General features: G+C 39.0%; 9 protein-coding genes, 2 long non-coding RNA genes and 11 other non-coding genes across 32 annotated transcripts; 4 read left to right on the forward strand and 18 right to left on the reverse strand.

Moving 5' to 3' along the window:
• Positions 1-10,245: 10,245 nt before the first annotated feature.
• si:ch211-136a13.1 (HHIP-like protein 1) lies at positions 10,246-36,752 on the reverse strand. The gene is made up of 14 exons (XM_044355166.1): positions 35,326-36,752; positions 24,391-24,655; positions 22,610-22,889; positions 22,350-22,475; positions 21,977-22,120; positions 19,516-19,628; positions 19,020-19,160; positions 18,541-18,615; positions 17,474-17,600; positions 17,136-17,281; positions 16,100-16,181; positions 14,987-15,069; positions 14,030-14,377; positions 10,246-12,376 (listed from the first exon to the last, which is right to left on the reverse strand). Exons 1-14 carry the CDS (start codon positions 35,635-35,637, stop codon positions 11,616-11,618), a joined length of 3,003 nt encoding a protein of 1,000 aa, XP_044211101.1. The 5' UTR covers positions 35,638-36,752; the 3' UTR covers positions 10,246-11,615.
• A 6,643-nt stretch (positions 36,753-43,395) lies between these two features.
• Positions 43,396-49,473, reverse strand: LOC122984741. Its single transcript, XR_006403970.1, has 2 exons — positions 47,680-49,473; positions 43,396-46,394 (listed from the first exon to the last, which is right to left on the reverse strand). It is a non-coding gene; the product is annotated as an uncharacterized LOC122984741 (long non-coding RNA).
• A 6-nt stretch (positions 49,474-49,479) lies between these two features.
• On the reverse strand, positions 49,480-72,600 carry LOC122984740 (uncharacterized protein C14orf132). 2 transcript variants are annotated; one of them, XM_044355361.1, is made up of 2 exons: positions 72,443-72,600; positions 49,480-53,369 (listed from the first exon to the last, which is right to left on the reverse strand). In XM_044355361.1, exons 1-2 carry the CDS (start codon positions 72,467-72,469, stop codon positions 53,151-53,153), a joined length of 246 nt encoding a protein of 81 aa, XP_044211296.1. In that variant the 5' UTR covers positions 72,470-72,600; the 3' UTR covers positions 49,480-53,150. The 2 variants fall into 2 exon arrangements, 1 of the variants encoding a protein (XP_044211296.1); XR_006403969.1 differs by lacking the exon at positions 72,443-72,600 and adding an exon at positions 60,913-61,025 and having other exon boundaries at positions 53,270-53,369.
• Positions 72,601-75,437: 2,837 nt separating this feature from the next.
• On the reverse strand, positions 75,438-79,378 carry LOC122984131 (GTPase IMAP family member 9-like). The gene is made up of 2 exons (XM_044354457.1): positions 79,150-79,378; positions 75,438-77,757 (listed from the first exon to the last, which is right to left on the reverse strand). Exons 1-2 carry the CDS (start codon positions 79,196-79,198, stop codon positions 76,787-76,789), a joined length of 1,020 nt encoding a protein of 339 aa, XP_044210392.1. The 5' UTR covers positions 79,199-79,378; the 3' UTR covers positions 75,438-76,786.
• Positions 79,379-84,430: 5,052 nt separating this feature from the next.
• On the forward strand, positions 84,431-90,450 carry yif1b (Yip1 interacting factor homolog B (S. cerevisiae)). 2 transcript variants are annotated; one of them, XM_044354959.1, is made up of 8 exons: positions 84,431-84,588; positions 86,112-86,214; positions 86,554-86,683; positions 86,912-87,016; positions 87,350-87,486; positions 87,730-87,885; positions 88,181-88,274; positions 89,358-90,450. In XM_044354959.1, the coding sequence occupies exons 1-8, from the start codon at positions 84,543-84,545 to the stop codon at positions 89,511-89,513; spliced, it is 927 nt and encodes a 308-aa protein (XP_044210894.1). In that variant the 5' UTR covers positions 84,431-84,542; the 3' UTR covers positions 89,514-90,450. The 2 variants fall into 2 exon arrangements, with proteins under 2 accessions (XP_044210894.1, XP_044210895.1); XM_044354960.1 differs by having other exon boundaries at positions 84,431-84,579.
• Positions 90,451-91,382: 932 nt separating this feature from the next.
• Positions 91,383-102,779, reverse strand: LOC122984552 (probable E3 ubiquitin-protein ligase HERC6). Its single transcript, XM_044355073.1, has 23 exons — positions 102,533-102,779; positions 101,370-101,520; positions 101,008-101,084; positions 100,104-100,331; positions 99,753-99,844; positions 99,537-99,664; positions 99,140-99,294; positions 98,691-98,746; positions 98,476-98,567; positions 98,299-98,358; positions 98,111-98,207; positions 97,823-98,003; positions 97,378-97,529; positions 96,741-96,860; positions 96,529-96,627; positions 96,199-96,378; positions 95,343-95,483; positions 94,639-94,805; positions 94,083-94,149; positions 93,904-93,974; positions 93,351-93,534; positions 92,396-92,498; positions 91,383-92,240 (listed from the first exon to the last, which is right to left on the reverse strand). The coding sequence occupies exons 1-23, from the start codon at positions 102,759-102,761 to the stop codon at positions 92,020-92,022; spliced, it is 3,051 nt and encodes a 1,016-aa protein (XP_044211008.1). The 5' UTR covers positions 102,762-102,779; the 3' UTR covers positions 91,383-92,019.
• A 582-nt stretch (positions 102,780-103,361) lies between these two features.
• On the reverse strand, positions 103,362-113,620 carry LOC122983982 (NACHT and WD repeat domain-containing protein 2-like). Its single transcript, XM_044354204.1, has 10 exons — positions 113,460-113,620; positions 113,256-113,344; positions 112,121-112,228; positions 110,608-110,805; positions 110,014-110,155; positions 109,744-109,898; positions 108,658-109,002; positions 108,325-108,426; positions 106,948-107,752; positions 103,362-106,856 (listed from the first exon to the last, which is right to left on the reverse strand). The coding sequence occupies exons 1-10, from the start codon at positions 113,548-113,550 to the stop codon at positions 103,726-103,728; spliced, it is 5,166 nt and encodes a 1,721-aa protein (XP_044210139.1). The 5' UTR covers positions 113,551-113,620; the 3' UTR covers positions 103,362-103,725.
• A 3,363-nt stretch (positions 113,621-116,983) lies between these two features.
• LOC122983853 (F-BAR and double SH3 domains protein 2-like) lies at positions 116,984-194,510 on the reverse strand. Of its 5 annotated transcripts, none has more exons than XM_044354014.1 (22): positions 194,141-194,510; positions 190,208-190,305; positions 169,394-169,439; positions 156,851-156,930; positions 156,175-156,319; positions 155,882-156,015; positions 154,313-154,367; positions 153,949-154,077; positions 142,174-142,296; positions 140,917-141,012; positions 139,669-139,743; positions 134,916-135,032; positions 134,631-134,735; positions 128,200-128,289; positions 127,806-127,868; positions 122,107-122,241; positions 121,910-121,993; positions 121,600-121,777; positions 119,971-120,209; positions 118,732-118,924; positions 118,436-118,530; positions 116,984-117,748 (listed from the first exon to the last, which is right to left on the reverse strand). In XM_044354014.1, the coding sequence occupies exons 1-22, from the start codon at positions 194,159-194,161 to the stop codon at positions 117,656-117,658; spliced, it is 2,394 nt and encodes a 797-aa protein (XP_044209949.1). In that variant the 5' UTR covers positions 194,162-194,510; the 3' UTR covers positions 116,984-117,655. The 5 variants fall into 5 exon arrangements, with proteins under 5 accessions (XP_044209949.1, XP_044209950.1, XP_044209952.1 ...); XM_044354015.1 differs by having other exon boundaries at positions 119,989-120,209; positions 194,141-194,509; XM_044354017.1 differs by lacking the exon at positions 194,141-194,510 and adding an exon at positions 193,804-193,928.
• LOC122983854 lies at positions 142,992-148,162 on the forward strand. Of its 2 annotated transcripts, none has more exons than XR_006403778.1 (5): positions 142,992-143,545; positions 144,090-144,131; positions 144,407-144,510; positions 147,834-147,906; positions 148,017-148,162. It is a non-coding gene; the product is annotated as an uncharacterized LOC122983854 (long non-coding RNA). The 2 variants fall into 2 exon arrangements; XR_006403777.1 differs by having other exon boundaries at positions 144,410-144,510; positions 148,017-148,161.
• On the reverse strand, positions 168,692-168,765 carry trnat-agu. Its single transcript has one exon. It is a non-coding gene; the product is annotated as a tRNA-Thr (tRNA).
• Positions 170,397-170,470, reverse strand: trnat-agu. Its single transcript has one exon. It is a non-coding gene; the product is annotated as a tRNA-Thr (tRNA).
• trnam-cau lies at positions 171,985-172,057 on the forward strand. Its single transcript has one exon. It is a non-coding gene; the product is annotated as a tRNA-Met (tRNA).
• On the reverse strand, positions 173,045-173,118 carry trnat-agu. The gene has a single exon. It is a non-coding gene; the product is annotated as a tRNA-Thr (tRNA).
• Positions 173,562-173,635, reverse strand: trnat-agu. Its single transcript has one exon. It is a non-coding gene; the product is annotated as a tRNA-Thr (tRNA).
• On the reverse strand, positions 174,095-174,168 carry trnat-agu. Its single transcript has one exon. It is a non-coding gene; the product is annotated as a tRNA-Thr (tRNA).
• On the reverse strand, positions 174,905-174,978 carry trnat-agu. The gene has a single exon. It is a non-coding gene; the product is annotated as a tRNA-Thr (tRNA).
• trnat-agu lies at positions 176,487-176,560 on the reverse strand. Its single transcript has one exon. It is a non-coding gene; the product is annotated as a tRNA-Thr (tRNA).
• On the reverse strand, positions 177,279-177,352 carry trnat-agu. Its single transcript has one exon. It is a non-coding gene; the product is annotated as a tRNA-Thr (tRNA).
• Positions 177,682-177,755, reverse strand: trnat-agu. The gene has a single exon. It is a non-coding gene; the product is annotated as a tRNA-Thr (tRNA).
• trnat-agu lies at positions 179,639-179,712 on the reverse strand. The gene has a single exon. It is a non-coding gene; the product is annotated as a tRNA-Thr (tRNA).
• A 1,408-nt stretch (positions 194,511-195,918) lies between the features above and the next one.
• Positions 195,919-202,698, forward strand: LOC122983400 (P2Y purinoceptor 2-like). Of its 2 annotated transcripts, none has more exons than XM_044353121.1 (5): positions 195,919-196,119; positions 198,455-198,808; positions 200,202-200,370; positions 200,708-201,053; positions 201,139-202,698. In XM_044353121.1, exons 2-5 carry the CDS (start codon positions 198,472-198,474, stop codon positions 201,325-201,327), a joined length of 1,041 nt encoding a protein of 346 aa, XP_044209056.1. In that variant the 5' UTR covers positions 195,919-196,119; positions 198,455-198,471; the 3' UTR covers positions 201,328-202,698. The 2 variants fall into 2 exon arrangements, with proteins under 2 accessions (XP_044209056.1, XP_044209057.1); XM_044353122.1 differs by lacking the exon at positions 195,919-196,119 and adding an exon at positions 197,170-197,317.
• Positions 202,699-204,311: 1,613 nt separating this feature from the next.
• Positions 204,312-234,831, reverse strand: relt (RELT TNF receptor). Of its 3 annotated transcripts, XM_044354677.1 has the most exons (12): positions 234,590-234,831; positions 220,182-220,238; positions 218,946-219,020; positions 218,636-218,728; positions 216,589-216,773; positions 216,140-216,192; positions 215,722-215,976; positions 210,936-211,016; positions 210,302-210,380; positions 207,851-208,222; positions 206,796-206,924; positions 204,312-206,168 (listed from the first exon to the last, which is right to left on the reverse strand). In XM_044354677.1, exons 3-12 carry the CDS (start codon positions 218,985-218,987, stop codon positions 206,165-206,167), a joined length of 1,293 nt encoding a protein of 430 aa, XP_044210612.1. In that variant the 5' UTR covers positions 218,988-219,020; positions 220,182-220,238; positions 234,590-234,831; the 3' UTR covers positions 204,312-206,164. The 3 variants fall into 3 exon arrangements, with proteins under 3 accessions (XP_044210612.1, XP_044210611.1, XP_044210613.1); XM_044354676.1 differs by lacking the exon at positions 220,182-220,238; XM_044354678.1 differs by lacking the exons at positions 220,182-220,238; positions 234,590-234,831 and adding an exon at positions 220,839-221,569.
• Positions 234,832-237,930: the final 3,099 nt, after the last annotated feature.

The following is a 237,930-nucleotide window of genomic DNA, read 5'->3' on the forward strand; positions in this document are numbered from 1 at the left end:
CTCATATGCATGTACACACAGAAACACACACTCTTTCTCCTTCTGGCTAAAGTGAACATACAGGAAGGTTTTTGTTATGTATGCATACCTGAGCAACATTCACAGTCTCACACACACACACACACACGCACACACACACACAAATGCACACTAATGGCAATGATAATGAAAGAGGTTTTTCTGCAGAGTGAGACCGCAGCTGCAAATTGTTGAAAGATTGAACAGAGAATATATGTAGAGCATGTTCATAAGGCTACAGCCGTGCACACACATACTTTATGTATAGAGCACGCAAACACACACACACTGCACATGTGGGGAGAAAAATGTTCTCATTTGAAATGTAAATTCTGTTTGACAAACAGTGACAGAATCATTGAATAAATAAATGAAACATCAGCCCCATTAGGTTTGTGTGACTGAGGAGAGAAAGAGAAAGAGAGAGAGTGTGTTTGAGTGTGTGTGTGAGTGTTTGCCAGTATGGACGTAGTGTGTGTCAAGATGTGTCTATTGTTCAGTATTGAACATTTGTATGCGCATGTGTAAACTATGGCATGTATTTGTATCACATCATCCTTTGTGCGTGTGTGTGTGTGTGTGTGTGGCTGGTTAGAGTTGTCCTTTTGGCCTCTAGCATCACCCAGTGCCACCATCTATTATGCAGCCAGCCAGATGGAAAGGATGTGTGTGTGATGTGAGTGTGTGTCTGCATCTGTGTGTGTGTGTGTGTGTGTCTGTGTGTGAGTGTGTGTGTGTGTGTGTGTGTGTGTGTGTGTGTGCACACGTGTGAGGAGACTTTTATTTGTGTGGGTGGACTGATTAAAGATCATTACTAGTTATGATGGTTATTGTTTTCCAGAAATTATATAATTAATTATTATATCAATTTATTATTATGTTAAAAACAGTTATGTTCAGGCTTGTTCATCACTTTTTAATGTCCTCTGGAAATGGAAAGAGTGATTAATTTCCATTGTGTTCTGTGCAACTTGCATTGTTTCTGTGTTATGTTTTCTGTATTTTCAGCACTTTTCTGTATCTGGTTGTGTTTTCTGTATTTGGCATTTTGTATTTGCGGCGCTTTTCTGTATTTTGTTGAATTTTCACACTTTGCAGTGTTTTCTTCTAAATGTCACATATTGTGTTGTCAAATTGACGAAGATGTGTTCATGTCTTCATTTGCTTTTTGTTTGTCTTTTTGCATGTGTTTGAAGTGTGTTAAGCTCTCAGTGCCACCATGAAGCTACACAGATTTACAGGATGGGATTACACAGACTGACCTGGTCTTATTATTAAGGAGGCCAAGCTCAGCACTGAAGGCGCAGTGGCACCTTTTTGTTTGTGTACTATTTTTTATTTTCTAACTTTCTTTTTATTTATTTATTTTTCAGTCTATGGCTGTACATAGAACCAAAAACTTGCAAATCAATAGAGACACATTTTCAGTTTCAAGTTTTTTTGGGTTGAACTCAGCGAATACATTATGGTCAAATTGATCCAAATAACTGCTAGAATTTTGTCCTTTTGTCTTCTGTTTCCTGCTTCTTCTCCTATAAATATGATTCAGTCTTCAACATATGCTAAATGAAGCATCTTGGGGATATAAACATGATGTTGATAACTCCAAGTGTTTGCTCATGACTTGAAAATGAATTTTGGCAGCAGAAACACAGAAATTGGAAGTAAGCCATGTCGCTGCATTTCACTCTTTCTTTTGTATTTTGGCCTTACAACTAAACTTAGCACAAAAAGTAAGGAAATTTGTGTTTGGTAGATTATTTCTTTGTTGTAAGAATGCTTCTTGGCAATAAGTCGTATACCGTTGGAAAGCCTGTTTATTTCCCTTTTAAATGGTTCCACATTTGTAAGGAACATGCATTTGTGGGATGAGCAGCAGAGCTGAGTATGTGCCCATGAAAAATTTGCCAAATCTTCTCTGCCATTGCCAAACAGCTTATTTTGCTGTTACTATTGACTCTTGTTTTGAGCTTCTGGCAGCACCTGGGAGCATGGACCCTGCTACAGTGGTCAGTAGGTGTCTGCTCCAAGAATCGGCATGCCACGTTTGACTGATCTGGATAGGGCTCGTGCAATAGGGCAACTTCAAGCTGGTGTTCCGCAAAACCAAGTTGCGGCATTATTTGGAGTGAGCCCTAATACCCTCTCTAAAGTGAAGGCCAAGCTCCATATAACGGGTGATGTCAGAGACAGGCCGCAAAGTGGGCATCCCAAGAAGACGACACCCCAAGATGTTTCCTCACCCTGTCAGCCCTTAGGTACCGTAGGCTGTCTTCTACAGATTTGCAGTCAAGGTTTGCAGGACGATATGGCCGACGACTCTCAGCCCAGACAATCTGGAACAGACTGCACGCAGCCAATCTCCGGTCTCATAGGGCTGTCAGGAGGCCTACTATGACTGCCCTTCGCCGTCAGGCCCGTTTGAACCTGAACATGTGGAGGAACGTTACGTTCAGTGTTGAGTCCAGATTCTGTCTACGGCAGTTGGATCGTTGGGTCAAAGTGTGGGGAAGACGTGGAGAATGCTATGCTGATTACTGCACCGATAGAGTGCACATCTTTTGGTGGAGGCAGTGTGATGGTGTGGGGCGGCATCTCCCTCACTGGAAAAATGAGGCTTGTCATCATTGGAGGCAATCTCAATGCAGAGAGATATCGAGATGAGATTCTGCAACCAGTAGCAAACCCATATCTCGACAGTCTGGGACCGAACTCTATCCTCCAAAATGACAACGCTCGCCCCCACAGAGCGGGGTTTATTAGAGACTACCTCCAGAATTTGGGAGTGGAGAGGATGGAATGGCCTGCCAGCAGTCCTGACCTCAACCCCAATGAACACTTGTGGTATCAGCTTGGGCGTGCTGTTCGTGCCAGAGTGATCAATACAACCATGCATTTGTTGCAAGTCGGCTGACTTGCAACAAATGCTGGTTGAAGAATGGGATGCCATCCCACAGCAGTGTGTGACCAGGCTTGTGACCAGCATGAGGAGGAAACGCCAGGCTGTTGTGGCTGTGTATGGTTCTTCCACACGCTACTGAGGCTCCTGTTTGTTAAATGAATAAATTGTTAAATTGCCAATATGTCTTGTTTCTTCAAACTTCAATCATCCAATCCACCAAACACCAAACAAGAGTCAATGGCAGAATAAGCTGTTTGGCATTGGCAGAGAAGAAATGGCAAATTTTTCATGGGCGCAACTCACATACTCAGCTCTGCTGTTCATCCCACAAATGCATGTTCCTTACAAATGTGGAACCATTTAAAAAGGAAATAAACAGGTTTTCCAATGATTTATTGCCAAGAAGCATTGTCACAACAAAGAAATAATCTACCAAACACAAATTTCCTTACTTTTTGTGCTAAGTTTATTTATGTCATGTGACATCACTATAGCATACAGTACATACTCAAATAGCCCAGGTTGTACTGAAGAGGGTTAAAGATTGATTTAATTGTGAATAAACATAAAATGAGCAATGCTGTCATTGAGTATAATCCAGGGATTTGCTGAATTGTCAATATCGATGACAAAAGAGTTACAATATTGTGCTGACTTTGACATTAGATTTAATACCAAAAAGAGTAATATAATGGTGTATGAAACAAAAGTTCTGAAATCTATGTTCTAAAGTAAGCAGGGTTCAAATATCTTGGTCCATTAGAGATTAAATGACAGAGATGCATGTCACAATTTCATGTTCAAGGCTAATACACACACTGAAAAGGTCTCTTTGTTTAAGGCTTGCTGTATGCCCACTGTATGTAGCAGCATGCAGAGACCACATACAGTTATGTGATCTGGATGTTATTTGTTATGTTGGCTGTGTCTATCAGCATAAAGGAACCCACATGTCAGGCAGGAATAAGAAGCCAATGTACAAATATATGTACATATTGAATAAGGTACAGAAGAGCAGAACTGACGCAGTGGTTAATCCTACTAAATACTTCAGAGATGTGGCAACTCTGGAGCAGGAATCTCTTTCAGTAATTTAATGTGATGTGGATTTTTTTTTATGCTTTACTTGGATAGACAGTCAGGCAGGTAGACGGACAGAATAGACAGAGCAAAGAGACAGATATGGAGGATAAAAGATTAATATAAATACTGACACAGGCATATCTAGCAGGAGAAAGACACAGAGGCAGGAAGGAAGCAGGCACATACTGTATATCTTCTGCTCATTCCAAAGTTTGCTGCGTCATTACCCTGATCAGACCTAAACTGCTCTCTTCCCCTTCATCTGTCTTCCATATTTTCCTTCTCTCCCTTCCCCCACTCTACAAACCCAAATGTGCCTTTGCAAGAAGAAAAACTTTTAACAGCAGAGCAGATTAACACAAGGAGAAGAGATAGGGCGAGAGTCATTAAGACAGAAATAAGGAGACAGTGTAAGAGAGGGAGAGCTAAATTAGGAACAAAAGACAAGAAACCAGGGAAAATCAGTGTGTGTGTGTGTGTGTGTGTGTGTGTGTGTGTGTGTGTGTGTGTGTGTGTACTCGTGTTTATTGCATGTGCATGCTTGCATGTTTTTTTGTATGTGTGCATCTTTACAAAAACCCTTATAAAACCACAGGCTACTTACAGTAATTCGGTTTTTCCAGTTTAGTCGTTCCCCTCTTATCTCCCTCTTTTTTAGTATATATATATATACCATACAGAGATACAAAACATTAATCACATTACTTAAAAAAAACAAAACAAAAAAACAAACAAACAAGTGAAACAAAAGACTTCGCAAAAAACATGAAGCATAAATGTGAATTTGTATATTTTTTTATCAGGTAATCATAAATCTGAAACACAGAAGTAAGGTATCCAAAGTTCCAAAGTTCACAACCAAGAACAATTTCATTTCTAATGTTTGTGACCTTGTTATAAATCTGACCTGTGTCCTATAAAAATGAATACATGACAAAAATATAATTCTACTTTTTTTCTCTTTCATAGTCTGGAAAAAATATCTTTTTTATGCCTGAGAGGAGACATGGGAAAAATGTTTTACTGTACATCAATAGGACATCCAATCTATTCTTTTTGCGTCCCATCCAGTTCAGGGATATTCATCATCTTAATCAGACATAGATCCATTAGAGGAAATTAATGTCAAGTTAGATTGTCTGCTAGCAAAGATTATTGTCACCCTTGAACTATCATTTAGCGCCCTTTCTCTCTCTCTCTCCCTCCCTGCACTCTTTTACTATAAATCAGTCTCTCTCTTAATTTGTCTTAATATACAATATATCAATTCTGACAGAAATACACTGACTCAAGCTGAAGTTAAAGATATAATAAGATCATCCCACACACACACCTGCACACACTTGTGGTACAAAGTTAATTTGGACCCAGTCCCAGAGTGATAACAACAGAAGGATCATCATTGCAACAGCCAAAAACTGTCAAAATATTTTGTGAAAAAAATCTAAAAATTAAGAAATGCATTTGCATCTCTGTGAATGCACATACACAGATACACATGTTTATTTTTTTTCTAGCATAAATTGATTGATTGATTGACTTTATTGTGCACCTCAGTTGAAATGTGTCTTTGGCTTCTCCTAAATTTAGCAAAAGTACATACACTACTCATAGCACTACAGACCATTTAAAACATACAAAATATACAACATGCAATAGTGCAAATAGCAGCAGGTAGGTTATGTAAATAATACCAGAGAGCAAATCTTATAAAATAACAAGTGTTCCCTGATGCAGTCATTCTGTGTTCAATGCCTGTATGACATAGGGAATAAAAGACTTCTTATATATGATCCAGCTGGCCCTTGGGACTCTGAATCAATAGCCAGACGGGAGCAGCTCAAACTCTGAGTGTAGTGGGTGTGAGGTATCTGCAGTTATATGTTTAGCCTTTGTGTGTGTAGCACAATCCCTGTCACCTTCCCTGCAATGGTAACAATTTTGGAGAGCTTGATTCTGCTCTTTACACTCAAGTTGCGGTACCAAGCTGTTATGTTAAATGATAAAATCAACCAATCAATGATTGGTTCTCTTAAAAATGCTCTCTGGGTTCTCATTAAACATTAGGGTCTGATCAATGATTGTAGTTCTACAGGCTGGTTATTGAATTTGAAAGGGAGGATGTTAATGGTTCCTGTTGTGGAAATATTGAACGATGCTCAGCACCTCAGTGGAGAAAGTGCACACGAGCCTTTGATGTCTTAATGCTGAAAATATTTATTGAGACAATGGATCAAGGAGAAACTGAAACAGCAAACATCAAAGTGTTCTGCTCCGATGCTGTCTCTTTCCATTCTGTCCCCTAAAGGTCTGACTCTTAGTCATTAACCCCAACAGACCAGCCTACAATATGAAAAATTAGTCTTATTGGTTCACTAGTTTCTAAACAAGGAACTGCATTTTACCCATGTTAGTTCAGGTCATGTTGCATGAAACTTCAGGTCATTGTCAGCACATTCTGGTTTGAATGTCTGATTGTGTCAAATAGAATCTAGATCTATCTATCTAGAATCATTCACCTATCTGTGTTGTCTAGGAAGACCCCCTCTGACCTTGGTAACCATGGCAATGCTGATTTACCCTTTATCAGAGAGGCCTCTGCTTCCCCAAAACATCACAGAGGGTTCCCGAGTCTCAAGGAGAGGAGAGAATGTCTCTTTTCTACTTAAGAATTACAGTGTGACCTCAAGGCCCAGGCTTGACCCAGCGTAACCCAATTTGTAACCCCTAAAGATAGAAAATTCCATAACAGTTCCCCTTGGTTTTGTTTGCATTATAAGTTCTTTTGTTTTGGCCACATGCATTTCCAGTTTACTTGCCTGACACCAGTCCTGCAGTATAGTGACCTGTCTGAAGTAAGCCTCCTCATGTATGGCAGTGTCTTTCAGGAGAAGACCAACAAGGGCCATATCATCAGCATATTTGAACAGCTTGACATTACTGCTGTGAACAGTCATTTGATTTGTGAAAATGGACTAACAGCAGTGGTGACAGCACACAGCCTTGTGGTGCTCCAGTGTTTAAAACTAAATCTAGGTCAACATTCATTAGACTGTGTAAATATTCAGCTACAATCATCTGCACAGTGTTATGACTCTCCCTTACGTTAATGTTTGGGACTGCAGGGTGTGATGGAGTGTTCCTTTAAGTGAAGTCTGAGTCACATACTGTATCTGCTCATGGTGAGTGCATACTGTACATGATTAATATACTTCAATAAGCAGGCATTATGGCCGTTGAGGTTTACCCCTGGGAACTGGGAAGAACAATGATCTGTGGTTGACTGACCAAGGAACCTTATTCCTTGCCATAAAGTCCTCTGTGTTTATGAAATGAGCAAAAGCAAAAACAAATTTGACAAAATCTTTATTAATTTTATATGGGGCATTTTTTGGATGAACTAACCAAATGGCTAGGGAAGATAAGCTAATGTGCCCTGGAGCAAGACACGATCCTCTACTGGAGCGAAGCTGCTCAGGTGTGAATGTGCATGTATGCAATGTAAAACTCTTTCCTCAGGCCATAGCTGTTACGGGAACTGTGTTTTCAGTCCTCTTGCTTGGTTAAATGGCTAGAAACAATGTTTGAAACAATGTCTCTCCTGAGGCTTTGGTATAGCACATCATGAACAGCTGTGGCCAGCTATAAGCACATTTTAAATAGAAGCATTTGGCTGAAAGACATCCAGAGTAACTGACAAAAACAAGAAATCATGAAAATCAAATCAATGAAAATAGCCCAAGCTCTCTGATTGAAAGCAAGTAATCAAGAAAAAGCACTAAATAAAATGTTTTTGTGACAACCCTACACAGAGTGGTGGTTTTGTGATTACTGTTATTTGTATAAAAGCAACAAGTAACAACTTTGAGATCAGTTTCACTGTCTCTATTACTTTTTGTACTCTCTTTATTGGAGACATTCACATGAACATAACTGAATGAGATTATCGGTTAAACATTACATTGTGCACACAACAAAAAGGCTGGAGTCTTCACAAACTCTCACAGGCCAGATTAGCTTTAGCTTTGGCTGGATTAGCTTGAGCCTTTCAGACACAGTGAAGAGGACAGATGAATACAGTGGTATGGAAAAATGATGGAAGACAAAATTGACTTATTATTCATTATGGATGAATGAATAATGAAAATCTTCTGAAAGATTTTTGTCTTCTGGAAATTTGTGGCTTGATTGTGCAAACTGATGACACAGATGTGAAAGGGAAATTGATGGTGTTATGCACTGTTCTCTTAACTGCTTTTTAACTGGTGATAAAACATGATGCATGACTGCCTCCCTCTGGTCTGAGAGCAAAAATGTAGCATGGATAGGCTCCCTGTGTGTTACTGAGGATCATTTTCATTTTTTAGCCAATTTTAATGTTTCTCAGGGGTTTATCTTTGAAATGGCCCATGATTCTGCCGTAGATACTCAAATATTATGATTATTCATTGGAAACATTGAGCTATAGTACATTGCTATCATCTGTTACAATTCATTTACTCCCTTATAATGCCTCTGTATCGATCTGAGACACTTCGACTTAAAATAAGACTCATATTGAAACACAAATACACAATTTTTTTTAGGCTTCACAGCAGCAGTGCACTCATGTTCATATCACACATACTGTATATAGCAATATGCATGCATACAAACACATAGGAAAGACATATTACTGTACACCGACAGACACACATGTGATATTTGCATACACACATGTGCCTGAAGCATCTCTTCATTCATTCACTCATGCCTACTGTACCTCTCTGACTGAGCATTGTGTCACACCTTTTTAGGTTTATTGATGTGTAATGTACTGTTAAGCATTACATGGGACAAAACAGACACATTTGTTTGTCAGAAGATTTGTCTGATACATGCACACATTGCCTCCCATTTTTCCTTTTCTTTCTGTGTTACATCAGGAAAGAGTGTGTGTAACTCAAAGGACGTTTCTGATGTTTTACAGCATAGTTATTAAGGGGCCCTTTGGTCAGTTGTCTTCCAGATATAGCAATGTAGTAAATGTGGTAAATCCAGTCTTCATAAACTGTAGTTATGAATCCAAACCTAAACATTTGGGGGAACTGGATTTTTATTATTTGTGGCCATCATTTTTACACTTAAAATATAACAAAGGTTACACAGTGGTGCAAAATTGTATCACTGTTGGATGTTTTTTCATGTTCAGTTGGCTTGAAACTACCCACAGAGGTCAGTGCAACATAAGATGAAATATTTAATATCATCTTTTTTTTTCTTCTAGGCTCATTTTTCTTTTATAAGCACAAGCAGTTGTTCTATCTGTTCATTCAGCCACCCTGTTCATAAATTAATACACTCTTTTATGATGTTGATTATTTCTACTCTACAAATAGTCATTCAAGACAGTGTATTGCTATCTGCCTTTGTTGCCTACTGTATATACTCTTTGGCCTCTGCATTTACTATTATGATGATATAACTGATTTCAGTAAGCAGATTAAGGCAGGAGTAAAAATGAGGGTAATTTTTACTCCTGCACAAAAATTAATTCCAGCACAAAAACTGTATATATGAACTTTTTTTTTTTTTTATCAAGTGATAGTTTAGAAATGATATGATATAAGAATATGTTGCTGTTTGCTGCCTTCCACCTCACTGAACTGTGATTCTAACCCGACAGCATGAAAATCTGTTCAAGTCTGTTTTCCTTCTGTCTAATGTGGACAGTATTATACATAAGAAGGGCGGACAGCAGGACCTCCTCACCCCCAAAACAAATTCTGTTTCAGATAGCAATATGTTACTGAATATTTTAAATGCCCATAAGACATCTGGTCTAAAACAGTGTGTTACACATTTGTCAGAATACTTTCTTTATTCTTTCTGTCTGGCCACAAAATGTGTTTAGAATAGCATGCTAACACATGGTGACTGATGGCCAATCTGATAATGTTGAGGAGTAGTGTTGCTGTTTCTTTTTGCTCTTTTCTGTTTGATCGCAGTTACAAGATGAGAAAAGTGGGACACTTTAAAGTATAGTGCCACACGGTGTCCCTGGATATGTTGTAAACACAGAGGATTTTTGAAAATCTGCAGGATCAAGGACACCATCCCACTCGCAGAGCTACATAATGAGAAAAACTGTTTGAGTTTCTTAGAGAAAGTGTCAAAACAAATTTGGGAGTGTGTGCCGTCGTGAGCCATTGTTCTTCAGCGAATTAGAACACATTAGCAGAGAATAATAGAGAATAAGAAAATTATTTTGCTGTAAACTTTATTCAAATCACAATATCACAAGCACTCTGTGTCCACAATATATTTTTTTCATATAAAACTGGAAACATTTTCTTACATTCAAAGTACATAATGTCCAGCATTTCCTTGTCAAAACTCTTAATTTTAATACTACATTCAAGACTGAAAATATTATATTAAAAAAAAATGGCTTCAGAAAATAGACCTGCTGTAATCATACAATACAAAAATACAAATCTTCTCAGAACATTTGACTATTTTAACAGGATATGGTGGCTTTTATCTAGTGAATATGTAAACACAAGAAACAGAATGTGATAAAGATTTCTCTGAAACTCACTTAGTACATTTTGACCAGAAAATTTGTTGATGCTTGAATCTCCAAAAAATGAACAGCTAAACCCAAAAACATCAAACTGTTTGTCCACATTATCAGTTGCACTCTTCAACTGTTGATATCTTTACTAACAATACTTAAGAGTTTTGCAATAAGTGCCAGAAAGTGGCATGACGAAATTCATTTGTGTGTCTTCCTGAAATAAGTGGTGCTTAATGCTCGGTGACATAGTGACTTCCTGGATTCTCGGTCACTAACTGTACAATAAGTTAACACAGTTACTGTATTCAAGGGAACGCGCTATCCACTCCTGTCTCTTGACTGACAGGAGTAGATGGAAGTGATGCTGCCTCTCTTTTGTGGAGCAGTTCACGCTCTGGCAGTACGGTTATATAAAGTGGTCAACAGTGTGAATTTGCGTGTCAGAGCTCATGTCTCTGTGTGAGAGACTCCACTGATGGCTGCATTTCCTTTGAACTGACTTGATTTAACCTGATAAATGCTCATGTGACCAGACCCTTACACAAGTTAAGATTAAAGTGAGTCACCAGATTGACTGGCAATACGTGTAACTACTGTAACTGAAATTTTACAATGGTTCTCATTAATGCATTAATATTCACTAGTATCATTTATGTTTTGTTTGCTCTGTTTTTACCAAAAGTGGACTGAGTGAGTTTAGAAGAAATTCTCTTCAAATAGGATCAGACTAAGTCAACACAGGGCCTGAAGTATCAATGTGCCTTTTTTCCTTTATCTGCACTCCTCTCTTCTGTGTGAAAAGTGCATGTAAAGTGTTTTAAGGACAACTGTATTTTGCAGTGGTTAGGGGGTTGAAATACTGATTATCAGAATGTAAAACAGGAAAACATAAAAAAAATACACTTCATAACCTTGAAGGAAATTCACAAACTTCTCCACACACTCTCTTCTTCTTGCTCCTTCCTCATCCTGTCGCTTCATTTATTTAATAACCACACATCTCCTCCTTTCTTTCCTACATTTCCCTTTTTCCCCTCACTTCACCCCTCTGCACTAACCACAGATCACCCCTACATCCTCCTCATGTGAGCAGTTGTGCTTCCCGACAATGGATCTCTTGCACCACAGCAGCGACCTCTCCCAACCCTGGCACTCCACGTCATCCAACAGGATCCTAACGCTGCTGTCCGCCTCCCCCAGCGCAGCCCTCTTCATCACCGCCAGGGCCGTCGTGAAGCCTAGCTGTCGACACACCACCGTACCCGCCTTGCTGGTGAAAAGGTCATCGCACACCGTCCCCCACTCCCCACGGATAAAGATCTCAACTCTACCTCGATCTGATAAACCATCAGCGTTTACCAGTCGCACTGAGCCAACACGTAACCTTCTCCCTCTTCCTCTCTTGTAACCGTAACCTCTACCTCTTCCTCTGGGCCTTTTATACACTTGGTTACCCTCCCCAGTGTTGTCCAACTTCTCTCCAAGCCTCAGAATCTCTTCTTGTGTTTTAGGCAGTGCTGTGTTCATTGGGGGTCTCTGGGGTTTATAGGGTGATCCTGTGGTCCTCTGGCTCCAATACGGCATCCGTGGTGTGGTCAGTGCCGCAGGACGTTCAGGATAATGTGCTGAGGTCGGCTGGGGTCTTTTCACCGATATGGATGGAGATGTAGGGGGCTGTGGTGAGGTTAAAGGTTGGGTGGTGGTACTAGGGAGGTAGTGAAGCGGTCTCTCGTGTCTCCTTGTTGAAGGTGTGGTGAGGATTGGGGTTTGAGCAATCCTAGAGGAGGCTGCAGTCATGATGGTTGAGCGATAACCTGAGGGAGAGACAGAATCACCCTCTTTATTTAAACATATGTAGTTAGTAAAAAAAAAGTCTGTGTATGTTTTATTTTATGACCACACAACTCATTAAAGCCATTCAAAGCAGTGTTTTCATTGAAGACAAGGAAATACATAAACACAGACACACAAAGACGAATGTCCAAACTGAGGCTGATGCAGAAACATTTATTCAAAATAAATAATGCCAAATGTACCTGATTTAAATTAAAGTAAAGCAAATACCCGACACATAAATAAGCACCGTTTATCCTGCATGCTTTAGACTCTTGAACCAGCCAAAGAATAGCACATCATCAGGATTTCAAGTGTGGAAATGACTGCCACTTTAATTAATTCCTCCTCTACCTGAGTTTGACACAAGTTTGTTCAAATGGCTTTCCCCTACCATCTACACCCATACAGGCAAACCTGACCTTTGCTATCAGCAGAACATAATCAGCAGACACTGAAAACATGTGTAACTTATATTAAAATTCTAATAACTTTCAACATTTATGTGGTTAGTACTACTTTAATCTGTACTGCAGTGCTTGGTTGTTGTTTTTTTTTTATTGTTTTTTTGTTTTGTTTTCTGTTACTCTTCTGGTGCAGAGATATTGTAAATTAAGTGCAAAGACTGATGAGAAGCATACAATAAAATAACAAATAGACATCAAAGAAGTACCTGTTTGGATGCAGGTTAATATGTAGTCTCAGAAGTGGTTAATATAAGTAATAGCCTATTTAAAATGAATGCATAAAAATGTTTATAGGCTATTTAATTATGATTTAATACATTAAAAATGATAATGTTTCAGACATTTTAAATGATTGAAAAGCAGTTTTTAAAAGCTATTTATTATTTACACTGCCACAAAACCCATTGAATAATTCTAAAAGAAATTTACCAGCTAACATTAGTATGTGAGGATGCTAGTTTGTTTGTTTTCACCATGCAAGAACAGTATGTCTAAAATACCTGAGAACAAAGTAACTTATCTCTAAAGTGCTTTACAAGTTGCATTAAAAGAGAGTTTTTGTATTTCCACTACTCAGGTTCTTGCCTTTTTACAAAAACCTTTTATGGGGCTTTAACGCTATAATAGCCAGATTTAACCCTGATATACATCAAACTGATATAGAGACCAAAAAGTGGAAAATTAAAGCCCACACATTATTTAAAGTCAACCTACTTAGACTTAGCTGCCAAACTACTGAATTATTTCATATTCTACATGGTTTTATTGACATAATTATTCATAATTTGAGTCATTATGCAGCCTGCAACTAATGTTTGCAGCAAATTAAACCCTTATGACATTTCTGTGCAAATGATTAGATTTTTTTCTCAATTTAAAAGTGATGTGATTTTACCAAAAAAGGTCATTTATATTATAGTAATCATCACAGGAAAGTAAATTGTAAAGAATATAACATTTGAAAATAAGTCTCAAGAGTTGGAGAATGTTAACTTAGCTATTAGCATGTTAAAAAATAGAGCAAATGTAGAGCGCAGAAGAAGAGGCAACCTGGTCTGACACTGTCGGCCTGTCCTCGTGTAAAGGTGTGCACTGGCCTACTGGTGGGTTTAATGTTAGTCCTAACAGTGGACCTGGTTTGGTTAACAGGTGCACCAGTAAGCCTACCAGTGGGTGTGGTTGTGGCAGGAGTTGTTGCCATGGTCGTCTGGACAGTTGTTGGTGAGGTTGATGGTTTTATTGTTGTTGCTGTTGTTTTTACTGTTGTCGCTTTTATTGTTGGTGATGGTGTCTTTCTTGTTGTTTTTCTTGTTGTCTGTAATGTTTTTCTTGTTGTTGTTGTTGTTGCTGCTGCTGCTGTTGTTGGTGGTAGTGCTGTTTTTCTTGATGTTTTTCTTGTTGGTGGGTGTGGTGTAGTTTTCCTCGTTGTTGTTGTTCTCACTGTTGTTGTTGTTGTTCTTCTTGTGGTTGTTGTGGGGACAGGCGTGGTAGTCGGTTTCTTGTTGATTACAAACTCTGAAATGAAAATGAAAGAAAGTAATAAAGTGACAAAGCAACCTACCTTCACAATCCAGACTTTGATATATACAATATATATGTCTAATATTTAGCTACATATTGGAGATGAGTTAGTATAGGCTACAGTGCACATCAACAGGAGAATGGGTATTAAAAAGCACTGAAATTCTAATAAAAAGCTGACATCCTTTCATCTTTTCAAGCATCCTCTTCAATAGCCACAACCATAGAAGATTCTTCTTTCCATAAAATCTCTAAAAATCAATGAATATCTACTAGGGTACTTGAGAGAAAAGTGGAGCATTGTCATTTAAACAGAGATGAAAAAACATGTTTTTGTTAGCATTTATCAGCTAAAGCCTAGATGAGGCTTTGATAGGGTACTTGTTGCTGTAGAGTAAGTCTTTTCATAAAAAGCACTGACCGATGGATAACTTTTGGCTTGATGGAAATATTAATAAATAGTTCTACTAAAAAAAAGCAATGAAATATGATGGGAAAACACATTGAGAAAAGTAGAAACATGAAATGAAGAAAAGTGAAATGAGAGGTAACTAGGAAGTGGAGTAAGAGACTAAGAAACATTACTTTAAAGACTTCTCTAACCTTCTTTGGGGTGGAAGTGAATCAGCTTTCCCTTTATCTTGACTGGGGAAGGCTTGATGCTGCATTTTCCTGGTGGCGCTCGCCTGTGTGGTCAGGAGAGAAAAATTTAGCACACTCATGTAACCTACCACATATTTCTTGAGTTCTGTAGCTTTTTATGTACTTTTGAATTTTAATATATTGAGCCCAAAACTCCAGCAACACTTGTAGTATGTAGAACAACCTTATTGTTAGACCAATGTGTTTAGGCTTGTGGCCTTCATCAGGGTCATCATGAAAAACATGATCATGAAAAAAAAAATTAAATAGGGGAGGTATGAAGCAGAATAAAAATCAAAAAGGTAAAGAAAACATAAAAGACAACCAATCATATACATCCAGACACATATCCGCCAATGGGGCTGTTGTCCCAGACTGGCAGAGGTGGATCTTTAATGGAAGGATGGGTCATTTTGAGGAACATGCCAATGTTTTAAAATTATGTCCTTGATGTTCTTAGTTTTAGGGGTAAATGTAATGCAGTAAATAAGGTGTGGATTTGATTTGGAGGATTTCTTAGCTTGCAGATAAGCGTCCCTGCTCTTTGAATACACTTTGTTTTCTGCACATACAAGCCAATCTCATCCTGTTCTGGAACATCGCATATTCTTTTCAGTCTGGTGAGTTGACTTACAGGTAGACTTTTCGTAAGGGGCTTGGATCACTAGACTGAAAAGAGTATGTGATGTTCCAGAACAATATGATAAAAGTAAAGAGGAGATGTTATCCGAGTTTAGAGAAAGAAATTACAGAGAAGATTGGCTGGTAGAGGAGATTTCAACACAATTGACTCTATTTCTACTTGAGTAATACATATGTAATATTAAGTTTAGTCAAGTTGAGTGACATAACTCGCCAGAGCTCATGTCTCTATCACTTGGGTCCATCATAGCATGCTCACTTCCAATCATAGTCCTAGTTAGTTTAAAGTTAGTTTCCTTTGTGATGAACTTGCTGAGCTTTTGACAAGACCAGAAAAATGTGTCATTTAAGAAAGCATTTTTTCCAGTAATATCTAAACTTCTACACCACGCATCCCAACAGGTGCGATGAAAGGTGTGTTACAGTGATTACCTGGAGGGATCCACTATCTTATAGATGACCCCTGCTCTGACTGTTGCACTTGGGGCACCGGTGGCTAAGAAATATAGTTCACCTATAAGAGAGGAGGGCAGAGGGAGAGAGTGAGGCAGGCAAAGAGAAAACAGGAGTAAGAGACAAAAAGAAAGAGTCATTGATGAGACGGAGAGAAGAAATTTGTCAAGAAAGACAGAGAGGGAGGAGGAATAAAGGAAAGAAGATGGAAGAAGGGATATTATTACAGTGGGTATGGGTGGAGAAAGAGCAAGAAAAAAGAGGAGAAAAGGAAAAAAAAAGGGAAGAAGGGGAGAGAAGAAAAAACAAAAGTTACTGAATGTACGTTGTGGTAAAAATGGGGCAAGAAAGATTTTGGACTTTGCCTGAACTTCTCAACTTTAATCTCCTCCAGTGAGGAAGGGAAGAGATTATTTAAGAGCAGCGGCTTGTGTGCAACAATCTCACTTGTAAATCAACATCACACTCTCTTTAATTCAAACCAACTTTAAAGTTAAACCTAACACTCCACTGGGACCTCTTAACTCCTCATAAAATGAGGCAGTTAAGTAAATCTGACATGTCCACATTAATGAATGAAATCTGTTTGCAGAAATTTGTTCAATATAGATAGTTTTGATTTCAGAATCAGTATAAATAATTTAATCAACAATGTTACACAAGTTTCAAAAGTTAAGAATTGTAGGACACAATTAGCACAATTATCTGTCACTGTGGCTTTATGTAGACTGGTTAGTTCAAAATGCAAGATTTTGATTGTTTTGTCAGCATCCATGCAGGCTCACTGCAGCACCATCCACTTTGCAATACCATCATATGTTGATACTTGCTGGTAAAATACTGAATGTGTTATTTTTCAGAGTCAAACACATACTGCTTTATCATATCACTGAATTTCACATAGTCTTCATTTAACCAAAAATTAGCTTTCCAACACATCAACGTTCTGGCTGATTTTACTCTGAATTAATGCAGTAGCTGTGTTGGATTTTACACACTCACACAAGGTCATTACCTGCTTCATCCTCAGCAAAAGAGATGATGTATTTATAGTAACTGTTGATGAGTTTGGGGAATCTGCAGGTCTGGTCTCTTCCCATACAGACCTCATTGTACTGCCATTCACCTGTGGTGACATTCTCCTTCAAAGACATCAGACGCCTGAGTAAAAAGACAAAGATACACACACATGCACATAAGCACGAAGAGTCCCCTATAAAACACATCCACATGTATTTTCAGTATAAATGTGAAATATGCTCAATATACAATCAGTGAAGCTTATTGTACTTATTGTTATTGAAAGTATTCATCTTCAAATTTTAGATTTTAGAATAAAGCAGAAACACACACCCACTCATGAAATCCCCAAAGATGTAGAGGCCGTTGAGGTTGGGCATCTGGCAGCCTCTATAGATGTATCCTCCCGTCACTGACTTACCCAACTTATGGGGGTAGGCGAAGATAGGCAAGATGTCGTCTACAAAGGTACAGACACAGAACAACACATTACTTATTGAACTGAAGCAACAGTTCAGTCAGGAAGATGATCTTTTGCATGCTCAGGTCTGTAGTTTTAGTTCTGAAACCATCTGTCATTCCCATCCCTCACACATGCTCACTCATCATTTCCTGGCTGTCATTGCCCGGGTGTCAAGTGAGACGTCAGCTGGTCACATCTGTTCAATAGCACGGTGACAAACCTTCATTGTAATCATATTGTGGCTGTCTTTTTAAATATGTTTCTGCCTTTAGTGCTTTCATGCTGCGTTATGCATGCCCCACCACTTCCCCATCACCACCCAGTCTTTACAGATTCATCAGTGCATCATTTCATCGGCCTCATCAGCCTTATCAGTCTCAGCAGAAGTCATCAGCCACCACCAGCACCAGTGTCTGGACTCCATGGTGGGATTTATCTTGCTGCTGCTGCTCAGAACTGATGTTCTTCGATTCAAAATCTCCCTGTAGAGTCTAAGTGCCAAAGATGTTTGATAAGACATCAGTATCTGTATAATAAACAATTATCTTTGCTTCATTCACTTGTCTCTCCTGATTGAAATATATTTATACTTCTCTACAGAAACCTACTGTACACTGGATAAGAAATACAGTACGCATCAGATTTAAATGCAGATGGAAAGTCACATAAGTTCATAAATGACAATCAAAATAAAACTTAGCTATACTGTAAGACGCTTTCACAGAATAGCAATTTAATCTACAGCTGTGTAGATCATAAAAGTGTCAGTCAAAAAACATGTCACAGCTCACATCTGTAACCAGCAGCTACTTTGTGCTCCTCTGTGTAAATATATATATATATATATATATATATATATATATATATATATATTTATTACTTTATAAACTCTGAGAGACTTGAGAGAGACTGAAACCAACCCAGAGAGTCGACTCACCTAGAGATGAGTTCTGACAGAGTTTGCGATCGTAGCAGCTGAAGCCTTCTTTGGCCCTCCATCCATAGTTGCCTCCTTTAAACAAGTGTTGACATAGTTAGTGGAACTTTTTTAAGGACGAAGCTTCAGTATTGTTTTGTATTACCTTTTGGACTCACAGAAGAAAGAAGCATGGCTTAAACTCCACGAGCAATAATTTGATGTTTGCCCTTTTTGGAACTGTACATAACTAAACTCCATTCATTTTAAAGAAAACTAATATTTAACTCTAATGTCTCAGTATCTGTGACGTTTTTGAGAAAACAGTTTTATATGACTTGGGAATGAGTAGATAATGACAGTCATTTCATTTAAGAATAAACAATTTCTTTTGGACGATGTGAAAAAATCTTGAATGCTGTCGTTATAGAGGTATTCATGCTAACAGGTCAAATCTTTCTCAAATCTGAAATTTTGCTTCATAATAAAAGTCAATATACCTTTAACAATGAGATCCACCTCCTCGAATTTGTTCTGGCCAACATCACCACAGAACATCCGGCCTCTGCCTTGGCCTGTAATCGCATCACCACGGTCAATAGAGCAACGCCACATGTTGCGCACTCCATAAGCATAGATTTCTGCAAGGAAACAATCACAGAGACAAAAGAAAGAATGAAAGAAAGAAATACATTTATATGTTTCCACTTTACAGAAACCAATGGCATATTTTTTCAGGGGTAAACATGTGTCTTCACATCTATTATTGCCTCAAGGTATGTTTTTTTTCCAATTTAAAAACAGCAGCATTAAGTAAAACATAGTGACATTTCCACTGTGGTCACAAATCAACTCTTCAGAAAAGCTACTATAAGGTCTAAATTACAATTATGCCACCCATATTAAACATTCAGTTCATGTTAAATGCCAACAGGAATACTGTATTGTAATAAAGTTACAGTGGTTGTGAATAAAGGAACACTGTAAGGGACTTACCTGGCCGTGCCTCCTTCTCTCCCAGAAACGGGTTGTCTGAGGGAATGCTGTACGGAGTGCCATCGTCATTGTTGTTGACATCAACTCGCAGTGCCTTACCAAGAAGGGTTGATCTTTAAACAATAGAAAGAGCGTGGGAGAGTGGGGAAAATATGCAACGAGGCTTCAAGAGCAGTAAGTGATGTTTTTTTGAAGTAGGAACATAATGGCTTTGAAATCTGCACATTCTTTTTTCAACTTGTGTGTAACTCTTCTCTTCAATGTCTGTTCCTAAAGCCCCATTTCATCTTTTTTTCCTTGCCCAAACTCCCTCATCTTCCTCTGCGTTGCGCCTTTCTTGCTTCACTCAAATCTTGTTTTTAAAATGTCTGCTCCCTCATTCTCATTTCCTCCTCCCCATCCAACATCCTGACTTAACTTACTATCCATTCTGACTTCATGTGCGTTTTTTTTCTTTTTTTTTTTTTGGTGCTCTTTTCTTACTTCTTTTCTTTTCAAGACCCCTCTAAAAGAACAGCTGGTCCTAGTCTGCCCCCTGTGGTTTAAATACGCTAGAGCCACCACTGCTCCCTAAACTCCCTGTTTTTCCCTCTCTTTCCTGTCCCACCCTCCACTCTCTCACTCCTCCACATACCAATGTGTGGCGGCCACAACGTGTAGTGCAAATATTAGACTTGGCAGGGTGTATGCTCCCTCATTCCCAGAACAGCTAATACTGCATGTCAACAAAACCCCTCAGAAACAGCTGAACTACAGCTGTCTGGAGAAGAGGTGTCAGGGTACCATCTCAGGTAAACCACACTTTCGTAAAATATCTGTGATTAATCTGCTGCTGACAGGACTTCAAAAACTTAATATATGAGAAGGTCATCATTTATTTTCAGCATGAGGGTGCAATATTAATGTCATCCCCACAATTTATGATGTAACCTTTGTGTGTGACATTGTAAGAGTATTGTGCAATGTGTATAATGCAAGTTATATTTACACTTCCTACCATCTTCTCCTTTGGCAGTAATTAACATTTAAAACACTGTGGGTTGATCAGAATGAAGAATGACAGTTTATAGCTGAACGTTTGTAGGGTGTAATGAAGGGGAAACTTTTTGTATAAATGGAAACACATAATAGCATCCATACACTGTGCAGCACTCATACATTATGCTTTTAAGTAAACATACAGAAATACACACACACTGCCTTAAGATACAGCTCTGCTGAATTATAACGGAAATTATAACGTAACAGTCGTGGTTTGAGAGGTGAGTAATAATGTTTACCAACACAGTAAAGGACAAATAATGCCCTACAGTTGCTTTAATGAAAGCTCCTTTCATAAACTGTGTGTGGACTGCTCTTGGCATAAACACACATGCCCCCTCCTTGACTTTTAAACGATGTTACATCTCTCACTGGCATCTGTTGCCTGACACCTAACCCTAATGTGGTTGACTTTTATTTTTCATTTTTAAACCATAAGAGCAAAAACAGTACAAATTTGTCTTTGCAGAAATGATCTATGAAGTGAAATGACCTGCATTGACTTAATTCAAATTTTTAGTTCACAAAGGGAAACCTCTCTCTCTCCTAATCATTGGACATACTAACAGTCTGCTGCTGGAATAATTATATGTAATTATATAATTATATGATGGTACGTCACTCTTGTTTAAAGTAGACCCAATCAAGATCTTCATAATAAACTCTCAAGTGTGTTTTAGGGCATTTTTGAGAATGTATTGAAAATTAAATACCAAAAACTTCATCAAATGAGAGTTCTACAGAGCCTGGCAGGTACCAAGGATAAATGTTTGTGATCATTTCTACGCGCAAATGACTAATTTGTATCTTCGAAGTAATAATTTGGAAATATGTGGAGGTTTCCAGCCCAGGAACATCCACAGTTTACGTGAATTTTCATAAGTGGAAGATGACTATTTAAAACACTATGATAATCATCATCATGAGTCTACACAATTTTGAAGTTTATCTTCTCCATAATTTTGATTCTTTTAATTACTTTACTGGAACTGAAAGTCATTCTTGGTGTGAACTTGGTGTTTTTTTTGTCTGTTCTAATTAGACTTTGGTATTTTGTTAATATATGTTTATGTAGCCAAAATCTCAACATCAAGTAGGTTGCTAAAGTTTAAAGTGATGACCACCCTCTTTTTCAATAGAACAATCAAAAGGAGGTGTTTATCTTGATTAGGTATATCATTTTTGATTATATATAAGGGTGAGGCTGTCAAAGAAGTATAATCTTTAAACAATTACGAGGGAAACCTTCTCTGGTCTTATGCAATGATATGCATGTATATTCAGGTCGGCTGTAGCAGCATGAATGTGTTTTGTTACAACAACACTCTTGACTAACTTCGGAATATGACGTGTGGTTTTAAGAAACACTGGAGTCAACATAATTGGCATAATTCAGTTATAATTGTTTAATTATACTCACTTGTTCTGTGAGTTGCCAAACTTCCCAAAAGGGTCCCCAGCTCGGCCGCCATCGCCAATAAAGATGTACAGATACCCGTCATGACCAAACAGAAGCTGACCTCCGTTATGATTGGACGCCGGCTCTACCACCTCTAGGATGGTTCTAAAGCAAGAGAGATAACAGGAGGATGAATCAGACACACACAAGATGCAGAACATGCAAACACGCTTGAACAGAGGAAGAACAAGTATTCAGATCTTTAACTAATGTAAAGTAGTAGCAATACCACAACTCTGAAAACAACCAAAGGTAAACAAACTTTTATTTCAGTAAATACTATCAGTCTTTTGTGTTCAGTTGTTGTCTTCTGATGCTGACCCTCTCCCCTCACCTCTCAGAGGAGTGGTCTAGCTGGTTATCATCATGTGTTGACAGTGTGAACTCGCTGATACGTATCCTCTCCTCCTTCTTGACAGACACAGAGTAGTACACGTAGGCTTTTCTGACTGTGGTAAACCTATGTACAAAAGAGTAGCTACATGTAAATGTCCAAGTCATACTTCACACATAAGTACTGTGACCTTTTCCACTGAGAACTATGGAAAATAATCATACCAAATGGATTGGTACTACTATTTTGATTGTATGAACCTTGGGTGCAGAGCTATGCAGAGGAACCCCCTCTCATCTCCAGCCCACGGTGATGTGAGGACAGCCTTTGTGAGGTTGAGAAAAGGGCGGTCAATCCTGGAGCCGTTGGCCAAATACACCCACACATAGCCCAGCTGCTCCGCAACAAAGAAACGGTGACTTCCGTCATCTGCGTGGATCATCGCCACAGGGTTACGGAGCCCGTTGGCAACCTCCTGCAAGCATAACTCCAGACAGCCTTCGGAATCCTCACGTACCGAGCCCAGGTTAGCATTTAGGTCTGCAGATGGAGAAGAGGAATTATAAGGTTCTATCTGACATTTCTGGGAAAAAGTAGTTATTCACATGAAACTATTCTTTGACAAATTCTTTTTGTATAGGTGTATTTTTTGACTTCTGCATTATTGGCCCTAAAATTTGAGAAAAGAAAAGGTTCCATCTCAAAAATCAATCTCAAACTTGATGCTATAAGGCAGTGGTTATTATACTTTTTCACATCAAGGACCCCTAAACTGACACAAATGGACCCCCATTTGATAAGATTTTGTCCCAGGGTTCCCCATCTGATAAGATTTTTGCTGTTATATGTTTTAATACAGAAAGTCTATGAAACCTTCGACCAAAATAGTCATACATTCTGTCATTGTGTAGCTTATGGATAGAATTATAGTGAAAATAAGTCATTCCTCTTTCTGCTGGGGAACCCCATTAAGGACCCCTGGGGGTCCCCTGACCCCACTTTGAGAACTGCTGCTATAAGGTTCCAAATTGTTAATATGTACATACATACACACACACACACACACACATATATATATATATATATATATATATATATATATATATATATATATATATATATATATATATACACACATATATATACATAATATGAGATACATTCAGGTTGCTAGTTGCTGATGCTTATGCTAACTACCTGCTGCTAACTAAGCTGTGTTTGTGTGTGTTAACGTTATAACTTGAGTCCTGCAGCAGACACAGTGATAACGGAAACATTCAGAGCTCAGACATTGACAGAGACATCAGTTTTTCAAAAAAAAGAAAAAAGTAAACTTGAGAGCAGAAAAAGACAAGAAAGGTTCTGAAATGAAGAGACACAGACAGAGACAGTGGCAAAAAAAACTAAACAAAAAAGAAACATTACTTTTGCTCTACCCTCTCCCCCTCCCTCTTTCTCTCTCAACCCAACCGGTCAAGGCAGATGGCTGCCCACCTAGAGCCTGGTTCTGCTCGAGGTTTCTCAAGTTTTTCCTTGCCATCATCGCCAAGTGCTTGCTCATGGGGGAATGTTGGGTCTCTGTAAATTAATGAGTACGGACTAGACCTGCTCTATGTGAAAAGTGCCCTGAGACAACTTCTGTTGTGATTTGGCACTATCTGAAAATCACCTGAACATGAAAACCCCATTTAAAAATGTGATAGGATTTTGATATCATATATTTAGAATACATTAAGAGTGTCTGTTCGACAAAAGAGAACTGCACTATATATCAGTTTTGCTAACTAGGATGTCAAACCTTTGAACTTCAATAACTCAAAACCACTCTGAATGCAGAGGGAACCATATAATTGTAAGGTGTCAAATTATGATTAAATTATAGTTTAGTTAACAATGCTCTTGTTCGTGTTGGTTGTTTATACAAGTGGGAGCACATCTGTCAGTTTTATATCCTGGCTCATCCTCACTCTGCCTCTTGTCTGCAGGCACAGATCAGACATGTGTGAGTTTTAATTGGCAAGCGTGCCACAACACACCATACCTGTATTTGTCAGTACATTAGGATAGCAGTACTGTTTGTCCTTCAGCTCCAGGAAGTTACAAAATTTTCTTTGATCTTCCTCTATCGTGGCAGTCAGGTTTGCAAACTGCTGTGGGCTCCCCAGGTCCTCTAGGAGGAGGCTGAGAGTGTATCGGCACTGCATCCAGTAGTCAGAGCAGTAATCACCGCACAGCCCAGGCAGCATCCGCATAGGTGTGTTTGCATCTTCAGCATCGTACAGGTGGGCAGCATATGGAGAACACTCCTGCACAGGAAAAGAAACACTGATTTAGCAACTAAATTGTTACGGTATAACAGATATAACTGTTTTTTGTAGGAATATGAAGTTTGATTTTACATGGCCTCCATGGATACTGGTAAATCCTCCAAATTAAACTACAGAATACGCCATTTGTCCATGCCCTCCAGTCTGCCCTCCATATAAAGCATCGGCAAGACAACATCATTTATCTGTGCTGTCCAAAGCCGCTACAACTCTCCATTTCAAAAATAAGATTCTTTTGTGATGTGACAAAACTTAATTTAGGGTTTCATTAGGTTTAGGAACAAAAACAACTTAGTGAGGTTAAGAGAAAGATCATGGTTCGGATTAAAATGACTACTTTGGGAATGACCGTGGTCAGGGTTAAAAGACAGCAATGTTGGCTTGCGTAGGAAATGGGAAACGAACAGCTTTGTGGTTCTGCCAACAGACAAGGGTCATAATTTCTTCGGCCACTAGAGGTCTTTGTCACTTGAACGTAAACACTTGTTGCTTTGGGGCATAATGCTGTTTTTTGGGGGGGAAACTGGACGCCAAAATCATTAAGTCAATCTTTTAGCTCTGTTTTGGCCTCTAAAAATGATCCAACCATAACCAGCCAGCTAAATATCAGGCTAAAAGCTCCACTATGTTCACCAGCTAGTCACAAAGTTTGTCTGTCTGCTGTTTGGTGCCAAGCAGGTAACTTGTGAGTTTATCAGAGCTTTTTCTGTGGAAACAGCTGCCTGCTGCATCTGGAAACGACACCATGAGAGCAGTGAGAGTGAACTTAACAGTAAAGTTAAATGCCATTAAACCAAAACAATGAGCTTAAAGAAGCTAAAATGCTGTTTAAAGCTAAAGAAAACTGCAGATTCTGGCAATAATTGCCACTGAGTTTGTCACAACAAACAACAAGTGCAGCTTAAAATCTGTGCAGAAGGATATTTCTGCTTCCTTATGTATAGATCTTCACCAGGGGTGGAGAATTTAAAGTGTCCATACTTATTAGACCACTTTTAAGCAAATATGTTTATTTCAGAAGTAGCGTTAAAGGACCGGTGTGTAATATTTAGTGGCATCTAGTGGTGAGGTTGCAGATCGCAATCAAATGAATACCCCTCCCCTCACAAACATGTAGGAGAACCTACGGTGGCCACGAAACTCACGAAAAACGCAAAAGGCCCTCTCTAGAGCCAGTGTTTGGTTTGTCCGCTCTGGGCTACTGTAGAAACATGGCAATGCAACATGGCAGTGTCCATGGAAGAGGACCCGCTCCCTACGTAGATATAAAGGGTAACAAAAACACAACAATTCTTATTTTCAGGTGATTAAACACTAATTAAAAACATACTTACGAATATTAGATTCCATTTCTGCCAAGTCCGTTTTGTTAGATGCCACTACATTCTACACACTACACCTTTAAGGACATGTATGGATTACACAAATAGAGGATATGTGTATTTATTCCACCACAACTTCTGACCACCTCACTATGACTGGTCAGGACTGGGTTATATACAGCCTGTCTGTGTCAGAGTGTAGCCTGGTATAAATGGATCATAGGAAGGTCCAGTCAGTTATTAAGTCACAACCACACTGTCCACACCCAGAATGGTGAGCTGCAGGCACAAGGAAGCACAACATCCAAAACCATCATGTGGTCGACTGGTGCTTTTTCACTCAGTGCCAGATCAGCCTAACCAACCATCAGCAGGAAACAGAGCCCAAAACACAAACTGCATGGTCACTTATTTACTCTTAGCTAGATGGTTAACCGATCGGAGGCTTGTGATTAGGTGCGGTGTCAGTCATGTTTACTGTGTGCCTACAGTATTGATCAGAAAGAACAATAGTGATGGTAAATGCCAGATTTTATTATACTGCAGCTTGTAGAATGATGACACATACTAAATTTCATTTCTAAAGGATAATTGTTGAGATAAGGATACTATTTAAAAAAATCTAGTAATCGGGGTGAAAAGGTTTGAATAATTCAGCACACATAAAAACAACTTACTGTAGACTGCCTCTTAATAGTCAGCATTGCAGTTGAAGGTCTTAAAACCAAATAGTGCTGTTGTCTCATTTTGCCAAAGGACAGATAAAAGCATAATAAATAATAGGAAGCTTTCTGTTGTAGTGCGTCACAGTCTTACACTTAAACTCAGTAGTTTTACAAATGGAGATTATGGACACAAGTTGTATTTCTTGTATGTATAAATGCTGACATGTGTGACAAAGTGACTCATTGTGTCTAACTGTATCAAGCAGAGTCAACACTGAGTGATATAAAACATGCACACCTGCAAACACAAATGCACAAACACTGGACATCAACTTTAGTTTTGCACCGACACAGGCAAACTGTGTGAGTGTAACAGTGTATGTGTGTGTGCTTGTGCCTGGATCAACTGCATATAAATAATTTCCATGTTCATTTCTTTGTGCGTGTCGAGTTCAAAAAGCCCCATTAACGGTGACATAATATTAATTATTGATACAGTACAGAAACTCAAAAGGAAGAAAGCTATGTTTGCATGAGTGTGTGTGTGTGTATGCATGTGCTGTAGTTGTTGCTGCAAACAACTCGTTATATTATGCAAGCTATGCAGCCCATTGCTGCTCTTTATTATTACTTTTTATTCAACTGCTTTTCACTTTCTTTTTTTTTTGTGACCAACTTTTTATTGTTTTTTTCCACCATGTAGATTGGTAAGGGTACAGGGCCCACAGTACAAAATGAATTGTCATGCAAAGAATATACACTCCATGTGAATCAAAAACTCATTCAAGATGTATCAACATCTCTGTCCAGGGTCTTTACTTTACCCTATACCCCATGGCTGCAAAGAGAAAAAGAAAAGAAATAAATAGAAAAAAAACCTTGGAAAAAAAATAGAAACAAACTAACAAAAACAAAATTAAAGGAGTTTGAGGTCTTGAGCAGCCTTCATCAATGCTTGAATAGATTTTATTTTAGCTCCTCGTGCCCATGCACAAGAAGCTTCAAATCATAATATTTTGTAAAATAACATTGAAATATGCTAAATTTGTGGGGAGGTTTCCATCTCATAGCCAGGATTTGTTTTGCTGCTGTTAATCCTGCAAACACAGGTAGGGTTATGGTTGAATCATCATTCAGTAGCATGATTTGTACAGGACAGGGAACAGAACTATCCAGTATGGCAGAGAGGATGGAGGCAACCTTCATCCAAAACAAGTACACTTTTGGGCAATCCCACGTTATATGGGTGTAAGTACCAATTGATTTTGGAGTGCATAAGATGCATAAAGGGTTTTGAGTAATTCTTAATTGGCATCTTTTTCTTGGTGTTAAGTACAATCTTTGAATTAACTTATAAAATATTATAATTGGTCATTATAATTGCAAGAGGAAAGAGTCACGTTGTTCCCTACTCTGCCAATTTACATTGAAATCATACTCTTTTAGATCAATATTCCATACAGCAGCAACAGCCTACAGGTCTTTTCAATTTGTTTTGTATTTTTTACACATATAAAACCAAAACCAAATTTTGAGTTTACCACAGTCATTAAATGGAAAGAATGATGTGCCAAGGATTGATGCCAGAGGACACCATAGTTATGCATTGCTTTACATAGCTGTAGGTACATGAAGAAGGAGCTGCTAGGTCCATATTAAAAATATCTGAAAAAGTATGCAGTTTTTGTTTTTGCCATTGTTGATATATAACTGGTTTGCCACCAATAAGTAAATAATTGTTTCTAATATGAGTGTGTCTAAATTCCATTTTATGTCCCATTGACCTATAAAAAAAAATCCTTAAGAATATATGGTACTATTTGTTTCTCCAACTCAAGCCATGGTATCATTTCCAAGCCATTTCAGCAAAGGCTTAAGCATGAATGAAAGATAATACATTTCAAAGTTAGGAAAAGATAAGACTGCCTGTCTGCTATTTATGATTGTAGAATTACTAATTGTTGGTTGTTTGTCACACCAGGTAAACTTGGAAATTTGTTCTTGCAGTCTCTCCCAAAAAACCTACTGGCTGTGGTAGGTGGATCATGTTTAAAAAATATATATACAGTACTGTGCAAAAGTTTTAGGCACCCTAGATGTTTAGATTCTTATCCATTAAGCAATACAATCAGGGAGGTGTCTGATCGGTCCCGAATTTATTCATGACATGACAATGACCCCAAGCATACGGCTAGAGTCATAAAGAACTATTTTCAGCAACAAGAAGAATAATGAGTCCTGCAACAGATGGTATGGTATGGCCCCCACAGAGCCCTGATCTCAACATCATGGAGTCAATCTGGGACTACATGAAGAAGCACCTGAGATGGCCAAAATAATAAATCCACAGAAGAACATTCTTTCTCCAGGATGGGTTCAACAACCTCCCTGCAAGTTACCATGAAAAACTGTGTTAAAGTGTACCGAGGAGAACTGCTGCTTCTGGTTTTTTGTTTAAATTTTGTCAACTGATGAATACATATCTATACCCGAGTAATGAAAATGCACTACTATTGGTGTTCCATCATCAACATCATCCACTACCAAGTTCAGAGAGATTAGGGAGGATTTGTTCAAATTGATCTTGTAACCTGTGACAGTGTTAAACTTATGAATGATATTTAGCACTGCTGGTGAGGATTGTGGCACATTGTCAAGAAATAATAATTAATCATCAGCATATAAAGTCAGTTTATGACGTCTTGTTCACAACAACCTGTTCCACCTCTCAAGTGTTTCTGATCTTCTGCGCTAATGGTCCAGTGCTAATGAAAGTGCTTTTCACTTTCTGATTGTTTTGGGAAAATCTGTTACTTGCTGATTGGCATGTGTGTTGCCATTGTTTTATATACAGCTTATGCAGATCACTTCCTCAATCTAGAAAATAATTGTAACAAATTTTGGAATAAGGCAATACAATTTTATAATTATAATGAGAATCTTTTTCTTGTTTAAATAAGATATTTGAGATATTTTCTTCTTATAATAAGAAAGTTTTCTTGTTGCAGTCAGAAACTGAGCATTTTTTTCTTTTTTAATCATGGTTACAGCAATACGTGTGTATGCTTTATCTGTGTATTTTTGAATCAATTGCATACAAAATCTCTGTCAGAAAATATACTGTATCACAGACAACTTTTTCTAATTCCTGTTAGCCCGAGAGGTTTGATCTTTCAGTCCCGCCAAAACAATACGATTCTTAGAGGGAATCCTGCAGGACCACCAGGACCTGTAGGGTTACAGTCTCTCTAGTGAGCCCCTGAACTGATGAGAGAGTTTTCAATTCAATACAATGGGCCATGCAAGAACCGCTCGTATGAACAAATTAGTTTTTAAGAGTGATTTAAGAACATTCTTTTATCAATTTTCTCATATTTAGAATTTTCTCTTAATTACGAACAGAATTTATGAGTGGTCCAGACCTGTTATACTTGTCCTGAACAGAGACTTTCTTCACAAGAAGAAAACACTTGTTTGACTTAGAATAAATGTCTTAATCTGATGGAATTTGGAGTTTAAATATGATACCAAAATCAGCTAAAATAAAAATTGATTAAATTATTTAATTAATTATTAATTAAAATTAATATTCTACTCACAGTTTTATCATCATCATGACTGCTGGTATCATGTCAAGCTGAAATGAGCAATATACGAAAAATTCAGGCAGTTAAGAGAGTATGGTGAATCTGACTTGGAACACTCGTATGTGCAAACCTCACAGAAAAAAATGTAAGAGAGTTTTACGATAGGAATACGAAAATGTTCCTACATGAGGCCCAATGTGTCCAACATGGCACAGTGTCACTTTGATTCTTTAAAGGGCTTCCCTTTTCTTGGGGGCTCATGAAATTATTCAAATTGATTGAGTATGAATATCTTGAGTTGACTTATCCTCATGTGACCTCTGTTTCTGTTCCACCTCAGTGGACGCCAAAATGAACCAATACTCTAAATTATAAATAAATCATAACTGACCAAAAAAAAAGCTTACTGTAACAGAGAATCTTTGTTTAAAGACATGAAAGTACATTGCTGGGCAGACATCAGAGTCTGCCTTGGAAACAGCCTTTTTGCTCAGCAGGACAAAACAAAAGCTGTGTTCAGCTTCAGCTGCTGGAACTGTTGATGAAGTTTCTGGAGAAAATTAGTGATGTGGAGCAGATGAATGATTGAATTATAGCTTTTCCTGCTGTTTGATTTTTCTTTTATATGATCGGATGCTGTATTTCAGTCAGGAGTCAACTAGATGTTTACCTCAAAGTGCCTGGTAGGATTTGATTACTGGGGAAAGGTACAATAAAAGTGTAAAATATAGAGAGCTTCATTCGAGTCAGTTGATGCCTGCTCAGCACTCCTGTTTGATTCACTGAAACTGGTAAACTAGTCATTGTTGTGAGACAGTCTTATTTTGGCTCCTGTAGGATAAATGCATGTAACTGTTAACATCTGTTCCCTAACAAGGCAACCACTTCAAACTACTATAATTTGGTGTTTACTTGACAGTTCAGAATAGACTAAGACTCAAACCTGACTAGATAATAAAAGATTTTTTATTTTCAGTCCTTCTCGCTGTCATCTGTCTTCTTGACTCTCTCTGCTGCGCTGACTGGTCGACGTGGTTTGTTTTATTGAAGCTGAGAGAGAGGAGAGTCATTGCAAACAGATGGCCACTAAATGTGTGAAACTGGACCTGGACTGGACCCCAAGAGAGGGAGACAGAGAATGAGAGAAGAGGAAAATAGAGAGGGAGGGAGGAGTGCTACAATTAGGCCTCGTCCAGCTACTATATCATAGCTGGAGTCATTTATGTGGATGCCAGGTTGTAATTGTGGTTAGAGATTAAAAGGGGGAAAACGCAGATTGTTATATAATCTGTGTGTTTGAGATTTGCTGTAATGTGGTGCATCCTTATGCTGCTGGGAAACTTGAACATCTGCAATTTTTTGCAACTGTCACACATGTAGAAACACGGGTACAGTGCTTAAAAGTGCCTATAAAAACCCAACAGGGGAAACAATTCATTCGATTTCAGTTCTGCAGTTCTGTTAAGTGCTCACTCAGTGTTTTTTAAAGAGCCTCAAGTAGGTTTTGTTGTTTTTTATTTTAATTATTGAATGTACTCTTAAAAAAGCAGACAACTTTAGTCATAACCAAGTAGGTAGCTCCTGGTTTTAAAAGTGAAGCCAATGCGGATGTGCCTTAAACCTGCATTCTTTCTAATGGCCAGCAGGGGGAAACTCCACTGGCTGCAAAAAGAAGTCCGATTGTATGGAAGTCTATGAGAAAATGACCCTACTTCTCACTTGATTTAGGATCCCAGTAAACACTTTCCTGGTCTCAATCGCTAGTATCAAGTCTTCTTCAATGCATCATGATGTTCATTTTGTAAATAATGATAAAGCAGCGTATGCTCTGGCGTGTGGCTATGTTGTGATTGACAAGTCGGAACCATGGCAACAACATTAATTATGTAACGTAACCATGGCATAACCCCAGATTCACAGAGTATAAGCGTAGCTGCTGCTATTTCACTTGTCGTTCACGTGTTTTCAGTTCATAAAAGTTAACTGTAACATTTTTGTCACTTAAAAAAGTCTTGTTCACTTGGTTGTGATAAAATATCCTCTAAGGAGACGGATGTTCAGGTTTTTCGGTGAGTATATTTTGTTTTTAATTGTTTTAAGCCTGTTTTGAGCTAGCGGAAATTAGCATTAGCAATAGCTTTATCACTGTTAACCATGGATTGTGAATGCAGCTAGCTCTATGGTCAGTTCCACCCTCTCGTCCAAATATGGTAACTTCTGGCTCCAAAAATCAAACATGGCAGCGGTCAAATCCAAGATGGCAATGGTCAAATCACTAAACTTGAGGCTTTGAAACAGCAGTTCACAAATCAGTGGGTGACGTACGGTGACTATGTTGATATTTTTTACAGTCTATGGTCATAACTATGACACACACATTGTCATACTTTATGTAGATGAAAAAGACAATTCAATTTATCAACTTAAGGCCCTTAAACCTCCTGTCTGTCTCTTTGTCTGACTTTTTTAAGTTTACATTGGTTTCTCTTCCTGATTTTCTCACTCTTTACATACATTTTTCATCACTGCTTGACAATATATTTATTTTTTTCACTGCTTTTATGCGCCTCATTTTTTCACAATCTCTTACTTTTCCTTCTCTCTACCTCTCTCTGTCCCTCTCCAGCAGGAACTTGATATATCCTGTCCCCCGGCCAGTGGAGGAAATGATTGTTTGTTTTGTCAGTTAAGTTCGGGGATGATGGCAATCTCTCTCCTCTCTCTCTAACACACACACACACACACACACACTCACACTCACACTCACACTCACACTCACACTCACACACTCTCTCTATCTCTCTATCTATCTATGTGTCTGTCTCTCTGTCTCTCTCTTCCATGTCTCACTGATATCAGTGCCAGGAAGCTCCAGCAGTGCTGGAACAGAGGGCCTCAGTGTGATGGGTTTACCTAGGATAAGTACCTTGGCAGTGGGGTAACTTGACCACCTCCAAAGCCTCTTTTATCTCAAACCATCAACATGGGAGCTAACAACCACAGAGTGGGTTTTCTTTAATAGCTCTAAAAAGGAATTAGATTTAAAAAAAAAAATCTGAACAAAGGGCTTCAGACATGAATCTTCAAGAAATTAATCAAAGTATATGTGTGGAAAAATAGCTCTTTATTTTACACTGTTTCTCTAAAGGATCTTGTTAACTCTAAATAGCTCTGTATGTAAGATAAAAAATAAACCTTTCTCTTACTTTTACATATTCACATTCTTCTGAGCTCAGGCTCATCTTACTCAAGCTAGACCAACTGTTTTAAATTGTACGTGACACAGCCTGCCCTGTTTGGAAAGAGCGGCTGTAGAACTGTAATTATGGAAACCTATATTTTTGGAGTCAGTGGATTTGTCACTCTCTTAACAGTTTAAGACATATTAAACTGTCTGCAGTTTGTTTTCTTCACTGTTCTGGCGTTTATCTCGAAGATGAAAGTGTTTTTTATAAGAACAAGTTATTTTGGTTTGTGTAGAATTGAGATTTTATCTGAAGGATACGGGCCAGGCTAAATTTGTGTGGCATCTACTGCATCATTCAATTTTCACTGAAGTTCAGCACGTAGTCAGTGACTGAGTTGCAAAGTCAGCACTTAATTATGCAATCACTCAAGGGTTCAAGAGAGTGGGCTGGCTTTAGGGCTCACTCTGCCAGTAAAGGGAGTTCAGCTTTGGGATCTGTCTAAGATTAGAGAGCTCAGGAAAGAAACTAAAATGCAGCAACACTAAAATAAACAGAATTGTTATTCCTCAACATTTAAATTCACAATCCCACTTTAAGGAAATTGCAGCACTTGTGAATCTATTGTATCTTATCACTGATAAAATTAGGAGAATGCATTAAATTTTAAAATGTTTTGTCAGACCAATGCAGTATGAGTCATTTTTAAAAGAAATACAAGCATTATAAATCTAAATTAAGTTTTATTATCTTCTTGTGTCTTTGAGAAGCTCTTACTTTTTCATGAACTCAGGGATAATTCCTTGCACAATTTTGTGTTATCTACTCACCATATGTCTGCAGTCATTGAGTTTTCCCATCCACAAATTAGGATTAAGGTCAATACACTTAATAGCAAATGTCCAAAACATTCAAATTCTTTCTAATCTTCATATGGTGTATTCTGTGGGGTCACCAAAAATGAAGGAGAAAATGTGTTAATAAATTGTGCTGCAATCTTTTGCCATGTAGTGGTAAAAGTAGTAGTGTTCAGCTAACTCATGTCTGTCTCATTTGAGACATGACACAGAACAAAAGCTTCAAGGGAATCTGGGAGGGATGAAGCATAGTTTACTCTGTGTGAATTTACTGTTAATGTTTCATGCATGAGCCAAGTCAAGTCTTTGTTTGACCTTTTCAAGTCAATAATTTAGTATTCTGTGACATTTTGTGTCAAAAATTCATTGCAAGAGTTTTGGCCCAAAAGGTTTCTTCTGGATTTGGTCTCAATGTTCTTATGAAATTGTCAGTTCATGTTCTTTATTCCAAACATACTTTACTTAACTACCACGTATCATTTGCCTTGTTAGGTTAACACAGCCCAATTACATGTTCAGCTCATCAAAAACACATAAGCAAGCAGGAGTAACTGCTGTCTAGCAGATGTCTTCCATTAAACCACATGTTTTGTTGGTTGCTGTAATTTGTTCAGGTTAGGTTTTTTTACCACAACAGAGTTTAATTTGGAATTAGACAGAAACGGTGGTTATTTTGTGCCCAGTGATATATAAAAGGCATTGATATTACCTGACAAAATAAAGACATGGAATAAATGCTGTGGAATCCATACAAATTGCTGGAAATGGGCACACTGTAAATGTGTTGATGTACTAACAGTGAATAACAAAGCCAGGTTTCCGAGTTGAGTCAGCAAACATCTGCAGTCAGCCAAGTTTACAGTTTATGTGGGAGACAGATTTAGTCTCAAGAAATCTGGGACTGTTTCCAGCTGGCAATGCTGATTTGATTTCCGTTTTGCTTTATTAAGCCTGGGAGGGTCACTTAAATAAATGCAATTAATAACAAAGAGTCCCTTCAATATTCCCACTGTTAGTTAAGTGTTTCTCTTACCTGGCAAAGGATGCTGCGTATGAACTTGCCACAGGTCACATACCCTGAATGGTCAAAGTTTTCCATGATGGTGTAAAACCTTGCTGATATCTCTTCATCTTTTTCCAAATCACAGCATCCAAACTTATTGTACTCCTTACAGAAGACCAGTGGCTGTCGGGGCTCAAATGGAGGCTTGTAGTCCAAACACTGGGGGTGACAGCTCCCCCGCCAGGCTTGGAGGAGCAAGAGCAGGACAGGGAGGAGGAAGTGAGGGGGGAAGGTGTGCTCCAAGATGTGACGGGGGACCAAAGTGCAGGTTTGTAGGGTCATGTTTTAGGTTAAAGCTTTTATCTTTGAGTTCAGGGTAGTTTGGCACCACTCCTTGTAATGCAATAAATCAATGTATGTGATATGTCAAGGTAGGTGGTAATAAAAACTACAAATGTATGAGAAGAGATAAATGTACATGTTACACCTCTACAAGCATCTGTCCAGCTCAGGCATGAGACACAAAGTTAGATCCGATGAGATTTGAATGTCCCCATTTGATCTCTGCTGTTTCAGGCAATCATATATATGTGTGTGTATTTATGTGAATGTGTGTATCAAACACACTGAGCCAGAATCACACCTGCCTGCAAGTTGGCCTACGGTGCACTCAGGGTTGCTCTGGTTAAATTACCAACCCACACATCACACTTATATGACAAGCTGCTCTTGTGATGTGTGTAAATAAGGTAAAATAAGTTTAAACTGATCCAGGTCCAGTGAATTCTTCTGGTGGTGCAGTGCTGATGTCCAAGAGGTGTGTGGAAGTTGGCAGAATCAGTGTCCCAAATTCCTGTTGAGGTGAAGAGTTTCAGTCTATGTTACTCAGGTTTACAGAGAATCACCTGTAGATCACAATATGAGTTCTTTAACGTTTCCAAAAATCTTCCAAATAATGGAGCTCAATGTCCATCACATGACAATTTCTGAAAAATACATTCTTTGCTGGGATGCTGAGCAATCCTCACAAAAGCAGCCACATTTCTAAGAAGTGATCCAGCTTCTTAGAAAGCAGTACAAACCCTCAAAAAAAAAAAAAAAAAGATGAAAGAATGAGAGTTGCAGCTTTAGCCGAAGTTTCTCCTAATGTTTACTTCCAGCTTGAAGTCACTTGGAGAGTCTCGCTGTGTTTGCTCTGGACATGTGCTCATTTAGTGCAGCGGACAGAAGCCATACATACAGACAGTAGTGGAGAGAGAGAGAGAGAGCTTCTTTCATTCAGACACAGAGCCACGCTGCAACCTTCGCTTAGATCCCTCCCTCCTCCACCTCCTACTCTCTCCTCCTCTCTTCTTTTTCATTTGCTCTTCCACTCTCCTACAAAGACGCATGCATTCCTTTCCATAGCATGTGGTCTATATTGCCTTGAAGTTGCAACTTTCCACCTCTCCTCCCCGTCTCTCCCCCCTTCGGCATTCCCAGACCTCCTCTCCGTCTCTACCGTTTCCAGACGGACTCACTCACACTCTGTTTGTGTGTGTGTGTGTGTGTGTGTGTGTGGGTTTGTGTGGTCGGATGGATCCGGACGTGTGCTGGAAGTAGAGACCAATGGATTCTCCAGGCACAATTTCAAACCTTACATTAAAGAATAGAGCTAACCAACATTTGCATCTTATTACACTGCTTAAAGTATTTGCGGCTGCATTATTTTCCTCTTGAACCAGCACAGAAACCAGTCTACCAAATAACTTAAAATATTGTACATGATGATGTGCTGTTCTGCAGTTTTTGTTAAGCTGAATTATTAGATATTATCATTAAAGCGGCTATAAACAATATTTTTACAACGGATCAAATGGCTACTTTTATGTGAAAGTAGTTGGTTGTAGTGATGAACCCACAGAGAATTATCTCTCAACTCTGCAGTTTTGCTAATTTCATTTTAGTGTCTTTCAGCTTGTTGTTTTGGTTTTGCAGCTCCACAACTTTACTGTTTTGATTGACTCTCATCGCTCTCATCATCATTTTCTGCGGCAGCAGGCAGCCATGTTGAGCAGAGAAGCTCTTAAAACAAACTGCATACTACTAGCCCAGCCCAGACCAAGTTAGCGACAAGATATTTGATTTAGGAGTTGATAGAGACTAAAACAGAGCTAAAAAAAGAGTCAATATTGTTTGCCATATCAACTTAAAGCATGGTAATAGGTTTAAATTGTGTTTACAGATTTTTTCTGCTGCCCCCAAGTGGCCAAAAAATCTGTTATTGTACATTTTAATAAGAAAATACTTTTAAAAGATAATATCAACAGACACAATCAAATGGCCATTTATTTCTCTGGTTCACTTGATATGTTACTGATAATGTGATTTGTGCTTTATTTCGACTGATTTGGATATGATATATGAATGCAATGAAGTTGTATTCATGCCCTTGTAACAACAGGTATTTCTATGTATCGTCAGTATTTCTTTTTCAAAATGCTGATGAAATGTTGCAGTCTATTGAGCAGACCATAGGACAAACAGTGTGTGTATGTGCATGTGGTTTGTGTTATGAGAGTGTGTGTATAGACATACCGCTGCCATCTGTGTCTCATTATTGCCTAGCCACCTTTCAAATCAAAGAGTGACTCCCATCTGGCTTGCTGACTGTCAGACACTTTATCACATATAGAAACATAATCTACAGCCAGACGCTCACTGAATTCAATGGATAGATGTGCATTTTATCATGTTATGTAACTTCACACACACACACACACAAACACAACTATTCTTATAGATTAAAAAGTCTAACTGAGCTGTAGACAAACGAATATGTATAAATCAGATGTATACTACAACTACAAATAGTACTGTATGTTACCAACTTTCTCTGCCTAAACACTCACCAACCTAACTAGAGATAAATATATATTACTAAATTAATTAGATTTGGTCTGGGCAATCTAATAGGATGGTAAATAAATGCACCAAAAACATCAAGTCAGCAGTTTTCTTTATTAAAACTTTTGTCATGATCTCTTCAGATTAATGTTTTTTATTGTTGATAAATCCACTTTATGTGGGATTTTCTCAAATAATTGTGACAGGAAATGTTCAATTAATGACGTCTTCAGTGGCATCTTGGTTAATCAGGAAGAAAATTGTGTGACTGTAGACGAATCAAAATTTGTAACACCTGATGCCAGAAATCTTTTCAGGCTCTTTCTTTTCTTTTCTTTTTTTTTGCTGATTACATTGGAAAATGAAAGTATACAGTTCTACAGCCAGCATGAGAAGATTAAAGCTGCAAAGACAAGATCAGACTTGTGCCACGTAACAACTAAAAAACATTTTCTGCAGACGGTGTTTACTCAGCTTGTAAAATGTCCTAATCTTTAGAATGACTGAACCGGTGAGTCATTTTGCAATGGAAAAGATACACACACACACACACACACACACACACACACATACACACTCATGCACACACACATACACAAACACAGCTGTCCTATCAAAAGCAACCAAGCACATTGACTCTCAGACTGTGTGTCTCTATCTTTGTTCTATTCTCTAACAAATATGCACACACACACTTTCAGTGAGTAGTCATTGCTGTAAATCTTGTGGTCATTCTCTGACACTGGGTTCACCTTAAGGACAGTGGAGTACAAACACATACACGCACACACACACACACACACACACACACTCAATTGTTACATTATTCTTGTTGTAGTTCAGTAATTTGTCTGCAGTCTTTCATAACCTCTCAAGAGTAAATCATATAAAAACTATCAAATCTGTATTCAATTGTAATTTTTTTTCTCAAGTTAAAAATCTAACCAAAAACCAGTATGTTGCAGAATTAGGAGCTATTCCACTAACATAGCCCTATCAGATACAAAGCAATTTACTCAGTGCTTGATATTGTGGTAAATTTGAACTATTTTAACTATTTTAAACGAAGGAAAAGCTTTTCATTGCATTTTAATAGATGACATGGTGAAACATCACCAGATAAAATGTTGATATTGGACAATTTTGCAAAACCCTAGCCCTAATTTTGAGCATTTAACCAAATGTTTCCATGTAAAATATCTACACATGGCAGCTACAGTAAGGTTAAAGAATTGTTAAGATTAGGCAACAAAAATGACTTTAATGATTGTGTTTTTTAAATAAAAGGCATAATTGTCAATCTGAGAAAAGATGCTAGCTCTGGTTTCTAGCAAGGAAGTCAGACGAATTACAAACTCATGATGTGCCTCACTACATGAGTGACCACAGACTACATCCTGTGCTGGCACTGATCATAAATTACATGCTGCAGGATCGTTGAGAACATAATTCTTAAGATGACTAACTGAACAACACAGACACTATTGCTGCAACATGCAGCTGAAGTTGGCAGTAAATTCGAATAATAAATTGTGAATCTGACCATGTTATGACTTCTGTTTTACCAACAAGTCTGATCATCTCAACTCCTTTGCTTGCACATTGTGTGTGTAGATGCACCTAACTGTACATCATGTTCTAATTGTGAAAACTAAGTGCACAGACTTACTGACTGCAACTTACTTCTCTGTTAGAGTGACAGTGACCTGTGAAGGTAAAAGTGAAGTGCCAGTTTGCCAAGAAAAATTAAGACCCAGAGAGCCAAGTTTACATCATTGTTTTCCTCTGCCCTTCTCACACCATATATAGACATCTTTTTGCCTGAGTGGTGCAGCTATTCACTAAAAACATTTTCATGTGTGTGTTTATGTGTCAGAGACCAACAGAAAGAAAGGCAAAGACATCATACGGATGTCATTCTGGTGCACAGAATTCTTGCACCAGACCTCTTGTACTCTAAAAATAGCCATATTTCAGTGGAGGAGTCAAGAAAAGTCCTACATATTTTTAAATATATATATATATATATATATATATATTTTTTTTTTTTTTTTTTTTTTTTTTTCACTGCACACATTACTTGACAAGAATTTATGTAACAGTTTAAGTCCTCTGCTTATTGTTTTGGCTTCAAAGTACAGAAAGCTTTTCAGCTGGAAGTTTCTCCTGTGATATTTTCCAAAAAATCTGGCAGACAGAGAAGTAAATTATAATATGTGTCTTAATTCTGTACAAGGACTCTTGGGTAACATCTTGTTTATCTAACAGATTAGTGTGTCAGGTCAGACTGCTCTCAGATCGTGAAAAAAACATTTTACTGCAACAATCTGATTGTGGAAATTGTTTGTATCATCCTTCATTGTCTGTGTTTATCATTCGTTGATCCCTTTGTCCTTTTCTTTCCTGGCCTGACCCCAAATGCTCGCTTAAAGGGAAATTCCGGTATTTCTCAACCTGGAATCTATTTTCCCATTTTTTGTGTTTAAGTGACTTATGGGGACAAAATTTTTTGGAATTGGTCCAGTATTGAGCAAGAGCACCTCAGCCGGCAGTCATTAAACGGGCCACAATGTAATCTTTTGGGGCAACTACACCCATCAAAATACGTCCATTAAAAGTGGTTGTTTTTGCTACTGACAGGCTCAGATTATTATTATAGGTGTCTGACAACAAAAGTAAAAACAGGAACTAGCCGCCTGTTGCAGCATTATGAAAGAGGACCCCGTTTCACAGCTGCCAGCCAAAGCACTTTCGCTCAATACTGAAACAATTCCAAAAATGTTTGTTGCCATTAGCCAGGTAGACCCAAAAAGATGAGAAAATAGGGTCCAGGTTGAAAAATACTGGATATACTTTTCCTTTAAATGTACTGCCAAAGAGGCAAATGACCTGGATTGATACAGTATGTGCTATCGCTGATATGTGGTACACACTAAAAAAAATGATAAAATAGTACCCAAAAGTGGTTCTATGTCTTGTAATCATAGGGGAACCTTTTTTGGTGCTACATAGCACCTTTGTCAAATGGTGCTACAAAGAACTATTAGAGGTACCATATCAATGGCCAAAGCGCAAAACCTCCTATCTGCAGAATTTTCTGATTGGTGGATTTCACTTTGGACGATGAGAACAAGGAAAGCTGCTCATATTCAGTCTGTCTGCAAAATAATCCCGCCCTTCGTTGTGACAGAAAAGTCACCTGGCGAAAACCTCCTATCAGGTTCGCTGGGAACATGTTAAGGCACAAAACCTCCTATCTGCATCAGCACCAGACTGAGCTGAATTCTGACCCTAGTACACTACAATATAGTAACAATTACATTTACTACACTGGCCCATCTTTTTACCAAACAAATTTAATTTTATTTTTAATTTAGTTTTAATCATTAACTTATTTTAGAGCATCGTTTTGTAGAACCTCTTCCAACTTGCACCAATTGCAAAAGCTCCTATCTGCAAAATGATCCAGGAAAAGTGGGGAAAAATCTCCTATCTGCACTTTGCGAGGCACTAATACCTAGTCAGTATTGTTAATACATAATATATTATGGGGTATTACTCGAAAAATGGGTAAAATGAGTAAAGGGGGGTGTTAGTCAAAAAATGGGTAAAGTGAGTAAGGGGGGGATGTTACTCGAAAAAATGGGTAAAATGATAAGAGTGTCCGATTTTCCTGAAAACTGAATAAAATGAATATGGGGTATGTGTTAATCAAGCCATGGGTAAAATTAGTGAGATTTGGTGTTAAATGGGTAAAACGAGTAAGGTGGGGTGTTACTTGAAAAATGGGTCAAATGAAAAGAGCTTCCGATTTTCCCGAAAACTTGATAAAATGAACATGGGGTGGGTGTTAATCAAGAAATGGGTAAAACTGGTAAGATTGGGTCTTTGTCAAAAATGGGTAAAATGAGTAAAGGGGGAGTGTTACTTGAAAAATGAGTAAAGTGAGTTAGGGGGGGTGTTACTCGAGAAATGGCTAAATGAAAAGTGTGTTCGATTTTCCCGAGAACTTGATAAAATGAACATGGGATGGGTGTTAATTGTGTAATGGGTAAAATTACTAAGATTGGATGTTAGTTGAAAAATGGGTAAAATGAGTAGGGGGGAGTGTTACTCGAAAAATGGGTAAAATGATGGGTGCAGTGCCATGACAATTAATCAAGCCAGCAGGGTGTAAGTAGTAGCAACTTACGTTGTTTTCTTACTGAGGTGGTCAAAAAGAGTCTGGATCAAAAGAGTTTGTAGTTTTGTTTTACTTGCACTCTTCAGATCAGGATTTCTTCTTTCTACGGCCATCCTCAGCATTACTGGAATCACTAAAGAGGTATCTGGACTGGACTGTGCTTGGCTGGAGTGATCGCTGCTTATTGGAGGGGGCTCTCTACAGAGGAAAAATGGGAAGAAGAAAGTGCTTTGTGTTTTTTTCCTTGTAGCAGATGAAGTGCCCTGGTTTTTCTTGGATATCTGTGCCTTTGCAACCTTGAATGTAGGCCATCACATTGTTGTACTTTAATGCCAAGAGATATCTTGGATGTTGCCATATTTGGGTAATGTGAAGATTGTGATCCTCTGGTCAGGGTCAACAGTAACAAGATATAAAAAGTTCTTGTTCTTCTCCTTTCTGACATTGGTCATGTTAAATGCTCAACTACTTTTTCCTTTAATTTCTTACTGGTGTCACCTCTCCCAGTAAATAATACATTTCAGTAAAAAAAAAAAAAAAATTACAAAATATGAATTAATTGTCATATATTAATGTAAATTGTAATAATTTCATTAACTAATGTGACAATTAAATGTAACAAAAGTTAAAAAAAAAATTAGAGTAAAAGCAAAAGATTTGTCTTTTGGAAGCAGTGATTATGATTATTTAAAATATTAAAAAAAAAAAAAAAACCTGAATCACATGAAGAATAATGTGTTATATAAGATGTTGGGATATTCCTTGTATGTGTCTTTGGCACTGTTAGCTCTACATGTGTTTGCCCGCATGCATTCATCTGTGTGTGTTTGAGGATCCCTCATCTCCCGAAAGACAGCCGTGCCTGGCAGGACTACAGATGGAGTGTCTGGGATAGCCTGAAGTGCTTACACCCAAAACACACACACACACACACAGACTATGTATCACTTGCTTATACAATGCTTTGTAAAGCTCATATGGAGAAAAAAGAGAGAGAAACTCAAATTAAGGGTACACAAATGCATGTTTAGTCTATTAAACACAGCCAGAACTGTTTATTGTCATTAGTTTTTGCCATTCTGACAAAGAAATAGGCAAAAGGAAGAAAGTGAGAGAGGGAGGAGTGTCTGATCAGTATCAGTAGATTCCTTTTGACATTGATAAGCAAAGAAAGAAAGCAAGCAAAGATTTATTCTCCACCACAACTGCAGTCTGAAGAATTCAATGTCATGAATTAGTACAAATAATTAATTCAGTGCATCCTCTAAAGTTATTAGATTAATATCTACAGTAGTGTTATTTTTAAAGAGAGGCAACAGTCCATTAAGATAAAATGAAACTTTCATGATCCATCATATGAAGATCTCATCTTTCCAGCTGCAGAGACCCTGAAGTACATTCAGTGTCATTTTATTACATGTTAGTTTGAACGTCACTGACCTGAAATCATACACCAGATGATGAACATGCTAATTATTGGCAAAAGGCTAAAGCAAAGTGTGTTGTCAAATCTTCCAATCATCAACATCATTAGCTCATTTTCCAAAATCACTGACAAGTCTTAGAGAATATTATGCTTTCAGGGCATGTTCACCAGTTTACTGTCAATCACAGCTGTCGATCAATACCCACATGGCAGACAAGGGGCCAGAATTTAGTGATTGACACTGTAATGACTTGTTGAAAAAAGGATTGGCTTTCTATTTCTAAAAAGAAGTTGACACTTTTTGAATTGAAGTCAAGTGGAGCCAGGGATGTTTTTGAGTCAGCATCTAGCGGCCGTTGGTGGCATTGCACTTTAAGGGACTCTGCATTGGCTTCACCCTCAAGCAATGACGATGTAGCTGGTGCTTGGTTATAACAAAATTCAAAGTACACAATTTCTTTATCAGAAAATCGGTTTTGGAGCTGTAAATGTATTTTAATGTTGGATTAAGATGTAATACTGATGTTAAAGAGTATTACATTATTATCATCATTCCTCTAACCTCTGAATAAAACAGCCTGGGATCATTATTCAGTCAGAATAAGCTGAATGAAGATGAAGCCACATTATCATTAATTCACATTAAGTTGGGGTCAGGATGAAGTCTTGTCATCTCACATTCACTGGTAGATATGAAAACCAACTCTTCATTCATCATTCATTAATTTATAGTAAAAGCCTTCAGACCAATTATATAAATGTATCCCTAATAGTGTTACAATTATTATCATTAAGCATCCACCATTCTGAATCGTTAATACTGTACAGTGTTGAATCCATTGAATTGAGACGGTCAAATAATCTTTTTTTTGTAATGATCTTTTGACAAGTAGACTCAATAAGGCTAGAATATCTGTTCATAAACATTAACTAAAATGAGCACCAATGAAGTGTCTGAAAGTAAGAAAACATCATTTTCAGTGGCTGTAACATTGCAAACACATAAATGACATTAACATTTAAATCCCTTGTGCTTGTAAGAGCATATCTTTAAAGGTAAGTTAAGTATATTGACCTTGGTGACATTCAGAAGTATTATAGCATTGACACAATTTCACTCAAACATGGAAGGTGGCGAGCACCCATAAGCAAACCTGAGGGGGCAGACAACAATCTCACATTCTTATTATTTTAATGAAGTTATATTACAGAGGATTCAATGTACTGTTTGAGTCATAGTCAGTAGAAAGGTCCAACTTTACAAAATTCCCTTTAAAGGCAAATAAATTTGATTCATGACAGGATTTAAATTGTACAAAGAAAGGTATACCTAAAATAAAAGATATAGAAGGAAAAAAAACATATTACTTAAGTCTAAAATCAAATCTAAAGCTAAACCCCGACACTTTTATTAACTAATAAATATAAGCATGTACAGTATTTTGTGTTATTTGAGTGCAAATGACCGAGCTGTACAGTATTTGTGACGAGGCATACAGTTTACCCCAGTTGAGGGTAAAGAGAGAAATCTGTTGGTAGCCATGCATGTCAAGTGAGGTACACATACTGCTGAGACTCTATAATGCTACAGTGGCAGCACGTTAACACATAACATTAAGTTGTGTTCCTGGTGTCCTTGTAGTTCATCTGCTCGGTGCTGTAGACCTTTACAGTCAATCCAAAGTTTGCACACAGAACCATTTTTCTTTTTTTTCTTTTATTTCTCTGTTGCAGACAACCAAATTTTGTCTGATGTCTGTGTGTGTCCGTTTAATGGTCTCTAAGTGTGTGTACATTTTGGCTTTAGATGTCACAGTGTTGCCTCTGATTAACCACAGCTTACTTTCATATAAGTACATGCATCATCCAGTCCTCAACATGTCATGACATTTGAAACATGGTCTCATGAATAAACAAAATAGTTAATTTAATGGTTGAAAAAAAAACAAATATTGCCTTACAGCTTGTGTTTCAGTCAGTCCCTCACTGTCCATATAAGAATGATTAATAACTCATATGCTGGATTCAGCTATCCAACACTTTGTTTTACTATGTTACTTTGCCAGATAGAGATATGTTTATAGATTAATCTCTCTTAAGTGGTGAAACTCCTGTTATTCTCTTCAAAGTGATCAAAGTAGCTCAGCAGATATCTAACTCAGTGCCACCCTGGATATCATACGGAAAGGGAGGGGGTCTTTAAACTGTTCATTATCATTAGGGTTGTTGAATGAGAGTGTGATGCAACCAAACATAACCTTTGTAGGACATTTTCCATCATAGGATGTTGTTACTTTTCCCCATTTATCTGTCTTCTCATCCTGCAAAGATCCTCCAGTCATGTCATCACACAGTTTGGTCTCAACAGGTGAGAGTCATTCTTGATGCCAACCTATTCTGTGTTCTGTAGAACGTGGTCAACTCGACACGTGCGTCTTCATGTACACTTTTTAAAAATTATAATCCAGATAAGTGGATCGGAACCAGTCCAGTGTCCCAGTGTAGTCCCTCAGTTTATTTTGTGGAGGACAGGCCAGTTTTACTGTAACTTCTCCAAGCTGCTGTAACCAGTGCTTCTATTTTACGGAGAGTGATGACGAGGATCTGTATGGAGGCAGAAAACATGCAGGAAAAAAAAAAGAGATTCAGTACATTGTTGCACATTCAGCAAAAAAATTCAAGGATAGGTTAACCATTTGTGAAAGAGGTTTCACTTGCTTTAATCGTGTGTGTGTGTGTGTGTGTGTGTGTGTGTGTGTGTGTGTGTGTACAGAGGGGTTTTACAATGTGGACTTCACGGTCTGGTGCCTCACTCACATGCATGAAAGGATGGATGTAGGAGACAACAGAGGAAGAGATGAAAGGAAAATAGCAGAAGGCAAAACATGACAGAAAAGACTGATAGACCACTGCATATATTGGATTATGCGCTGCAAACTGAACTTTTTAAATAATAATAATTGGATTAGATTTATCCTGCACATGATAAAAAAGAGCTAATGATGGATATATTCCTCAAAGGAGACTTAGATAAACTGCTTAGTGTGGAAAACTTGACTTGTGGTGACCCAGCAAACCGATAAGCTGTTAGACAAACGCAGAATTGATGTGTTTGGGGTCAGGCTGTGAGAGGAGCAGAGATGAACTCTCCGTTGCTCAGATCCTCTGTCAGTTCATTTGTCTTGTTATACTGCCATCTTGGGTTCATATCCAGTCTGGATTTAAAGTGCTGCGTGGGAGCCTAGGCATGCAATCTCTTTGTTTAACTTTTTTTTTAAAACTCCCTAAAAGATTCATCATGCAATTCCCAAATTGAAGCACATTTTCAACACGTATTGCATTTACAGTACATTGTTCATTTATTTATATGCTAAACTATATATACACATCATGAAAATAAAACATGGGGAAAAGTGTATTTTGACATTTCTGCCACAAAATTTAAGAATAATTGTCTCATGCATTTCATGCAACAAAAAAAAAAAAAAGAAAAGAAAACTTCTGCAGGGGACGATGATCTCTTAGATGAACTAAAATTAGGTCTTTGAGTAGAGAGGCCCTAGGTGACTAATGCTTGCTGCAGCCTGGCTCATCCTTCTCAATGAGTGATGTTACAGTACTGCTAGTAAGCAGTTTTGGGGGGGTTTTGGAAAGAAGAAAAGACAGACAAAAAAGAAAAGTGAATAAGGATAATGCACAGTAGATACTCTTCCTGAAAGTATGCTGTAAAGTTCAAAACCCAAAGTATGCAATTACTCCAATATGCTATATTTTTGCAGTAATTGCATATTTTGTTGAGACCCTACTCAATGACAAAACAAGTGTGAGAAATCTTTATTACCATCAACAGCTTGGTTTAGAAAATGGTTTAACTCACATTATTTCTCACCTTCTGCCTGGGTGGTTGTGTTGCTGCAAGTGTCTGGAGTCGGAGAGCAGGACTGTTCGGAGATGTTATTCATCACTCCGTGTGACTGTACAGGTCTTTTCAGCAGTAGAGATGATGGAGGGATTTAAAGAAACCCCTGACTGCCTTAAAGACAGGTGCTGTAGATTGTCTTGTCCACAGTAACACATGATAGAATTTCTGCTTTCTCCTTTGTGCAGTCCATTGGGTTTGGGGTGTATAAACACGCTGAGGATATCTAATTGGCTGATAGGTCCATGCTTCCACAGAAACTGGCTGCTGATTGGACAGTGAGGGAGTTGAATGAGACACAAACCGTAGGTGGTGGTGAACAGTGACACCTGAGCCTGGACTGACCAAACAAAGACCACAAACACACCCTGGAGCATAATTATTGTGAATATACATTGTATGTATTTGTAGGTGAGGAGGACTAAGATTAAATTCTGTCATGGGCTTTAGTTAGAGTGTGTAGATTTCTGTCTGGTGGCTCAGAGGGCTACAGCAAATGTCCTGTAATCACAATTATGGGTATGAGATTAGTTCATTTTCTGTGAATAATCCATGTGAAATTATTTAACAGTTTGCATATAATGAATCAGAGATGACGCAGTGCATATTTTCTATCAAATATCTGGTTTTCAGTGTATTTTTTTTCTAATTTGTGTTTTTAATCCCAATATGTAAGCACTGTGACTGCAACAAATGTAAGAAAGCTGGTATATGGATTGGTATAGTTTGGTGTTCTCAGATGTCGTTTAAAGAAATACCTTGGTAGAATTTTTTATTTTTTTTAAATTTCCAGATCCAAGTAGTTTCAAGCATTTCCTTGTATTGATTTAAGGAGTGATAACACTTCATTGGGCAGAAAAAGTGGGGAAAAGGAGATTTTTTTTTTCTGACTTTAAAAAAAATCTTCCATTTACATAAAGCAATTAAAATTAGTTGACATTAATTACTCTCACTCTCTTTCCACTGCTTCACTCCTGCACCCTTTACTTTTCCTTCTTCATTGATTTTTTTTCTCTTTTTATGTGTCCTTTCTTCTCATTTCCACTCTTTTAAGGTCCTTCTCACATCTACAGTACTTAACTAACTCATTCTGACATGAGAGGATGATGATAATTACTATTAATACTATTCTTTCCATCAAACATCTCCGTCCTTATGCCACCGCTTTCCTCCCCTCTCTTCCTCTGACCCCTCTAAACCTGTCGTCTCTTCTCTCATTTCCTCAAAAATATTCTTATCTAATGTCTCTTTCTTTGTCAGTTGGGTTAAGTGCACTAATGGCAAGAATGAGAATGAGCATTTCCTTCCTCATTATCTTTCCCGTATCCTCCTCCTCCCCCTCCTCTTCCTCCTTTTTCCTCTCATGTGTCACTCATCATCACTTTTTATTTCTGGTGACTAATGTTACATATTCTTCTCAGCTCATTTCTCCTTCTGTCTGCTCCTTTAAGATCTATCTTTGTCTTTGACGGCCAAAGTTAGTTCTATTCTGTCAGCAGTATCATCTTATTATAAAGTCAACCACACAGATCAAATCCTCTCTGACTGCTCTAATAGTCACCAGGGAGATGCTTCCCTCTGGGATATCGAGCAAGTGAGGGAAAAAGGGAAAACGGATAGGAAGCTCAGGCCGGAAGAACAAGAAGCACATTACAGTTCATTACTCTGCAGAGGACTGACAGGACGACGACGCAGCTCACACAGGCTGGAGCTCAAGAGATACAAATGCATACAGTATGTAGAAACACATACATGTGCACTTGGTGCACGAAAGTATGTTGGTAAGTCATCTGAGACTGTGCGGCATGACAAATAACATTAGAACATATATACCTGCTACTAGTGATGAAGTGTTTTAATGTACAGGGTATAATCAAAAGAAGCTCAATTTTCACATAGCCTACCATATTAACTACAATGTTAACTCAAAATTAAACAACAAAACATTTCAATTTTAACTTGTAGCATTTTCTGATGTGACACAACATCATTTGTCAGTGCCTCACCAGTGTAAAAATAAAACAATTTCCAGACCTGACACCTCTATGGTGAGATGCTTTATGCTAAGATTTGTTTAGTTTTAGGCACAAAAACATAACAGCTAAAGTAACTACACAACACAAAGACAAAACTTCAAATAACAAGCAACTATGTGGTTTCAGCAATAGCAGCGTCCATAGCAACCACCATAGCAACGATAGAAAGCCTGAAAAAATCTTCGTAATAACTGACAAACTAAACATCATATACATTCACTGAACAAAGATAATTAAAATAAAATGCACATTTCTCACTAGAAATGTTATCAAAATGCATTTTAATGCTGAAAACTAACTTGAAATGGATTTTCCACTACTAAAAGACTAAAGAGACTAAAAGTTATGTCAGCCATTTTTTTATTTGTTTGTTTGTTTTCACAGACAGAAACTTGACAGTCACATGATGTGATTCTCACAATTTTAGAGCCATTATTGTGAAACTAATAGATTTTGCGCTGTGGACCAACATAGCTATTACACATTTTGACGTGAGACTGGGTTGCATCTGACCTGGTCTAGCCCCATCTTTGTCATATTGAATCACCATGTTCTCTTCCTTTTCTTCTTCTACCCTCACTGTTTTTACTCATTTGCCTCTTCCGGATCAGCTTTATGAAATTTCATCTCTTCACTAACAATCTCAGATTGATTTGAGGGGAGCTGAAAGCGAATGGCATTGCCTTTTTTAATGATGTATTTTTCCTTATAATGCCACAAAAGTAACCCTGACAGAGAGAAATATCCCTGCGTGACTTTCCTTGCTTGTTAAATTTCAACAAATCACTGGTCAATCACTGCCCAGCCGTTTGTGTCCTCTGGATTTTTTAAGGGTGCTACATTTTCTTCCAGTGGAAGGCATGCGTGCTAGTTGAATTTGATGTTTTAAATGACCTATTAGTGTAAATATTTGTGGACAGTAAGACTACAATTTGCTGAGGCATCAACTAATGTAAATATAAATGGGAACTGCTGTCCCAGTATGGGATCGTCATAACTGACCGTTCACTAAACCCCTCTCCCAAACAATGATTGTCCAATCATTGCTTAGCAACCATAACTAGACATGCAGCTTTAAGCCGTGTTCACACTATGTCAGATGGATGTAAAAGAGTGGAAAGATTCCCATGTTAAGGACTTGCTAGCGTTCACGTCATCTGACAATTTAGGAAGGTTCTATGATAACAATTGGTCATATGAGGGATTAAAATACCATACATTGACATTGAAAAGGACTTTGGCAGGCATGAGGCTTTCATATTTGTTTGGTTTGTTTGGTATATTATTAAGTGCCAAGTCAGATATATCAGAGCTTTCAGAAAAATCCCATTTTCCCAGTTGTAATTAGGATGTTGACGTGAACGAGCATTCACGTCAACCTCCAAGTCAAGTCGGAAACTTGTAATTACGGTAACTCCAACATGACATGAAATAGCCTCAGTCCTTTAGCATAATATAGACCCTTTTACAGGGTTCTTATTTTAAAATGAAAACATTGAAACATTAAGAAGTCAGCTAGAGAGGTAAAGACAGCATGTCTGACCAACTCATGGAGCTAACATTAGCTTAACTAGTTAGCTACAGCTGACAAAAGCTAGTGACAGCTGTCACTCTGTAATTTCAGCCGGCAAAATTGACCATTGCCATTTAAAATGAGGAACTGCTTTTGTCTACTATGAAATCAAAGACCCATTGTTTCAAAAATTGCTAAGAATTTCAAGTGGTAAATTTGCCAGTGTCATCATTGTAAACTGAAAATCTGGGGAGCAGAAATGGACAGATTGACAGGCATAGCAACAGTAACCAGGGGGTGGGATTTAGAGAATGGTCAGTTGCTCTCATTGGCCAGAATACTTTGAATTAGTCAGGTAAATAAACTAGGTGCTGGAAAATGTAAGAATAGAAGACTAAAATAAAAAAGAAGAGTAATAAGTAATAACTTTTTAGACAGTTATCTGAGTGAACAGGTTGAAGTTCAGCGCTTTGATCAAGGGTCATCATTTAGCACACTGTCTGTCACAGGTCAGGGCTCTGACTTCACTAACCACTAAATCGCACACAATCTAAATCATGTGCAGTTTCAACAGTGGATCTCTTTCTGGCTTCTGATCCCACTAAGAGATCAAGCTATGATCTTGTCTAATCCTTGTAGATCTGACGCTGACCTCTGCCTGCGGTGTAAACAGAACTGGAGGGGTTTATATAACACCAGCTTGGCTTGCATAACCAATTGACCATTGGCAAGCATCGTACCACCACTGTTAAGGCCACAGCTTTTTTCAGCCTGGAATCCAAAATGAATAAATTTAGTATTTTGCTCTGGGGCCGATGCTCATTAAAAAATGTTAATAATCTGTTCACATGGAGGCTAAAATAAATATCACTGTGACCCATTTAGAGTCGTGAAGGCAAGTCTGAGGACAAGTAGTTTTACTGGTCTTAATTTTAACTGGAAGCCTGATGAATATAGCTTACATAAAAGGACAAGCCCTAAATAAAATAGTAATTGTCATGAGTTTTTAAACTATTTGACGTGGTTTTGTCCAGGTCATGCATTATATTGGAAATGAAAAATGGCTAAATAAGGAAACTTTTCACTGTAACATTGGGGTAAAATTTACAATAAACTATGGTGGCATCTAACAGTTTCAGGTGAAAGTGTTTATGTAAGGCTTGTTATTCAAAGTGTGCTGGTTGAAATCGCTTATCAGGCTGACAAAATCTGAGTGTGTTAAGTGAAAGAGTGAAACTCTCCTTGAGCAAGGCATTTACTGTAGCTGAAACTGAGCTCTTATAGGATGACGAGGTTGAATTTAAAGTGGATTGTCAATAAAGCTTTTTGGGTAACATAAAAAGATCTATAGGCTTAATTTGGTTTATCTGAATTGGTGGGTGTGTGGTGCTGGGTATCGTTTTGGTTTGTGTGTGGTCTGAGTTTGGGCTTTTCCAGTATTCTTTGTCTGATTGTTGATGTCCCTTTTGATGCATCTACTTAATAAATATTCAACCTTATTTTTTTGGGTTTTCTTATATATTATATGTAATATTACACTTTAGAACTGAACAGAAAAAGTTCTTTATCAGATCATTATATCAACCTGTTTACCACTTTAAATAAATAGGTAAATACTGTACCTAAAACCTCATAATTTCATTTTTTTTGTGTTCCCTATTTGAATTTGAGTTAAATATTTTTCCTTTTGTCTCTTTGTCGAAAAAAATGTCAAAAGTGTCCAAAAGAATCCCATGCAATTCCCCTTCATACCTCAAACTAGAGCTTAAAAAATCCATGCTCAGTAATCTAAAAGTAAGGCTATTTTTTATAATTTCTGAAGAAAAATATATTTTCAGGATATACAATATTTCTCATTATCATCAGTGTTTTTGCTCCACTCTTCCATCTTGTTAGAAGGCACAGGCACAAACCACAGCCACCACCACTATGTTGCCGATGGTTGCCAGCACAGCAATCCACAGCCAGATGGTGTCACTGGACACTTTACCATCGTCCTCTGTTTCTGAGGGTCGAGAGTAGCTGGCGTTGAGGTTGGAGGTGGACGTCTGCAAGGACGTGTTGCCATTATATGGGGAATCCATGAAGGCCCCACTCACAGCCGGGAAATGCTACCAGGAGAGAGGGAAGACAGAGGAATTCAGATTAAAGTTTGTTAAAGGGCGTGTATCATCCACATTTCCAGCTCTGTATTTTTATTCTGGGGCTCTGCTGGAATATCTTTGCATGAGTTGCAGTTCAAAAACCTTCCCTCAGCCTCTCAGTTCTGGCTCTGTCTGAAACAGGCCGTTTTAGCTCCTGATGAGCCCACTCTGTTCTGCTTAGCCAGCTTTCGGAAGTCTGAAGTTCAGGAAGCTGTGTAAACAAACAATAATAATATAGTAGTTGGATTTCCCTTATTTTTATCGTTCTTCACTCAAAATGTCAACTTCTCAAATACATCTGTACATGTTTGAGCCTGAATCTGATCTAAAATATGCAAGTGGACAATGTGAACAACCTTAGCAACAAAGGCCGTTTGTGAGTGTTAGCCAACATTCTGACGTCAGTTCAAAGAGGAAGTAGAGGTTATTTTTCAAACGAAGCATTTAGAGCAGGTTGAAGTCTGACCTTTTGATTTGCAAGGAGCATTTTTACATATGTTCAGCTCAAGTTTTGGACCTTTGACCATGTTTTACATACTTATCCGACATTATAACAATATATAAATGAAAAGCAAAAGGCATGTCATTGTCCCCTTTAAGATTGATCTCAATCATTCTGGTTGTAAGAAGTCTGGAATAAATTGAATGTAAATCCATGGATAGGACTGAAAACTCCAGTTCAGTGATTCAGACTAACTTTCTCAAGACTTCACGGAGAAAGAGACAGAAAGACGAAATTTAACTTTAACTCGGGAAAGAATCAACCAGAATAAATGCAGAATATTACAATACAGACTAGCAGGTGTGTCTTTGTAAGATGTATTTTGTATTTTTATTAGAAACAAATACAACACAGCTATAAACACACAGAATCAATACAAATGAACCACAAAATGACACATGACAACAGTTACATTTTTCTTTAACAGAATAGTTTTAGAAATCATGTTTTCCAAGTTATTTGCTGAGCTAAACTAAATTTTTTTGGACATTTGCTTTTTATGTCAGTTAATCTTCATTATGTGTCCAGATATTTACAAACCATAACACAAATCAAATTTATTTATAAAGCACATTTAAAAACAACAACAGTTGACCAAAGTGCTGTACAATCATGATAACAAAGGCCATGGAAACACAATTAAGACGCAAAGACCGGTTTAACAGACAAAGAGACATTTCTTGGTTTTAACACACCAAGTTAAAAGCGGAGGAATAAAAATTAGTTTTAAGATAGGATTTAAAAACAGGCAGTGTGGGAGTCAGTCTAATATGCAGAGGCAACTTGTTTGGGGGCTATAACAGCAAAGGCACGATCACCCCTGTGCTTCAACCTTGAGCATGGCACAACCAAAAGCGACTGGTCAGCAGACCTGATTGACTTTGATGGGATGTGTGGTTGTAAGAGGTCAGAGAGGTAGGTTGGAGCTACGTACTGGTAGCCAGTGAAAGGAAGCCGGTACAGGGGAAATGTGCTCTCGCTTGCGTGTCCCTGTTAAAAGACGAGCTGCAGCATTCTGGACCAGCTGTAAGCGAGAGAGGGAAGCCTGGCTAACACCAACGTAAAGGGCATTACGGTAGTCAAGCCGAGATGTGATAAAAGCATGTATGACCCTCTCTTGTCTCTAAAAGGCTAAAAATGAGATCTTTCTGGCCTTCAACAAATTGTACAATGATAAGGATGGCATGGCTGAACAATAACATGTCCTGTTTAGGACGTTAACCTCACAGCTGTGCCTGGTCTCAGGACAGCTTTACTGTACTGTGTGAAGAGAAATCAGCATCTCAAAGGGATTAATTCTCAATAGATTAACAAAGTCTGACACATGCCACACATTCATAGGGAAAAGAGAAGTTATCCTTTACTTACACACACAAAGACACAAAGGATAGCAGGGAAAAAGAAAAAAAACAAGTGAAGCAGATAATGAATCACAATTTTTGTCTATGTTGGATGTGTCTGTCCCTTGGGGGCCTCCATAGCACCCAGAGGAGTGGGATTAATAACGTAAAACATCCATGTACTCAGTAGAGGAAAACATACATGTACATGCTCCACTTTTTGCTTTGATTTCTCTCTCACACACACACACACACACACACACACACACACACGTCGAATAAACCACCTCCACCTTTAGTTGCTTGTGTTGTTGCCAGCTCTTTACTCTGGAGGTGTGACACCTGCGTTACACACACAAAGACACGAGGTTGGTGAACTCAGGTGTATGAACTGACTGTACTGTTTTTTTTGTTTGTTTGTTTGTTTGTTTTTTTACATGCGCTAACTGCAAAAAAGACAGCAACACAAGCACATTGACTGTCTCCATCTCAAACACATACAAGCTGCACAGTCTGTGACACAAACAGACAGCTCAGTGGCCATTAATAATTCCAGTTTTCACTCTGACTGGTTTAACCGCATTTGACCCTTTAACTTGGGGGTGTTTCAGCATGTTAAAGCCACACTTTGTGCTTTGACTGTTGAGAAATAAAAGTCAAATCTGATATTGCTCAAGTTAAGTTCGGGTTAAGAGAGAGCCTCAGAAAAAATTCTGAAATATATGACACAAATAAGCATAGATGTATAGCTTTTTCAGGGTCCATTGAATGGGGAAGCTGAGATTTCTTTATGAGTAATTCAACAATTAAGAGGCCAGTTCAGCCAAATCACAAATATTTTCATTTACGTTTCACAGACTTAGTTCTGAACAGCCTTCAAATTTAATTCACCCCCAATGTATTGGGATGCAAATGTTATAGTTAAAATGTCAGCATATTAAATCTTAAGTATCTGTATGGATCAATAGCACATGACGCAAGTGAGAAAATATAGTGGGGTTTGTGTATGTGTGTGTGTGTGTGTGTGTGTGTGTGTGTGTGTGTGTGTGTGTGTGTGTGTGTGTGTGTGTGTGGTTTGAGTGACCAAACCCTTTAATGTTATAAAAAGAGCAGAAAATGAATGACTTCTTGAAGGCAATTACAAAATACATTGCAAAGCAGACATGAACAGAGAGGAATATCAAAGAGATTAAAAATATCTCTCTTTGCTAGAGATATTTTTAGGTCAGGTGCATGGCAATAAATGAAATGAAAGAAAAAACAGAGTGTCTGTACATTGGATTATAGGTGTCGAGTGACACTAACATAGTTAGATTTAGGAGACTAGGATTATTTATTGGAGTGCTTTTGAACAGTATAATGTGACTGGGTAATCAAAGTTGCCCCACTTTTTTCCTCTTTTCTCTTTTTTTTCCTTCTCTTGGAATTGGTGTTTAAATTGTGTCCTTTTTAACCATGGGCTATTTGTTCCTTTAAATATTGATTAAAAGGTTTTGTGAAAACAAAAAAATCTGCAAAGTCTTGTTTTAATATGTTGCATTTATCTCTCTCATTGTATATATTTTAACAAATATAACAAATATTCATTAATTATTGGGACATTCTTTGGATATATACTGTTGTGAGAACTATGACTGTTTTTTGTGACTTTCTTCAGGCATTGATAATGAGCTCATCCTGATCAGGTGTTGGTTGTTGCCAGAAACTGTGTTTGTGATGATGTTGGCATAACTACTCTGGTGTCTATATATGCCTTGCTCTTTGTCATGTTGGTAATTTGCTTGATGAAGACTGGGTTGAAACATTGCCTTGTCTGAGTGGAGGTGTGGGGCACTAATACCTGTTCGGTTTGGCCAAATCAGCTTCTTCAGTCTGTCCTAAACCCAGCCAAGGTACACACAATTTCCTGTCAAGTTTCAAAACTGTTTGTGGACAAGATATAGAGGCACTAAGATACAATTAACCCAGCACTATAAAACCTCATTCCCTTAAAGACCAGAACATACAGCCTAAGAAATAAATGTAAATATGGCAACTTGTACTGGGAAATAGAAAAAAGCATGGTTGAGAATCAGGAGTCATCAATTTAAAACTTAAACAACTTGAAAACAGATATACTGCCACAAAGAAATCTGGGTCACATGTATACAAAATTAATACATTTCCTCCGATCAAAGGTCAAAACCTTCACACATCACATGGAGGCTGATCCGAAATTATAATCTATGACCTGTATACATGTCCCAGCCAATAGGTATGGATTCCAGGCCTCACATGGTATATATTAAATCCCACTGATGTATAGTACAATGATGATTTCCATTATGCATCATTATTCATGCACATCTGTCTCATCTCATCCTGTACCACACACAACCATCGTTTGTGTGTGTCTGTGCGTGTGTTCCTTCCTTCCCAGAAATGAAAAAAAAAAAGAGTCTAAAATGTTGCAACCGTTAAGATACGGCAGCATAATTTATGAGAAAACTTTAAGAGCTCCCACATCAGCCACTTAATATGTATATTTAATTAAAACTGCCTCAAAGGGTTTATCTTGACTGGAGGGAGGGACTGGGGTAAATTTTGCTGTTCTTGTGCTGGTTTTGTAAGAATATAACATAACATATCAGGAACACCAAGCACACAAATATTAGATTCCACAACCCCCAACCTGTAAACAAAAACATTTTCTGTTAAAGGGAACACTGAACTTCTTCACCTTCTGATTAAAAAGTCTCTGCCTAGGAGCTGTGTCTCGTTCTACAAGTAAAACAGCAGAGAAAGGTCATCAACTAAAACAGCAGTGAGCACAAGCATGTGCAAGCGTTGTTACACCATATGCCTAGAAGACAAACTATCCAGAGAAATAATGAGTTTGTTTTTAGAATCGTATGGTCTAAAATCAAAAGGCTGGATACCTACTGTGTGCTGCAACTCTGCATGGTCAACTAAAAGCAATGGATCCTAGTATGACGAGAAACAATCTGTAATCTCACCTTCCGTTTACTTTAGTGGTAATTAGGTGGATTATATGCACTGATAATGTTTGGCACACATTCAATAACTTAAAATATGTCTTTCCTGCTGAACTGACATGACCATAAGCTACTATATGTCATGAGTGAAAGAAATCAATCTGTAGGTTACCACTAACTACACAGAATGGATTCAAAATAAGGTATTCAAATGCTTGTGACCATATTTCAAGATGTGTGTGTTTGCTGTTGCTAATTAAAAAGTGACTTTGTCATTAACACACAGGAAACAGGAAATTTACTAACTAAATCTGCTGCTGCTCCTAATGCCCAATATCCACTTAAGACTGTCTTCTCAAGAGAAACGACAGCATCATTCCTTTCAGCAAATGGCCAAAAACGACATTTGTTTACATTCAAGTCTGTAGGAATTATGACTCTTTCTTTCCAGAGCAAAGGAGAAAGTGGTGTGATGTCATCATAGAGAGAGAAGGTCGGGGTGGGTGGATCGGACAATGTTGGTTTCTTTTAACCGCAATCGTTCCCTAACCTTAAAGTGTTCCTTACTGTAACCATGACGACAAAAATCCGCTAACCTCGATGACGCAGTCATTTTAACCCGAACCATGACCTTTCCCTAAATCTAAAGAAGTTGTTTTTGTGCCTGAAGTTTAACCACAGGATAGAGTTGATTTGTAACCGTTTTGGAGGGTACTGGTAAATAAATGATGTCATCATGCTGCTAGCGGCTTCAGGTCAGAGAGCGCCTGTGTCTTCTAGAGAACATGGAACAACATGTTTTGTTGTTTGATTCGGATGACTTGTTGATCCACTTTGTATCAAGCTGAGCTGTCACTTGTCATCTACATTTCAAAAATTCTGCACGTTCCCATTAGATTCTGACACTTTACTGGATTTACACATAATTTTCTCCCACTGACTAAACATCTAGGATGGATGGCATTAATGGTTTATAAGGTTAAAAATAGGTTAAAAATATAAGATTAAAGGACTCAGATAGACTCGTATTATAAGCCAGCTGCAAGGATTGCATTGCCAGTAGACACTACAGCTGGATGTAACATTCACTTCTGTCCATTGTCTGTTTTCCTCCGCAAGCGTCTGCTTTGGAGATAAAGAAGCACATCAAATGATTGGTGGGAACAGGAGCGCTCCCAGACTCATACACACACACACACACACACACACACACACACACACACACACACACACACACACACACACACACACACACACACAGTCACTGTGCTCAGTATCAACACTGAGCTGTGTAGGAAAGCGGCAATCTGTTCATTCAGAGTAAAGTTACAGTTATATAAGCAACTGACCTCTTTTGGTGCTACAGCAGCTTCACAGTTTCAATGCATCTACTGTTTATTGATAAAAAGAAATAATTTATTACTTCAACAATATATACTTGATTGAAAAGTTGACATGATAGTTTTAGGGCTCCAACTAACAAATATATTAATTTATTAATCCCCTCATTATTTTCTCAATTACTCTTCTGGTCTATAAAAGGTCAGAATATAGCAAAAAATCCTCATTGACCAACATCTGGAACCTGCAGATATTCCATTTACTATCATAGAAGACTAAAACAATATTTTAAAATGATTAATTGATTATGAAAATAGTTTATGATTAATTTTCTGTTGATTGATTAATTCCCAAGTACACTAAATTGCTTCAGATTTTGTCATTTTAGGCTCACTTTACTACCTATGGTCCATGAAGAGTTTCAAATACTTTCAAAGAAAGGTTAAGTGTGTTTATTTGAAAATCACTGAAAAGATTATTTATAGATATTATTTATTTTATTTGTGTTACTCTTAAATCATGTTCTTGTAAAGTTATATAACATAAGTTTGATACATACATTGACATGATAGGGCAAAAAGATGATAATAAGGATTTTAATTAATAAAATCAAAACCTGAAGTAAGGTGGCTCCTCCATCCTATTTCAGCAGCATACCAGCCAGGCAGAGTTACAGAAAACTGATACCAGCTGCTACAGCAGTGCTGTAGCCCACACACAGCTGATAAAACAGCCAGTCAGCTCAGGACAGCCACACATCAATCAAACCATACAGTCAGTCAACATACAAACAAGAGTAGACCAAAAAGCAGCATAGGTAACATAGGCACATTTAAATTGAATACAGAAGAAATTCTTTGAGGAGAAAAAAAATCTAAAACACACAAATTTTACCTGCAAAAAAACAAGACAAGCACCAGGCCTGCATGACAAGCCTGGTGAAACTAGAGATTTTACTCCTGTAGTTTGTTCCAAAAATGCTTCCAAGCATCACAAAAATGTTACAAGAGTGCTAAAGTGGTAGTGCTAGACTGGCTGGTATCATGTCAACTGCTCCTCATCCACATCCTTATGTATTATTGATTCTCTGCAGGTGGAGAGGAAGACGTCATCTGCTGCAGGTGGTTTTGATTGAATCTAATATACGAAATTTCAATGCAAAAATTACATATCACTCTACTATTCAAGGTCATTAACTGGTTGTTTTTATTACAATAGATTTATAATTATTTTTTGCAGTTAGAATATAAGCTCAGACAAATAGTTTGTGTTGGGTTAAAACAGATGGGAGAGCATCATAAAATATATATAGAACATAGAGAGAACACAAGGAGAAAGAGAGTTGTACCTACTGCTGGCTGTCTATGAAGTTAGAGCTCAGGTCTGGTGTTCCTGTCTGTCCCGTCCTACACTCTGACTGAGACTGAGTGCATCCACAGAGAGAGAAAGATCACTTCATGAGAGAGAGACCTCACTCCCTGGGTGAGAGAGAGATAGTGGGAGTGTATGAGAGAGACAGAGAGAGATCCCTCCCAGTGAGAGTGAGAGCGATGAGCGTACACTGTGAGAGCATGTGTGTGTATGTGAGACAGATTTAGAGATCCTGCTGTGAATGTGGGTGTACAATATATGTGGTGGGAAGTGTGTGTGTGTGTTTGTTTGCGTGATAAAGAGTAAGAGAGACACAAAGCACATCGCGGACATGTGTAGGTGTATAAAAAAGTGTGTGTTGGTGACAGAGGAGAGTTCTCCAGGAGACACTTTCATCTATCAAACAGCTGAGCTTGTTTGTGTGTTTGTAGCCTCACACAGCCAAACTGCATCTCTCTAGCCCAGCTTTCATCATGACATACTGTAGAAACAACCCCTTGAAAACTGATTTGATCCCTGTCATACAATACCTGCCGAATTCCAAAACCTTGTTAACAACTGTTAAAACTTGTGAGGTGTGATATTTGCATGGTATCACCTGAAACTTTTATTGAAACCTGTCCTGTGAAACCTTCTTTTATCAATATAGAGACAGTCAGAATCAAAGACCAAAGATGTGCCAGGATTTGGTATTTACATCCAGTCAGGCGTATGAAAGGTTCAAGTTTATGTCAGTGAAGGAGAAACCTGTCAAACATCTATTATAGAGTAGTTGAAATTTTTTTTTTAAAATTATCAATATCACATTGGACAAAAACTGAAAGATAGTGTTTCCGAGCTTCAGCTTTACTGTAAACAATAATGGCAAACAGCAGGAACAATGAGGTGACTGGATACATATGACGTGACAAACATCCTAAATCAGATTTGAACTTAAAGCATCGAGAGCACATGACATGCTGCTGAGTCACCAGGCTGATCGGCTTTTCTGCTTCTACATCTGGGACCGTGAGGACACACAGGTATCAGCAATTAACATAATCAAAAAAAAATTAAAATTAAAACATGAAGCTTTCTGTGTGTAATTGTGTTTTTTTACATGCATGCATAGATGTACATATGACATGCAGCTGTATGTTGGGACCTTGTATGAATGCATATTTGTGTGCGTCCGTGTGTGTGATGTGCAAATATTAATAGCATGCATCTGTGCGTATGGATGAATGCATATTAGGCACAGGTTAGGGAACATGTGTCTCTCTGCTCATGTGCATCATTTTCCGTGTGTATCACTGCAGAAAACATCATCATTACATTAGCACGTAATTTGTCTCATAGTCATCTTTCAAGACTAATTTCTGTTAAAACAAGAAAAAAATCATCTGAATAATTCCACTTAATCTCAGCACATTTGTTATCACAAAAAAACAAAAAAACATGCCATTTACCATTAATCCACCCTAAATCTTTTTTTTCTCTTTCTCTGTCTCTGTCCACAACTCTAAATTACTAAATTTAAAAAGTGTAAAAGAAAGAATATACAGTAGGAAAAGAGAAGGGGTTATCAGAGGATAAGCATAAAAACACTCCAGTGACCCCATGATGTGTTCTCTTACTCACATCATGTCTTTCCTCCTCTTAGCCATTCTTCCTCTGTGTCTTTATCCCTTCTCTCTCTCTCTCCTTCCCTCTTTATTGTATTTCTGTGTTGTCAATCTCTCACTTTAACCTTCTGCTTAGTCTCTCACCTTTGTCTTTGCCACACAGCGACTCCACCACCTTTTAGTCCCATCTACATGACATCGAGTAAGATCCAAACTTTTTTTTACCCTGTCTACCTCCACAGTTCTTTTCCTTCTTTCACCTTCCCTCTTGTTCTGCAAACTCCTCACTCCTTCCCATTTACTCTCACCGTCGCCACCTGTAAATTATTGATATTACTCTTGCACTTTCTTTCCAGTGGTCTCACCTAAAGATGGAAATTACAAATCACTTTGCTGATTCTAGTTTTTTTCATTCAGTTCAGTTCAAAGATTCATAGTTAATGATTCTGTGGTTCATTCACTTTTTTTCTAAGCTGATCAATTGCATCATCAAATGCATTTCACTAGGCAGTAACACACTCTATATCGTAGCATACCTGACAAAACTCCACTGCTAAAAGCTAATTATTCCCTCTTTAAATCTGTAGTTCTGTTTTTTCCTCCCTCTATAGATCGTCCCATTCCTCCCTGCTTGCCGCATGCATCCTACCATCTGTCCATCTGTCCATTGTATCATCCTGATGCAATCACTGATAGGACACAGACAGGACATCTCTGTATAGTATGCACTGCACTGCTGCAGGCCTCGTGGGATTAAAGACAAAAACATACATACAGCTTCAATCTTCCAAATCTCTGAAAATGAGGAATCTTTGCTGCATGACGTATCAAATGCACAACAACATAATTTTTGAGTGTGTACGAGTGTGTGTCCTATAGAGGCTTAGAACAAGTGTGTAGTCTTTGTCTGCATGTTCATGTGTATGTGTTTGCATGTATTTGTCTGCGTCTGCTGTATATAAACAGGTGCATGCATTGCTTGTGTATAAGCCTCCATTCTGTGTGTGTATGTGCGTGTGTGTATGAGTGTGTGTGCGTGTGTGTGCGTGTGTGTGCGTGTGTGTGTGTCCAGGAAAGTGGTGGTTTATTAAGTTATATAATGTTCTTCTAAGTTGAGAAGAGATCCAGCAAATGCCTCTGGTGATCTCACACACACACACACATACATGCACACATGAAAACACACAAGACACAAATGAATGCGCACACATATGCAGCAGGAACACACATTCATCAATCACTGGAAGCGCAAACACACAAACTACAACACACTGGAGGCTTGGGGTTATTTAAAATGAGAGGAATTTGAGCGGAATAAGGGAATTTTGGGTGAAGAAAAAAATAACTCTCCTATAATTAGCCAAGGATGGGGAGAGAGCGAAAAGGGCCAGAACTCACTTATCATTTATGAGACATTTGTCTCACAAGCTATTTGTTTCACAAGCTATTAATGTAGCTCTTGACGTGAAGTTTGCTCCTGGCGAGAGGAATATTTCAGCCTTGTGCGTTTTTGCCAAGAAGAGGAAGAGAAGGATCATAATTGCATTTTACATGTGAAGTTTTTAAATTCCAAAAATATATATTTTCAGGGCTGAAAAATCTGGTTCTCCATCTGTGATGGCTTTAACAGAAAAAACGAGGTTGAAAGAAAAGAGGGGGAGGTCAGAAGAGAAAGAAATGAAAGGGTGAATAAACAGCCCTACAGCAGCCAGATGTTACTCTTCCTTCTGAAACATCTGTCGTAGAAAGAAAAACACAGAAAGAGACAGAGAAGAAAAGAGATGAACAGAAACAAAGATTACAAAGGGTCAAGGAAGAGAGACAATACTGTATAAACTGGAGATACTGAATATACTATGAACCACTCTTTTCTCTCCTTTTCAGTTGACCTTTGTACTTTATTGTCCAGCCAGCAGATAAAGTTTTTGGTGGCAGAATTTGAAGTGATGTATATGAGATGGATTATATTCATTTATAATGTATGAATCTTATAGAAATCTCTAATTATTGCTAGTTTATTCTCTTCTCAGGACATTTGCATTGTTACAACACAAAGTCTACAGCCACACTAGCAGCTCTGTGAGGCTGTACTTAGACACAGCGGTTCACAATGACAATGTTTACCATCTTAGTCAACCTTGTGGTGGTGCCAGAGGAAGGGTCAGTAAGGGTCACTAAGATTCATCACCTGGAAGCGTAGATAATTCACTGAAACATTTTGACCTCCTGCAAGGGGAGAAGTCAGGGGATCACCAAAGTCAGAGGGCTTCATCCTCTGGAGACCACGAATGTCTGTATTAAATTTCATGGCAATCCAGCCAACATTTGTTGTGATATTTGAGATTGAGTTTGAGTATTTTGATGCTGCTTCAGCAGCACCGGTCCAGAACCCCCAGCCCAGGACAAAACTGAAGTACTAATCTTAAAAGTTGCCAATGAGACAGAAAAAAAAGCAATAAACATTGAAAATGAGTCATTTTCTGGTTTGTTGAGATGGAATAAGCAGCAGTTTTCAACATAGACTAAATCAAATTTTTTTAAAAATAAAATAAAATTCAGCAAAGTAAGACAAACTCAAGTAGGACAAAGAGGACAAAGAGCACTGGTGAAGTGTATTTTCTTTATCTCATTTACACTTTAAAACTTCACTTTAAATCACTGAATTTAAATTATCAGCTAGAGCCTCTATCTTCTTTCAAATTTACATCAAAATGAACTTTAGTTTAAAATCTGTCACTACATCAAAAAAATGCCATAAAGGAACTTTAAGTATTTTAATAAGGCAATAAATTTAAATAACTCAATTGTAAGACCTTTTAAGGACCTGCAGATACTGTCTCCTGCTGCCAGTGGGTCTTGCTTTTGAATAAAAGCAAATTTGATTGAGTTCATTTCAAATGACTCTCATGAGATGATGATTTTGCCCTGAAATAATGGACACAGAGCAAACCAAATCAAGAAAGCAGCTGAAAATGATTTCCATACTTTCCAAGTTATTGAGCCGTGAGATGAAAAGAAAATACTGCTGCTAGAGTATGTCCGGAGGGAACCTGGGCTCACTGAACTCATGACAAGAATGGAGGGAGTAAGAATAACGTAAGAAAGAGAGAAAGAAGGAGAATAACCGAGAAGATGAGTGAGAGAAGAGAGAAGTGTCCGGTCTGTAGGTTATGGTGAGCAACAGAAGATGGGGGAGGATGAGAGAGAGAGAGGCTTACACTGCATGGCTAGTTGAATCTTTGCTTAGTTTCGCTGGGGGCTTCCCTCAGAGGGAGAGCCTAAATGCCCTTGTCAGGCATGCTTACCCAGTATGCCTTGTGGTCCGATGAAGATACCCAAGGGTCCGATTGGTTAGGTTTAGGCATAGGGAGTGAGATGGTTAGGGTTAAGGTAAAAATATCAGGGTCAGAGCCAGTCAGAGGCAGAGTAGGGGGCGGGTCTTCACAGAAGGCATAATGGGTAAGCATGCAAGGGCATTTAGTCTCTCCGGGGCTTCAGAGCCTGACAGACGAGCAAAGAAAAGCATTCACTGACATCATTAAGTGATGTTATCCAGCTTTCATAAGACCCTTCACGCTTCATATGCATACACACACACACAATCGCACACAGTCATATACATGCACATACTGTAAGGTGCATTTGTGGGGACGTTTGTAAGCATTCATGTACAGGTGTCCATATATACAGTATGATGATATACAGAAAGAGATTATTCAAATGATTACTTTCTTATGGAAGAAATTATGTAAATGCTTGAGTATTTGGACAATGCCTGGTAATCAAGATATAGGTTGCTTTTATATTGTTTATCTATGTAAACCATGTTTGTTTTTTTTTCGATACACTGTGTAATTTGCAACAGTGACTTGTTTCCCTTTCAAACATGAATGTCAATCGCTGGAAGTTGTTATTTATACATTGTACTATTGCGTGACATGTAATCCCACGTGGGATGGACTACTTTAATGGTATGACACGAAAATAAATATTCATTCATGTACGCATACATTGACATACAGTAAAATCACTCACACTGGGACAACCTACACAGGTAAAATATGAATGAATTAATTAATTTGGTTAGGTCTGCTTGCTCTCCTCTTGTTTCCTGTCTGTCTCTACTCTCAGCTATTGAATAAAGGCAAAAACACAAAGAATATACTAACTCTGCACAAGAGTACATATAATCATCAGGCTCAATGGTGTGTTCCTCAAACACATATATAAAACCATGACGCCAGTCAAAGACACATAAATACAAAACATTAAAATACAAAAATTAGTCTGCAAATTACAAAGACACCATCATTTCAAGGCCGCTTTGAAGATATGATCAACTCATAACTTGCAGCAGTGTGAAAAAATGTGTTTAATCGTCAAGTATAATAACCATAAAATTTGTACTACCTTTTGAAATAGATAAAGTATCTTTAATCAGTGAAAACTAGCTCCATATAGAACTTTTTTATATATTTCCGCATGTAAGCAACATATTATGGTATCAAAAGAAGGTTTTAGTGTATAAGCATAAACCTGAAGCAGCTAAAGCACATAAGCAGTCAACCTAACGCAAGTCTCTTAGTGTGCAAGCAAACACTCACACAAAAGGCACACAAAGATATGCGTGCAGAGACTGCACACCGACACAATGCATCCCTATATACTGTATACGCTGCACTTCCAATCACTCTATCCATACAGTACGTTTCATGATTACGCTCTGTTAAGCTCCATTTAATTAACTCTGTGCTCTGCTGAACAGATACCAGCCCTGTTACTGCTACACGCGCTGAGATGTGAAGTGCGTTTCATGAAACCTGGCCTCTTGTTCTCACCTAAAGAGCAAGTCCCAGATTTCCCCACTTTACAAATCAGAAAAGAGTGAGTCACGTTATAGCATTGAATACTCCATGATCTGAGTGAAATCACTGAGACCACTTTTTTAATAGCTTTACTTTTACCGCACTTGTAAGTTTTGTTTCTCTATGCTATATCTTTAACAGAATAAACAGCAATCAAAGGTAAAGTCTGAAATAATCATCATCATCACAGTTATGAATTAATAAGAGTGCTATAAACATGTTTCGTCATCTGTGAGTCTGATCACATTTGAATTATACAATGCAGCAATCTTTGATATAAAAGAATAGTGTGTTTATGTAGGATCCCATCATTTGTAATACTTAGTATTGGTATATTAAGCATACAGACTGGTTTACATCCATATCAGGGATGTTTCTGAGTTCTGTGTCAAGCCACATTCTAACATAATGTAATGTAAGTGATATATGCTGTGTGAGACAGATTATCCTAATCCTCTAATATAAAGAAAACAAAACATTTGGACATTGCAACACAGATAATACTAAACTGCCAAGGTGTCCCAGAAAATGTTTGCTGCATTTCAAATTCCAAGCTTAAGCTACGTGATTAAATGCACTACACAGATAAGGTTTCATTCAAACAATACACTTTTATGTAATGATTTTACGGGTCAATCAGGCTCATGACATGAGACATTCATTTATTATATTTCTAACTTTCTAAACCTCAGGTTTGATCTTTTTTATCGATTCTAGACAACAAAATTATATCACATTTTACATTCATGTGCTTTAAAGTCAGAATTGTCTTTATATTCTTTAACTAGTTGATAAATTCCTTCTCAACTCTTAACCTGACATGTCAAAGCACACACTGTCATTAAAGAATGATTAAATATGATTAAAATATGAATGCATGAGGCTATAATTTAAATCAATTTTATTTATTCAAATCAACTTTATTTATATAGCACTTTACAAACAACAAAGTTGATCCAAAGTGCTTCCCATTTAATAATAAGTATAGTCGTGGCATCTAAGAACCCAGACATTAAAGTTTCCGACCCCATCCTAAAAACTGAGGTCAGGTGTGTGTTGACAAATGACTCACTTACATAACAGAAGTGCAACTGTGGTTTTGTCCACATGCGTGTCTGGCGTGTTTGTATGTGTCTAATCTGTCATCCCACCCATCCTGAATAAATAAAGCATTACAGAGCTTATATTATGCGTGCCATGAGTCATGACTCATCCGCTTGTAAGCTTAATGTGTTCAGAAGAGTCATATCCTCTGGTTATCACTGGAGGTAACATTGCAAAGATGCTTTCTCATTTTTCCACACAAAGGTGCTTTATGCATAGTTAAAGCCAATGCAGACATCCTACCTCCTCATCCATGTGCTGTAAGATTATCCAAACAGTTTGATCATCTTTAAAGTGAACCAGAATATTTGTCAAGCATTATGAACATCACTATTATCAATGACGATCACTTTGTACTTTGCAATCAAAGGGAGACAGAAACAGAGGTCAGAAAAAGCTCTACTGCACATTTATATCCCCATAATTCCATATTGACACCTCAGGATTTGATAAATCAAAAATTATTGAGGGAATACATGACCTGGATAGTCCAGCTGTTTCTAGACCTCAACATCACTCCAGTACCCACGAGGCAAAGGGCCTTGAATTTAAAATTTTATGCTTGTTTCATTAATATCAATACTGTGGTATTTAAGTTTGCTAACTTTATTTCAAAAGCCTGGATAGGAAGTTAAAATATATTTTGATGTTTAATTAGTATTTATCAAGAATTTTCAGTAATACATAGTAAGCTTCTGACAGTAAATTAGAAGTTCTGCACTACTTAATGATGGTCTGAAGATCTGAAGGTGAAAGATGCTTTAGTTATTTCTTTATTTTCTTTCTTTACTGTTTGACAATTTATACTCTGTATTCTGGTCCTGGCTTGTCTGAATTTATGGTGTCTTGTAAGCCCATGTGGGCTGAGCATACAATTGTATGCATGACACAATAATAAAAATTTCATTCATTTGTTCGTTCATTCATTCACTGTGCATCTCACACATGGTGAGGGCATATGAATAAAGAAAATAAGCTGTCCGCTCACTTTAATCTCAAGAAGAGATAGAATAGAAGAAAGTACATTCATGTAGCGTCCCAGTTTCTAGGTGCATGTTTTTAATTTCCATGTGCTGGTAGATAGAGTCATACTAATTCTGAATCATGCCTACAGTGTTGGAATTCTTGTTGCTTAGAAGAAAACACAGTCTACGTTCTTGATACACTTTCTCAACAACACTTAAAAGGATGAGCAGCTCATTATGGATGAGATCTGCCATCAGTGTCAACGAGATGCCCCCATGAAGTACCTGATAAACTCTTAGGCAGATGGTAATCTGACCTAACTCTCTATCACACATACTTTGATAGACATAACTTAATTAAGACCAATTACGTTCACTCATAGAAAAAAAGGAGGTTTAGGATAAAGAGAGAGAGAGTGAGAGAGAGAACACGTCATCATCACAAGGTCACCCACTGGCAAAGTCCCTGTTTGCGCTCTGTGTCTTGCTCAAGGCCACTTCATCAGTGATAGAAGCACCACAGCATACGTCAACATCAGATGAACCTGTCATAAAACCTTGGAGATGTACTGATATTCCAAATCTTAAAAAGTGACATTTAAATGTAGTGGAGTTTAATATGTAGTATATGGGTTAATTTACACCTATCATCAGGTCCATTATGAGTTTCTGTAACCCTGCAAAAACTGCCGTCTTTTTTCAGTTTTCATGAAACAAAGTTTTGGAGATGTCTTTTGGGAAGCAAGAACATTAAGGCATCAGAGTGCTCAGAGACAGTTAGTGTAGGGTGATTAAGGACCGCATATTGAGCCCACCTGATTAACTATCTGAGAACAGATGGCTATCAGATGAGGCTTTCCATCAAACTCCTTCAGCTGGACAGGGTTCACGTCTGGTGCAGACAGGCTCAGTGGCAACATTCAGGAAATTAAAGGGGAATATCGCCCGATCCAGAAACTAGAAAATGGGACACTGAATGCTGTCCTACAATTTTCTGGACCCATAAGTTGAAATTTTGTGGGAAAAAGCCTTGAGAAGATTGTAAACTGTTGTCATTACTTTAGCATGTCCTTGCACAGAGGGTTAGTTGATTTAATAGCTTTGGGTAGATGGCTATCATAAGAGATTTTCCATCAAATCTGCACAGCTGGACAGGGTACACTGCAGGAAATAGGTAACGTGCACAAACAGATTGCATTGCTATTCGACATCTTCTAGGGTCTTAAGTTAATTAACATCATTGCTGATGTGCCCTTGTGTCTTGTTTAATATATAAGAGTTCAAGTTACTAATTTTCACACAAGAAGTGAAAATTCCCCAACAGGAAAAATGATTTGCTTTCTTTAGATGCAACCAGCAGATGGAGTAATTTCACACTTAACCAGGCAACTCAGGTGGCTATCTGCCTGACAGCAGAGGGTTTGATGTGATAAATTTAAATGTCATCAGGAGCAGTCAAAATATACTCTTGACCACACTAGAATACTGTCACAACATCAACTTAATCTTCTGTCCTGTCCAAAATCCTGCCATCTAGTGTTCAGCTCCAGACCAACTTGAAACCTTTCAAAAAGCCAATCAAGACAAGCGGACCACAACACAAGCATGTTCACTTTATTTGTGTCTTTGTGGCAGAAGCTAACTTTATTTATTGTGTTTCTTTCAATGGCAATTTTCAAGATAATTGTGCCATTAAAATAATCTGACACTAGAATTTGTCATGTTCACTTTATGAACTAATTTAAAGTCTGCTTCTTTTTCATTTACAAATGTCAGGAACAACTTAACCTTTTCACATTAAATATGTAGGACTCACCAAAACCATATTATGACAAGAAAAGACATTTAATGCTTCCTCTTGCAAACAGAGCATTAATGTACTGTAGCGCTGATTCAATGCTGCAAAAGAGAGCACACAGTAAAAGTAGGACTTGAGTTGTGCTTGCACTTAAAAGCTACAGTAATTACTTTAAAAACATGTAGACTACATAGCTCTATACATGTACCTTACAAAGGGAGCTGGACTGTAACATAAAGCAAAGCTTTCCCCTTAGGCTACTTGAGGCTCAGCTTTACAGGTCAGAGGAGACAGAGAGGGAAAAGATACAGGCAGAAAATGGGACAAGTATAGCATGATCCAGAACAACAGAATGGATGAGACCACTGCAGTAACTGTGATAGGAGGAAACAAACACACCAGAAAGATGTTTTGTTTGCAATTGCAATTTCATAAAGATGTACTGTATTTCCCTAATTTTCATGAAGAATAAATATAATATGAGCTTTAGCCCGTGTAACATAGTGGAGCAAATAATCCAAGTCTGTCTGTTAAGCCCAGAAGTCCAAACTGACCTACAGCGACTCGTTTTTTAAATAAAATGTGAGCCTTTGCTTGCATGTCTCCTTTTGAAGAAACTCCTTCACTGTCTCTTCATGAGTCATCACTGCAAAACTGCAAAAAAATGCATTTTACAAATGTTTTGGAGAAACTTTTCTAAGGCTCCAGTTACTCAGTATGTTTTTATTCTCAAGAAATTTTCTTTGCAATTTTCTGATAAAAAAGAGTAAGATGCATCTTATTCTGCATCTTTTCTGTACCTTTTAATATTTATCTGACATGACCTGAGTGATCTGTGATTATTATCCTGATCATTATAAAACTTTGTCAGTAGGCTACAAAAACATCGGAAAGCGGCTACTGTAACTTTTAAATCAAGCCAAAGCATTTAACATACAAGAAAACTGAAACACACAAATTGTATTTGATACAGTATAAAACACATATTAGCTCCACTTTCCTCCACTGTTCTTGGTTAATGTGACACTAACACTGCCCTCCAAAAGCTGTAATCTGTTTTGTAAACCATTACATTGCACCTCCTCAGTCAAATCATCTCAGCTCACTTTTGGATTTCATTGCCTAAAAGTCTCAGCCACACAAAGTAATGGACAAACTTAGTTCCACTTCCTTACCTGTGCTGCCATCAGTGATAACTCCATGATCCCTGGATCGATGGTGGCCAGCCTGAGTGTGCAGAGAGAGGAACACGTTTTGTTGGGGAAGAAAGAGCACTGACGAGTATGAGCAAGGTCTCTAAAACTGTACTGCTATGTTTCGCTGGATGAGTGCAGTTGAGGATGTGCTACATAATGACATAATGAATGAGTGCTTTTCATGGTTCATGGAAGAGTTTACTCACTCAGCACATCTCTCTCTCTCTCTCTCTCTCTCTCCCTCTCTCTCTCTCTCTCTCCCTCTTGCTCTGTATGGATGTGTATGTTGGGGGGGGGCTCTTGAAGCATGCCAGGCAAACCGGGCAGAATTATTGATGCTGTTGGTTTGGTTTTTGCACGTAAGCTCTTTCGACACTGCTACCCCCAACATCTTCCTGCAGCCACTTTCTTTTGGATGAACTTTGAAGCATACAATAATCCCAAAGATGGATCCTTTAATTATTTACCTCCTTATGAAAATCTACATAAAACATATCTTTGGGTATGCATGTTTTTCCATTTTTCTTTTTCCCTGCACACATCTTGAATAACAAAGTGTTTATATGATGTAACTATTGGCTTCATTAATGTATTATAAATATTTCCTAATGTTTTATGGATCAGTACAAGAACATTTCGGTTAAAACTCCAAAAACTGTTTTTACTTTGACTTTTTAGCAGCAGGAAGAACTCTGCAATGTATCTTATGACTGAATACCTTCTAGCATTTTCATTATTAATTACTTTTTTAACTTTTATAATTGCAGATGACTCACTAGCAGTTGCTTTTGGCTTATTGAAAAGTGAGAAATCCACAATGTTCAATTATGTCACACCCTGCCTGGACTCTGGGTCTTGTTATATTTGGGCGGTGGGTTTGGACTGCCTTTTGTTGTTTAGCCTGGTGTATTGTATACTTTAGTTTAGGTTCATGATGGTTCTTGGACAGGTTGGTGTGGGTTGTATTTAGAGTATTGTGTTTTCTGGGTTTTGGTTTTGTTACTGTGTTTCCTTTGTGTGTTCATGTACTCCTCCTCACCTGCCCTGTATCAGTCTCGTCAGCCCTGCCCTGCTTCTTGTGTAAAAAAAAATTTATTTGGGTCCACTCCTGCTTCCTTACTCTGACAAATTAACTGCCTCTGACTGTTTGAAAATTAAACATACATGTGGGTATATGTTGATATGAGCCATATCAGAACTTTCTGATCTGCCACCTTATGATTAAGGTTTAGTTATGATTAGACTACAACAACTACTGGATAAAGGTTATGGAAAGGTTACTTTCACAGTTAAAAGAAACTTAACTTGTCTGGTATTGAACTCACATGCTTTGTTTCGTCTCTGTGTTTTTGACAAGTCAGAATGTCGGCTGTGAGAAACGTCCATGCTGACTTTGTCACTGTAGTAAACACCATTATTTTATCATTATATTATAATATTACCTAATTTGCACTCACGTTACCTGGTCAATCAATGGCATTTTCACCTTACCAACAACAAAGGTGAAATAACTTCACAGTCAACAGTAGATGCACTGTCATCAGTTTTTTAAAGAGAGGAGAGTTCAGATTAAATGAATAGAGGGTCATTTTGCTCTCCTAGATAAATCATGACTTTGCTATTTTTGTGTACAGTTGTGCATATCTTATACGTATTTCAAAGCAGTCTGTCTTTACCAAAGGATGATGTAAATTATGGGGTGTTAGAGTCACTCACTTCTGTATGGTGTGGCAGAAATTTGGGATATGCATGTGAACTGTCTGACCTGGAGTGGACCAGAAGCTGAGAGATGGATTCAAATAGTCAAAAGAAATTAAATACGTTGCTTCCCTAACAAGTTTTTCATGATGTTGATGGAAAACATCATGAGGTCAAGAGAAGATGTAAAGAAGACTGAACTTTCACTAGGCACTGTACAAATCATCAAATGGAAAAATCTCTTCACATATCAACAAATCTTTAGTCATTAAAAATAATTACATGGTAGAATTACAAAACATTACAAGGTGTAACAGTGTCTCAGTGCTGAGCAGCTAAATAAATCAAATACTTAAGCTTTGTGCATAAAAACCTTTGCAAAAATAAAACATTTATTAAGTATTGACTTTTTTTGTCATCTAACGGGGCTTAAGAAAAACATGTACATATATTCTTAAAAATTCAACCACTGCTGGAGCAAAACACTGTGAGATAACAGAACATGTACAACTATAACTATGTCACTTTATCCAGTTTCCATTCTCCTGATTGTACAATTGGTCTCTCTCAAGATTTGAATGCAGAATACAGTCAGGAACACATGCGCACACCATTTTGCTTGTCAGTGTTTGAAATGAGCTTGTCTGAGTTGTTGAATTTAATTCCCAAAGACAGATTCACCTCGAGCCACTTACGTGTTTCCAGTGTCACAGCACACCAAGCTGTTAACTGTAGACCTCTATTCTACTCTGTGGCCTTTACAACAATTACTACCGCATGAAAAAAACCCTTAAAATAGTTCCTGTTCTGGCTTTTGTGTGTGTTACAAGAAAGATCAAGAAAATGACTATACATGTGTGTCCTACGTGCACATGTGAGTATGTGGGCATGTACATGTGAGGCAATGTGTGGCTGTTTTATGCATAGTACAGTCCGTTTAATGAGAGATGGTCATTTTCCCTGAGGGCCAGTGAGTCCAGCTGTCAGCAGAGAGAGTGAGACACAAAGTCATTTTAAACAAAAGAAATGTTAGATGATAGAGAGACATGAACAATTGGATGTTTAATGGTGTGTTACACTATACAGGAGTACTGACTGTCGAAGATGAATTTGTTTGTTATGTTTTGTGTGCGTGTGTCTGTATGCATGAAGAAAAAAAAACACGTTGATGCCATCATAGCCACAGTGACACATTTTTTCTTTTAAGTATGACTGTTACTTGTCCCCCTTAGGCTTCGCACAGAGACATGCACAAATACACACACACAAGGTTGACTAACTTTCAAAAGTTATTCTTTATCTGCTTTCACTGTGCACTTTTTCTTGAGTGTCCTGTAAATTGAGGAATGTAAAAGAAAATATTAAAATGCCTCTGTTTTTAAAATAAGCACTACATGTTTTCAATTGTACAAAACAGCTGTGGTTTGCTGTTGAGAGCACACACACATATACTACAAATAATTACAACAAAAAATCTTTACTACAAAACACCAGGGAAATGATTCAGTAACTGTAGTATACTGCTCAAAGAATTAAGTATTAAAGTGGTTACAATCAATATTTTTACAATAACAATGTATAAAATGACAGTGTGTGGTGTCAGAGTGATGACCCTACAGAGAATTATCACCTGACTCTGCAACTCACCTTGGCATTACGGAGCTGTATAGTAAGTCATTGTTTACCTGTCTGGCTGCAATTTTACCGTCAGTCATTGTGTTGTTTCTTCTGCCCCCAAGTGGCCAAAAATCAGTCAATGCAGGTTTAATGCATCTTTAAACCTGCATTAACTTTTTTTGGGCCACTTGAGGTCTGCACAACCAGCTAAATAAAACATTGAGCAAATAGTTGCCTACTGACTCATTAAGTATACATGGACAGACATTTGCATTCATCTGGAGATTTGTTTCTGCCAATCTGACAAATTTAAGTCCAATATTCACTTTCTCTTTAGCTCTGCCTTGTTCTCCTCACCAACTGCTGAGGGAAATATCAGCATTTTACCTGCTAAATGCTCCACCATGATCACCTGCTTGTCGCTAATTTCGTCTGTCAGACAGGTAGGGTATGGTGGGTGTATCTGAATTTTTTGGTTGCTGCTGGTTAAAGACACTGATGAGAGCTGTGAGAGTGAAGCAAAACAGTAAAGTTGTGGGCCTGAAAACCAAAGCAATGAGCTGAAAGACCAAGCTGTGTAAGGCTGAGGGCAGAGTCTGGTCGTAATTCTATATGGGTTATCAAACCAGCCTTTCACATATGCATACTGTAGTCACTTTTTCCAATAATAATATAAAATTATTAATTAGTTGATTGATTAGTGCAGCTTTAAGTTACTTTCCTATCTCATAGCTCATAAATAAGTAATTGTAATATATCTGGTGGCTCTTGATAGTAATGCTGAGCAGAATCAATGACTCACTGGTTGCTTCACCCGAACCTAAAGTTCAGCATAGTTCTGCAGTAGCTGGCTCCACAAACTTATCAACATCTGTCATTGTATGTAACAAACATGCAATGACATGCAACAAGGAAATTAGGATGACTCATACAGTCCGCTAATGAAAAGATTCAAACAAGTATATTAGCAGAACTGACAATATGAAGCAATTGCTGTAACTGTATGTTTTATTGTACAGAGCATTTATTTTTCAAAGCTCTTACTACAGGTGGTGCAATGACTCCCACTAAAGCCCCAGCAGCTCCACCCACCACTGCTCCAAGACCAATGCAAAGTGGACCTCCAGCAGCTGCTGCAGCTATCCCAATTGCCATGCCGGCTTCAGTAGCTGGTACAATCATACCAGTTTCAGTAAATTTGTTTTTCTTCTCAGCCTTTTCTCGCGATCGTCTCTGATACTCTTCGCCCAGCCTCTTTAGTTCAGCCTGCAGCTGTTCTCCTCTGAGTTTGGCCCTCAGTTTTTCTTCTTCTCTGAGTTTTTGCATGGCACTGGCCTTCAAAATCATCGCCGCTTTTTCTTGGATTGCTCTCTCGGCCTCCTGGAACATTTCATTTGTGTAAAATCTTCCTCCATTATCACTGATCATTCTTTTTATCTTGTCAAGTAGATGTGGTACCTGGCTATCATTGGACACTTTGTTGTTAAAGACATGATACCGCCCATTACATTTTGCAATCAAATGGCTAAGTTTGGGACAGTGACTAATAAAATCTTCAATTCTTGTGCATCCCAGTTGGTCACCATAAGTGAAGAGAACCATGGAGTAGTCTGCAGCTTTGTCACCAAACACCGTCTGCAGAAGTTCAACTGTTTTATGTTCCTCCTCAGTGAATCTGTCCAACTTGATCACAATCAAGAACACATGGGGACCAGGAGCTGAGAGAGAGATGCACATTTTCAGCTTTCTGATCACCTCATCTTGTTTGTACTTTGTGTCATAAATCCCTGGTGTGTCAATCACCGCAACCCTGCGTCTAGCCACCGTTCCTCTTGCCTTTTCACACTCTGATGTCACAGAGCATGGTGAAAAGACTGATGAAAAAGCCTGTCGGTTCAGGATGGTGTTTCCTGATGCACTCTTCCCATTTCCTGTCTTTCCAACCAGTATGATTCGAATCATCTCATTTGGATTCACATCTACAAAAGAATGTGGGTCTTTAGTAGCTGGCTGGATGAGTGAGATATTTAATATGCCATTAGACACTGTATCGCTTATACATATGTAAAACTGTTAGGTAACAGCACTACAAAGCTCTTGCACACTAGAGAGTCTCATTGACAGGTGCGTCAGATGAAAATATCTGACAGTGAGAAAAGCAAAAAATCCCAAACTTTATTTGACCTGATGATGGTCTGAAGGCCAAAATGTCATTAAAATAAAACAAGTACATGTGATTTGCAGTGTGTAGGATTTTTTTTTTTTTTCACAATTATACTCTCTCACTAATGTGCTATTGTAGAATAACAACTTTGCTTTGTAGGTGTGTTTGCCTATTAAGAAAAATACATGAAATATTGATAAAAATGTAATTTAAATGCTTTCAGTTGCTCAAACGTATCATGTTTTGTAATAACAATAGTGTAACAACAGTATTAACTTTAATTTATTTTGTATTCAGATTTTCATGTAGATGAGGTATATTTGTTTTCCTTTAATTCTATACAAATGTATTAATTGGTACAGAGCCCCTAAAGTCCCAACAGGTGGTATTTTTTTTATCATGCCTTTACTGTACAGATATTAACTTGTTCCCTCAAGATAATTATCTTCTACGCACAAGATAATATATTGTGCACACAAGATAAAAACTTTTGTGCACAAGATTAAAAAAAATACCACCTTTTGGGATTTTAAGGGCTCCATAAATTGCACATCAGGGAAAAAGGATTAAATTAAAATGGATCAATCCTTATATTAAAAGCAGACATATAGTATAGTATTGGCAATGTCAACATTTCACATTTAAGTGAATACAAATAAAAGTGTAGCGTCTGTAACAAATAGACCAAGGGATGTAAAATGGAAACATGTAAAGGAGTACGTTTAGATAAAATAAATTTACTCATCTGTGTGAGAGAATTTCTCTTTTTTTCCTTTATTGAACCAGTTAAAGTCTCAGTGCTATTGAGAAAAAAAAACTACTTTTCAAGGAAGACCTAGCCAAGAACGCAGCATAAAACTATTACAACAATAAATACAATACAAACAACATAAACTGACTAAGATGTCACACTACAAAAGCAAAGAAAATATCTAATTAGATGCATATACAGGTAGCTGAGTTTCTCTATCCAAATAAGTAAAAGCAATAAATTAGATGCAAAAGCAAGATTAGGACATGGCAGCAGGGAGAGTGATAATAGAGCGAACAAAATATGATATAATATTGATAAAATGTAGCTTAAATGGTGTTAATTAAGTCAACTGTATCATACAGTGGGTTTCAGAAACAAAGAAATTTGATGGAAATAGAAATATTGTTTTGAATGAACATGTCATAAGAAAACGGGTAAGAGAGAGCAGATTACCTCTGTGCTTATTCATTGCAGTTGCCATGCTCGCAGCTCCTGTCTGCATTTGCCTCTGAACGCCTTGGTCTATGTTTTACAGATTTGGAGTTCGCACAGATGTGTAAATCATGAAAACACGACTACCTTCTCCAGCTGACTTACGAGAACTGATGCTTTCGGAGATACAAAGAGTATATTTCTATTTCCTTCTCTGTTCTTAAATTGGCACCTCTCCCTAATTGTTTTGGAGTTGAATCAAGTTCTGTCACATTCCATCAAAGGTGGCCTTTTGATAGTCATTGAGGGTTAGAGAAAGCGGACATGTGGGAATATTGTGTGACTCTGTTGCCAGGAACAAATTTCAGTGGTACTGGAAAATTACATGTGATTGACATGATAATGATTCTGGAAACTCCAAGCCTTTCAAAGAAAAAATATGTTAAAATATTTTAAATAAATGTCTCTTTAATGGCAATCAATGTTTCTAAAAAATGACAGCACTGATTCATTCACATACCTGTTCCAATTTTGTGCCTTAATATGTTTTCAAGTGATTTAACGATTACACATTCAAAATTGAATGAAATAAAGGCTTGGATTTTTCTTAACTTTATGTACTTTTATTGGTCCACTAAAGTATCTAGGCTTGCATGTTAGAGGGTATATTATACGGTAAATTTACCATAATCTGAAGTGTCAGTCCCCTACACCTTGCCCTTTTCTTTTACCTCTGTGTCCTCTAAGATACAGTTTTCAGATCACAATTATATTGCCTTGCGAATAGCTCTAAATGCAGTTTAGAGAGTATTTCAGTTTCATGCACATGCCAGTTTTCCCTGTTATCTCAAACAAATTCTCTTAACCTACACAGAAAATTTCCCAGGAAATCCAGTCATGTTTCATACAATTTAAAGTGCAGAGTTGAGACAGAAAAAAGGTTGAAACTCTTCTCACCAGGTGCTTGTTTGCTGTTATTTTACTAGTATTTACCATAAAAGAGGAACATCATATTATTGCTCTACAATCCCTTTACAACTAGGCAGACAAGAGGCTACCCCCCCCCCCGCCCCCCCCCCCTTATATCACTTGTGTTTTACTGGCAGACAACACTTCCCATCATTTACCGTCATTGCTGCCTACTGGAATGTGGATTCTCCTGTTTCATTGACAGATGTCATTTTGTGATATAATTGTCTGATACTGGCAGGTGATGACAGATGGTATCATTCAGTCACAGTTTCATTTTCCAAAGATCATAATCATGTGTGACTTACCTTGTTTGACTTACACCTGTTTCAAGGTACTTATATTGGTTGCCAGTTGTCAGTTTCCACATTGATATAAAAATTATTTTACATACATCTCTTCAGGGCTTTTGATTAGAATTCTTCATAGCGATTATTTATAATTATTTATTTATTTTATTGTATTAGTGTTTGTGTGTTTAGTGTGTTGATATTTTTTCCCTCTTGTTGAATTTATTTGTTGTTGTTTTTTATTTATTATATACTATTTTATCTAGTTTCTGTTTTACTCTACAAATCTATTTTATTGTTTTTTATTATATTTTCATAATTTTCATTTCTTATGTGCATTAGTCTCAAATTATTTTGCTGTTTACTGTTTACACTTGTTCTGTCTTATTATCAGCTTGTCAGTCATCTGTGAAACACTTTGAATTGTGCTTACCTGTATGAAAGTTGCTACACATATAAAATTTGATTGATATTGTATGGTATGGTGACCATATTCAAAATTAATTGAGCAGATGATATGTACCACTTCATGTCACATTTAACACAAGGGTTTACTTTGTGTGAGAAAAGAAAGGAACAAGGTTACTAATAATAACTAATAATTTGGCAAAAGGAGCATTTAAGAGATTTCAGAAAAGCAAAATCAAAAATACGTCATGAATGAAATCTTGGCAAAGATGGGATAAAGACAATAAAGGTAGAAATGTATATATAATACAAGACTGTGTTGCACTTTTGAGTATTTATAGAGGAAGGCATCACAAAGATTTTTTTTTTTCAATTTTAAGTTTAATGCAAAATATGGTATGAAAAAGCAGTGATGTGTATTCAGACCATTTACTTCACTTACTTCACTTAAAAGTAGTAGTAATAGTAGTAGTAGTTATACCACAATGACAATGTTATACCTCAATTACAAGTAAAAGTCCTGCTTTCAAATTTGTACTTAAGTAAAAGTACATACAGTATGTATTTACTAGTAAAATGTACTTCAAGTATTAAAAGTAAAGTATTCATTATGCAGAATGACCCCTTTGTAATTGTAATGTTTTATTATTTTATTGGCGTATTATTATGTGAGCAATACTTTTAAATGTTGTAGTTGGTTGAGGTTGGTTCATTTTAACTGCTTGATATACTGTTGTGTCTATAACAATGCATCATATTTCACAGAGACAAAGCGCAACGCGTCATACTCCGAAAACCACACCCACTAGAGCTGAAAACAATCGGTGCCATAATATACAACTAAGGGCAGAAACACAAACAAAATGCCTGTAGCTATCTAAAACTCATTAGATTTCATCATGTCAAAGGATTATTTTAACACCCTATGTCTACCAGAGAGGAAAGCTATATTGACAAACTCAATATTGTCGGTCTATCTCAGTGTCCTTTCTCTTTAAACTGCATTCAAACATAATACTGCATAGCTTTCTGATTTATCCGCATTCCACTATAACACAAATTCCATAATGTCAAAATTTAGCTTAACTTACAGACGTGGTTGCCTGGGACCATGAGTGAATTGTGGGACCTGACCTCAGTTGGAAGGCCCATTTAACAGTCGTTTTCTGCGCTCAACATCTTCCTGTGTGCTGCCAAGATTGTGATGTCTGACGATGTCCGCAGTTATGAGTATAGCATCGCCCCTGGTAGTCAGTACAGTGAGTCCTTCAAAGATTGCATGGAGAGTGAATAGGAAAAAGAGCCAGCACACAAGGAAGATCCGTATCAACAATATCCAGCTCATATGAAATGTCTGTTCAATGCCCTTAGCAACAAGTGGCTGCATAGAATTAATAGCTGCAGTCCCGGCTCTTGCCATGGAGCATGCAGCTGTTCGTGCCTTGGGAGCAGCAGTGACAATCCTTCTCTGTACAATGGAATATGCAGACGAAATTTTTGCGCATGCGGTGGGAGCAGCAGTTATAATTGCTGCTTGTGTCAATTGATAAATAGTGGTAATTGCTGCTTCCTTCAAAAAACTACCACCAGAAATTGTTGCTCGGATAAAAGGGAGACCTAAAAGTCCAAAAGCAGTGGCTACTACTAAAACATATCGATTTTCCATAATATTTCTGTTAAACCATGTTCTCAGCTGTTTAAGACGCGCAAGGAAAGGCTGTTCACATCTGTTTGGGGACTGGTGTCTCTGAGGCCTCCGAGGGAGCCTGAACTCCATTCTTTGCTGCTCCTGTGTTTCCACACTTATAACGGGGGGGACAATGGCAGGGCTGGGAGGAGTCTCTGTTGTGGATGGACAGTGACAGTGTCTAAAACTAGCCTCAGCCTGTCGTATTGGCAAAGGCTCTTCCGACTCATATCTATCTCTGGTGGGTTGTGGGCGGTTGCAACAAGAGGGTGCCGAGGGATGAGGGTCCACAAAAGCCCGCACTGTCTTCGTGACAAAAGTACCCAAAAGGTAACCAAGTAACAAGATGGGCATGTCTATCAGAGGGGGTTTGTTCAAGTTAAGAAAAAGAAACACAATCTATTCTCCCAAAGGAATTGTATAGATTGTACAGAACAACTGGTTTCCGTCCTCAGTAATGAATGCTAATTGGTATAAACTGGAGTAACTGGCCTGTACAAAGATCCTAAGCAACTTGAATGTTGGAGAATGGAATTCTGTGATGTCACAAAGCACGAAAGTGACATGAAAGTGACATCAAAGCAACAAGAGCCAGATGGGCGTTACCATAGAGACAGAGAACAACACATCATACTATGAAAACCACGCCCACTGAAGGGGAAAATAGTTGGCACCATAATATGCAACCAAGGGCTGAAATGCTAACAAAATGCCTGTAGCTAGCTAAAAACATTAGAATTCAGCATGTCAAAGGATTATTTTAGCACCTTATGTCTACCAGAGAGGAAAAGGTATATTGACTGACTCAATGTTGTCAGTCTATCTCAGCATCCCTTCTCCTCACCTTGCTTGTTTGCAAACATAATACTGCATAGCCTTCTGATTTATCCACATCATAACATGAGTTGCATACTGCCAAAATACTTTAACTTAACTTACAGAAATACAGTTATCCTAAAACTGACATTTGGATATTTGATTTACCAGTGACAAAATGCTTGCTGCACACGTTGGCATACTCAGTGTCAGGATCACAGTTTGCCCATTCTCTCTGCTGATGCCTCACATTTTATTTCCTGTATCCTCTTTCCTTTCCTTCACGCAATACAAAATCAGTGGACAGTGATGAATTCTTTTCTCCTCCGGGTTGAGTGGGACTGAATTGCACTCTGTCTCTATAAACTGATCATAAAGAAACATGATCACATTTCACCAATTCTGGCTTCCTTACACTGGCTAACTTTTGCTGTATGAATTGATTACAAAAGTTTATTGATTACTTAAAGCCCAAAGAGGCTTCACCTTAAGTTATATATCTGACCTCTTATTGCCTTATGTCCCTTCCCTTGCCTCTCTTCTCATTGTTTCAAGGTCTAAACTTACACATAGAGTTGATAAAAAAAAAAAAACCTCTGCACTACTATCTACAGTATTCTGCATGCTGCATGTAGTAATGGGTTGACAATAAACAGAGTCTGCTATCTCCACTTCAGCTCAACAGGGAAACATTGTCCGAGGGAACAAAAAGAGGGGATTTGATTCTATAAAAACTGTAAATGTGGCAGATATCCACTTGATATCAGACTGCTGAAGCCTCATATAAGCTTTGCATAAACCTTTAAATACATTTTTTGCACAAAATGATTTTGTGGACACACTGTGAATTTTGGCCCCCACCACTTATATTGAAAGTTCATTTGAAGGGTATCTTTTAATAGCCTGCATGAACAGTGGGGATGATTACAGCGAGGAAAACCTATTTCAGTGTTCATGTGGGCACCTGACTGTTGTTTAAAGACAGACTTGTAAAATTGTGAACCTTTCCTTTAACCTGGGTATCCTCATGACAGGATGGACATGAGGCCACTTTGATACAGCAGGTGGCAGCATTAATCTTTCACGTTGCTTTGTAACCCGTCATTAAAACTACAACAGAAGAAGAAGAAGAGCGGGTTCACTTCCGTGTAAATGTTATGAATGAGCCCCAACTTCCCTCTGTAGCCTGCTAACTAGTCTCACCAGTTAGTTGACAGCAAGCGCTACCATCAAGTCAGTAAAACATGGATTACACTGCATCTCAAAGTGGGTTCAGACAGCGTAAGTTACGTACGTGATTTAATCGATCAAATCAGTCTTTTAACGAAATTACTGGCTGCGTGCTAACGTTACATTTTGTGCTTGCTAGCTTCTCCTGAATTCAACGTAATCGAAACTGAATGGTGACGTTAGCTCGTTGTTTCAGCCGTTTGAGGCTAAAAAAACGTTAACAAAGACACATTAAAATGTAAAATGAGCTCACCAGCGTCTAGCTACACTCATGCTAAAGACTTGCACACACTCGAGCTAAAAATGAGCTCCGGCTAGTCAGCTAGTTCACTCACCGGCACACATTACATCTCATTTTCCGTTATGTGTCCTCTGTATGGAGGTTTGAGCGACGTGACTGTGGGACACTTTGTCTTCACAGACATTTAAAAATTAAACTCCGGTGCTGTAATATAGCCAGCTAACGTGTTTGTACGTTGACATAAACTAACGCATGTTAGCTAACGTTAAAGCTCCTGTTTCCAAACTATCACTAATCTGGATTATGGTTTGGGGCATGAGCTTTGTATTTTAGTATTTTTACTTAAGGTTCCCTAAACAAGAATTTCTTGACAGATATCTGTGCATCACCTAAACGTTAACAAGTTTTCCCGTAGTACACACTGGAATATTTAATTAGCATTTATGATTTCCACAGCTACGTAACGTACTAGAGACAAGGCACACCAAGATGTTTTATAAAACATAGAAATCACTGAGCTCATGTATGTCAGTATGTCACTTACAGTAGCTTTAAAGATGTGTTAGGGTGTGTTTGGACCTAGCATGGGATCTAAGGGGAAGTTTGAAACCAAAACTGTTTGCGACTCTATAGCATGAAGTGATTTGCTCTTGTGACAAGTGTGTGGTAATATGATCTCTCATGCCTCAGGGAATGGAAATAAAAAGAACTATGTCTGGCACAGCACAGAGTATTTGAGTGTTTACAAAATGTGTATTTTGAGGTTACACAATGCTTGCAATGTCTAACTGTTATAAAACCTGAAAACCCCATTTGTCTACTACAGATATTCACTCCTCTGGACACCCACTGTCTCCAACAATCACTTTTGTTAGACAAGTGTCCCTGGTGATTCATGAACTATTATGGTGTATGTTAACCACTAACAGACGAAGCACAAACAGGGCTATATGTCACATTTTTGAGTGGTTTATGTCTATGATATGCTGTTAGACTTTAAAAACTAGCTCAGTAAACTTAAAACGGGGGGAAAAAGCAGAGGCGAATGTAATTTTAAAATAATGCAAAGTTGCCTTACCTCATGGCTAGTGTGTATATGTGTATGCAGGAAAGGATGAAACACAGATAAGAAACTTTACCAAGAAATTGTTTCGTTCATGGTGCATGCTGGTTTCTCTACTTGTCCTGTAAGTGCGGCTGTCTTGTATTTGCAGCTTTATTAATTCCGTCCACTAACAAATGCCCAAAAATTCAAGAAGTAATTCAAGAGATTCAGATCTACTCATTTGTTTGACGTATCTTTTTTTCATAACCACCTCCCTTTTCCTTTCCTGTCACCCAGAGCCGAACATGCGTCAGAGAAATAGCACCATGGACGGTTCAGATGGTAGCCAGCTGTTTGAGGATACGAGTGGAGTTGGACTGGGAGCACAGACAGGATACAGGTGCGAGCCCTGCCAGCAAGGCTGAAGCTCGGCTGGATATTTAACTGTTGAATCAAACTTTGCGGAACTGCTGATACTGTGTGATTTCACAGCAGCAGCTCAATGTTTAAATGTTTTGTCCAAAAGACAAGTCTGAAACATTTGTCAATTAATCAGGTCGTGTCCTACAGAAGGAAATTTTGACTCTGTGAATAAACATCCTAATTTTCTTTGTTAATTCAGCTTCTCAGTCTTTTGCATCATCTCCTCGCAACAGATGTGAATGTATGTTCGTTTTAATTTAGCTGATAGATCATAATCTTCTCTCAGCTGATACATTACCTTATGTTCTGTTGACAGGAACCAGATGGCCGGGCCTCAAGCAGCAGGTCTTACTGGCCAGTCCCTCCTGTCAGACCCCATGTCCAACCTGGCAATGGCGTATGGCAGCTCACTGGCATCACAGGGGAGGGAAATGGTGGACAAGAATGTAAGACTTACTGACAGATGTTTCTCTTGAATGAATCCTGCAAAAAATGACAAAGAATCATTTTTACATCTACTACCTAATGTCCCCTGATAATGAATGTTATCATTCATTGCCTGCCGGATACAAAATGGCCTTAAAACAGACAGAAACAGAAATTAAATAGTTTCCCCTTCTGACCCTAAGAGTAATGCATGTGTATATGTGTGTGTGTGCTCTCTCTTGTTTCAGCTGGACAGGTTCATCCCAATTTCTAAGCTGAAATACTACTTTGCCGTGGACACAGTGTATGTGGGAAAGAAGCTGGGTCTTCTCGTTTTCCCTTACATGCACGAGGTAGGTCTGCTCACACCTGCTGAATGTGCCCTGTTAGATCTGACAGTTTTCCCCATGAGGAGGTAACTCTGTGCATGTGGGAATATACAGATTCTTTTCCATGGGCCTCTGAGCCTTTTGAAGAAAGATCTGCTTCTAATTCCTAAATGCGTGAAATTGCTGTAGTCCAAATTTCCTTCTCTACGTGTACACAGTAATCTTGGAGACCATATAATAGTTATTTCTTATTGGCCTACACATATTCCCCTCTGCCTAGATATTGCTCTATGCTTTTGCCCAAGTTTAGTCATCAAGGATTAAGCAGGATTAAAGTGTGTTGTTTGTGTGTTGTAGAACTGGGAGGTGAGCTACCAGCAGGACACTCCTGTGGCTCCACGCTTTGATGTGAACGCTCCTGATCTTTACATTCCCGCCATGGGCTTCATCACGTATGTGCTGGTGGCTGGACTGGCCCTCGGCACACAGGACAGGTACAAATACCTCCATGTTTTTGTCAAGGTGATACAGGTGCCTGCAGAAGTGGCAAATGCACTCTTATTTATTGCTTTATGAACAATTAAATTGATGAAACTTATGGTCATTAACAGCTAGGTAGCAGCTTTTGGGCGGGGGTTTCTCCAAAACCAAAACAATCAATCCCAGAAGTATTTCCATTTTTACTATCTCCAGTATATTCATCTATAGAGGACTGAATCATTTTGTATACTCCTCAGATTTTCTCCAGAGCTGCTGGGGGTTCAGGCCAGTTCAGCATTTGTGTGGCTCATCATGGAAGTCCTGGCAGTCCTCCTGTCGCTCTACCTTGTCACTGTTAACACCGACCTCACGACCATAGACCTGCTAGCCTTCTCTGGCTATAAATATGTCGGGTATTTATCTTTTTTGTGTTATTGTTCAAATTTTTACCTTCATTCACACCCACCTCACCCTCGGCTGCCCCATACCTTATTTTGATAATTCTGTCTTACTGTAATTCCTAGTTTTTACTTTTTATGTCTCTTTTCCTGTCTTTTTATCATATGATAACACTTCTAATAGCCAATTCTCATTTAATCCATGCCAATGACAAAGCATTTCTTGACTTATCTTTCCTTTTCTTAGTGTAACAACTCAACTGTTTTTGAATTATGACATTGTGTCTCTATCTTCTCCTTATTTCTTTAGGATGATTGTAGGTGTAGTTGCTGGACTGTTGTTCGGGAGGCCAGCATATTATCTCTCTTTACTGTGGTGCTGTGCTGCCATCTTTGTCTTTATGGTGAGTAGCAGCATGTACTGTTGAGTTTTAATTATTTAACTTAATAATTTAATTTACAAAACAATAGTGGACGCATGCTCACCAGGGGGCAGAAAACACACTGGTACAGAGGAAAGTGATGGTCATGATAACTCACCTCTGGATATCTTCATCATTTAGATTTTACATTTTGAATTCTTCAGTGTGACATCACATGTTGATAAACCCTAACCCTAACTGGCTGTTCAGCTAAGATGGCACAAAGACAGTGAGAAAATGCAGCTAGCAGCTGTAATAATGCTAACCTGGACTGCACCAGTATGTTTGTTTTTTTCCACAAATGTCTACAGAAACGCCCTCAGTCTCAGTACCGAGTGCCAGTATCAAATTCCTGCGGTCTGCCAGGAGAACCTGCCAGAAACTAAACATACGCCAGATGTCTGGTGCAGAAACGTATAATATTAGATGCCTGGACGCTGCAAACAATTATGTACTTTGTGCTGGAAATAATGATGGAAATTGAACATTATGCAATAAATGTTTTGCAATTCACTGGCACCTTACCTCTAAGCAGTGCTGTTATTGGTCCTCTGTTTGCACACACACCCAAAAATGACATGCAGACAGAGAAGTCAAAGCATACAAAGACACAAATACAGTTACAGATGTAAATGTACAACCAGTTTTTTGTAAATTAACCTCAAATTCCTTCAACAAATTCAGCTTATTCATACACTCCTGTGTTCACACATACATGCATCTATACATTCTTACTTTGTTTCTCTGATCCCCCCCCTTCATTAGCTTTGCCAAGTCCTTTTATCATAGGATTAATTAACTGTTTTCTAACACTTATTGAATTCCCTTTTTATGTTTTGAGTTTTCAGACATAGTCTTTATGGCTATTTAATGTCTTTGTTTTTGCAGTAGAAGAATGTAAGCAAAGGTCCCTGGTGGAAAATATGAAATTTGATAAATGTAATTATACAAAAAAGAGCCTTGAATTGAAATCACCCAAGCAAATATATTGTTAACCCGTCTCAAGTCATCTGGTAGGGGGATGACTCAGCTGACACGTAGACATGTTTGTCTCTCTCTCCTCAGATCCGCACTCTGCGCTTGAAACTTTTATCTGAGGCGGCGGCGGAGGGGAGGCTGGTGAGAGGAACCAGAAACCAGCTGAGGATGTACCTCACCATGTCTATAGCAGCGGCACAACCCATCTTCATGTACTGGCTCACTTACCACCTCATCAGATAAAACCAGGAACACACACACACACACACACCCCTACACACATATACACACATATACTCACTAGTGTAGAAGATGATCTTGGCTGTCAAAATGCCTTCTCATCCCCCTAAAAACACAAACACATACATCAAAGAAGCTGGACCTGGATGAAACACACACCAGCCACAGTCGTCTTGGTAATATTTCATCACTCCCAGACTTAACGACAGAAGTACACATTGACAAGACTCACTCCATCTATGCATGGAGCAGATCAACATGCTACAAGACGATTTAGAGGCTTTAACGTCTTTTCTCTCAGAGCACAGCCCCATGTTATTGGTGTTGCCTTTTTTTTGTCATTTTTATGTAATGTCTTCAAAACATTTGTAGCGAGAGCAAGTGGCTTTAAGTTGTTTTTTTTCTATACTGTGTAATTATTTGTTAATTATGTTTTTTAGGAATATTTAAGTATGTATGTTTGTTTGTAGTAATATTATTGCAGAAGTCTGAAATCTCATGGGTTTTTTTTTTGAGCCAACAGAAGAAAAGCACACTAACCTCACACAAACCGTCCATTGAATGAAAAAAAAAAAAGTCAAAGCAGAGTTTGAAAGTGATCAACTGGACCTGCAAGAGATCAGCTGCTTTGGTGTTTGACTAGAACGACTTATTTTCTAGTCCGAATGTTTGGTTCGTGGGTGAGAAAATACCTGTTCTGTCATCTGGACTATGGTCTGTAAGTGTGGGTGCACTACCACCTCCATTTTTATCTGTTTAATTTTTTCGTATGTGCTTCGTTACATGTACGAGCTTTGCTGCCTGACAACTTTCGAATAGAAATATCAACTGTGTAAGCCACGATGACATGTCTGTGATTTTGATATCCTTTTAAAATTCAAGTAAATTATTTACTGCTTTTCATATTGAAAGTCAGATGGAATAAAGAAAGGGAAAAAGATGAGATGGTCTGTTCTGTGAAAATTGAGATACTTGAAATATATCAGAAATGCTTTCATTGTGCTTTTGATAATGTGCTTGTGGATCTTCTAATGTCACTATAAATCATACTGTCTATTCTCGTTTTATGTCGCCAGTCTTAACTCTCAGTCAAACCAGGGCAGGTTTCACTTTGACTTAAATTAATTCAGGAACTTATTCAAAATTCAGGATCTTTGCATTGTCCTCAGATGAAACTTTGTTTTTATTGATGAACGCTAAAATGCTTATGTCAGTTAACTGAGGTGCCAATAAATACGTTTTTTCCAAATGTTGTGACAAGTTCTCATTTAAATAGAAACAGTGCAGCTGCAGCATCGCATTAAGAAGGATTCATTCTATGTTGCAGGTAATTTAAAATTTTTTTCATGATTAAACATGAATGGACCACAGCCTTGACTGTCAAAGTACGTTGAAAGCAAACAACCTGTCAAATCACTGAAATGTTGACTGATATTGTTCAGGTAAATAAAGTCTGACAGATGGAGCTACTCGGGTGTGAGCTGTGTTTTATGCGTCCATCGCTTTTCTAAAATGTGATTTCTTTTTTTTAATCTCTGAAAACTCCTCAAGCTGAATTTGCATAACAGAATCATAATTAACCAGTTATGGAGGAAAAGGAGGAACGAACCCTTGAGCACCGACAACTACGATTTAATCTTGTTATCATTTCTGTACGAGCCCTGATTTGTTCTAGTTTTTAAGTGAAATGTGTTTTAAATTTGATTTGGATATTAGACCTGCTGTTGGCTACAAAATCAAGAATAGTATTTTATAAAGTTCACATAAAGTTTATTAAGTTCTGTCCACTAAGGAGTGAAATAAACCAGGAATTAACCAGAGGATTGTGTTGATAGGTGGTAAGAACAACATATTTCATCCTGTACATCAAAACATGATTTAAAATAATTTTATTTCCAACTTGATAATAAACTACAATATTACAGAGAAGAACATTGAACAGGATTAACATGATATTAAGCTACAAATGGCAGTAAAATAGTGAATTTCCTGAATAATACACATTTTTGTATTGCTATCCTTCTTAAATGACAAACATATGAAGATTTAAGCTTGTATATAACTTTATAACTGTACTTAATGCTAGAAATGTCATGATACAAAGTGTCAGTGAGTGAAATTATCATCTCAGTGCTACAGAAATCATCTGAATACTTAATAACTAATTTTCAAATGCAGGATTTCAGACTATTATTATTTCTTTTCTTGTTGTATCTTTTCTCATACTTTCTACTTGTAATAGTTCATAACAGTTAAATTCCTCTAAACTGCACTCAATGTAAAAACTATAAACCAACAAGAATTCAAATGAAGGCAGTTATTATGAACACACCCCACACGCCCAGTTCCTAGTTAGAACTTAATTTACGACATTAAACTTTTGAAGAGTCTATATTTAGAAGGGAAAGTAAACATTACACTTGGCAGATTGTAGCGATAAAAATGTCCAAACTAACAGAAAATAAGGACTGTTTTTAAAATAGCCCTCACTTCCTCAGCCTGTGGTGTCTCATTTCTTTAAGAAGCCTCTGTTGTTATAAATAGCCCGAAGAAGCTTCTCACGCATTGTTCTCTCAACTGGGTATCTCTTGTAGATGGGCAGAAATAAAAGGCAATGGCAGGTGAGGGATTCTGGGAGGTGGATTTCAGTGGCATCGTTTAAGACAGCAACTCTCATCTTGATGCTCTCCATACCCAGGAAGGGGACACGATCGGAGCCTGTGAGGAACACTGACGACAGAAGCAAGGAAAAGATAATGGTAAATGATCTGATAAGGTTATAAATGGAAGCATCTTTGATTAATTAAAGATAAAGATATTTTTTCTCTCCCTTAATTAAATCTGAAACTGCTAGAAAATCTCATAAACTGACACCTAATACTTACACAGGAATTTTTTCTTTTCCTCTGCTGTCAGTTTCTCAAACACCTCCCAGAAGGTCAGGATGTTCTGATGAGCAGCGTGGTACTCGCCTTCATAAACTGTGTTCTAATTGGAAAAATAAAAAGAAACAAATATAAACAGAAATCTAATGAGGTTTCTGAGTTATAGGTTCATGCTTGTGGTTTTCCCAGTGACTTCAAACTAAAGTATATCATTTACAATTGCAGCAGAACAATTTCCAAAGCAAACCAAGTTTTACATTTGATTTCAGTTCATATTTGTGCAGTAAAATAATCAGTATATATAGACTTTTAATTGTCTATGGACAGACGATCATTCACCTAGCATGAAGTCATCAGTTTTATTGTTTGGTAGAGTTAAATTGTGATTTGTGTCTTCTTGTGATTGTAAAAATATATGAAACCACCAAAAAGCAATTCATTCTTGAGCTGTGCCATCAGAAGGTCAAACAAGAAAACATACAAGAAAGAAAGTATGGACACTGAAACTGATGATGTGCTGTTTGGCAGCTGACTTACAAGTCTTGGATGACTCACCTACAAGCACTTAAACACACAAACACCAAGTTTTAAAATTGTTCCTGCTCACATCTCAGAACATAACTTAACTTCTCTCAAGTTTCACCTCTCTGTAAATCTTAAAACTTATGGTATGTGTAAGAAAACTGTCAGGAGTAATGTAACATATACACATTTTATAGTTAATGGGGTTTTATGTGCTTATATTGAATCTTGTTTGGCATGAAGATGTTCTTTTTATGTCTTGTTTGTCTAACTATCCCCATTCTGAGCATCCATGTATGTAACAACAGAGTTCAGTGTCTATGTGATTTGTGCAGAACTCTATTTAGTTGCAGACTTTACTCTTTTATTCTCATTAAATTCTTCACTCTCTTCAAAGTTCAGAGGTCAAAACCTGTTGCAGTTTTCAACAAACCTGCTTGAAAACCTCCCAGTCGTAGTTTTCTTGTCCCACCATCACTGCTTGCAGCTCCTCCGGCTGGAAGAACTCCACCACGTCGATGTCACACACCTTGAAGAAGCCTCTCTTGAACTCTTCGAACACTCGCTCCACTGATTTGTTGAAGGCATAGTTGACATAAGCCTCTACAAACTCTTTCCTATTAAGAAAAAGAACTGTGTGTTATACAAGTTGCTTCAACCAAGTCCATCACCTATAACACTGCAATGAACAGTATCACAGTATATCATTTCTCTTAAATCATGTAATCCAAGAGTAACCCCAAACTACAGGAAGTCTTTAATGAGAAAAAACATGCAATATCCTCCCCAGAGTGATGTAATGTTATAGTTTTGAAGTAGTCATAAAGCATGAACAACTTTTGACAGCTAGATGGCAGCAAAAGCAAGATTAAGCCAACATGAGTATTGGTAATTTTGCATTTGACACCATTACACAGATGGATAAAATCCATGCTTTTGTGAGTGCTGTGCAGATTGTTACATACAGTTACTCTTCATAAACGTACTTGTTTGAATCCGTGAGAATTTTTCCAGGTTCTTTCGGATCAAGCTCAACTTTTTCACCAGCCCAAGGCACCTGTAAAGAATAATAACTATATGTAGACTGGAATACTGCAGCAACACACATATGCATTAGAGTAGTATGAAACAACACTGGCGATGGTCCCAACTGAGCTACACCTACAGTGAAAGAAGTGTCCATGTCTGCAAGCACATCAGGAGAGTAGTCCTCCAATATGCACCGCAAACACCTGAAGACAGAAGACAGTAAACATTTGAAAACAGACTTTTTATCAGAATTTATCAGACATCTGCCTCTCTGATCTGACATAGGTTCAGGGTTTTTTTTGTTGTGGATTATTAAAAGGCCTCTCAAAGGTATTCATGTCAAACCTCTCGACACAGTGGGACATAGGCTTTGTTTCAAGGAGCCAAAAATGTTGGGAAACACAGTTTTGCATGATTAATTATATTAAGCACAACTTGCACATGCCACATTTAAAGTGTTTTGATTCAAAACTGTAAGGTAAGTGCCACAATTTATCATTATTTCCAGTCTACTTGAGGCATTAGATATAACATTTGGTGACAGAAGAATAATTGTAGACTCAAACATCAACCAAACCAATAATTTCCCTATTTTATATGAAAAGAGGCTAAAATATAGCCACATAAAGATACAGTATGTGCAAAAGCAAACTGCAAAGCAGGTCTGTGGTGCATTTTTAAACCCATCTTACTCTCCCGTTACAGGATCAAACTCCATCATGTCGTCCAGTGAGGGTTTGATATTGCGTAGCTTCTTGAAGAGAACCAGCGGGAAGGGCAGGCGGACAATGTTGTGGTTGTAGAGAGCCAGGCCACACAGGACTCCAAACAGGAAGTAACTCTTCTCCTCCATTTTTGGCTTGGAGAGAAAAAAATAATAAAGATTTAGTATCAGTTAATAACCCTCTAGTTTTTCGTAGGAGGATGAGGTCAAATATATACAGCATGTGTTGCTTTAACTTTAACCACATCTCCAGCTGTTTTGAATAAAAGAGTAAAAACTGTTAAATGATGTAAGAACATTCATTAATGTGTGATAAAACGAAATTTTCTTAACATCTGATTGCAGTTTTACAGCAATCATCACACTTGTACATCATATTCATATATATTAAAAGCATTTTGTAGCCACAAATAAGCTAATTCAATAGTGTCAGGATATATATAGAGGTAACAGTTTGAGGTTTACTGTGTCTTGAGGGATTTTATTTGTATAGCCCAATATCACAAATCACAAATTTGCCTCAGGGGGCTTTATAATCTGTACAACTTCCTCTTTCCTTAGGCCATTGATTCGAATAAGGAAAAAGTCCCTAAAAAAAAACCTTTAATGGGGATAAAATGGAAGAAAGCTGTTTACAGGTCCATGTTTTTCTCTTTAAATAGCGAGTCTTACCCTGGGAGGGAACCAGGCCACAGTCTCCTTCTCGTTGTACATGATCAGGTCAGACTTTGGATCCATCAGCTCATCAAACAGGTGGAGGAAGAGGTCCTTTCTGTTGACCATCATCACCTTTCTGTCATCCACAAATTGCACCTAGGACCAAGAGAAAAATACATTTTTTTTCAATATCCTGCTGAAGCATCCTTAAGCACAAACTGCATTAGAATCCGCTCAGATTGTAAATGTCCTTTATGTAATGATGCAATGCTCAAAAGTTGTAGCCATTTTGTGTTTGGCTCTGTTTTCAAAGTAGCACATACTAAATAAATATCAGCTGAGTGCAAATGTGCCAATACATTACTTCTCACCTGCCAACTAAAAATCTTTTAGTTGGCAATTTTGTAAATTTTCCACTTAAAAGGAATTATATGGCAATGGCCAAAAAAATCTTTGACTTCTTTAAATAAATGGGATGTGAAACCACATTTTTGTATGAACTAGTTGATCAAGCAAACTCTTACAAATTCATAATGACTTACTCTGGCAGCTCATTGTCACACAATCCTCTAGTTGCTATAATTGACAAGAAAAATTGACAATTTTTCTTCTTTAGTTAATAAAATTTCACATTATTTTAGTTCTCATTACAATAAAACAAACTTATTTTCTAATTGGTATTTGTATACTTCCTGGCAGTTACTTCTGCATATTCCTGCTGTCTAGTTACCTCCAATTTTAGCTTTAATTTTCACTGTATTTGGCAATTTGGCTTTACAACTTTACAGGAAGAAAATGATTTAATTTCTCTCTTATGAAGTGAATGAATGAATGAAACACTAGCTACCACATTTGGCCTCTGAACACTTACCAAAAGCTCCTTTTTGAAGGCGCAGTGGTCTGCTGCACCGAGCTGTCTGAAGGTGTCTTCCAGCAGGTGAGTTCGTCTCAGAGTTAGCTGGAAGACGGGGGCTGTAGCAGAGTGTAGAGACTGTGCCAACAATTCATCAGGCCACTCTAAAGCCAGATCATGAACGATACTGTGTGCTTTCTGTAATTACAAAACCCCTTTTTTAATCAAGAAAGCTGCAACTAGATGTAAATGCAATTTCAATATAATTAGACGGTGAAATGGATGTTTACATTTATGGATGCAGACCTTCATGTTTATGAACAATTTATTTGTCAATGCATACTATACCTTCATTATGAACGCAAAGACGTTAAAGACCGCCACCTTGCAAACCAGATTGAACAGGAACGGGTAGCGACAGAAGATGGCGGGTGTGTTGATGTCATCCTTAAAGAAAATATCAATAGTTTAAGAAAAAAGAAATTAAAAGTACCTCAGACATACAGTATAGTTTGCCTGAAACACTGCAGCATCATGTCTATTGTACTGTATGTTTTCACCTCCACTTTAGAGCGTTCCCACCAAAGAGTGATGTCCACCACCGGCTGCACATTTCCAATGATTTCCTCTACGTAAAAGGTGCTCAGTGGGACTTTGTAGGACTTTCCAGTTTTGTTTGCCTGTAAAAAAACATATATATATATTATATAAAAATAGTTACACAAGTACATAGACATAATTTTTTCATTCAGTAAGAGATAAATGCATTTATTACTTAATAGCCCATCAAGACCCCTTTGCCAGGCCGTCAATGGACAACATGCAGTTTTATCACCTTGAGCTCTGATAACTTGTGACAGGCATTAGTCAGTATTTATAGGCTAAACAATTAGCCAATTAATAAAATAGACGGATGTATTTTAAGTCACCATGTGACATAATTGAATGTATATACTTTAGAAAATGACAGACCTATGCTCAAGAAAATACCAGCATTTCTTCTTCGCTTTCTGAAAGGTTCAATACAATCAACTCTCTCTGAACCTTTTGGGGGGGTTTTTTGTTTTTTTTCAAAAATACATTAGGGGTCAAATTCTGTGTTTAGGAGTCCCATGGTGAAATTTTTGATTTCATATTTGATTACAAACTGGCAAACGTTTCATAGATTTGAGCCTGAAATAAAAACATAGTGCTGACTTTGTAGAGTAGTTTGAGGGCCTCCAGCAGATATCTGACTCCTGGGTTGTGAGTTTCCAAGAGACCGTTTTTCAGCATGAAACCCAGAGCTTTTTTGAACACCAAGATGTGCTTCATCAACATGGAGGATGTCAGGGAAGACCAAAAGGACCCTGCAGAAAAAAGAAAACATACGGTATATTCACACATCAGGTGAAGGAACACAAGATATTAAAGAGCAAAGTAGAGTCTGATTTATATAGTTTTATATTGGATAGGTTGTATCCAAAAGGAAATAGAATCTTTACATTAAAGTGAAAATTTGGAATAAAATAATAAATATCTGCATATACTGAACAATTCTGTCATTGCTATATTCTATATAAAATGTCTAAATTTATGATGTTGGTCAATCCTGTACAGTAAACTTTGGACCAAAATAAAGTTTGATGGAGTTGTTGTTTACTTAGTGTTTTCTGAGTCTTCTCGCTCAGTTCTCCTATAATGACAGCCAAAGGCAGCACCCCTTTCATGACGTTAGAGTCCTCTTGAAGAAGGGGGCATGTCAGCAGAATCAGGATGACTTCTGGTGATTTTAGCTCATTCATCGAAGTCGCAAGCAAATCGATCAGGAAGTTTAGGTTCACCTGCATGGAAAACAGATTCATCAGATAACATGGCAATGTTTATGAATCATTTTTTGAAAAACATGATCTGAATGACATGTAAAGATCATTTAAAGGATGTTCTCAACTGTTTGTTTGATCCATGGTATTGCCAGGAGCTGGTCGAAAGCTTGGCTTGCAGCCTCGAGGTCCACAGTTAAGGCACCTGCTTCTGATGGAAGCCCACTGACAACAAAAATAAAGCAGAGCATTAAAATAATGACATAAACTACTAGAACATCACAAAAAGCAGCAAGCTAAAAGGAAAAGGACTCACTCTGCTTTTGTGAAACTCGCAACAAGACTTGAACTTGTGAGAAACATCGAGGAGATTTCTCTGTCGGATAAAGAGAGAAATGCATTGGGAGAGCCCTCTAAACCCTGCAGTTACTGTATATAAGACTGATATTTCATATGTGCATATGTACAATAACAAACAGTGATGAAAAAGGACCTCTTTGCCTCTGTGGTGCCTTGTTTCATTGACAGACATTTTTTCAGTTTTGTCTCATCAAGACGCCCAGTTGTCTGATGTTGCTCCAAGTTCTTAAAAGACAGAAATTAACTTTTGAGGCATGGGGACGATCCAAGTGAATATCAGTTTAGGTATTAGTGTTTTTCTGTGGAAATCAATAAAAACAATGGACGTCTAATGGTTTAACATATTACCTGTGTAGGTGAGGTGTAAGTGAAATTTGTATTCCACCCAGCAGCTATTTTCAAGCCTGTTAAGTCAAAGAAATGGAAAAAAAATCAAACGTGTCATTCGGATCTGCTTGTCTTATAACGTTTAGCATAAACCAATATGTGATAGAATGTCTACTTCTACAGAAAACATAAATGATAAAGGAGTTGTTTTTCAAATTTCGAGATACTCAAATATTCATTAAATTGAAAATTCTACTCCTGACAGTCACTATCTAAGAATAAAACACCTTTAACTTAAAAAATTCATCCAATGACCACCATGTTACTGCTACTGAGGAGGCACCCTGCATCTCCTGAGATAATTACAGATTTTGGGAGAAATGTGAACAACATTGAAGACAGATCAACCCCAACCTGCCTTATTAAAATCAGCTAATCAACACATTGCACATTCATTCATTCATACATACCTGTGGGTACAGCTGCTGCACTGTCAGTGGTCCATGGAAGTTGTACTAGAGTAGGGGTCAGGCTGCCCTCTGCAAGTCCAGTCCCAATTTGACCTTTGACCCCATTGCCAAAAGCCCACAGCTGGCCTGAAGAGCCCAAAATCAGAGTGTGATGCCTGTAAGACATGAACCAATTAACCAAAGCACTTATTTTAAAAAGAAACTTAAAATGATGTAAAACTATTCTACGAATTAATGAAATATTACAAGTATTTAGTCAAGTTTCTCAAGTTAAAGATTCTTGAAGTTATTGTAAACAATATATCATGATTGTGTCACTTCAAAAATGGCCAAATTAAGGGAAAATATCAGTTTTGGTGTTCATGTATAGTACAGTAAGCACAATCCTTTTGTTTACCTGCCACATGCAACCTGTGAGGCCGGTCCATCCAGACCATCAACCAGTCTGGGTCTCACTTCATTCGCAGAGGAGTTGTGACCAAGCTGACCGTGGGCTCCCTCTCCAAAAGTGAAAACTTTGCCCTCCTAGGAATTACAGCATCACACAATAACATGAACTAAACAGCGACACCATAGGTTGTAGCACCGTAGTCATTTGTTTGGAAACTGGTACCTTTGTTAACACTGCAGAGTGAGCCTCTCCACAGCTTATGAAGGAGACACCAAGAGGTCTGAGAGCAGGTACCATACAGATGTTGAACCTGCCTGTTCAAGATGATAAGAAATGAAAAAACAAGGGACAGTATGTTTAGTTCAAAATGATAATGAGTTTTTTGATATTTTAGATACCTATCGTCTCCTTAAAGTTCTACATAAGTACATAGTACATTGTGTGACACAATGATGTTCCATATTTAATATTAATTATATTTTTAATAATTAATTTAACTGTTTTTGTCAAGTGTGCAGCAGTCATGACTTTCTTTGCCTGTGTTGCCTGAGTTTGTGAGTGAATTATTTGTACCTTTCTCATCAACCCTGTTGAGCCCCAGCTGGCCGTCTTTATTTGCCCCGCAGCAGTACACCTGGCCTGAGAGTGTGAGGACCAGAGTGTGGGCCGCTCCGGCCGATATCTGGGTTACTGCTACGCCCATCAGAGCGCGCACCAGGAGAGGTGTGTACTGCAGTGACACTGCCTTCCCCAGACCCAGCTGGCCGTGACTGTTTAAACCCCATGAGAAGACATCTCCTCCTGGACAGGAGGAAACAATGCAGAAAAATCATTCTATGCTACAGAAGTCATTACTTAAGTTAATTGATGGAATAATCTGCTAATTTGTCATATTCAGCAAACTAATTTGCACACACAGTACAATACAAGTGGTGTTAATCGTAAGCTTGTAAATTATGAAGCATATGGAGGAGTTGCAGTAGCCTCAAGAAAATGTGTTTCTCCTCAGCAGACACATTTATGATCATTATATAAATCTAATCAGACCATCTACTCTATTAGTCATCCACTCTACAACGAAACCTGTGGTGCAAGTTTTTTTTAATCTTGCACTTATCTTGAGATTATGCTCACAAAAATGTGTGAGCAAAACATGATCACAGGTGCCAAGTGTAATGTGTTATATGCTCTGAGTTTTTTGAATACAGTTTTTTTTTTAAATATTTAACCAGGACAGTCTCATGGGATTGAAATATCTCTCAGCTGTCTAGTGCAGCAAGAATTGTTGAAGCTGAAATTGTTATTAACATTTAATTAATTACTATGTGCCTGAAGGGAAAACTGGATTTGGCACAGTGATATGGTGACATATGAGAATAAAAACACTACTACATTAAACATCAAGCTGTAAAACTAAAGAGTTTACACTGTTTCACGTAAACACACTGAGATGTCATCAGGGTGTTCAGTGTCTTACCTCTAGTCAAAGCCAGGGAGTGTGAGTTTCCACAAGCAACCTGAATCACCGGCACTGCTAGTGGCACAGGCACCTGACTGTATGTTCAGACAAGACAGGACAGGACAAGACAACAGATAATAACTAGGAGTAATAAATGCAAACAAAATAAAAAGTCAAGTAAATGGAATTCAATCAATATACATTATATTACATTATACAATACCTAGGCTATATACAATACATGAGATGATAATAGGTTAAACAATGGAAAAGAGAACAGAGTACCTTAAGATTACTTTTCTCTCATACATTTATTGTGTTTTAGTCAAAATGTTTCTCCATGTTGCTTTCAAGAACATATCTATAGAATGAGATCTTGCCTTGGTCTGTGACTGTTGCACATTGGATCTGTCCCTAGCTGGCCATCCTCTCCAGCCCCCCAGGAGTACATGTGTCCAGATGCACACACAGCCAGAGAGTGGTCCTGACCACAAGCAATCTTCACCACCTCACCCAGTCCCTGCACACGACCTTACACCAGATGACAGCACACAAACACACAAATGTCAAAAACACACATCTAGACAATACATTCAATGCAATACTGTAGTTATCAACTGGGTAAAGATGTGTTATAAGTTATATAATATCTGACAGACAAATACAAATGTAACCTTTAGCATGACAGGTTGGTGCCATGTGAAATTAGCTGCAGCTACAGCACTAAACTGCTTTTTATTGCATTAATAATCATAATTCCAATAATACACAACTGTACAGTAGCTATATAATAATACAAGACAAGAAAACAAGACGTAGGCTACACCATTCTGCACAATGAGTTCTTTCAGTACATTTTTACTGACAATACTTTTTACCAAATTTTACTTTTAATGCAAAGGATCTGAATTTATATGCTCGCTTTATTCTTCAATTTACCGAACTAAACACCAAAGCTAACCAGCATTCCCAAATATTGAATGCAACACTATTTGACCAGTTGATATTCGGTAATCAACAGCAAACTTCAAAATGTCGAATTTTCCCAACTGCACTTGAACGAAACGCACTTTAAAATGCAGCTTCTAGTTAACTTTCATTGTCTGGACTGACGAGAGGGAAACGAAACTGAAACAAATCTCACTTGATGAGCCTGCGTTATGTGTTTGTTTGTGTGTGTAGTGATGATTCATAACTTTGGATAGCAGCTGTAAACTCATTAGGCGCACAGCTAAGGGGAAACAACACCCTAGGAGTAAATTATTGATAAGACTTATGAAAAGATACCAAACAAGTTCGATGATGCTATAAGTTAAAGCTAAATTTACATGTTATGAGGAAAAAAGAAAAAAAAAGTTACATTAAACGTTATATAACGTTATTTAAGTTAGTTTAGTTAGGGTATTTTAGTTATATTGACTATTCAACTTAACAAAAATATAAAACATAATTATTATTATATTAGCTTACATGGATATTTCTTGTTATGTGAGCTACGCTGTTGCCTTATTATCATCATAACAAACTTATCATCATTACTTACCTGGCGTCCTTCCATCTCTATCACTATTTCGTCCAAGTTGTCCCTGTGAGTTGTGTCCACAGGATAAAACGTCCCCATCTCTTGTGAGGAATAAACTGTGTCGCTCCCCACAGCAGATGTCGGTGATGACACCGCGGACAGACCAGGACACGGGACTGTGGGCTGCCTTTGGACCGAACTGTCCACTGGAGCTGTCCCCCCAGCAGTACAGCTGCGCCATGATCTCCATCTGAACTGCACTGACGAGTTCAAAAACTCTTTTTGTCAGCTGGTGCTGCCTTCAAGAGCTATCGGAGATGCCAGTGTCATCATCAGAAAAATCTATGAGAACCAAGTCATTCTGCTGCTGCTGCTGCTGCGTGTGGAAGCTATGCGGTCGGAGCTTTAAATAAGTAACATAGTAAATACTTGTGTTACAGGGTAAAATTGCCTCCGAGCAAGAGTAAGCAATTTACCACTAGTTGGATACCGGTATGGCTGGAGTATTCAAATTTACGAGCTTAAGAGTGACTCGAAAGGCACCATAACAACAACCGTAATTATCATGAGAGGAGATGATATCTGTTATTTCGATGCCTTGAGAACACATTTATGTGATCATTTTCGTGGTCAACAAAAGGCCAGTTTCTTTTCTTTTTTTTTAAGTATCTTCTGACATTTCTAAAAAAAAAAAAAAAAAAATTAAAAAAAAGAGTAATTTTTAATCTTACTAATACAAAATGTAAAAAGTGACATCGCCTTTTAATTCAAAATAAGAAATGAATCTGGTATTTACAACAACTTTATTTCATTTCAAATAAATGTGACAAGATGATTGGTGTGTCAACAATACAGTACATAAGGATCAGATACTGGTTTTGTTTTCACAGAAATGAAAGTCAGATAAATGTTGTGTTTGACTTTCTGCACAGGTGAATCATCATCATCATGACTCAGCAAGCTGAAACTTAAACAAATGATGATGCAGTTTTCAGACAGATGAGTTTTCTGGTTAAAAAACAGACCATCATGTGTCCCCCAGATCTGTTGGACATATAGACACATACAGTATGTTTATATCAGTCTATACAGTATATATATCTACAAATTAAACATCTCTGAGACATGTGCTTCACCTTTGTGTGGTATCAAACTAAAGTAAATATATACATACAGTATGCACTCCTTGTTCAAAAGTGTATTATATACAGTAGCTAAGGCCACATCATATTTGGGATGGCTAGAGGTAACCATCTGACTGGTTCCTTGTCAAAGTTGCATTCTCTCACCTGACCATTCAAATCATCCCTGCACCCGACCAACCCCTCCCCACTGATCATTACATCTAAGATAGAATACACACCCACAGACCCGTCCTCAAAACCCACAAACACACACTGTTGCTCACACATAACCAGAGTCGAGGGATTCTTAGACAGAAACACGGTCCCTATTCTTTCCCCGTCTGAGAGTCGTACCACTGTGAGGACAGGCCTCGCATGCAGGTGACAGACACAGCTTTTCTCCAGGCTGGTAGGATGGGATATATAGGCAGCAAAGCATCCACTTTTATCCAGGCAGGCTTTTATTATAGGACCCTCTACTTTAAAAGAGCACAGTCTGACCTGAGACAGGTCCAGCAGGGTGATGGCTCCATTATCAGTGGACAGCAGTGCGTAGTTCCCATCAGAGGACATCTGGAAGACCTGTGGCTGACATTGAAATGTTTCAGGCAGCTCAAAGTGCCTGCACATTGTCTCCTCTGATACTTTCCAGGTGTATAATCCCCCTGAGGCCACCATAACCACCACAAAGTCTGGGTGCTCTGAAAGCGTGTGAAAAGCAACAACGTGCTCTGAGCTTTCCACACAGGAGAAACGCTTGCTGATTGTGCCCGACCACAGACTGGCAGCCAGCAGGTCTCCACGGCGACACCCAATAAGGAAAGTGCTCTCAGGCGACACCTGTGCGTCAGATAGGTGCACGTGAATGTTGCACACAATGCCCCCATTTGCCAGTTTCCAAACCCGAGACAGCCCTCTGTCAGAGATGCTCACCCCAAAGTTACTATTAGGCGTTATCAGGATGTCTGTAGCTCTGCTGCCACTGATCCGCAGGATATTCTGCCCTGTTTCTGTCACCCAAACGTAAATTTCTCCCGCTGAGAGCGTCACAAGGTGAATGGTATCCGGAGAAACCCGCAGCTTTTCCACAGGACCATCATGCTGGAAGTTAGCATGTGGAAAGCCTGTCTCTAAGCTCCATCCCCACACTGTCTCTGACCCATCAGTGGTGTAGAACCACTCCCCTGTTTGTTCCACCACCACTTCTTTCACTCCACGCTGCATTTTTGGAGCTGCACCCGCAGTGTATATCATCTCAGAGTCCCACACTAAGAGGCAGCCGTCATGGGTGACACATGTGACATCTGAGGCTATTTTGAGGAGTGTAAGAGGTTGCTTGTTTGTCTCTAAGGAGAGAACACACTCCCCTGTGCTGACCCACCACACCAAAACCAGGGGACAGGTGTCTAGCAAAGCCAGAAAAAGGTGGCCATCCTGGGAGAGCACAGCTTGAATGAAGGCCCTACCCTGTGGAGCTAAGAACTGGTCCCACACCTCCCAGTCACATGTATCCCATATTGTAACCTGGTTATATTGACACACCAATAAAGTGTTGATTTCATCTGAGTAATCTGTGTTGAGCACGATATTAGGTTTACCCCCAGTAAAGCGTTCTTTGACTGGTCTGGGCGATTGTGTTTTGGCTGCCACATCCCACAGGGTTACATCCCCCGTGCTGTCAACACATGCCATTTCCTGCTTATCTTCACACAGGATTATTGATACAACAGAACTGTGGTTTGAGTTTGAACAGATGCCAAGGAAACTGCCACTGTCTGTGTCAAATATAGAAATGGTGCCTTCCTCCTGCCCGCAGTACATGTAAGAGCCATTAACAGAGCAAACCACACAGGTCACACAGCTCTGACACTGGAAATGAGTCACGGTCTCACCAGAGGCCTCAAACACACTCACAGAGCTCGCACCTTTCCACCACACACACAACTTTTTCTGACATGCAACAAACCCCTTGATTTTTTTTTGTTTGCTTGATTCAGCAAATTCTGTTTTTAAAGGGTCCTTAACCTCCAGGAACATTTCTGGGCCCATCACATCCCACAAGAAAAGCTTGTTGCATTGAGTGGAGAGCAGCATAAAACGTCCGCTACTTTTCACCCCTGCAAACTTCACTTCCTCCTGCTCACATGTTAGCGATAGTTTAGCTACATCACCCCGAGAGCCTTTCCATATCCATGCTGAACAATCATCAATGATCTCTGTGACAATCCCGCACTCAGTCGCAGCTACTTCGGTAACAGAAACCTCCCTGGCTCCAGCATCAAACTGCAAACACTGAATGGAGGCGACAGTGGAGGGAGCAGGAGAAAGTGCCACACCTAAACCACTACCTCTGTTCCTCCTCTCCTCTCTGATCTCTCTGACATACCCTTTGAGTGCAGGAAACACCTCCAGACAAGGGAGGAGGCTCGTCTCCATCACTGTGAGCAGCTCCAGGGGTGAGCTCTGCAAGACGCAAGCCGAAGACGTCAGTATGCTCGCTAGGAGTGCTCTTTCTCTTGAAAAGGTGAATGTGGATGATCTCCTCTCCCTCTTCAACATGGCTACTAGATCCCCGAGGAGTCCAGCTCGAACCATAACCTGGTGAAACCCCAGTGACATTAGCAGCCCATGCTCCAACTCTTCCCACCTGTCACTTTCTTGCAAATGATGCGGCAATTCTACGACCTTCCTCAAGTTCACTCGGCCAACCTCTTTGGAGGAAGAAGTGAAGACAAATGGTTGGCTGGATGGCTGCCTGTCTGTGTACATTTTCATTGGGGCAGTAAGAAGTGGTTTAGCACTTCCACAGGCCCATCGGCCACTAAAATAATCCGCCATCTCTGAATGAATTTCACTCCTCGCCTCATGAGTGCCTAAATACCGCTTAGCCACAACTAGCCCAAAATGCCTGCTCACCCATGACAAAACCTGTGACCCTGAAACTGTCCTCCGGATGAGAAAGCTCTTCAAATCTAAAAGAAGTTTCTCTACGTCTACTTGTGTGACCTTCTGATCCCGCTGAACATGCTCAGCCAGTATGTTGTCATTGCTGGACAAGAGATCGGTGAGCTCGGCCTCTGTGAGTCCAGCCCTGGAGAGGGTGAGGTAAGAAACGGCACGAGCCACGAGACCAGGACTATGTTTCTGCTCAAGGTGATCCAGCAGTGCAGAAATGGATGAATGGACGCCATCGTGGAGAGACGACTCAGTAAGCTCTGAATCTGATGGATGGAAAAAGAAAAGAAGCAGAATAAGAGAAAAGCAAGGTGATTATATCTCCAAAAAGTGTTATTTAACTCTAATCAGTTATACCAGAGAGCCAGAGAGATGTGTGCATGTGCAGGAGGCGAGCATAGAGAGTCAGACAACAGGAAGCAAGCGCCTGGTTCACCAGCGCCTGCTGTCCTGATGTGACCTTCCTCCCTGAACTGCTCAGCAGCGATTCCAACATCTTCACACACTGTTTCCTGTCGGCCAACCCCAGCCGGACACACACATATCCTGACTTCTTCTCACTGCCCTCTGAAACACAGGGAGGTGGACTGCACTGTGGGTAATGTGCTTCGATGGCCTGCAGGACAGGAGTTCGGTTGGAGGAGACTGTCAGGATGAGTTTGACTGCGGGAGGAAGGGGGGAGGGTAGGCTGTCAATGATTTGCGCTGCAAAGTTATTTCCGATCTGATCCAAGCCATCAAGGATCAGAACTAAAGGCTGCTTAGCAGAAGGCAGGAGGGAGAGGGAGAGGGAGAGATGTTTTTTAAGCTCAGATAGACTAACATCAGGTTTTAAGACGACATGTTTGGGGTCTGCAAGGTCTGGGCAGGGCATAGTATTAAGGTTTAGGTTATTGTCAGAAACCTCGGTGCTGGATTCATGGTGAGGATCCTGGTTAGCTGTAGGAGTGCAGTTGGAATTTTTGTCTCTTTGGTTACTAATATAGTTAGGATCGTCAGGATCGGTGCCAATGTAGAAGTTTGTACCCCGCGTAGAGGAAAAGTAGTGAGTGGTGATTTGATAATAAAGGCTGGACAACAGGTGATTTGGAGAAGGGTTGATTGACAAGTTGGTAAAATAAGCGATCACCACAGGGTTGTTTTCTTGTAGCCAAGACTTTATCTGTAGAGAGAGAAAAAAAACACACATATAGTCAGGACCATGTAGTACAGACTCTGTAGCACCATATTACAGTGCAAATGTCTCGTTAGCATTGTTTTGCCCTTAGGTTTGTTTTTAACTGTTTATTTGTTGATGAACTTGTCTTATTTTTGAACCCTTTTACATTTGGAATATATGATTTAGTCATATGGGTCATTTCTCTTGATAAAGCTACTAGACACTAGAACCAAACTCCTCTTGTTGCCTCTATATTAAATCTCTTTAAGTCCTTTAAAGTGCTTCCAGGCAGAAAAAAATCAATTGAATTCACAAATGAGTAGAGTGAGCACTGAGAAACATTCTTCTTTTTAAGTAGACTGCTGCTCGATCGATTTAATAAAATGAAAATTGCAACAAAAAAAACATTTATGAGTTCCCATCATACTTAGTTGTGAATACTTATTTCTGGTATTTCTTTTATTGTCTCCTGAAAAGGGGGAGTTGAGGGGAGTTAATGCATATTGGCATTTTAATACACCTTGAAACATCTGTCAATATATTGAGTTTCATAATTCACTTGTCATTCCAGCTACCTGTTGAGCACAGTGTGCCAGTAGTACTGTCTTCCCTGCACATGGTCCTCCCGTGACCACTAGCGGGCGCTGTTGGTCGCTCTGCTCCACATACGGTTTAATCTACAACCAATGAAAAGTAAACTCCAGTGATGTTATATTGCAGCTCAACTTTTTGGCATTGAGGTTCATCAGAATTTCACAACACAGAGAAAATGAGAAAATATCTATAATGTGTGTTACAAAGTACGCACAAACAGCAGATCTGATTTATTAAGGGACAAAAGAGATCATATCTACAGATTTAATCTTTTGTCATTGGAAACCCTTCAAAAAAAACCCCTTCATCCTGACCTCTTCCTCTTCTGGGCGTATGACGTCATAAAATCTTGACAGGATGGTACAAAGTTCCTCCTGCTCGGCCTTCTCTCGAGCCAAAGCGTCACCCAGGTGAGAGTCTCCACTGGTCTCTGAGACGTTTGAGCTGCCAATCAACTGCACCATGTCAGAAAACACCTGCTGGCAGAGAGACTCAGTGAAGCCCCGCCTCCTGGCTGTGGTGTAACCGTGGCGACGGTCACACTCTGTGGTGATGGTGTAGACCAGAAGCCGGCAGGAGGTGATGAGGCCACGAAGGAAGCTATCACACATCTCTGATAGTAATTCTTCCTCAGAGGGTTTTGTACTTCCAGGGTCTGCCTGAAAATACAGAGAGGACACTTTCTGTGGCACGTTTGATACATCCTACATCTCAAGATAGTATTTTATATTCTGCTACCTCTGATATTCTACAAAAGCGAACAATCACATCTATAAAACATGAAACGACTGGTTTTATGCGAGCAAAGTCTATAAGATGCAGATATATGAGAGAGACATTTCAGATAGTCCACAAAATCATGTTTTTGTCAGAAACTCATCATAAAAATGAACTTAAATAAAAGTCAAAGAGCACTTATTTTGCACATACTCTTTATTAATGGAAGCATGATGATGATGTTATGCTTCTTTTGTCATATTTACATGAATCTTATTCTTGATGTCTGTTCATAGATGTTTATAGAGGTGATTCATAAACTACAGTTAACAAAAATGTCATGCATCTCATTATGATTTTGACCTGTCTCGTTATAAACATGTGTGCACTTGCTCCTTCTGTAACGAAAACTGGGTTTCTGACATGCAAAAGTACCCAAATATTCAGCTGTATTTTTTTTTTTCCAAAATGGAGAATATAAGAATATTGGTGTTGTATCACTTAATTCAGGAATCATTTTCAAAACTTAAAGATTAAAGTTTGTCTTGCTTTGGACGCAGTAAACGTATTTTTCTCTATGACTCACACCACTCTGTATGTGAATGAAAGTGTATTATGATACTTCTTCTGTTGTAGGATATAACATGTGTTCAGTAGCTCATGACTAAATGATGGAGTCTCACCTCTGCCTCTGACTGCGGCTGCAGTTTTGAACTCATCTGTCCCTTCACTTGCTCGCCTTTGGCGTTGACAACCTTGTGAATGTAAACCACGCAGCGTCTGATGATGTCACTACGAGGATGACCCTCCAGAGCAAATCGCAGATCTGCATCCAGGGCTGGAGAGAGGCAGCAAAACACACTTTATTCATTATACTTGAACACAGAGCAAACACACATATCAACACACAGACATATTATAGCTCACACAGACATTAAAACATATTAGCTCACCTGATCTGTAATATCTGTGAGCTTTCTCTGCAGTCAGAACACCACTGTGGACACACAGAGTCACAGTGGTCTGCAACACCTTCCTCAACTCTTCTTCTTTATCCTCCATCTTGTTCTCCTCTTCCTCTTTAACATCTGCCTGCTGAACAGAAAAACAGTCAGATATATTTTAGAAAATAGCACCACAGTTTCATAAGTATGATCAAAAATAAGGAGAAGAGGGATAATTATTATTTAACATACTCTATGGAAATATTGATATACAGGATATAAACACATGATGACATCCAGGATTATTAAATATTTAGAATATTAAATGATATATTTTAATATTATATGGTCTCATATGGAAATAAATACTTAAAGAGAGCATTATTTGTGTAGAAATGTTTATTTTATAACATATTTTAAGACAATTATTCATAAAAACCAACCCATCAGTCTTTTTTACTCACATTTAATTAGCAGCTGTACTTGGACAAACCTACTCCTGTTTCCTTAACAAGCAGATCTTAATTATGATTTAGTCTGACAGTAAATACCGTAACTGAATGAATAGATCAATGGTGTATTTCTGAGGTTCAGAGTAATTACCTGAGGACAGCAGGTGTGTCTGTGTGGAGGTGTCAGGCAGTAGGACGCAGGGATGCTGTTCTCGTCCCTTTTGTAAACTCTCTCCAGCTCCTGAGTGCTGATGCCCGCCTGCTGGCTCTCCTGCAGCAGCAGCTGGTACTCTGACACCTCCACCTGGGCAGGCAGGCTGGCTTTGCCATACTGATGTCCGATCAGAGCCTGCAGCACCGCCATGTGGACACAGAGGGAACAGCAGCACAGGATGCATTTGTACTGCGTTTATGGATGAATGAAGCTTGGCAGCAACTCATTGTTCTTCTTTGATGGAAATGAATGTGACATTACAAATTAATACATGACTGATGAAGTGCAGGGGCTGGATGCAAAACAGGAACACCTGTGTAGTCCAATGGAGTCTTATCTTCAACTGTAGACTGTGCCAGAGAGATGTGGATTGAATTTTTAAGTCATACTTTGTAATGTCCTTTGAATTTAATTGTTTGACTTTTAAACATTAGAATTAGGAATTCAGTCTGGTCACATGTGTCTTTTTCTTTTAATCAAGATAGCGATTCAATGAGTAAACTGACAAATAGGTATCTGAGTGTCTACCTTCTGAGAGCTGGTCAAATTTAAGAAACACCAGGAGAAACACAAAGTCTTGATTGAGGCCACAAGCTCAAATAGCTACATTGTTGTTGTGGTGATGAAACCTGTGACTTTCCAGTTACAACATAGTCTGTCCGACCCCCAGATTCTACAGATAAATCTGTACAGATAATACTAAAAACCTCAAGATTGAATTGATTTAACAGCAGCTGTTAGTAAATGTAACTTTATAGTTATGATTTTAACCACTACGATTCTCCTGTAGAGCCTGATATATGTTGTTCTCATCATTACATTAAAGGACAGGTTCACAATTTTTCAAGTCTGTCTTAAAACAACAGTCAGATGCCCAAATGAACACTGAAAGAGGTTTTGGCCTCTGTAATCATTCCTCTCGTTCATACTGATCATTAGAAGATCTCCAAATGTGCTTTCAATGTTAGTGATGGAAGACAAAATCTAAAGGCCTTATTTTGAGCAAAAATGTATTAAAAATTGTATCTGAAGATAAAACGAGGCTTCAACAATCTGAGTTAGTCACATATCTTTCACAGTTACAGCCTTTCCAGTGTACAATTCTCACTTTGTGTCTTAACGGACAGTGTTTTCCTGTTGAGCTGCAGCGGAAGGATCCTAACAAAAAGAGGGAATTTAGTTCTACAAAGAATGTAACTTTGAAATATTGACTTGATTTGACTAATTTAGACAGCTGAAGCCTCATATTAACTTCAAATAAACTTTTAAATACATTTTTGCACAGAGGAAAAGTGCATTATGAAGGGATCTTTTAATGGTGAGTATGAACAAGAGGAATGATTGTAGCAAGAAAAAAAATGTATCAGTGTTTATTTGGGCACCCGACTGTTGTTTTAGGACAGACTTGAAAAATTGTGAACCTGTCCTTTAATCTTAGAGATTTATTTACCAGTAAAAAAGGTCCAGCAGAGCTCTCTCTGCATTCTTTTATCAGCTGCTGTCTGGTGTTTTCATCTGGCCAACGACTGGGATCACTGGATTCATACGGGTCTATCACCTGCAGACAGACACGCACAAACACACACACAGTGAGATGTAATAACAAGTCATGGCTCAGTATCATTCTCTTCCATCTTTCTAAATACACATGCTGCTGAATAGAGATGGCACAATGTGCTGGTTGAACTGCCCCTGAGGTGATTAAATACACAAACATACACACACACAAAAGGACACAAATGGACACACAACACACAGAGTCGCTTTACATCTGCTCATCTTTTTTTCTTCCTCTTTATTTTGTCAAATTGGAAAAGTTGATGAGAATTGACTATCTCTACAGTAATGGCCTTGGGGGGATGGTGTGAAAGAGTAAAACACACACACACACACACACACACACACACACACACACACACACACACACACACACACACACGGACATTATGGATGAAATAACTTCCATGCATCGGGTAGTCACTCAATTTTATTTCTTTGTAAATTGAATAGTTGTTTTTTGATGGACAAAATATTTTTTTTAATCAATTTAATGTCTGGGATAATTGACAGATTCATTCAGAATGGCAATAATTGTTAGTTGCAGACATAAATTGAGATCATGCAAATATCTGCTTTTGATTCAGACTCTGTATTCATAGAAGCAAAAAAACACACACAAGCACAAAATTGACTTTAAAAAGCAGCAGACTTTTCAGCCACTAGATCAAGTGAAAAGGTGAGTGGTGCTACCAGTACCCTTTTTCAGGAACATATCACTGTTAATAGAATGCAACTTAATGCCTGTAACTTGACTTTCTGCCATAGATTTGATGTGAAGTTGTAATCTTTCGTTTCCCCATCGAGGAAGATACAGTAACAAAGTTTTCTCCATTGGACCTTAGTTAAACATCACCTCCACCTCTCTGACAGTCATTAATAGCACCAGGAGTTAGGATGACATTAAAAAATAGTACTTTCCTAAGTGCAACATCCAATCATGCACACAATTGCAAGATGATGGAAGCTATAATTGACTTTTTTTTCTATGCAGGGAGCAGTATTTAGTAAATTTTATGTTTACTCACCCTGATGTCCACTCCCAGTGTGTGTCTGCATCGCTCTCTAAGTTCAGGGAATACACTCTCTCTCAGAGCTCTGCGCTCCATCACGCTATCTATACAGAGCATAAACACACAAGATACTCATCTATTCACAAACACAAAGCACAAACATTATCTGCCTTTAAAAAACCTGAACATTCTGCTGATACTTAAGTTTCATGAACATACCCTCTGGGTTGGAGCACAGATAAAGTTTCACACAGGACGACCTGCGGCTGGAATTAGAAGATCGGTCCGTTTTTTTTCCTCTGGAGCACATGCCTGATCAGTAGGTATCGTTTAAAAAATAAGTTTAAAAGGAAGTTTTCATGGGCCAAATTAAAGGTTCACAGTTGCTGTCTCTCCTCCGGCTTGTGTTTCTCCTTTTCCCTCTCGCTGCACTCAGGAAATTCTGGCCCCGGGTGTTTATAGAGTGTGTTATCATGATCACACCCACTACTAGTGACTGGAACATCTACATAACACACACACACACACACACATGCATTAGTCAATCACATAAATTCTCACTTGTGTACATAATACTCAAGTTTGTAGGACAGGTGCACACTCACACAAATAAACACATGATTAAGTTACAAGAAGGCACCATCAAACACACTCACACACACACACACACACACACACACACACACACACACACACATACACATTAACAGACCCACAGCACAGAGACAATTTCCCATATTTTTTTATTAATTAACATTTGTACACAATAAATACAAACTTTGTTTTTTTTTGTACAGCCAATAATAATATGCAGAAAGACTTTTGCACCTGTTCTCATTATTGTCACCATGGCAACAGTCTGTGAAGAGAGAGAAGGCCAGTTGCTCCATCACATCGTTAATAATAGCAGCTGTGCAGCTGCTCCAAATCGAAGGATGAATCAAAAAAAAAAAAAAATAGAATTATATAATACATAAAAACCAAAAACAGGCTCATACCAAACAATTAAACACTGTAGCGGACCAAAAGGACTGTTAAAAAAGGGAAAATAATCCTGTCACAAATTTTATATTTGATAGACTGATTGAGCACTTATGATGGGAAGTTCTGTTGTAAACCATAAACTTCAAAACAAGTTTGAAAGCCATTAAAAATGAAGATCTCAGAGAGATCAAGGAGAGGCTGCTGTTCAAGTTGCCTTTTTACCACACTATCACAAGTCAACGCCACTTCCAACAGCAGCAGAGGAGCAGAGGTTTGGATCTGAAACTGTAACTAATTCCAGTCCAGCATGCTTAACGTTGTTATGTGTGGATGCTACACAAACTGTTATGTTTCTAAAAGCTGATGCAAAAAAAAAAAAAAAGTGATTATTTTGTATTTTCTTCATTTCTTGCATCACTTTTCTGTCTAACATAATTTACCTCCACCTTGCACAGAGGAAACAAATCAGTTTGATCCCAGATGAGGACTTTAGAGGGTTTACTGTAAAGCTGTGTCCCAACTCCATACTACTACAGAATGTACTTTTTGCAGTTAGTATGCAATGAATTAAATGTAATGTGCACTTTTATACTGAGGGGTAGTGAAACAAAATGTGCAGCTACAAACACCTTTAAACTCAAAGATAAAGCAACACAGATTTAATCTTGTGTGTCTGGAGCCGTCTCACCACTGTGAACAATTAGTTTTAATTGTCTCCAGCACCCTCAAAAATTGAGCGACTTTAGTATCGATACTGAAATCTTTGTAATTTATTCAGCTTGAATACTCAAAGAGCTCAAAACCTGGCGAGAATAAATATGTAGTAAGGAACTGGGCCACATCTTCAGAGTAAAAAAAACTGATCTGATCAAAATTCCTCCTCTCTCCTATAAACAATCACACACGCAAACAACCAGGCCTATCTCAAGACCAAAAACTACATTTTCTCCATGTCTCCATTCAAAACCTCCCTTATTTTGTAATCATCTTTTTGTTTTTATAAGTTAAGAAAAACACCAAATTACATTGTCCACAATTATCGCTCCATCTCTTTAGAAGAGTGGAGAATAAAAAATAAAAAAAATATCAGTCACACTGAAACAAAGAGGATCCACCATAGATTCAGAATGAGCAGAGCAGCTCTGACGTCTGTCCTTTCTATCCATTCTGATGCTATGTGAAGGTACTGCTACTTTCCAGGGAACAAGGTACAAATAAATAAAAGTGCTACGCTGCCCTTTTTGGCAAGGAGTTTAAAGGCTTGAAGGGTATTTAAGGGGGAAGATTTAATTATTGTCAGTAAAAAAACACAAGAGAATTGTACTTAGCTCCACTTGAATGTCATTTGCTAATTCTGTCCATTTAGCAGGATGTATTTCTTTATATATCTCTTCCATATCAGCCACCATTGATCAAAGAAAATGGAAATGGAAAACACAAGGAAAAGATATCAGATTGATAAATGTTAAAGGTTGATGTGTTTTTATGGATGAAGTTTTCTCTGTTGCAATGTGATGGAGATGAAATGATCGATGCTATAAATGAACAAAATCAATGTGAAAGGAGATCTGCAGGGATAAAAGCTGTGTATCCATGAAAACACCAAAACTCCTCCAAAATACTGTATGTTCAGTGCCTATATCATCTGAAATAAAACTTCTCTTTGTCACCACATAGTGAATACTTGCAATTTCAGTGCCTTTGAAAGCACCTCTGGCCTCTTCCTGAACCAATCAGTGACACAGGCGCTCAAAGAAGATATAACAATGTGTGTGTAATATTATATAACTGTATGAGTGTATATGATGACAGCCACCGATTCACACTGACTGCCAATGGACAGGACAGACATTAGAGAAAAGAGGGAGAGGAAGAAAGGAGGGATGGGAAGAGAAGTGGAGATAGGAGCAGAGGGGAGGATCCAGCCTCTCCTTTCTGTCTTTTTCTGTCGTCCTCTCCTCCCGTCTCTCCTTTTATCTCTCCTCCATACTGTATTTACAATGCCCTTTCAGTATACGATGAGGATAAAACTTCCACTACATATCAGACATGGTATTCCATTCAGCTGAGTTAGTCTATATGAAACGCTGTGCATAACATTCCTATGACAACAGTAATGTACTGTACTAATACACATTGAATACGTATGATGATAAGGACTATATATGGCGAGGGAAAGGGTGGGGAGGGGAGGGACGCTGCACCCACACACCACCCAGTTTCTCTGTCCATTTACTTCAACCCCAACTGCACTCCAAAACATGACAAGTTTGGCAATTTATTTTTACTCATTAAGCTCACTTTTTATGGAGCCCCAACACTGACAAAATGTAGTAAAGTGCTTCTCTTTTCTTCTTCAAAGGATCACAATAGAAACAAGTCTCGGACTTTACTGTGTCATCTTTTGGATTAAATGTCTCTTTTATCATAATGTCAAAAACTCAAAACCTCTGTAGTTTTATGTAAAAGTTAGCTTCTGCTAGGTAGCTAACATTAGCTGAACAGCTGATGGTCTGTGCGCTAAGCTATCAGTGTTTTCAGTTAAGCTAGTTAGCCACACAATCCTGTTCATTACTACACATACAAGCAATTTTCCTTATGCTTGTACTACATCTACATGGGAAAAATAGGGAATAGATAAATGTGTGCCAGAACTGAAAAATAGGAAAATGAAGGACCTGAAAAATAAAAATGAAATAGTAAAAGATAAATAAACTAGAAAAAAAAAAATTTTTTTTGCCAACTGATAAAGTATAAAATGTAATATTTATTTTTACAGCTTTCACTATATTTTGTCAGTTTTGCGGCTTGATAACTTTTTTCATGTTTCATGATTGTTTGTTAGCAAGTGAGTGAAAACACGGACATTTCTCAAACGTAACAGAATGCTCTGCCTGTGCAGTGAGATAATCCGCCTTAAAATATCTTGGAAGTAAAGTTAACAAGATAAATGAAAACTGGCCAAACTCATCACTATTTTTCCCTCACACTCCTCCCCTCCGCAAGCATTCTTCCTCCTCCTCTTCCTCCTCTTCAGTGTGCTCTGGTCTGCTGCCCGATGAGGTGAGGGGGTTTTAAGGCAAGAATGGAAGGATGGGGGAGGGCGGAGAAGAACGTGGGGGCGGCTACTGCTGCACTTCGTTAGGAAGCTAATACGGAGATTATTTAATTGGATATTCTGCCTTTTTCCCCCCTTTCTCTGCCCTCCTTCTCAACTTGAGGATAACAGACGATGCGGAGTGGCTGGGGGCAGGTTGGGGGTGGGGGGGGTGGGGTGGGGGTTGACGTGGTTCAGTTCAGTTTGCTTCACATCACTTTATTTAAGCTCAGTTCAGTTCAGAGCAGGTTAGTTCCCCAGCCTGTAGGATACGTCTGTCTGTCATCTGTTTATTTTTTGTGTGTCTATAACCGCCTGCCAGCTCGTCTGGCTGTCACACCAGTGTGATCTCCACCTCCTCCGTCTTGTCGCTCTTCTCCTGCTGTCGGCGGGGGTGCTGTTTGGGTGGAGGAGGAGCAGCGCGCACCTGCAGCAGTGAAAGAACACAGATATTACATTTGAGTTTGAGAATAAGAGCAAAGTGAGGAAAACTATTGCCAAGGCAAAAACAAAGATGGCCTACTTTTCTTAATTTGACAAACCGCATACCATCATATTCCTGCTGTGGGACACAAACCTTTTATCTCCAAAAAGTGTACCTCAAAAAGTTAGAAATATTTATTTTCTACATTTAGTCTACATTTAGTTTAGTCTTTTTTTATAATAACACTCCATTTTAACTCACTTCGTTACACTGAAATACATAACATACAATACACAATAACAGTGTCTTCTTACTATTGCAATGTTTCCCTAAAAACCAAAACCTACCTTCGTGGCAGGGTGGCAAGACTCAAAATAATGATCCAGATAACCTTGCAATAAACACATCATACATTTCACACACTATAACAAAACTGTAAAAATGGCATGGATCAGTTTTTAGTATCTAATTTAACATCTTGTCTCTGAAAATGATGCTTGTCTAAGATTTAAGTCAGACAACTAACTGCCTCTAACTTTATGACAGATATTATGGTATTTGCCTTGTAACAGTGGAATCGTGTATCACATTAAACTGTAAGGAAAACATGGTTGAAGACATCACACATCATCCTACTGTAGATCATTAACTCTTGACAGCACAGCCGTAAAAACACTACTTAATACTAACAGGTCGTAGTTTGCCCGGGCCTCCTTCAGGAGTGAATCGGAGTGGCTGAGTTTGAGGAAATCCTGGAGACACTGGACTCCTGCCAGAACTTTGATCTACAGAGAGAGAGAGAGAGAGAGAGAGTGAGAGAGAGAGAGAGAGAGAGAGAGAGAGAGAGAGAGAGAGAGAGAGAGAGAGAGAGAGAGAGAGAGAGAGAGAGAGAGAGAGGTGTTTGCAATAGAGAAAACCTGCTGTAAATACGCAGTGACCATTAATGACCAATTAATTAAATTAGGTTTATTGTGTTTGTATCTTACTGTGGGTGGCTTTCGGTCCCTTGTGTGACGAGGTGGGCAATGGATGCTTGTGCTCCCCGTTTAGTGCGGCGGAGGGTGAGCGTGGGAGAGGAGGCGGGGTGGAGGTTTCAGGGCTGGTGAAAGGGCTGATGGGAGGTTGGTCATACAGCGGAAGAGGCGGGAGAGAAGATGGCAGCTTCAAAGATGGAGAGATCTACAGAAAGGGACCGGAATAAAGAAATACATCATTTCCTGTAACCTTTCACATACAGTGAAGATCAGATCTACTGTCTGCAAAATTGTGTTTTTGAATTAATTAAAATGGTAAAATAAGCTATAACTGGACTCAACTCAATCAAAAGGACTCTGAAAAAAAAGTTGGTTGTTTATACTTAATAAGCTATGAGAAATAAAAGAGCTACAGGTCTAAATGTCCATTGAATCTAAAAACTGGCCAAAAACCTTACCTTACTACAAAAATGAAACCAAGAAAGAATGTAAGAAAGATATAAAGAGGAAAAGTCTACATAAACAGTATGTAGTAAGTAAAGGAGGAACTTAATATATATACACTATAGGTATAACACTACAGCCACTACTACTACACTATAATGCACTAATTAAAAGTTTCATAAGGATTGAGAAATGTATTAACAGGTAATTAAGTTCACTCAGACGCATTGCAAACTGTTATTTTGAGCTACAACTTACAGCAATATTGCCAGTTTACTAGTTAAGAAGCTTCTGCTGCAAAAGGAGGATTCAAATGTTCAACTAATCTTCCCCACATATGACTTAAAAGCTGTTAAGAGTTGTTGTGTTATGTCTACAGGCTTATAGGAAGGGAGAGGCTGTATCCTTCCTGTTACTAAACCTCTAATAGGCCAGCACTCAGTGCCACAGATAAGACCTCTCTCTGTGATTGCAGCACAGGGTTGTTATCAGGGGGCTGCAGGAACACAGCGGTTCTGATCTACTGTTTGTGAACTCTGCCCTGCTGATAGATAAACTGAACAACAGGCAGGAGGGGAGGAGAGTTGGTGGGAAGAAAGTGGCGCAGTAGACTACACTTTATCCTTGGTATTTCTGCCCCGAGGAAAGACTGATAAGAGAACATTTCCAGCTCAATTCGAGAGAGGCGCTAAACAGCAGAACGTGCGTGTAGCCATTTCAAATCCTCTTTAAGTCAGTTAATGTTTGTGAAGTTGCCTGAATGTGTCACCTGGCTCTAGCTTTTTGGTTTGGTATTGATGGCGTTACCTGGTGGTGTTCCTGTACCTGTATGTCACCCGCCCCTCCTCCGCTGGTCTCTCCATTCTCTGTGAGGTCTTCTACCAGCACGGAGGGGAAGACGCCCACCCGTCCATTTAGCTCCCCCTCCCAGAAGCCGTCATCTGTCTGAGTGTCACGGCTCAGAAGGCGAATCACCGCTCCCTCGGAGAAGGAGAGTTCCTCATCCGCCTGGCCTTCATAATCATAAAGTGCACGCACATACACCACTGAAGAGAGAGAGAGAGAGAGAGAGAGAGAGGAGACAAAGAGGGAGGCAGAGAAAGTAATGAGATACACAGAAGGAATAATTATTCTTGGGGAAATGTAGTACCTTGTTATAAAGAGAATGGTACACGCTGCTGGAGAGGGGGAGATACAGACAGAGACGGAAAGACGTACGTAACTGTAATGATAATTAGGTGACAGAATTTCCTCATGCGTCGGGTCCAATTGTACGAGTAGAGCAGACACACAGCAAAAAAAAAAAAAAAGGATAGGGGAAGAGAAGAGGGAGCAAGAGAAAAAAGGGTCAGGGTACAAAGAACGCATGTAGGGAGGGAAGAGTGAAGAATGAAAACGAATAGATTTGAAATTCTTAAAGCTGCAAACTATTCTACATTTTCCCACATTTAAACTAAAACAGAGATGACAAGATGACAATCTAGTGTTGTATTCCTGAGGTCTTTTCACCTCTTTGTTGAGGTATGCAGTGGGAATATGCTTGACCAATCAGCTACCATGAACATAAGCATCTAAAGTAATTTAATGAAATGTCATTTACACTGTCAACCAGTTAGCTGCGACCCAACAATCCTGGTCAACATTTCTCAAAGCAAAGTAAGAGTGTCTCCAGCTGAGGCAACTTATACACCTTTTTTACATAATCAAACATTCTTCATATAAAATGTTATGGATTTCAGCTCTACGCTGGTCTTCAGTCTAACAGAATTTGCCTTCAAATGCAGCACTGGATCTGATGAATTTCCTCTATCTATCCTGGCAGTATTTAGCCCTTCAAAATGCAATTTTAGATACAACCAATAGTGTTGCAGAAATAAGAGAAAGGGCAAAAAGAAAGCCTCGGTTTGAGATAAAGCTCAGCTCTTGCCTATTTTAAACTTGCCTGCAGCCACTGATATGTTTTAATCTCTAACCACTGCTTAACTTCGTTTTCTGTTTCAGTGAGACACTGGAACAACTGAAATTCCTTATCTCTTTCTTCACTACAATTAGGAGAAACAAAGCTCATGAAACCTGACATAAGGACTAAAAATTTACTTTTTTACTGTGCCGTGGCTCATTATTCTCTGTAATTTTGTAGTTTTTACTCTTCTATTGATTGTTTTAACCAAATGACAATCATTTTGCATCAAGTTACCCATTAAGGTACAGTAGAAGACCCACATTAGCTCTTTGTAATAGCCCCCTGCTCAGCAAAATCAGCATTATCTACAGCTGGATTCTGAGCAACTCCAGTGGAGCAGAAAAGAGAAAAATGTCTCACTCAGTTGCACATAATAACCTCATAATGGGAAGAAACAAACTTAATTACATTGGTACAACTGGAACCAGCTTATTTTAGGCTATAAGTAAGTTTAATTAGGTTACAATCCATACTGTTTGTGTCTCCATTGATGCAGCCAGAGTGCAGTTCCGGCTCAGTTGAATTGGACGAGGTGTGTGATCGAGCGTCGAGTGTAGCCAGAGACTGGAGCATGCTCAGGAGACTGTTGGAGGTGGGAAACTGCAGGTATTTCTCCGGGACATAGCCCACTTGGCCTGTCTTGTTGCGAGCCTAGGAGAAAAATGAACACAGAGAAACCATACAAGCATGATGTGCAGTACACTATACATAGCACTGATGAGATTATGCTCCTTTTCTTGTAACTGTATGTGTGTGTGTGTGGGTATGTGTTTATTTGTGTACCTTGACCCAGTCCTCCATGTCTCCATCCTCAATGACCTCCAACATCTCCTGTTCATCAATAGTTAATTCATCCGGTTGAGAAGCCTGAGAAAGAGAGAGAGACCATTGTGATATAGAGAGAGCAAAAGTTGAAGTGAGAGTGAGAAATGATAAGATAAGACATTTATATGCATTCATATTGTATAATAAAAACACACCTTGTATGAGTAGAGGACCTTGCAGGTTAGCGGGTAGTTGCGCAGGGTTCCTGAAGGACTGGAGCTGCTGTCGTCAAAAACCTCCATGTTCTCTTCACACTCCTCACCCTCCTCGCGCTCCAAGTCCACTGTGCCCTTTAACATACAAACACACACACAGCAAGATAAAGTCAAAACATCTGATAACTAAAGGGTCGCGTAACAAAGGTTCCATTCACCTCAGCTTCAGAGAAAAAAAACACATAGATACTGCAGTTTCTCACTAACTTCACAAGATAGCAAATTTTCACATTTTCTTGTTAAATTCAGCTTAGTCTAGTAGCATTTGATGCAGGATAATCAGCCTCTCAGGATCACTTTTTTTTGGTTCTAATGTCTCAAACTAGGTCACTTGTTATGCTGTTTGTCTATTTCTGCTTGTTTGAACTGCTCCTTCTTGTTCTCTTCCATTAACCTTTGTTGTTCACCCTCTCTGCTCTTTACATGTTTTCTAAACATCTACTCCCACTGCATTCTTTGCTCTTGCTCACCAGCTACAAGGTCTGTCCATTTAACGGAGACTGACTTTGACTTGCTACTTCTTGCATCCTCTCTGTGTGCTAGCGTCACAGCTGAATCTATACGAATGCTTGCTTACCTTTTCTCCTGCCTGAGTTTCTCTGCCTTGCTCAGAGTTGGTACTACAGCTTTTAGAGACAGGTGTAGAGGGGCTGATGTATCATATGATCCAGCCCCTCCCTCTTTTGTTCTATGAGAATTTCACTGGCTTATATGAAGGTCATGTGACCAGGCTGGTAGAAAGATCCATCACACACAGTAAGCTGACCTGGCCATAACAATACTGTGGGTGTGTGTGTATGTGCATGTGTGTGTTTATCCATTCCTAAGTCATTGTGTTCAGTCATCAGATTTCTGTTGACACAGTAAACTCTACACCAGCGCAGAACAAAACAGATGTGTGTGTGTGTGTGTGTGTGTGTGTGTGTGTGTGTGTGTGTGTGTATGTGTGTGTTAGGGTGTGTGTGTGTGTGTGGGTGGGTGTGTGTGTGTGTGTTAGGGTGTGTGTGTGTGGGTGTGTGTGTGTGAGATTAGTATATGAGGAGTTCTCACTATTTTGGTCTCCTATACAGAAGATTCTGCTCTATAATAATAACCTTCAGGTGTGGTCTGAAAGTGTTACCTAATAAAGATAAACACTTTTATCAGAGCTCTCCACTGGGAATGCTTACTTGTCTTTCTTCAAAAACCTCTCTCACTAATTTGTGACAATGACAATGCTAAAATGCTAATGATGAGCAGGTTTAATGTTTGCCAACTTCAGCATCTTAGTTTAGTGTGTTAACATGCTACAGGTAACATCTGCTATTAGCACTAAACACAAAGTGCAGCTGAGGATGTTAGGAATGTCATTGTTTGGTCATACAACAAAGTATTGAAAATGTCGACCTCCTGGTGGTACTGAAGGAAAAGTCAGGGGATAACCAAAGTCATTAGGATGCATCCTCTGAGCTGTTTGTTCTGTTACACCCTAAATGCAAAGCCCTGCAGATCTGAAGGTTACACCTTGAACATTTGGGCTGTGTCTGAAATCATTTCCCCATTTTAACAGACGCTCAGTGGTTGACTCTATAGTGAGCAGTAAATTTAAATTTCAGATACTTACTGATCATCGTCATTTTGTCATCTCTGACAAGTATAGAGACAAAACAGCTATTTTTATAGCTGAAGAATGTAACAAATTATATTGTGGGATTGTTAACAGAAAGTATTATACATGCCATGGACACTACTTTATTGACATAGTTTAATGTCTCAGTGTACTCTGAAATTTAAGTATTGAAAGAATAAACAATTGGAGATTAAAAAAATATATCATGGAATCTTTTTGTATGACAAAATTTAATCTAAATTTTCAACGCATCAAAGTGACCACCTTTTGCAGATATAACAGCCGAACATACATGCTCTCTACAATGGAAATCAAATATAAGTTTTTCTCAACACTGTTGCAAAAGTTCCCACAAATGCGCTGCACTTGCAGGTTGCTTTGTTTTCATCCTTCTGTCCGGTTCATCCCAAACCAGCTGGATGACTGTGCTGGATGTTCCATGATTTGAAGCCTACTGTCTTGTTCTTTTCTTCTAAGGTAGAACTGACATAGCTTGACAAATTAAAGGAGAAACCAGTACAGGTCTGAATACTTGACCCCTACAGTGAGGGGATCTGGTGGCTCTGTTATGCCTTGGGTGGCATTTTGCTGGCATGGTTTGGGTCCACTTGTCCCTTTAGAGGGAAGGGTCACTTCAAATCAATACAAAGTTGTTCTGAGTCATCACCTTTATCCGATGATGATCTCAACCCAATTGAACATCTATGGGAGATAGACGTGTTTGACAGCGCTCCCCACCACCATCATCAAAACACCAAATGAGCAAATATCTTTTTGAAGAATGATGTTCATCCCTCCAGAAGAGTTCCAGAGACTTTTAGAATCAATGCCAAGGCTGAGGAACACCATCCTTGAGATCTGGTGACAGCGAAGGCCATAGCATATGATTCACATCATTTTCACACTCATCAAACTATTCAGTGACCCCTCGTGTCCTATGAATTGGGGCATTGTCATCCTGGAAGAGACCACTCCCATCAGGATAGAAATGTTTCATCATAAGATAAAGGTGATGACTCAGAACAACTTTGTATTGATTTGCAGTGACTCTTCCCTCTAAGGGGACAAGTGGACCCAAACCATGCCAGCAAACTGCCTCCCACAGCATAACAGAGCCACCAGATCCCCTCGCTGTAGGGGTCAAGTATTCAGGCCTGTGCCAGTTTTTCCTTTAATTTGTCACCCTTCTGTATGTTTTGGGTCATTAATTCATCGGTGTGGTAACTGTTATTGAAACTGCAGGCCACTGTTCATTTGTACTATTTAAGATTATTCACTGGACTTAACCAGCAGGCTACCTTGACACTACTTTATAGCGGGTAAGTTTCACAGTCAGAATTCGGATGCTCAAATAAAATGGTGAAGGATAACTATACAGTAAATAGAGAATGATTTCAGATACAGCCTTGGAATGTGTTACTGGGTGGAGAGATAAATCCAGAACAACCTGCTTTCCAGTTCTGTATCTTGAGATTTGGCCACATTTCTGTTGGCTGCATGTTTACTGTGCTTTGTCACTTTTATCCACTTTACTGGAATGATTTAAAAGAACACTGCACCGCCTCAGGGCCAATTCATTCCATCCCTGAAGTGAAATGACCAGCATGTATTTCAGTAATAACCCAATAAAACATCACCAAAAATACATCTCTCTCTCTCTCTCTCTGTGTGTACCAATACAGCTGAGATACAGACCAATCACAGATTTTATTGGTCCTGGAGGTAATAACCGTGAAAGTGATATTGTAATGAAGGCAGTGCCGGCCTGAGGGACTTGAGGGTTCATGGTTTACAGTATTTCATTGTCATTTTAATAAAGTTGAGTGGAATGAAGAAAGGACTGAGGGAACTTCCCTCCTCTGTATTATTATTCACAATCCATCCATTCATTTCCTTTGTTGCACCTTGTTATTACAATCCCTCTTGTTTGCCTCAGCAGTCTCTTAAGGCCCCTGTTCACTCCAAATAAAATCAAAGGCTGTTGAACTGCTGTCAAATGCTTGAATACTCAGTGCGCCTCCTGGTCTGTTCCTTTAATGACAACCACACCAGATGGAGGAGTTTCAGCAAGTCTAACCTCAAGCTGATTTGTCTTATAAATTAGGTAAGGAAAGATAAATGGTTGTAGATGTAAACAACATGAAAACTTCAACACTTTTAAGGAAATTACATGACTGACTACTGGCAGTTAACAGTGCAATTGGAAATATTGTGTCAGATGTTTGAAGGGTTTGGCTTGCAGGCCTGTGCACCCTGATGCAGGTCTTTGTTTGAGTCACCATATTTTTCTGTAGGAACATGCAAATGTTGATATTTTTAGATTGTGCTGTTAGACTTACAGTATGTTCTTCTATGTTCTCCGCAGTTTTTCACAATCCCCCCCATCTCTCTCACCTCTGCATCCAATTTTACTTCAGCATTATCACTCTGACACTACCCCCCCCCCAGTCTCCTCCGCATCACACCACCCCCTCTTTCTCTCTCTCCTTCTGCAATTGTCTCTTTCACTGCAACTCCTCCTATCCCCCCCCCCCAATGTGTCTCTTCCTAGATTACTCACTCCCTCACTCTCCAGACTTTCTCTCTCTTTCTCACAGTTGGTATCGCTCTCTCCCTCTCTGGTGTTCACTGCGAGCTGCAATATCATGTGAGCAGAATGACAAGTGATTCCAATGGAGTGGACTGACTCTGTTTAGTCCTGTTGACAGACAAACACACACATCTCCCGACAAAGTCCTGTGTGGGATTGCACTCCTAGTCATGGATGTACACTCTCCTCCCTGTGTACCCAATAGAATAAGAAACGCTCACAAAAAAAATGTACATAAATATCCATAACTCAAGTAGGTCCTACATATCCTGTCATTTACCTTTTTGCACACTCTCACACACAAGGAGACAGCATTTAAGGCAGAATTATTAATTATGCATAATTAGGCTGGCTGATGTGAGTTAAATCAAATTTTAACAAAAATAGTAAACTTGTTATTTAAATATTCAATCAAAAGTTATCGATCTAGCGCTCCCCCATGTGGGATAAGCAGTCACTTTTAATTTAATTTAAGGTGGAATACTGTTTTACAGTATACAAGGTAAGAAAAATTAGGCATCTACCACTTTCAGACAGAAAGGGGGATGTGGAATTACCTGGTCTCAACTCTCTCCCCCTGACATGCATACAGTACATGCACACACACTCACAAACATGATGAGATGATAAAGAAGATCCCTTCAGGCTTCAGATCTGTACTCAGTCTAGCTTGCGATTAAAGCTGGGGGTCATGAAATAAAAACTTGCACGAGGACTACATCAGTATTCCAGTGGGGGAAGTGGGGCGTTTTAAGAGGCTGTAACTGGCGTGACAGACGATTAGGCAGCAGGGCTCCAGGTCAATTATCTTGCAATTTACATCATTCAGGAAGTGATTTGTCAGGAGAACTATTCTGGCTGGGTGGTTTTATAATAAAGTCGTAAAAAATGAAAAGTCTATAATTTCAAGAACTTAAAATTACATTTTTTGAATGTGATGAACTGAATGGAGAGTGATTGTTTGGTGCCAAAGGAAAAAAAAACTGTGGTGAAAAACAAATAGCAGTCATATGACTAACATACAGTGACACTGTCAGTGGTCTGGTGGTTTTCATTTGAAGTGAGTAAAACAGGCCACCATGCATACAACACAACTCAAGCATGATTTATGTTCTTCGGTAATAAATGTCCTACTTCTGGCCTGCAGGTGTCAGATTTGCACTTTCCAGCCAAGTCAAAAACTGCTTTAACTCTGAAAATTGCTGACAAACATAATTTATGCATGTACTGTATGCATTTATGCTTTGGCATTAGTCTTAAGAATTGGAGAAAGTAACATTATGATTTAAATTATGTTTGCAAGATAGCTGTTTATTAATTCCTCCCACTCTATGTTTTCAAATTTCATTAATAAACTTTCTGTTTTGGGGAAAACAAGACAAGTACTGATGGCTTGGCAGAAAAGCAGCAACGCAGGCATAGTGAGGGGAGGTATCTCACCGACAGTGAGGGATCGTGGGAAGTGTAGCTGGCCCAACGTTCATTCTCTAGCTCCTCCATCACCTACAGCATGCACAGAGAGAGTGGGGGGTTTATACACATATTACAAACAAGCACACTCACACACACACACACATACTGCAGTATACAGTACAGTAAAAACTGGCATTCATGCATGGTAGCATATGAATAAACACACACACACACACATACACTCCAAAAGATGCGTGTATGAATGCATTCAGAAACGTGTATCACACACTGCTTCACACTTGCTGGCATGAAATAAGTCATGCAGAGAGAAAGAGAGGCTTACACACACAAACACATACATATATATATATATTTATAATACAGGTACACACATTCTCCAGCACTCACAGACAAAACATACCTGGTTCATGGCGCTCTTCAGCCAGGTATCCACAGCAACCCCCACTTGCCGCAGAAGGTCCAACCGAGCCTCGGCTTTCAACTTTATCGTCTTTGGAGAAAGAAAAGTTTAGTAATGTTAGGAAAACCAACTATATTACTGGCATACACACATTAGTTTTTGTACTAGTCTTAAAAGGAACATTACAAGGTTTTTTTTTCTACTTGGATTATTTTATTTAAAATGTGGACTTTTAAAACCTGTTTGATTGACCAAATTAGGGACTACAATCAACCTTGTGAGTAAAATGTTATTATGACTGATAGGAACAATGGCCAAAACTATCAGGGTAAGAGGTTGTAAAAAAAAAAAAAAAAAAAATTCAATCAAAAGTGAAAGCCTAAAATGTCTCACTGTGGGTTAAGAGTGCCAGCAGCTATTAACCAGCCTGATTACTGGGATTACACTGGCTGCAGTCATTTTGGTCTCCAGGTTGTAAGGTAAGGTTGTAACCGAAAGTCTCTGCTTTCCATTATTTGAGTTGTGGCAACCTCTTTCCCAGTGATGGAAAAGAAAAGACAAACTATGTTATTTTTTGGGCTATAATGCAGAAACAAAACAAACACAAGGCAATATCAATGTAATACACAACTGGCAAACATCTCTATAAACAGCAAGGTGGGAGTCATTTCTCATTTATAATGGGTTTAGAACTGATGCAGGGAGAAGGACCTCAAGTGAGTTGTGGAGCACACACACAACTGACTCTGGTCATGATACATCTCTCTCAATTCACACAATATTAATCTCTAATAAACAACCATTTAAAATTTAAACATCACCATCAACACATTAAGTTTTTCGGTTCACTCCAAACTGTTCTTTTGTTGTGACTTTTTTTAAAAACTTGCTGTACTTTCGTGTAATGAGCTGTGAGCACTGTGAACACTGGACATGTGCTGTGTTCTTTACTAACGAGACGATATGATGAGGCTACAACCAACAGCAGGGAAACCCCTGAGATTTACAATCAATCGGTCTCGCCTCCTCAACTTTCTTTCATCTCTAATCCTTTCTATTTTATTCTTGCCTCTCCGTTTTCATCAATTTCCTCTTTTGTTACCCGCTCCTTTCCCTTCCTTTCTCATGCTGACAGAGCAGATTGATAGCTGATACTTCTCTCCCACAGAGATGTGCAGCCAGACAGACAGACACCTCAAGACAGACTCCCCAGCTTTGATCAATAAAGACCTGAGCCCCTTAAGTGCCTTAGTTGTTTAGTTTTTTTTTTTCCCTTTTCCGTTAGCAGCACCAAACAAATGCTAGAGAGAAGCACAAGCCAGGGCTCCCGCTGTTGTTGTTGGAGCTGAAACATACTGGACTAAAGAGGAGACAAGTTGAAATATTGAAATATTGTGCTTTCAAGGATGTCTAGCAGTGCATTCTTCAGATAAAGTCAATGGGATAAGTAGCCACTGGTGTGAGTACAGCTAACTCTTGGAAAGACAGATAGTTTGACTGGAAAATCAGTAAAACAGAAAGAAAGGTGGACAGGCAGGCAGATACACAGAATGTCTGGCTATAACTAATTATTAATCATTTAGAATTATGAGAAGAACTTTTCATAAAAGACTAAAGCAGATTTAAAATGACAGCTGAACTTGTTCAGAAAAGCCATAAGATATACAGTATATGAGACTTATAAGAGAGAACAATGTGAAATTGAAAATAAGAAACTACATACAGTATGTGAGGTATTGCAGAGTCAAACATAAAGAGGACGAGTGGGATCAAAGAGGCAGGTTTTAATAATTTGGCAAAGCAGATACAATTTTGTCCAGATTCTAATCAATCTTCCAATCCTTCTTAGTTTTATTTTCTGGAATGCTTCATCTCCTGTCTGAGGGGTTTTTACTGCAACATGTTAATGAGGCCAGATTGTCTGGTGGAGCCTGTTTGAGAACAGCCTTCAACAGCTTATTAGTGTGGAGCCTCCTGACTCAAATGTTTTCACTCTATCATCCTCTAAAAACTTCTACAGCAAAAGGAAAACAGCAAAGATCGCAATAACCATCTAATATCAATATAGGGAATTTCAGGTGGGATTTCTGCTGTATTTAAAAGTATGTGTACAAAAGAGAAAAAGATAAATATATATGCAAGATACTGTATATACAAGAGAGAGGGAGAGGGAGGTCTCTTTGCTTTTGCCACCAGGTAAAGAGCTTTGATGTGAGGGTTTGTCTGTGAGGAGGACATATGTAGTTTGGGGGTTATTTTGCACTAATCTGAATTAATTCTAGACAGTCACTGATTGTCATGCTCTTACATTTGTACATGAATCTGTAGGACATCTGTAGAAAATGCAACAAAGAGTGCCACGTACCCTCAAAAATATAAAACACCTCTCTGCGACAAAAATCACCTAGTTGAGTTAGAACTTCTTCTTTCTCAAGATAACATGTTTGGTTTAGTTTCAATCAAAACAATATTTCTGTGATAGTTTGGATAAATAATACATTTAATCTTGTGTATCACTGCTGTGTAATTTTGGAAAGGTAGTATTCAAGTCTTTTCATAGAAAGACACACACAGTCTCCAGTTTCAGGCAAAGGCCATAAAATCCAAACATCAACAATCTGTAGACAGAACAGAATACTGTACATAACTCTACTCTTTCTCTGAGTCAGGGTTTATTGATTTCATTCAAACAGAAGAGAAAGAAATAGTATCCTTCTGAACATTATGGTGTATACTGCTAACTGGCTACAGATTCAAAGGCATTACATACTACACTATCTATGCTGTTTTATTGCTTCTAGTTTTGTGGCTCATTTGTATTAATCTGTGCCAACAAAGCAACAAATTTAGTAGGACAGGAGAGACATCTGAACTTCCGGTGTGGGCTGGGTATTTTGGACTTAACTCTACTAACTATATATAATATATATATAAAAATATGCAGATTGAAGGTTGTGTGGCAAGAGAGGAAACCCACTGACACATTATCACAATGTACTGTATGTGAAAATGAAAAAAAAGAAGTTAGGCTAGATAAAATTGTATCTAAGAACTAAAAACGTAAAGCTTCTAACAGATGCCCTGTAGCATGACATAAAATAACAGATGGTGTTTCCGATCTTCAGCTCAGGCAGTGCATCAACTCTAAACATCGATTTTTGGAATTCAGTTTGCCTGTCGAAGCGTTTAGGATGTTGTGACAAGCAAAGTAGGCATTTTATGAAAAATCAGTAAATGAGGAAAGGTTGGGAGGCCAACTATGCTATCAATCTTTTTCAATAGCTGGCAACAGCCCTCAGTGCTTAAGCTGGCATTTCTGACAAACAGCTTTATTTTTGACACACCAATGAGCACTAAGTTGATGGAGCAGAGTAAAAGAGTGTACTTGAATTTCTTTTTTCATCATCAAGTGTACTGCCTCACCGTGTCTACATATATCTGAAATCTTACCTTAGATTCACCGCACATTTGTCATCGATCGAACATCACAAAAATACTTGGAACACAAATATTTGGAAGCAAAGTACACAGGTATTTAATTTGTTTCTCTTGTCACTACTGGAGACATTTGCGTGTAGAAAATCAGCAGAAATAATAAGCAAAAATGTGTTCACGCAATTCTACACAGCTGTTAAAAATATTATCATGTTTTCACTGCTTCTGTTTCTTTTTTTTACCAAAGAAAAAGTTGGATAATTATGCAGCAAATCAAAACTTTCTGATCCATAAATTGACATTCATTGTATATACTGTATGTTGTCTCCCCTATTATTTCTCCATCCTAAATATAGCCAGGCTTCATTTCCTTGCTGACAAGGTCTTGAAATGGGAACTACAAGAGGCTCGTTTTGGGAGGATGGGACTTTGTGTAAAAGGAAAGAATGAAACCATCACTATCCTGATAATGCTGTAATCAAACCTGGATAATGTATTTTGTGTTGCTTTCACTCCCTGTATATCCTGTGATAAGAGCTCTGTGATGAAGCCATTTGTACCAAATGAGCTCATAAAATATTCATCATCTTACTCAAGGTAATGCTGGCCTGAAGAATCAAAGAATAGCAGAGAGACAGTGTGAGCAAAAAGCACTAAAAAAGGGAGGGTGAGAGTGAGAGAGAGGGTTTGGTAGGAAAACAGTGAAGTGGTCACATGCTTGCACTTTGCTCTGAAAAGACTCACTTTCTTTAAGTATTTGTAGAAAGTGAGATCATACATGACTGATGGTGTATTCTTTTAGTGTAAGGAGGAATGAAATAACTACCAAAAGCTAGTATATCTTTCATTTAAGGCGGTAAAATTACATTAGATACACTTAACACAAACATGTAAAAATACTTAAGAGGATGAAAAAAGTAAATATAGGAAAATAGTGTTTACACAGAGACTAACATCAGGAGTTAAATGATTTTTCTTTAATCAAACCTGACAGCGAAAGGTGCCACATATATGAAAGCCTGAGAGGTACTAAGGAGGCAAAGACAGATATTACAGTAGAGGTAGAGAATGAGTTCAGCAGAGTGAAAGAATAAAATACGTTGAAACAGAAAAAGCATAGATTTGGAAAACTAAAAGACAACACAAAAACAGATGCTTATAACAGGGAACAGAGGAGGGTAAAGATGATGTAGTGATCTCATTTATAGTGTGACAGGTTGAATCTGCCAGAATCAATACATAAATGATAGATATCTCTGCGAGTGGAAAGGCCGAGAGGGAGAGAGAGGGAGCCTGGAAAGAGGATGTAAAGAAAGAAGCAGGGGAAGAAGGAAAGACAGGGGAGTGGGAGAGAGAGCCAAAAAAGTCGGAAATCCACGAAAAACAGATAGTATGACATTTGATAACTCGGATTTTAATAGCTGTACTGCTGTCACACTTGTGTATTGTGTGCGCAGACATAACACTGCAAAAGCCTCTAAGAGTGAACAGAATGCAATAAATCAGTGTACGGCAAGGGATTCCTGGGCTTGGTGAATAAGAACGGTTGAATAACTTGATAAATCCTGGGGCCCTGTTAGTTAATTCCACCCTGCTACGTCAGTCTTGCTGATGAGCAGACTGAACACCAACTGGCTCCGTTTGCATTCATAATATTTACCAAATAATTAGTCAGTCAGCCCAAACACCGGGTAGAGGAAATATGATGGGCTAAATTTCATGTTGTCAGTGTAGCAGTGGGCTTGCTTGGAGGGCTAATGTTGTATTGATGTTACATCAGGAAGTGAGTCTAAGACAGTGTTCAACATTGAGAACTTCTGGAGCTGTGAAAACACAATTCTGTTCGCAGTGACTGGCCACTCCGCACTAACTATTTGATTGTGTTTAATGAAGTAGGGTTACATCCAATGATTATTTTCATTATCGATTAACCTGCAGATTATTTTTTTGTTTAGTCTATGAGTTGTCAGAAAATAGGGGAAAATGTGTGTTGTTTATTTCCCACAGCTCAAGGAGATGTATAACACGTCAGACCAATAGTCCAAAATCCAGAGATATTTGGTTTACTGTCATATATGACACATGAATGCAGCAAATCCTAAAATTTGAGAATTTGGAAGCAGAGAATGTTTGGGACTCTTGTTTGAAAAATGACTTAAACAATGAATCGATTATCAAAATAGTTGCTGTTTAATTTTCTATTGACGAATCACTGCAGCTCTATACTGAAGGGGTGTTGAATAGTTCATCTTTTTAAATTGAGCTGACTTTACACAGACAGGACAAAAGTGAAGTGTGCACAACTCACATACTGTACTGTATCTTAAAGAACTACTTGTAAACTTGGATCAGAAAAAGCAGTAACAAAAGGAGAGAGGAAACATGCATCCATCTGTTCCTGTGTAGGGTCTTTAGGGATGGAGCTTATCCAAGCATGCACTGGGTGAGAGGCAGATTAGGCCCTAGACAGGTCTACCACAGAGCGGACCAGGTGCTCAAAATAAAGACAAAGGTGCTATGTTGGAGTTGGTGTGTATTTTCAGATACCAGTAAAAAAATAATAAGTGCAATCCAAGAGGCCGGTTTGAGCAGCAGAGACTTATCAAGCACAAAAACACTATACGGCACACTGTACAGCAACTCATAATACTATGAGGAAGGATTTCGATAGCAACATTCCTTTTACCTTCCTTTGGGACAATCGGGTAAACAATAGACTTACCCCATTTACATTTAGTAATGTACCGCAATATGTGTGATTGTCTCTATTTGATTATCCGCTGCAATCGACAATTGCATCTGCTGTAAAAGTTGAGTCAAGTTCACCTTTTTTGCTGTATGAACCTGTTTGTTTTTTTTTTGTCAGACCCCTCTGTGTTGTTATTCCCACAGCACCAATGCAGTAGTCTCATTGAAATGAATGACGGGGCTGTGTTCTTTCACACAGTTCTAATGTTGGTCTGAACAGAAAAAAGGGGGGGGGGGAAGTCACAAACCTCAGCTTTGCGTATGTTTTCTTTGGTGTCTTCTATCTTCATCTCCAGATCTGCTCTGCCCTGCTCTGTGGGGGGCAAGCCATGGCTCTCACACTCCTCCAGAGACTGACCGAAACACACACACAAACACGAGGTCAACTAGAAATTGTATATGTCTTAAAAATAAAAACATATACACGTATTCACATATTGTCTTCCTATAACAAGTATCATTGTAAAGCTAATAATGTGAAATTGTAAACATGTAAGCAGGTAGATGTATTTGAGTATGTGTGTCCATCTTACTCTCTTGTAATGAATGATATTCTTGTGTTCTCTGGCCACTCTGGTTGCCCATTTCCTGGCCTCCTTGTTCAAACTGTGCTCCTCCGTCGTCCCCGTCTCCGACTCAAGTTGACGACTCTAATATAGACAAACAAGCATACATATACACACACACAACCACGCAGGCATGGGTAAACACACATTTATACCCAGCCCCACACACACACACACACACCGCCATGGCAGACAAACACACACATACACAAGTGCACACGTAAGTACACTGTCAGCGATAATGGTACAAGGTGTGTTATATGCAGAAGCTGTTAATTAAGCAAAAGAAAGTGTGAGAGAATGAATGTTTCCTTCTCACATAATTAATACAGCGTGTGTGTGTTGCAAAGCTGTATCGTTATTCTCTTGGAATGAAATTTCTGCTATTAAAACCACATGTGAGAGAGCAGGAGGTCCGTGGCAATGTGAGTGATTTTTTTTTTCTTTACATACAAAAGCACATATGTGAGCCTGTCAAAGAATCTGCATGGCTTTCCAATTAAACATTCAACATCAATTATAAACATGTGGCATTTTTTCTTCAGAGACTATCGTGTTACAGGAAATCAGTCTCTCTAAGTTCTAATTTTACACAATTTTTCATTACTCCACGTCTTACCAACCACAGAATCAGCATGCTTTTGATTCTGACATGAGATGTGTGTTATTAGGACAAAAAAAGGCACTGGTTTAATTTGCTAATTTTCTGACTGCCAGGAATAAACACAAAAACAAAAGGCTCATTTCCATGCCAATAATCCAAATTATATGGCATCTTAGCATGTGTTTTACATATTTGCTTCAAAAATGAGCAAAATGTAAAGTATGACATCTATTCTGGCTAGAGACAAACAAAAATACAACCAAAAAAAGAAACTCGCTAAGCCTCAGGATGTAAATCCATTCAATGTCACTGATGTGTTCACAGACCTGAGTCTGGGATTCCCATAATCTGATAATGAAAGTGTGTTAGCCAGACTAAAGTACACGGTATTTTAATTGCGAGTTTCCATGCACATCATATCTATTAATTATGCGCTGCTTCAGTAACAAGAGGGCATAAATCTGGCTAAGTATAGGTGTGAAACGAAGAGTATTACACATGTGATTTACGGCTTAATTACATTCAGCCCAGGGAGCTTCGCAGGGAGTTAAGGCAGGGAGGCAGAAAACGAGATTTGAACAGTGGCTCCAAAACTGACATGTCATGGAGAGAGCTAAGCTAATCTGTGACTTGATAGTTTGCTAAAAATTATTGGTATAATTGAGCAAACAGAGTTTCTTTCAGGTTGCCTACCACTGTTGTAGGGAAAATGTGAACGCTGGCATGTAAAATCTTTACCTTGTACGTGACCTTTAAGTGACTTTCTGTGATGTTGTTTGTTTTCCACATTAGGTAAATTATCTTTATGTTTACTGCTAAATGAAGCTGCAACTTACGATTATTTTCATTGTCAATTAATCTGCGGATTATTTTCTTTATTAATTGATTAATCGCTTGGTCTCTGAAGCATCAGACACTACAATCGTAAGACATGCTTGAAAATTGACTGTAACGATAAACTGATAATCTAAATTGTTTCAGATTAGTTTTCTGTCGATTAACTAATCAATTTATCAACTAATTGTTACAGCTCTACTCCTAAATGCATGCTGGTAAGCCTCTAAATAAAGTTAGGGAGCACCTTGAAACATTCTGCTGGTCTGTATGAAACAGCTGATAGGCTGGTTAAGTGTGAGCTCATACAGGACATTAAGTGACGGTGCAGTACAGTACAGCATAATTCACTTTTTATTCTTATTCATCACCATGTAATGGGGACCTTTAACACTAATAATCTATATTACAGTCATTACATTCTAAAAGTGTTAATGTACCAATGTGAAATGCGCATTTATTAAAGCAAGGTCACAATGATAAACCATTAGTAACTTCTATAATGTGATTACAGGCAAAATTATGGCAAGTCAGCCTGTCAGCTAAGGGAAACGTGAAGTGCAGAGCAGTGAACCCAGTATGGTATGATCATGGTTCAATAACAACCATAACAGTCATTTAGAATAGTGTGTAGAACAACTGTGTTATTATGAAACCACATGGATGAGGGGGTAACATTGAACTGTCCAAGTAGTAGTAGTTATCTGTGTGAAATGGAGGGTACATGCTGTAGTAAAGTGTTCTCATCCTTCACTACAAACACTTTCTCTTTTTTTATGTTTACTAAGGCATTTGTCACAGAAACAACAGTTCTTATGCAGGTTTGCATCGTTTCACACACTGGTTCCCCTTGTTTAAAAAAAAAAGGATCTCTCTCGACTGCTTGCAGAGATGTACCGCTGTCCTGACTAATACAATACTTCACTGAACAGCACCTGTATCACAGTTTAGTCAAGGCAGCAGTATTTCTATGTGAGCTTTTTTTAATAGGTTTTTAAAAGCAATGCGAGCCAATGACTCCAGGGTGTCTGCACATCCTGCAGTGAAACAGACAGCAGTGCCTTCTGAATGTGACAAATACATAGCCCTGATTTGGTTTTAGTTTTATCTAATGTGCAACACTTGTGCCAGCAAACGTGCCAGTATTTTCTGTCTTCTTGGTTGCTTCTAGGGAGATGCAGACATTATTATCCTTTTTATTCAGACAGTATTTGTTTTGTTGTTTCGAACAAGGCAGGGCCACTCAGTCACAATACACTTAATTTACTATTGGAAGATTGTGTTCACAATATCAGTACATGTTTCTACATGAAATTCAACCATATTTCCAATTTTAATATTTGGTTGAAAATCTTTTGCCATCTTTTCCATCTTTCATGTATTTCTCTACTTCAAACTATCAAAGAAGACATAGACACACAAAAAAAGAAAAAAACAAAAGAAGTGCAGTGGCTGTCATTCTGCATTGAATGACCATAATTTGAACCCATAACACACTACAAATGAACAAATAAAAATCACACACAGCAAACGTTTGACTCATTTCACTACAGGAGGACAATGATAGCGTACTGATATTTCAACAGATGATGCAACAAGGTTACGGCATCTGATGAGTCATCTGGTGCAGAGACTGCATTGCTCACCAACACATGACAGTACGACAGCGTTACAGTGCCTTGAACCCACTATCAAGAAAGGCTGTATTTATGTTTCATTATTCACAGAGAAACTAGAAAATGAAGGGTGTATGATCATTGGATATCAAATGAGAAACATGTAAAACTGTTGAGGTCCTTTACTTTTGTCTGACTGCTCTGTTGTTGCATGAAAGAAAGTCGTGTTCAAGTTACGCCCAAGATTACAGCTAAATGTACAGTAAAGTCTAAACTAGTAATTCGTACACACACGTATGTCATGTTTCCTTGAATTTATTTATAAAAGTCATGGTCATGATGTCATAGGTGTAATAGTAGCCACGCCTGGGTGGTTGAGCTTCAGCATGCAGATATCATGTTCAGCTTACTGTGACAAACAGACATGGTAAGGGGGCCTCAAGTTCTTTGCAATAGCTTTTACAGTAAGATTAAGTTTACAGGAAAAATCTATCTTGACCACTATTTGCCAAGATGAACAACATCCTCTTGCTGCCAAACCACTGTGAAAACAAATAAACTGTAGAGCAAAATGATGTGTTTTAAATAAGAAAATATTCATGCCCAATAAAATAACCCTTTGTTGCATCAATATAAGTGCAAACTTGCCTAATATAAGCTGAGCCTTGTTCTTTCTTCTGAGTCTTTCTGTGCACTGATATTTTACATGCTCATAGTCCCTAATGTATAAATAAAGTCTTCATGTGGAAATTGGCTAGCATATGTTTACGCTACTTCACTTTCTGTTTAGGAAGAGGGATAGGCTCACGCTGTTTGGCAGCAAGGATAGTTAGGATTTAAAGGTTATTCAAGTTGACTTAGTGTGTTATGACTGCCTGGAGTCAATCAGGGTTAAGTCATGGCAGTGGAAATGGGAACACTGCCCATCTTTGCACTTCTAATTCAAGCAGTCTAGTTAGGCAGGGTGACATTGTTTATTCTTCTTAACATTATATTGTCAAGTCAGTGACCTGCAAGTTATTTGGTTATTAGTGTTTTGTGGGCTTCTCCTTGTGAAACCTGTTTTGAGTTATGTAAGGTAACGATAGTGTCAGGCTGAGAGGTGTGAGCCTCATGTTGCAGACTTATAGTAGTGAAAGATGAATATGGTTGACGCTGACATTTATCAAGTTTTATTAGGGTGCGCACAATAATTCACAACCCTGAATTTTTCATAAATTTTCTATAAAATTTGCAATCTATTTATCTTAGTTTGATTTATTTCTGAGCATGCATCACAAAGATCATGGAGTGTACCAGATGCATGGTACTACATCTAAACACAAATAGCATCGTGGCTACCAATAGTGGAAAAAGTTATTTTTGTAGGGCAACAGCATAAGCCAAATCCCAAGTTAGGTTAAGGTGCTTTGTAGTTTGCATACAAACATTGTGACTCATGTATTACCAGTCGATCATTAACCTCAGCTGTTAGGATTGAGGCATTATTATTCTGCATTATTAAAAGATTGAGCAAAGTTATGTCTGGTAATACATGAGTTTCCTGCAGTACATATTCAATTAAATGTCACCAGGATAGATTGATATAGACACACATGAATGAGGTATATGATCCATGGTTTGAGTCAGGAATGAAGATGGGAATGCTAACAACAGTTAAGACTACCTGTGCCAGGGTCATTCTCATGGCACTGACGGGCGACGGCTCTATGTCCACCAACTGCTGCACCGAGCTCAGAGTCTGGCACACGCACGCGCACACACACACATACACAAAGGGAGGCACCCGTACGCCCACGCGCCCAAGGAGCAGCAGTGCAAGCACACAGACACACAAATACAAGGAGGGGTTAATGGAAAAAAGTTCAGGGAAAAGTGTTAGCAAAGGTTAAACAGGATTAGGAAGACACTGGGAAGGAATAGCATATCGTTTTACAGAGAAATGTTAGAATACCAGTATATGTAAAGTAAGAAGGAGATTAGAGTTTAAGAAAAACTAATAGAACACAGAGTGAAAGAGAGTACAGAGAGAAATTGGAAAGCTAAGACACAAAAAGCACAAAATGACTCAGACACAGGAGAAAAGGATAGCTGCTGCACATAGAGGAATTAGGGGTCAGTGTCCACTGGGAGACATTTCTTCTTTAGCCAGCACTTAACAAGTCCCCAGAGGGGTGAGACAGCATGATTCCCACTGCTGTATTAGAGACTCTCTGCTGTACAGAGACTCTGATAAATTTAAAATATTTTTGCTATTCAACAACCACTTGATTTGAAAAGACTTCTAGTCTAGCTCATGTAAATGATAAAGAAGCCAGCGCTACAAAGAGATGTTCCTGGTGGGCACACGACATTTGGCGTTAAAATTATTAAAATAAGAACACAGAGTAGATTCATGCTTCTACCATGCTCTCACCGGGCTCTAGTTAACTAGAAGACTTTGTCCTCAATTGTTAATCTAAAACAAAATCTCCAAAGGCTGGAAACAAAAGAACCAAAGATCTCTCTAGGGAATAAGGATGATCAGAGCTTTGGCTCTCTGTTTTCCAGCAAGGAAGGAGGCAAGCCTCTCAGTCCAAGATGTATTAATGGGATTCTCTCAAAATTATAGGAATAAAAGTATGTGAATTCCATTTCAGTGATCCAACAGTTCGAGATGAGCAAAGGAATTAATACACAGATAGAAAATTATTGGGGACAGAAAAAGTAAGAGGAGGAAAAAGCCCACATGTGGCAACACAAGAGGCTATTGACCTGCGTGTGTGTGTGTGTGTGTGTGTGTGTGTGCAAGCATGTATGTATGCATGCCGTGTAAACAGGTTCATATACAAACAACACAAGTTCAACAACAAACTACTCTGAGCACAAGAACACGATGCTGCATATGTTCGCGAATATGTATACAGTGTCTCACCGTGTCACACTCGCTGGGCTGGAACTGGAAGTCGTGTGCTTTATGAAACACTGGGTTTTCCTGCATGAACAACTGCTGGTTGAACTCTTGTATTATCTGAGGGAGTGACAGAAGAAGACAGTTAATCCTGCGCATGCAGTGTATGCAGGTTTCCTGCTGTGAAAACTTGACAATATCAGAATCCACAGCAACCTCTGTGAATCCAAGCTGATCACAGCCTCCGTTCCCCTGTGAAGGAGCAAACTACAAACTTTTTAAAGCCACCTTTCAAGCCTACAAGCGGTGAGTGTTTCATTTGGTTTTAAGATTTCTGGTATCACATTAATGGCATCCATGTCAGGTCAGGACAGTAGAAGTTCCTTAAAAGATACTCGATGGAGTTTTTTACCATTATTACAAAATTTATGCGTCGGTTTAACATTATTCCGCTGAATTGAGATTTGGTGATGGTAAAGCACAAACAAACGTAGCAAAGAGAAGGAAGAAGAAGACTGCTAGCAAGTAAATATGAATGTAAACAATTCAACTGGCTTTGCACATATTTATGACAGAGGAAATGCCCTCAACACATTTGTTACACCTAAAGAATACACAATGCGTTTTGGTGAGAAACACTGAATATAAACAACTTTTGCTTGTTGACAAGAAAACGCCACAGGGCACCTTTAAGACAAAAAATACACACTAAAGCTAATATAACTCCAGTGAAGTACAGTATATTTGCCTGAGACAAAATCTGCTAGCTAGTGAGCACACACTGTTGATGAAAACAAATTGCAGTGTGACTATATGGAGGCAAATCTATCATTTTATCTTTGTGAACATTTTTGTTCTGTTGTTTTAATCGTGTCTTACTGACTGTGTGCTGCATTGTTCATAACACACTGTGTTTCTGCCTTTGTCTTTTGGTTTTCTTAGAAATGTCTTATTAGCATTCCAGCATTAATCATTTTGAAATTGTTTTTGTTGAAATGCTGAGTGCTAACAATGCTCCTAAATGCCAATCCTCGGCACAATTCCTCTACCATGTAATGTCAGAAAAATAGCCTGGTAGTGCCTAGTAATAACAAATGAACTCAAAATGTCAAGGTATCCCATTCATTTCACTGAACACATGCATATTGCTTTTGCAAAATAAGCAGCTTGATCATGCTATGGTGTCAAGAAGATTGATGGATATTCCCTAAAAACACTGTGTCTACAAGTTCTAACTAACAGACCACAGAAGGTGTGTGTCTCTCACCACATCTGACTCACCCTGGTGGATTTGTCCAATAGGAACTGGAAGGTGTTGTGTGTTGCTTGAGAAGCTTCTAGCTCAGTACGGCACAGCGCTACCAGGTAGTCTTTCACGTGCTCGTAGATCCTGCCATCCAAGGCCTAGAGGACAGAGAGAGGGGCACCAGGGGCAGAGGGGTTACAGTGAGGAATGGGTTAATTCCTTGTATTTCCATAATCTTTAGTAGAAAGTACAAGGGAATCACAGACAGGAGAGAGAAAGAGCTGAATAAAGGCACTTACTAAAAAAATGCTTCTACACTTTGCCTTATTTCGAATCATCAACCTGCCAGCAAACATTCAACCTCAACTATTTTGTAACTAGGTGTTACAATGTTTGTGTCTTTGTTGTTTTTGAGCCTGGAGGAACACTTTACCTTCAGCAATAATTTATTGGTTTAACTGGTGCAGGCAAGTTCTGAACATGAACATGGGTATGCAGTACTTCTCAGAAAAAAAGTTTCAGCATTGTTTCCCCTGAACTAGGGTGATGAGTGAATCTTTACTCCATTTGCAATAAAAATTACTATTTTACATATTTTCAATTTACATAGTCATGAATATATTTTGGGAAGAGACACAACAGCCTCACACAACATATAATCTTCTAATGCATAAATATGAATTCCAATGAAACTAGCTTTTGCAGTATGTGTCATTTGGCAAATTGCCCAAACTTTGCACAATATCAACAATCAAAAAACACTTAAATTGTGAGTGTCACAATAGATGACAAGCCCATACACATCCATAAGTCCACCCACACAGGTGTTTTCACTTATGTTGCCTGATTAGACCTCTCAGGACTGTGTGGATATGTGCAACCATTGATTGACGTCTTCCCCACTTTCCTGTTAGTTTTGTTGCACTTATTAGGGTGCAGACTGTATTTCGCTCACCAATTATTTGTGAATTGACCCCACATCTTCCCGCAGAGTTCAATCTGATTGACAGGCAAAGTCGTTCTCAATATCCAGCAAGTTTGAGAGAGTGGGATTGAATACTCTCAGTGATGATTTTTTTCTATTCTTGTTTTGTATCCGCATGGTGAGATAATACAAGCAGCAATCTGTACAGTAACGAAGATTAATGACAGTAAAACATGTGATAAGATTTGATCATTTACAACTTTGTGGACTGCTGTCGTTAGCCCGCTAGCCATGCTAGCTTCCATCTCTACCTATGGTATTTCCTGTCCAGCAAGTAAAATTAGGGAAACTCCCTAAAAGCTTGGTACTTCACCCGGATGGGCATGGTTTTGCAGGACATAGCAGTGCACACTTCAGCAAGCTCTGTGCCTGTCTCAGCCCATGTTCTGAGTACACGCTCATGAGTTTTCCCACGATGGAGGGTGAGTAATGTTAGTTTTGTACAAATAATGTAGGTTACATCTTTTAATTTGCACTATCCAGTCATGCTAACATGACGTAATATGTGTCCCATGTCATGTGCCATGAAAATATTAGATGAAATTTACTGGCTAGCTAATGTTAGCTAATTATTAACAAGCTAACTTTATGTGAACAGGTTTCCTTTGTAAACAAGTGTCACATGTGGAGAACTTGGTAATGTTTGCCCTGTGGAGCTATAAAAAATTAAGTTACCCTAGTCTATTGTTAATGTTAAATTGGTTAACCCTAATGTTAAATTATATAACCCTAACATCACCAGTTTGCCAACAAATTTAAAGTGAATCACACCTTATTTTTAGCTGTTCGATTTACAATCAGCGAATGAGTGTATGAGAGTTGAGTTATGTGTGTGTGAGTGAGAGTGAGAATGAGTCAAGTAAAATCACAGCGTGACAGGACAGTAATGTAAATCTTTGTTCTTTGGGTTTACATTTTATACATCTATCCTTGGTGCCTTCATATGGCCCTTTCTTATAATCCTAGGTCTAACAACTTGAAAGACTGCAGCAAACTGAGACAGCTTTGGTAAGTGGAGGACTACTCCAGAATAGAGATACCCACCTTTGTGTTACAAAGAGAGTCATTTTGACCTGCCAACATGACAAAGCACCTTGTAGAAGACCTTCTACAGCTAAGGTACATTGGCAAACAATATAATAGATATAGTACAGCTATTGAATAATGATCTTTTGAATTTAAATACTTTGATATCTGATCAGAGACTCAAATCTACAGGTTTATGATTAATTTTGCAAATCTAAGTTTGTACGGCTGCGCCAATCATTGACTATCTTGCCTAGCAGGAGCATTCTCTGGAACATGTATATACCAAAAAGAGGTTCCATGTCCAGAGAAGGAAGAAATTGGACTGTGCAGCAAAACTGTTTATTCAGCATTTAAAGAGGTGAGTTTTTAGTTTTATTTTTAAAGCCTGATTCCGTATTTGATTTCCGCAAAACTGAAACGATGAGGCTCTACTTTTGTATAACAGGCTTATCTTTCTACTGTGAATTATTGGAGCACAGGGCTTAATCTTTCCAATGCACTGTAAGAGTAAGCATGGTAACGTGGATGTTTTGCAAAACTTTTGTTTTTAAATTATTTTAGGTGTGACACATTTAGTGTCAAAGGAGATGCCTCCAGAGCCAGAAAAGAAGATGCCATGAGAAGGCTAATACAAAAATTGGCCCAAACAAACCCACCAACCTCAAAATTTATCCATGTCAAAATTCCACTGGTGGAAGTTAACCAAAACCACACCAATGATTCACGATGTTGCTATTCAAGACATATCCACCCTTAAGTGAAATCCAGGGGTTGGTAGGACTGGGAATAACGTCTGTCACATTTGTGAAAAGAGCCTTGAAGCAATAAGTGTTGACAGACCTGTGTGTGCATGACTTGCGCAAACACCATAAAGAAAACCAGTCCCACTTCCCATCTAACACTACAAATCAGAACTATATCCACATGGTATTGGCAGGTAGTTACTCTGCTCTTGACCAGGAAAAGGAGAGGAGAGTGGCAAAATGGAAGGAGGAAGATGATGGGAATTGCTTCTTCTTTAGGAAGTGCACTAAGGTACAAGATGACATAACTTCTCATCAGTTTCTCTTCATTCACCAACATGCATAAGAGATCAGGCCCCTGCAGAGATATGGAGACATGGTTCTATTGGATGCAACTTACTTCTAAATATTCCATGCTTCTTTTTTTTGGTGGTATGAGCAAACGTCTGCTACAAAACCGTTTCAGAACTTATAGGTAAGAACAAAACCTCCAAGTCAATCACAGAAGCACTGAACCTCTTGAAGACGAGGAACCCTGAGTGGATACCAAGGTACTTCATGGCGGATTACAGCGAGCAAGAGATGCAGGCACTTGCCCAAGTGTTTCCAACAGCAGAGACACACATCTGTGCATTCCACAGAGAACGGGCCTGGCTCAAGTGGACTAAAGATGGTGAGTTTTGGCACCAAGTCCACACATCCACACAAACACACACACAGAAGAGAGAGATAGATAGAGAGAGAGAGAGAGAATTATGGACCTTTTCATTCTGTGTTAATTGTTGATGTGAAGAATAATCTATAGCTGTAAAGTGATATGGTCCAGCTGATAGTGATATTTCAGAGCCATTATCAGGTCTTATTGAACACTAACCAAAGTCTTCACATACCGTCAAAAACTTAAGATCTAGAAAAAGTATGAAATTTTTAAGTGGTAAATGTGTAGGAATCCTGAGTTAAACATGTCTTTCTTTATGTAGATGTAATGAAAACAGTGGAATACTGACTAAACGACCAAATAATGATTGTGACTGTAGGAAAGCACAAGCTTGCAGGCAGGAAACAGAAAGAACTGTTTGGGTCCAGACAGAGGAGAGCTGTTTGGTAGCAATAGGGACATTCGGGGAGTGTAGACAACGGAAAACTGAGGACATACGTTTAACAAAGATGGATTTCTACTAAAGAGGCAACATTATCAACATGTTAGTATTAACTAGGCTAATGGATGAAATTTTTTGCAGAGGAAAGGGTTGCACTTCAACAACATAATTTTCTGTGAAAATTAGTGCTGAAGTGCTGCACCAAAGCCATCCGATGAGCATATTCAAAAAAAGTAAAAGGTAGCACATCCCAAAATGTTTGTCAAAAATGACTAGATACTCACATATCACATGTTTATTTAGACACACATTACAAAAATAAACACTCACACGTTTTGGCACAAAGCCTTCATCTTACACCGGTTACTTGACGGCTGCCTCGCAGAACTGCAGCAGCATGTCTGTGTGTGCGATGTAAGTATTTTGTCATTTTTGACAAACATTTTGGGATGTGACAAACATTTTGAAAGATGAAATTTATTGTTGGTTTATCACTCCAAAATCTGACATTTAGGCCCTACTGCTGAGACAACATTTCAAAGGATGTTGCCTAGATTCTTCTCATTTTTAAGACTCAACTTTTTACAATACACAGCAACTGTATCTATCCCTTGCTATCAAACCAGGTTGTGGATTTTTCTGGAGAAATGTGTAAGCTGTGTTTAAATGTTTCAGGGATGGGAGGGTGTCTTTGGGGATATCTAATTATTAGACAGAATTATAATCTTTTTTTCTGGTTCCTTTTCAGAAATGGTGCAGAGCTTACACTCCTGAGGCATTTAATATTTCAGTGATCACCAACAATGGTGTCAAAACCACTAACAAAAATCTCAAGGCTTTTTACCTGAAAATCTCAGACACTTTAATCTTTAGTTGAGACTATTGTTAGAGAATTCATTCCTGAAAAAATTAAAGATTATGAGAGGTTGAATTATAGATATACAACAAGCCACAAAGGCTACAATAAGGATTTACCAGTCTTCCTACAAAACCGGCCAAGAAATGTGGACCTGCACTGTCTGAAGAGCATCGGTTCTGCTTCCCATTCCAGCACCCAGGATATTGTGGTCAGAGATGATGGTGCATGATTAGTCAGGAGTGAGCAATCTCACATCTTTTACTCTGTGGACCTCAGAGGGCCATCGTGTGAGTAGGGAGCATTTCAGGAGTCTTTCCTACCCTGCAAACACATGTTTGCCATTTCTAACTGCACCAAGCACTCATGGGATTCTCTCCTTCCAACATATACACAGTCTCCATATCTTTATCTAAACACCCTTGAAGATAGAAGAGAGGATAGTGGATGGATACAGAGGAGGGGGAGAGAGCATGGTGGATGGGTGAAGAGAGGGAGAAAAAGAGAACATCATGGACAGACACAGCGCAAAGGACAACATGCCACGGTGCATCAAATCTTCAAAACTTGCATTCAGAGAGGAACTGAAGAAGTTAACCTGTGATTCATATTCATGTGAAGACCTGACTTTCGAAAGATCAACTGAAGCACTGATGAATCTCAGAAAATCCTTCATAACACAGTGCCGGAGAGAAAACAGCTTCGTGCTAAATAAACAACATGAAATAGTTATGTTCAGAAATGACTGTGAAGTTCTTTGGGCTCTGCCACTTAATAAACTAAGGGCAAAACAAACCAAAAAATGGAAGTGAAACCAGGGAATGTTGTAATTTTTCTGCTTGCAATATTCGATAAAACGCAAAACATGATTAGCCTTTTGTATTAATTTCAGTGAGGCTGTACACAGTGGGAAAAAACAGGGAAGAAAATATCTAGCGTAGAATTGTGTTGTGACACAGATGTTTCCTCTCTCGTCTTGCAGCCCAAGGATGTGAATCTGATCCTTTCCAAAATGTGCCGAAATCTATGTCAGTCCTACATCTGTCAACACGCTGGTAAAGTCTGTAGTGGATTGTTGTGTTACTATAACATTGTGCCACCTGCATTTTTGGCTTTCTTGTTTTTTTATTCAATTAATGGATTGTATTTTTGTTTTATCTCACAGATGGGTGAAATGCTGCAGCAGTATGAGAGAAACATACATGAGCTTACACTTCAATATGAGCTAGGTTATGTGTGGAGATGTGTGTCATATATGAACAGTTAATTGTGCAGATGTATGTCTGTGTATATATGAATGTATACATAATATTCTATTAAAGTATTCCTATAATCTGTATATTTGGTCATGCATTTGTGTACATGGAAATAATTCTTGTGTGTGCCTTGTAAGCCTGTATGGGCTGAGCATCTTGAAGTAAGATAGGGCCCTCAGTTATTTTTAATGACATGTTATGATTAACACTAATATAACCAAATTATGAGACCCAAGGAGTTGCAACATACACAATTGCATGATTGCACCAACTGAAATGTAGTTTGGTGAGGAGTTCCCAAACTTTTCCATGTTAGGGACCCTAAAATAGATAGAACAGAAACCTTTTGGTGTGGAACCCCTGACAAGAGGTATCCTACCCCTGGCAATAAGTGAGGAAGGTGGCGTGTACTTGGTCTGTGACCTGGGACATGATGGAAATAAATTGCACTTATTTTTATTGTAGGCTACTCTATATGATAACCTGCATGCACCTTTGTAAGAATGCAGAGCAAAAATCCTGAACTATTTTGATTCGTTGAAAATGAGAACTTGGACTGAGTGGCAAAGTGTTTTATTTCTAAAGCTTGGAAAATTAGGCAAACTACACATACACGCATACAATATAAAATCAGTTTATTTGATGCATGTCAAGTATGAAGGCATACAGAGTTAGCTATTCATTTTTTCCTATAATTTGTATATTTGGTCACACACCTATGTATATGGAAATTGATAAGCTGCCTCGTAAGCCTGTCTATTGATGTAAGATACTACATTGATATCAGAATACAGATCCCCCATCTGAGTAGATTTTTGTTGTTGGACATAATTTTGTCCATCTAAATGTCACTATATTTTAGCCCTATTTAGTTGTACCTATTTTCCAGTATAACGTTATGATGGTCAATTTGAGAATTTATCAACAGTCAGGTAAAAGTCATTTGAAAATTACGGTGGCGCTTGCAGCCGTGCCAGCAGTATAAGGAGCAAAAATCTATGTGTATCTTTGTAAATTGATGATCACAAAAAAATTAAAAATCATCTCTGTTTAAAATTACAGTTAGGTGTGAGGTCTCCTGTAGGTTTAATCTTGGGGTTAAGGCAAACATTAGGTTGTTCATAAACAACTTTTTAGGATATAGTTTTGCTATCTTATCCAAAAAGTGACAAGACGACCCAATGCAAGCCGACAAGAACATGCATCAGGCACACAACACTGTGTGTGACGCAGGTCGTAAGGCACCGTGCCCGGGTGAAATAACAAGTTTATAGGGAGGCCCTAAATTAAGCCAGCCAGAATCCGGTCTGACTTCACCTTAAGGGTGGAACAATTTACCCTGTTATTATTCTAGTATTTTGTGATATTTTGTGATATCACGTAATTCAAGCAATCAATCAATCAGCCAGAGTGATTGAAAACACTTGTGCTTTATCTTTCAAAGCAGATGTTTCTGAGAGAATTTGCTTACAGCAAGTACCACATTATTGCTGTTAATTTCATCAAACGTGCATTACTGTGAAGATATACATTAAGTACCAGATCCATGGAAATAAGATATTTATTTTGAAATGTGTGCAATTTAAATAAAGTTTAACTATATGTAAATAGCAATCGATATATTGTTACACACACACACACAATCATACACCACTGGCCTGGCACTGTCACCACCCGAGTACACATTTTCATGACTTCAAATACATAAATGAATGGAGAAAGAAAGAGAGACAAACAATGTAAAGGCAAGAGTGAGGTGGCAGAAAGTCAAAGGAAGGACGGAAACCCAGCAGATGTTATCATTTGACAGCTGTTATCATTAGAGGTTCTGATGCTCTGATATAAAGACATTTTAATGAAGTACGCAGTCCAAATGAACAGCCTTTCTATGTGGAGCTGGGGTGGCACTGCCAAGCTGTATAGGCCACACTGCCAAACAGATCAGACAGAGAGGAAAGAGAGAGAGAGAGACAGAACGAGAGAAAGAGAAGCTAATGGAGAGGAGGAGGAGAGGAGGCAAGAGAGGAAGAGTAAGGATTTTAAAGGGTATAAAAGGTATTAGTGGGTGAGCGCAAGAAAGAGAAACAGACAGAAAAATGTGTGTGTGTGTGTGTGTGTGTGTGTGTGCATAAAGTGTTCTCTGGATAGCGTTCTCACAGCTGCAGGGAAAGGTGAAGGGGTTCAGATTCCAATTCAACAAAACACAGAGACCGCAGACACACACACACACACACACACACACACACACACACTCACACACTCTCTAAAGTACTCAGACGTGCATACTCTCTTTTGGCCAAAGTACTTTATAAAAGCTCACACTCTCAGGAATCTACATACACTCTGTGCTGGCCAGGGGGTGTTTTACTGTAGGCCAAGTCTACAAACATCTATACTGTCTTTTACTTACACAGACAAACAAAAAATGCATTTTCATATGCGCATAAATCCCACAAATATAGCATGTGCACAATTGCACACACACACACACACACACACACACAAACACACACACATACAAAACATACTTATACAACAATGGGATACTGACAAGGAAATTATGTCATTATGGGTGGGTTGTTGGCCGACTTCTTTCTAAATGTTCCCTTATCATTCTTCTCATTTCCTCCTCCTCCTTTCTTCTTCTCTCTTCCTCCCCTCCTTCTTTAATCCATTTACGGTAGTGTTGAAACGGAGTGACTCAGCTTCCAGAAAAAGCCCCATATCATAGTCAGTGGGTGTGTGTGTTTTTGCGTGTGTGTTTGGGCTGAATGACTGCATCAGCCTGAACAATAAGCACAGCACAGCGAACCAGACAGTGGAGCAGAGGTGTAAGTTTAAGTGTGTGTGTGTGTGTGTGTGTGTGTGTGTGTCTAGCAGGGGAATTTAAAGATGGACAGTAATAACGGTGTCAATTGCCAACAGCAGAGGGAGATGTGGAGCAGTCTGTTCTCCCGCTGCCCTTTCACTACAGCTGTCGCATTGACAAGGACAGTAGCACTCAGTGTAAGATGTATGTTACTGTTGCAGCCTCAGTCAGCACAGTCAGTATTTATGAAGATAACTTCAGATCTAAACTAAAAGTCTCCTCATCCCTCATCCACATAAAAATAAATTATCTTTTAGTCATCTTTTCAGATTCAGTTCATTATCTTCTTCTGTAAAGTTTGACATAAGATCAAACTTAAGGTAGAAAAAGTCTCAAGCTAACTAGCTAGCTAAAGGGGGTTGATGAATTTCCACTACCTGTACTTTTGCTGATGTGGTAATGCATATATTGTTTGGTTGCAAGTGTTATGTCCGCCATTGATGCTGCTTTCTGGACTGTGTTTCTCCATGTCACAAAAAAATGTCCTGGGCTGTGAAAGGAACAGGTTCTTTCTAGTGATGCAGATTTCACTCCCTCTTTTTGGAGTGTTGTTATCACTCACTTTCAAGACCTGTAAACACTACGAGTAAACCTGCAGCGCAGGGAGACGGAAAGGATGAGCAGATTGGTCTCCTCTAGCACTGTCCTTTATTCTCCGTGTGTGTTTGCGTGCATGTATTTGTGTATGTGCATATTTCCCTGCAGTCTTGTCCTTCTGTCACAAGGAGCTAAGGATGTATTATTCAGGATGGCCTCATAGTATAGATGCTCATGAACGCCTTAGGCAGAGTATGTGAGAGAGAGGGAGAAGGGGAAACAGAAAGGAGAGACAGAAACATAGAGGGAAGGGAAGCTGAAAATAGCGAGGGAAAGAAATTACATGAAGAGCAAAAAAAGCAAAAAAAAAGAAGGCAAAAAAGTAGAAGAATAGACACAGATAGAAATATTAAAGAGCTTCACTTAGAATTTTCTAACTGAATACATACAACTTAACTTGTGGACAGACAAACAAAAGAAAAATAAAAGTAGCAACATTACAGATGCAAAGTCACCCTGTGTAGGTGTGTGTGTGTGTTTTAACTGCCTAATCAGAGTCAATCCTGAGGCTGATGTCTGTCATCTTAAAGAAAACACCGCACATGTGACGTCTGTCTGCATGTACATGTGTGTGTCACACAAACATGTCTTTAAACATGTATTTAAAAAGATGACATCACCCTCACTTAGCTGTTTAAGTTGTTAAACACACAGCAGCTGAGGTGTGTCTGTCTGTGTACAAGTGTGTGTGTGTGTGTGTGTGTGTGTGTGTGTGTGTGTGTCTGTCTGTGTGCATGCCTAATAATTAGATTGCTACCAGATGAAGGCAATACTCCCAGTATCACAATTGTTGCAGTTTAACTGGATTATCTTTGTTCAGTGAACGCGAGCTGATCAGCAGACCTGGATTTCTTATCTTGTAAACTACACTGGAGAGTAGATATTTTAGTCGGATTTCTTGCTGTGTTTTGACTTTGTGCGTGCACCAGAAAGGTCATGTAGTACCAGATGGAACTTTGTGTTTCTACAAACAAGCAGCAGCATAGCTAACAGTGAAAAAATAGAGGGGGTGACAACAAATTTGCTTCTGTATCACAACTTAAACTTCAAGTAACCAAATTTAAGTAAACATGATTACTTACAGCGATGGGGATATAGCTGACTTACAAATGAGTAACTCAATAAAATTGCTAAACCTACATGTGGAGCTGCAACGATTAGTCAATTAATCAATCAGTTGATCGACAGAGAATTAATTGGTAATTATTTTGATAACTGAATAATTGTTTTAGTCATTTTTTTTCAGAAAAATGACAACTATTTGCTGGTTCCAGCTTCTTAAATGTGATGCTTTATACAACATACAAAATACTAAGTGAATTTCTTTGGATCTTGGACTGTTGATCAGACAAGACATTTGAAGACATTACCATGGGCTCTAAGAAATTCTAGCCTGTATTTTTTACAGTCTTTTGACGTTTTATAGACATAACGATCAATCAATGAATCAAGAAAATAATCAGCACATTAATCAATGATGAAAATAATTAGTTGAAATGTTAGTGCAGCCCTGTCTGCATCCCACAACCATATAATCAGAAGACAAACACATCAGAATCAAAGTCTCAAACCACAAAATTACTGTATTTCTAGGTACCTTCTCTCCACATCAAGCTCAGAAAGTTCACGGTCATGCACAGTTGTACATCATATGTGTCAGATGTGATTATGAAACCCAAAATAGTATCTGATTCATTTCTTATTTCAACCCAAAGTTGAGAACGCAGCAGCTTCATTTGCATGAAGCCTTTCCGATATGCTAACAGTATTGAAAATGATAAACTTCCCCTACAGCTCTCTGATTATTCCTTTTGCTCTTGGTGCAGTTCAGTCAACAACTTACAATTTCATGCCTACCGATCATTTGGTAAGAGCACACATCAGGATGGCTCATTTTGCAGGGTTTTTTCTTCAAATAAGCCCCTCGCAAATCATAAATCCAAAGAACTTTATGGCTCTTTGAAGACTCAAAACTGTGAAATCATCACTTTTTATGCATGATTTTTTCCCCTTCAACTACTTCACTGATACTGAAAGGGAGTCAGACTGTGTGCACTGACAAAAGGAAGACATTTTATCCTAAATTGAGCTTCAATTCAAAGTAGTTCCCCACTTTGAATTCTAGGACCCAAAAAATGTGTCTCCATTCCTGGAAAATCCCTCTGGGTATTATCAGTGCGTGAGATTCTTAAGCCAGAACGTGAAGTGAAAAAAAAAGTCCCTATGGCATTACAAAACTACTGTTTCAGTGGCCTGGTTTCTATTTTGTACAAATTTACTGTTTTACTAAAATACCCAAGTTCATGGAAAGGACTTGTGGAATCTGGATTTTAGGTGGATTCTCTCAAACCCCTTTCAGTTCTTTTTATAAATACCTGTATGCAGTGCAGTAGATCTGTATGGTAGTAGCGGTCGTGGTGAGCGTTGGCAGCAGCTAGCGTTAGCAAGTAGTCATTCCTGGCCTGTGTTGCCTTCGAGTTACAGTCACTTCTCTTAGCTTTCAACTGAAAAGAAAGAGACAACATTCCAATACTGCATTACAGTAACAGACTGGAGCCTTAAGGTTTTCTAAGTGGAAAGAATTAGTCCCTTCTTGGATTCTTGGCTCATTAAAGGTGTAACATGATACAACAACACATTTTTGTTTTTGTATCATGGTTTAAAAGAGTCTACTTGAAAACTCTGGGAGCGATTATGTTGTGTTTGTGTGTGCATGTCTTTGTGTAGGAGCCCTCTTACCTTTACACTTGCTTTCTGTAAACTAATTCTTGACTGAAATAGACCCAGTTTAGACCTGAAAAAGAAACACAAAACAGAGAAAGCTAGGGCAATTCATCTTGATGGATAATCTTCAACATCTAAAACTGCAAGGTTTTTGTTTAATTGCAACTGGTATCAAAACTATCAGGTTTAATTCAATAAATAAATACAAAGTAATCTGTGCTCGCACAAGATGTACACAAAAAAGTGTACATTCGATGTTTTTGACACCTCTTTTGACTATCATTTTACATTTAATTACAGTAAGTGTACACTGACAATGAATTAAGATAGAAAGAAGACAAAGATCCAGGGATTCCTATTTAATAATAACTCTGATCTCTAACCTCAAATTCAGAGCAGGCATCATAAATTGACCTTGAACAGGCTAGAGCCTGGTGGCAATAAATCTCAGCCTGATCCGGCCGTCAGGATTTATTGATGGTGACATCAGAAAGGGCTGTCTGATAAAGTGATGTGTGGCCTTCTTTTTGTTGTTCTACTGTGTTTATGTGCACAGATGCAGGCCGCATGTAACGTAACTCATCACACATACAGATGCAAAATGCATTAGGAGTGTGTGAGCATGTCTGTCGCTTGCCTATGTGTTTCTGCTGATGTTACCGTGTTAAATGTGCCAAGAGGTGTTAAAGGTACAAAATGAGTGCTGTGCCTCTGTATTCACAACAATTTCTTCCTGTGTGTTCTTTGCGCCCGACAATGACTAATGTCTCACCATTTTTCTCCACTGTAATACACACACACACACACACTCACACACACACTCACGTAATGGCACAGCAGTAATGCAGCAATTCCTTTAGCTGTGACTTTCTACTGAGTGATAGAGAACAAAAAAGAGTTGACTGGCCAATCGATGTGGGCGCTAACCAGAGCCAAGAATTCAATGAAGTGAAAATGTCTACTAGCTACTGATACCAAAGGCTGGGAGGAAAAAGCACTCATCAGCACTGGATCAAACTTTGGTACTAATTATGGTATTGCACAGTTTTAAAAAGTTGAATTCTCCAGTTCTCTACGATTCAGTGGTCTATTGTTTAAGAGAGCTTACTATGTTATGAAAAGCAAATGATCAGACACTAATGTCACATTAAAATCCTGATATATTTTGGTCTGCCTTAAAAGAGCAGATTTGAATTTTAAATATCTACACACTTGATTTAAGTTTAGTTTATTGGTTGAATTTACACCAACACAACCGCACTCACCAATGTTACTAAACTAAGACTCAACACTTGTGGTGTTTTGGTCTCTTGTTTGGGTGTGTATTTACTTTTGTCTGACTCTCTCTTACACACAATACACACACTGTGTGTAATTGATTGCTTCTTTCAACTTAGATGATGTTTCTGCTTCCCACCCTATCTCTCTCTCACGCACACATAGGCTCTCTCTGTGAGGTTAACCAACTCTGTTTTCATAATGGTATTCTTTCTGACAATGGAGACCATCTGTTTAGTCATCCCATTTCTACATTTACGTACATCCCTGCAAACACACACATGCTCGGTGCCGGGGTGAACTTACTTGGCCTCTATATCAGCTTTCTCTCGTACGGCGTGGGCAACCTGCTCGCAGTCGTAGTATTTTTTCTTGGCTTTGGCCAACTCCTTCACCGACTCCTGCAGCTCTGCCTGAATGCCACTCAACTGATCTATGGTCTGTGAAGAGAAAAAAGGGAAAATAGGGAAGCTAGGACGACCAACGTCAGTCACGTTAACTCAGTCTGAGTGCATAGAACGATGTTGCAGAGAGGGATAGAGAACAAAGATTGCTTGAGGAAAATATGACTAACTCCCACTGTCCATGTATCCACTCACCTTTTTGAGCTGCTGTTCCTTGTAGAGTCTAACAGTCTTAGCAGGCTCTGAAACCTGACTCTTGTAGTTGTCACACACATTGAGCCTGGACTGGCTCACCTGCACTGTACCTTCTAAGTAGGACCTCCACACTGCATACACATTTCTAATTAGAGAGAAGAAGCACAGAAGCACTGTATTGTTACTGTTCTGTAACGGACACTACCCCAAAAAGCAATTAGTTAGAAATTCATAAACTTCTTCTGCAAAATGGCAACATTTTTAAATTCCCTATACCGCTGCGTGGCAGCCACTGTGGGACTGAGAAACACATGCATACCCGACTATATCAGAGCAAGAAGGGGCATCTGTGAGTGTAGAGATGTTGCTGTATCTGCTAGAACCAACAAACATAAAGTGTGAACTGTGAGTGAACTGAGTTAATTTCTTCATCTCTGGTTTTTGTGACAACACTTTGGAGTTTTATATTTCAGTGCTGTGTGCCACAGAATCTTGGAAAAAGCCAACAGACTATGTATTTGGATTTCATCTGAGTTGTGCAGCTGTTTGTAGGTGCAAGCTATTCAGAAAAGATTGTGAGAACACAGCAACAGCAACCAACATTAGTTTCTAACTTTATGGAAATATGGCTGTATATTTCTTTAAGTCATACAGACACACACACACATGTACCTACCTGTAGTCTGTTCTCTGGTCATCAGGGTTGATTCCAGGCCAGTCCCTCTTCAAGTACTGACTGGCTAACTTCTGCAGAGCCTGAAAACACAAAAAAATAATGAGAATGATTAGAGTAATCCCTGTTTTCAAATTAGGAAAATGCCGACAGTTAGAATTTATTTCATTTTTCAGTTTAATGCACCTTATTCACTGATTTAGAACAGTGGATGAACTGTTGACCAGTACTACATTTAAAGTGTATAATATTTGATGATTTATGCTTTAATACGATTTACATAGATACTAAGTTGAAGTATTTTACACTGCAGACTGTATATAGGTCAAGACTTTACTAGTACAGTAACCCACTGCGAACAACTAGCTATAATATGGCTGGTTTGGATGTCACTCAAGCTAGGTCACGTCATGTGTGCTGTTTTCATTTGTACAGCTAAAATCTTGACTTTTGCACTCAGCCAACAATCCTACTATTAACTGAATCGCCTCATCGTCAGCAACAGTGAATCCCCAGTCAGCTCCTGCGAGTACGAGCAGAAACGCAAGGGCTGCAAGAAAGGGTAACCTACATCTTCTGGACTGGGTCACTGTGTCAGTAGCGGCAACTAGCAGACACTCTTCCCTTGTGTCGCTGTGTATTTGTGTGAATGTACAGTATGTATATGTACGTGTGGGGGGTGGGAGAGCAAATCCTCATTAATAAAACAGTTGTTAACGAACTAGAACAACAACTACAACGACCAAAACAGGACAAAAAAGAGCTTAGGGACACACTCCCGCAAGCCACGTTTTTCAAATCTTCTATCCCTCCCAAACAGATCTACATAGATCCTCCTCTTTCGCCCAATCAACAGCTCTCAGCTTTCGATCCTTCACTCTCCAGCTCTAATGTCTATAAATCTCACATGCCTATTTAAAATGTATTTCCCCATATCTCAATCCTCTCTCCACTCTCCCTCTCTCTGTCATCAAGCCGTTGGGTTGTCTTTATTTTTAAATTTCTACCCCTCTTTCACTCGTTATAAATATTTCAATGAATCACCTTCTATCTCTCTCTCAGCTTGCCCTTTTTACCTTTCGCAGATGGTGAATGAGGCCATTATCAAAACATCAAGCAGCTTGTTCTTTTGGTCCCTGGACCTTAAATTTATTTCCCTCCAGCTGAAATACAGGCCTGTGTCCTGTGGGAAACAATGCCCCACTGAACCCTGGCACCCACCAGCTAAATCCTCCAGAGGAAGGGGAGAGTCCAGCTTGTTCTACATAGAAGTAGAAATCTTGAAACCACTCCCCATTACCTCTGCAGTTTTCCTGTTTGTGTAAATTGGCAGTCAGTGGAGTAAATATTTTGTCGTAGATTAAATTGAGTGCAAAGGTCAGTGCTACTTTGAGTCACACTGTGTCATAATTGCTATGAAGTCATTTTAAACACATTCTAGAAGAATAAGAGTGGTTGGCCAATGCCAGTCTTTACCTGACTCTAGGGAAGAGTGATGTGGGTGTGATGACGAAAGACCGTGAGACTGTGTATGTGCATATTTGTTTGAAAAAAGGAAAGAAGAATGCGTGTGTGTGTGTGTGTGTGTGTGTGTGTGTGTGTGTGTGTGTGTGTGTGTGTGTGAGAAAGAGAGCTAGAGAGACACACAACATTAAAATTGCAATAGAATTGCTTGGGATTTAATTGCCTTCCTGCTGTCTAAACATGCGTCATTTGTGTATGTGTGTTTGTAAGTACAATATATGTATTTGTGTCTGTGTATGTTTGTGGAGGGGGGATAGGGTGGGGGGTGGGTGGGTGGGTGGGGGGTTAACTGAGGACAGTGACTGACAGCTGAGGCAGCTACTGACTAGGAGCTGGCAGGCTGACAGGAGGACTGATTTGACAGCTTGACTTCCACACCACAAATCCTTCTAATAATTTACCTCTCCTGTCTGATTCAAATCCCTAACACATAAAACCTAAAACCCTACTATAGTCACAGTAAAAATTACAAAACGTGATAGATAGTGACACATTTATGTAACAGCACAGTAACACCAGATAGGTTGGATTTGATCTAGCTGGACATCTGGGATCAGCCCCTCATTAGTGTCCCCTAGTGGGCACTATGACTTGCCAGCTGATTGTTGTGATTTGTTAGCACAGATAGCAGCATATTCACAAGTCGTCACATTCAGCACTGGGAGCGATGCTGCCTCCAGATGACTTAATGTTGACCCTGTTGGACAAGACGTGTACCACCTTCATGGCTGCAAACATTCTCTAATACCAGCAAACTTAAAACCTCTTTGATGAGTCAATAGTGACAGACCTGTTATCTGAGTGAGAGCAATGACAGCTAGACATGGCAATGATTGGATGGTGAGAGGCGCACTGAGTGACTGATAAGAGACGGTTTCACCGAGGTGCTGTTTTCTGATGCTCAATATCTCTCTCTTGCTTCCCATTTTCTTCAATTATCATATTCATTCTATCTCTGCTTCTTCCTCTATCTCCCCTTTTCTTTTGTCTGTTTTCTCCTCTTCTCTTCATTTTTCATCCTTCCATCCATTTCATTGTTTTCCTCTTTCACTAGCTGCAGTTACATGCACACTTTTTTTTATTCTGTTTGATATCATTTTTATTAAAGATTTCGGGTCAGCTGTTTAAATGAGATGTGATCTAATATGTTCTGGTGTTTACATTCACCAACGCATTCAATGGCATGCTCAAAAGTGATAAATACATCAGGGCGCTATGTCAAAATGTTCCTACTAACAACAACAAGGGGAGGGGGCTGAGCAAAACTGGGCAGAGACTCAGCAGCCAGACATTTCTCCACTCTCTGTTTAGGAGTGTTGCTACAATGAGCATAGTTGGTCCACCTTAAGTCAGTCCGCCTTAAGTGAACTGGTCAGGCTAGGCTAACCCATCGTTGCTAACTTCGGGGCTAACCCTCTTCACTTTAATCCGCAGGTGGCAAGCAGGGCATGGGAACTTGGCTTGGCTCTTAATGAGTTGTAGCATTTATTCACTGATAAATAGCCTTAACTGTACACACACTGCACTGCTATGTTCACAGATATACTGCTAACTTTATACATCCTCTCTCTCTGTCTCTCTCTCTCTCTCTCTCTCTCTCTGTCTGTCTCTACCGTCACATCACTTAATGTTAGCCCCACATGGGGAAAACAGGCAGAAAGACTATATTTATTCCAGCCAGAGAGAAGGGATCAGATTAAGCATTTACATGGTTATTAGGTGCTAATATTTTCCTATTGAATGGATTATCAAAGGTTTACACCACCCCTCTCAACCCAATTGAAAATTCCTTCTGAACAGGCCAGATCGGGCCAGTCTCTTCTGACTGAGGTGGTTACATGAGGCATTTTTATTCCGATTGAGTTATTATTCCGATTATTAGTGTGATATTAGGGTCCATGTAAACATAGCCACTCTCTCTATCTTCTCTGCACCTTTTATTTTCAACTGGACACCCTCCATCATTCCATCTTTTTTTCGATGCTGTCATTGCCCAACCACTACCTGAACAGCATGTTGCTATGGCAACCCCTCTTACCCTTCCTGTGTGGTCAGGGCAAGGTGGAACTGCTCCTTTTTAATACACACACATACAGTGAAAGACACACAGACATACACACACATCCTGCTTTTGTGATCAGAGTGGCAAAGGGGGTACTCAGACAGCAGGATATCCTGAGGAGACCAATGTGTGTGTGTGTGTATGTGTGTGTGTGTGTGACAGAGAGAGAGACACACAGAGAGAGAGAGGGTTTGATAGACAAAGAAAAAGTACAAGGAAGAGGAAGTGAGGCTGAGAAAAAGTGTTGAATATTGTGTATTTTTAGCATAATGATGTGTAATTATTTTCAGAATTGTAAAATGGTCACTGTGAATTAATTTGTGTGTTCAGAGCTGCAATCTAACATTTTCTAAATTACAGATAAAATCCAAGGGAGGTACTATTATTATTATTATATTATTTGAAGATGACATGTTTACTGTTAACTTTCATTTTCCACATCCAAAATTTGCCTTACAGTCCAAACGGCAACAACTGATGATTACTTTAGATTAAATTTAGAGATTAACTGTACCAACTGTAAAGAGGAGAGAAGGAATGATATTTGAGGGCATTGCTGTTAAAATCCTAATTAATTAGTGACTGACAATCAGTTTCTCTGTTTCATTCATCCCTTCACAACATTGCTCTTTCCATTTTCACTGTCCTCTCAGCTGCACAGCGCGACAAACAACTCTGCAGTCACCTTGATACTTCAGCCCTCTGTTTACTCTTCCACTTGCTTATTTTCTCCTGTGACTTGCTTGGTCACTTTCACTCACATTCTGCTGTCTCTTTCTTTCTGCTTTTGTGTGTCTGCCTTTTCAACCCCCTTACTTTCTCAACTTCCTCCTAAATCAATATACTTGATTTTCTCCCCAGTCTCTTCTTGTCTGCACTTCTCTTGCCTCGAAGCTCTCTGCCTTATTTATGCGTGTGTTGGGTTAGGATGTCTTTGACATCGACATCTGCAGAGTAAGCTAAGGTAAAGGCAAAGTATAAGTGTGAGGAGAGTGAGGGGAAGAGGAGCACGGCAGAGTGAGAAAGACAACAGAATTGAGCTGTTTTTGTTTTAAAAAAAATATTGCAACAGACAGCGATGAATTGTGAAAAGTTATTGCGTGTGATGCTGGTTGGGAGTGTGTGAGAGAAGAAATAGAAAACATCACTTTCTTAATCACTATCTCCTTCCTGTTCTCAGACTTCTTTCCAATCTATTAACCTTGTCAATATCAGTGTAGATCAAGATAGTGCGGATCGAAAGAAGAGGAGAGGAGAGGAGAGGAGAGGAGAGGAGAGGAGAGGAGAGGAGAGGAGAGGAGAGGAGAGGAGAGGAGAGGAGAGGAGAGGAGAGTCAGTCTGACATATAAACTGAACTTAAGAATTCACAATATATTTGGAGAACTTAAAGACCATGACACGCAGCCAAGAGGGTGAGGCTGATATAACGGTGCACTGCGAGTGCGCAGAAGGCTGCGGACACGCAGCGACAGCCACAGCAGGCTGGCCTTTTTGGGCAGTACAGTGAAGTGTGACCCCAGCCTAAAACTATGCCAGTAATGTTGATCGTGGGAGGGGAATACAGGACAAATAGCTCACACTAACACACACACAGAAAACTTTAGATTTAGAAATTAACCCCAGTTCCCTGAAAACATGAGTGAGGTATGTCATGGGGCACGCTCCCTGCACTGTCCCCCAGAAGCTATTTTACACTATGCCAGTCTTGACTGGCAGACAACGTGACGTCTGCTCCCTAGAGGAGGGACTTCCTCCCACTATAAAAGCCTGACTTAACATTCTCTCTTCAGTCTAAGTGAGCACACCTCTTTCTAGCTCCAGTCCAGGAGGGTGGTCTGGTGAGATACCTCACACAGAACCAGGGTTAATTTCTTAACCTTAAGTTCTCTTTCAACATTTGTTTTGGTATCTCACTATGGGATATAGAGACTCCCGTAATGCCAGACAAGCGTACCTTAAAGACTGGTCATTAACACATAGCCAGTTAAATAGGCATATTTGGTACTGAAACCACGCTCAAGACTGTATGAGACAGCGTAGGCGCAGTAACATCCAATTTATAGAATCTGTGTAGAAGTGTGAGGCTTTGCCCAGCTGGCAGCCACACATATCTCTTCAACAGAAACACCCTGAAACAGTGCCCAGGACACAGTCATGCCACAAGTGGAATGAGCATGTGGACCAACAGGGGGTTGCAACCCCTTGCTATCATAGGCCATGGCAATAGCCCCCATGATCCAGTATGACAAACACTGCTTCATAAGAGGTTATCCCAAATGGCGTGTGTTTGGGCATTGGTGTGTGCAGGTCTCCTCTTTGCATGGTCATGAACTGTGAGTGCCAACATAGCCTCTGCACTTTTGTAGGGCCTGGAACATGCCTTCTTTAACTTGCTCAGGAACAGAACATCTTCTGGGGGAATGGAGCAGGCGTCTGGCTGTGCCTGCCACGCTTCCCTGGTAACAGCGCACCAAGTAGCACATTTCTTCTTTTTAGCCCCTAGAGTGACAAGAGGGGTAGCTTGGTCTCCATGCGTTACACTGGCAGCAAAGGGTTTCTTATCCCACGCACCCTTGAGTTCCAGCAGCTTGCTCTGACCCCGGGCACCCACCTAGGGTTGGGGCTGATGTTTGGGTATGCTGTAAACTGGTCGAGCCACAGCTTGGGCAAACATCTGCCGCGGTGCAGTGGGTGCAGGAGGTGGCACTCTCCTGGGGAGACATAGCTGTAGTGCTTCACCTTTTCTCTTCTTTTCCTTGAAATGTCTTTGCATGGTGTCTACCATTTAGCCAAATAAGCCTTTTGGGTCCACGGGAAAGTAGAGCTGAGTCTTTTACTGAGAAAGACTGGATAGGTTTAGCCATCTAACTCTCTCTTGAGCGACCATCAGGGCCTTCCAGAGGCCTGGACAACACACCTGTGAAGAAGCAGGCAGAGGTCCGTCACCACACATAATTTGTCCTATAGGGTCAGAGTGGGTGAGGTTGACATGTCATCCTCTAATCCAGCCTGGTAGGCCAGCAGCAGCGATGACACGTTCACAGACATGGCCACCACCTTGTAGCCTTTTTCAGTCATTGATGACTGAAAACAAGAACACAGGGCGGGACTTGCCAAAGTCCAGTGAATGGTGGACTTTTGTGTGGGGTGAAGGTGAGATGCCAGCAGAGGTTCGATTGGAGGTATGTGGGAAAAACCTTTTTCTTCCATGTCGACGCAGTCAAATGCCAGCCCTCTTTTAGGGGGTTTGTGGCGGAGAGGGGATTGCTCAATGACCGGGTCACCTCCTCCAGGCACTCAGGAAAAGCTGGCAGTAGCTGTCGGGCCAAACCAAGCTTTGTAGCCACCCTCTTGTAGGCATCGTGCAGGTCCATGCTGGGGTTTAGAGATCCACTGCACATACCACCCACAGCCATTGGCATTGCAGCGAGTGGAAGGATAAAGGGCTCATCATCATCCTCCTCATCTTCTTCAGAACCAAAGCTAATGTACTCATCCTCTGAGTCAGAATCATCTTCCACAACATCACTGTGCTTCACCATCAGGCTGGCCTCGTGCTCATCGGGGTCGGTTAGCAGGAGGATGGCATCAAGCTGTTCATGCAGAAAGGGTGTCTGCCCCAGCAATTTTGTTTCCTTGGCAGGTGGCTTGACCTTGTCCATTGTGAGGGAAGGTTCATGCTCTGTCATTGGGTTTGCTACGTTTGATACGAGAAGCGGTAATCAGCTAGTATGGTGGCTAGCTGTTGGGTGACAGCCCAGCTACTAAACTCAGATAGCTATGCAGGTACAATTCGGCGACTGAGTGGTTAGCACACTCTAAGAACTGTGTTGCTAACCTGTAACCTTATAGGAGAAGGAAGTCCCTCCTCTAGGGAACAGATGTCACATCTGTCTGCCAGTCAAGACTGGCGTAGTGTAAAATAGCTTCTGGGAGACAGCACGGGGAGCATGCCCCATAGTGAGATACAGAAATGAATGCTGAAAGAGAACACAGAGCTCTTGATTGACAGCAGGTAATTGCAGCTGACTTCCTCACAGAGGGAACGTATGTTCTGACACGGTGAAAGGACAAAGGTTAAACGACAGCATCTTCACTTTCTTTGTTGCTCATTTTTGTCTTCTCCACACGACCCCTTTGGTTGTTTCATCTAGCTTTTTCCCTTTTTCGTGAAATGCTTGTGTCTATTTCTCTTTCCCTGCCTCTCTGTCTGTCCCTTACAGCTTACACCCTCCCCTCTGTGTCCCCTCTTTGTCTTACTTTCTGTCTGCCTGTCAGACCAGCTGATTGGCTTGATTTCTGTCTGTGTCGCCAGGAAGGGGCCAATGAGTGAGCAGAGTGGTTTCCATGAGTGGTCGACTACCTGAGCACCAAGTGGACAGAGCGACAAGAGGCAAGGGCAGACATTACATGATTAAATGCTATTGTGATTTAAAAAAAAAGGGAGCAAAGAATTAGTTTGCTTATTGGGTGCTGAAACCAAATATATTTCCCATGCATCACCTATTTATAAAAGAAACCACTGTAATCACACATTCCCACATACAAACACATACACACACACCTACAATTAGGAGGGAATCCATTGTCCTATTGAGTAGGGGGTTGTTGCTAGGCAACCTCTATTTCTAAGGTGAACAAGACAGTGCTGAGGAAGAAGAGCAAAGGATAGAGACAGAGCGAGGGATAGGGAGAGATAATGAATGTCTGAAACCAGAGGGGTTGACCATAGGAAACTCACACTTAATCATTCAAACCACACGCAAATGAACACACACAAACATACACACATAAACAAAAGCATATTTTCTTTCTTCACTCTCTCTATCTCATCTTCTCATGTGTACATACAAGAGGATATTAGGGCTACAAAATAAGAGTCATTTGTGTGGATAGCTGCGTAGAGTGAGTATGTCCATATGTAGTACCTGAGACCGAATCTCAATGTGCAACTGAACGGATGTGTGTGTGAACATGCATTTAAAAGGACATTAAGCTGAGCTTCATCAAAATTACAATATAAAGCAACTAGTGTTGCACTTTGTTGGCGACAGACATTGCTTTTTTCTACTTAGACAGTAAAGCTGTATGCGCCATTTGAGGAGTACCCTGATGCAGCCTTCTACTGGGAAATGCATTTTTGGTTTTGTGTGCCCTGACAAACCTGCAGCACACTACAAAGTGGCTGTCTTATGAGTATAAATAATTTCATGATAGGGAATTAGGGGTGTAACAGTACACAAAATTCACAGTTCAGTATGTACCTCGGTTTTGGGGTCATGGTTCGGTACTGTTTCGGCACAGCAGAAAAAAAGACAGGTAGAAAATAATATTTTGGTCTTTTATTTTGAAAAATGTAAATGTCCAACAATCATAATAATAATTTATTATTATCGAAACAGTTTAGTTGTGTTGTGGTGGAAACTATTACTGAAACAGTTTAGTTTTGCTGCAGTAGAAAAGGAAAACAACTTTTCTGTTACTTGCACAGACTCAGGGCACCTGCTGACAGCTGTTTTATGCTGATTTATGGTCTAACTGTATATAAAGTAGTTGAAACTGGCCCCACCTCCAGCAGCTACATCAGTAACATGCTGCTTACACACTGATGCTTCAGTATTAATAATCTAATGATGTCATATATAAAAATATATCAGTCAGAGGGACCAAACCATTACTTTTACTTTCATATTTTTTAACTACATTTTTCTCTCAGAACTGGTTTCTTATGACATGCTCTCTGAACACATCAGAAATCGAATGTTTTTATTATTGTTCTGAATGGCTTCTCTCAAAGGCGGCGTGACAAGCCCACCGTCACAGAGAGGGGAGGGGGATGGGGAGACATGGTATCGTTTCATTACAGCAATAACGGAGCATGTTTTCATAATAGTGTTGCACTCAGTTAGTGTTATGGGTCTCTCATTGTCATTCTGATGGCAGCGACACTACAGGGTAACCAGGCTAACCAGGCTATCTTGGCTAAGCCGGCTAGCATTCATCCATGATCAAGCTACAGCTAAGTGGTGCCCTGCCAAAACATTCTGGGTGGAACTCGCTCTAGAATTATTGTTCCACATGTCAGAGTAAGTGGATTATTAAACTATTTTGACAGTAATTGTTTGAGTTACGGGGTGTATTTTTCATATGACTGCATGCATTGAATCGTGATGCCTGAACCTTGATGGTTCGGGACGAACACACGTACCGTTACACCCCTATAAGGAAGCATTAATTCCTGCCTACTGCAGCCACACCAACCCCTTCTCAGAAACCGCAGGAATGTCTCTAAAGTATCAGAAAATAGTTTAACATGTCCATTATAATTTCCCCAAGATCTAGTGGATGAATACTTTAATACTGTGAGCTCTTAAACTCCACCTGGCTTTAAGCCCTCAGTAGGAAAACGAGGAAGAGAGCTATGTGTGTAAAATGACTAAACGGACCTTCTGTCGGTTTGGAAGTGGAAGCTCTGGCATGGAAATCCTGTCTGTTAGTTAAGTCTACTCAGATTACTCAGATCATTTTGGGTTATTTGCTAGAATTACTGGTAGCAGAGAGAAGAGACACTGCAAAATAGATACATATTTTATTGCTGAATGACCATAGGGCTTATTTATTTACTTGCAAAAAACTTTGGTGTCTCTAACTTGAAAGACTCATGATAACTATGTAGCAACAGGAAGAATGAATGGCCAAAAGAAAGAGGGTGAAAGCAACACTGAAACATCTGTGAATAACCAAAGAAAATATGGGAAATGAAACCAACTGTGGCCTGCAGCACATATGTGAGTTTTCATTTATCTAAAAAGTGAATCAAACAGAAATCGGCAGGTCTCATTTTAGCAAGCACCTGGCCAAAGTTGGCTGCAAATACAGTATGTGCTTCCCTTTAAAATGCTCTATTTTAACTAGGTGAGTAGATTCTCATTTTCATCAACAGACTGAGGAAGATGTGGCACAAAGCTGCATACAGTTATATGAACACCAACAAGATTTGTTTATCTGTTAAATTAATGTTTACAGTAAAGTTTTCACAATTACAAATTATGATACACAAATACAGAACATTATCTATTAAATTCAATGTTTCATTACATTTATTACAACCATTTAAGAAGTTTAAAAAGTTTAAGCACTAAAATATTATGGGATGGTCAAGCATCATCAATGTGATGAAATAGATTTATCCCACCAAACACTGTGACTCAGTATTAACTGTAAGTGAAAAAGTGTTTCATGAAAAGCCTTAAAGTGGTAGAATTGGCTTTTCAAAGCAATGTAGCAATTTAGATTAAAATTAGCTATTGCTCAAGACTTTTTTCTTCACCACTCCATTCAGTTCCTTGGTCTCCTCTGTTAGTATTACTAGCTACTCACCATTAAACATTGATTTGAAAATTTAAGCAATTTGAGTTAAATCTGTAAATAATGTGCTGAACAGCCCAGTGAAAGTGAAAACATTAAGTGCTTAATGCACAACTTCTGAACCTTTGGGTCAGGCTTCAGGAGAGCTTTAAGATCTTTGTCTGATATATTCAAAGTAACACATTTTTTCATTAAAACCGATTACATACAGTACGTCTACATTTTATGTTATGCTCCTGGGGTTCCCCCATGCTCCTGAAAATAGAATACGAAAGAATGTCACTTTCAGCCTGATCTGGCAACATGATAACTCTCTTACAGTAATTGCTGGGCTTTTTTGGTGACAAACTTCTACCTAACACATTAAAACTTTTTTTTTTTGGTCATAAGGTTTAATCTGTGAATAACGAGCTGAACAGCCATATTTTACAGCAAATATTATGTACTTACAGAAAACCATAACTTCTGAACTTTTGGGCCAGGGTTTTTAGACTGGTGTAGTCATATTTGTTTGCTAGAAGTTAATACATATAATTTAAACACATGTATATATATATGAGCATTGTGTTATTCTCCGCCCATGTTCCTGAATATAGAATACAAAAATATGATCTACAATGTGATGAATCTGTAATTGCTGTAATTCCTAGAAGAAGTTTTGGAGCCAAAAATATGGCCACAGGCCACAAAGGTTGAAGAACCCTAACCTAACACATATACCCTTACATTTTTCTGTACATCATTTTAACCACCATCAAAGTGTTTACGTTTGCTCAGCAGTTCAATTTAATGGGGCTGCAACACAACATGCACACAAGTTGGCAGGTCTGAGAAGTTATTCAGGGAAGTGACAACACTTCACATTTGCCTTTTGCACTGGACTGTAGAAAAGGCACTGCTGGGATTCGAACCCAGGATCTCCTGTTTACTAGACAGGCGCTTTAACCAACTAAGCCACAGCGCCATGCCAATGGCCTGTTACAAAGCAACATATAGGTTGGCAACCTATCACCACAAACTGCCTTTAAGACAGAAATTTCAACATGAGGGAAAATGGACTTAGAGCACAAAATGTTGGTCTATCTTTTCATGTTTAATCTGCTGAGAAAGTACTCAAAAACAAAGTTTTACTGACAACATTAAGTGCTTACTTTACGAGAGTTCTAAGACTGATGCACTCATATTCGTTTGATATATTCCTTTCAAGGGTTTGAAATACATTATAATCACATTTCTGTGTAATCCTGCTGGGGCTCCCCCATGCTCCTGTAACAGAATCCAAAAATAGGAACTACAACATTACTCTCTTAGTAGAATTAATGGGGCTTATGAGAACTTTTGGACAGTAAATTATGTTCACAGGCCAATAAAGGTTTACAAACTTAAACCTAACACATAAACCTGTACATTTCTATGTGCATAATTTCAACCTCCTCCATCAAAGTGAGAGCATTTTTTCTTCAAGCGGGTTACCCTGTTGTAATGGAGATGCAAATCCCTGCCATGCTGCGCTGATGAGCCGAGTCAAACTGAGACAAGCCAAGTCAGCACATGTGTATGTAAAAGGTCTATAAGAGTCAAGCCAGTCTTACCTGTGCATAGTCCCTCTCCAGCTGTCCCTTCTTCAGACTGTAGCTCCTGCAGAGAAAGAGAAAGACACAGAGAATTGTTTGAGTGTTTAAAGGGTTTGTCGATTACAAATACTGTACATATTACAATAGGTAACACATACAGTCCACACAGAATATTTATTTCAAATCATATATATTTATTCATATGATAATATTAAAAAGGTTATGAATTAATTTGAAGGAGACATCAAAAAATGTTATCATACTTGTCTCCTAGGTGAGCTCAACCAAAAGGCATTACATTGTTTTTTGTGGGCTTTATTTTGTGACATTTTTCCCTAAAAAAAAACTCCCAACACAGCCCTTCAACTTTCCCCTCGCCCTCTGAACATCACACAACATCCTGGCAGCACAGACAGTGGAAGCTCTTATCACGGCCCAGGAATGCTCAGAAAGAAAAACATAACATTAGGTATATGATTACACAGACAGATAAATATACTGGCCCTGTGCTGAATGAACAAAGTGGCTTGTATACTGTAGATTACCTCACAGGGTGCACAAACATTTTACCTGCATATTTTAACACAAATTATATATATGACTCATATTCAAATATCATCATTGTGATTGTGACTTTATGAAAAAGTAAGCTGGTCCTCATTAGCAGCAAATACTGAACTTGGGAAGACTGCCTTCCAGTGCTTTACACCATATAAATGGAATGTATTATAAAGGATTTTACAAACTTTAAACTTTTAATTTGCATCTTTTTATAGAATTGTTTCTGATGCTGTTTGTATGTGCTTTAGAATAACTGTCTATGTTTGTTGTGTTTCTTTTCTGTACTCTCTATTGCAACAGAGATCTTGATCTGAGTGAGGTAGCATACATTTTATAAGAAAATAAAGTGTAAAATATGTATATTGCACTCAATCATTATAAACTCATTGCCTTGAGGGTAAAATTTAAGAAATAAACCTTCTTACAGTGAAACAAGTACATTTATGCTTGACTGTAAAAAAGGCACTGCTGGGATTCGAACCCAGGATCTCCTGTTTACTAGACAGGCGCTTTAACCAACTAAGCCACAGCGCCGGGCTGGACATTACATACAAACTGGATGTTTCAAATTTAAGACAGATTATAAAATATGAATGAAAACAAATGAATGAAACAGTATAAACGCAAAAAGTATTAGGCTTTATTAAGCTTTTGTTGTTACTGTAATCTGTACTGTAATGTTACTGTAATCTTTAATGCTGTCAAATTATTAGAAGCATAAAATAGTAATTTGATAAATATCTCAGCATATCAACAAAGGCACCATTTATGAGCAGTGTTAAAATCGCTCATTTTGATGACAGAACAGGAACATGTATCAATATGGACAACTTGTGTCTTGGGTGCAGTATATTCAAATACAACATACGGTAAGTAGGCTAATCATAGAGAGCAGTTGTTTGCTAACTGAGAGAGTGGGCAGAAGACAAGATTCAGCCCTACCTATTGTTCTGTTTGTTTTGGTGTGAACGCAGATCTTTACAAAGACGACCTGACAATGTTAGTGTGCGTGCAAGTCGCTTTCACATGTAAATGAAATTATCGTGGAGGTGGTCTCAGACATAACCTTATCATTAGCATTCTCTGTTGTTTATTCACATGTAGATGTTAAGAACACCTTCTTAGCTAACCCACTTGGGAGCTCCCACTTCAATGACTTTTTCAGCACTTATCATGAAGAAATGAAGTCAATATTTGTTCAGGTGATTGAATTACAGAGCACCAATTAAAATTTACCAAATAAAAGAGGAATGTACAGATGAGTATTTGTTGAGATGGGTGTTAAATTAAAATGGCTTATAGAATTTGAACATCTCTTTCGTCTGGCTGTTTGGATCACTGTAGGCCTTTTGCTAAGTGCAGCTTTAGTAATGTATTAAAACAGCATGTATACTGTATGTAGCCCAAGGATATATTCTGTGGGAATGTAATCATAAATTCATAACTTTTATTGCAGTACAACATTTTATTGTAACTGCAACTCATTAAAACAATGCTGTCTACAATAAACTCAATAGAACAGACTGTGTGAGGGAACTTAACAGCTACAAGCAGCAACCGGGAAGGGAAACTGTGAGGGAAGACACAGGACAGGAAGACAACACTTACTGTAAGCATAGACAGCATAATTACTGCCAATTCTCTCTATGCTAATTACAGCCCAAACAAATAGGGCAGTGCTCCTTGTCAAAATTTTCCCAAGGCATCATTTTGTGTTAAAGCTGCATGTGTTCTGTCTGTTTTCCAGACAGAGGCTGCTTTAAATTTCTGGCTTTAATGGCTGAAAAGAGACACGAGAAAATCTTAATGACTGAGCCATTCATTTAAATCCGACACAGAGACACAGAGGCATTACTGCAGTATTCCCAGACGTCAATGATCTACTGCAAGAGGCTGGAGCACATGTTTAGTGTTTAACTCCACCCCCATGCATGTCATTTGAAATACGACACGCTCCCTCCCCTGCTCAGAAAGAGAGAAACTTCCACCCCTGCCCTTCAGGCATTGTGTCTGCACTCTAAAGCACACATGCTCTGCAAATCCTGCAGGCCTCGTTGGCGCAGTAGGCAGCGCGTCAGTCTCATAATCTGAAGGTCGTGAGTTCGAGCCTCACACGGGGCAGGTCTTTTGAAATGCACTGAACACCAATTTACCAAACACACAGTATCACTCTATTGGCTCCACAAAACAGCACAAACACCGAAAAGAAAAGAACTCAACAGTAAGCAACTGAATACCATTTCGTTACCATATCAGTGAAATTACCATGACAGAGACGTATTCTACATAGGAACAATTCTGAATGCTCTAATCTCTCATATCAGAATGAGCTGAACAAAGTCAACTTACTTTACAATACTTGATGATCACAGACATTAGCGTGCATGTTGAAACTGTCTCGTGACTCAGAGCATTAAAGCTCTCCTTCTTCTTCTTGTTGGACATGTGTGTGCTCAGTCCCAAACTAAACTAGACAGCAGTTTTTATTCTTCATGTCAGTATCAATGTGCTGCAACACAAAGCCGTGTGTCTATGTATGGAGCCTCATGTGTGCAACTGGAAGACTATACACTGCGGTTAATTATCATTGATTCATGTGTGTAGACACATTTAATAAATAAAAAGAAATCTAAACTGATCCACTGTTTCAGGTATAATCAGCCTTCCTGAGCCTCCAATGTCCACTTTTTCCAACAACAAATAAAAAATGACATGCGTACAGCTACTAGGACTAATGAGCAGCTCATCTATGCAACATCTGTACCTGATCAGCGAGATGAAAGAGAGAGGGGTTTATTGGACTTTCAGGCCTAGCTCTCTGAATAAATTATGGTAACTCTTGTATCTAAAAAATACTGAAAATGATAATTTCTTGTTCTAAAAATAGATCTACTAAAACCACAGCATTATTCCCAAGTCACACCTGCAAGTAGTCTCATCCTAAGGATAACTGAAGGTCATGTATTGTGGTTGTAAAAATCATGTCTTGTAAAGAGATCTTTACTACAGTATGCTGCAACAAATAAAGGGAGTATTGCTTTTCTAAAAGCACTTCTACAATAACTTCAGAATGACATCTCACAATGTCACTTTGCCTTTCAGGTAAAAAGGCACTGCTGGGATTCGAACCCAGGATCTCCTGTTTACTAGACAGGCGCTTTAACCAACTAAGCCACAGCGCCACCTGTGCACTTATGTTAATGAGAAAGTTACAGGTTTGCAACCACTGTGATTTAATGTGTGGGTAGAATATTTAAATTTTCAATAAATCAATTCATCATTTAGTCAACGAGATGTCAGTAAAAGTGATAAATATCTGCAACAATTCCCCAGAGGCCAAGGTGATGTCTTGGAGTTGCTGATTTTTTTAACAACCCCTTCCAAAACCCAAATATATTCAATTTATAATGATATCAAACAGGAACAAAGCAGCAAATATTCTAATCTCAGAATTTGGAAGAGGCCCATTTTTGTTTGATACATGAACTCTCTTTTAGCTTAGCATGGTAATATCCTATATTGAAGATACTTTCACAGTGTTTGTAATTGACCACATAAAATAACATAAATAACATAAATGTTGCTCTGATGTTGATACAAGTACAACTGTGGTGGACTGTAGAAAAGGCACTGCTGGGATTCGAACCCAGGATCTCCTGTTTACTAGACAGGCGCTTTAACCAACTAAGCCACAGCGCCATGCCAAAGCCTATAGATATGGTAATCTTTACTGAGGCAACCTCAGTGAATTAATGTGTGCAGGTAAGCAGAGCTACAGCTAAATCAATTAATCACTTAGTCAACTAGATGTCAGAAAAAGTGAAAAATACCTGCAACAATTCCCCAGAGGCCAAGGTGATGTCTTTGAGTCGCTGATTTGTTTAACAACCCCTTCCAAAACACAAATATATTCAATTCATACTGATATCAAACAGTAACAAAGCAGCAAATACTCTCATTTCAGAATTTGGAATCAGCACATTCTTCCGTGATGCATGAAATCCTTTTAGGCTTAGCATGGTAACATCCCATATTGAAGATACTTTCACAGTGTTTGTAATTGACCACGTATGATTGGAATCTCAGAAACGTTCCTGTACCTAATCCACCATTGGAGCTTTCTTCTTACAACCTTTCATCCAAGTATAACTGCAGAAAAGGCACTGCTGGGATTCGAACCCAGGATCTCCTGTTTACTAGACAGGCGCTTTAACCAACTAAGCCACAGCGCCACCTGCAACCTCATGTTAATGAGAAAGTTACAGGTTTGCAACCACTGTGAATTGATGTGTGGGAAGAATGTTAATAAGGTGGATTTCATTTTTACAAAAAGCATTAATCAACACAAGTATACCAAATGGTTAAAAGTGATTTAAAAAATTAGTAGGAAATGTTAAACCTTCAACACCTTAAGGGCAAAGAAGTCTACCTTCATTTCCTCTTAGGTTAGCTTGGCAATATCCAGATTGAAGATGCCTTAAGCTGATGTCCTAAAACATTTACTACCCCGTCAGGGCTACGGAGACTATGAGGATACCTCAGGGGGCCCACAAGAACTATGACTGGCTTCTTGTATTTTCTCCTACAGGTTGCTGATGCCGGTAGAGATTGTTAATAGTGCCTACTATTCAGTAAGGAATGTAACAAGGCAAAATCAAAGTTACCTGGGTGCAACTCAAGTTATAGAAGTATATTTGCAGCCCAGCGTCACTCTATATGACAAAGTGAAGTGAAACATTAGTGTGGGGAATATAATTAAAGCAGGACATGTCACAATCACATATGATACATCCTTTTATTCATAATCAAAACATATGCTGCAGGAACATATGGCAGGATGCCGATTAAAACTCTTGCATCAAGCATAGATTCGGCTTCGGCAACGATTGTAAGTGACCGCTTACAACTGTAACCACATAAATGTTCTTCTGATGCGGATACAAGTACAACTGTGGTGGACTGTAGAAAAGGCACTGCTGGGATTCGAACCCAGGATCTCCTGTTTACTAGACAGGCGCTTTAACCAACTAAGCCACAGCGCCACCTGCAACCTCATGTTAATGAGAAAGTTACAGGTTTGCAACCACTGTGAATTGATGTGTGGGAAGAATGTTTAAAAAGTGGATTTCATTTTAAGAAAAGCATTTATCAACACAAGTATGCCAACTTGTTAAAAATCAGCTTAAATTTAGTAGGAAATGTTAAACCTTCAACACCTTAAGGGCAAAGAAGTCTACCTTCATTTCCTTTTAGGTTAGTTTGGCAATATCCATATTGAAGATGCCTTAAGCTGATGTGCATCTCCTAAAACATTTTGCTACCCATCAGGGCTGTGGAGACTATGGAGATACCTCAGGGGGCCCACAAGAACTAAGACTGGCTTCTTGTATTTTCTCCTACAGGTTGCTGATGCCAGTAGAGATTGATAATAGTGCCTACTATTCAGTAAGGAATGTAACAAGGCAAAATCAAAGTTACCTGGGTGCAACTCAAGTTATAGAAGTATATTTGTAGCCCAGCGTCACTCTATATGACAAAGTGAAGTGAAACATTAGTGTGGGGAATATAATTAAAGCAGGACATGTCACAATCACATATGATACATCCTTTTATCCATAATCAAAACATATGCTGCAGGAACATATGGCAGGATGCCGATTAAAACTCTTGCATCAAGCATAGATTTGGCTTCAGCGACGATTATAAGTGACCACTTACAACTGTAACCACATAAATGTTGTTCCAACGCAGATACAAGTCCAACTGTGATGGACTGTAGAAAAGGTACTGCTGGGATTCGAACCCTGGATAACCTGTTTACTAGACAGGTGCTTTAATCAACTAAGTCACAGCGCCTGCTGAAATACAGATAGTGCCAGGAGAAAACATTATGCAGGTCTTCCCTGTCCAGCAGCCTAACAGCCTTTTTCTTGAACTGTAGAAAACTAATGTTTGATTTCATATGCATGATGAAACATGCAAAAAAAGAGGGATAACCCAATCAAGTTTTTTTGCCCCCGATACCAATCCGAGTAATTTAATATTGAATATCTGCCAATGCTTATAGATAGGGTAATCTCTAGCGAGGCAACCCCAGTGAGTTAATGTGTGCAGGTAAGCAGAGCTACAGTTATTTTTCTTATTTATGAATCTGTCAACTAATTTTCAATAAATCAATTAATCACTTAGTCAATGAGATGTCAGAAAAAGTGAAAAATACCTGAAACAATTCCCCAGAGGCCAAGGTAATGTCTTGGAGTTGCTGATATTTAACAATACCTTCCAAAACCCAAATATAGCTATTCAATTCATACTGATATCAAACAGTAACAAAGCAGCAAATACTTTCATTTCAGAATTTGGAACCAGCACATTCTTGCTTGATGCATGAAATCCTTTTAAGCTTAGCATGGTAATATCCCATATTGAAGATACTTTCACAGTGTTTGTAATTGACCACGTATGATTGGAATCTCATAAATGTCCCTGTACCTAATCCACCATTGGAGCTTTCGTCTTACAACTTTTCATCCAAGTATAACTGTAGAAAAGGCACTGCTGGGATTCGAACCCAGGATCTCCTGTTTACTAGACAGGCGCTTTAACCAACTAAGCCACAGCGCCACCTGCACCCTCATGTTAATGAGAAAGTTACAGGTTTGCAATCACTGTGAATTGATGTGTGGGAAGAATGTTAAACACAACATCAACACAAGTATACTAAATGGTTATAAATGATTTAAAAATTAGTAGGAAATGTTAAACCTTCAACACCTTAAGGGCAAAGAAGTCTACCTTCATTTCCTCTTAGGTTAGCATGGCAATATCCAGATTGAAGACGCCTTAAGCTGATGTGCGTCTCCTAAAACATTTCGCTACCCGTCGGGGCTACAAAGACTATGAGGATACCTCAGGGGGCCCACAAGAACTATGACTGGCTTCTTGTATTTTCTCCTACAGGTTGCTGATACCAGTAGAGATTGTTAATAGTGCCTACTATTCAGTAAGGAATGTAACAAGGCAAAATCAAAGTTACATGGGTGTAACTCAAGTTATAGAAGTATATTTGTAGCCCAGCGTCACTCTATATGAAAAAGTGAGGTGAAACATTAGTGTGGGGAATATAATTAAAGCAGGATATGGCACAATCATGTACGATACATCCTTTTATTCCAAATGCCAACATATGCTACAGGAACATATGGCAGGACACTGATTAAAAGTACCTTGCATGAACCATAGATTTGGCTTCAGAAACGACTGTAAGTAACCACTTACAACTGTAACCAAACAAATCATATTCTAATGCAGATACAAGTACAATTGTGGTGGACTGTAGAAAAGGTCCTGCTGGGATTCGAACCCAGGATCTCCTGTTTACTAGACAGGCACTTTAACCAACTAAGCCACAGCGCCATGCCAACACATTTGGATAAGGTAATCTTTAGCGAGGCAACCCCAGTGAATGAATGCGTGGCAGTAAGTAGATCAACAGTTACTTTTATTATTTATGAATGTGTCAATTATTTTTTAATAGCTCAATTAATGATTTAGTCAATGAGATGACATTTTTGCTTGACACATGAAATCTCTTTCAGTTTAGCATGGTAACATCCTATATTGACGATACTTTCACAGAGTTTGTAATTGACTGCTTATGACTGGAATCTCAGAAACGTTCCTGTACCTAATCCACCATTGGAGCTTTCATCTCACAACTTTTCATCCAAGTATAACTGTAGAAAAGGCACTGCTGGGATTCGAACCCAGGATCTCCTGTTTACTAGACAGGCGCTTTAACCAACTAAGCCACAGCGCCACACAAGGTGGGCCAATCTCACTCCCAAACACCTCAACCTCATGAACCTCATTTGGACTTCTGAGCCTTTATCATGTCCTGTTTATGTGCCTGATGCATTAAAAAAAAAACAAAGAAATATCTGGCTTGTGATATCATCCAACATGATAAAAATCAGGAACATGAAAATGAGAGTGGATCTTAAGTTAGGTGAGGGTAGTGGTTAATGTGAGGGAGTGGTGTCATGGCACGATCAGCCTAGATTACAATAGAAATCTAGTGTTGTTAGTATTGTGACACAACTGCAAAGGAGAAGAAGAGGGAAGTATCTTTATTTTTATTAGTCCTAAAGGATAGGTTTATCTTGGGTACCTTTAACTAAAAGTTGTAGAATTTTAAAATCCTCATACTTAATATGGATTACAGACCATTTAAGAACTGGATCAGATATACAATGTTATAATTGCCATAAATGAAATACAGAGTTTTTAGATTTTGTTTTGTTTGGGTTGTGTTTGTTTAATATGTATATTATATTTGTGCTTTTGGGGCTGTGTCAATATATTTGTTTAACTTCCATTGTTAGAAATCTCCTGGGACATTATGTGAAGGCTATTCATGTTTGGATGACATTAATGTGTTGTGCTGTTAGATGCTGGCAGGTTTACATGCCAGAATGTCTGGTTTGTTGTTGATTAATGTATCTGAATAATTCATGAGGGATGGGTCATGTAAATGGCAAGACGCAAAAATAAAAATATTCATTCATTCACTATTCATAAGTAACTGATATTTTCATGAATTCATTAACAAAATGGTAATATATTATTAACTCTGTCTTAAAAAAAAGTATATTGAAGCGTCACAGTTTAACCATGTGATTGTTTTGTGATGCTCAGATTTAGTTTAGGTAATAACATTGTTAAATTAAGTACACTAATTTTGACTAAACTAGATCATTGTGTCAGTTGTTTCAAAAAGGTTGGGATGGGTTTTATTCTCCTAGAGAGCTGTTTTGTTTATTTGTCAAGGTCAACAGCTCCTATCCACTGTATCCTCTTGTTACAGTGACTGTATATAGACATAAACACACCTTTTTAGGAGATCAGATGAATGTTCATAGAAGATCTACAAGCTCTATCTGTTGTGTGGAGTTAGCACTTACAGTATGATGATGCATATGTTTTGCCATGACTCAAATACTTTCTAGAGAGACATTAGGTGAAATAAAATGAAAGGCATTTGTGGGATTCAAACTCAGGATCTCCTGTTTACTAGACAGGCACTTTAACCAACTAAGCCACACAGCACTTAGAACACATTGCATAAAGACATTAAGCATAAAGAACCTTTGTGCAAATGCGTGCCAACAGAGATTCAGACAGATTTAAGGCATTATGTTTTTACAGAGTACCAACTGGTAAAGACAAGAAAAGCAACATGAAGCAATGTTTTTCTGTGGGGCTGTCTAACAGTAACTAACCAAGCACGTGGTTTTCTGAATGGAACAGGGAAAAAAATAAAATTTTTTTACAAACCTCTCCTCAGACAATCAGAATATTCAAGTCCTCTTGATTTAAATTTCACTAACAAAAGATGTGTTACAGGACCCGGCATCTATATGTCTTCAAGCTTCGTTAAGTGTCACTTCAAAAATGTCAAGCTAGTGCCAGGAACATTTGTATCTGGCCACATTTCTACATGACTGAATGTCTATTACATTACACAGATCATTGCTGATTAGTGTGGCCTTTACTTTTTTGAGGATATTGGGTTTCCTCTAAATTATCGTAACCTTTTGGTTTGTTATGCAGTGGTTTTGTGGTAACAATGTATACCCTCTAGTGCTCAATTGCAACAGAGCTCTGTCATTAATTTGGCAGAACTGACATTGGCTGTAGAAAAGGCACTGCTGGGATTCGAACCCAGGATCTCCTGTTTACTAGACAGGCGCTTTAACCAACTAAGCCACAGCGCCTGCTGAAACACAGATAGTGCCAGGAGAAAACATTATGCAGGTCTTCCCTGTCCAGCAGCCTAACAGCCTTTTTCTTGAACTGTAGAAAACTAATGTTTGATTTCATATGCATGATGAGGGCAAGTGGAAGAGAAATTTACTTACTCTACCAGACAAGTTAAAAGTCATAAAAAAATAAAATACCATGTGTCTTCACATTATGTGCAACTCATTATCCAGCTATTTAGTTAAATTAATACATTCAGAATACTGATTTGAAACAAATGCTTTTTTTTCCCCACAATACATTCAACTCAGACTGGGATAGCTCAGTGCGTAGGTTGTGTGTATAGCGAGTGTGTGGTTGAGAGAGTGAGAGAGATGGCTGGCGACCAGAGCAGAGAGTATGAAATGAACAGTATAGCTTTGAACGTAGCAGTGTAATGCGTATAGTCTTGACTATTTGTCAGTGAATAAATGCTACAACTCCTCAAGATTCAAACCAAGTTCCTGTGTCTTGCTTACCACCTACTGATTAAAGTAAAGGGGGCAAGCCCTGAAGTTAGTGACAATGGGTTAGCCTAACCTGACCAGGCTCACTTAAGGTGGATTGACCTCCATGGTGGACCAGCAATTCTCATTTTAGTGACAATCTCAGCTGCTCCTAAACAGAGAAATGGAGAAATGTTTGGCTGCTGAATCTCTCCCCAGTTTTGCTAAGCACCCTGCTCAGCACCCTACACTGCATTTATTCCTCCAGTCATTGTAACTGTAAGTGAGTCTAGCACACGTTTATCAATAGAACCCGTCATGCAACCAGACTGCCCATTCCCTTTCAAAACCTGACAGTCAATAAGTACTGCAGATGCACATTTTATAAAATTTGCTTTGACCAATAAATAATAGCTTATTACATTTCCATTTTTTTTCAATCCATGGATATAAGAAACATCACTGTAACATCATCATACTTATATTTCATGTTTAATGTTGATCAATGTAGATGTGAATGACTAACAATAATATAATATAATATAATATAACAATAAAATAGCACACTAAACTACTTTTGAACCAGACGCTGGTACAACCTCCTCTACTGTGTGGAAATCTGATCTTTTCACATCACAGATGTTGAACAACAGCATTGAAGTCCCAGTGAAACGGAGGTTAGAGCGTCTTTAGCTTCTGTACTGTGTCATTTTTATCCAGACAACTGACTTTTGTGCCTGGACAAGTTAATTGTAACTTTACTTGTCCAGAGGACAACTGCCTCAAAAAGTTAGTCAAGCCCTGCTTGTATTCTCCTAATTGAATAGTTCTGCAGTGCATTAAGAAGAAAAATCACCTGCATCCAAGCTGTTCCTCAATGTTTTTACATTTTTACAAAATAATAAAGTAAACAAACTAAAAATATTTTTAAATGGTTCTCATCACAATTCCACTTAGTGCAGCACTGTAGTAAAACTAGAACACTCAAAATGAATACACAATTCCACTTCTAAGTGGTGCTTAACTTTAACATTCACAGTCACAACAAATAAAAATCACAATCCTTCTTAGTGCAGCATTATGGTAAAACTAGTATACTTAAAGTAAACAACAGAAATCTCAATTCCACTTTAACGTGGTTTCACAGCTTAACTTGAACATGGAAAAAAATAAGTCAGTTTCTACTTATTGGAGTAGCAGCATTACAGTAAAACCTGGATTTCAACATAATAAAATTGCAAGGAACTCTTTTACAATCAAGGAAGGCCAGTTCTTAAAGTGCTTTTACTGGAGCTGCTACAGGAGTGTTTCCTCTCTCTCATTCAGTTATCTGTACTCTTACTCTCACTTCAAAATGAAGTGAAGGTTCTTTTTGAGGAAAATCAGCATCTGTGCACTGTTAGAGCTGGTTCCTCTTCTCATCAATGATATTTGAGTAGGGGTGTAACGCTTCTGAAACCGAGACCGAGACCAAACCAAACCAAAACTGCGACACAAATGTCCACTGTCTCGAGACATGGTTCTCTCTTCAGTGGAACCTCTATCCACCCACTGCCACCATTGCAGGTGTAGCCTGTTGAGTTCTCATTACATTACTAATGTAACAAAACTCACACAACCCCCAATCAGAATTTGATCCATTTGTTCCGATAACATTTGGAAAGTCTAGAAGAGCTGCGCAATTAAATTATTTTATCCCCATTCAAATTAGCAGAGAGCTAACCAGAAGTTAGCCGGCTCGGCCAGTGGATGTCTCTGGTGCAAATTACTGTATTACTGATAATGCAGTAACAAAAAATTAACAGAGCAAACGGGAGCAGATCAGAAAACAGAGGGAATTTGAAATGAAGTCCCCTCATCAATATAAACCTGCTTCCAATAAATTCCTGGTACCCTCTGCAGTTGAGGTAAATAAAGCCCTCGGCCCCCTAGAGGAAATACAGTAATTTTGTTTACTTACATTATATGTAGACTGGTCCTCAGCAAAATTGATTTATTTATCTATCTATTCTACCTATCTATTTATTTTTGTTTACTTAGTTAATTTATGTGAAGTTAATTTACAAAGTTAATCTACCTTCATAATGTTATTGGCTACAGTAGCAGCCAGTGAGGGAAATTGTATAGCATGTGTCCTCTAGTACTGTGGTGGATTGTCTGACCTTGGGATGGTTTGCTCTGCAAGGTAAATTTGCACCTGAACAACTGCTGATGAGGGACTCACAGACCTTGTCTCTGTGTCACACACTGCCAAGGCTGCTGCTTGCTGAGTATTGATGTGATGCCTTTTCAACAGGCCCTGCCTCTGACACACTGGTGGCCCTTCTTACTTCTATGTTCTCCACCCCTTGAATGAGAGCACCCTTAGCATGCCTCAGGTTGTTTTGAATTTGTGAAGTATCTGAAAATAGATAAATGATGTGTACTTTAATAAAAAAGCATCTAACCATTAACAGAACTAAATCTACATTAAAAAATAACTAAAAAGAAAAAAATAAATTGTCTTAAATGATTGATATTGGTGGACTTACATTTGATTGATTATAAATCAAATTAGACTTTATCATAGTATTCAAATGTTACATTTACTGGACTTGCCTGTCTTTGTATCTAGGATTCACCAAAGTGGCTCAGTCTCAACCTGGCTGAAGCATCTATCCACTGCCTCTAGGAGTGTGCTTTTCATCATCTTGTTTCCCTGGTCAGTGCTATGCTCTCGAGAAAGAATATGTTTAAGCACCATTATGGCAGGGATCACATCAGCTACAGCTGCAGCCTCAGCACTCACTCCCCTCATCATTTCTTCAAAGGGAGCTAAAACCTCGACAGTCTTCTGCATTAGTGTCCACTGGTTCGCTGTCAGTGTAGCTGGAAGGTTGTGGTCACCTGCATAGACACTGGGAGGCCGGTTTTGCTCCAGAGGGCTCTGTATCATGTAGCGATTGCTGTTCCATCTTACTTGCACATCTTGCTGTAGGTGCTTGGGTGGCATTTTCATATCAATCTGGATATCTTCCAAACGTGCGTAGGCCTGTGGCGAATACTTAAAATGCCCTACAATCTTCCTTGCGTTAGGGAGTGCGTCTGTGATGCTGCACTGAGAAAGCAGACCCTCGTGTACAACCAGCTGAAGTGTGCTGAAGCATGTGCAATGCAGCCCACGTTTGGTACCCCCATATCATCCATTGCTTTTTTCATATTTCCTGCGTTGTCTTGCAAAACGACATGGACCCGTTGCTCGTCTATTTCCCAAGTGTTCAGCATCTCCTTGATTGCCTGCTTTACATGCTCTGCTGTATGAGACCCACGAAACTGATGAGGATGCAATGCCTCACGCTTCAAATCAAAAGTGGAGTCACTCCAGTGTGCAGTGAGGCTAAGCAATGACATTGGGCAAACATCAGAACTCCAAATGTCTGTGGTAAAAGCCAATAGCAGTCATATCTGCTAAAGGACATTGTAGGTGGTCATGAAATTGTTGTAAAGCTCCGGTAGGGCAGTGTCTGAAATGTAGTGTCGAGAGGGCAGGGCATACCATGGCCCAAAAGCTCCAGAAAACAGCAAAAACCTGCATTCTCTACCACAGTGATGGGTTGGTCATCCAAAACGATTCAATTACCCTCTCTGTAATCTCTTGCCTTGTCGCTGTCTCAAATAAATTCCTCTCTCCTTTTAAAAGCATCCTCCAGTGTTTGTTGCTTAAGTGCAAGTTACACAAGTGAACTTGCTGTGTTCCATTGAGGGTTTATTTTTTAGGTGCTGTATCAAACTGGTAGTAGTTAATGGAGCTCTGTTACTACCACCTCATGAAATGCTCACATTGCAGAAATTACAAGTAGATGTTGGACTGCTTTCGTTTTCCAATTTAAAATATTTCCACACTGCAGACATTTTAGCTGCAGGTACACAGAGTACATTTCTGCATCTGTCGTGCATTTCTGCACAAATTGTGCTCTCCCTTTACATCGGGCTTAGTTTCGTATATATAGTTCTATGGTTCATGCTCAATATAGCTGATACCAATCAGGTAAAAAATACTTTGATCAGCCCTGATACTGATCTTTGAAATTGGGTGGCGACATCTCTAAAAAAAACTTTTTATGTCAGTTTATTTCACACCTACATACACACGCAGGTTCAACTTTCCAATCACTGGTTTCATCACCAAAACACATACATATAGTACATATGCAAATATGAATGCTGGCTCTCTGACACATTCATGCATAACCTCAAAGTGAGCATTTTCTGCTCTGGTATCTGAATACTGCAGCATACTTGTGTACTAGTGATGCCTCTGGAACATACAAGCAAAGTCAACCCTGGTAAACACATAGAAACACACCAAACACACATCCTCACTGGGATCTTTGGACATGTCTAGGCTTTTCATGCTGCCATGGTTACACTGCGGCGGAGACCTCATACGTAAACATGGATACCCAATTATCAGCTGGAAATATCTCACACCCACTGTCTGACACAGTGTGATTCTTAACAGAGAATGAAAATGAACAGAACAGGCAGATCACTGGCAGAGAGTTTGATCATGTTGTATAATAATTTTAATAATAATAAAAATAAAAACTGTGTCATACAGTGTGTGTGCGACTACACATCTATCATATTAGTGTAGCAAAAATAAACTGCATTGCCTCTGTCATTTTAACACTTGCTTTCTTCACCACTTCCCTCCTCCTTGTCTCCTTCCTCATCTCTCTCTCCCTCTATCCCACCACTCGGTCTGTCCATCGTGTGTATGTTTGTAAGTGCGTGGTGCATGAGTCAAGAAGCAGTGTCAGCATCAGCTGTGCATGAAGAAGAAAGGAAAAAAAGAAAATGCCCAGACTTGCAGATGAATGTGCGTCTGCCAGGAAATACTTAAGTGCTTGAGAGTGGACATTAAGTGTATGTGCTGTCTGTGTGTGTGTATGTGTGTCTGTGTGTGTGTGTGTGTGTTGAGGGCAAAGGGGGCAGTGTGTTGAAAAGCAGAGAGAGGGAATGATCAAACGTGGGAAAACAGCTGAAATCAATGGTTTACAGGACACAGGCTGAGATCAGTGACAACAGGATAAGCAACATGAGTCACAGACAGAGACAGAGGCGGAGGAGGGTGGTCATGTTTTCACACCGCTTGATCACCACAAGACATAATAGAGCAGATTCTCTGCAGCTTTTCCACTGTAGGAGCAAGATGGACTTAGCAGATTTGGCATTTGGGCAAAAACGCTCACAATTTTACCTGATTTTAAAACGCAAATTAGAAAGATAAGTTGAAAGCAACTAGAGCTGCAATGATTAGTCGATTAAACAATTAGTTGCCAACTATAAAATGAATCACTAAATATTTTGGTGATCAATTAATCATTTGAGTCCATTTTTAAGGAAAAAAATGTCCAAATGTGAATATTTGCTTTTTTAGTCATCTGTGACAAAACTATAAATTTGAGGAAGTCATCTTTGGCTTTGGGAAACAGTGATCAACATTTTTCACCATTTCCTGATACTTGAAAGACCAAATAACTAATCAATTAATCAAGAAAATAATCAACATATTAATCGATAGTCATTAGTTAGCCCTAGAAGCAACAAAAAAGAAAAGACAGAAATTCAACTAGCAAGATACCAAATTCATACCTTAATCAAAGGTCTTGTGCTATAACTAACACTGTCCTATTATTCTCAAAAGAAAAAATACAGTATCAGATTATTTTTATAGTGTTGTGAAATGGAAATGGGACCAGTTGGTGACCGAGGTACACCAGCAACTGATCCCTCTAACTGAAGGAGTGTGGCCATAACATTATTGCAGATTATTGTTCAGGTGTGATTGCTGAAGTACGAGATGTCAAAGAATTTTCGGTTTAAACATTAAGCCAGCCCTCAAACAAAAAAAACAATTTTCAGTGAAAGTTGGTGGAAGTCACTTTGTCACACTTCAGGATAATTTGAAGTGCAACACTTGAATCTGTCACACAATAAAGCTTCCACAACGCCTGACTGTTTAGTTTGCTGCCATTGTTGATTAATCGGACATTTGTATTTTTTGCCATTGCTCTGACAGTTAATAGAACACTCTGTTTTCTATTTTTCACACCCTGAAAATGCTGCTTTGCTATGTTGGTAAGCTAAAAAAAACTGAAATACACATGTTTAATACAGAGATACCTTGTTGCACAGGTCTGTTGCACAGTGTTTTTATTCCATAACCTTTTGCAAGAGCACTGCATAAAAATGCATCGCTGCTGGAACACGTAATGTCGGGTTGCTTTTGCTCTTAGTGCTTCTCAACTATTTTACAATAAACACTCAATATAATAATCTTCACAAAGGAAGGATTTATTGCAGGACTGCTACAAAAGTGTTATTACAGTATTCTGGTATTTCAGTGAACCAGGTACTGTAAAATAAATTGTTTTGTGGGACATTTGTGTAACAGATTAGGTAGTTTGGTTTGATTCTTCTTAGTAATATTTATTATCTGACTACCTTGTACCTACCAGACCCCCTTATTATTCAAACTGAAACATATTTTAACAGTAAATCGCTATTATCATTTCAATCACACAGTTTACAGTTATCCAAGTCATAGCCAGTGCTTACTATACGAGGCAAATGGTGCCTCAGCTATCTGCTTAGGATGTGACTCATGTTTAAATATATTAATATATCCTCTTAAATAAATAAATAAAGATTCATATGGTTGTGGTTGAAGGATCACTTTTGCTTCATTTTGAAACAGAATCCAGTCATCTTAGCCTTATCTTAGCAGCAAGTGAATCAGCATCACATTCATTTTCGGTCTTTTTTTTCCCCCCAATGAGTCTTTGATTTTCTGTTCCTCCTCTTCCTCATCGAGGATTATGGAGGCTGCGGTGAAAATCATTAATGAGAACTTTAATAGCATTTCGGGTTTCAAATTTAGGAGGCTCATCTAGCTACTCAGCATGGAGACCCATTATGTCTCAATGATATCTGCAGATAAGCCTCTGTGATTTGGTCAATAAATCTGGGCGAAACCCAAATTTCATTTGGCCCATTTGAATGTGATAACACACACACACACATACACACACAAAACACAGACACGCAGGGTAAATTCCCAAATCGCATCAGCATACCAATTCTAGCCTGATGTGAAGAAGGCTTCAGCTAAAAAAAAATAGCATATAAAATCTACTAACTTAAACACTTTTAGGGTGAAAATATCTCCTTAGCCAAATCAGCAAGAGGAAGCTAGGCCACCGTTACCAACTGTATGTGAGGAGGATACAAGTGTGTATGAGACTTGGCTACTTTTATGGTCAGCACTGGATGATGTGTGTGTGTGTGTTGCTGTTGAGGCAGACATAAGGGTATAGGGATTTAGTTGGATTGAGGACACCAAGTTGACTCCCTGAGTCCACCAACTTGTCATCGTTTTCTTCTCTCTCTCTCTCTCTCTCTCTCTCTCTCTCTCTCTCTCTCTCTCTCTCTCTCTCTCTCTCTCTCTCTCTCTCTCTCTCTCTCTCGCTCTCTCTCTCTCTCTCTCGCTCTCATCCTCTCTCATAAGACTACTCAAGCTAAAATGCAGTCCCTGAGGATTAAATGCATGGCCCTTTCTTGTTCTTTCTTTCTTTTTGTCTGTCTTTCTCTCTTTCATACTTTCTTTATCTTTCATTTTTTCACCCTTTACCATTGGTAAAGAGACTTAATACCATATAGGTAGCAATATGTGTGTGTGTTTATGTTAATAAAGCCAGCTTGTGGATTAATTTGGGTAAATGACCTCATAGCAGCTTTTGGGATGTAAGAGTTCAAATCTACTGTAGGCTTTACACAGGTAAAATGTGTGTCTGATAACCATGTATGTGTGTGATTATATGGCCACAGTTCCCTTGACCTATTTCTTTAAGAAATGTATTTTTAAAAGGACAATGTACATTAATTATCATTACTGTAAATGTCCTAGTGTTAGCCAACTGGTTAGATGCCTACTGTAGTGAACTGACTGGCTGTTTGTGAGCAGCATCACAGTCATAAAGTCTGCATTCTGACCCTAGATGGGGATGGAGCATTAAGTGCTTTCTCATATGGAAATGACTGCTGCAGAATTAGCATTACAGTTTGGACAGTTAGGTACATCTAAAAGAGTATGATATGTCAATAACCTATAAGGTTAGTTAACTATGTCACATGTGGTGTTAACGGATCAGTGAAAATAGAAATTCCAGTTGAACTCATGCACTATAGTCTAAAGGGCCATCCATCCCTCCAGTGTTTTTCTGGGCAGCCTTCACTCATCCTTTTCAAGAAATAGAGACATTTCTCTTTCCTTAAAAGCACAAAAACTCTGAGAGATGAAAATCTTGAAAAAATGCCCATTTTCTCCCTGTGTGCTTCTCATGTAAGCTACTTGAAAATATTTTTTGTCCACTGAACATTTTCATGGTACTGGTGAAGACAGTTGACAGTTTGGCCGGCCACTTTCTTTTTAGCACTTTAGGTGCAGTGCTGCTGAAAAAGACAGCTGCTTCGGACAACAGTAACAGCGGTAGGAGTCAGCGTGGATTGAATCGATGGACACTTTCGTAGCAACTGCACACTGCTGACATCTTGCTTCTGGTGTGAATTTCAGATAACCCTGACCCTTCTGATCTTTTATGATAATCTTATAAAAAAGATCCTCCCCATGGATGAGTGCTACATCAGCTAAAGAAAAACTAACAGGGCCTCAGTGTCTTGCTCAAGGACACAACGACAAAGCAGATGCTTGTTGCTGCAGGGGCTTGAGTCTAGGCCTCCCAATCGAATGCCAGTCTCCCTAATCACTGCACCGCCCTGCTGCTCCTGATTTTACCACCATGAGAATGTGTCATCAGAAATAATTACAAAACATTAAAGGCTAGAGGAACTCACTGAGAAAACACTGCAGGCAGGGTCTTTCAGCCATGAGGATGACAAAGCCAATTTTGGAGATCTTTACCCAGTGGCATGTAGCTCCATCCCTCAGTCATTGAAAGAACTAACACATTGTGGTTGCATATGTTAAACTGGCTCTCTTTCTCTCCCACAAGTGGGACCGGGGCTTTGTTCACTTTCCAAAACCCAGCAGCAACAGAGCACCCCAGTAGCTGAATGGTTACTGCGCATGTCATATAACCACAACATCACTGGTTCAATTCCAGCCAGGGACCATTGTTGCATGTCATACCCATTTCTCTCTCCCCTTGTTTCCTGTCTGCCTTTTCACTGCCCACTGTCCAATAAAGGCAAAAATACCAACAAAAAAAAATCTTAAAAAAAAAAAAACAGCAGCAACAAGCCAATCTGTTCTCAAACAGCTGGAGCTGCCCCCAGGAGTGAAAGAGGGAGAAAGAGAGAAAAGTCTCAGAGAAGAGAAGAGATATAGTGAAAGCATGAAAATGAGAAACAGAGAGAAAGACAGGGATGGAAGCAGAGAGGCAGAGCGTATTAGAGAGTTTGCTGTCATAAATAATCAATGGTTAGTCAACACAGAAAATGAGAGCGTGTGAAGGAACCAGGGTTTCCTCCCATTGCCAAATCCAAAAGGGAAAACTGCCAGACATACAAACGTCATGAGTAAACAGAGCGGAGCCAAAATGAAAGAGAGATATGGAGACAGACAAAAAAAGATTGTCAAAGCAATAAAGACCCAGTGACGAAAGAGTGGATGACAGAGACACAGAGGGAAATTTGGAAGTTAAGAAAGAGAGGAAGAAAGAAACAGAGTCAGAGAACAGGAAGAGGGCAGCAGGAAATTCCTTCGTCATTTTCCCGACCCTTTGTCCTTCTCAAAAAACTGGAATATGACAATACTCCTCCTCCTCCTCTTTTTCTTTCTCATGCCACTCCTCCTTCACTCATTAGACTCCCTTCTCTCTTTCTGTGCACAGCCGTGTCACGGTCAGCAATGATGACTAGATTTAAAATTATCTGGCAGCAGATGAGTGTGTTCCTCGGTTCTTTTGCAGTGGATGAGAGCAAGACTGTGTTAATGCGTGTGACAGAGACGTGTTCATACCTCATGTCTTCTAGCAGGTCACATTCGGTCTGGTGTTTAAAGTGCAGTCTTGTCATCTGATCTGTGTGTGTGTTTTTCAGCTCCTGTGTCACTTTGACCTGGGGGAAACAAAAAGACACATCAAGCAACTGATTTGTCATTTTTTTTCTATCGGCCTGTCCGCTTGTTATTTACCTCATGGCTCACATTCACCTTAACATCACCCAACTCTACAACAAATCATCTGTCCTTGTATACTGAAATATTAAGAAAATACCAATAATGTGATATGAGATTAGACATCATGCATGATTTGGGAGCAGAGCTTAAATATTGTTATTCCCTGCACTCAAAAGAGTTGAGATAATGTCCAATCCCTCTTCCTGCCAGATTATTATATCCAAATGAATGATTATTAATGATTTGTTTTCTCAGTAGTTGCATAACCACATCACAAAAGTCATACAACAATGTGACAAATATTTAAACATTACCAATTAGGGCCACAACTATTGATTATTTCTATTATGTATTCATCTGTCTTTTATCTTTTTGATAAAGGAATGATTTGTTAAGCCTATAAAATGTCCAAAAAAAAATGCAAAGTGACATCTTCAAAAGCCAAACAGTACAAAACTCACGCCTGATTAAACGACTTAAACAATTGACAGATGTTCATTAATTTCTGTCAATTCATTGACTGTTTCAGCTCTATTATCACCAATATTGGTTTGTTGATTTAAAAAACATCATGACAGATTATCGTTTTTTTGTTAGTTTTTTTTTTAGCTCTGAGATGTGGGTTGTGCAGAGGGGATGTACTTTTTGTGTATTTCTCAGTATGAAATAATGTGGCTCCCAAGTCACTATGATTACAAACACACATTCAAATAATTCATCCACCATCAATGTCTGTCAATCAGATGCCATCTATTTAAGCATGCACAGCTCTAGAGTCACCTGGAAAGAACACATACACACACCAACACACACATACACACACACACATTTGGGAACAGAGTCCGTGTACATACGGAAAAGATGCTAATAGCATGACCTCATACACAAATTCATTTGGGTGGTCAGACCGGGGGGGGGGTTTAACCTGCAATCAGTCTCACAGTCTTGTGAAACAACAGACAGAAAGAAAGCCCACCCTTAATATGCACACAAACAAGCACATAACACACACACACACACACACACACACACAAACACACACTCCTGCCAACACATAGAGAGTCACTGTGAAGGTCATTGTGTATTGTCGGGTGAATTCCATCGGCTATTCACCAGAGTAACAGTGGACAAATTCATGACTGTTCTGGACAAAACAATCAACAACATAACACACACTATACTGGCACACACACACACATACACGCACGCGCGCACGGACACACACTGCAGAGCCCCTTTCTTTCATGCGCTGTCTTTGAAGATAAGAGGGGAGTGGTTCATTACATTATCAGGGCTAAAATGACTTGACTTGATTTCACCTTCTATCCCTCATAGGGAACCACAGGGAGAAGGGGAAGGGCAAAGGGTGACAGAGGGAGATGGAGAGGAAAAGCGAGAGGAAGAGTAGCTGAAGGGGAGGTCGTGCATGAGGGGAGAAGAATATGAAAGGTGAGAGAGAAGAAGATCGCGAGAATGAGAAAGGGAGACGGTCAACGAGAAGAAAGAAGAAGGTGAAAGCAACAGTGAAAAAGAGGAGATATGGAGACATTAATTATGAGGCACAGTGAAAGATGTATAAAATGAACAACGTATTAAAGGTCAAGTTAAAGGAAAAGAGCTCAGCTGGTGTAGCGTGAGCTGATGTACAGTAGCAGGTAGGGCTATACTGCTAAGAGAGTACTTCCTGTTTTGTAACCAAAAAACTGATTATTTTATGAAGCCTCTCATACACACATCCCCCACCTGTACTGCATGAGGGGAACTAGAGTCTAACAATATGACCTTAAATCTATATCAAAATACATTATCAGATTTACCTCAAGGATGACGAATTTACATCGGTACATGAACTTCCTCTTTCATGTCGGCTCATGTGTGGTATATTTGTTTCTTCAGTATGAGAAGTTAAAGATACTGGGCTGTTGGCTGATTAGTAGGTTGACTGAGTAAATGTTGGGTCAGTAAAAGATGCAAAATTGTAAAAATTGTTGTTCAGGTACAATAATTCCTTTCAATATAACAGATCCACTAAGAATGGTCTTAAAAATTAACAGATAGACAGATAGATAGATAGATAGATAGGTAAATAGATGGATAGATAGACAGATAGATAGATAGATAGATAGATAGATAGATAGATAGATAGATAGATAGATAGATAGATAGATAGATAGATGTGCTGCATGTTATTAGCTTATCACATCACAAAACAATGTTGTGTGTCATTGTACTGTCTTTCTCAACCTCATTAACTGCCAGCAGCCATCTTTTAATCTAAGCCACATAAAACTAATATATGACAATCAGATGAGCTCAGTCTGTAAACAGATGTGCTGAGACACAGACAAAATATTTAAGGGGCTATATGTGTCACACTGGGAAAGAAATGATTAGTATCCAACAGCCAAATACTGATAACACTCTGTGGTGTGGTTCTGTGGGCTGAGTGTACTGAGTGTGCCAGCCATGTTGGCAGGGGGTAATGTATCGTTATTTTGCTAATTTTATTCTTGGAAGTATTTTCACTGGAATAAAAATAAATCAAAATGAATGCTAAAGATGGTGACAGCTGACGAATGAGTTCTTACAAAATTAATATGACCATAATGGTGCACTTGATCATTCACAGGCTAACACAAGACAACCATAGGGGTCTCTATAGCCTCTGTGATGAAAAGACCTGTGTGCAAGTGTGTGTGCGTGTGTGTGTGTGTGTGTGTGTGTGTGTGCTTCACAGACATGATATGACATGTTCTAGGCCAGTCAGTGTGTAGAAACCCAGAGCATAAATGGCACTGGGGGAATATGTGATAATTAAGAGAAAACTGTGCACAGAGGTTCACAGCAGGGTAATTGCCTCTCATGCATCTATTTCAGGACAACACACACACTCATAGAAAGCTATAGACAAGCAAGTTCAACACACCATGTACACACACACTCTCACACGCACTGGGTACCATGCTATAGGGGACTATGTTCTTTTTCTCAGCCCATACAGAATCAATAAGTCAGTATTAGACATGGCTCTGCCAGCATGTCTCCTCTGTGTGTGTGTGTGTGTGTGTGTGTGTGTGTGTCTGTGTCTTTTTAGCTTTTGTCAGCTCAGCCTGGCTTTGATCAAATGATGTGTGTGACCCTGGACCGACTAGAAGGTCTTGTCTCAAGACAAGAAGCATCACAACGAGTAATAGAGTGACTGTGGTCACAATTTTACAATATGTACTAATATGAATTCAGTAAAATACGTGGCTACACAGTGAGCTGTGTATTAATTGTTGTACTAGCTAACTTAACGTTATAACGTTAACAGCCACAGATGAACGTACTGTAACGTTGAGTAGTGTAGCTGCTATTGTACATTTCACAATTAAAGTTATTTTACTAACGTTACAGGATGTGCTTGAAAGGACAGACAATGTATCATATTTACTTACTTAAAAGGTCTGCTGCTTTGTATAAAATGTCTCATGTTAGCCCACCTAGCGTTTTGTAGTAGCTACGTATTTTGACGTTTGATGGTTGACGCTAACGGCTGGACAGATGCATTTTAATGTCACTAGGTTACCAACTAACCTAGCTAGCAAACGCTGCTAATGTTGGCTAGAAAACGTCTCAACCCCTTTTAATTGTGTTACTCTGCAGCACCAGTCGCTTTTTTGAGTGGTTAGTGAAGCACTAAGGTTACTACACTGTTATCTGTCTGTCATTGTCTGTACAGACGAGCTAAAAAAAAAAAAAAAAAAAAAATAACGGACTCTGGAAATCACTCACCTTCCTCGGCGGCGGCTGCATTTTGGAGTATTGACATGAATGGTATTTCCCTTGTGAAATGTATTGTAATTCCAAAAGGAAATCCAAATCAGTGTGGGACTAATATTTCTTTTGCTTCCTCAAACAAAAATCCTCCCCTCCAGACGACAGGGAGGCAAGACGGGAGTTAAATTTGTACTCCGGCGGCCATGATTGATGATAAATGGCCAGTTTATACAAAGCAGAAACTGAGGCTACGAGGAGAGACTGAACACACTTCTGTGTTGGTTGCTGCCACTACTGGATGACTAGTGTGTACTGTACTGTGTTGTGAAAGCAGGGGCAGCAGACAGGCGGAGAAGAAAAAGCAGAGGGAAGGTATGGTGGGGGGGGAGTGGGGGGGTTGGGGGTATTAACGGGGAACCCCTTCCGCAACTTCAGCTCGATGGCTCCTCAACGTGGCCATGAATGGGATAGCCCGTGTCTGATGAAAAACACCGGGAGCAGAGAGGCATCTTTTTTGTTCTGCCTTTTCGCCCGGCGTCAACATTAACATCGATTAGCGCTCATGCAAAGGTGTTTTAAACCAAATTAGGGGAACAAAAAGGATGCGAACTACAAAACGGGATCATTTATCCACTAGTTCAGCTGCTTCAGGAGAACAAGACAAGGCTGATACTGACAGGAGGCTGCGTCTCTCAGACCTGCATAGCAACAAGAAACCGCAGTCGATCAAGGAAAAATCGATCAAGACAATACATACTATATATATATATATATATATATATATATATATATATATATATATATATATATATATATATATATATATATATATATATACATTTTTTTAGAAGATATGGGGAAAAAATCCGACATATCACCAATTTTACACGCTTAAATTAATTATTTCAAAACACACATATATAGTAGACTGAATTACTAAAATTATATAAAATCACAGATATTAATCAAAATAAAGATTGATACCAAAAATAGTAAATTAATATTCAGAACGTTTATATTTAATATTTGTAATATTTTGTGGTGTTATTTCGTAGTGCCCACTTTTCAGGAAACTATGGGATATCAGGGAGTAGAAAGGGTAAAAGAGAGTTACTGGGTTCATTTTGAAGTGGGTGCTGAGTGAACTATTAAAGGAATGCATTACAACGGAGGGTGTCCGAAACCCTTATAATGAATGGGCACCCGCAGCAGCTGGTTTGATACACTGTCTACATGCGTATGTGCAGCATGCATGTGTAGGCCTATATTTGCAATTAATATTGCAAGTGAAACTCAAAATGTAAATACATACATTCATACATAATTGTGTCCCTGTCTTTCTCTGTGAAATTCACACCACTTCTGACCTCCATCTGCCTTCCGGAGTGGCCTGTGTGAAATGGAAATTGAAAAGATTTCCAGGTTAAGACATACTAGTAACTGATGGGGAGACATGCAACCTCTGTTATTGTTGCCCAGAAATACTTCTGCACTTCTACTCACATTGCTGATGCCATTAATGCCAAACTACAGCAGATTGTTACATGGTTGGCCAGATTTTGGGTAATAATGTCTGCTAAAATATAATGAGTGGAAATAACATAGGAGTCCCTGGAGGCATAAATTTTAGCAAAGTTTAAGAGAAGACTGGGAGGTCCTGTATTTTACTTCATGCCTCCCACACTACGTGCCATGGCCAAGGTTAAGGTTAAGGGCCTTGTAATCATTAATACGCACAGTTTCTGGGGCAGGTAAGACATTAAGTGCTCTTTCTCACCTTTCCTCTCAGTATAACACTCAAAGTGTTGCCCACAAAAATGCATCTCTCAACACCCACACACATATAACTTTCTGCCAGTGGCACTGAGGAAAATGGCTGATATTCATTGTTGGATCATATTGTTTTTGTTAGGATCCTGCCAGGATGCTTTTGGTTTAGGATTTTTCTTATGATTTTGCTTAGGAGCAGCTATATTACATTTGGGCATACCAAGGTAAGAAATTTTACCATAAAAACAGTGAAGTTCGTGTAGTAAAAGTACAAAATGCTGCATAGATGGTTTGCTTCGATTCACACTTCATAATATTTGCCTGAAATGGATATTGGTGTTTTAAAATTCACACTGTGACACACTATGGCTGTCAGGCTCACAGTATTTTCGTGGAGGCAGAAAAAATGTTCTAACAAAGGACCATATATTTATATTTTTGTTTGCATTGCAGGAGATTTTTAACATTCCTTGCATGCCAAATCACTGTGCCCATAGCTGTGTGTTGTTTGTATTAAGATCTGACCCTTCTAGAAAGCCTTTTTGCCTTTGTGGTGAAAAAAAATTAAAGAAATAATTATTTGTAATGAGAATTAGTTTGAATTCTCATTCCCTATTAAAAGCTAGGTTACCAAGAAGAAGAAAATCTAGTTGTTAACATTTATATAGGTCTTTTCTTATCATAGCAATGCTAGTAAAAATACAATGAATTCGTCTTAATAGGTCTTAAGAATTGTGTCTGTTTTCCTATTTTAAACTTTTAAAATAATGTTTGTCTGAGCTAGTATGCTAGACTGAAAAACTAAATATTTGAACAGTTAAAGGCTATGACTCTCTTGTCTCTGTCCGTCTCTAACATCTTTGATCTACATCAGAGCCTCAGGCCCAACTGCTTGTGCATTGCTTGCAGGCTACAGCTTGTCAGACAGGCACACACCTCAACAGGTTTTTCACCCACTCATGTACCTAAGTACACATTCAGCCTTAGACAACATACTTACATGCACATACCGAATCTACTCATAAGAATGAGGATACATTGCACAGGATGGTCAGCACAGGACAGTCTATAAAGGGCGATAGCGTTCATGCAGACTGCGAAATTGTGAGTAATTTCATACGTTTTAGAGGTTTGCCTCTAGCACAGATTACATTACTGCTGAATTGTTAGTAACACGGTGCACAGTTTGATATGGCATGCACACAGCAGGTTAGAGGAACTCGGGGGACTACAGAAGGGGCCGCTCTGTTTCTGGTCTGTTATCTATTAAATTCAACTTGCAGCTGTTTTGAAGAAAGAAAAGGAGACAGAGAGGGGGAAAGGGCTACCGAGACGCAATGTTTTTGACAAACAGAAAAACAATGTCAAAGAGAGGAGAAAAGAGATCGCCATAGGTTAACTCATCAGTGAACTGAGAAACAAGTAAGTTTGGCATCTGCTGTCTTGTTTGCTTCTGAAGTTGTGAAGATGTAATTTATGTGCTATTACATGACTGGTTTGAACTGGTCGCCAGATAAACAGGCAGAATTTTAAGAGGCCGAGACTAAAACTAAAAGAATGAAATAGGAGAAGAAAATGGCCAGCGAGTTAAACAGAAAGAAAAGCTTGAACAGGGTCTCAAAACAGGGTCTGGTTTGAGTTAAAAAGTTATTCCTCTGTCGCTCCCTCTCCCTCTCTCAGAGCCACGAGGTTCTGGAAAACTTTGACATGCAAAGCGCCAGAATGAGAGCTGTTATGCTCTGTGAGAACACAGCTGCACTAAATGTTTTGAAAAAGGTTGTTGCCACACAAGGCTGTTGGCTGTTGAATCTTCAGAAAAAGATTCAGACAACAAAGATGTGTTTATAGATTTTGAGTTTTTTCTCTTGGGGGAGGAGAAAGAAAAGGCACTGAGGTTCTAAAGACCCTGTTATATCTCATTAGGTAACCCTGCTGGACCGGGTGGGGGAACAGTATACCTTGTTAAACATACCTACTGACATACCATATAGTACACACCATGCATTACTCTACATCATAGCCATAAAACACGTGTCTCACACGCCTTTATTTGCATGCTTACTCACACACTGAGTCATTTATTCAGCCAGAATAGCATATGATTTAATACAGATGGCACTATTTAAGTGTCCTCTTCTCTTCTCTCAATCTCTCGATTTTTCTCTCATTTAGTCAACCTCCCATTCAGAATGAAAAAGGAGATTAAGAGAAATCAGCATTAAAATGATTCACTTTCTGTGGAATGTATAATGACTTTAAAATGGGACCCAAGCTATGTACTGGATTGCATAAAATTGATTGCAAAATCACAAGGGATTAGTCGATGATGCCTGAGAATGGCATGACATATACAGGACTGTACTGCTGAGACATGCCCAAGTGAATGACTTGTAAAGTTTATCTAGGTTGATATCACTTTCTCATGATCATACCCATTTCCTGTGTCTGTTATACTGTTACTTGGTAAAAGGCTTCTTCAAATGCTGCACATTATAATATATAGGGTGTATAGCGTGTTTAGTTTCATGATCTGTTCCTTTGTATTTATCTTTACCTCAGGTGTTCTTGAAACCAAGATGGCCAGCTTTGACAACAACAAGACCAACCCAACCAATGTCAGTGCCTTCTACTGTCAATTTAATGAAGATTTTAAATATATTCTGCTTCCTGTCAGCTATGCCCTGGTCTTTGTGATGGGTCTGGGGCTGAACGCCACAGCGCTGTTTGTGATTGTGTTCCGCACTAAGCGCTGGAATCCCTCCACGATCTACATGTTCAACCTGACGATGTGTGACACACTCTACATCCTCACTCTGCCCTTCCTCATCTATTACTATGCCGATGAGAATGACTGGCCCTTCAGTGAACCGTTCTGCAAGATTATACGCTTCCTGTTTTATTCCAACTTATATGGTATTGTTTTGTTATGGCACAGACACACACAATACAGCAAACAACAGAGTTTGATATGTTACAATTATCGTAATTAATATGTTATACCAACATGATACAATACGGTATGATACAGTATGATGTGATATGAAATATATAATTTAACATACACAATACACTATGAAATTATATAATACATCCAGTTATACTATGGTATGATAAGATAATAATATGAAGATATTATGATGCCATTCAGTATGATAAGATATGATGTAATATGTGTTGCAAGGTGACATGACACAACCCAGTATTTTACACTGCGATACGATATGAAACTATATGATACAACACAATATGATGCAATATAGTATAATGTGATATATTAAAATAACTATAATATGAAGCGAAATAATTAATTGATACACAATGTAATCAAAAATTATAAGTTCATCATTCTCAAACAGAGTCCAAGATTAAACACGTTTACAATTTATGATGCACAATACGATACAAAATGATGAAATATGGTGTAATATAATCTGATTTACAGTAACACAATGAGACATAAGTTGACAGCAAAACACAATATGTGACAATACATTATGATATAATACAATACAAATAATGCTATACTATGAAACATGTTACAATTTGATACAGAATATAATATAAAATCATATGATACATACACAGTGATAGTATGGTGTAATATCATACAGTAAAAAACAATACAATATGAAGACACAATAATGGAATAGAATACAATTGTATGATGTAAAATGACTTGAAACCATTCAAAGCAACACAAGTGACAGTGACATGACATGATACAATATACAATACATATAGTATATGAAACGTTACAATACAAAATTTTATGATATATACAGAAATAGAATCATGGGGCATCATAAAATACGAGGACATTCTGATGCAATATGATACAATAATTCATATTGCAATAAGATACACTGTGATACAATGAAGTATAATAATGTGCAATATGACAATTACATTATATTCATTTGGCCAACGCTTTTGATCAAAGCAACAAATTTAGTAATTGCATCATTCCCAAACAAACAACTAGCATGACAAAAAAATCACAGATATAGAATATAAATATACTATATATAAATATGAATATATAGACAATATAACACAAAATTAAACAAAATGGTGTAAAATGACCTGACTTTAAACACCGCAATAAGACACAAGGTGACATGACACAATCCAACATTTTTCAACATGATACAATATACCATATTACAGTATTAGGTGAATATACAAAAAAAAAATCATACTGATGTAAAAATATGAAATACTATGGATTAAATAGGATAGGGCCATGAGTCAACACAGGATGAAAAAAAAATGTATTCAGTTTCTCTCATTCACTTCATTCTGGTAGGGTCCATTCTGTTCCTGTCCTGTATCAGTCTGCATCGGTTTGTTGGCATCTGCTATCCAGTCCGCTCCCTCAGCTGGGTCAGTGCTCGCCGGGCCAGGCTGGTTTCTGTGGCAGTGTGGTCCTGTGTTTTACTCTGCCAGGCACCTGTTCTCTACTTCTCAAGAACGAAGTAACTGAAATTTGTGCAATTGTCTTCTTCTTTCTTCTTTATATTTGTTTGTTTCTTTCATTCATTCTGTCTTCTTTCTTAATATCCCTTTTCATTGTTTTGGAAGTTTTTCTAAATGTGTTAAACTGTGGACTATTGATTTTTTTGTGTAAGTACCTTATCTTAGCTGTCTTAATGGGACACACTTAACTGGACAACCAGCCGTCTAGCTAACAAAGTTACATTTTATCACTTCCCTTTCATCGCTCCTATCTCCTTCTCTGTGGCTCAATATCAAATAAAGCAGTAGTGCCATTTAATAATCCTAACCAAATGTCATTTGTTATCTCCTCACAAGGGATGTGGCCACAGAGAGGATTTGCTACGACACCACCAGCCCAGAGCACTTTGACGATTTCCTGGTATATAGCTCAATCGTGTCAGTGCTCATGTTTGCCCTTCCCTTCATGGTGGTGATGGTGTGCTATGGCCTCATGGTGAGGAAGCTTCTTGAGCCTGGCTGGGGGTCTGAAGGGGGCGCTGAGGGTGAGAGAGGACGACTGTCAGCCCACCGTTCCAAGCAGAAGTCAGTGAAGATGATCATCATCGTGCTGGCAACGTTCATGCTATGTTTCCTGCCTTTCCACCTCACCAGGAGTCTTTACTACTCTTTTAGATACCTAAGGCAGATCAATCCAGCACAGGTAAGGCTAAAATACATTTTTTAAATTATTAATGTGTTATAATGTCTTCAAAAGTCAGTTAATCAGATTTGTATATGTTCACTAGATCAGCTGTAGTTTGCTAGAGGCCTCCAGTGTGGCCTACAAGGTGACCCGTCCATTGGCCAGTGCCAACAGCTGTCTGGACCCCATCCTTTACTTCCTGGCTGGGCAGGAAGCCCGCAGTAACATCACCAAGTTCACCATCACCAAGAAAGCTAAAAGTGTGACCAAATCCTTGACAACAGAACTTTGAACCAATCCTTAAAACGATCTTGGTAAAAAGGCACAAGGTTGTGGGAGCATTAGTGCCAGTTGTGTCCAGCAGATGCAACATCTGCTTTAAGAGTTCACTTTTAAATGTTAAATGTTCGCCAGTTGTGTGTTTGGAAAGCACAAAACTTCTGAGGGTTGGAGTCTCTCTTTGAAGAAGCGAATGTGTTAATAAGTAAGACTTAAACCTTACATATTTCAGTGACAGCAGTTTGTAGTCTTTATTTAGAAATTTCCAGTGCAGTGTGACCAGAGTCACACTGCAAAATCTCCTGAAGGGCTGAGTTGTGTCAAGTACAGTCACTGCATTCAGATTTCCATCATTAACCAGTTCAAGTGCACATACAGGTTTGACCAGATGTAAGACTCACACTCAAACAAACCTTCAGTCATACACAGTGGCTAAATCATGTAGATTACTGACTTAAGGCATTTAAATGATTTCTACAAATCAAAAATATTTTGTTATGTTTGAAAAGCTAGAATGTATTGAAAGAAATAAACTACACAGTGCTCTACAGCTTCATCAGTGATTCAACTGGACAAGCGTCTGATGTTTGTATGTTTTTATTCTGACGATCTGATAGGAAGTTTTCATCAGCTCACCTTCCTCTGAATTTTATGTCTTGTTTAGGCTTGTTTTGAATGTCCTGGAGTTTGTGTGTGTGTCTGTGTGTCAAATTGTGTCCCAAAATGTGAAGGAAGTAAAAATGATGTTATAATAAATGTGCACATTCTGAAAATATAACAGTGATGATACTATTTTCATATACCATGCATGATTTTCTTAGTTTAAATGCCATAATCTGTGTCAAGAATTAGATTCATAAGGTATATTTCTTGCATGATGGCTGTCTGAATGAAAGAAAGCCTGACTATCATTCTTCAAGACACTTCCTTAAGAAAGCAGGTGTAATGTAGCTTTTGTTTATCTTTATTCTGTTTGTCAGGCTGGATTAACCTGTTAGCATGCTCCCGGGCAAAAGATTGTTATTGACTCCACAGTCATTCTAGTATCTTTTTGTCTTCTTGGTACGATCTGCAGCTTTACTGTTTTGGCTCACGTTTACTGTTCACTCATCACTGTCATTCCACACACAGCAGGTAGCTGTTTTCAGCATGCGGAGTTCCCCAAGGCTCCTTTCTGGGGCCTCTTCTGTTCAACATCTGCATGCTCCCACTGGCTCAGATTATGGAAAACAACAACATATATCACCATAATTATGCAGATGAAGTGCAGTAAGTGCATTGAACAAATCAATGATTGGATATACCAGAATTTCCTTCAATTAAACAAAGACCAAACCAAGGAAGAATGATTAAAAGTCAGTGCTCAGCTTCAATCAGTAAAGTTAAAAACCACAAACCAAGCCAGATATCTTGGTGTAGTCATCGAATCAGACCCTGATTTCACATCATCACATCACTCCAGTTCTCAGATCTTTACGCTGGCTTCCTGTCTGTCAAAGTATTGATTTTAAAATATTACTATTGGTTTATAAAGCACTGAATAGTTTAGGGCCAAAATACATTTCTGATCTGCTGCTACGTTATAAACCACCCAAACCTCTCAGGTCGTCTGGGACAGGTCTGCTTTCTGTTCCCAGAGTCAAAACTAAACATGGAGAAGCAGCTTTCAGTTTTTATGCACCACATATCTGGAACAAACTCCAAGAAAACTGCAGGTCTGCTGTAACTCTGAGTTCTTTTAAATCTAGGCTGAAGACTTTTCTGTTTGCAGCTGCCTTTTATTAAATTAAATAATTATTCATTTCTTACACTGCACTGTAACTTTTAGTCTTGTATTTTATACCTGTTTCATTCTATTTTAGCTTGTTTTTGTTTTCTATTCTCTTGGCTTTTTAATGACTGTTTTTAATTGTATTTAAGTGTCCTTTTATTGTGTATTTCTTTTGCACTCTGTCTCGATGCTTTTAATGTTTTATCTAAAGCACCTTGAAATGCCTTGTTTCTGACATGTGCTATATAAATAAACTTGCCTTGTCTTGCCTTTCCTTCAGCAAAAAAGCTTTTTAAAAAAAACCCACTGTGTGTATGCTACCTTCCCAGCACCTAACAGACAAAGTTAGCAACTAGCAAGTGATTAAAGTGGAATATTGGTTAAAGTGAATATTGGACACAAACATGACTCCAAATGAATGCTAATGTTGCTCCATATTTGCTGGATGTGTAAAATAAGCAACTGTTTGCTAAAACGTTCCTCATATCAGCTTCAGTGTTGTGTTTACAGCTTGTTTCTGCTGCAAACAGGTGACCAAAAAATCAGTTAATGCATGTTAAAGGTAATTTGATTATTTAGGGAATATGAAACATGTGAATATAATATAAATTAAAATGATTATGTTCTCAAACCACTATTTTGACACAAAGCCCCTCTACAACACACTGCCACAAGATTAGGTAATAAAGCAGAACCCACCTTATTTATTAGTGAATTGAAATTTGCAGTGAAATAAGCCTTTTGGGGAGCATGAAGGACTGGGGCCTTGAAGCAGTTGTCCATATTGCGTGGTTGGTGATCCAGCCTTGCTACAAGTCTGGAACAGTACAACTTCTGCTGAGGTTATTTGAAATCAGAATAGTTAGAGGTCACATAAGTTTATTAAGTTTGGCCAGTTTTAACTGTCATTTGTGGGGAGTATAACCCTAGTTGGAGTGTAGCTGAGCATAGGTTGGTCAAGTGTTGCGGTCATATGGTGAGACATAGACACTCATCTCATTGGTATTGGCTACATTTGATTTAAATCACCACTAGAGGGTGATACTGCCTAACTAACAAAGCTGCTGCTGACAAGACTTAATAAGATGAGACTAAATTTTTAACTTTTATAGTTCACCAGTTATGCATATCCATAAATCATTCACAGACAATAATAACACTAAAATGCCACATTACTAAAACAAAACCCTACCATGTTACCAGCAAGAACAGCAAACAACACAGGATTTAAAATACAACTCTTCTTTATTTCAAGAGTAAAAACATCATACAGAAAAATGTAATATTATAAATGCAATCTACAAAGTTGATGAGATGAATGTTCTTTCTTTGTCCTTCTTTTCTACCAGCAACACCTCAGCTTGAAAACAATAATAATCCTAATCATAGCAATAAAAACAGATCAAAAGAAAACATATAACTGCTTCAACCAATAAATATCCCATCCTCTAGACATGTTGTCATATTCCTTGTAACTAACATAATAAGAAATATGAAAATGACTAGCTAAAAACCTCTATGATTATAGTACACTCTTTAAAACCCATGAGGATGTAAACTAAAGCCAAGTGAGCTGCATGACTTTGAGGCATCTCGACCACTAATCCTCTGCAGCCACTGGATGGTTTATTTAATTAAACTGTGAAAACAGTGTGTGTGTGTGTGTGTGTGTGTGTGTGTGTGTGTGTGTCTGTGGAACTTCAGGTTTTTTAAGTTTATGATTTGAATGTGAAAATTGATTGATGGATTAGAGATGTCACACAGTGCTGCAGTGCAATTGTCTTTACCTTTAGTGGAGATCTAATATATCACCTCATACATCCAGTGCGCTCAAATTATAAAAGCCAGGTATCTGTTTCTCTATACCCACCCATATTTACATATGTACATTTATTTACAGGTTTTTTTTCTACAAAAGTGAAATCTACCTATCTACTTTCTCACCCCAGGACCCATATAACTGCCATTGGGATGCAGTGTCATTAAAAAAATGCTGTGATATGGAGCCCCCTCTAAGAACGAATTTTGGTCCCAGATCACCTACTTGGATCTAGAGCTTAAAAGTTACAAATGTAATTAATGCTGACTGTGGGCAGGCGTACATTACTGAGTTCATATTTCTCAAACTGTCAAAATAAGTTCAAGTGAACTCAGTGAGCTACCTTTATTAAGACTACATTCAACATTTTTAAAGGTCTAAAACCTCAACTCACTTACGTGAGCAGAAGCAACAGAAATCATCAAAATCACTAAACTTCTAAAAAAATAGATTTGAAACATCAAAATTATATTGAACATTTTTCCTTAATAAGTAATACTTATTGTAGTGCTACTGTAGTCTTTAACCCAGTGTCACGTGACAGTCATACTATGGATCATGTGGCACTGTGTTGCAGACTACCTCGCTTAGAAGAAGAATGTATTCCCCTTTTTTTTTAAAAGTACACACTTATAAGTATGAGTCTCACTTCTGTTTGAGTTGTGTTTTTTCTCAGTAATGTATTCCACAGTTTTTTTCCCTCAGTTTTATTTGTCCTCTTCACTGCATGCAGGGAAGACTAAGCGTGTATTTTTTATATCATGAGTGAGTGCATGCAGATGTGTGTGTCGTACCCCGTGTCTATTTTTGTAGGAAGCACAAATACAGGGGCTGAGAGTGCATTTGTGTATCATCCAAACTTCTTTCCTTTGTTTTATCCCTCTCATCCTTCCCTCTAGTGTCGGATATTGATAATTAATCCAAAGTTATACTAGAAACTTCTCCATACTTTCCGAGTGTGTATCCAACAGGCTTTTTAGAACAGTTTGTCTTTGGATTGGGACAGTGGAGCCAATCTGTACCAGCTATTAATTTAGTGGCTCCTTCTGCAAAGTACAATAATTATTAATGTAATGATAAATACAGTTATCTTCCTCTTATCGCATAACTGGAAACAACTTCTTCCAGCAGGAGGTGGTTCTTGTAATTTCTTGGTGTCAGTTGTCTATAAACACCCTCCATGCCGGCTGTCAAGTCGTCAGTGGATGATGAGGTCATCTTCAGCGAGGTAGTGTTATCGTAGAGCATCTCTCTGTCTCTTCACCTGAAAGAGAGAGTAACTATGTGAGTGTGACAACATGAAGGACAGAACAGAAGAAAGAGTGAAGCAAATACACCATATTTCCAAGTTATTATGATCAGGGACTGTGAAAGTAATCAAATTTAAGCTATTTAATAGCATACTGTTCTCATTATTCCTCATTTGGGCTCATTTTGAAGCATAACTGTCCACTCAAGAGGTTTTTTCAGTGTAGGAAATGATGAAATGGACAGTTCATTTTGACAATAGACAGGACCACATGACCCCTGCAATAAGGCTGACTCAGCTGCATGTTCATGTCTAGTCAATTGGAAACAGAAGTGGCTCATTTCCCCAAATCATTTTACAGAATCCTCCTCTGCTGAACTGATCATATTATGTATAATTTCCTTTCCCACCGAAACAGACTATATAATTCAGTGTTGGCTAGAAGAATGTGAGTTGACAGTCTCTTTGTGTCAGCCACTTCACAGCACTTATGCTGTTATAAACATCAGCAATGTGCAGTGAGGAAGACAGAGAGAAAAACAGGGAATGAGTCAGGCGGCTAGAGAGAGACTGAGAGAGAGGGATAGTAGGAAGTGGTAGTAAGACAGAGAGGAAGAAGTGTGTAACTGTCTGAGGTCATACCTCCTGATGCCTGATGATGAAGAGGAAGAGAAGGGCTTTCCACCAAAGAGGGAATTACGCTGCTCCTGGGATGATGTCTTGGTTTCCACAGCGATGGGCTTCTGCTCGGGGATCTGAGCGACTTGAAATCTGTTGAGCAAGAGATATGATCACTGATACATTTAGGTAATATGGTAATCATTATATCAGCTTTTCTGCTACACTCTGAGAATTACTTGAAATCAGGTAATTGTATTGTAGAGCTGTACTTGCTACATTAAAAACCCCCTACAGTCTACAGATGGTTCTATCCTTTCTATAACCTAACTGGACAGTGATAAAATAATGTGGAAAAGCATTTAGTGTGAGCTTTTTACATGGAAAATATCTCATCAAATGTTTTTTTGTTTTTATTTTTTTTCTTAGCAATATCGCTTATGACTTTTTACTGTGAGTGTGTCAGTGGTCAGATCTTTAAATAAGTACTGTGGTGCTGTAGTAAAAGTCTTGCATTCAAAATTTTCTGTAGGTAAAAGTACAGAAGTGATGTCAGAAAAATGTATTTAAAGTATAAAAAAGTATAAATATTCATAATACAGAATGGCCCCATCCAAAATTACATTATTATATATCATATTATATATAAAATGACTTGTAAGCAGCACGTCATTGCTAAATCTGACCGAAGAAGGCTAATTTTGAATAATTTTTACATTGCTGGGTAATTTAATCTGTGACAGTGCATCATATTTCATAAAATGATCATATGGTTTGTATGTATAATCTTAATCTGCAGAGTAACAACTATCTATATTGCAGCTCTCAAATAAATGTGGTTGGGTAAAAAGTGCAATATTTGCCTCTGAAATGTAGTGAAGTAGAGTAAAAAAAAAAAGTAGAAGAAAATGGAAAAACTCAAGTAAACTACAAGTACCTCAAAACTGTACTTGAGTAAATGTATTTAGTTACATTGCATCACTTGAGTGTATTTAGTTGAGCTACTCATAACTAATCTAATTAATTTACACCAGTGATTTTACCTCTGTCTAAAAAGACACAATATAGACGAGTCTCACCTCCCCACAGAAAGCACTGTCAGCTCTCCCTCCTTCTTCTCCTTCACTTCGCTCCCCTCCACTTTTTCCTGTACAGTATTTGGCACAACAGCTTGCGTACGGTGCATGTCGACAAACATTGCTTCCAGCAGGGGGCTCTTCTGCTGGTCCAGGGAGGGCAGGATGAGGCTCTGCGGGGGCTTCAGGGGATCTTTTAAGGAATCCAGAGGTGGTATGAGGACAGGGGGCCATTTTCTCTGGGCGCAGCGGGAGCACCGGTAGCCATGTTTGGGGGCCAAGCCAGAGAGGCCGGAGATGGTGTGTAGGTGGGACTGATGGGGACAGAGCCTAGGGAGGGAGCGGAACGTGGACAGAGGAGACAGTATCGGGAACCTGGGAGGGAGAGCAGGAGATCAGTTAAACATTTGATATTTTTTAGTCATAGATATATTCAGTTTAGTCAACACATGTGGTGGATTTCCCCTCAAATTTAAAACTAGTTTAAAAACTATATCTTCCTAATTCCTCTAACTACTTTGATTCTACTCTAAAATGATTTATTAAACCTAAATAATTAAAATAACTAAAAGCCAATTGTGCAGTTTAATGTCTCAGTAAGAGAATAAAAGAATAGAGGAGCAAGCTATCACCAAAAGTATGTCAATTATTTCATAAACGTTTTTGCCATCTTAGTGCAAGTTCGGCAATTTGTCTGTGTTGCTAAGCAACAGACCATAGTGCCAGAAGGATAAGTGAATCCCTTAAGGTTCAGAAAAGCTCACAAACATTGTCCTTAAATCTGCCTTAATTCAGTTTGAATGTATAAATGGAAAACAAAAGGAAAATTCAAATGTAGAGTTTTTAATCTCTTAATGTTCCAGCCACGTTAGGCTGCCCACATCAGCCCAGTGTTCTGTAGCTTTTTGGCTCTGCTTTGTTCTATTGTGCAGAGAGAGGCAGACAGAGAGAGAGAGATGAATGCTGCTGTGTGTGCCTGTGTTATACCAACTTGTGGGTGACCTGCAGTGACCCAAGATAGTGTCAGAATGTGCTCGAATCTAAAGCTCACATGTTGCACAGCCCATTGAGCAGCAGCACATTGCCAGAGGCCCCTGAGACCTCTCGCTATTGTAGATGTGGCACACATACTGAAGTGAACTAGATCCCATTACCACCGTATATAATACTGTGAGATAAGATGAACTTTAGTGATTCCGTAGAAGAAGCTGGGTCAGTGCAGCAGTAAAGAATGAAGGGCTGATTGGAGAATACAGAATAAAGATAGTCAGATAGAAAATGATAGTCAAGCAAAAGTCAAAGCACAGTGGTGTAGACTGTGGTATAAAGCAGCATGTTGCTGGACTTGTTAGATTAATGTCTGACTACCTGGCTGCAACTTGTAACCCCAAGTTCAGACCTCAACTACACTTGGTCATGTAAATCGTGTGACTTCAAGCTATGTGACAGCCATTGAGATTTGTAACAGACAAGGTGTTTAGACCTCATGACTCAATAGACTGCGGTTACAACGGCATGAGACGTTCACTTCAGACATGTGGCGGTGAGTCACTGCTATGTATCAGCTCCACTGAGGGTACATACAAGGCCTGATGTGTGTCACCTTGAGTTGAGTTTTTGTAGAAATAAAAGACAAAACAATACGCTGCAAGCTGCATTATATTGTTGTAATGTGTCAGAGTTGAGCAGCCAACCATTTATGTAGAGACATAAATTAGTATGGAATTTTAATCTTGTGTAGACCAACTTTCATTTTTACTTTCAAGATATACACATTGTCAATGGAAAGTGAATTTTTACACCCTATGCTGTATTCTGTCATACTTTAATGATTCAAATTACCATTTAGTATTTCATTTCCACTGTTTTTAGCACAAGGGTGACATGAATCAAATTTAATTGTGAACTAAATTGTCTCTTAAGTCTAAAATTGTCAAAATACAATAATTAAGTGCGATGTAAATGTCAACCACATTGATATGATGTAGAGCTACAGTAAAGTGTGTTTTTCCTTCCTTTTACATGAAAAGTTGATTATGCATACACTGCTGCTTCCTAAATATGTTCTATTTAAGATAAACAAAGAAAGAAAACAGTTAGTTACGGAGCTAAGAGGTAAATATGAAGCTTCTGTTCTGCTCTTTCATATCAAGCAGCTCTACTAGGAGCATGAGTCAAGTCATGTTATTGTCTCTTAGATTCACATTACAGTAATATGGTGTGTAATAGTAAAGTTGGTACAACAAATCAAAGTTTATATTATTATTCTTCCTGCAACAAGAAACTCCCTTCTGCTTTTGCACACACACTCAATCACATAAGAGTCACTCTTCACTGACTTGCTCTCTCCTGTACTCTCCTTGCCTCTGGGTTCAGCTTGACCTTGAGCAGCATGACTGAGCAAAATATATATGACGGTTTATGGGAGTGTGTGTGTGTGGGGGGGTCTCATACTTGATTGACGAGCCTTTGCTCAGGGCCATCTGTTTGCTCTCGTACTCCAGCAGCAGTTCCTCCAGTGCAGCAGCATTTTCTGAAACACGTACAAATGCACACAGTTCTGTTTAGACTAAATCAATAAATGTTGGCCACAGTGAAAGTCAATGAAATTTTTGTCTCAGTCAATACTTTAAATTGTAATAATAAAGCATCTCCTGCCTACAAGAATGTGGTTTTAGACCATATAGAAGTTTATATATAACATTCATCTTTGTGCTTACTGGTGATTGAGTGGAAAGGTAAACTTCCTCAGGGAAAGTTTAAGATACATTGAGATCATTATGTGCACAGGCATTGCTTTGTGATACATGAAGACAAATTGGAAACATTTTGCAGTGTTAGCAGGTGGGAGGTTGAACTCACTATGGTTCACCTTTCCCTCCACATCCCCATTTCTAATAAAAGCTATCAATCTGAGATGGAAATAAGGAAAAGGACAGTCTGAGTTTTGCAGACATGTCTTTGGCTGCGTGTGACGTACAGCGATGACACTGTGTTCTCATGTTTCCCTATAATGCCACAAGAGATGAAGTGGCTCTGACCACTCACTTGTAAGTGACATCACTGCTAGCATTTGCTTAACACCTACCTTTCTTCTCTGTAATGAGGCGGACCAGAACACTGATGGTGTCTTCATTCAGGTCGTCAGATATGTAGGGACAACCGTTACCTAAAGCAAGCATAAGAGACAGAGATAGAGAAAATGACCATTTATCAGCAGACAGACAGTTTATAATACTGTTTATCACCTGATATATAGTATTTTGTGTAATTACATACAAATAACAAAATACCAGAGTAGTGTCATCTTAATATGTATTACATATACTTGCAGGATATTATACAGTATACCAATTTTTACGTACTGTAAAAAGGATTTGTATTATCCATATAAACTGAGATACTGATGAAGACCATGGGATGTAGTTGCAATCAGCAGGAAAGCTAGTAAGAGGACTTTGAGTTAACATTGTTTTGTCACCATATCTTAATGGTAGAAAATGTTGTGTCATCATATTTTGGAATATATATACTTGAAGAAAAACGTCAATATATTGGCTTGTATTTCCACTGAATGTGCATAAATTCAAACACAACCGTTAATGTACACTATACTAATTTTATATTTCAGTGTATGTTCATCCTGATGAGTTCACTTTAAATCACAACAGCTTCATTCACCGCTGTCATATAGAGACTAAATAAGCAGATACATTGTCCAACTTCCAGAGCTAGCACAGTTCACACGGTGCATGTCACCGCTGGGATATTGCGCCTCAGTGCACGATGGTACTGATAAGGATGGACGTGAATGACTGAACAGCATAGAATAGATGTGCCTCCATAGCAACCGCCCCTACCCCCGCCCTCTACCCCCCCAGACCATCCCATAATAGCAGAGTGAGGCAGCAGAGAGGGGAGCGATGAGGGCGAGGGGGGTCCAGAATAGCTCACTCAGCGATCCATTCAGCACTGTTGAAGCGCACAGGGCTCTGTGTATGTGTGTATATGTGTGTGGTGTGATGTACCAGACCTCCAATGTCAGGTGACTGTGGTGTATCTATGTGTTAAAGAGCAAAATGTGACTGTGCAGCTACATTCGTGTCTATATGTGTGTATGTATGTGTATTTCTGTCTTTCTTGCATAAGTGGTGTTAGGCTGTTGTTAGGCCATAACAATAGCTCTGTCTCCACAGTGGCTGTTGCTATGTGAGGGTAATGGCATCCATTTCACGGTGTGGCGCTCATTCTCTTCTTCACCCAAGCCAGACGCATTTTGTTTAATGTTTAAGTATCGTCCACTTCAAGTCACTGATCCGTCATCCTGTTTTCACATGTGTTTTTGTTTGAGCTTTGAGGTTTGAGCCTCAGAATTTAAAAATTAGTGGCCCCCAAAGTTTAAATGCAGCAGTACTGTGGAGCCAACGAGGCTTAAACTGAAAACTGCAGCAACATAACTACCTTTGTGGCGCCCTTGTGGTTGCGCATGCTGAGCTTAACGCTGCATAAACAGAAAGTTGCAGATCTGACTGCAGCTCACCACATTTATCGTGTATCAACCTCGGGTTCACCCTTTCTGTTTTGTTCCTTCAGCTTTCTTGTTACTATGCTTTTCAGTAAGTCAAAAATATTCCCTCTCTGCAGCTCCGCACTGTCTGAGTCAAAGTTACCAGTGCGGAGTCTTATTTTTGCCTTGTCAAGCTAAGCCTGGCCTCGTTGTAATTCATCCCCACGGGTGTTCCCCCTGACTGGAGATGATGAGGAAAGTGCTGGAGTCAGAATTTTACACCTAACCTTACCCCTTACAGCGGACAGATAGTCCACTGCAACAAGGATAGTTACATAACAACAGGAGAGGGAGAGAGATCAAGTTTTCCAGTGCAGCATCCAAATCCTTCTACTACCACCTCATCATTATTTTATTCTTTATTTTACTTCCTCACTTAATCCACTTTTCCATCTTCTTTACTAACTTCTCACATCCTGCTTATGGTCTCCTCTCTTGTCCTTTATCTGTCTCACTCACACGTACATACTTGCTGCTTATCTCTGCCGCACTACATGATTTGTCCTCAGAGCTATGCAGGAAGAGAGACAGAGAGGGGGTGAGAGTGAAGAAAGTGATAAGATGTCCTTGAATCACTCCACTTGCAGTTGCCTGCTTTGAATGGACAGTTTATAAGTAGATGAGTTATATGGAAAGGAATTTGTACCACAGAAAACATTAACATGCTCTAGAAACTGCCAGAGCAGAGGTGAAGAGAGAGGAAGAGATGAGAGTAGAAGAAAAGAGGACTGATAACAGACCACAACAGAGAAAAGGAGAGGAGTCAGAGAAAGAGGAACCAAAAACCATGAAGTGAGAACCTAATTGAATTATTGATCTGGCTGGGAAAGGAGAGATGGATGGATAGTGTCATGTTCAAATGAGAAGGGGAGGGGAGTTAGAGAGCCAAGAAATCGTATGAATGGAGAGTAGAAGGACAGATAAAGAGAGCTGAAGGGGGATGGGGGCTCAGGGAGTTTCCCTTTGGTACGGGGACAGGTTAAGTTTCACAACAAAGCTCTTGGAGAGGAAGAGACCACGGCAACAGAGATCTTTGGCAGAGAGACTGCTGCTATGACTTCTGTCTGTCATCACAGGTGCATGAAATCTTCATAAATACATGCATGCACACATATCTGTTTGTCCTGGATCTTTTAGGGCTTGATGACACAAAAATAAAGCTCTCATGTTTGGCTTATGCACCAAGAATTATAAAAGACAAAAATTAAACTGGTGGTTGAAGCTGAGATGTAAGGTATGGATGCTGAGTCCTGCTCTCCCTGTAATCAACAACACTGACCAAATCACTGTGGAGGTCCTCAGTTAGTCCATGGTACCAAGAAACCTATACGAATAGTATGTAACTTAAGTGTAATTGAGTTTAATTGAAATTGAAAGTAAATAAAGATAAAACAAGACCTCACATTAGGTTTCATAGTGTTCTATGCAATCATTTGAAGCTGCAGGTATGTTTAATGGGACATTTGTTTGTAAGTTCTTGTTTCTTGCAGTACTGAAAATTAAACTGTTAGTGCAACTGACCTTTTTGTGATTTTATCATATAGACCAATTCCAAGTAGAACAGTAAGACTGACACTTTTAGATGCCATAAATAGTATCTTTTTGCTTAGTTACTATAATATATAATTTGATAGATAATTTGATGCTCGCTTCTGCAAAAAAGTCACAACAATTTTAATTTCAGATACAGTGAGCTGTACTAGGCAGCAGGTTTTCCAACATAAACAGTTTCTTGACATGCTGTTGAAAGGTCTGCTGAGGTAGCAGCTGTGCTCTGACGCTCTTGATGTCTTTGTAGAAAAGCCTGGCAGCACGTACAGATGTCACACAGCTTTCCTCTGAGCCTTGCACCATCAGGTGAGTGAGGGAAAAGCCAGCTTAGCCTTTAAATCTGTTTATGCTTACGCACTAAATGACAGTAACTGCCAGTCATGTACGCTGCCTGTCTGCTACTGTGGAGCGAAGCTGATTAACACACAGACCCCCTGCATAAAAGTGTGCAACAGTGAGGTAATACCTGGTTAAAACAGTACGTGTATTTGTAGAGTGTAGCAGAAACAAACAAGCACTTTTTTTCTTTTTTTTTACACTTTATACAGCTGTAAATTCATGCATGTTTTATGTGGAAATTGACTGGGTCTTCAGCTCTTCATTGTGTCTCAGTTTTAAAAAAAACATTTCTAATAAATGCTACAGTAGATAATGAACCTCATGTGACCTGAGGGTTTTTACTGCACCTGCTAAACAAGCCTGAGAACCAGACAGGCACGGTACATCAAGTACAATAGCAGCATAAAAGAAATATGGGTGTACCCCTCTCATTATGTAAATGTCAATGTTGGTCTATACAAACACAATCTATTGTTTCTCCTTCACCATCTAGATCAAACCAGGTGTTAGGATTGCCACTGGTGAGTTGTCACCTTACAAGAACAGATTTCTGCTCTCAAAGAGAGAAAAATATTTTCCTTTCAGGTCACAGGGTGAAAAAATAATAAGTACTTTGGGTCTATGAGGAGTTCTCTGAGTTCTCAATCTTGCTAACACTGTTACAAAGACCACTCATATTACTCGGACTGTGCAAACCACAGAGAACGGGTGTGGTAAATCAACGCTTGTGTTATTGCTTGATCCCTCTGTGTATGTCTTTCTAAACTCTCTTTGGTTTTCTATTTCTCTCTTTCAGTCAACACCACCCCCTTCACTCTGTCTCTCTTTCTTCTTCTGCCCTCTCCATCTCCCTTTATACTTCTTTCTGTGTTGACCTGAGTCAGTTTCGTTCTGACATCAGTAAGGCAAATGAGTTGATGGGAATGCGTTCCCCCCCCCCCCCCATTTTCAAATAGGACAATTACAAGAATAACAGTGTGTGCTTAGAAAAACACAGCAGGCGTGACATGTAATGACCCTAGTGAGGGTCAAAGTTCAAAACAGCAGAGATTTTTTTTTTTTAAAAAAAGCCTCCCATGTAAGATTGTGTGCAGTCACATCACAGAGATATATGGACTGTGGCTGCACACAAAGACACTGCCCTCTGGGTTCGGCTTGGCTTTGCACCGACTCATGACACTTGACCACATCATGTGCATGTGCGTGTGCTAATTTGGCGTTTTTATAGACGCTTGTATACAGAACGTAACAACAACGTGAGCATAAATGCTAGTTTAAGAAATCACTCTCCATGCCACTTTTCATATTTTGCTGTCTTTTCTAACTTTTTCTTCTCTCCTTTCATTTCCTTTTTTATTCCTTTTATCTGTACCTTTGTCTTTTTCCCCCAATTTCAGTCATCTCATCTCTCTCTCACCTTCTTTCTGTGGTGTGGCGGTCTCTTCATCTCCTCCCTCCTTGTCAGCACTGCAGCGGTATCCCTTCTTCTTCAGGATGTTGCAGATGAGGATACCCAGCAGGCCCATCACGCAGAAGATGGGCACCAAAGCAAATACAGCGTACTCTGCCGTCTTCTCCTCAGCGCTGCGCACGACTGTGCCGTTGACTGGTCCTCCTGCACCGCTAGATGGACCTTTACCCACCGTGCGGACTGTTCTGACGTGCGAAGATGCTAAGAAAAAAGAAAAAGGAGGAAAATTAGATTACAGAGAGAGCACAATCATGGTCTTATGTCCAGAAAGAACAAATCATGAGACTGGGCATTGAATGATGGATGTGCATCATATGAGGGCAACCACATTTTCAAGAAATACAGAAACATGCAGCATGCTTACTTTTCACACAGGGATTTTGGGTAGAAATATCTCCTGTGGCAGTGAAGTGAAACCTGCAAATGGAAAAAGAAATATGAGAAAAAAGCATAATTAGAGAGATGGACAGAGAGAGAAAAGTGACCTTTGTACAATAAAAGAATGACTAGGCGGTTTTAGCCTTGGGCATATTATGGTGCTTGATGCTGCCTGCCCATTGTGGTGAATGACGTATTGTGTGTTCGTGCGTGTGTGTTTGTATGCATGCATCTGCATGTGAGTCCGGGTGTTTTCTCGACACAGAGGAAACGACAGAACTTAATTTAAAACAAATAAAAGTTCACGAGGTACAAGTTCAAGCAAAGCACTTTTAAATGTCAAACCTACAGTCTGAATGAACTGTCAGCGGATGAACAGACAGACAGGTGGACTGTCAACAAAGTAAGAAAGATAGTGAGACGGGTACTTCTTACCCAGGCAGACAGTCTCCACAGACAGCGTCAGAGGTCACAGTGCCAGGGGTTGCTACATTTCTGCTGAGGATCTTGCAGGAGGCGTGCGGGCGGCAAAGTTCAGAGTTGAATGAATCGGAAAAGGTTCCTGTCGGACACGACCGGCATTGCACTTCCTCTGCTGGACTTTGGATCTGCCCACAGGACTGGAAAGACGGAAAACACTTATAATCTCAAGCACAAAAGGAATCATCCCTCTGATGTTGCCAAAGAGTTAAGAGTCAAAGAACAAACAGCTTTTAATTAGAAGTCCCGAGGCTCTTTGTTAACTGGCATCAAAACAATGATATAATCTTTTTATCTTCACAAAAATAACTGACTGTTAAAGAGAGGTAAATTATACTGATATACAGTAGTTGTGTTTTATCAGTAACAGCAGGTGATCTACCACAACTGTATAAATATAACCTCCAACAAAGAAAAGTGTAACACACCTTGAGAAAAATTCCCCTTGGATAAAAAGCAATGTTAAACATGTTTGCCAATATTAAACAGTGATTTATGGAAGTAAATAACTTGATTTATGTTATCTGTGGTGACCCAACACATAAATTATACGTTAACAGAAGAGTTCCATTCAAGATGACACTCAAAAATATACCCTAGATCTTTGGAAAGTAGCTAAAATTAAATATTTGTACACATACATAGAGTCGTGGGAAAAAGATTTTGGGTTCTAGGTGATAAAAAACAGGGAGTGTACAGCAAAGGATTTGGTCAATGCAAATACCAGTGCTCCTCTAGTTTTTTGTATATCTTGAAGAGTACTGAAGAAAACTAGCAACTTAAGTACAGTATGTGCAGTAAAAGCATGTAATGAGGGGAAAAAACATCTTTAAGACACGTGATAATCTTTAATTTCAACAGATTTTAATTACATTTAACAGTATCACATTCAGAGAGAACTTCATCACATTAACTAGGGATGCACGATATTATCGGCACGTCATCGGTATCGGCCGATAAAAGCTCTAAAATGAAATATCGGCATCGACCATTTCTGCCAATTATGAGAGGCCGATTTGTTGCCATCACCTCCACCATCTGACTGTTCTTCCCTCCACAGACTGTTTCTTCCTGACGGTCCCGGTGCTTCCTCCGCAGGCTCCACTTAACTCAAACTGCCTGTTAAACCCGCTGCTTCTTCCCACTTTAACTTGAATAACAAACTCGGCTCAGTGCTCTGGTTTGATCCACATGGAGAGCCGGGGCTAACGTTAGCTGGGAGGCTAGCAGAAGCTAGCTGGCTGTGCTTCCCTCCGGCCATGCTGCAGCTAACGCTCCGCTAGCCTCTCAGCTAACGTTAGCCCTGGCTCTCCATGTGGATCCAACCAGAGCACCGAGCCCCATTTTGTTATTCAGGTTAAAGTGGGAAGAAGCAATGGGTCTGACGGGCAGCTTGAGTGAAGTGGAGCCTGCGGAGGAAGCACCGGGACCATCAGGGAGAAACAGTCTGTCAAGGAGCTGCCAGGGATGTATTATAAGAGCTCTTATTATACATCCATGGCAGCTGCTACGTTCGGCTGCACAGATAGGAAACACCTCGGCTGATAGGATGTACCACTCTGTTTGGAAAAAAAAACTTTTTGGTTTATAACAGCGGTTGGCAATCAGCTTATTAGGTGCATTACCGCCACCTTCTGCTCTGGAGGGTGGACCAGAGATTAAATCCTACACATTAATCCTGTCTGTCTACTGAACTCTACTGCTCCATCCACCTGGCAGGTTCATTAAAGTTTTAAGGCTTCCTAAATTGTTCCTTCATATATTGTCTTTCTTGATCATACTTAGTACAATCTATGCTTGCATGCATAATAGTCTCCTCAGCCTTCTGGAAAAAAATATGTACATATATCGGTATCGGTGCATATATCAGTATTGGCATCGGCAATCGGCCACAGTGAGTTGGAAATATCAACATATCGGATATCGGCAAAAAATTCAATATTGTGCATCCCTAACATTAACCATCAGTTTATGCAACTGACTCTCTGGTCCTCTGTCTCACCTTGGAGGGCTCCTGGCCAGCAGGGCATTGCAGACACACACACCCTTTTCCCCACCGACACTGCACTGCTGCAGTCCCACCACAGCCAAACACCTGGAAGACACAAATACACACACACATACACATACACACAGACACACACACACAGACATACACACACACACACAAGTTTATGAGTCACTGGAGGTTGCGCTGAAATTGTCTTTCTAAATCATAATGTACATGCCATTTATAAAGAGCAAAATTGAATGTTATGCTCAGAGAGGAACACACCTAGCATAAACACACACATACATATGCACATATTTACCGTGAGAAGGACGAGAGCTGAGCAGCAAAGGTGGTTCCTCATCTTCTTCAATGTATTCTTCTATGTACATATGATCTGCAGGAGAGAGGAGAGTTTAAAAATATGGTCAGGCCCACATACACATAAGGATTTATTAATGTTATATACATTAATATTTAATATTATCACTTCAGTTACAGCAACTCTGCCTTTTTGACACTTTTCCTTAACACAATTTCTTCACTGAAGTGCCATGAAACTTTTTCTTTCTAGTCAGGTCAACAGATGAGACATCATAACAGCATAACACAACATCACTGATGACATTATAACATATGAAAAGCCAACAGTCTGTCACAGATATGCTCATAAGCATGCACACTCACACACACACTCATATGGCCAAAAAACACCTGACTCATTTTTTGCGACTTATCCAGAGCACAGTGACCGGAGTGACAGGGAGGTAAGGAGCATTTGTACGTGCTGTAAATAACATTTAACATGAAACAAGTTCTTTTTATGGACACGAGAGAATGAACGAGGGCTTTTCTTCGGCTATTTTTGAGATTTCGGGGACGCACACATACACATTTAAAGCAATTATTCATGCTGCAACGCATTCGTTTGCCAACACATGCTGACTTTCTCAACACTTGGCATGTGACACCAAGAAAGAGAGGACAAAAATCATGAACAATGTGTTTTTGTTTGATTCTTCGATTTGATCGGAAATCGAATACAAGCTAAAAGCTCAACCAGAACTACTGTCTACATTGATGGGTCATACGCCAATATGTTAAGATCTGTGTGCCACAAGTTATTATATTCTACAACAGCAAAACAGTGTTGTCATTTCTAAACTTAGCAATGTGCAGATAGAAAATTTTTGACAACAGCTAAATTAGAACAACATCTCTCCCTAGACACACACACACAGATGCATGCATATTCATGCACACACAAGGCTGGCAGGCCATTCATTGCTGCCTTTTCTTAATGTGTCTTTATAACTTGATGGACCAACATGACTTTTGAGACATTTAGCTTCTAGAGGCTACAGTTATGTTGAAGTTATGTTGTATCAACATGATTAATATCATATTTTTTCATATTAAATAGGCAGCAGAGCACAGCAGTCAGCATGGTGGCCACACAACAAACAGAGGACTAAGATTTAATTCCAGTGACAGAAATCATCCACCGCAGTGACACTGAATAACACATAATTCCACCAATCTGAACCTTTACGCTGACCTTATTCATTTGCTCCAGCTGCAGATCTGTAGCTGAATTAAACACATGACAGCAGTTCTAAAGGATGACACATCAATTGAACCTTAGAATATTTGAGAGAAATAAATGCATTACCTGAAATAGACTACCCAAAATCTTAAATAACATCATGTTAGCAGCACTTCTCACACTGTGCCGAGTAATGACTGAGGGCTGCTGAGTATGCCAAAGATTGACAACATGATGTTGAGACTGTTCTTTCTTCCTTTTGTGTACTATTCTCTCAGGAGACAAGAATGTAACTGACAGATTGGTTCACCCCAAATAGGATTATAAAACAGCCACTGACCAAAACAAAAATATATAAGTGGCATTTTGAGTATGTTAAACAATACAGAAGAGGGGAGAAGGAATGAAATGACATAAATTAAAGAAGGATTAAAGGAAGAAGAGAAAATAGATCTCTCGAGAGAATGAGACGCTAAGAGAATGCAGTGGAGTATTGAGACAGCTGAGGAAAGTTTAAAAAACAAGACTAAGGAGAAGTGAGAAGTGCAAATAGAATAGTTGACGAGAAGAAGTAGAGGAAAAGAGAGGAAAAGGGAAGAAGGGAAGAGGGGAAAAGGTTGGAGAGAGACCAACCGTGAAAAGAGAGGAAAGAGTGAGTAGCATTCTTACCCCAGATTTGTAGCTGACTGACGCAGTTGCCGTGGCAACTCAGCGAGGATGCTGCGTGTACTGCGACAAATGCTGAGTCGGGACCAAACTCTAATATGTTCTAACTTTCTTACAACTGTTTCAGAACAACACAAACACTTGATAAAAGTTGTTTTTGACGCTACTTGGAGAAGTAGTTCAACTAGTCAACTCAGCTCAACTGTAGGACCGGGACTTAACAACTAGAAAATTAAGATTAAAAATCAGAAATTCTATATAGAAGTATGAGTTTGAGTTAAAATTCAACTCAAAAAGTCAGAGAAGTGAGACAAAACTCACAAGTCTGTGTAGCAGAATGGGAGAATTGAGTGTACCTGCCTGTGTCTTATACTGTCATTCTGACCACAGACACACCCCTGACGTCTTTAGGACATGCCCCTTCTATCACTAAAACAGTGTGTGTGTGTGTGTGTGTGTGTGTGTGTGTGTGTGTGTGTGTGTGTGTGTGTGTTTGTGTGTTTGTGTGTTTGTGTGTGTGTGTGTGTGGTATATGTCTGTGAAGGGTGAGGCCAGTTGGCCACTTTTAAGGCACCTCTTCACCTTTGACCACGCAGCTAAACATAATGTTTTAAACATTAGTTAGCCAGCAAAGTGACACTTCTCCACTCAAACCCATTCATTCTCTTGCTATGTGTGGTAAGCACACACACACATAGACACACAGCACATACACCTATTCAGCATATCTGTGGCATGTCAGTGCAGTGTGTGTGAGTGAGATAGCGTGCCCTTAACACGGTCTTGTGTACATTACTTTATACAGGTATACGTTTGTGAAGGACATACACACACACACACACACACACACACACACAAATACATCTGGAATGCCGTCACATCCAGCCAACACCAAGCTGTGCCTTATACAAACAAGAAAATAAAAAATGTAACGAGTTTATGATTTTGGTCCGGCAAGGCCCTGATGCCAATGACAGGCTTCTGAAGTATAATTTCAGGGAGGAAGCGAACGATAGAGCAAGGACAGAAAAACCACTAGTTTGAAAAAACAACATGGGGGCGATGAAACTGTGGAGGAGGAAGAGAGAGAGAGGGAGGGCTGGGAAGAGGAGAAAGTGGCAGGGAGTGAGATTGCTAAAAACTTCAGCCTGATAGCATGATATATATAGAAGCATTTGTTAAAATGCCATACAGACCAGTGTAGGAGGCTAATTACAAGTCACACACATGCACATCCATATACACTTAAAGACACACACACACACCCTCGCGCACATACACGCACGTGCAATCACACACAGCTGGAGAAAAAAAAAAGGAAAAAACTATCAATAAAACGACAATGATAGAGAGAGCAAAACAAAAATGGGACCTACAATTAACTATTTCTTATTTTGGAAAGTGTCAAGTAACAAATTGGACGTGGTTAGAGGGGTTGAGGAATGTTGGCTTTCCGCACAGAACCTCAGTTGACCTCTAGAAGTGCAGCCACTGAAACCAGCGTCCATGAATCAAACTGTTGCATACTGTAAGTGGAGAGCAAGGTGAGGCTGGTGCATCGAGGGTCGAGTGCTTAAAATCCCATCTCATCTCATCTCATCTCATCTTTGTACAAAAACGCAATGTTGATTGGATTAAGAGTTTAACACAGGACAGTAAGTCAGTGTGAGTTACAGTAAAACAAGATTTGATGCGCACGCAACGTCTTGAAAACCAATGACATATCACAGATTTCACATTTGACCTTTATTTCCCCACCATGTATTATTAAATGGTTGCTCTGTCTTTCCTTTTTGGATGGATTATTATTGAACTAATTATCGACGTACAGTCTGCAAAATTCACAAATCATTCTTGAAACGCGCAACTAGCACTGTTCTTTAACTCTTTTAACTCAATGACCATTGAGGTAAAGATCAGCACGTGTAAAGCAACAGCAGCTCATAGTTAAAAAGTCTTTGAAATATAAAATGCATATGAAAGCATGTCCAAAAAAGACGCTGGAGATGTGCCTGCTGCCTGACCACTGCCCTCAGAAGTCAACCGTTCACAGCCAGGCCATCCAAGCCAGCATTCTCTGCGTGTGATTTAAATCCAGTTTGTCTGTGGTTTTCCCCACAAACCCACAGCAGAAGCGACCGCCACACGTGGGACTTCCAATGGCCCTGCGGGCACGTGACCACCCCCGTGCCCACACTTGTCCTTCAAAAACCCATCCATCTCTTCAAATCCTATTTTACTCCATCATGGCCCTTTCTTGTAAGCTTCCTTGATGTTTCTCTAGAGTCAGCGGAGTCAGCGACTGCATTGTATGAACTACTGCTCACATACCGACAGCTGCTATATGAAGTAGAAGTGAAACTCATTGAACCTGAGAAAAAGAGTATTGAAGTCTACTTTCTCCAGATACAAAAGCCTTTGATGTTTATTTGCAATCTGGTCCTCAGGCCTTTTACTAACCTGATTAACTGATTAACTAATCAGTCCTCTGATAGAAACAATAAGTTTCATCTAGCTCATGAGGAAGTTATGTGTTATTATTAGGATAAGTTTTATAATAACACAGGCATCTAAATGTTTTCCCTGAAGTGTCACTTGGAGCATATAGTGCAGTCCACATTAGTCCTTATGGGTACATGTCATGCACATTTACAAGTCCATATTTATATTCTGAGGCTCTTCTGGAATATCTTTGCATGATTTACAGTAATAATTTATCTTATACTGGTTCTTCATGCAGCCCGTTGGTTCAGCCTCTGTCTGAAACAGGTTGTTTTAGCTCCTGTCTCTTTAAGGACCCCCTCCCGATGAGCCCACTCTTTTCTGATTAATTAGCTCACATTCCAACACATGTAAGCTGTAATGAGGGTTCACATGGAGACATAACTTCATTTTAAGGGGTCACAAGTTAGAAATGTTGGGAACCACTGCTTTAAAACGTCTTTCAACACAGACAGAATAGACACACACACAAAAAAAAGATTTCCGTCTCACATCCTTGACCTCTTTCTTTTCTTCCATGTGCTCTTTCTATCCTTGTTTGCTCAGCTCCCGAGCTGTCAATCCTGTAACTGCTTTCTATTGTCTGCATGTTTCCTTTGCTTCATGCCTGTGTCTGCCATGTGCTGGATGGATGTGTGGGTGAAAAGGAGAGAGAAAGAAAGAAAGACAGACAGTGGAGCAATGGCAGGATATAACTGAATATTAACACTTCTCAGAATATCTCAGCATACACAACAAAGAAGCCAAAAGACACAGACATCTGCAATGCCTTCGTCATTTTATGTGGATGGAGGAAAACAACAGAACAGGATGAACACTCAAAAACACCTCAAAAGAAGGGAAGAGGAGTGTGACGACTTATCCTAACCGTGTAAAACAGCAATTACCCAAAACCCTGTGTGCTGTTGTTTGTCACATACAAATAACATGTGGCGACAACATCAGATGACCAGTCACATTTTCTGTTTTGTTCAGGGGACCTAAAATAGCAATAATAAAGAAGTAATGGCAATGGCATGACAAAAACATGGACATTATTCTATTCTGTAGTGGTTTTTGGGGCGAGGACTGGAGTCACAGGTTATGTGTTTGAGAGCTTTTTCTGGCTCCTTGATGTCATGCTGCAACTGAGCTGAGAAATCCTTCTGGATGAAGCTGTGAAGGAAGGAAGGAACCACAAAAGAGGAAACACAAGAATGAGTGGAACTCCATGCCTTCCAGTTTGAGGTGACTGAGCGGCAGTCGATATCAAGGGTAAAGGGGGGTCAAGCCCCCACCTTATTAGCTTCCAAACAATGAGACGTGTTTGTCATGTAGACAGGGATTCTGGTTGGACATGAGATGACATGTTTTATTCTTAATGCCATGATGCATTAATTGTGTCAAATGTACAAGCACAAAGATACATTTTAGTCATGTTTACTGCCATATTTAAGCTGGAAGACTAGCCATAGCTCTGTAAACAAATCCTAGTGCCATATTATGGCAGACAATGAGCCATTTGCTGAGTCACGATGATTGGATGTGTCTTGAAACAATATTCTCACATTAACAGTTGCACTTGAGACTTGTGTTTTGTTTTCTGTCCAGGTAGTATAAAACATCAATAGCTTAGCTACAAAGCTAGGTACCTAGCCCAGTAAATTTGAGGTAACATTCAAACACCTCAAAGAAGCCTATTCCAGGTGAGTAGTTTTTCAAATCGAGGCTATTTCCAAAAATGAGCTTTCAGCGCCAAACAGTTCTTTTTTGTTGTTACTGGACGTAAACGTGTTGTTCCACTTTGTCAAAAGTTGCGATTTCAGAGCCGATTATGCTTCGTTTTGTTAAGTAAAACCAGTTGAGTGTTCAGCTCTGGACCCTAAGGTTAGACCAGTTTGGAACAACTGATATAAGGCTTTTTCATCAATCGCTGCAAGCTTACACTGAGCTCAACACAGCAGAGATTTGGGAGTCACTATAATAAACCTGGAATCTGTGGCTATAGGTGGATGCTGGGATGTTGTTGGGTGTATGATGAAAGACTGTGACTTTGGGGAGCTAGTTGGTCATGTGGTTCAATGAGGTTTGTTGAGGGGTTAGAGTATAGTTATGGTTTTATATTTACTGTCACTGGATGTTTGTTGAAATGTCCAGAGCCATGTCATGTTAGCAGCATAATTTACAGTACATTGTCTTCCTGAAATCGCTTACAGATTTTGTTCCATCAATTACCAAAGCCGCAGTAAAACTCCACTTTAAAATTTATGTAAGTTCTGATGCAGATAACTATATTTTGGCAGGGTAAGGACTGACCACAGAGCATGTCAGCTTTATTTTGCTTACTTGTTGTTCACACTGAAATATTTGACTGGGATAAATTATGATGACAGTTCATAGAGTCATCACCTTTTTCTAACCAATTACTAAGTTTAAAAATCTTCAGATTTCTGTTTGCTCGGCGGGTGTAGCTGTGCATCATCTTGCTCCTCTACCAGCTGCTAAATCCTGCTGTCTTTGACTCATCCTTTTAACCTTTTTGGATTATTTCAAAAATGCATTGTCACCATCGCTTAAACAAGGCTGTTATGTCAAAACTTTACATAGTTTTCAGTGGGCAGTGACAACATACAGTAGGTTCAATGTGATTTTATCCCTTTTGCAGATTTAACAAAACCTCTTCTGCATATAAAGCAAATCATCTGTTGGGTACTTATGGCCTTGGTTTCCTTTCCAGCTGTACAAATTTTCTTTTCTATTCAGTTACGCCACATGGCTTGCTCCTGCTTAATTCTTGACTATGAGTATCGCTAACGTTACTGGTGTACTTTCATAAAAAAACAAGCTAGATCTGCGGTATTTAAGCGCTTCAAAAGACGTGGATTGCCCTCTCTGTCATGAGGTAGAAAGGCCTGACCAAAAAAGTCAACCACCAAATTCCCATGTCGATAATGGCTACCTATTAAGCCCAGAGGGCCACGTAGCGTGGGGAACACCTCGTTGTGATGCACATGAAGATTATCTTACGGCCCTTGGAGTGAAAAACAATAGAAAAGAACTGAGCAGGCGAAAAAAAGGTTTAAGGTAATTATACTCCATTATCCATCAGACACTCCATGGACCAAGAGGTAATGTGCATGTGTAGGACAACGACGTGATTAGGACAACCATACCCTCTGTTTGACTTAATGGAAGTGCCCATTATCAGCAAATGAAATGCTGATTTACGCCAACACTTTCTACGTTAGTGCTCAGACAATATCATTATGGGGAGTGTGTCTGATAGCTGGGCAGGTGTCGCCTCTCCACACGTCTGCGGACGCATTTCTCTCACTGTCTCTTTGTGTCAGCGTGCCCTCCGTCATTCCTCCTCTCCGTCCTTGGGTCAGTGTGATGTCAGCCGTCACGTTTTCCAGTGGAACTGTACACCAGCAGAAACCTAACAGGCCTCTCCTGTGTCTCTACTGTCCGTCAAACAGTTGGAACGAGCAAGGGATGGACTGACCAGAGAGAGTGGAGAGAGATGACAGTCACAGCAAGGTGTTCAGGTGTGTTTACAGCTCTGTGATAGCACCACAGTAATACAGTGTCTCTGCAGCAACTCGGTCATCATACTGCAACTTTCCTTTTGTTAATCAAAGACAGATGCCAAATCTTATGGGAAGCCATAAATTCTCAAATACTTTAGTGTAGGCAGAATCCCCACAAAAAAAAATGTTTTCCAACCACTCTGTCCGTCCTTCTCTCCCCCTCTAAAGTCAAACTGCATAAGAGGCAGACATGAAAGCTTGACCTTGTATGTCTGTCTCTGCTTTTCAAGATGTCATTTAGTTACCTTGAAAAAAAATGTGAAGGAGTTTAAGACCATTTTGTTTTTCATTCATTTACCTTTTGATGTCTGCCTTTCAGGACAATTAGCAATAATTTTAACCCACCAGAAGTCAACCACAAACCAATGCTGGATACAAAACCACTTCAAGAGCCCAAGGGCTGCTTGAATTTTATTCATTTTCAAGGGTTTGAGGCAGCCAAAACAGAACCTGGGAAAATCCATATTGCGAAAGGTGTTTTTGAGAGTCTGGTATGTTCATTCACATTACAACGTTCATAACAGAGGATATAAATCAACTCCTTATGCTAAAACACCGTTAATTAACAGCTTGTACACACATGCCAGGTCTATATAAAAGTAAGCACACACATATAAAAACAACAGCACTCATGCACAACATTTCATCTCTATTTGTCGAACAAATGCAAAGGATTTAGTTAATTACTGTTTTAGTCATTGGAAAGTCTAGTAGAGAGGGAAAACATGATTTCCATCTCTGACTCATACAGAGTTTTTGTATTCATACATACTTTCAACACTTTAATTAAAAGTATTGAAAAGACCTGTTTGACATGAGACTAAATTGTAGATGGCCTGTTTCTATGTGGGGACCTGCCAGTATTTTTGTTTTTCCTTAACTGAGGCTAGCCGGTGTCGAAAGCTCTAGAGATTTGTGGCTTCCTTTGATAAAAAAGAGCAGCGTTGCCTATTTCAGCTCAGCAGAGGGATGTAAAACTGTATTTTAATGAACGACTGGGTCAGTAAATCCAAAACCAAGAGGCATTTTTCTTCTTGCAGAGGTGGAGGTCAAAACAGGCGGTGGGAATTTTAACCAGGCCTTGGGGAAACATGTTAAACAAATCCATGTGTGCTATGTGCATCTACATCTCCCTGGCTACACTGTAATCATTTGTACATCTGTGAAAATGCAACTATCTATGAATGAGGGGAAAAAAGATTATAATACTGTAATATCAGGAGATAAGTAAGAAACCAAGTTTGTAGTTTGCAGCCCTGCAGTTTGCCCCCAACCACAGACACGCACACTCACATACACATATATTTATGGGTCTAAATATGCTGTGTTTTGAGTTGTATTCAATAACTCTATAAAAGTGCTGCTACAGACGAGAGAGGTTCAATTTCCTGCTTTGTTGGCTACATTGTCATTACTCAGCGGTTGTTTTGAACGTCTGTAGCACTCCTCACATGAGGGATTGTGTGGATCCCCTCCAAAACATGACACACACACACAAACACACACAGACACACACAGACACACACACACACACCCACACACACACACACACACACACACACACACACACACACACACACACGCACAGTCACTCACTTGTGCCTCGTCACAAAGAGATCGACCCGGGACAAGCTGGTGTGTGATTTGCTCTGGCAACTAAAAGCCAGCAGTGATCGGTTACTGGCGAGTTCAGCTAGCAGATTGTGGTCGCTTTCAGATTTGTCTTTCCTGTTGGGCACGTCGGGAAGCCAACGTCTGCAATCTCTTTTTCAACTTTTACTAATTTTAAGTTTGTGTCATTAAACGGCACACAGTAGGGAGTGACAGGGCAGAGGGGGAAAGGTCATGAACTCTGGCTGAGCAGGGCAAGATTTCCACTGTCTGGCTTTTGACCCGAATGAACCAAATATCAGGAAAAGTAAAACTTGAGGTACAAACCATGTTACAAATACAGTTACTCAGTACTATTTGTAATCTGTGGGGAAAGTAAGGTCAAAGAAGCAATACCAGAATACTCCGATAAATGTAAAAGTCCTGCATTCAACAATTATTATAATGAAAATGTACTTACAGTATCAAAAGTAAAACTACTCATTAGAAAGAATGGCCCCTGTCAGTATTATATTAGTGTATTATTGTATCTTTATTACTGATACATTAATATGTAGTTACCTGTACTTTAATCAGTTTAAAGTAAATTAAATAATTTAGATTACAGTGGAGTAGAAGTATAAAGTAGCATAAAATGGAAACACTCAAGTTAAGTAAAAGTGAGTGCAGTACAGAGTAAATGTACTGTACATTCCACCACTGAGTATGATGAAGATTGTTATATTTCACTTATTATATAGTCTTTCTTTTCTGGGTACTACTTTGGTCACAGGCAAGGAGTAATATATCACACAAAAATGTAGTTTATACACCAAAAGAATTTTTTTCTCATGAAAATAATAGCTGGGGATAAAACATGACACTTCAACATGTATGACCTCTGAAAAGTTCAGATACAAAAGAGTTGAGATATCCGGGAAGTGACTCTCTTCGACATCCTGACTTTCAAAAGAATGAACTCAAACGATGGAAACCCTTTTCAGCATGACTTGCAGTTTGCTCACATGCTGTAAAATCATGAGAGAGTGCAACAGATAAGCAGGAAAATATGAGAAAGACAGGAGCAAAGTCTCAAACTCAGAAGGAGACTTTACACTTCAGTCCAGTGCTGATATACAAGGAGTGCTGCCACTGCTCATGCAGATTTCTCATTGAAAGACAACACATAATTAAGATTGTGCAAGTATATACTGTATGTTAAAGTGTTAGTAAGTGGTGCGCGTGTTCGCATGCTTGTGCCAACGTCTTTCCGGGTTTTTGTGTCTAGGTCCCCCTGTAATTATCTGATCCTTCACCAATCTGTGAGTGCAGAGAGCTGAGCCAGCTTTGATCAGGAGCTGCGGTCAGTGCAGTGGGAATTTCTTTGGCACAGAGTTTCCTGGCTGACATTGGTGGAAGCAGGCAGGCCGGTCGCTGTGGCACGGGGACGGAGGCCCGTCTGGAGGCCTTCCCAACCACCCTGGTTGGACAGACGGACGGACAGACAGACGGCGGGATTGATGGCCTAATTAAAGCACAGCTGTGGCTTTGCCTTCAATACACACACACACACACACTCGAATAGAGTTGATGCAGTGCATCTGTCTCTGTTAAGTTATCTGTCTCTGTTAAATTACCCTGATAATCCCTCCACTGATGCATGCTGTGAAGCAGGTTTATGTGTGTTAGTCTGTTACAACATACACACTTATTCAATCCTATATGGTCACTTCTGTAAAGACAGCTGACTCGGTCTTCCTGTCATCATCCCTTCTGCCTCGGTCTTCCTCACGCTATCTTTTCGCCATTGCCTGTCTCTTCTTCTCTTTACAGCCCGTTCTCATCTTATCATCAGTCCTTCTTTCCAAAATGTTGAATTTGTAGAGTACAGTAAAATTTCTTGGGTGGGGCAGAGTGTAAAATGTGGGTTAAATATGGCTCAGGGTAAATCCACCCATGCACTCTTATTGCACTAACCTAATTGAGGCGTGTGTGTTTGTGTGTGCGGTATAATTATAGATGTCAGTCTTCTTACTTGCTGCCAAAAAGAAAAATCTACACACTTGTACAGCACGGTGGACTTTAAACCTCACTTTATTAATGCAATGACGATATTGTGCAAATACAATGTCACACAGATCCTGTTGGGCAGCTTATTCAACTATCACACACACAACTATTCAAAAAAGCTTTCCAATAGTCATTTTATTTCATAGACAAATTGTCTATTTAATGATTTGCTAAGGCTTATGGGACGTCATTGTCCACTTACAAATATGTCGTTTTCAAGAAAGACCTAGATATGTTGGTCTTATATCTGTATTTTGTATCTATAGTGCTATCATACAGGAAATACGGGGTTATTATTGCATTCTTTGCAGGAAACAGGCTACAATCCACTAAAAATATCTTTGCTGACTGCTAAGTTAAAGCATAAGTGTTCACTAGTGGGTTTTAAATGAGTTTGTGAACTTAGAAAGACTTTTGTATGAAACCCTCTCCACTTTGCCTCTCTTCCAACTCCACATTTGTGGTAAAAGAGGAAATTATATCTTCACAGAGCCAATGTCCAGCTCAAAAGTGAATAAAACTGGCCAAACCAAGAGAGGTGATATCAAATATTTAATATGCTTTTCTTAGGACACACATCACATTCTCTGTTTGCTCACTCCAGCTGTGAGTACGAAGGTACTTCTGAATAAACTCCCTCTTCAATAAAATGTCTTCATCATAATATGACAGGAATTTAGGGACGAGCCAGTGAAGCCGTACATGGCCCTCTTCTGGTGGAAGTGTGTGTGTATGCGTGTGCGTGCGTATAGTTGTGTGAGATAGAAGCCGAGAGCCTCTTATTGATACAAGCGTGCAGGAATTTGGTCTCGGACAATGGAAGCCCTCGGCCAAAAACGACAGTCTCATCTTGATGCTTATGCAAGAGTGTGTGTGTGTATACCCAGGGTGCCTACCCATATTGCTCAGTGTGGTGGGCTCATTATGCAGCAGTACAACCTTGCAGGATTATAGCAGTATGGTGTCAGGCTTGTCTCTTTTAGTAGTAATTTTATGAATAAATTGTGAGGGAATAAAATGCCCAACCAAGGTGATGTCTTCAGATTTGTCTAAAACCCAAAGATATTCAGTTTACAAACTGGAAGCAGGAATTGTTTGGCATTTTTGCTTGAGAAAATGACTTAAACAATTAATTATTTATCAAAATTACTGCTCGATTAATCGACAGGCAAGGGTGTGAGGCTCACACTTCATAATATTATTATTTCTCTAAGTTTATCTCTATGTAGCATATTCTGGTGATAATTGTGTTCTCCTACATGCATAACAGTGGTGGACTCAGGCCGTCTGAGGGGCAGGGGCAAAAAAATATAAAGGGCACCTGATACATTCAACGGGCCCCATCAGCAGAGAACAATGATGCATGTTTGGTAAAAAGGCTACATCCCCAATTAAGAACATTTACTAGGGTGATTTAGAATATAAGGAAACAACACCTCTGTATTAAAAAGGATTTACTTTTTAAACATTTATTTTGCAGTCATCTCTTTAATACAATTTACAAGGAAAGGGTAAGGTTTTAGCTGTTTATTTCTCCTATCACATCTGTAGTAAAAACATGGAACTATTAAAATTTTGAGAATCAGCCATTTTGAGCGGTCTTGTCAGGGAAGGGAGAAGTGTTGGGGAAGCAAGGAGCGAGATTTGTGAAATCAAAGGAGAACTCTTTTGGTTATGAGTTAGTAAATGTTAATGATTTTGTTGTGGTCAGTTGGGATGTCCCTCTGAATGGACAACAGCCGAAGATCTGAGAGCCTCCGTTTCTAAGCTGGTTCTTGATCAGCTTCAGTTTGGAGAATGCTTGTTGACTGACGCAGTTGTCACTGGCAATGTAGCATTAATTGTGAAGAGTTTTGTCTGTTAGCAGGCTTACTCAGAAAATTCCCTTCCAGATTTCATAACAGTTTCATGACAGGATACAGTTTTAGAACTTAAACATGTGTAGGCGGAGGTTTAGGTTCTACTGGGTATCCCCCTAATTGCTAATGCAAATGTAGCATTATCTCTCTCATCTCCTCCCTCGCTGCCTCCAGCTGCACTTTGCAGATCCCTTTGTATTGTCTTCAATCTTCTATCACCTCTTGGCAATTTGTAATCATAAAGTAATCCAATGCTAATTGCCCTCTCTACAAGCGCAAGTTAATGCAAGCTAAAGGGTAGTAAACGCATTCTGATTTCCTTTTAAGATTTCACCACACCACAAGGTTGATTTCCAATTTGTACCAAATATTTAGTATAGAGATGGCTAAGTACATATCTAGCTAGCTAGCTACTGTCCATCTAGCATATTGTTTAGCATGTTATACAGCTTTAGACAGGCCTATGTATTGCTATATTACCTATATATCACAAATTGTAGTAGCATCAAGGTTACAGCTCAGACTGTACTGACAAAAACAATCCAAAGAGGTGTGACTGAGCAAACTAGTGATTAGTAAAATCAACTGAATGGAATAATGTCAGCTACAACAACTACAACATATTTTTAAGGATGCTTTATTTTCCTAATGGTCAGCCCACATAAAGGATACATTCATTTCTACCATAATGGCCAGTTTACTCTATCTTATAGGGCACAATATTTCATGTTCTTCACTGGAAGGGCACTTCACCATGTTTTCTCTCCCATACTGGGCACCTACATGGGACTTCTCCATGTTTTTTTCTCTCATTGAAACTCTCACCTTCACTTCTGCATGTTAGACTTAGGAGAACTCTAAATGGCACATTTCCACTTTTTTTTTTTTACTAGAAAGGCACCCATACAGCTCACCCCATTACAAAGGCAACTCACAGGGCACTGCATTACATCTTGTAGGGGTATTTTAGAGGGCACTATCAAATTTTCTTCCACTGAAAGGGTACCCATGAGGGCACGTCATTCCAGATTGTCTCATATAGAGGCACTCTAGTTCAGCCTGATTTACCCATAACTAAGACATTAATTATACAAATTTGGTATGTTTTCTCCTTTGTGTGGGCACCTTAGAGGGCACTATATGATGTTTGCTCTACTGTGGAGGCACCTTAGAGGCCACTTTTGCACCCCTCCACCCCGAGTCTGCCAGTGTAACTGAAAATAAGTCAAGTCAAATTTATTTATAAATCACATTTAAAAACAACAGTTGACCAAAGTGCTGTACAATCAAAGTAGCAAAAGCCATAAAACAACACAATGAAAGCACAAAGACCACTTTAACAGACAAACAGACAAAGAAAGGCAACTCTCATACTGAATTAAAAGCAGATGTGTTATAAGATGGGATTTAAAATCAGGCAGTGTAAAAGCCAGCCTTACATGCGGAGGCGACTCGTTCCTGGAGTACCAGGACTGTTCACTTCTTTAAAATTACAGAGAAAGAAAGAGAAGGAGGATCATACTACCATGGCAGTGAGGTCATCACGTACCCATGGCAGAGCGTCAAGCACGCGCTTCTACTCTGTCATTACAGCGCACACACAGTGGCTCCCATACTTATAAACCTATTAAATCGAGAGAATTACAGGTATTCTTTTGCCTGTAGCAGAATAACCAGAAAAATCAGTTAAATGACCAAAGCAAGGAGTTTGTAAACTTAAATTATCCATAAATGCTAAATTTTAGTCACTTTACGAACACCACAGCAAAATTATAAGCCTATAGTAAAAGCTTAGTATGGCAGATAAATCAAATACTCGCAAAGCTTGAACAGATATAGGCAGACAATATATAGAGAGATATGTATGTTCATTTATATAGCTTAAACTACATACTGACTGCCACAAAGCCCGTTGAAACAAACAGTACAAACTTTTGTCACCTCATCACATTGCCGGTATCATCAATGTTATCATGAAGTGCATAATGATTCCCAAAATTACAGACAGGTCAATTACCGGCGTGCATAAAAGTGGTCATTATGGCCGGACAAGCTTTGCGGTGAGAAAAGCCGCACACGACTCGACAATGACGGACAAAAGTAAACTACCGGCTTCAACAACCATTTAGATTGTGAATACCATGTAAAAAGTTGTCGATCTTACCGGTTTGGTGAATAAATGTGGTTGAAATCAGTGTTCCGACACGAGCATCATCAGCAGTAGAGGACTGAGCTTGATAGGTGTAATTAAAAAAGACGCTTGGAAATGGATGGAAACCACAATGCCGGTAAAAGAGGTTCCCCCTCTCTCGCTCCTCTGTGTGTCAGAGTGTGTGAAAAAAAAGACATAAACACTGAGCTGTCTCTGTGACCTCACAGTGCGTCACCGCTGCAAGCTGAAACCCCCGTGCGTGTGTGTGTGTGCGCGCGCATAAACCCCCTCTGTCGGTCGTTGTCTTTCCCCAGCAGACACTGGTGGTTAAGTAGGCTTTAGCTATAGGTCTCCTTATATGGAGACTCAATATAAAGACTGAGTGTATGGAAACTTTTTAGTGCCAACATAAAAAAAGACCATATGAAATAATAATCATATGAATACATACAGATACATATAATGAAATGTTACTTAATCCTGCTTCCTTTATTGCAGGTCTTTTTTTTTAAACACAGGAGAGTTTATTTTGGAATGTCCTTTTTCACAAATCCATTTATCCCAATAGCCTATCATTTTATTTCATAGCAATGTCTTTCTGCTGTCAATCAAGACAAATGTGGCAGGTTCATTTATGTGGTTGGCTGTTCCTTTGGTCTAAATGGGCTGACAGCCAATCACATTACTGTCCATAAAAACCCATAAATTTGTTTAACAATTTCCTGTTCTAAATGTATTTCCATCCACTCTAGAGTCTAGATTTTAAAAATGCACAATAAAAAAAAAGATTCATCATGTATTTATGGAGCATTAAATAGATTTTTGCAGTTATAGGTGTTGTCATCATCATGGTGCATTTCTCCAACAACTACCATTTGATGACAGGAGTAATTGTGTGTAGAAAAACTGCACAGCTGCACAACTAGGACAGGCCTTTTCACAGCAGACATTCTGGCTTGTGGCAGTAGGAAACGCACAGGTGTTACTAATAACATTAACGATGGCTCTGCTCTGTTCAAGTGTCCTACAAGCCATGACAGTGTGACAGTGTGTGAGCCAGCATGCACAATACAAGGTCCCTGAACATGTAGCAGCTAAATGGAATTCAGCCATCATTAATTTTAGTATTTACAGCTGTGCTTTTCATACTGTGACATGACAAAATGTCTTATGTGGCCTATTGTTGTGCATTGAAACTGTATGAAAGTCATATTTACAGGTGGCCTCTTGACGACTCTAATAGTCATTGAGATTTGACACTAATTAAACAAACCTAAACATAAGAGCGATGTATGTTAAGAAGAGAGAAAAAAATATGATTGTGCATACATGTATGTATATAAATTTAGTTTTTAATGTTTTTTTAAATAATGTGTCTTTATGAGGTTTTCTGAATAAATGTAGTTCAATTATTACTTAAGTTTTAAAAAAGTTAGTCATACTAAAGTTGTAAATTTTAGTGAATGTTGGTCCTCTTTGAGGGCAGAGTATACTGCCCAGATAGCAAATTTGCTGTGGCCAAGATCCAGCCCACACCCGACACTTGCGGCACTTTCATCTGGCCCACATACCGTGTGGAACGATGGCACTTGGGCTCCTGTTTCCCAGATCTGGGCCACTAGCAAGCCATATGTCAACCAAGAACAAACCGGATAAACCAGAACTGGCCCACATCCAGAATACACATACCTGAGAGCACTGCATCTTTACCAAAAAAGGCCCACATTTGATTTGGGATATTTGGGCCATATTTGCTATTTTACATGTGGGCCATTTCAGGCTCACATCCATTTTGTCCAGCCCAGAAGAAGGCCAGCAGTACTGCATCATTGCCTATAGTGGCCCACACCCATATGCTATCTAGGTGTATATACAGTATACAGAATACATTTTTAATCCTTATACAGTAACCTGACTTTCAAGGCAGCCTAGCAAACGAAAAGAGTGATTTAAGAGTGGATCAGGCATTTGACACTTGACATAGAAGATAAAAAAAGACATGGCCTATCCAAATACATACGATTATCACGCAAAAATATTATGAATGTAGAAATCAGTAGATGGAGATTTCCACTGGCTCACGTTCTTCCGCTGAGTTGGACCAGTGAGTCAGTGCGAGTCAATGAGTCACAATATCAATCAGTCATTCTAGTGAGACACAGATGAATCTCTGTGCTGCTGTCTTTACTGCCCTTTCATTCATCGCACAGATCTTCACTGTTTAGTGCATCTGTATACTACGTGTAGATACATGCAAGTGGGCTGTAACTTGTGTGTGTGCGTGTTTGTGTGTATGTCGTGAATGGCTGGCATTAATACAGTTTCTATATACTGCAGGGCGATCATATCACAATACACTTCATTGTGGGTCAGTGGGTTAAAGTATAATGAATGGTGGAGTGACACTGAAGCATGCTGGTAGAAAACCACAAGGGTAACTTTGTGTTATGGTCCGCAGGAGGCAGGAAGTACATCATTTGAATAAGATGTATAGCTTTCATATATGAGAGAGAGGAAGCAAAGGGGAATCAGTCTACTGTACAATTTTGTGCTTACTAATATTGTTGTACATAAGAGATTCATAAAATATGTTGTTTCTAGTCGCCTTGGTTGACAGGGCTAAGAATTAGTGAGAGAAAACTCTCTGGTGGCTGTTAGAAGAACCTCATAGCTTTTCGGTGTACTTATTCACATGAAGCACAATCTCAGCTAATACTTTAAAAGATAGTCAATAGAAGTTTCTGGACTCCCTGTAAGCTGGCAAAATTAAAGCTAAGAGACACTGACACATGCTAAAGATGTGGTATAGAGGCAGGGACTCTTGTGCATTTGTTATATTTTTGTGAAAAAGCCGAAAATATTATGGAAAGAGATTTTTTTTTTTTAAAAAAAGGTGCTAGGAATGTACTCAAGCCAATCCTTTATATTTGGATGATTACCAAATATAATCATTATGAAATTCTTAGTTATAACTTAATTTATCTAGGAGAAGTTGCTCATAGAGATTAAGAGTCTCTTTTACAGGAGTGTCCTGGCCAAGACAGCGAAAGCACACAGAATATAAAACATAGTTTACAAAAAACATAGCGAAAAAACATAAACAACAAACTAATGTTAAAATTGATAAAATATGAAGAGAATAATCAAGGGCCAAACAGATCTTATCAGCAAGATCATGTAAAATTGATAAAAAAAAATGATGTGGTTGGTTTGTGGTTGTAGAAGTTTACATATTGTGTAGACTGTCTGGGAAGGAAAATATTTTTAACTCAGTATGAGGCCTGTTTCTTTCCTCACTGTACTGTAGATATATACTGATAAAATGTGAGATTTACTGTATGGACATTGTACCT

This window comes from Thunnus albacares, chromosome 6 (assembly GCF_914725855.1).
Source record: "Thunnus albacares chromosome 6, fThuAlb1.1, whole genome shotgun sequence".
Lineage (NCBI taxonomy): Eukaryota > Metazoa > Chordata > Actinopteri > Scombriformes > Scombridae > Thunnus > Thunnus albacares.

Excerpts from the sequence above, each read along its gene's own strand:
- si:ch211-136a13.1 (XM_044355166.1), bottom strand. The coding sequence starts at position 35,637 with ATGACCCTACAAACCTGCACTTTGGTCCCCCGTCACATCTTGGAGCAC. Across the intron at positions 22,890-24,390 it reads TAATGTACTGACAAATACAG|ACCTAAATGCTAACCTGGGC; the intron begins GTATGGTGTGTT and ends CTCCATCTGCAG. Across the intron at positions 22,476-22,609 it reads TGCATAGCTCTGCACCCAAG|GTTTACCACAGTCAGAAAAG; the intron begins GTTCATACAATC and ends TTTTGTACATAG.
- LOC122984740 (XM_044355361.1), bottom strand. The coding sequence starts at position 72,469 with ATGGAGTTATCACTGATGGCAGCACAG. Across the intron at positions 53,370-72,442 it reads TATCACTGATGGCAGCACAG|CATTTCCCGGCTGTGAGTGG; the intron begins GTAAGGAAGTGG and ends CTCTCCTGGTAG.
- LOC122984131 (XM_044354457.1), bottom strand. The coding sequence starts at position 79,198 with ATGCAGACAGGAGCTGCGAGCATGGCAACTGCAATGAATAAGCACAGA. Across the intron at positions 77,758-79,149 it reads TGCAATGAATAAGCACAGAG|ATGTGAATCCAAATGAGATG; the intron begins GTAATCTGCTCT and ends ATTCTTTTGTAG.
- yif1b (XM_044354959.1), top strand. The coding sequence starts at position 84,543 with ATGGATTACACTGCATCTCAAAGTGGGTTCAGACAGCGTAAGTTAC. Across the intron at positions 84,589-86,111 it reads GTTCAGACAGCGTAAGTTAC|AGCCGAACATGCGTCAGAGA; the intron begins GTACGTGATTTA and ends CCTGTCACCCAG. Across the intron at positions 87,017-87,349 it reads TTTTCCCTTACATGCACGAG|AACTGGGAGGTGAGCTACCA; the intron begins GTAGGTCTGCTC and ends TGTGTGTTGTAG.
- LOC122984552 (XM_044355073.1), bottom strand. The coding sequence starts at position 102,761 with ATGGAGATCATGGCGCAGCTGTACTGCTGGGGGGACAGCTCCAGTGGA. Across the intron at positions 98,568-98,690 it reads CTTACACCTCACCTACACAG|AACTTGGAGCAACATCAGAC; the intron begins GTAATATGTTAA and ends CTGTCTTTTAAG. Across the intron at positions 98,208-98,298 it reads GCGAGTTTCACAAAAGCAGA|TGGGCTTCCATCAGAAGCAG; the intron begins GTGAGTCCTTTT and ends TTTTGTTGTCAG.
- LOC122983982 (XM_044354204.1), bottom strand. The coding sequence starts at position 113,550 with ATGTGCTCCAGAGGAAAAAAAACGGACCGATCTTCTAATTCCAGCCGC. Across the intron at positions 108,427-108,657 it reads TACGCCCAGAAGAGGAAGAG|ATTAAACCGTATGTGGAGCA; the intron begins GTCAGGATGAAG and ends CATTGGTTGTAG. Across the intron at positions 107,753-108,324 it reads TGGCACACTGTGCTCAACAG|ATAAAGTCTTGGCTACAAGA; the intron begins GTAGCTGGAATG and ends CTCTCTCTACAG.
- LOC122983853 (XM_044354014.1), bottom strand. The coding sequence starts at position 194,161 with ATGCAGCCGCCGCCGAGGAAG. Across the intron at positions 154,368-155,881 it reads AAAGCTGATATAGAGGCCAA|GTCTAAACTGGGTCTATTTC; the intron begins GTAAGTTCACCC and ends TTTCTTTTTCAG. Across the intron at positions 117,749-118,435 it reads GCCCGGGCAAACTACGACCT|GTGCGCGCTGCTCCTCCTCC; the intron begins GTTAGTATTAAG and ends TCACTGCTGCAG.
- LOC122983400 (XM_044353121.1), top strand. The coding sequence starts at position 198,472 with ATGGCCAGCTTTGACAACAACAAGACCAACCCAACCAATGTCAGTGCC. Across the intron at positions 198,809-200,201 it reads GTTTTATTCCAACTTATATG|GGTCCATTCTGTTCCTGTCC; the intron begins GTATTGTTTTGT and ends TCATTCTGGTAG. Across the intron at positions 201,054-201,138 it reads GGCAGATCAATCCAGCACAG|ATCAGCTGTAGTTTGCTAGA; the intron begins GTAAGGCTAAAA and ends TATGTTCACTAG.
- relt (XM_044354676.1), bottom strand. The coding sequence starts at position 218,987 with ATGAGGAACCACCTTTGCTGCTCAGCTCTCGTCCTTCTCACG. Across the intron at positions 218,729-218,945 it reads CAGCTCTCGTCCTTCTCACG|GTGTTTGGCTGTGGTGGGAC; the intron begins GTAAATATGTGC and ends TGTGTCTTCCAG. Across the intron at positions 208,223-210,301 it reads AGCAAAGGCTCGTCAATCAA|GTTCCCGATACTGTCTCCTC; the intron begins GTATGAGACCCC and ends TCTCCCTCCCAG.